Source organism: Rhinopithecus roxellana, chromosome 11 (assembly GCF_007565055.1).
Source record: "Rhinopithecus roxellana isolate Shanxi Qingling chromosome 11, ASM756505v1, whole genome shotgun sequence".
Lineage (NCBI taxonomy): Eukaryota > Metazoa > Chordata > Mammalia > Primates > Cercopithecidae > Rhinopithecus > Rhinopithecus roxellana.
This window is the reverse complement of record NC_044559.1, coordinates 110,543,358-110,831,715: the sequence shown is the minus strand read 5'-3', so window position 1 is coordinate 110,831,715 and position 288,358 is coordinate 110,543,358. Positions and strand designations below refer to the sequence as shown.

Genomic DNA, 288,358 nt, shown 5'->3' with positions numbered 1-288,358 from the left:
AGTGTGGTGTGGAGGGGAAGTCCTGTCAGTAAAGAGACAGCACTGTACTTTCCTGGTCTTACACTGAAAATTATCAATGGTATAGTTAAAACAGTGACCAATTCATAGAGGAGACTACTGCAGCCCTGTTATTATACCTATTTTTATCATTTAAATATTACATAATAGTTTTTAAAAATTCATGTTGTTTAGTTCAAAAAAGAGCACATTACTTTTATGACATTAAAATTAGTGAATTTATTTAAAAATGAATTAGACAACTGCATATGTAATAGAAATATTACTTTATAAAATTATATGACAAATACAAAATAATTATACTTAATACAAAGTCTGTGCCACCTGTGAATTTGCAAGCACAGAATCAATCAACTAATTTTTTTTTTTTTTTTTTTTGAGACAGAGTCTCGCTCTGTCCCCCAGGCTGGAGTGCAGTGGCATGACCTCGGCTCACTGCTACCTCCCCCTCCCTGGTTCAAGCAATTCTTCTGCCTCAGCCTCCGAAGTAGCTGGGATTACAGGCGCGCGCCACGATGCTCAGCTTACTTTTTGTATTTTTAGTAGAGACGGGGTTTCACCATGTTGGCCAAGCTGGTCTCCAACTCCTGACCTTGTGATCTGCCCGCTTTGGCCTCCCGAAATGCTGGGATTATTAGGCGTGAGTCACAGCACCCAGCTGAATCAGCTAATTTGTATTACTTGCCACTCTCTTTCTTTTTCTCACTTTCAACAAATACTCAGCGAAGCAACAGGAAATATTGCCACCCTTTTCAGAAGTCCCCCATTTTCCATCATGACATAAAATGAGCAGGTTTGAAGAAAGAATGATGTAAATGATTACATTTTTCCTCCCCCACCATAATTATTTCTAATCCCAAGTAAATCCCCAATAAATACTTTGAAATAGCATTGCTTATTTGTCCTGATTCCAAAAGAAGTATGTATTCATTTTTTTTTAAAGTTAAAAATGATTAGCCAGGTATGGTGGCGCACACCTGTAATCTCAGCTGCTCGGGAGGCTGAGGCAGAAGAATTGCTTGAACCCAGGAGGCTGAGGTTTCAGTACACCAAGATTGCACCACTGCACTCTAGCTTGGGTGACAGAGCAAGACTCTATCTCAGGAAAAAAAAAAAAAAATTCAGAAAGAAAAGTATAGAAAATAAAATTATTTACTATTATTAATAGTAATTAACAGTTAATTAATTATTTTAATTTTATTTTCACTATCTAGAAACTATCTCACTATCTAGAAACTACACTACTTGGAAACTACAGTTAATGATTTAGTGCATTTCCTTTCGATTTTTACATTAATATACATGAAATTATATACGTTTTAGATCACAAAATTTATACAATTTTTTTAATTGTCAATTCAATACCAAGAACATTTTACCACGCCATTAAATATTCTTTGAGAATTAACTTTAAAATTGGGTCTCCAGTTTCCCACCATCTGGCGCTACCATCATTTAAGTAACTCTTCCCCTATAGTTGGACTTCTCAGGAGTTTCCACATTTTTTCTAATAAAAATAGGATTAAAAATATTTTATTGGCTGCTCTCAGAGTTCTGTTTAGAGAGGAAATTATCATTGTTCAGGAAACTTGCATGATGAACTGTTTTCAGTGGTGAAGGAACTTTCAGAAAATGAATATCAAATCCAATTTGAAGATGTTTGTATTGTCGCGATTTAAAACAATCTCCCCACCTCAACCCAACATAATGAGCAGCACTCCTTTGCTTTGTGTGAGAGGTTTGACAGAGAATCAAGGAAAGGGTTTGAGTTATGCGGGAGTCATGCATGAGGTCAAATGTCTAGAGGTGAGCAGAAGTGACAGTGAAGTGTTAAGTACCCAGGAATTTGCAGAAATATCAGAAACGGGTGCTGTGCTTCCCTAAGGACATAGAACTAAAGGCTCGGGCCAATTTTATTTTAATTTTAAAAGGTCAAGATGACCTCAGCTGACATCTATGAAAGAAATAACACTGACAAAAGAGCACAAAGTTGGATTTTGTTGTTTTGATCCACTGGAGTGTCTTTGTCTTTTCACGGGGGAGATTTGAACACATACATGTGAGTCATCTCATTTCACGGTTTCAGCTAAAAAATACTCTTCATGCTCTTAGAATTTTATTTGATTTTTTTTGACTTTAGTTATAATGACTATGTTGACTTTGCTCTTTATACCCTCCAGCGATTTGGAAGTCACATATTGTCATAGATCAGGATCCCCAAGAAACAACTGGAGATCTGCACGCGGAGGTTTGCTAGGAAGTGTACTCAAGGGGCAGCATTTATAAGGGGGTGAGGGATGTAGGACTGAGCTGAGAGAGAAGTTGCCTTAGCTAAACTTATGTGGAGCTCTGAGATTGAGATGGCCCTTCTAGAATGTTCCATACTGAGGTGTGGGGGTGGAGGGGGTCAAGGGGCAGCTAGGTATATATTTATATTCCTGTATTGGCCAGGCATGGATGTGGGCTGTTCTTGGAGAGGGATCATGTTTTAGGATCAAGAAAGCTCCTCCAATTGCGGGCAATTCCTGGGGAGGGACTGAGCTGTAAGCCTTCAGCAGGCAGCACTCCCAGCAGCTGGAGGAATAAATGCCTCCTTTCTGAAGATGGGATCTGAACTTATTATGTTTCCACTAACACTTAAAGTAGAAGTGTTAGTAGAGTCAAAAATACCCAGACTTCTTTGCTCTCATTTTAATGTCAATAATTACATTATATTTTAACATAAAGAATCAGTGACTTGCTTTTGGGTCAGATGAAAAATGTAACAGGGTTTTACTCCTTTACTTCCCAGTTTGGGAAGTGTGTGTGTGTGTGTATATATCTATATAATATATATATATAGATATATAAAATCTAGCAATTTAGACTGACATAATTAACACCACCATGTGGTTATGTAGAAACATTATCTTATCTTTAAGAATTATGTTTGTCATTAATGTTGCATGTTATTACAATTCCAACATCTATATAGAGTTATCTATGTCTGTATTGTTGTGATTTAAAACAAACGCTCCCACCTCAACCCAACCCAAAGAGCTGCACTCCTTTCCTTTGTCTGAGAGGTTTGAGGGAGAATCAAGTCATAAAGACTTAAGTATGAATTTTCTCCACTATCTTGATATGAATGAATGAATGCATGCATGCATGCGTGAATGAACAAAAAAAGAAAGCCCCAGAGCTGAGGAGAATCACACCTGCTTTGCCGTTAGCCCATAAGCCAACATTCCCAAACCTGCATTGATACTGCAAAGCCCATATTTTAAAAATCTGACTGTGAAAAGTTGCATTTTGAACTGATTTTTTCCCTTTTGGTCTCACAGGAAGGTGACTTAGAATTCTAGCTAATGATATTAAAAACCAATTTCCAATTCTTCCAAGCTGTGAGGGACATGGCAGCAACAAGCAAGAAACCAGAATCACATTCACTTTGATCCATCCACCCACCACATTGACTAGATTGAATCCTTCAACCAACTTGGAATGCACCTTGATCCTTAGAAATGCATTGGAAATATGCCAAAGCATGATTCTCAGCACAGATCATGCAAGATTATGAGGCAAAAGCTATGAGATGAACTCCAGAAACCAACAGGTGAAACCCAAGGTCTGCACCCTGTCATTACCTCTTGCATGACATTACCTTTTTAACAAATATCTGAATCTGTTGTCACATCCATTCTGTCATTCATTCAAGTCAGGAGTGCTGGGAAGAGAGGACAGACTCCAGATGGAGTCAAAAGTATTATTCAGAACATGCAAACTAGGGAGTGTGCATGCTACCTTCTGTTAATGAGGTATCTTTCACAAAACATGTTTTTGTTTTTTAGAGACAGAGTCTCCCTCTGTTTCTCAGGCTGGAGTACAGTGGCACAATCGTAGCCCCCTGCAGCCTCCAACTCCTGTGCTCAAGCAAGCTTCCTGCCTCAGCCTCCTGAGTAGCTGGGACTACAGGCGAGCACCACCATACCCAGCTAAGTTTTAAAATTTTTTTTGCAGAAACAGGAGTCTTGTTATGTTGCCCTGGCTGGTCTGGAACTCCTATACTCAAGTGATCCTCCCATTTTGGCCTCCTAAAGTGTTGGGATTACAGATGTGAACTACCTCGCCCACTGACAAAACATGTTTTATTGGAGAAGTCTAAAGCACACCTCCTCAGAACTGGGACTCCAGTGGGGTTTCCAACAGCACATAGGCTAGTATGCCTATCAGGAGTCACTTGATTTATTTTAAAGTGGTTGTTTTAGCTACTTGACTGTGAATTGGAGGGAATTTGGATGGAGGTGTTGTGGACCTGAATGATGCAATATGGTGGCATCATCGGTGAGGTTTTTAGAACACGACCTGCTATGTCCAGGATCTAACATTGCAGGCTAATTTAGATACAGTTCAAAGCAAGGGATGATGCCCTGTATTCTGTAGAATGATACATTAGGTCAACCTTTGGGCTTTTTTGAATCCTTTTGTTAATGGTTGAAGGTGTCCAGATTCTTGGCATCTTGAAAGAAGATTTGGACAAAACACACAAACAAAGCAAGAAAAGAATGAAACAACAAAAGCAGAGATTTATGGAAAACAAAAGTACGCTCCACAGGGTGGGAGTGGGCCCGAGCATAGGGGTTCGAGAGCCCCGTTACAGAATTTTCTGGGGTTAAATATCCTCTAAAGGTTTCCACTGGTTACTTGGTATATGCCCTATGTAAATGGAGAGGATATTTCCTGTTATAACTGAAGCGTTTCCATTTGATTTAGTCCTAGGAAGTCAGTGTGAATCAGTCTTAGGTTCCTGCCTCCAGACACTATTCTCCTGCCTCACTTTTAGCCTATAAAGATTTAAATCCCTCAGGCTCCCACTATTTTTTTTCTGGCAAATATATAAATAACTAGCCGGGCAAGGTGACTCACACCTGTAATCCTAGCACTTTGGGAGGCCAAGGCAGGCTGATTACCTGAAGTCAGGAGTTTGAGACCAGCCTGGCCAACATGGCAAAACCCTGTCTCCACTAAAAATACAAAAATTAGCCACGTGTGGTGGCAGCTGCTTGTAATCCTAACTGCTTGGGAGGCTGAGGCAGGAGAATCACTTGAACCCAGGAGATGGAGGTTGCAGTGAGCCGAGATTGTGCCACTGAAAGCCAGCCTGGGTGACAGAGCGAGACTATGTCTCAAAAAAAAATATATATATATGTGTGTGTGTGTGTGTGTGTGTGTGTGTGTGTGTGTATAACTTGGCATCTTTAATTTGATTCTGCTTTCTTTTCCAGTTGTTACATGTGAGCACTGTTCGTATCTGTGAATGTTCATTTTATATTAAATGTTTAAAACTTAGTTTTTGATACCATATATTCTTTAATTAGATAAGACGTAATCACAATTTCCACATATATACATTTTTTTTCCTGAAGCTAATCTGCCCTGTTAGTCAAGCAGCTCTTTTACTGAGTAGATGTCTACAAATGACATTACTTTAGAGCTGATGACACGTATGATGCCTGTGCAGATATTTTTTGTTTGTCCTTAGGATGCCCTCTTGCTATTTCCATGGGAATGTGGTCACATAAGGATGGATGCAATTAATTAGCCAATTTGAAAGTATTTCCTCTGACAAGTTAGCCACCTTCTTCAGCAAGAGTGTAAATGAGCAAACCAAGGGACAGGTATTCAATTTACTAATTAATTTAAGTGCAAAGCCAAGAACTTCCAGGGATCATATTTCTTTTGTAAAGCAAACAGACATTTTATCATTAATAGTTACACTGCATTGCAGCCGTTCATTTAATTGTAAATAGTGCCTAATATTAATACTGGGTAAATTCAAAAAACAACATTAGCTATCAAATGCATTTGTATGCTAGTGCCCGAACATTTCTACTGTTGGGTTTTCAATGGCAATTTCCCCATGATGTTATCAAAGATATTTTGTTCTACAGGTTTTTTTGTTTTTGTTTTTCTTTTTGTTTTTGTTTTGAGACAGAGTCTCACTCTGTCGCCCAGGCTGGAGTGCAGTGGCGCAATCTTGGCTCACTGCAAGCTCTGCCTCCTGGGTTCATGCCATTCTCCTGCCTCAGCCTCCCAAGTAGCTGGAACTACAGGCGCCCGCCACCTTGCCAGGCTACTTTTTGTATTTTTAGTAGAGATGGGGTTTCACCATATTAGCCAGGATGGTCTTGATCTCCTGACCTCGTGATCTACCCACCTCAGCCTCCTAAATTGCTGGGATTACAGGCATGAGCCACCGTGCCCGGCCCTTGTTCTACAGTTTTAAGAGTTCTCTCGAATCTTTCTAAACCTCAAAAGAGAAAATATACTGTAGAAGGCATCATGCATATTCATATCCTAGCCATATTGGTGGTTGACAAGAATGTCACTTGCCACTTAAGACGTCATCACACAGGAGGATAATTATTGCAACCTGTCCCCTCTGCAAAGGAAGCATATCTGGCCTTGATAATACAGTCAGATAGATCCTATGTGATGGGAATTGAAGGCCACTGCAAGGCTCTCCACCCCTAGAAGCACCATTCCTACCGGCTTCCTATGGAACTGTCAGCCTCTCTATTTTGCCTCAAACACTTTTATGTGCATCATACTGTCCAATGAAACAGTAGTGAATGGTAAACCCTGCAAGTGGCATTGAATATATGGATCTGAAAGTCAGGATGGAGGTTCGAGTTGATGCCACCTATTCCAGAGTAAAGACTTCCCAAGGAGTGTGGGCAAAGTGCAATGAGAAGATGTCAAAGTGGTGGCCTGAGGGATACTTGTGTTTAGTGGCAAGAGGAAGAAGAGTGTGTGAAGGAAATGCACGTAGATGGGCAGAGAGGGAGAGCACAGAGAGGACATATGAGTGACTGGAGCCACAGGAGGTAAGAAGCTGCTGCATCAGGGTTAGTGGTCCCAAGTGGGAAGTGGCCTGGGCTGGGGAGTAGAAGAAGGAGGAATAAGCTGGAATGTGTGGGTAGGCAGGGGACGTTAAGACCAATCCAGCCATTCTGCAAATGTGCTTAGTTCTGGGTCTGGGTCACCTTCACCAAAAGAACCTATATTTCCCTTCCCAGGACACAGACTTTAGAGGGTCTAGCCTACATACACAAACCAAGTTATATTTCAACTGGCAGAATCAGAGAAGCCTTCTCAGGAGGCATGGCCAGATGCCACGTTGCATGTGAGGTTAAATAGGAAATAACTCAGACTGCAAAGCCAAGTTTAGAATCAGAAAAACAACTAATCAGAGCAACAGCAGTGAGAACAATCTGTCCCAGAGCTGGAGCAGAGGCCGCCGGGCTCTGACAGTCACAGGCGCCGCCCTGCACAATGCAGCCACTATGACTGCCCGGCACCAACGTGGCTTAGCTCCAACCACAAGCCCTTTCATCTTGGAAGGTCTCTGTTAGGAAGCAGAGTATGGTAAGCAGAGAGAAGTAGAAGTTTAAATGCAAATCAGTGAGTGAAAAAAAGGAAGAGAAATCAAAAGGTCCAAACTGAAAATCCAAATATTTCCTTAATTTCAAATCCTACAGTAAGTGGAGTAATATTATAAAATATTAGGGAACTCTGAAACAAAACTGCTATGCAAACAGAATATTTGCATATTTTGTCATCTAAGAGGGAGACGTGGGATAAAAGACGATTTATGATATGCTACTTATACAGCAAAGAGTTTATTTTATTTTATTTTATTTTTGAAATGGAGTCTCACTCTGTCGCCCAGGCTGGAGTGTGTAGTGGCATGATCTCAGCTCATCGCATCCTCCACCTCCCGGGTTCAAGTGATTCTCCTGCCTCAGCCTCCCAAGCAGCTGGGATTAAAGGCACCCACCACCATGCCTGGCTAATTTTTGTATTTTTAGTAGAGATGGAGTTTCACCATGTTGGTCAGGCTGGTCTCAAACTCCTAACGTCAGGTGATCCACCTGCCTCAGTCTCCCAAAGTGGTGGGATTACAGGTGTGAGCCACTGCACCTGGCCAAGAATTGATTTTAAAGAATGGTATCCTCTCCTATGAACTAAGTTATAGGTTAGATGATAAATTAATCAATATTTCTGTAGAGATACACAAAGACATAAAACTGATCACTTATTCATTTGTTCCTTTAACAAAAGTTGATTGATTGCCGACCTTGTGCTTGACATTTTGTCATGCGCTAGGCAGACAATAAGGAACCAAGCCCTACAGGGTCCCTGTGCTCACAGAGCAGCATTCCTTAGCAAGGGAAGAAAGACATCAGTCAAATAATCATACTAATACTTGTAAAACTGAAGCCATATTGAAGGATATTTTATAGTAGGGAGACTTTCTAACTATACCAGACCAATCTGGCTCAACTTTTATATAGCCAACTTGTGAGTTGTTTCTCTGTTGCCAAGAGCCTCCAGGTTGAAGCTTGTGTAACCTGACCATGCCCAAGTGTGCAACCACAAGAACCTAAATGCTCAGCCTGAGGAGCAGAGACTGAATTAAGAAGCTGACACTGCACCAGGCATGGTGACTCACGCTTGTAATCCCAGCACTTTGGAAGGCCAAGGTGGGCGGATCATGAGATCAGGAGTTCGAGACCATCCTTGCCAATACGGTGAAACCCTGTCTCTACCAAAAATACAAAAATTAGCTGGGCGTAGTGGTGCTTGCCTGTATTCCCAGCTACTTGGGAGGCTGAGGCAAAGAATCGCTTGAACCCAGGAGGCAGAGGTTGCAGTGAGCCTAGATCATGCCACTGCACTCCAGCCTGGGCAACAGAGCAAGACTTCGTCTCAAAAAAAAAAAAAAAAAAAGAAAGAAAGAAAGAAAGAAAAAAAAGAAAGAAGCAGCAGCAGCAGGCACCACAAGGCAGAACCCAGGATCCAATCAGATCGAGTGCTGTCATCACCTCATGGCAGGATCCAATCAGCTCATGCCTCCTGGCATCACCTCATTACAAGATCCAATCAGATCACACCTCATTACCCTATGCTTATAAAACTTGCCTCAGCACTTAGCTCCAGGAGACAAACTTGAGCATTTCCTCTTGTCTTCTTGTGAGTTAAATGACAATAAAGCTTTTCTTTTCTCAAAATCCCGGTGCCATCATATTGGCCTCTGTGTGCATCAGGCAGCAAGCCATTGATTGTGTGGTGACAATTTGACAATTAGAGCCACAGGAGAAGTTTTTGCTAGAAAACTGACAATTGCAAATAGAGGGAACAACAGGAGAAAGGTCCTGTGGTATGCAGAAGCATGACCTAAACAGCCACCAAGGGCATCTGTCTCAGGAAATAGCAGGATAAAGAGTTTTCTCTTTATTCTTAAAACCCTGGAAGCTGTTGAAGAGTTTTAGTAGAAGAGCTGCATTCTCAGAATTATGTTTCTAAAAGATCACTCTGGCTTCTGAGTGGAAGAGAAGGGTAAAGTATGGTTACAGGATGAATAGTGTGGTGGTCTAAGCTGTTGCAGGAAGATGCTACTGACGTTATACAGGCTAGGGGTGATGGTTGCCTGGGTTAGTGTGGAGATGGATTTGAGAGGTATTTAGGAGGTGAAATGAGCAGGACAAGGCGTTAGAATCAATATGTGGGTGAGGGAGGTTATCTAGATTCCTAGATACCTGGCTTGTAGAACAGGAACGATGGTAGTGTCTTTTGCTGAAATAAGAGAAGTAGAAGAGCATGGCTTGGAAGGTGGGAAGATGCGCAATTTAATTAGGAACTCTTGCTGTGCCTTTGTGACGCTGCATGGAGATGACAGGTTGACAGGTGGACAGATGGGTCGGAGGCGCCAATGGAATGTCTGGTCTGGAGTGCAAGTTTGTCATTGCTGAGAATGCCTAAGAAAAGCACACAGAGTGAAGGAAAAGTTCTGGCATCACATGGTGGATATTTAATGGCCAGGTTTGTGCAAAGGAAATGGGGTAGCCAGAGAGATGAGGGCAAGACAAAAAAGTCCTGTACTGCCAAAGCCCAGAAAGAGTGTTCTGAACAATTATAGAGTCCTTCTGTTACAGCTTCAATTTTCTTTGTGTTGTAGAAGGCAAAGTTTCTGCTGAGTTTGAGGAAGAAGGGGCAGATGCGTGTTTGTGTGTGCATGTGGGAGAGTGGCTGTCACCAAAGGAGGGGAGAAGCTTTATAGAAGTTTTGATGGAAAGTAGGAGAGTGAGTTAATCAAAATATGTAGTAAGAGGGTCCATCTGAGATTCTTTTTTTTTTTTTTTTTTTTTGAGACAGGGTCTTTCTCTGTTGCCCAGGCAAGAGTGCAGTGGTGCAATCTGGGCTCATTGCAACCACTGCCTCCTGGGTTCAAGCGATTGTCCTGACTCAGCCTCCTGAGTAGCTGGGATTACAGGCATGCACCACTATGCCCAGTTAATTTTTGTATTTTAAACAGAGACAGGTTTTCACTATGTTGGCCAGGCTGGTCTCAAACTCCTGACCTCAAGTGATCAGCCCACCTCAGCCTGTCAAAGTGCTGGGATTACAGGTGTGAGCCACCGCACCAGGCCCTGAGATTTATTTTTATGCATTTACAATAAAGCCAGTCTGCTCCATTGCGTGCCTTTCTTCAGAAGAGTTCAGCTGCTGGGGGCTGGAATGCAAACAGTTGGGTTCCTTAGGGTGAGAGTTTGCCAGAAGAGGGAAACAAACAAACAAACAAAAAAACTCAAAGGGCAAGGGAATATAGAGTATTGGCAAAAGGGCTATAAACTTGCTAAACCCTTGGCATCGGCCAGATGAGGGGGATGTGCCAACGGGACAAGGTCAAGGCACTGAGAGACTGAGGATGGAGCTGCGAACCTGAAATGCTGACGGGGCTGAGGAATGGCCTCAGTGGGAGGAGCCGAGCCAGCCAGGGCAAGGAGAAGTAGTGATGCTCAGAGGACATTTGCTTTGGTGACTGTGAAAGTGGGGGACTGGGGAGTGACAGGAAGACCCAATGTGTGTGCACTAGGGTGGATGATTTGAGTGGAATGGAAGAGCTATTGCAGATGAGAACTTGAGGAATCAGAGACCATTTGGTACAACAGAATGCCATGCATTTGTTGAAGTTATTGGGCATGATGGTGTGACTTGGAGTCCAGATGCTAAGACGTTGACAAATGGTTGGGAAGGGAGTGACCAGGAATTGGCTAGAAGAAACCAACCAGAAGGAGTGTATTAAGCTGAAAACCATGAAGTCCAAAAAAGCGGGAATTTTTGCAAGAGGAAACAATAGTAGTGGATGCAAGTAGAACAAGGAGAAAGGACAGTGGCAGCCCACCTCCATACCAGGGTGCATATGGGAGAAGGGCATTCCAGGGCAATCAGAAGGAGTGTCTTCTGGGAAGAGACAGCTTTTGACTGATTCAAGATGTGTGAAGGAAGCTCAGGAAGAATGGAGGAGGTGGGAGGGTTTCTCTGATGGCAGAGGGGAAGGGGCTGGGAGGCAACTTGGTGCCTAGAAGCACAGCATTCTTGTTACAAACATATACAGGAGAATATGGTTGTCCCCCCTTATCTGCATGAGATGGGTTCCAAGACCCCCGTTGGATACCTGAAACTATGGATGGTACCGGATCCTATAGATATTATGTTTTTTCCTATACATACATACCTATGATACAGTTTAATTGATAAATTAGGCACAGGAAGAGATTAACAACAGTAACTCGTAATAAGATAGAACAATTCTAACAATATACTGCAGTAAAAGTTTTGGGAATGTGGTCTCTCTCTCCAAATATTTTACTGTTCTGTGCTCACCCTTCTTCTTGTGATGATGTAGGATACCACAGTGCCTTTGTGATGGGATGCAGTGAGGTAAATGATATAGGCATTGTGATGTAGGGTTGGGCTACTATTGACTTTCTGACAATTAGGAGGACCATCTGCTTCAGGTGAACCTGGATCATCGCGCCATGATTGATGAAAGTGACTGGATGTCAGGAGCAAATGATATTGACGACTAGTGGGTGGGTAGTACAGTGTGGATCCACTGGACAAAGGGATGATTCATGTCCCAGGTGGGATGGGGTGGGACAATTCGAGATTTTATCACCCTTCTCAGAATGCTGCCCAGTTTAAAACTTATAATTTGTTTCTTTCTGGAATTTTCCATTTAATATTTTTGGCCTGTGGTTGACCTCGGGTAACTGAAACCAGAAAAAGTAAAGCTGTAGATAAGGGAGGACACTATTTCAAACGGTAGACCAGGAAGAAGAAAGATGCCTGAAAAATAATAATGGAATGAAGAAAAATAAATCATTAGGCAGTAATCCCTACCAATATTAAGTCAAATCAGACCAAGAAGATCAGGCCCTCCAGAAGGCCTCTGACCTCTAAGCAAATGGCTTTCAATTTAGAGAAAAGTTTGTTCAAACTGGGGTTTGAACTCCATTTTTAGACAATTCTCTTAACATGTAACCCCAAATATTTATATTATAGCTAAAAAGATTGTACCCTAGTGAAAAAAATGGCTGAATTTAAATACATATATATAGATACATACATACACACATACTTACACACATACACAATCTTGCCAATTAAAGATGCCAATTTAATCAACTCTTGGCTTTCTCTTCACAAGGAACAATCTCGAGCCCTTACTTTTTTGCAGAAGTCTTATTTTCTAATCCTGGTTGACTTTAGGGATAGGATGTTCTCCAAGTTCTCCATGCTCCTTAATTCTAGAACTCAGGAATGGACACCGTGCTCCTAGAAAAGTTTGACTAGTACCATGTATAATGGGAGGGTGATCTCATGGTTCCTCTGGGAACTTGGTTTTGCATCCTGGCACTGTGCAGTCTTTAAAAAGCTGCTGTTATGACTGACTCCAGCTTATCTATTTTCATTGCTGGCTCATTTTAAGACATCCTTCCCTGTAGCCAGTCACATCTTATCTTCTATTTGTATGCTTCACTTCCCTCTCCTGGAGGGACTCCTACCCTGCGTTTATCTTCAGCAAACTTTAAAAAGCATCCTGACCACTTTTCTAATTTAGTAGGGTTATTTTAAAGTTTGCTCTTCACCAGCAGGCTTAGGCTGGTCTTCCTACTCCTCCACTGAAGCAGTGACTAATGTGCTCCGAGTTTCCTTCATGCCAATGCTGTGTTTGGGGATGTCTGTTTGCAAACATTTCAGCCTGAAGTTTTCTCTGTTACTCCTGGGGCCTCTCTGTTCTGGGAGCACTTCTGTGGAGGTCAGGCCTTGGTCAGTGTCGATCCTTGCTCCTTTTGGCCTCTATCAGTTAAGAGAATCAGCCGGGCGTGGTGGTTCACGCCTGTAATCCCAGCACTTTGGGAGACCAAGGCAGGTGGGTCACTTCAGGTCAGGAGTTCAAGACCAGCCTGGCCAACATAGGGAAACCTCGCCTGTACTAAAAATACAAAAATTACCTGGGCATGGTAGTGTGTGCCTACAGTCCCAGCTACTTGGGAAGCTGAGGCAGGAGAATTGCTTGAACCCAGGAGGCAGAGGTTGCAGTGAGCCGAGATCATGCCACTGCACTCCAGTCTGGGCAACAGAGGAAAAAAAGAAAGAGAATAAATTCCCTAATATTTCAAACCTTAGGTCAAACGTCTATAGATGTTAATGTTGAGGAGGACTATTTCTAAATTAACATGCAGACAACAGAACTTAATCTTTTAGATCCAAAATCAGCACTTGTATTATTATTTTTTTGGTTCTTGTATATATTGTATATCCCAGAGCCTATGTCTGTTTTGCTCTGCAAGAACTGGTGAAATGTCTGTCTTTTTTTTTTTTTTTTAAATAGATAGGACCTTGCTCTGTTGCCCAGGCTGGAGTGCAGTGGAATGATCATAGGTCACTGCTGCCTTGAACTCCTTGGCCTAGGTGATCCTCCCGCCTCAGCCTCCCAAAAAGCTGGGACTGCAGGCACGTGCTGCCATGCCCGACTAATTTTTCAATTTGGTGTCCAGACAGGGTCTCACTATGTTGCCCAGGCTGGTCTTGAACTCCTGGCCTTCAGCAATTCTCCCGCCCCAGCCTTTGGAGTAGCTGGTACCACAGGAGCGCCATTGCACCTGCCTGGTCATAATTTTTAACTCAACCATTCCAGAGGGTAAGAGCATCATTAAATAGTGAAGGAAAGAATGAATGCGAGTCAGAAAATGAAGGAAAGGATACACAAAGGCAGGTACAAATCCTCCTTCAAGCCAGGACTAATCCCTTCCTGTCCAACTTCCAATGGCTGATGCTTTATCTTTCTTCCTTTCCTCTGGTCTACATGATTTCTCCATCAATGTTGTTACAAGCATTTGCATCTGAATCTTGTTTCCCTATGAAACTACAAACCTGCAGAGGGAAGTTCCTGACGGTTGCTAATCTATCTCTATTTCACTCACAGTATTTTCCCTAATGTCTTAAAACAGTCAGTGCTCAATAAAGATTGGTCATTAAAGATTGCTCAGTAAAGATTGGCCACAGTGGCTCATGTGTGCAATCTCATCTCAACACTTTGGGAGGCCAGGCAGGGGAATTGCCTGGGCCCAGGAGTTCCAGACCAGCTTGGGCAATAGAGTGGGACCCTGTTTGTGTGTGTGTGTGTGTGTGTGTGTGTTTTATTAAGAACCAGGCTTGGTACACACGTGTAGTCCCTACTGTGTGGGACTCTGAGGTGGGAGGGTCACTTGAGCCTAGGAGGAGGCGGCTGCAGTGAGCTGTGATTGTGCCACTGTACTCCAGCCTGTGTAACAGAGTGAGACCTTGTCTCAAAAACAAAAAGAAAAGAAAAGAAAAAATTTGGCGGGGTGCAGTGGCTCATGCCTGCAATGCCAGCACTTTGGGAAGCTGGGGTGGGCAGATCACTTGAGGTCAGCAGTTTGAGGCCAGCCTGGCCAACATGGTGAAAACCTCTGTCTACTAAAAATACAAAAATTAGCTGGGCGTGGTGGTGCACACTTGTAATCCTAGCTGCTTGAGAGGCTGAGACAGAAGAATCACTTGAAGCCAGGACGTGGAGGTTGCAGTGAGCTGAGATTGCACCACTGCACTCCAGCCTGGGTGACAGAGCCACGCTCCATCTCAAAAAAAAAAAAAAAAAAAAAAAAAAAAAAAAAAAAAAAAAAAGGGGACTGAGTGAACAATGAAAGAACACACGCAATTTTAGAAAGTTTAGTCCCAAGATGATTTACTGTTTTGGTAAAGTAATTTAATTTTAATCGAATTATCTTCTTTCTGATTCAAAACTTTAATTGATTTAAATAATAAGAAGATGAAAAATAACCAATTTGAAATCTAGAGATAAAGATGTTTGGGTAGAAAAGGGGAAACCTTTGTAGATTTTCTTTAAAAAACACTCGAATCAGCTGGGCACGGTGGCTCAAGCCTGTAATCCCAGCACTTTGGGAGGCTGAGACGGGCGGATCACGAGGTCAGGAGATCGAGACCATCCTGGCTAACACGGTGAAACCCTGTCTCTACTAAAAAATACAAAAAACTAGCCGGGTGAGGTGGCGGGCGCCTGTAGTCCCAGCTACTCAGGAGGCTGAGGCAGGAGAATGGTGTGAACCCAGGAGGCAGAGCTTGCAGTGAGCCGAGATCCGGCCACTGCACTCCAGCCGGGGAGACAGAGCGAGACTCCGTCTCAAAAAAAAAAAAAAAATACTAGAATCAATTTTCATGAATGAATGTAAGGGGAAGTCATGTGTCCACCTGCCTCTCTCAAACCTAGACAGAATGTTTGCAAATACCCAATAGGAAGCTCCAAATCTTCCCCTTAATAGAAAATCAGTGAGAACAACATGTCTGGATCCTACTAGACATTTCTAAACAATCTCATTATGCAGAAAAAGAATCATATGCAAAAAAGTATTTCTGGATAAAAGAAGATATTAAAAATGAACAAGACTATTTGGAAAAAAATTAGATTGAATTAAACATGTAAATGTGATACTTTGTTATACTGTCACTACACATGCAGAATCACCTAGACCAGGCTAAGAAAGCGATTGTTTGCAATAATGATGATTACAGATACTACTAATTCCTGTAAATAACCCTTTATGTGTCCAGCAGTCTAACCCACTGTTCCCAAAAAGATGTAGCAGTATCATAGAACTATTCAAATTTACAGCTTTGCATTTTCTCTACAGAAGTTATAAAATGACTAACGCAAAATGAATCTTCAACATTTTGATGAGAATAAATGGCAACATATAAAACATAATCATCTGCTCAACTACCTATTTTAAGGTGGTTTAACACATTAACTAAAGATTCACCTGTGTTTCTCATGTTATATGGAATGCAGAATAAAGGAAGAAGAAGTAAAGATACTGTGAACTACGGCCTCCTGCAGGACCTCCCAGTGGCTTCCTTCTACATGTTAGCTCACCAGGACCCAGTTCTGAGCTTCTCCAGCCAGACCTAAGAGGAAGGCAATAAACCAACCTATTGTCTGGTGGGGTCTGAACTGATTTCTACCATTATAGACCCCACAGGTCTAAAGAGGAACTTGGAAATTGATTGCACAATGAGTTGCAAAACACTCCTGCCCTTTGAAGAACTGGACCAGCCTAAAGAACATCAACACTTACAAGGAAAATATAAATCCTTCCCCAATATTAAATAAAACTACTACCACTTGTTGACATGTTACTGTTGGTACTATGCTAAATGCTTTATATATAAGATCACATTTAATTCTTCACCACCACCTTACAGGGGACATTATTATTCCCATTTTATAAATGGCAAACATGAGATTGCAGAGTATTAAATGACTTGCTCAAAATCGCCCAGCTGGGAGGCAGTGGTTTAACATTTCAAACCAGAGCTACTTGATTTCCAAGCCCTGGCCGCAGCATCCCTCAGGAGATAGAACTCGCACCTTGGTCCTTTTACACTGTAGCCCTGACTTGAACCCCAAACTGCTTAGCAGAAAACTTGGGATCCTGCCCAGTTCTCATCAGCCCCCTCTATATTTTCCTAATGTGCTTGGTGGAAGAATTTGAAGGTTACTCTTCAAAATAGTTTGTGTGGGGAATGGAAAATAATACAAGGTAACATAGAATGAATGAATACCATGTGCCAGGCTCATGCAAAACTTATCCCACTTGATCCTTACAAATCTGTGAGCTAGACATTGTTATCCCCTCTTACACATGAGGAAACAGGATCAGAGGGGTAAAATGCTATGCCCAAAGGTACACATTTATTCAGTTGAAGAGCCAGGATTCAAAACTGTGTTTTCTCCTTTTAGAGTCTGTTTATTTGGACACTACAGTATTCTGACTCTCAGTCAACTTGATTGTACATGGCCTGTGATCATTTATGCATTGACAATTCTTCCCAGATAAATCATCTTCCTTTAAATTAAAAAAGAAAAATCATTTCCACCTTCCTTTAAATTAAGAAAAGAAAAATCACTACCAGGCAATTTTTTTTTTTTTTTTTTTTTTTTTTTGCCTCCAGGAGTAAAGCAACCTGAAAATAAGTGACATATATTAGATAGTAGGTCTTGGTTTCCAAAATTTAATAGTGAGGTAACACATTTTTGTAGACAAACCATTGCTTCTTACAAAGATAAGCATAGAAAGATACAGAGGAAAAAATCACTATAGTGCACAATCTCAATTTCTTCCACAAGAAACCAGATCTGGAGAGATTAATATGTCACCAAATAAAATAAAGTAAAAGAAAAATGGAGTAATTAAGGATCACATCTCCAGTTTCATATAACACAATCACACTACATGTAATAGTTCCCTATTGGCAGAAACATACTGTCATTTACTGCCAGGGATTATCTCTTGACACAATATATTTTATAGAGTTATATTGGAAAACAAGTAAAAAAGAAGGAATTCTGTGATTCACATATTGGAAAAATCTTGATGTAAGTATGGTAGCTCATCTGCTAGATTAAGTTGTTGATGTGTTTTGTGATATGTAAATGAACTGGAATTCCCTTCTGATGTCACCAGTACCATCTTTCTCTTTCTTTCAGAATTAGAGAAGTGATTTGCATTTGGGGTTCTTTACTGTGGAGTAACTCTGGTCAGGGAGCATGTGAATACTCTCTGTGCATAATACAATCAGGGTGTTCTTTTGCAAGAAATAAAGACAAAATGATGTAGATGAAAAAAAATAAACTTGTTCACTTGTCCCAGCACATCCTAAATCTGTAGGCACTCAAACCCCTTCAGTCAAGAACTGTATAAATTTTCATGGATTCCTGTATGTATTTGCTTCAGAGAAGATGTCGTGAGGTGGGATAGTTGGGGATGGTGCATTCCTGTTCCCCTCTCACAATGATGGGCAGGGGCAACAAGTCCATCCTGTCTATGGGCAGCAAAGCCCATCTACGTGAGAGAAATGAAGTAGCTGGAGATATGAAAAGGTCTTTCCCACAATTTTCCTCTCCCCAGGACAGAGCTAGAGCTACACACGATGAGTCCAAAAGAAGCCATCCATTCATAGGTGTCACATACATGTAAAAGTACGATGTGTATATAAATATGCATATTTACATATGTAGATTTATTGTAAGAAATTGACTTACATGATTACAGAGGCAAAGAAGTCCCAAGATCTGCACTTGGCAAGCTGGAGACCAGGGAGAGCAGATGGCATAGTCTTGGTGCAAGTTCAAAGGCCTGAGAACCAGGAGAGCTGATAGAGTAAGTTCCAGTCTGAAAGTCAGCTGGCTTGAAACTCAAGAAGAGCTGATGTTTCAGTTTGAGTCTGAAGGGGAGAAAAAGACCCATGTTCCAACTCAAGCAGTCAGGCAGGAGGAGTTCTCTCTTACTCAGCCTTTTTGTTTTGTTCAGGTCTTCAGTTGATTGGATGGGGTCCACTCACATTAGGGAGGATATACTGCTTTGCTAGGTCTACCAATTCAAATGCTAATCTCATCTGGAAACACCTTCACAGACACACCCAGAATAATGTTTGACCAAATGTCTGGGCACCCAGTGGCCCAGTCAAGTTGATACAGAAAATTAACCTAATGTATGCTGAGGAGCTAGCTAACAAATGCCTGGTAGAGATGCCTTTTGGGTTGATACAAGAACAATAGACTTTAAATTCTCAACCTAAGAAGATCTAAAAATTAACTAGTTAGCATTATGTAACTACAGGTATTTCATCAGTCTATCCGCTGTTTCCTGTAATCAGAGAAATTTCCAAAGAATTCGGATGGGCTTTACAAGTAGAAAAGGAAGAATCCTATGATTCACATATTGGAAAAGTCTTGATATAAGTATGGTAGCTCATCTTCTAGATTAGGTTGTTGATGTATTTTGTGAGATGTAAATGAACTAGAATTCCCTTCTGATAGCACCAGTACCATCTTCCTTTATCATTCAGATCAAATATTAAACTCAGGTTGATGACTTTCATGACTTCCAGAAAATGTACTATTCATTTTCATTCCTCCTCTCTCCCTGATTTGACAGTCTCATTTCTTTCCTCCCTCTCTTATTTTCCCCACTCTTTTTGTTCTATCATAGTTAAGTTGAATATCAACTAAAATTTGTTAAACAGTGCTGCTACTTTCAAAGAATGTTTGTCCTACAGATGTTGAATCTTTGAGTTTTCCAATGACTGTTGAATGTAAAATGGTTAGTGTTACCTATAAAAAGAACAAAAATTTTGAGAGGCCAAGGTAGAAGGATCACTTGAGGCCAGGAGTATGAGACCAGCCTGGGCAATATAACAAGACCATATCTCTACAAAATAATTTTTTTAAAAAATTAGGAATAATCCTAACTACTCAGGAGACTGACATGAGAGGAATGCTTGCGCCCAGGAGTTCGAGGTTGCAGTAAGGTAAGATTGTACCACTGTACTCCAGTCTGGGCGACAGAGTAAGACCTTGTCTCTGAAAAAGCAAAAACAAAAACAAAATGCTCTCACTGCAAACCCCTTGTGGTGAAATAATTCATTTTAGAGTGAGGATTAGAATCTCTGCAAACGGGAGAATGCTTAAAGGCAATTGCTGTGATTCGTCCTTCACTCTTGCTTACTGTGCTCAATTTTCTTAAACTTCCATTGATAGATGTTTCCCCAGTGACTATCATGGAAGAAATTGTAATTTTCTTAAGCCTACTTAAGCACTTCTAGTCTTGACTCAAGTCTAACACTTTTGGGACAAATTCTGATTTTTCTAGGAATAATATGTAACTAGTTTCAAGGTTTGCCAATAACTGGGACATATATCAAATAATGTATATCTATGATTATGCTTTCGTTAGTGAGCTATTATATAATTAGCAAATTTTAGATTACTATAATAGTCAAAAGAGCACATATTTTAATAATGTGCCTATGATATGGCCCACAGAATATCATAATTCTTAAGGAGATATTTGCCTCTGTGCTTTCTCAAAATTTATACAGTGAAAAGTCAGCTCATCTGGCTTCTCAGCTGTAAACCACTTAACAAATCCAGAGTGAATTTTAAAAATGCCAGCTCTGCTATGTGAAGAGCCTGCTATAGTGCCAGATTCTGCTGATGGAAGAATGTTTTTCACAGCTTGAATACCAATTATGAAAAAGTATACAACAGAAAGCAGAAATATTAGACAAAGGGGAAGACTATAAACCCAAGAAAGGATATATTCTTTCCCTTTGCCATGGTGGTTCTGCATTCATGACTGACTGAATTGAAACTTTTCAAATGTGTCCATTATTTTTATTTTTTTATTTTTATCTTTCTTAGAGACAGCGTCTCACTCTGTCACCTGGGCTGGAATACAGTGGCAGAATCATAGCTCACTGTAACCTTGAACTTCTGGGCTCAAGCATTCCCCTAGCCTTAGCTTCCCAAGTAGCTAGGACTACTCCCGGCTAATTTTTTTTATTTTGTAAAGATAGAGTCTTACTATGTTACCCAGGCTGGTCTCGAACTCCTGAGCTTAAGTGATCTTCCTGCCTTGGCCTCCCAAAGTACTGGGATTACAGGCATGAGCTACTGTGCCTGGCTAGATTTGTTCATTTTAGAAGTGTTACTTTTACTATTTTCAACTTGAAAACATTTTACACTAGCCATTATTAATTTTTAAAAAAGTAATGTATAATGTGTATATATTTAAGCCAAATTTACAAATCAACATTAGTAATTATTCTTTCCCCCCCCTAGAATATAAAATAATCTGTGGTATTTCCATGGGAATTGAAAATATCCATTAGGTGTGAGTGTGTGAGGCCAGGATCTACAGTAACTAACTTTACACCCAATCTAGTGGGAGAGTTAGAGACAGTAGGACCACGCTGTTCAAAAGAAGATAACGAGAGCCACATACATAATTTCTAATTTCCTAGTAGCAACATTAACAAAGGCAAAAAGAAACAATTGAAATTAATTTTTAAAATGTATTTGATTTAACCCAATATATCTGTACTATATGGTTTCAACATATAATCAATATAAAATTAATAAAATATTTTACATCTTTTCATACTCTGTCTTTAAAATCTAGTGTCCATGTTATGCTGACAGCACACCTTAGTTTGGACTAGCCACATCTCAAGTACTCAATAGCCACATGTGGTTGGTGGGTACCATATTGGATAACACCAATTGGATTGGACACCATCTCCTTCTTAGACTTTTGTTAGACAAATTAGATGATGGATTTTTTTTTGAGACAGAGACTTGCTCCGTCACCCAGGCTGGAGTGCAATAGAGCAATCTCAGCTCACTGTAACCTCTGTCTCCTAGGTTTAAGCGATTCTCCTGCCTCAGCCTCCTGAGTAGCTTGGATTACAGGCACCTACCACTATGCCCAGCTAATTTTTGTATTTTTAGTAGAGATGGTGTTTCACCATGTTGGCCAGACTGGTCTTGAACTCCTGACCTGAAGTGATCTGCCTGCCTCAGCCTCCCAAAGTGCTAGGATTACAGGTGTGAGCCACCGCACCTGGCCAGATGATGGATTTTTAAAATGTGAACCTTTTACTCATGCATAAAAACATACAGAACAATGCATAAATAATAAGTGCATTTTGATGAGTTTTCATGAAGAATATAGCTGCTTAACTAGACCCCAGATCAAGAGATGGAACATTAACAGAGGCTCCCTCATGTTTCCTTTAAATTTTCTTTTGATATCACAAATATCAAGACCTTGCTTTTCTTGTCCCCCACTCTATAAAGTAGACTCACTTATACATTAGGTTGGTGTGAAAGTAATTGGTGCACATTTACTGGTAAAGTAACTGGTGAAAGCCAGTCCTTTGGTTTTCAGGGCAGTTCCAATCCTGGTTCATGAACCTGCATTATGGATCCTCACAAATTGAAGAAGTCCTCAAGGGGCCATGCCGGGAAAGAAAAGTTGAAAAGGAAGGACATCCCTGACTACTTAAAAAACTGGGTGTGTGTATATTTCTCTTGGCTCTTATTTAGTTTCGAATATAGGGTGATGTAATTCAAATATGTTCTGAATCTGCTTTCTTTCTCCACATGGTCATTAGATATGAGTGGAGTAAGGATGAGAAAATAGCTCTCAGTTATACCAGCTTCTAAGGGATGTTGCAAAGCTGTGATCATTTTTGATCAAGCAAACTTTTCTCTTGGCTTAAGAACTGGGTATACAACATACACCCTATAAATATAGTGCATGGCTAGGAGGGCGAGAGACAAACATCCGAGCATTTTATACATTTTTCTAAAAAAAATTTTTGGAAAAGAAACCCAGGTTTATATATGTAGTCTTTCTAGAGCTACAGAAAGGGTGAAAGGCTGGCATGTGGTGGTTCATGCCTGTAATCCCAGCACTTTGGGAGGCACTTTGGTGGATCACCTGAGGTCAGGAGTTCGAGACCAGCCTAGCCAACATAGTGAAACCCTGTCTCTACTAAAAATACAAAATTAGCTGGGTGTGGTGGTGGACGTCTGTAATCCCAGCTATTCAGGAGGCTGAGGCAGGAGAATCACTTGAACCCAGGAGGCAGAAGTTGCAGTGAGCTGAGATCGTGCCATTGCACTCCAGCCTGGGCAAAAAGAGTGAAACACCTTATCAAAAAAAAAAAAAAAAAAAAAAAAAGGTGAGAGGGAGGTAAGCATGAATGCAGGAAAGCACACTTTGCCAAGCTAGAGATGAAATTGTATACCTCCTTGCCATTCCCTTCAGGAGCCTTCTCCTAGGAGGGGAGAGTCCATGACTTCAAGGCCCTGCCTCCGCAGAGAGCTGTGCAATAGCAGCACAGATCAGCATGGCTCCCCCAGGAAGCAGAACGCCTTGTTCCTGCTGTGACTGCAATGGCTCCCTCTTTCTCTCTCTTTCTGCCCTATCCTTCCTTGTGGGGTGCCTTTCTTTGAGGGCAAAAGTGTCTTGGATATTTTCAAGCAACCGAAAGATAAAGGACATCACAAGGGTGGGTCTGCCACATAGCTATTTCAGTGGTTAAAGATAGAAAATGATATTGGCTAAAAAAACCCAGTCTCTGCATAGCTTAGTGACTGTGATGGTTAATGTTGAGTGTCAACTTGATTGAAGGATGCAAAGTATTGTTCTTGGGAGTGGCTATGGGGGTGTTGCCAAAGGAGATTAACATTTGAGTCAGTGGGCAGGGAGAGGCAGATCCACTCTCCGTCTGGGTGGGTATCATTTAATCAACTGCCAGCGCAGCTAGGATAAAGCAGGCAGAAGAACATGGAAGGACTTTATTTGCTGAGTCTTCCAGCCTCCATCTTTCTCCTGTGCTGGACGCTTCCTGGCTTTGAACATCCGACTCCAAGTTCTTCAGGTTTTGGTCTCTTGGACTTACACCAGTGGTTGGCCAGGGGCTCTCGGGCCTTCGGTCACAGAATGAAGGCTGCACTGTCAGCATCCCTACTTTTGAGGTTTTGGGACTCGGACTGGCTTCCCTGCTCCTCAGTTTGCAGATGGCCTATTGTGGGATTTCACCTTGTGAACGCGTGAGTCAATTCTCCTAATAAACTTCCCTTCATATATACATCTATCCTATTAGTTCTGTCCCTCTAGAGAACCCTGACTAATGCAGAGACTATTTTGTCACTCCTTATTCTGAAGAGAGCAAAATCTTTTGGTGTTGAGGGGAGGTTGAGTATTCCCTGTTCCATCATTTGTTCTATCTCACAGGATAGGACTGAACCCCTGACATATCTGAACATCATGACGAACTGTGGTATTTCGCAGTCTCACGGCTCAGCAGGGAAGTGGGTTGGCAACACTAGATGAGTCAAGGGATTAAACCTTTCCAATTCCCATTTTTTAGTTAAAAAAAAAACTATATAAAAAATTGAAAAACAAAAACAAACTGAAAAGAAAATTTGACATATGGAAAAGTGTATCATAGGGATAGACCATGGGCAATTGCACATAGGTAGTCCACAAGAGCTGGCTGACTATCGCAATCATTCATTGTATTTTGAAGTCTTGCATTGCAATAAGTAGTTGCCTTTTTTTTTTTTTTTTAATTGGGCACGGCCTTCCTTGGTGAATATGTTCACACTGATTTTCTATGTGGTGTTGCTCTTTTAGAAATTCTTCCATGATTTGATATACATGGAAATGGGCATTCCCTATTCTGCCTAACATAATGCAACCATCTTGTGACTGTGATTTTCAGGGGTTTATCGAATTAATTAATTTTTTGGAGACAGGATCTCGCTCTGTCACCCAGGCAGGAGTGCAGTGACGTGATCACAGTTCACTCCAGCCTCTACCTCCCAGCCTCAAGCCATCCTCCTCCTTCAACCTCCAGAGCAGCTGAACTGCAGGCACACACCACCACACCTGGCTAATTTTTGTATTTTTTTGTAGAGATGGGATTTATGTGGCCCAGGCTGGTCTCAAGCTCCCGGGCTCAAGCAATACTCCCACCTCGGCCTCCCGAAGTGCTGGGAATACAGGTATGAGCCACGGCGCCTGGACTGATTTTCAGGATTTTATATGTTAGAGAATTAATTTATCCTTTAGGGATTTTGATCTTTTGGGACTTACACATTAAGGATTATGGCGTTTGGCATTGTGTCTCCCTGGATTATAATTCAAACCTGAAAAATACTTTGAAGTTTTACTTTCTCTGGGTCTTCTACCCACCTTCTGCCCAATGGTAGCCTTCACTCCCTGGTAACACTCTAAAGTGTTGCCAAGTTTGAGCAGACGCTGTAGGTAAAGTTGTACCAGAGCTTCTTTCAGTGCACATTTTCTGCCTGTGTGAAACCACCCTCACAGAGTTAACAAGAATTGCATGCCAGGTTCTGGACAGAAACGTAATACTTACAATTGAGCATTGATCATGCTGCACTCTGGCCCACTTCCTTGTAGCTGCCTACTAAACACAAATCTAGTGAGCATATCAGGCTTACAGCACACCTGGATTTGGACTAGCCACATCTCACTAGATACTGACCATTTGCATTCTCATTAATACTAGATACTAAATTCTCATTGTTTCCATAGCTAGACTCTCTGACATTAGAATCATAAGGCTTTTGTTTAAGAATTGCTTAAGATGTTTTTCAGATTCTGAATTGCAGCAAAATGGGTGGTGCCAACCAGTTTGAAGAATCCCACAGAGGAACGGAATCAACATGAGAATACAGTTTCTTCTATCTTGTGACTTCACTCTACACTCTTCAACCTAAAAACTGTCTCTACAACTCAGCCCACTACTTGTCCAAGCCTCTTAAAATCCCTTTTCCCAAGCCTCCTCGGGGAGGCAGATCTGAGGTTTCCCCCCATCTCTTTCATTTGGCTGCCTTATGATTGAACCTCTTTCTCTGCTGCAACCTACTGTCTTAGTGTATTTGCTTGCCACGAGAGGACTAAGCTCTGAGTTTTTCCATTTTGCTTAAATTCTTATCTAAGAGGTCTGGGGAGTCATGCTCTACAAACCATAAATTCTCATCAGATGGGTTTTATTTAACCCTATATATGCTGATTTACTTTCCAATCTGACTCTGGAAAGAGTAGCACATTTTAAAGATCTGAATAGGAAACATATGTCATCTACTCTTTCTAAGGGCAGACACTATAAGACTTCAAAAGGACCTTGGTCTCCACAATTTTTATCTTAACCCGAACATTTCCTTCCTAACCAATTGTCAACCAGAAAATGTTTAAATTTACCTATAGCCTAGAAGCACTCCCCCTGCCCCCCGCTTTGAGTTGTCCCACCTTTCTGGACCAAACCAATGTATTTTTAAGAAATACATTTAAGATGCAGTTGATTGATATCTCATGCCTTTCTAAAATGTATAAAACCAAGCTGCGCCCCGGCCACCTTGGGCACATGTTCTCAGGACCTCCTGAGGGCTGTGTCATAGGCCATAGACGCTCATATTTGGCTTAGAATAAATCTCTTCAAATATTTTACATAATTTGACTCTTTTCATTAATGCACATGTTGGGAAACAAACCTGGTACAATCACGTAGGTGAGCTTACATGAATTTGATATCTACATATGCAGCACTAGACTTTCCTCTGAGTTCCAGACCCACAATATAGCTTTACAGTAGACATCTCCAACCACAAGGTTTATAGCAATGCCAGGTTCAGCAAATCCAGTTGAGCTGGGGATGCTTCCCCAACAAACCTGTCCTCTTCCAGTGTTTTCTGCCTCAGTGATGTGAGCCCCAAATATCTGAGACAGGTCCCAGTCAATTTAGGAAACCTATTTTGCCAGAGTTAAGGATGCACACCTATAACACAGCCTCAGGAGGTGCTAATGACATGTGGTCGAGGTACCCAAGGTGGTCAAGGCACAGCTTAGTTTTATACATTTTAGAGAGACATGAGACATCAATCAATATATGTAAGATGTACACTGGTTCTGTCTGGAAAGGCGGGACAACTGGAAGTGGAGAGGGGGCTTCTAGGTCATAGGTAGGTAAGAGACAAATGGTTGCATTCGTTTGAGTTTCTGATTAGCCTTTCCAAAAGAGGCAATCAGATAGGCATTTATCTCAGTGAGCAGAGGAATGACTTTGAGTTCTGTTGGTTCTTTGTCCACAGGGAAATCCCTTGTGAGGGAGGTGCGTAGCCTTTTTTTTTTTTTAATCTTAGTAGCTATGTTTTTTAGGAATAGATTCGGAGGCTGGTTTGCCCTCTGCAGTTCCCAGCTTGACTTTTCCCTTTGGCTTAGTGGTTTTGGGGTCCCAAGATTCATTTTCCTTTCACAGTGAACAGCCCATTCTTGTCCCTAGTCATGCCCGACACCTAGGATCTCCTGCATCAGTACTCCAATTTCCATTTGATCACCAAGTATGGTTGATTCTAGCTCCTGCAGATCTTGAATGCAACCACGTTCCTCCACCGCCCTTGACTGTGCTACTAGGACTACACTTGTCCCAGCCATGTCACTGGAATGGATTTAGGCTCTCCTCATGCCCACTAAGTAATTATTAAAAATGCAAGACTAATTGTCACTTCAAAGTCTTTCTACTTCTCTAAAACAAACTCCAAAGTCCTTAACAGCATGCTTCAGACTGCATGAACTGACAACTTTCTTTCTCTTCCACCTCTGCTTGCCCCGCTTTCTGCTGTCCAGACACTGCAGCCCTTTGTAAATTCTTCCATTGTAATGTGCTGCTTCCTGTCTCAGAGCCTTTGCATGGACTCGTCTCTCTTCTTCAAATGTTCTTCCACTTCTAGGGAAACTTCCTTGATCCCTAAGACTAGGTAAAGCCCACTGTTATGTGTCTCATGTTTATTCACATAGGTATTAACAATTTTTTCTCTAGCGTCTTCAGTGGTCCATAAGGATCACAAGAACAAAGACTGCCCAGCCTCAGCCCTGTTGGGGCTCAGAACATGATACTCGTAATTATGGCACTTGGCACACTGAGTACTTTAAACTGAGGGACATTGGAGAGCCTCAGAAACAAGATCTCTCTGACCTCTTGAGGCAGGAGGATAGAGAATTAGGGTAGCCGAGGGTTGAGGCATAAGCAAAGGGATAGGAGTTTGCATAAGCAAGAGAACAGCAGGTGTAGCCAGTTCTAGGCAAGACTGGGCAGCACACAGGCCACCTCTTCACTCCTGTAAAAACAAGACAAAAGTTTTCACTTCAGCCTCTGATTGATGTGGACCATGTCTCCACTTCAGCCACTGATTAGTTGCAGGCCAATTGTTCATAGAGTGTAACCAATTGGAGGCCTCTAAAGGGCAGCTAGGGGTGTTACCAAATTCTTTTGGCTTTATAAAAAGCCTGGGGAGCATTGCAGTAGAGGAGGCTCTTGGGCCTCTTGCCTGAGCCCGCCCTCACTCTGTGAATTGTACTTTTGCTTTTTCAGTAAATCTATGCCTTTGTTACTCCATTCTTTTGTTGCCATTTGTCTTTCACTGCTTTGTTCTTTTGTTGCTTTGGGCATTTTGTTCAAGTCTTTGTTCAAAAGCCAAGAATGTGGACAATTCACAATCAAGACCTTCCATCCAGGAACAGTCTTACTGTGTGTCTTCTACCCCTCTTCTTCCCTAAAGCCAGTCATAAAAATCAGAATTCCTCCTCCACAAAATGAGTCATAAAAACTAGAACTCTCCCACAAAGCAAGCCATAAGACCTAGAAAAGTCACTCTCTCCCTTCTCTCTGGAATGTCCTCATTCCAGAGAAGTCCTGCCCTATTCTCGGGAGGAAGGAGTGATGCTCAGAGAGGCCAAGAAAAGTCTGGGCAGATGGTTCTTGCTAGGTTCCCCGCCTCAGTCTATCACCATTAGATCATAGCCTTTTTGTCCAGTCACATTTCTACATGGCTGTCCATTCTTCACTGAACCTAAGCACACAAATAGACAGTATTCCTGGGTCTTTGAGTCTTCATATCTGAAGACTTCTATGTCATGTAAATCTGTGTTTAAATAGTTATGCTTTTCTCTTGTTAACCTATCTTTTGTTATAGGAGTATTGGCTGTAACTCTTATAATAGGTGAGGAAAGGTATTAAACACAGCCGACACTCCTATAACAAAAGGCAGGTTAAACGCACAGTCCTCCAGAATGTTACATCTGCCCAAGACTTCCAACACTAGCTACAAGTTCAGGGATCCCCAGGGCCACCCACACTTTGGATTAGCGAGCCACAAATTTGGGGGTCCCCATGGACTCCCTCAGGTTTGATAATGTGCTGGAATGAGTCACAGAACTCAGGAAAGCGTTATATGTAGGATGGCAGTTATTTTTTGAGACGGAGTCTTGCTCTGTCGCCCAGGCTGGAGTGCAGTGGCCGGATCTCAGCTCACTGCAAGCTCCGCCTCCCAGGTTCACGCCATTCTCCTGCCTCAGCCTCCCGAGCAGCTGGGACTACAGGCACCCACCACCACGCCCGGCTAGTGTTTTGCATTTTTTAGTAGACAGGGTTTCACCGTGTTAGCCAGGATGGTCTCGATCTCCTGACCTCGTGATCCGCCCGTCTCGGCCTCCCAAAGTGCTGGGATTACAGGCTTGAGCCACCGTGCCCGGCCGAGGATGGCAGTTTTATTACAGCAAAGGATACAGTTCAGAACCAGCCCAAGAAAAAGATCATAAGGCAAGATCTCAGACTGGGAGGGTCCTGAACACAAAGCTTCCATGCCCTCGGGATGCTTTACTCTCCTGGTGTTGATGTTTGGCTATTCGCAGAGTGTCATCAATCTAAGAAGCTCACCTGGGCTTTGGTATTTAGAGATTTTCTCCAGGCTGCATTACATAGGCATGACTGATTGTATCACGGCCCACGTGGTTAAACCCAATCTCTAGCCCCCTCCCCTTCTTGGATATCAGGTTAGCATCACATGGCTCAAAGTCCCAACCCCCTAACCACATGGTTGGTCTTTCTGGTGTGGCTGTGGCCTGGGCCTCATACTGAGTCATCTCCTAGTGTAACGTACCAAGGGTCCACCTTGAATCACCTCATTAACACAAACTATCGGGTGTGGTTTAAGGGGTCCATCATGAGTAACAAAGACACTCCCATTACTCTAGAAATTCCAAGGGTTTAAAGGTTAACTCCGGAGAGCAGGCACAAAGACAAGACTTCTCGTTGAGTAAAGTTAATTCATCACTATGCAGTGTCTTAGAACTGGCAGTGCCTGAGACAGACAGACTTCATTCCTTCTCTAACTGTATGTATAAAGCCAAAGGGCAAAAAAAAAGCAGATTCATTCTTAGGAAAACTTCAGATTTCGAATGCCATTGGCATCCTTTATTTTGTCTTTGGTTACTTAACCCTCATGGTATAATTCCCTACTAAAAAATGTAAAAGGCAGAGAGACACGGAAGATTTAATATCACTAGATATATACGACTGAGAAGTAACACCCCAAACCATTGTAGCAGAGCTTAGTTTAACCAAAGATTACAATTTTACATTACCTTTCCACAGTGATTTATAGTTTACAAAGTGCTGCATACACCCTATCCCTTGAAATGTTAAAGTCACAGTGCAAAAAGGGTACAAATAAATAATGCAAAAGTTGAGTGGCAATTAACAGAGCAAAATGGTTGCTCAACTTACTTAAGAATTACATTGTGCTAGAATTCATTTTTCTAGCACAGCAAAAGCATCATTTACATAACAATGAATATGCTAATTAAGATTAATCTAGAAAATCTGCTGTGCGACAATGCTTTGTTAATACATTTCAAGGTACTTTACAAATATGAAAGTTTAAAATCTGATAGCAGGTTTTGTAAGTTTTTTCTTTAAAATCAAACAGCATGATACAAAAAATTAAGTGAAGCAGACAATAAAATTTTCTTCCCAGAAGGAAGCTATTTTCTATTTAAGCATAATATTTGCCCTTTTCCCTCCTAAATGAGTGGAGATTCCATTATGTCCTTTTCTGAGACTGTATAAAAATTCTCTCTATATGTCTATATATCTTATATTTGTTCCTCTGCCTCTAATGTACTTTTTTCCCCTTGTGACTGCTTTACAATTTTTCTCTTTATCATAGGGTTTTGACAGCTTATTTTTTTAAATATATATTTTTTATTTTAATAGCTTTTGGGGTGTAAGTGGTTCCTGGTTACATGGATGAACTGTATAGTGGTAAAGTCTGAGATTGTAGTGCACCCAAGTAGTGTACATTGTTCTCAGTATGTACTTTTAAACCCTCATCCCTCTTCCCCCTTTTGAGTCTCCTATGTCTATTAAATTAATATCACTCTGCATAACTTCGCACATCCATAGGTTAGCTCTCATTTATAACCGAGAATATATGGTACTTGGTTTTCCATTTCTGAGTTACTTCACTTGGAATAATTGCCTCCAACTGCATCTAACTTGCTGCAAAAGACATTATTTTATTCATTTTTATGGCTGAATAGCGTTCCATGGTGTTGTAGCAGGACGAGCCGCAAACAAGAACCCCTCAGACACCGAGTTGTGGAAGGAAAGGACTTTATTCAGCTGGGAGAATCGGCGGACTCACGTCTCCAAAAACTGAGCTCCCTAAAGGAGCAATTACTGTCCCTTTTAAGAGCTTACTCCACGTGAGAGGGTTGTGATTGATTGAACAAGCAGGGGGTACGTGACTGGGGGCTGCATGCACTGGTAATCAGAACAGAACAGGATAGGGATTTTCACGATGCTTTGCCATACAATGTCTGGAATCTATAGATAACATAATCAGTTAGGTCAGGGGTCGATCTTTAACTACCAGGCCCAGGGCGTGGCGCCGGGCTGTCTGCCTGTAGATTTCATTCCTGCCTTTTAGTTTTTACTTCTTCTTTCTTTGGAGGCAGAAATTGGGCACAAGACAATATGAGGGGTGGTCTCCTCCCTTAGTGTAATTATACCACATTTTCTGTATTCAGTCATCATTTAATGGATACTTAGATTGGTTCCATATCTTAGAAATTGTGAATTGTGCTACAATAAACATATGCATGCAAGTGTCTTTTTGGTATGATGATTTCTTTTCCTTTGGGTAGATACCTAGTAGTGGATTGCTGGATTGAATGGTATATCTACTTTTAGTTCTTCAAGAAATCGGCATACTATTTTCCATAGAGCTTGTACTAATTTAGCAGCCCACCAGCAGTGTAAAAGTGTTCCTTTTTCAGCATATCCATGCCAACATCTACTGTTTTTTGAATTTTTAATAATGGTCATTCTGGCCGAGGTACAAGGGTATCTCATGGTGGTTTTAATGTGCATTTCCCTGATGATTAGTAATGTTGACTACTTTTTCATATGTTTGTTGGGCATTTGTATATCCTCTTTTGAGAAATGCCTATTCATGTCATTTGCCCACTTTTTGATGTGATTAATTTACTCTTGCTGATTTGTTTGAGCTCCTTGTAAATTCAGGATATTAGTCTTTTGTCAGATGCATAGTTTGCAAATATTTTCTCCTATTCTGTGGGTTGTCTGTTTACTATGTTGATTATTTCTTTTGCGGTGCAGAAGCTTTTTAGCTTAATTAGGTCTCATTTATTTATTTTTGCTTTTGTTGCATCTGCTTTTGGGGCTATAGTCATCAATTCTTTGCCAAGCCAATGTCCAGGAGTGTTTTTCCTAGGTTTTCTTCTAGAATGTTTATGGCTTTTGGTCTTAGATTTAGGCTTTTGATCCATCTTGAGTTGATTTTTGTATACGGTGAGAGAGAGAGAGAGAGAGAGAGAGAGAGAGAGAGAGAGAGAGAGAGAGAGAGAGAGAGAGAGAGAGAGAGAGAGAGATCCACTTTCACTCTTCTTCACGTGGCTATCCAGTTTTCCCAGAACCATTTATCGAATAAAGTATCCTTCCCCCAATTTATGTTTTGTCAAAGATCAGTTGGTTGTAAATATTTGGCTATATTTCTGGGTTCTCTATTCTGTTTCATTGATCTATGTATCTACCTTTATACTAGTACCATGCTATTTTGGTTACTATAACCTTGTAGTATAATTTGAAGTCAGAGAGAGTGATGCCTCCAGATTTGTTCTTTTTGCTTTAGGATTGCTTTGGCTATTCGAGCTTTTTTGGTGGGGTCCATATGAATTCCAGGATTGCATTTCTAATTCTGTGAAAAATGATATTGATATTCTGATAGGAATTGTATTGAATCTATAGATTGATTTGGGTAGTATGGTCATTTTCATATTAATTATTTCAATCCATGAGCATGGTATCTATTTCCATTTGTTTGTGTCATCTATGATATCTTTCAACAGTGTTTTGTAGTTCTCCTTGTAAAGATCTTTCATCTCCTTGGTTAAGTATAGTCGTAGGTAATTTTTTGCACCTTTTTTTTGTAAAAGGAATTGAGTTCTTAATTTGATTCCCAGCTTTGTCATTGTTGGTGTATAGTAGTGCTGCTGATTTGTTTACATTGATTTTGTAACCTGAGACTTTACTGAATTTGCTTATCAAATCTAGGAGTCTTGCAGTGGAGTCTTTAGGGTTTTCTGGGTATATGATCATATTATTGGCAAACAGGGATAGTTTGACTACCTCTCTTCCAATTTGGATGCCCTTTATAAGTTTCTCTTGCCTAATTGCACTGAGTAGGACTGCCAGTGTTATGTTGAATAGAAGTGGTGAAAGTTAACATCCTTGTCTTGTTCAAGTTCTCAGGGGGAATGCTTTCAACTTGTTCCCATTCAATATGATGTTAACTGAGAGTTTGTCATACATGGCTCTTACTATTTTGAGGTATGTTCATTCCATGTCTAGTTTGTTGAGGGTTTCTAATCATAAAGGGAGACTGGACTTTATCGAATGCTTTTTCTGCATCTATTGAGATGATCATATAATTCTTAATTCTGTTTATGTGACATATCACATTTATTGACTTGCATATGTTGAACCATTCCTGTATCCCTGGGATGAAACCCACTTGATCATGGTGAATTATCTTTTTGTTGTGCTACTGGATTCAGTTTGTTAGTATTTTGTTATGAATTTTTCCATTTATGTTAATCACAGATATTGGTCTATAGTTTTCTTTTTTCGTTATGTCCTTTCCTCATTTTGGTATCAGGGTGACACTGGCTTCATAGAAAGAGTTCATAGAAGGAGGATTCTCTCTTTCTCAATTCCTTTGGAATGATTTTAGTAGGACTGGTACCAGTTATTTCTTGAACATCTGGTAGAATTTGGCTGTGAATACATTGGGGCACTAGGCTTTTTTTGTTGGCATTTTGTGTTTTTACTTATTTATTTTTTTGCTGATTTAATTTCATTATTTGTTATTTGTCTGTTCAGGATTTCTATTTCTTCCTGATTCAAGCTAGGAGGATTGTATGTTTCCAGGAATGTGTCCATTTCCTCTAGATTGTCTAGTTTACGTGCATAAAGGTATTCATAGTAGTGTAAAATTATCTTTTGTATTTCTGCAATGTCAGTAATAATGTCTCCATTTTCATTTCTAACTGAGCTAATTTGAATCTTCTGTCTTCTTAGTTAATCTAGTTAATGGTCTATCAACTATCTTTTTATAGAAATAACTTTATTTCATTGACCTTTTGTATTTTTGTTTCAATTTCATTTAGTTCTGCTCTGATCTTATTTTTTTTCTTCTTGTAACTTTGGGTTTGGTTTGTTCTTGTTTCTTTAGTTACTTGAAGTGTAAGGTTAGGTTGTCAATTTGTGATTTTTCAGACTTTTTAATGTAGGTATTTAGTGCTGTTAGCTTTCCTCATAGCACTGCTTTTGCTGTAACTCAGAAGTTTTGATAACTTGTGTCACCATTATCATTCATTTTGAATAACTTTAAAATTTCCATCTTGATTTCATTGTTAACCCAAAAGTCATTCAGAAGCAGATTGATTAATTTCCATGTATTTGTATAATTTTGAGGGTTCCTTTTGGAGTTGATTTCTAGTTTTATTCTACTGTGGTCCGAGAAGACACTTGATATGATTTTGATTTTTAAAAATTTATTGAGACAAGCCGTGATTAAGATGGCCGAATAGGAACAGCTCTGGGCTGCAGCTTCCAGCGAGATCAACACAGAAGACAGGTGATTTCTGCGTTTCCAACTGAGGTAACTGGTTCATCTCATTAGGACTGGTTGGACAGTGGGTGCAGCCCATGGAAGGCGAGCTGAAGCAGGATGGAGTGTCACTCACCTGGGAAGGGCAAGGGGTCAGGAGATATCTCTTTCCTAGCCAAGGGAAGTCATGACAGACCCCATGCTGGGAGAACCACTGCTCTAAAGTTGTCTGCTGCCTTTTGTTCAGCTATGCCCTGCCCATGGAGGTGGAGTCTACAGAGGCAGTAGGCCTTGCTGAGCTGTGGTGGGCTCTGCCCAGTTTGAGCTTCCCAGCCGCTTTGTTTACCTACTCAAGTCTCAGCAATGGTGGTCACCCCTCCCCTCGCTGGGCTGTAGCCTTGCAGGTTAATCTCAGATTACTGTGCTAGCAGTGAGCAAGGCCCCGTGGGCACTGGACCCACCAAGCCAGGCATGGGAGGGAATCTCCTGCTCTGCTGGTTGCTAAGACCATGAGGAAAGTGCAGTATTTGGACAGAGGTGTACAAGGAGGAGCTGGTACCATTCCTTCTGAAACTATTCCAATTAATAGGAAAACAGGGAATCCTTCCTAAATCATTTTATGAGGCCAGCATCATCCTGATACCAAAGCCTGGCAAAGACACAACAAAAAAAGAAAATTTTAGACCAATATCCCTGATGAACATCGATGTGAAAATCCTTAAAAAAATACTGGCAAACTGACTCCAGCAGCATATCCAAAAGCTTATCCACCACAATTAAGTTGGGTTTATCCCTGGGATGCAAGGCTGGTTCAACATACATAAATCAATAAACATAATCCATCGCATAAATAGAACCAACGACAAAAACCACATGATTATCTCAATAGATGCAGAAAAGGCCTTCAACAAAATTCAACAGCCTTCATGCTAAAAACTCTCAATAAACTAGGTATTGATGGAATATATCACAAAATAATAAGAGCTCTTTATGACAAATCCACAACCAATATCATACTAAATGGGCAAAAGCTGGAAGCAGTCCCTTTGAAAACTGGCACAAGACAAGGATGCCCTGTCTCACCACTCCTATTCAACATAGTGTTGGAAGTTCTTGCCAGCGCAATTAGGCAAGAGAAAGAAATAAAGAATATTCAATGAGGAAAAGAGGAAGTCAAATTGTCCCTGTATGCAGATGACATGATTGTATATTTAGAAAACCCCATCATCTCAACCCAAACTCTCCTTAAGCTGATAAGCAACTTCAGAAAAGTCTCAGGATGCAAAATCAATGTGCAAAAATCACAAGCAGTCTTAAACACCAATAACAGACAAACAGAGCCAAATCATGAATGAACTCCCACTCACAATTGCTACAAAGAGAATAAAATACCTAGGAATCCAACTTAAAAGGAATATGAAGGACCTCTTCAAGGAGAACTACAAACCACTGCTCAAGGAAATAAGAGAGTACAGAAACAAATGGAAGAACATTTCATGCTCATGGATAGGAAGAATCAATATCATAACAATGTCTATACTGCTCAAGGTAATTTATAGATTCAGTGCCATCCCCATTAAGCCTCCAATGACTTTCTTTACAGAACCGGAAAAAATTACTTTAAAATTCATATGGAACCAAAAAAGAGCCTGCATTGCCACGTCAATCTTAAACCAAAAGAACAAAACTGGAGGCATCATGCTACCTGACTTCAAACTGTACTACAAGGCTACAGCAAAAGAGCATGGTACTGGTACCAAAACAGAGGTTTAGATCAATGGAACAGAACAGAGCCCTCAGAAACAATACTACACATCTACAACCATCTGATCTTTGTCAAACCTGACAAAAACAAGAAATGGGGAAAGGATTCCCTATTTACTAAACGGTGATGGGAAAACTGGCTAGCCATACGTAGAAAGCTGAAACTGGATCCCTTCCTTACACCTTATACAAAAATCAACTCAAGATGAATTAAAGACTTAAATGTTAGACCTAAAGCCATAAAAACCCTAGAAGAAAACCTAGGCAATTCCATTGAGGACATAGGCATTGGCAAAGACTTCATGACAAAAACACCAAAAGCAATGGCAACAAAAGCCAAAATAGACAAATGGGACCTAATTAAATGAAAGAGCTTCTGCACAGCAAAAGAAACTACCATCAGAGTGAACAGGCAACCTACAGAATGGGAGAAAATTTTTGCAATCTACCCATCTAACAAAGGGCTAATATCCAGAATTTACAAGGAACTCAAACAAATTTACAAGAAAAAAATCAAACAATCCCATTAAAAAGTGGGCAAAGGATGTGAACAGACGCTTCTCAAAAGAAGACATTTATGCAGCCAACAGACACATGAAAAAAATGCTCATCATCACTGGTCATCAGAGAAATGCAAATGAAAACCACAGTGAGATACCATCTCATGCCAGTTAGAATGATGATCATTAAAAAGTCAGGAAACAACAGATGCTGGAGAGGATCTGGAGAAATGGGAATGCTTTTACACTGTTGGTGGGAGTGTACATTAGTTCGACCATTGTGGAAGACAATGTAGCAATTCCTCAAGGATCTAGAACTAGAAATACCATTTGACCCAGTGATCCCATTACTGGGTATATACCCAAAGGATTACAAATCATGCTACTATAAAGACACATGCACACGAATGTTTATTGTGGCACTATTCACAATAGCAAAGACTTGGAACCAACCCAAATGTTCATCAATGATATACTGGATTAAGAAAATGTGGCACATATACACCATGGAATACTATGCAGCCATAAAAAAGGATGAGTTCATGTCCTTTGCAGGGACATGGATGAAGCTGGAAACCATCATTCTAAGCAAACTATTCCAAGGACAGAAAACCAAACACTGCATGTTCTCACTCATAGGTGGGAGTTCAACAATGAGAACACATGGACACAGGGTGGGGAACATCACACACCGGGGCCTGTTGGGGTCTGGGGGGCTGGGGTAGGGATAGCATTGGGAGAAATGCCTAGTGTAAATGATGAGTTGATGGATGGGTGAGCAATCCAACATGGCACATGTATACCTATGTAACAAACCTGCATGTTGTGCACATGTACCCTAGAACTTAAATAAAAAGATTTTTAAAAATTTATTGAGATTAGTTTTGTGGCCTATCATATGGTCTGTCTTAGAGAATGTTCCATACGCTAATGAGAAGAATGCGTATTCTGCAGTTCTTGTATAGAATGTTATGTAAATTTCTGTTAGGTCCATTTGTTCTAGAGTTCAGTTTAAGTCCAGCATTTCTTTGTTGACTTTCCGTTTCAATGATCTCTTTAGTGCTGTTAGTGGGCTGTTGAAGTTCCCCACTATTATTGTATTGCTGTCTATCTCTTTTCTTAGCTATAGTAGTAATTGTTTTCATCAATCCAGGAGCTCCTGAGTTAGGTGTATATATATTTAGGATTATAATACCTTCTTGTTGGATTGATCCTTTTATCATTATATCATGACCTACTTTGTCTTTTTATATTGTTGTTGCTTTAAAATCTGTTTTATCTGATATAAGAATAGCTATTCCTGCTTCCTTTGAGTTTCTATTTGCATGGAATATCTTTTTTCACCCCTTTACCTTGAGTCTATAGGAATACTCAGGTGTCAGGTGAGTCTCCTAAAGATAGCAGATAGTTAGTTTGTGATTTTTTAATCTATTCTGCTAATCCGTATCTTTTAATTTGGACATGTAGATCATTTACATTCAACATTAATATTGAGGTACAAGATACTGTTCCAGTCATCACGTTGATTGTTACCTAGGTATTTTGTTCTCTTCATTGTTATTGTTTTATAGGCCCCGTGAGTTTTTTGCTTTCAAGAGGGTCCATTTTTGTACATATCAACCTTTTGTTTCAAGCTTTAGAACTCTTTTTAAACATTTCTTTTAGGGCTGGTCTGGTAGTGACGAATTCCCTCAGCATTCACTTGTCTGAAAGATACTTTTTCCCCCTTCATTTGTGAAACTTAGTTTTGCTGGATGCAAAATTCTTGGCTGACAGTTATTCTGTTTAAGGAGGCTAAAGATAGGACCCCAATCCCTTCAGACTTGTAAGGTTTCTACTGAGAAGTCTGCTATTAGTCTGATAGGTTTTCCTTTATAGGTTACCTGATGCTTTTGTCTCACTGCTTAGAATTCTTTCCTTCATGTTGACTTTAGATAGCCTGATGACTCTATGCCTTGGTGTCCTTTTTCCAATGAATCTCCTAGGAATTCTTTGAGCTTCTTGTATTTGGATGACTAAATCTCTAGCAAGGCCAGGGAAGTTTTCCTCAATTATTATCCCAAATAGTTTTCCAGGATTTTTGCTTTTTCTCCCCTATCAGGAACACCAGAACTTCTTAGATTTGACCATTTTACATAATCCCATATTTCTTGGAGACTTTGTTCATTTCTTTTAATTATTTTTACTTTATGTTTGTGTGATTGGGTTAATTTGAAAGACTTGTCTTTGAGCTCTGAAATTCTTTCTTCTACTTGTCCTAGTCAGTCTATTGTTAAAACTTCCCATTGAATTTTGTAATTACCTAATATGTCTTTCATTTCCAGAAATTTTTATTGGTTTTTCTTTAAAATATCTGTCTCTTTAGAAAATGTTTCATTCATATCCTGAATTGCTTTTAAAATTTCTTTATGTTGGTTTTTACCTTTCTGTTGTATCTCCCTGAGTTCTGTATCTATTATTTCAAATATTTCATTTTGGTTTGGATCCATTGCTGGAGAGGTAATGTGACCTTTTGGGGGTGTTATAAAACCTGTTTTCTTCTTATTTGACTGTTTTTTAACCCTCCCCCCCGCCCACTTTCTAGGATGTGACTTTAATGTTTATAGTTTATTGTAACCTAATTTGACCCTGGGTGCTGTTGGGAGTGAAGACTATATGAGTTCCTTGGTTATATAAAGTCTTTGTATCGTGGCCTTGTCAGATGCTGGTTGTAGTAGCAATGTGCTCAGTGTGTATGCACCTTCACTGTCTCCTATTGGGTTGGAATGGCAGAGGTCTCTTGAAGCTTATTTCATTCTCCAGTGGTATTCACTATTTATTTTTTTCCTTCAGTATTTGTGTTTTATTTACTGAATTGAACAGTTCAGGTTTCAGGTCAGTGGGGGAGATGTTTATGGATAAAACCCAGCTGTGGTTAAAGCAGGCTGGTAAATACAATACCCAATAATGGGCAGAGGGCCCAGCCTTGACAGAGCCAGCTGGGGGACATCTCAGGAAAATGCACTGAGATCTATTCAAGGGGAAGACAGGGAGCCACCTCACCTCCCCTGTTAGGACAGCAGGAAAGCAATACACCTCCCAGTCACACTCCTGACGTGGTGTTCCAGCTGTTCAGATCAGACAGGCACCTCTTTCCATCTGCAGGAATGCTCGTGTTCAAGGTAGAGATGGATTGTGACTCTAACCCCCATCCAAACCTGAACCTGGAGGGTACTCTTCCTGTGGGAATGCAGTCACCCTGAACTGTTCCAGAAAGACAGTCTATAGGTACACACCTATTGAGCTCTTGTGGGAGAAGCCCCAGCTGTGTCTGCAGTGGTGGACACAGAGAAGTCCCCTTCTACAAGGCCTTTCACGAGCACCAGAATTGCCTGATGGTTGGGTGGAGTTGCAGACCAGCTCCTTGTTGATCCCAGCACTGCACTGTGCCTCTGATGAAAGAAACCTCCCACAAATGGAAAGTTCTGGGACTGCAGGCCTGCTGTCTGGATTCTTTTGCCCCATGGGGTGCTCCCTTGATGTAATGCACTCCCCCTTCTTCCAGGAGTAGGAGTCCCCGAGGCCAGACTACTGTGAATGCTGCTGCTCCTCTGGACCTAGCTGCCCGGTGGGGCTGCCACTCTCCACACTGGTGCTGGGAAATGTATGCAAGGGGTCCAGTGATGTGACCTGTTCTCAAGTCTCCCAGCTGTGGATATCAGCACCAGCTCTTATGGGGGTAGCCGGGGAGTGACATGGGCTCTGTGAGATTAGATTCCTTGGTTATAAAAAGCCTTAGTGTGTTGACTTTCTCAAATGCCAGTTGTAATAGTAATGAAATGGTCACGTGGACAGACTCAGGACCTCCTGGTTATCTAGAGTAATGCAGGCAATGGTGATAGCTGAGGTCATGCACAAGCTTTCTCCTTCCTGCATGCTGTGTTGTTTTGTACTTGCAGATGCTATAATGCAGTGGTCCCCAAAGCTTTTGGCACCAGAGACCAGTTTCACAAAAGACAATTTTTCCATGGACCTGTAGTGGATGCGGGATGGTTTTGGGATGAAACTGTAGACAGATTCTCATGAAGAGTATGCAACCTAGATCCCTCCCATGTGCAGTTCACAATAGGGTTCGGATCCTGTGAGAATCTAATGCTGCCAGTGATCTGACAGGAGGCGGAGCTCAGGCAGTAATGCTTCCTGGCCCACCATTCACCTGCTGTGTGGCCCAGTTCCTGAAAGGCCACCAACCAGTACCGGTCTGTGGCTGCGGACTGGGGACCCTTGCTGTGAAGGGCTGTGTGCCGGGTGGCCTTTAGCCAGGAGGCAGTGCTTACAAAATAGCACCAGCTACTGTACTAGCAGTGAGATTTGTGCTTGCCTTATGTTACCCAGGGGAGGTATTTTGGTGACTCACACAATGGGCAGGGCCATAGAACTCCCAAAAGTTTCAGACCTTTGTGTTAAGCTACCAGGGTGGGTGGCAGGGCAAAGTTGGGTGGTAGCTGGATCACGCAAGTTCATGCTCTGGCTCTCCACATGCAGGTAGGTGCAAGTAGTGGCCCCGGTAGGGATTAGAAGGCAGTTCTCTGGAGGCAGAGGTAATGTTCCAGGAAGGAGTACAGTTGCCTATGCTGCACAGAAGAGTCTGTATGGAAAGTGGGAAGTAACAGGAGGCAGTAAGCCCCACCCACCTCCCATACTTGGCAAAGGTATCTTACACCCACAGTGTTCGCTAGAAATCGCTGGCTAGGTTCAAGGCAATCTGTGCTCCAGAACTCAAAACTGCCCCAGGCCATAAGCCTTTCTGGGGAAGATAGCAATCACTGCTTTCGGGGCACACCCCTCCCAGTCTGCCCAAGAATCAGGGGTGCCCAGTTCCTACGCCTGTGGCTGTGGTACACTTCCCACTTGTCCCTCACTTCTGGCCAAGGGAGTGTGTCCCCGCTGGAGATTATCATGCGAATCTCAGCTGGGAACTTCTCTCAACCTGTGACCACCATCTGAGTTAGCTGGTAGACTTCTGCAAGGTCGTCTGTGAAGTGGGATCAAGAATGGCTTCCCTTCATCCCTGGCAGACTGTGAGTGCACACAAAGCCTGTCTTGATGCTGGTTCTTCTTGTGTTCTCCCCACCGCTCACTAAATCAGCTTCAGTCCCGGGTAGGGGTAAGGCTTTCCCCCATGACATGAATTGCTAGGTTCCCCAGTGGGAGTGCGTATCCTGGAGGCAGTTGTCTCCCTCCCACACTTCAGGGAGTGGCTGGCTCATGGTGTAGGGCTGCGGCCCAACGCTTTCTTCAAAGGGCCTGTGTTTTCTTTCAGTTTTCCTGTTAAGTTTTTGTGTTACTTATTGGAAAAAAGTTCACAGTGTAATCTCTACACATATTTTGTCTTTCCAAGTGGGAGAGGCATGGTAACAATGCCTCCCATCCACTATCTTGGGGAAAAAACCCCACAGTTTTTGGCAATTTGATAATATGTCTTAGTGTAATTTTGTTTTTATTCTGATTGGGATTTCAGATTCTTGGATCTATGGATTTATACTTGTCATCAAATTTTTAAAAATTTGAAGCCACTATTTCTTCAAATATTTTTCTGCTTTCCCTATCCTTCTGAGACTCCAATCACACATATGTAATAGTGTCTCATAGATAACTAAGGATCTCTCATTATTTTACCAGCCATTTTTCTCTTGTGTTTTATATTAAAGAGTTTCTGTTTGATATATCTTCAAGTTCGCTGATCTTTTCTTCTGCAGAGTCCAATAAGCTGTTAAGTCCAACTGGTGAATTTTTTTTCAGATATTGTATTTTTCAATACTAGAAGTTTTTAGTAGATAGTTTCATTTCTTTCCTTGTTATGTTAATGTATTCTTTCATTTCTTGGCACATTTTTATTATGTTATTTATATATATATATATTTTAAGATGGAGTCTCACTCTGTCACCCAGGCTGGAGTGCAATGGTGTGATCTCGGCTCACTGCAACCTCTGCCTCCCAGATTCAAATGATTCTCCTGCCTCAGCCTCCCAAGTAGCTGGGATTACAGGCACGTGCCATCACACCCAGCCAATTTTTGTATTTTTAGTAGAGACGGGGTTTTACTATGTTGGTAGGGCTCGTCTCGAACTCCTGACCTTGTGATTCACCTGCCTCGGCCTCCCAAAGTGCTGGGATTACAGGCATGAGCCACAGCACCTGGCCCTGGCATATTTTTAACAGCAATTTTATAGTCCTTTTCTACCAATTTCATCATCACTATTATTCTGGGCCAATTTTTATTGACTGGTTGTTTTCTCCTAGATATGGGAAACAGTATTCTGTTTTTTTACATATCTAGTAATTTTTGTTGGATGCTAGACATTATATTATGTTGTTAAGTGTCTGGATTTTTAAAAACTTTAAAGAACATTGAATTTATTATTATGGGCAGCAAGTTATTTTTTGGATGAGGTTGATCCTTTTGGTAACTATTTATAAGCTTTGGTAAGGTAGGTCTAAAATAGCCTTTACTCCAGGCTACTTCAGCACTATTATTAAGTTGCAACCCTTCTTTGTTCCCTTCTAAATATTCCATGTTTTCAATATATTGTCTCCATTCTAGCTAGTAAAAAAATCAAAACATCTCTCACCCCCATCTATGCTCTGGGAATTTTTTTTTTAGCTTACAGCTCCTTTCCAAGGCCTCATGGAGTTTTGCACTCCATGTGGACGCTTAGTAGTCAGCCAAAAGCTCAATAGAACTTTGTGAAGATTTGCAGGTTTCTGGAGCTCTCCACAGTTCCCTCTTCCCCAGGTTTCTGCCCTGCAAACTCCATTTACCTTGACATTCCCAAACTCCAATCCCTCTCTCCTCAGCTCATGAAACTCTTGTGGTCCACTTGGTTCCCTCTCACTGAAAAATGAGCTGACAATAGACAGATTAATAGGAGCAAGAGGCACGCAAATTTATTTAGTGTGCACAGCATGGGGGGAATTGCAGGAGAATGATTACCTATAACACAGTGAGGACCAGATGTTATACACCCTTCTTCACAGTGGTAGAGGAGATAGGGATGTAGAAGTGAATGCTTCTCAGGGGAAATGAACGAGCCCAAAAAACAAGGGCCTGAAACAAAGTTCTTCTGAGCTCTGGGGGAAAGTGGTGGGAAGGTGAGGAACAGCACTTCACTGTGCACACAGATTGCCTTATTATGCAGATAAAGCCTCCCAGGTAATCTCTCAGACCTGCCCTCAGGAAAATAGTGAAAAGTTTGTTTAGGTATGGTAACTCCTAGTCTCTTCTCTGGTAGTTAATCCTTCCTTGTTGTTTGATGTGATTCCTAGGAAGGAGGTCTTAAGACAACTGCATTCTTTTTAGAAAGAAACTTTCTTAATCAGACAGGGAAATTGCAAAGATAGTCACTTGTAGTGCTTAGGGAAAATAAGCAGATCAGAGAAACAGGGAAGCAGGGAAAGGTCAGAGAGAGACCTTGAGGCTACTTCCTTCATTCAGCCAGCATGTCAAAGTGATATTTTGGAGTATTGCTTGCTGTGCATAATAGTTTTAATCTGTAAAGGGCCTCTAGGTGAAAACAATGATGATCATCAGTTTCACCATGTTTGTTTTGCAGTATCTAAAAACTTGTTTCAAATCCCATCAAAAAGTGGGCTAAGGACATGAATAGACAATTCGCAAAAGAAGATATGCAAATGGCCAACACACATATGACAAAATGCTCCACATCACTCATGATCAGGGAAACGCGAATCAAAACTGCAATGAGATACCACCTTACTCCTGCAAGAACAGCTATAATCAAAAAATAAAAAAAATAGATGTTGGTATGAATGCAGTAAAAAGAGAACACTTTAATACTGTTGGTGGGCATGTAAACTAGCACAACCACTATGGAAAACAGTGTGGAGATTCCTTAAAGAGCTAAAAGTAGAACTACCATTTGATCCAGGAATCCCAATTCTGGGTATCTACCCAGAGGAAAAGAAGTCATTATATGTAAAAGATATTAATACTTATACATGCATGTTTATAGCAGCACAATTCATAATTGCAAAAATATGGAACCAGCCCAAATAGCCATCAATCAATGGATTAAAAAAATGTGGTTTTTATTTCCTACAGAATACTACTCAGTCATAAAAAGGAAAAAAGGAATGAAATAATGGCATTTGCAGCAACCTAGGTGGAATTAGAGATCATTATTCTAAGTGAAGTAACTCAGGAATGGAAAACCAAACATTGTATGCTCTCACTCATAAGTGGGAGCTAAGCTATGAGGACACAAAGGCATAAGAATGATATAATGAACTATGGGGACTCAGGGGAAAGAGTGGGATGGGATGTGAGAGATAAAGACTACACAATTGGGTACAGGGTACATTGCTTGGGTGATGGGTACACCAAAATCACGGAAATCGCTACTGAAGAACTTATTCATGTAACCAAACACCATCTATTCCCCAAAAACTCATTGAAATAAAAAAAAAAACCTATCCCACAAATAAAAACTTGTTTGTTGCAGACATTTTGTCCAATTTTCCAGTTGTTTATGGCTAGTTCAGTATCAGGTTCTCTGTCACGGCTGGAAGAAGAAATCTGTATTTTCTCCTGATTGCATCATTGAGCCACAGAATCACATAAAAATGACCTATACTTTTTAGACACATGATCCAATAAATTTCTTAAGACAGTATCAGTTGGATTTTTCTCCTGCCTACAACCAAAATATGTTTAAGTGGGACTCTATATAATAACTTGGATTTGTTTCCCAAAATGGAGATACTTATTTAGTATTCTACCATTTTACCTATGTTCTTTTTTCAAATTGATCTTTATCAATGCAAGCAGTGCTCTAATTCAGTTGTCACCTTCTACACACATTTATTGAGTACCTAAATATAATTTAGATGCTAGGCTAGAAACTAAGAGAGTAAGCGTAAAGAGCTTCTTGCTCTCAAGACATTATCAGTTTATTAAGGAAAATCTGCATATAAGCAAATAAAAGCAATACAGTTTGTTTTGGGCTGAATCACATCCCCCAAAAAGATATGTTGAAGTCCTAACCTCTGGTACTTCTGAATGTGGTTTTTCTTTTTTGCCTGAAATAGGGTCTTTGCAGAGGTAATCAAGTTAACATGAAGTCATACTGGATTAGGGTAGGCCCTAAGCCAATGACTAGTGTCCTAATAAAATGGGGGGACATTTGGACACAGACACGAGAACACCATGTGGAGAGAGGAGAATGCCATGTGGAGACAGAAGCACGGAGACACACAAGGGAGAAGATCACATGAAGACAGAGGCAGATATTTGAGTGATGCATCTACATGTCAAGGAATACTAAAGATTGCCAGAAACCACTAAAAACTAGAAAGAGGCCAAAGGAAGGACTTGGAGAGCACTGAGGAGAACAAGGACGTGGCTACACTTTGATTTCAGATTTCTAGCTTCCAGAACTATGAAAGAATAAGTTTCTCTTGTTTTAAGCCATCCAGTCTATGCTACTTTGTCACAGTAGCCCTAGAAAACAAATATACAGTTTTGTATATACAATGATGGAAGTACACACTAAAGCAGCAGCTACTAAGAGGGATTAGAAGGACCTGTAAATAGATTCTTATCTAGGTACTTTGTATCAATCAGAAGCTAGTCAAGAAGGTAGAGCAGAAAAATATTTGAAGAAATATGGCCAAAAATTTCCCTAAATTGATGAAAGTCATGAACCCACATATCTAAGATTCCCAAGTCTCAGGGACTGAAGACAAAAAAGATTTATTTCTCATGCACACAAAGTTCACTGAGGCTCTGGGAGATCTTCAGGGCAGCTGCCATCCAGGATCTGCCTTAGCTTTTAAGAAAATGTCACACAATTTTCAGTATGGTTCCCAGTGCAGGACTCTTTCAGAAGAGCAGTCTTTGCTCTGGAGTTCTGTCTTTCAGTGGCAAAGACTCTACCTTGTCTGTACTGTGGTCTGATGACTCCTGCTGCCCAGTCCTGTTTTCTCCCTTTTTCCTTTTGTAACTTTTACTTCATAATTAAACGTTTACACCCCTAACTCTGTCACCACAACTACTTCCTGAAGAATTTAACCTGTGACATGTCCCTTCCTTTTTCACTCCACCATCATGGAAGGAATTTGGAAATCAAAGTTAAACAAATTGAGAAAGGTCACTTCCCAAATTTTTGGCTCACAAAGAAGTATTTTCCACTAAATTCAGAGCACCTTTTAATGAAAACAGGCCCAGGTAGGAGGCAAATATTCATTTAGCATAGTAAGAGGCTGTCTTAGTCTGTTTTGTGTTGCTATAAATATCAGAGACTGGGTAATTTATTTAAATAAAAGGTTTATTTGGCTCATGGTTCTAATGACTGCAAAGTTCAAGATTGAGCATCTACATCTGGTGAGGGCTTCAGGCTGCTTCTATTCATCAACGAAGATGAAGGGGAGCTGCATGTGCAGAGGTCACATGGGAAGGTGGGATGTTCCAGCTTTTTAACAACAAGCTCTCGTAAGAACTAATGGAGTGAGAATTCATTCACCTCTGAAAGAAAGCATTAATCAATTCATGAAGGATCTGCCCCCATGATCCAAATGACCCCCATTAGCTCCAACCCCAATATTAGAGATCAAATTTCAACACAAGGTTTAGAGGGAACAAACATCCAAACCTTTGCAGGGGTATTATTTTGTAAGACAGATGGCCTAAGTCATAGCAATAGGAGGAAAAGACTGTCATGTGGTCTTCAGAAGAATATAAAATTCTTAGTGGAGTCAGAGGAAGCTAGCTGTGGTCTATCCCTGGGGAGAGAGAGAGTTCAAATAGTCTTGCTCAACATTTGCCTCTTTTTCTTCTTTCAGAGCCAGGCCACAGCTGGGCAGAGGAAAACCCATCAACACCCAAGTGAGGTTTTTGCTGGCAGATTTTATAAGCCCAAAAAGGACCTGAGATTAAGGTTCTTATATCTTGTGGAATAATTAATATTCCCCAAAATTGGCTATATAAAGAGATCTTAGTCCCCAAAATCCCAGTCAACAGTTTTTTGGTGCTGTACTACTTTAGGATGTTTACTAGAACACCTGAGTAATAATATTTTCATTTTTTATTTTTTCAAAGGTTGCTTTTGTTCCATCCCAGTTCAATGTGGTTTAATCTGGGGAGAAGAACACATGGCAGTACTTGGAAAGGGCTTGCTTCTGTTCCTAGTACTTGGCTGCTCATTGAGCTTTTGTACCAACAGAGAGAACAACTCTCCAACTTTCTCTTAATGCTCCTTCCCTCAAAAAACCATGTTTAGTGGAAGGAGAAGGGATCCTTGTACTGGTGATACATACATCTGCCTGTACATGTAGGATTTCTTTGGTGCAAACTGGTCTAATTTTATGAACTTCAGTTGTTTGCTTATTTTATAAAGTAGTTTCCCAAAGTCTGAAGTATGAGTCTCATAAAACTCAAAATGCTTCCACAAACCCCTTGGGTATAAGGTATCATCTGTCTCCCCAACCACATCTCCTGTCCCTTCTCATGGGCTCCATCAGCTCATGTCATGATGACTTTCTTGCCATCTGCAAAATGTATTTTGTCAATATTATTTCCTCTACCTGAAATGAGATATACCCATTATTAACCTGGCTAAAATGTGATAATTTTGTGGAATTCAGCTTAAATCACCTCCTCCTAAAAGCTGTCTTCAGAGCTGACTCTTTGTCTTTCCTGAAGCTGGCAGTTTTCTGTCTTCTTCTCTTACTCTTCTCTCCTCTAATCATCTAGACTGAGAACTGGTGACTTAGTGATAGGGTTTATATAAAAGACTAAAATTTTCTTGTAAATATGGTACATGTATCTCTAGCCCTGTTCATGTCACTCAAATGAAGTATAAAACATTTATAAAATGACAATGCTTCTTAAATAAAATACTGTATTAGTCTGTTCTCATGCTGCTAATAAAGACATACCTGAGACTGGGTAATTTATAAAGAAAAAAAGTTTAATGGACTCACAGTTTCACATGGCTGAGGAGGCCTCACAATTATGGCAGAAGGCAAAGGAGGAGCAAAGACATGTCTTACATGGTGGCAGGCAAGAGAGAGAGTGTGCAGAGGAAAGGCCCTTTATAAAACCATCAGATCTCATGAGACTTATTCACTATCATGAGAATAGCATCAGAAAAACCTGCCGTCATGATTAAATTACCTCCCACCAGGTCCCTCCCACAATATCTGGGGATTATGGGAGCTACAATTCAAGATGAGATTTGGGTGAGGACACAGCCAAACCATATGAAATACCTTACTAAAACAAAGCAGTGGTATAAATGTCATCATTGCTATTCTCTTTAATACATATTACTGAAAAAGGAGGTATTTAGCTCAGAAATATATGATGGGCCAAAATCCTGGAAGAGAAATGAAGAGAGAAATTTAATTAATCAAATTTAAATTTTCAAGCCTCTTTCTTGGTTTTATCAAAATTTTGCTTCTGAATCTCTATTTATCTAATGAAGGACTAACTTTCTAATTCCAGAGATGGAGTGTGGGCAAAATAAAGTAAGGTTTTTGCTTTTTCTTATCCTCCTGAGATGCAGAGGGGAAAAACAAGAAAGGTCACTGGCGAAATAGACAGTGGAACATTCAAGTTTCTTACAGTGCGGATAGGGTAAGTGCCCACTGGCAGTAGAGAGATGGGGATAGATTTGTTTCCAAAATTCATAGATTTCTAAGGAATTACAGTCTTTCTTGATGGCTGGATCAGGAGAACACTGGCATGGTGGTCTCAGCAGCAGAATGGGTTGGCTGTGTGTCCTTTCACCTCAGACTGCCCCTATGGGTGAGGACTGTTACTCCTGGATTATGGAGTCAACTGGATACACCCCTGGTTTTGTCAAGGCTGGTGGGGTATTTGGGGTACAGGCTGCCTACACACAGCCTGTTCTGCTTTAATTTTCAATTTAAACATTACTTTGTTTATCTTTACATAGGTAATATAATCATGTTACACAAAAGGTACCAAATGTTATACCATAAAAATCAGTCTCTTTCCTACTCTCTGTAGCCATCCAATTCTCCTCCCAAGATGGGACAGCTGTAATTACCTGCTTGTGCATCTTCCTCTCCACCAATGGTAGCATAAATATTCACATGAATCTGCACCTTGTGTTTTTTACCTAATAGCTCTGTGAGATTATTCCAAACCAATACGTACATGTCATTTTTTTTTTTTTTTTGAGACAGAGTCACACTCTGTCACTCCAGCTGGAGTACAGTGTCTCAATCTCAGCTTACTGCAACCTCTGCCTCCCGGGTTCAAGCGATTCTCCTGCCTCAGCCTCCCAAGTACTCCCAAGTAGCTGGGACTATAGACGCATGCCACCACGCCCAGCTAACTTTTGTATTTTCAGTAGAGATGGGGTTTCACCATGTTGAGCAGGCTGGTCTCAAACACCTGACCTCAAATGATCCACCCACCTCAGCCTCCCACAGTGTTAGGATTACAGGCGTGAGCCACCGTGCCCGGCCTGTCATTCCTTTTTTAAAAACAGGTGCATAGTATTTCATCAGTTAATAACTCATCATTTATTTAATCAGTCCCCTCTTTAGAGATTTTTTAATCTTTTGTTCCCTTGCAATTACAAATAATGCAACATGAATATTCTTGAACACATGTCATTTCTTATATGTGTAGGTATGTGCATTTAATCTTTGATATTAACAATTTATTCTACAGAGGTTGTACCTATTTAAAATCCCACAAGCTTGAGAGTGCCTGTTTTCCCATAATCTAACAGAGAGTGTTACCAAACTTTTGATTTTTGATGTTCTGATGAGTGAAAAATGGTATCACATTGTGGTGACAAATTACATTTCTCGTATGTGCAGGGCTGCCATATGGTTGTGCAAGTTGTGCACTGCATAAATCTGGGAAGATTGTTTTAAATGCACCCGGATATGAATAGTGCCTTCTCAAATGCTTGATGTCCAATCTGTATAACCATGGGCAGTGGCCCTATTTCACGTGAGGTTGAAGTTGAGTCAACTTCACATGATTGAAAGTCATTATGTAGTAGCTCCTCTTCTATTAACTGGCATATTCTTTATTCATTTTATTCCATAGGTTGTTGGATTTTTTAAGTTGTAGAAGTTGTGCATATATTATATAATATTACCATATAGGTAGTAATATACATTTGAAATATATTTTTCTAGTTCATTGTATTTTGATTTTGTGTATAAATAGTGCTTTCATGTAAGGTTTTTTTTTTTTTGGTTATATGCTTAAACTTATCAATCTTTTCATTTATGGCTACTTTTATTTTGGGCCTTGTTTAGAAAGCTCTCCTTGATTCCAAAATTTTTGTTCAGTATATATTCTCCAATATTCTTATGTAAGTTGAGGAAAAAGGAGAACTTTTTTTTTTTAATGATACAAGTCCAATTAATTTGTGGGGAAGAAATGATAGAAATAATTTATTGTTAGACAAACAAGATAGTAATAATTGTAAGCAAGAATCACTGTTTGGTGCTAAAATTAAGGGTAAATTTGTGATGAGAAACAGGATATTGCAGAGATTCAAAGTATCTCTCAACAGGTGCTCACTAATTACAAAGGGAAAAAGAGTAACTTTATAGTGGAGATACCACCTTAACAAGTGATCAAATGCACACTATCCATAGAAAGAAACTGACACCATGTACCTCCTGATATGATGTGCTAAGAAGGGCACCTCATCCCTTCTGTGGGATTCTTGCCAAAAATACATAATCTCAATCTAATCATCAGCAACCATTGACAAAGCCAAACTAAGAAGCATTCTACAAAATAACTGGTCAACGCTCTTCATAAGCGTCAAGGTCATGAAAGACAGGAAAAAAAAAAAAAAAAAACTGGGTAATTGTTTCATATTGAAGGAGACTCAGGGAATTTGGCAACTAAGTGCAATATGGGATCTTGGAACAAAAACAAAGGACATTAGTGAGAAGGAGACCCCTTCCAGTTTGTGAGAAGCCCCTGACCAACCTTGTGTTTTTCAGAGACTCTCTGCTTTTTTCTTTAAACTCAATCTGCCCTCTTATTTTTTTTCACAGAGGACACTGAAGTTCCATTAAGCCTGGATCCTGAATCATTAGTTCCCAAAAAACAAATTTCCCATTCTCCAAGGGTAAGGAAATGTTAGCATTCAACTTTCTAAGGTCAAGGGCATTCCAGTCCCTCTATATTTCTATTTCTTCTTTGTAAGGCAAATGGAGAATAAACAAACAGGACAATCTGAATGATAATATCTCGTCACTCTCTCCTCTTCATAAATATTTGTGTTTCTACAAAGAAAACTTATTTCCCATGTGGAGGTTCTCTACTCCCTAACTGCTAGGGTTGAGATGTTGATCTTTACCAGAACTAGAGTTTCAAAAACAATAAACTTCTCATATTTAAAACAGCACCTTTCTGCATGTGATGTTTTCTAGGGATACCCAAGAGTTACACTGAATAAGGTTTTAAAATAGAAGTAATGGCTTTAATATCAGTTTTGTATCTACTGAAACAACTCATGATTAATTCTCTCTTTAAAAAATGATGGGCTCAGTTTATTAAATAAGTGAATCTAACTCTTATAGAAAAAAAAAAGAGCAAGAGATGCAGCTGCAGTCTTCTTTAAAATAATAAAAACAGAAACAAACACAGCTTTCAAGATATGAATAGCAGAAGATAAGCTGATGAAATTCTCCAAATGAAAGATTCAGGTTCCCAACAAAGAGAACCACTGGTTCTCTAATGTATATAAAAAAGATGTTTATGAATGAAAAGAGAAAAGAATTTCTGAAAAAATATGATGGCTTTTCATTGCTGATTCTCTCTGAGGTTTTTCAGTTATTTCCTTGATTTCAGCTATTTCCTATGATCCAGTAGTATCAGACTTCTAGAATAAATAAAGGGACAAGTAAATAATCTCTCTTGAATTACATACCAATAAACTGTGGAAATTATTAGGGACATATGACATGCTCAGGTAAGTTTTAATTTGTACATTTTAGGCATTTTTCTCATGACCATTTGCAACTTGTACTTGGTTCTATAGTGAGTCATTTTATCTGAAAGTTCTTTACACTTCTATTGATATATCCTTTACTTAAGCAGGGTTGGCCAGGTGTGGTGGCTCATGCCTATAATCCCAGTAGTTTGGGAGGTTGAGGCAGGAGGATTGCTTGAGCTCAGAAGTTCAAGACCAGCCTGGGCAATATAGTGAGACCCCATCTCTACAAGAAAATTTTTTAAAAAATAGCCAAGCATGATGGGACACACCTGTGGTCCCAGCTACGCAGGAGGCTGAGGTGGGGGGACTACTTGAGCCTGGGAAGCTGAGACTACAGTGAGCTGTGGTTGTGCCACTGCACTCTAACCTGTGTGACACAGCAAGACCCTGTCTCAAAAAAAATAAAATTAAATTAAAAAGCGGGGGTGGGGGGAGAAAAAAGCAAGCAACAAAAACAATAACCTCCCAAACACAGGGTCAGCAATTGGATCTTCAGCATTTATTCAGACCAGCAGTTCTAATAACCGAAGAGTCAGTCAGTGGACTCTATTTCTACTTGATCATTTAAACTTTCAGTTCATCATTTCTTATTTGTCAATAAAAATATGTTTATACATTACTTAGTATTTTTATATGTTTATAGAAAATCTTCAAAATTCAGTTCTTTTACCTTAAGGCATGGAAATGTGTATAAATTATAGAATATGAATATTATTTTAAAGAATTTTGGTTTCTCTAGTATTTCTGGTATTGCACAACAATGCTTTATAAGGTAGTTTTAACCATCACATAATTTTTCTAATAGTTATAATATTGGCAAATCTACATTCATGCTTAATTACATATTGACATATTTCTACCAGTTACATATATCCAAAACATTGGATGCTTTGCTTGGGTCATAGGGCAAATTGTCATGGAAATGGAATCTAGTGGCCTTGGTTTTAAGGCCAAAGTAATAAACGACAGCTTGACTTTAGCTCTTAAGGTGAGTTTTGTCTTGATTGAAGATACCTGGAGGACCATCTTAGATCCTTCACCTCCTAAGTTGCTGTATTCAGGACTAGTGGATGATGGAACTTCTAGTGTCATCTGCTTATTGTTCATTTTGATGAGCCAATTACAATTCAAGATTTTGTAGTTAGAGTATAGAAATTACAAATATTTCTTTTCACAAAACTAATACTCTTTAACTCAGTTAATTTGCGTAAGTATAAAGTATGCATTCTATTCATGTTAATTAGTTTCCAAGTGATGCAATTAGTAATGCCAACCTTAGAATAATATTTTTTGAGTTGTATTATGTTCACTGAAGTGCTCAAAGATGTGTATGGGAGGTTGAGTTGGGAGGATGCTTTGAGTGCAGGAGTACTAGACCAATCTGGGGAAACAGTGAGACTCAATAAAAGAAAAAATGCTCAGCAATGTAATGAACATCCAGAATTGCAAGCCCACATGAAAAATAATGTGTACAATAAACATTAATTGACTAAAAAAAAAATCACAAGTGTTGTTTAATGACTGTTAGAATTTGAATGTTAAACAGTAAGACCAGTATATTAGTCTGTTCTCATCCTGCTCATAAAGACATACCCGAGACTGGGTAATTCATAAAAGAAAGAGGTTTAATGGACTCACAGTTCCACATGGCTGGGGAGGCCTCATAATCATGATGGAAGGCAAAAGAGGAGCAGAGGCATATCTCACATGGTGGCAGGCAAGAAAGAATGAGAGCCAAGCAAAAGGGGTTCCCTTTATAAAACTATCAGATCTTGTGAGACTTATTCACTACCACGAGAAAAGTATGGGGGAAACTGAACCCATGATTCAATTATCTCCCACTGGGTCCCTCCCACAACACATGGGAGTTATGGAAGCTACAATTCAAGATGAGATTCGGGTGGGGACATAGCTAAACCATATCATTCTATCCCTCACCTCTCCCACATTTCAAAACCAATCATGCCTTCCCAACTGTCCCCCAAAGTCTTAACTCATTTTAACATCAACTCAAAAGTCCATAGTCCAAAACCTCATCTGAGACAAGGCAAGTCCCTTCTGCCTATAAGCCTGTAAAATCAAAAGCAAGTTAGTTACTTCCTAGATACAATGGGGATACAGGCACTGAGTAAATACAGTTATTGTATATGGGAGAAATTGGCCAAAACAAAGGAACTCCAAGTCCCCTAAGTTCAAAATCCAGTGGGGCAGTCAAATATTAAAGCTCCAAAATCATCTCCTTTAAATCCATGTCTCACATCTGGGTCACACTGATGCCACAGCTGGGTTCCCAAGGCCTTGGGGAGCTCCACCCCTGTGGCTTTGCAGGGTACAACCCCCTCCTGCTTTCATGGGCTGGCATTGTCTGTGGCTTTTCCAGGTGCATGGTGTAAGCAGCAGGTGGATCTACCATTCTGGAGTCTGGAGGACGGTGGTCCTCTTCTCAAAGCTTCACTAGGCAGTGCCCCAGTGGGGACTCTGCGGGGGATCTGACCACACATTTCCCTTCTGCACTGCCCTAGCAGAGGTTCTTCATGAAGGCTCCGCCCCTGCAGCACACCTCTACCTAGACATCCAAGTGTTTCCATACATTCTCTGAAATCTAGGTGGAAGTTCCCAAACCTCAATTCTTGACTTATGTGCACCCTCAGGCTCACCATCACGTGGAAGCTGCCAAGACTTGGGCCTTGCACACTCTGAATCTGTGGCCCAAAGTGTACATTGGCCCCTTTTAGCCATGGCTGGAGTGGCTGAAATGCAGGGCACCAGGTCCCTAGGCTGCATGCAGCAGGGGGACTCTGGACCCAGCCCATGAAACCATTTTTTCCTCCTGGGCCTCTGGGCCTGTGATGGAAGAGGCTGTCATGAAGATCTCTGATGTGCCCTGGACACATTTTCCCCATTGTCTTGGTGATTAACATTTGGCTCCTCATTACTTATGCAAATTTCTGCAGCAAGCATGAGTTTCTCCTCAGGAAATGGGTTTTTCTTTTCTATTGCATAGTCAGGTTGCAAATTTTCTGGACTTTTATGCTCTGTTTCCCTTTTAAAGCTGAATGCTTTTAACAGCACACACAAGTCACCTCTTGAATGCTTTTCTGCTTAGAAACTTATTTTGCCAGATACCCTAAATCATATCCTTTAAGTTCAAAATTCCACAAATCTCTAGACCAGGGACAAAATTCTGCCAGACTGGTTGCTAAAACATAGCAAAAGTCACCTTTACTCCATTTCCCAATAAGTTCCTCATCTCCATCTGAGACCACCTCAGCCTGGATTTCATTGTCCATATCACTATCAACATTTTCGTCAAAATCATTCAGTAAGTCTCTAGGAAGTTCCAGAGTTTCCCACGTTTTCCTGTCTTCTTCTGAGCTCACCAAACTGTTCTAACCCCTGCCTGTTACCCATTTCCAAAGTCACTTCCATATTTTCAGGTGTCCTTACAGCAGCACCCCACTCCACCAGTACTGATTTACAGTATTAGTCTGGTCTCATGCTGCTAATAAAGACATATCTGAGACTGGGTAGTTTATAAAAGAAAGAGGTTTAATTGACTCACAGTTCCACACGGCTGGGGAGGCCTTGTAATCATGGTGGAAAATGAAGGAGGAGCAAAGGCATGTCTTACATGGTGGCAGGCAAGAGAGAATGAGAGCCAAGCGAAAGGGATTTCCCCTTATAAAACCATCAGATCCCATGAGACTTACTCACTACCACAAGAACAGTATGGAGGAAACTGCCCCCCATGATTCAATTATCTCCCACCAGGTCCATCCCACAACATGTAGAAATTATGAGAACTATAATTCAAGATGAGATTTGGGTAGGGATACAGCCAAACCATATCAACCAGTAGCCCAGTATTGTATGTATAAGGTCTCATGTATAAGGACCAAGTAGTCATGCTGTGACTGCAATGAAAAAAGTTGTGTAAGAAGTGGAATATATGTAGAACTACATTTTCCTTTCAGCAGAGGTAGAAATATGTTTACAAAAGGTAGAGATGAAAGCTGAAGTAAAAATCTCATCCTATTTTGAGTAACAGAAAATGAAATCTCTTTATTTTGGTATTTTTTTCCTTTTGGACTTTTTCTTTATTTCAATATATCAGTTCCATGATGAAAAATGGATTAATGTGATATAGAAAATTCTTTCTATTTAATAGTTCGTTTTGTTACTTAGTCTTTGTGTGAAGTTGGTCTCAGTCTTTCATTAAACAAACATTGCAGAATATTTTATTCCTCTTTAATTTTTTAATTCTTACAGGAGTCATCTTTAAAATAAATCCTCCATGCCTACAATCAACTGTTCAAAAAATTATTAACTCCTTCAAGATGCCTTGAAGTTTGAGGTCTATTAAAAATTTAACAAGTTTTAACCCTCTGACTTGGTGACTAATCTCTTCAGAGTCATAATTTTCATCACCTTATTTCATTTGTTAATATCACAGATTATACTCTTCTTGAAACTAAAAATTAAAACTTTAAATATCTAATAATTAAAAGTTTTCACTATTAGATATATCTAGCTGCTATAATAATAATTAAAAAAAAAAAAAAAAACAGTGGGACTCTTTCCCTTCCACTTATTTCAAAAGATCCTATAGTTGATCATCACGCATCATCCTTTGCTTATTTTTTCTACTATACAAGTATTTGAGTCAAACCTTAGTTAATTATAAGTGTTAAGTATTTGCATATGTTTTAAAATCTTAAAATGAGTGATGGAAAATATAACAATTTTGAAATGAAAGTATATTAGTCCATTCTCACATTGTTATAAACAAATACCTTAGTTTGGGTCATTTGTAAAGAAAGAGGGTTAATTGACTCACAGTTCTGAAGGCTGTATAGGAAGCATAGCAGCTTCTGCTGCTGGGGAGGCCTCAGGAAACTTACAATCATTACAGAAGGTGAAGGGGAAACAGGCACATCTTACATGGTCAGAGCAGGAGTAAGAGAGAGAGTGGGGAGGTGCCACATACTTTTAAACAACCAGATCTCATGAGAACTCACTATCGTGACAATAGCACCAAGCGGGGGATAGTGTTAAACCATTCATGAGAAACTGCCCCCATGATCCAATTACCTTCCAACACGCCCCACCTCCAGCATCGGGGATTACATTTCAACATGAGATTTGGGTGGGGATAATTCTGCACAATTTTAGACCCCAAACTCTAATGATTTGTGGAAACAAAACTTACTATGCCCAAAATAATGCTGCCTTGTAACCAGATACAAGCAGACTGGCCTAGGCCTTCGAACACCAAAGGCCCTCTAAAATCAGGCCATAGGACCCTCTCTAATCAGGGTGATAGTCACCACATGTTACTGGAAAGACTCAAGCCCAGACTTCCTTTGCTAGCAATAATATTGTATCGTCTTGATCAAGCCAAATTCTCTGACCCAATTTGGCCAGAAAACCCTAGAGAGATCAGACCCAGGATCCTGGCCTCAATAGTTCCACATGCTGTAGAATTACCTTACAGCCCACCACAACAGGCAAAAAGAAGAGCTTATTGATCCATTCCCTCTACTTTCAACACACTGGCCTTCTTGGGGTAGCCCCTCAACCACATTCTACTCAGTATGGTTTATTCTGCTGGTTTGGAACTGGGTTTTAGATCAATCTAGTTCTTCTCAGTTCAGGGGATCCTTTCTTAAACAAGCACAATTATTCTGATTTTTGTTTGTTTGTTTGTTTAAGACAAAGTAAATGTCAGAAGCCAATCTAGGGGAATCACTTTTTACCAAGACGTTGCTCTGATAGGAATACCTACTATTTATTTATCCACCAGTATGGATTACACATTCCAGGTAGAAGGATTTCTTCCACCACTGGAATAAGCCATTTTGGAGCGTCCCTCACAGAAGATATTATCTCAAAGAAGTAGGTTGTCTCAGACATCTGTTTTCACTCTTTTTCTAAGTGAAATGTACGCTATTTTCTCTTAAACTTCACAACCACTAGCAAACAAGCTGCTATCTCCACAATGCAAATTACAGAAACCAAGTTCAGAGTCAAAAGAAGGTAAAAACTTGTCTAAGAAGTAAATGATTGCTACTCAGGGAATTCATCCACTAAGTTAAGCTGATTTTAAAGGCCCGGAGTCAAGTACACAATGAGCCTTATTTACTTTGAAACTCTATCATTCAGGCTTTTAAATGATCTTTTTTATAGAGTGGCTGCCTCTCGTCTGAAGGGATCTTATTTTTCGCTGTGGGCACTTGGTAGTCTTATCCTTCTGAATAGCCAACAGGGCTTCCCACTGTTTCATGACCATTTGCAGAGTAGTGTCAGTCTTTGGAGCCGTTAATTTTTTTTCTTCTCGGTACAAGAATACAAACACTCTGAAATTGTGCCAAGATTTTGCTTCCCCCATAGCATGAGGTAAAGAGGATTTACAGGCAAAGAGCTCCCTTGAACGGCAGCCAACAAAGCAGATAACTTTTAAATAACACAATGTGGTGGAAGAAACTGCCTTGTGGCAATCTACTGTTGAGAGAAATAGCAACTATTTACGGTACATGTTAGCAAACTATGTATGCTTAAGCTCTAGAAATGGTGAAAGGTTACCATACTGTTTATGGCTTTCCTTTCATAGGTAACACTGAACTGAATGTGAAAGAAGACAGAAGTCTTTACATTTTTATTATGTATCTTTGACTAATTTCAGTTGATTTACAACAATAAACCATATGACTAATTCAATTTGGATGGAAATGAATTCAAAGACTGCATTAAAGGGAATGTATTATGATCATCTACCTAGTATTGTACAGATGTACTCTTTCGCTTGAGGCAAATTTAGATTTCAAAAGTAGATAAATAATAGACAATTGCTTTCTTTACTGAAGAGTTATCTTAGTCAGTTCAGGTTGCTATAACAAATACCACAAGTGCCTTAAACAACACACATTTATTTCTCACAGTTTTGGAGGCGACAAGTGCAAGATCAAGGTGTGAGCAGATTCAGTATCTGGTGAGGGCTCTCTCCCTAGTTTGCGTACAGCTGCCTTCTTGATGTATCCTCATGTTGCAGAGAGAGATCTCATGTTTTTTCTCTCAAGGGCAGTAATCACATCATGAGGGCCTTACTCTAATGACCTAGTATAATCCTAATTACCTCCCAAAGGCATCACTTCTAAATACCATCGCATTGGGGATTAAGGATTCTACATATAAATTGTGGGGGGACACTAACATTCAGTCCCTAGTAAAGGTTCTTTGCTTTTTGTCTGTGAAGTAATTCATTCTCAGATTTCTCTAAATAGTAAACTCTCTTACTGTTCTCAAAGTATAATTAGATTTGAAAAATTCTTTTTTAGAAAAACCTATTTTCTAGAACATATCTACTGAGTCAAATGAAGTTTTTTGTGCTAAGGCTCTTGGGTTGCTAAAAATAGGAGAGCTGATACGATCATGTGGTTTAATTAGTTTCTGACACAGCACCAAAGTACTTGTGGGTAGTGCACAGGAGATAAAACATCATCTAGACATGGAAATAGATATGTGGACTATGACAGTCTAGGGGAGAAAGATGCTGAGTCTGAAGGTCCGTAATAACTTAGATGCAGCAAGAGTGTTTTCTGGGGTGGGGTAGGAAAATCCATCATTATTTCTCACCTCTTCTAGTCCTAGTTTATGTTCACCTACAACTATAACATTGCAAAATTAACATGAATTAACATAGTTAATTTCCTGCTCAAATACTTCAATATCAGGAAGGAAAATTGGCTGATTTAGGGAAGGTAAGACTAAGTTTCATTAAAAATTACACAAAAGACACATTTCCTTATCTCTGCATGTATAGATAATGCCAAGTTACTAGACTAGGACTGTTGGGAACAAAATTCTGTAGATCCAACCAGGAACTTAATGGTGATTGGTAAGGCTTTAGATGAGTGCCTCTCAAACTTTTTCACACCAAGACACGATAATATTTGTAAGTCACACTGAGTCTTCCAGTCAAACTGGAAGAGATTTGGGGAAGTCAATAGGGTAGAGTGCAGTGGCACGATCACAGCACACTGCAGCCTCAAACTCCTGGGCTCAAGTGATCCTCCTGCCTCAGCCTCCCAAGTGGCTAGGACTATGGATGCAGTAATTTCTCATCAAAATCTTGCATATTCTCGATAGTCACCTTGCTCACTCCAGCCTGGGCAACAGAGCAAGACTCTGTCTCTGAAAACAAAAATATAAAAGAAAATAAATTACATGCTGCAGTTTCAACTTGTAAATGAGATTGTGTGTGTGTGTGTGTGTGTGTGTGTGTGTGTGTGTAAAATATTTGCAGGGGCAAAGCCAATGATCTCATTTAAAAATATGAGGCTATTTATATTAGTAAATGTTTTATAAAATCAGTATTTAATATATCCACACTAATTTTTATTTCATTTTCTTTATCATAAATATATAACAAGGAATATTGGATAATTTTTTTCACTAAGGTGATTTGGTCAGAGACTTTATACAAGTAAATGTAAAAAGTAGCAAATTCTTGCTTTGTCTTTAATGAATTAAAACTGCTTTCTTGCTCTTATCAGATCATTTGTTCTCTGATCTTTTAAAACCATATTTCATAGGCTTATCACTTTTAAATACAACTCCTTTCTTTGACAAATCCAACATTGAAATAGTTTGTGATAACAAATGGTTTTGAACCTTTTAAAATGTTTGCTTATTATTTCAAAATTTTAATAAAGTGTTTCTTCCAGCAAAAATAGATACTGCTTAACTGGTCTAATTCTTTAGCATACAAAGTCCGACACTTATTAAACATCAGTAGTGGTTTCTTAAATCCATGGATATTGACAGTGCACATTACGGTATTTCTTGTGGTCCTTCCAAACTTGGATCATGTGTATTAAAATGCTCAAAATGTTAGTTAACACATTTTTTAGCTGACAACTAATCTTTGACTCTGTAAAGTAAGAATAATTTATACTCACATAAATTTCAATTGTTATTTGAGCTCAGCTATTCTTAACAAAAAATTTCATTGGTTATCCTCTGTGCTATGAACCAGGAAAGAGTGTTTTTTTTTTAATCTTAATTCTTTGCATAGAGCTGAAAACAGATATGACTTATAGTGGCTTGGATTCACTATCTTGAGAATATCATTTAATGTGGACTGTAGATTCACAGAAAAATTTTTACACTAACATTTTTGTGTAATTAAAATGATGGATTCTTTTACTCAGAGTATTTGAAATAAAACTTTTATGTAGATCCTCTAACCTACCACAAAAGCAGTATCATACCCATTTCAACAGTGTTTCTAACATATCTTATTTGTTCTGACATATTCATATAGTACTTTAAATATCTTATTTCAAGAACTTTGTTTTGGTATCTCTTTATAGGACAAATAATGTTTTTTTTCCAAGCATTTCTCTTTAGGCAGTCCTAACTAGATTTATTAACTGCACATTACTAGAAATGTCCATAGAGTCATCAGTCGTTATTTGATTTAAATATTTTCTAGAGTAGTGGCTTCCTCTGTGTCAACTCACATGTCATAAATGCATCTACTAATGGTACTATACAAAAGTGACATCTTTTCTATGACTTTGCCTTGCTGTTCTCAAACAAATTTTCACATAGGCTGTTAAGTTAAATGATTCTGCAATTATGCATGGAACTTCGCTTTAGCTATGAAACTGAACTTAATGTAATACTGGTGAATCTGATTTCACAAGAGAATTTTGTTTCTTATTTTGAACTTGCACATGCTTTAAGAAGTTCAAACCTTTTTCTCTTTGAGGTATAAATTTTGTGGGGTGGAGCTGGCCTGATTTGCTAGGCACTATTGTTTCACTTCACAACTTTTCCAAGACCAAAAAAAAAAAAAAAAAAAAAAATTAGCCTAATTAGGGTGAGGAGGAGAAAAATTAGTGAATATAAATGTCAAATCAAGATTATCCTCATTATTCTGCTTGAAAGTGACTTAAGCTTCCTGATCTCTTGACTTTCTTGGTTGCCCATTTCTGCAATATTATTCTGAAATTCTTCTCTCTGGCCAAGTGCGGTGGCTCACGCCTGTAATCCCAGCACTTTGGGAGACCAAGGCAGGAGGATCACGAGGTCTGGAGTTTGAGACCATCCTGGCCAACATGGTGAAACACTGCCTCTACTAAAAATACAAAAAATGAGCCAGGCATGGTGGCATGCACCTGTAGTCCCAGCTACTTGGGAGGCTGAGGCAGGAGAATCGCTTGAACCCAGAGGCGGAGGTTGCAGTGAACCCAGCTCGCGCCACTGCACTCCAGCCTGGCGACAGAGCGAGACTCCGTCTCAAAAAAAAAAAAAAAAAAAAAAGAAAAGTGTCCAATAGGTACTTCTTTCCAGAAAACCACAGATGACTTCCAATTTTTAAATACAATTTTTTTAAAGAGACAGGGTCTCACTCTGTCACCCAGGCTGGACTGCAGTGACATGATCATAGCTCAGCGCAGCCTCCAACTCCTCAGCTAAAGTCATCCTCCCACCTCAGCTTCCCAAGTAGCTGGGACCACAGGCATGTGCCACACCACACCTGGCTAACTTTTTTGTAGCGATAGGGTCTCGTTTTGTTGCCCAGGACATATTGGACACAATTTTGAAAGACCCAGTGGCTACTGCCATAGCACAATGTGGTGAACAAAAGAACTACAAGGGACATGGGATGGGCAGATTACTTCTGGTTATACCTGTTAGTTCTGAGACAAAAAGGATAGGTTTAGAGTTTTAAATGCCTAGTAGAAGCCATGGCTACAGGACAAGAGAGTTCCTATGACTTCCACACACTGATTATCTTGCCTCTCGTATCCAGAGTCTGGACCTATGGATTTCTGGTTTATAATGTGTGCTGAATGTACAGCTTCACCAGGCTTCTGAAAAGGCCTAGAAGCAATGATTGACCTAGGAGCAATGAGCAACCTAGTGTCTAGATTACGGTCTCTAAATGTCATTTTCCAGTATAATGAACCTAGGTTCTTTGGATTCCAGTTTGGGGACATAAAATATGTAAGATGAGCTGGAAACGTGTTTCATACTAAAGAACTGGGAAGCTATCAAAGGCTACTGGAGCCGCATCAAAAGGACACCAGAAATTAAAGGGGATCTCAGGCTGGGTAAGTTGTTCACACCTGTAATCTCAATACTTTGGGAGGCAGAGGCAGGAAAATTGCTTGAGGTCAGAAGTTTGAGACCAGCCTGGGCAACAGGGTGAAACCTAGTTTTCACATTTTTTTTTTTTTTAATTAGCTGTGTGCCTATAATCCTAGCTACTCAGGAGGCTCAGGTGGGAGGATCACTTGAGCCCAGGAATTTGAGGTTGCAGTGAGCTATAATCACACTACTACATTGCAGCTTGGGTAATGGAGCCAGACCTTGTCTCTAAAACAAACAAATAAATAAACAAAAATTTTAAAACAGGGCTCGCACTGACCAATATAGGACAATTTATCAAAAAGAATAGTGACTATGATTGATTTTAATATATCTGTTAGAAAAACATGTGCTCATATTGCTAATAAACAAAGAACCAAAACTCATTACCTTTGGAGGTTCTGGGTAACAATGCATTACCCCAAAAAACTGGTGAAAATAAGAAAAGAATTAAACATTTATCCTGCCTTTCCTATATGAACTGTATTTCCTGTTAATCAGATAGTTGATAAGAAAAGATCTTAGAACTATAACTAATAAATTCAGAAGTAATGGAGGACATAGAAGATCACCATTCTGCAAACATCTAATGAAATAATGGACCCAGAAAATTATGCTCAATGGCTACTCAAGCTACTAGATAAAAAAGAAAACTGAGTGGAATTTTATAGTGAAGACATCAGGCTAATAACACCTGAACCCACTCATTAAGTCATTAAAAGGGAGATATCAAGAAATTTTATGTTTTCTGATGTGACACAGTAGGAAATATACAGCATTGCCTGTAATGGGTTAATATCAAAAATTGCACCTGAATGTATCACTCTCTGGATATAAACACCCATTTATAGAATAAAACAGCCTACAGACCACCATGTTAAATGGCATTATGGAAAACAATCAGGAAAAAAAGGACAAATAAGTTACCCGGTTTCTTTAATAAACAGATAGCAAGATTTAACAAAGAGCAGGGTGAAATTGCAGTATGTTTTTTAAAACGAAGTTTTAAATTTAGAATAGTTTTAGAGTTACAGAAAAGTTGTAAATATAGGATAGTTTCCATATGTGCCTCACCCAGTTCCCATTGTTTGCATTTTATACTACTATGATACGTTTGCCACAACAAAGGAACCAACATTGCAACATGACTGTTAACTAAACTCCATAGTTTGTTCAGATTTTACTAGTTTCCCCCTAATGTCTTTTTTCTGCTTTTCAGAATGTTTCTTAATTTGGGTTTTTCTGATGTGTTTCCATGGTTAGACTGGGGTCATGGGTTTCGGAAGGAAGACTGCAGAGGTGAAGTGCTGTTCTCATCACATCTTTGTTGCTTTATTATTATTATTATTATTATTATTATTATTATTATTATTATTAATTGAGACAGGGTCTTGATCTGTCATCCAGGCTGGAGTCCAGTGGTACAATCACAGCTTACTGCAGCCTCAACCTCCTGGGCTCAAGTGATCCTCCCACCTCAGACTCCCTAGTAGCAGGGACTACAGATGCATGCCACTGCTCTTGGCAAATTTTTTGTTTTTAGTAGAGATGGAGTCTCACTATGTTGCCCAGAGCGGTCTTAAAGTCCTGGACTCAAGTTATCCTCCCACCTTGGCCTCCCAAAGTGCTGGGAGTACAGGCCTGAGCCACCATGCCCAGTCACCATAACATCTTACCAAGCTACATTCTACAAACATGACTTATCATGGATAATGTTAACCTTGACCACCTGGATGAGGCATTGTTTGCCAGGTTCTGTACTCTAAAGTTACTGCCCCTCTCTCCTTTGCATAATCTACTCTTTGGAAGCAAGTCACAAAGAGCAGTTTACACTCAAGAGTGGGGATATAGGAAGAGTTAAGCTATACCTCTGAGGAGGATTATCTACATAAAACATTTGGAAGTCTTCTGTAAGGGCGATTTGTTTCCTCATCCCCATTTATTTATTCAATTATTTATTTAAATCAATATGGACTCATGGGTATTTATTTAATACTTCATGTTATAGTCCAGTACTATGCTATTTATCTGGATGCTCAAATGCTGCCAGCTTTGATCTCTAAAAGCTCCTTCAGGTTGACTCTTGTGTCCTTCTAACATACCCTCATCTTTTTGTTTTCTGAGCACTTCCTTACATTCTGGGAATACAAGATGCTCCGGGTTCATCTTGTACATATCATGCCCCAGACTTAGAATAAACTATTTTTCCAAGGTGCCTGGTTTCCTTTGTTGGAGAATGCTATTAGAAACAAAGACCTGGGTGCTAGATGTACTTATTACTGTAATGTCACTGCCTCTAAGTCCTCTTAGTAGACAGAATTAGGGAATATATGAATGTATACTGACCCATAGAAACACATTTATGATTATTTCTGTATCTATTCATCTGTGCATATGTTAGGCTAAAACATGAGTTTGCACTGATTCTGATCCAATCTACATAGTTTGTTTTAGTCCTCTGCCTTGCTTATCTGTAACTTTTCTTTACAATAGTAGGAAACATGGCTCCCACCACTTAACATATATGTATATATTTGCTCAACCCCAAAATAAATGTACAATCACTCCAGAATTATTAACCTTCATAAACTCTATGAGAAACAACTTTGCCTGGTAGAATACACTATTTATTTACTGTTCCATTTGCTTTTAGTATTAGAGTTTCCATTCAAAACATGGTTTCCCAAAGTTAATTAGATCAGTTCATTTTCTCTGCCTGCTTCAGTGAGGTTATGTCACACATCTGTAACACAGTTAAGTTCTTTAATCACAGTCTGTTTTCCATCCTAGGCTCTTCCAATCCCCTGATTACTTTTTTAAAATTTGCATGCATTTAGGTTCACTTCTTATGCTGTAAAGTTCTATGGGTTTTAACAAAAGTATAGCCTCATGTATCTACAACTACAAGATCATATTATTTCAATCACCCTAAAAATTCCCCATTTCTCTATGCTTCCCCTAGTCAAATGCTCTTCCTGCTATAAAACTCTAGCAACCACTAGTCTGTTTTCATCCCTACAACTTTGCCGTTTTAAAAATGTAGCATGAATGGAGTCATAGAATTTTGTAGCCTCTTTGGTTTGGCCTTTTTCACTCAGCAAAGTCAATTTATGATGCATCAATTTTATTATGTAAATTAATAGCTCATTACTTTTATTGAGGAATAGTATTCAATTGTAAGAATATACCAGTTTGTTTATTCAATCCCCCTTGGCTGCTTCTAGTTTTTAGTAATTATAAATAAAGCTGTTATAAACTTTCATTTGCAGGTTGTTGTATGGATATATAATTTTGAATCCTTTTTTTAATTATACTTTAAGTTCTAGGGTATATGTGCACAACGTGCAAGTTTGTTACATAGGTATACATGTACCATGTTGGTTTGCTGCATCCATCAACTCATCATTTACATTAAGTATTTCTCCTAATGCTATCCCCACCCCCAGCCCCTCAACCCCTGACAGGCCCCAGTGTGTGATGTTCCCCTCCCTGTGTCCAAGTGTTCTCACTGTTCAACTCCCACCTATGAGTGAGTTTTCTGTTCTTGTGACAGTTTGCTGAGAATGATGGTTTCCAGCTTCAGCCATGTCCCCACAAAGGGCATGAACTCATCCTTTTTTATGGCTGCATAGTATTCCATGGTGTGTATGTACCACATTTTCTTAATCCAGTCTATCATTGATGGGCATTTGAGTTGGTTCCAAGTCTTTGTTGTGAATAGTGCCACAATAAACATATGTGTGCATGTATCTTTATAGTAGCATGATTTATAATCCTTTGGGCATATACCCAGTAACGGGATTGCCGGGTCAAATGGTATTTCTAGTTCTAGATCCTTGAGGAATCACCACACCGTCTTCCACAATGGTTGAACTAATTTACACTTCCACCAACAGTGTAAAAGCGTTCCTATTTCTCCACATCCTCCCCAGCATCTGTTGTTTCCTGACTTTTTAATGATCACCATTCTAAATGGTGTAAGATGGTATCTCATTGTGTTTTTCATTTGCATTTCTCTGATGACCAGTGATGATGAACATTTTTTCGTGTGTCTGTTGGCTGCATAAATGTCTTCTTTTGAGAAGTGACTGAATCCATTTTCAAATTAGCAATATCACAAATGAAAGTGGGACATCACTATAGATAATACAGATATTAAAAGAATAAGTTGAGGAAATACTATGAAGAAATTCATACCAATAAATTTGACAACTTATGTACACTGAACAAATTCCTCTAATTACATACACTACCAAAGCTCACTGAAGAAGAAATAGATAACCTGAATAGCTGTGTACCTACTAAAAATAAAATTCATAATTAAAAACCTTTCCACAGAAAAAATAAGATAGCTTCACTGATATATTCCACCAAATATTAAAGGGAGAAAACTTACCAATTCTACATAAACAATTCCAGAGAATTGAAGAAGAGGACATGCTTCCCAAATTATTTTCTGAGGCCAGCATTATCATGAAACCATGATCAAAGATATTATGAGAAAAGAAAGCTATAGACCAAAGTCCCTCATGAGTATAGATGCAAAGATCTTTAACTGAATATTACCAAATCAAATCCAGTTTTGTGTAAAATGGTAATGCATAATATCCAAGTGGGACTTTACCCAGGAATGCAAGGTTGGTTCAACATTTGAAAATAATTCCATGTAATATCAGCATGTTAACAGAGCAGAGAGGAAAAACCATATAATTATTAAAGTAGATGTTAGCAAACACAGTTGACAGATTTTAACTTAATTCACTACAGTAATTCACCAGCAAACAAGGATTGGAAGGAAATTTTCTTGACTTGATTAAGGGCACATTTTAAAAGCTTATATAGTTTATGGTAAATGCTGAATGCTTTCTCCCTAAGATCTGGCATGAGGCAAGATGTTCTTTTACACCACTTCTATTCAAAATTGTATTAAAGATTTTACCTTGAGCAACAGGGCAAGACAATTTTTTTTTTTCAAAAAGAAAGATAACCAGATTGGAAGAAAAATGTCTTTAATGGTAGATAACACGATCATCTACACAAAAAATCCTAATGAATCTACAAAAAATTTTCCTAGAATAAGTGAGCTTAACAAGATCACAGTAGACAAGATCAATATAAAAAATAAAATGTATTTCTTATACTAGAAATAACCATTTCAAAATTGAAATTTAAAAAATACTCTTTACAATACCATAAGAACTTACAAAAATACTCAGATGCAAGCTTTTAAAAATGTGTGAGACCTACACAAGAAGAAATAAATTTTAAAATACTCAAATAAATAAGGAGCTATACTATGTTAATAATTTGGAAAGCTCAAGATTATTAAGATGTCAATTCTTCCTGAATTTATCTATAGATTAAATGTAATTCTTATCAAAATTCCAGCAGATTTTCTGATGAAAATTAACAAGCTAATTTTGAAACATGTAGGAAAATGCAAAGGACATACAATGGCCAAAACAATTTGAAAAATAACAAATTTGTTCTTTTTGATAACTCCTGTTATTTGATTTAAAGGCTTTCTGTAAGCTACAATAAGCAAAAGGTGGTGATATTAGTGTGAGGACAGATATATTGATCAAGGAAGCAGAATAGATTCCAGTAATAGATCCACTTACAAAGGGCAAATTTATTCTTGACAAAGATGCCAAAGTAATTCAATACATACAGAATAGTGTTTTCTTCAAGTGGTACTAGAGCATTTGGACATTCATATGCAAAATTGTGATTCTTAAACCATCTCATATCATATACAGCAACTAATGTGACATGGATCATAGACCCAAATGTAAGAATCAAAACTGGAAGACTTCTAAAACAAAACATAAAAGGAAGTCTATTTTTTTCCCTTTGGACTCGGCAAAGATTTCTTAGGTAGGGCAAAAGTAAAATGAAATAAAACAAAACAAGACTAACCTTTGAAACAATGAATGAATTGGACTTTATCAAAACTGAAAGCGTCTGGTGTACATAAGACATTTTTTAAGAAACAAAAAGATAAGCCACACACTGTCAGAAAATATGTCCAAAATGTAGATCTGACAGATGACCTGTATCCAGGATACACAGGGAACTCTTACAACTCAAGAATACAAACAATCCAAATAAAAGTAGGAAAAATATTTGAACAGGTACTTCACAAAAGAAGGTACAGAAATGGCTAACAATCACATAGAATGAGATCATCATCACCAGTCATGAAGGAAATGCAAATTAAACCCAGAGGGAGATACCATTACACTCCCACTAAAATGGCTAAAATTAAAAGGACTGACAACATCAAGTGCTGTAGAGCATATGAAGCAATGGCCTCTCTCATTTTTGCTGGTGGGAATGCAAATACAGTATAATTCCTTTGGAAAGAAATTTGGCAGGTTGGTATAACGTTATACATACACATGGCATAAGACCCAGAAATTCCACTCCTGGGTATTTTTCCAAAAAGGAGAAACATGTTCACACAAAACCTTGTATATTTAACCACAATTATTTATAACAGTCCTAAACTGGAAAGTACCAGAATGCCCATCAATCAGCAAATGAATATTGTACATCTATGCAGTGCAATACCACTCAGCCATAAAGTGAGACAAGCTATGGATAAATGCAACACCATGGACAAATCTCCTAAACTATGCTAAATTAAAGAAGCCAGACACAAAAGGCAGCATATTGCATGGTTCTGTTTATAAGACATTCTGGAAAAGTCAGAATGATAGGGAGAGAAAACAGAGCAGTTGTTCCCAGGGAAGTTGGTTAGAGGGAGAGATTTGACTTCAAAGAGGCATAAGGGAAATTTGGGATGATGGAGATGGTCTCTGAAACTTCCCTGGGGTGATGGTTACACAACTGCAAACCCTTGTCCAAACCCATCCAACTGTATATGTTAAAATAAATATGACCCCCTGCCCAAATTTGACATACTCAGCAAAGACTAACTCTATAAAACAAGAATTAAAGCAGTAGTTTTAATTATTTAATAAAAACACATCACAACTTGTTATAACACTGTAATTTCAGGATGGGCTGGTATGATGTATTGGTGCAGAACATGGCTATAAAAGTCAAGCTGACTTTAGTTCAAGTCCTGTCTTTACCGTTTACTAGTAGAGTGACCTTCTGCTAATCACCCTGTACTTCATTCAGACCTCACAGGATTGTGGTGTGGATTTAATGGTGCGCTTTAACCACTTCATAATTGCCTGTCTCATAGTATTAAAAAAATTTAGTTACTTGAAAAACATAGTATTAAAAAAATTTAGTTACTTTAGAAACAGCCGAGGTGGGGAGACATACATGTAAACAAATAAATTACAATATCTTGTGAAAACAACAGAGCAAGCGTAAGGTACAGCTATAGCAACAAATGAGAAATGCTTCACTCTGTCTGAAAAAGCTAATAAAGACTTTTTGGAGGAAATGATGACTGAGTTAAAATTTGAAAGATGAATAAGTGGTTTTCAGGGTGATTAGGGGAGTGAAGGGCACAAAATGTCATGGTGTACTTGGAGAATGCTGAGCAGTTTGCTGTATTTTTGAACAATGACAGAAGCTATTGTAGTAGGAAGCAGTCAGAACAAGAAAAGATCTTGGGTGTCAATTTAAGAATCTTGTTGCATTTCATCATTTATGTGTTAGAGCTATTGAAGCCAGCAAGGACACAGACAAATTAAATTTGCATCTTAGAATGATTACTTTGATTGTCTTGGAGACGATGAATTGAAGCTAGGACAAGTCTAGAGGATGGAAGATGTGCCAGAAGGCTTGTTAGATGAACTCAGGTAAAGGACAGTGACTTTCTGTACTTGGGCTATGGGAATGGAAAGGTAAGAATAAATTCAAAAAACTTTTAGGGGAATCAAATAATTAACTGTATGAAAAGGGAAATAAGTCTAGGATGCCTGTCAGACTTGGTGGTCTCTTTGGGTAGAACACCTGTTGGTACCCCTAGATAATTGGAAGAACATGTCTATACTGGGAAAATGATGAGTTTAGGTGGGTAGTGTTGATGACTGACGTGCCTGTGGGTATCCAGGTGGAACTGTGTAGCAAGTAGAAGGATATATGGGTCTAGAGTTCAGTATCAGAGTCTGATGGGGAGCTACATATGTGGAATAGTTGAAGTCACAAATATAAATAAGATCACCTAGAAAAGCACATAGTGTGAAAAGAGAGCAAGGGACAGATCCCTCGGAAATTTCAACATTTAAGATTCTGTAAAAAAAAAACCACAACTGGGCATATGTGCCTGTAATCCCAGCTACTCAGGAGGCTGAGTCAGGAGGATTCCTTGAGGCCAGGAATTCAAGACAAGCCTGGGCAGCATAGAGAGACCCTGTTGTATAGAAAAGATATTAAATGATGGTCATAAAAGAAAGTAGAAGGAAGATCAAGAACAAGTAGTATCAAGGAAACTAAGAAAAGGGTTTCAAGAATGAGGTGTCATTGAGTGTTTTATACAGCAGCAATGTTAAGCAAGATGAGGACTAAGAAGCATCCAATGGATATGGATAGTTTTAGTGCTGGGACAAAAACAGGTCACTATAGTCTGAAGAGTGAATAGGAAGTTAAAAATGTGTAAGTATCTAATGCTGGCTACTTTTTTTGAAAAGTCATGACCAAGAAGAGAAAGCGAACAATAGAATAATGGTTAGAAGGAACAACAAGATCAAAGATATTTTATTTGTTTTTGCATTTTAGTTGAGGCATGGGAGAGGCTTCCACATAATTATATACTGACAGGAAAAATCATGGAAGACAGGGAGCAGCTGGAAGATACAGGTGTATATTATTCAAAGTCCAATCATATAACACTTGATGACGCTTATATTCTTGAAACTCCCTCCTTGGTTTCCTTGATACTACTTGGTCTTAATCCTTTTCCTACTTCCATGACCATTACTTAAGATCTTTTCTATACAGAAATCACAAAGGGTATTTGATCATGGAAAACTGAATACAAATAATTGTTATAAAGCTGTTTATCAGGCAACTTAAAGGGTGAGAAGAGAACATAAGATATATAAAAGTAGCAATTATAAGAAGCATCTATCATTCTCAGGACTGGGAGACCAACAGGGGCCGGTAGGAGATGGAATTTGCAAAGTCAAAGAGGAGAGGGAGAGACTTTTTGCTAAAAGCAATCAAAAAGTATTTTATGAAGATGGCATTTGAGCTGGGCGTAATTAAGTGGAAATGAAAGAATATTCCAGGTGTTGCACATGACCTGGAAAATAGAAGCTACTTTATAAGCATTTGTTGAAAAATGAAGTGATGAACAGATAAGCAAAAAAATCTAGAGAAAAGTGTGGAAAATTTTGGTAACAGTAAGTTTGGCTGGAGCTTGGGTGGTGGAGAGCATTTGAAAATGAGGTTGCACAGATGGAATAGAGATGGAGCAGACAGTCTTGAATTCCAGGCCAATGTGTTGAAAATTTATCTTAGGATGCCGCTGACATTTGATTAGGGAAGTGACAAGACTGGAACGATGATTTCTGGAAGGCCGATTTGCCTGTGATATATAGAAAGAACTGTAAGGAGAGAGGAACTCAAGTCATCAGCCAGAAGGCCAAAAAATGACGAGCTGGATTGAAGTGACAGTAAAGATATGAGAACGGGAACAAGCAGGAAACAAAATGTAAGCCGCCAAGAAGTGGCTGAAGTGATGACTGTGGTTGGGGGGCATGGGAGAACGAAGGGAAATTGAAGTTCCTTCTGAGTCAAGGCGATTGGAAGAATGGCAGGAAAAGGAAAGAAAGAGGAAGAGAATGGGCTTTGAAGGGCCATGAGAAGTTCTGTGGGAACGGATAGGACATCCTAGTGCAGGGAAACGTGGCAGTGCAGGTCTGCAGCTTAACGGAGCCTGGGCGGGAGTTGGCTAATGTGGGTTTCATCTGCACAGAGATTCTGGCTGACGCCTGTATTTGGAAGAATGCAATAGTGTTTGCATATTTGAACCTACAGCCAGTCCTTGGGCCAGAAGCCGAGGCTAAACTGCCTCCTGATTTACAGCTTCCACCCCCAGTTTCCATTCTCCCCTAAAGCACTGGATTCAGGTAATCGCGGACGCACTTGGCTCCTCCCGCACTGACCGCTGCCCTCGGAGGGACAATGGGTGCCCTCGCAGCCCCGTGCGTTCCCAGGGCTCAGGCGCGCAGGCGCGGCGAGGCGTCGCCTAGCAACGAGGCACAACAAGGGACTGGGGGTTCGCGCCCAGGGCGTCTGCTGGGTTTGCGGAGCAGCTACTCGGCGGGATCTCCCGGCAGGTAAAGTTAGCCCCTCAGGGTAGGGAGGCCCAAAGCCTCCTACCTGGGAAAACCTGGGAAAGGAGAAGATGCCACGTGGGCGCAGACTGCTGGGGTCAGTGAGGCAACACCTTGCTGGGCGTTGTTGGTTTCTGCCCGTGCCTGTAGGGTTAGACGGGGCTTGGGGTGGGTTTCGTAAGCATTCCACCATCTCCCATTCAACAGGTGACAAAACTGAGGCCCAAGAGGGGATCTGAGGTGAGATCAAGTCAGATTCCGTTACTTGACCATGAGCAACTCGGAAGTAGCCTCGATTTCTCGAGCCCTCCTCCTCTTTAAATATTCTGAAAGCAGAACTCATTAGAAAATATTTAAAATCATAGGCTGAACGTTCACGAGGAACAAATACAAAGGACCAATCAACTTGTGGAAAAAAAAAATGGCTCCAGTAGTCAAGAAGATGCATTTTTAGAGAATAGTTGTTTGCATATCCAATGCCCTGAAGTTTTCACACAGTTAATTTACTGCTAGAGATTTATCCTAAAGAAATAGTTGGGGATATGGATGAAAATTTTATGTCCAAGGACGTTCGTTGCAGCCCTGTCTATATTTGCAGAAAATTAGAAACAAATTTTAATAATCAGAGACTGGCTAGATAGCTAATGGATTTTAAAATATTTGAAATGGCATGTTATGCTAATCCACTGGAGATGACTGAAGCAATGAAGGGAAACTGAGACGTCACGAGTTTATTTGTTAATTTAAGAATTTAGTAGGAATATGAACCCAGGAAGGGAAGGTGAAAGTAGGGGATAGAAATTCAGGCAGAGATATTAAAATCGCTTTAGAAAAACACACAAAACCGGGCACGGTGGCTCATGCCTGTAACCCCAGCACTTTGGGAGGCTGAGGCAGGTGGATCGCCTGAAGTAAGGAGTTTGAGACCAACCTGGTCAATGTGGGGAAACCTGTCTCTACTGAAAATACAAAAATTAGCTGGGCGTGGTGGCGAGTGTCTGTAATCCTAGCTACTCAGGAGGCTGAAGCAGAAGAATCACCTAAACCTGGGAGGTGAAGGTTGCAGTGAGCTGAGATCAGGCCATTCTCCAGCCTGGGCAACAGAGTGAGACTCTGTCTCAAAAAAAAAAAAAAAAAAAAAAAAAAAAAAAAAAAGAAAAAGAAAAGAAATACTATTGATCTCTCTGAGCTTATCTTTAGGTGATTTTTATTTTATTTGTTGTGCCCTTGTTTTCCAAATTCTCCACAGTGAAATGTATTACCCTCATAAGGGTCATCTCCGTAGCTCATTGCCACTGGCCTCTGTCAGCTGTTCAGTCTCTCCTCCATTAACTATCATACCCAGTATGGTGATAAAACACATAGGCTTTTTTCTGGGGGGAGACAGAGTCTCGCTCTGTCACCCAGGCTGGAGTGCAATGGTGTGATCTCAGCTCATTGCAACCTCCGCCTCCCAGCCTCAAGTGTTTGTCCTACCTCAGCCTCCCCAGTAGCTGGGACTACAGGCACATGCCACTGCCACTCCAGGCTAATTTTTGAATTTTTAGTAGAGACAAGGTTTTGCCATGTTGTCCAGGCTGGTCTTGAACTCCTGACCTCAAGTGATCCACTCGCCTCAGCCTCCCAAAGTGCTGGGATTACAGGAGTGAGCCACCATGCCGGGTCATGATAAAGCAACTTCATTCTCTAGCTTAGGAGACACTCTATCATTGCAATACTGTCTGTGTAAGCTCTTCTAACCTCTGCACTATGCAATTGCTCAAAAACACTATCCTGAAGTAGGAAAAATTAGTTCCTATATGAAAATCAGATGATTTAAAACAACTTTATGCAGGTGTAATTTAATTGCTTCCTGAATATTATTCATAAGCAATTCTTTTATAAATCAAAGGCTGCTCTGTCTTGGAACTGGTTATAGAGTGCTATAAACTCTTTTTTTTTCCCTAGAGATTAATTGTAGGATAGATTCTCATTTGCCCAGAATAGTTTCTGCATGTCTGCCTGAAATATTATAGGCACAAGGTCTAGGGCCTGTTCACTTTTCAAGCACCTAAGGAAGATGTTTGAGATTTGGAAAAAAATGCTTATATTGGCTCTCAAATATGAAAAGAGAACTGAAAAATTAGTGTTAATTAAATGTTTTATTAATATAAATGTTTTATTACATTTGAAAACAATTTTCTCATTTTACAAGAATTTCCAGGTGTATGTACTGTTTGCTGAGTAATTTCAAATACAAATTTCAAAAGTTTTTATGATGCAAATGACATTTAATGGGCGATGCAGGCACATTTTAACATTTTAATATATTGGCTATAGTGTGAATAAGCTTGCACAGATCCTCAAAAGTCTTAAAAGTAGTGTGGTCTGAAGTTAGAGACCTGGAATAGATGCCTTTCAGAAGCATCTAGGAGTTTCTATGAAGACGTGGCTTTTTAATGTATGTGATAAATTCTGGTGTCTCTAATGCTAGGAGTTGCTTTTGATCCTTGACATGCAATTTGAGCTAACCCTGACACTGTAGATTCTCCCCAAGGATTTTCTACTTCCTAGGATTTCTACTGAGACTATGGTAATTTCCTTAAGGCTACGATATACCATTTAAGATTGCTCCTACGATATACCGTTTAAGATGGCTCTGATGACGAACATAATTCCACAAACTCTCATTGAAGAAAACTAGATAGATTTCCTGGGTTATTCTAATAGACATTAACATCTTGAAATTTTTTTTTATTTGTTTTATTTTTTTGAGATAGAGTCTCACTCTGTTGCCCAGGCTGGAGTGCAGTGGCATGATCTCGGCTCACTGCAGCCTCCACCTCCCAGGTTCAAGTGATTCTCATGCCTCAGCCTCCTGAGTAGCTGGGACTACAAGGCACATGCCACCACACCCAGCTGATTTTTGTAATTTTAGTAGAGACAGGATTTCACTATGTTGGCCAGGATGGTCTCAAACTCCTGACCTCATGAGCCACCCACCTCAGCCTCCCAAAGAGCTGGGATTACAGGCGTGAGCCACCCGCCCGGCCTGAAAAGTTCTTTGAACCCTGGCTGGGTTACTCCTCTGTGGTATGTTAACAAGCATAAATCCCATTCCTTTCACTTTTTCCACACAGACATGGATATATGAGGACAAGTAGAAAGGAAGTAACCTCAGTTTTCCCAGAATGTATCTCTTCAGATTTTTTTATTGCTTTTTTACTGAGCTGTGGATTATACGAGAGAAAACTTTTTGTTATCCAGGGAAAGGACAAAAATGTTGACTCAGATCTGGTAGATTTTGTATACCATTTATAAGATCTTTACTCCTAGGAAAAATGGAGTCAATGAGGTTTATAAATATCAAATGCCGATTATGTACCAGACACTGTTGTAGGTGTTTGGGATACATCAGTGCAAGAAAATAGACAAAAACCTCTGCCTTTGTGGCATACACACTCTTGCAGGTCTCGAAAGAAACCTGATGGGCTTAGTCTCTTAGGCCCATCATAAGCAAGCTATAAAAAAGGTAAATGATTTCCTGTTATTTAAGTTATGCCACTAATATATTCACCTCCTTTCTAAACTGAAAGTCAGGACTAACGCTCAATGATCTTATCAATAAGTTCCTTAAAATTGCAGAGTTTGAAATTGGGATGTAGGTGACATATTTGTATATATGTGATAATTTCTACACGTATTGCATTGTGTTTGAGGAGGTAAAAATTTAAAGGAGAAAAGAAACCTCCTCTCAAGGGCACAGGTAATTGAGAAATGTATGTGCAAATGTCACTTTAACATATATTGCATTTTTTTCCAGGATGGGTAAAAAGATAAAGAAGGAAGTAGAGCCTCCTCCTAAGGATGTGGTAAGTTTCTGATTTGAATATTAGTAGCACTTTAACAAGCAGTTATAAAAATAAATTGTTCACACAGTTTGGCATGTACCAGTATATACATGAATACGCGATGGCAGAAGTCCAAAGTCTGACTAATGATAAGATTAGTCAGAGAAATCTAACATTATATAAACAAACATTTACAACATTGTCATTATATAATTAGCACAATTAGAGAGTAATTATTAGCTTTTCCAGTATGTAGATGGCATGTTTATAGCCTAGTTAATGAATAAATAGTTTGGGTTGTTCTTTTAAATACTTACCATTTACATTTGCCAGCCTCTCATTTATGTTAATTAATGAAGTGAATTTTCAAAAATAACTGGAAGTTCTGCGATAGCTATTAGATATGTGTATGAGATTGGCTGGTGATGACCATTGCACATGAGAAGTCCCTATCCTTTCCAGTTCTATCAAGAGACTAGTCTGGAATCATCATCTTTATTCCAAATGCTAATTCATTCCCCACTGAAAGCTCTTCTCTCTCTTTAAAAACAGGATTTTATCTTATCTCTTTAAAGTTTATCAATTATTGAAAGGTTGTGTTAAAAGTGAAAAATGACCTTTGACAATTTTTCAGTTTAGAAACTTATTTTGAAACAGACATTTGGTGTGATTTCCTTCAGATAAAACAGGATTAGAAAAGAAATGAGTGAGTCCACAGACCCACAGAAATTTCAAATTTGAAGGAAACTGGGCTAATGGCAGAAATCTGCCCCCAGCCTTGAGAGCTTTGTGGTTAAGACCCTGGGGGCCTTCAGCCAACTCATTTTAGCTCCAAAATGGGAATTGTAATATCCAACTCATTCCTGTTGTCGTATGCTTTAAAACAGAATAAGTTACATAAAGGTCTTAGTGCCTGGCACATAGCACTTGGAAAATAAGATCTATTATCATGAGAATCCTCTAGACTCTGCTTCTGAGACACATACACACATACACTGACACGCGCCTCTGTGCAATCCTCTAGGTATGATACTTCAATACAGTTGGGAACAAAATCTACAGAAGTGCCTGTCTTCCTGGGTCCAGGAAGGCTTTGCAGGGGTAGGCATTGTGATCTCATGATATTTCATCATTCTGGCTGCTTCTCTTAGGACATATTCCTAAAATGTTGCAGATTCTCTTATTCTTTTCATTGCATCCAAGGTTTGTATTACCCCCCTTTTTGCTACCAAATAGCATTATTGGCATCTTATTAGCAAAACCATATTCTGATTACAATTAGAATTACGGGACTAATAAACAATAGATGTATGTGTGCAATACACTTTCTATAACTTCATAATGTCTTGCTGATATTGTCCTCTGGACTCCAATCCTTGGGGACACAATGGAGAACTTGAGAAACACAGTCCTGGCATTAACAAAATAGAGCTCTTGCTCCCTCAGCTCCCAACAGCCTTCGAGGTAGCCAATGGCGGGTGTAACATTGACCAACGGTCCTTACTTTTCCTTGTCTTTCCCAGGGGACTTCCACCCTTCTACTCTGACTGTAAAACTGACAGTGTTGGGAGGCTGAGGCAGGCGGATCACGAGGTCAGGAGATAGAGACCATCCTGGCTAACACAGTGAAAACCCATCTCCACTAAAAATACAAAAACTTAGCCGGGCATGGTGGCGGGCGCCTGTAGTCCCAGCTACTCGGGAGGCTGAGGCAGGAGAATGGCGTGAACCCGGGAGGCGGAGCTTGCAGTGAGCCGAGATCACACCACTGCACTCCAGCCTGGGGGACAGAGCGAGACTCCATCTCAAAAAACAAACAAACAAACGAACAAACAAAAACTGACAGAGTGGTATTAAAATAATATATAAGTCCTTTTCTACAGTATTTGTTTTCATACTTCAAAGCCGTATGCCATAATTTACAGTATCTTAACCTGGAACTTGTTCCAAAATATACCTCTAAAGTCAATAAAGGTTTGTTCTTCTACACATTGTAAATGAAAACCACATGTAAAGAGAAATATAACTACTTAAGAAAATAAACTTTTCTCTGTCAACTAATGGTAATTTGCTTCTTATACGTTTCCTGGATATATTGTTTCCAAAGACTTTAATTTTTATCAGGCTTTCCTCTACAGGTTAAAATGAGTAATAAAGACAGCAAGAAAAGTGTTGGCAATAGGATTAAAACAAAAAACTCCCTTTACTTTTCTTAATATTCTCATTTGTAGTAACATTAATATATGCATATATGGTACCGATTTACATCTTCTTCTCATAAAAGAGACACTAGCTAAGAAGATGCCTACATATGGAAAAGATATGGCTTGATTGACCAATACAACTATATTTTTCCTTTCCAAATCATTTCCATATCTGGCCAAAAGGCTGTTTGTGATGCTTTAATAAAAGGAAAAATTTTACTGTGGAATATTGCATAAAAGAATTCCTAATAGAAATGACTCTACTAGGCATGATTTAGTATAAGGCAAGATATTCAGTGACTGAGAGTACAGGCTCTGGGGCTAAACCACCTGAGTTTGGGTCCTTACTCCATTATCTACTTCTGCCCATCTATGAACTTGGGTGAACTTTCTAACCTCTGTGCACCACAGTGAGGATGTGATACTGCTTAACTCATAGGAAGACCCACTCACATCAATGAAGTAAGGTTAGATAAATGTAAGATGCTTAGAACAGTGCCTGGCATTAGGTAAGAGCTTCGTAGATGTTGTTATTATTAATGAAGTAGTTGAGAGTGCTGTACATCATTCTACAGAACTGAACAGGTTTGTATGAACTGTCAAAGGAGACAGGGAAGTCAGGGATGAAGCATGGAAGACCAGCTGGCCACTGAAGTCCCCTGAGGCCTGGTGTGTGGCCATCATAATTTATGGTCAGATTTTTGAGTTTGCAAGCATGGAAATTGTAGTCTTTTAATATTTCAGAGGTGATTGAGCTTCAGTGGATAAAGCCACAAGATCTAAACTCCCAAGAGACTATGACCTGGCCCTGGAACCACAATGATTAAGTATCAAGTTAATTGAATATTTATGTTAATGGGTCAGGACTTTCTTTCCTTAGTTAAATGCACACAGGAAGCTAAGCAGGGTGAGTATAGAATCACAGCAATGGAAAATAGTAGAACATGCCTCCTCAGCTGCACAACCAAATCCAATTCCTGGGAAGAGGGTGAGGTCTCCTGGGTTTTCCTGGACCTCCTTCATCAATCTCAGAACTCAACTTTTCATTCTTTGTCATAGACTGACAACAGTACTGTGGACTTTAAAAGATAAATAAATAAATGGTCTGTGCCTGCCCTACTGGGCAGCACAGAATCAGAACATTTTTATCATTAGAGGCCTATTAGACAGCACTATTCTAGACAGTATTATTCCTTAACAGAGACATAAAAATATTCTAGAAGCCTATGGCCACTCAAATTGACTGGTCTTAAAATTCAAAGCTTAGCCAAAATGCTTCCATTTACTTTCATTCTTCTTGTAAATAATATTATCATTTATTTTGCTATGTAAAGAAGTTGTAAGAACTTCTTTTCCCATCTTTCTCCCTCCTCACAGTTAAACACTATGAATTAATAAAAAAATATAAATTCATAAACAATATACAGATATAAAACCATACAGATAATTTTCAGCTTGCTCATCTTACTCTAAAAGTTGACTACTTTGATCAGGTTATAAAGCAAACTAAAAGCTGTATTAGCTACTTTCATTTTAATCTTTAGACATTTTGGCAAATTTTTACCGATGTCTAGATATTCTCTACTGAAAGTTCCTATTAGATGAACGCTGTCTACCTCCTCCTGTTTATCTATCTCTCTTTTCCTATACAATTAGTGCCTCATGATCTGGGACCACTGCTGTTGTAAACGTATTGAAATCGAAGTTTTAAAAGCCTTTTATTTGTACTTATTGGCACTGTAAAAATCACTCAACTGTGATGATCTATTTTCACTGAGGTCATCTTTGTAATTTTGTATTTTTTTTAGACCTGTGCCAATACTACAACCACTAGGCACATGTGGTTATTAAAATTTGAACTTATAATGATTAAAATTATTAATTTTAAAGGCCAGGTACAGTGGGTCACATCTGTAATCCCAGCACTTTGGGAGGCTGAGGTGGGAGGATCGCTTGAAGCCAGGAGTTCAAGATGAGCCTGGGAAAAACAGCAAGACTCTGTGTCTATTTTTTTAAAAAGAAGTTAAAAATTCAGATTCTCAGTCACATTAGGTACATTTCAAATGCTAAAGAATAAAGAACCACTTGTGACCTGTGACTACCATATTGGATAGCACAAAATCAGAACATTTTCATTGCTGAAGTGCTATTGGACAGCACTATTCTAGACAGTATTATTCCTTAACAGAAACATAAAAATATTCTAGAAGCCTATGGCCACTCTAATTGATGGGACTTAAAATTCAAAACTTAGCCAAAATGCTTCCATTTTCTTTCATTCTTTTTGTAAATAATTTTGTTTTATCATTTATTTTTGTAAAGAGTGTGAAATTATAGTTTCTTAACAAGCTTGTTGGTGACTGTGACTTTCTTATGTGAAAGCAGATGGGATATGAAATGACAGCACAGTATTATTTATTTAGTCATGTGGCACTCTGTTATCACTATCATTTTATTCTCAGTGCCCTTTTTTTATTATTATTATACTTTAAGTTCTAGGGTACATGTGCATAACGTGCAGGTTTGTTACATATGTATACTTGTGCCATGTTGGTGTGCTGCACCCATCAACTCGTCAGCACCCACCAACTCGTCATTTACATCAGGTATAACTCCCAGTGCAATCCTTCCCCCCCGCCCCCAATGATAGGCCCCGGTGTGTGATGTTCCCCTTCCCGAGTCCAAGTGATCTCATTGTTCAGTTCCCACCTATGAGTGAGAACATGTGGTGTTTGGTTTTCTGTTCTTGCGATAGTGTGCTAAGAATGATGGTTTCCAGCTGCATCCATGTCCCTACAAAGGACACAAACTCATCCTTTTTTATGGCTGCATAGTATTCCATGGTGTATATGTGCCACGTTTTCTTAATCCAGTCTGTCACTGATGGACATTTGGGTTGATTCCAAGTCTTTGCTATTGTGAATAGTGCCACAATAAACATATGTGTGCATGTGTCTTTATAGCAGCATGATTTATAATCCTTTGGGTATATACCCAGTGATGGGATGGCTGGGTCATATGGTAATTCTAGTTCTAGATCCTTGAGGAATCGCCATACTGTTTTCCATAATGGTTGAACTAGTTTACAATCCCACCAACAGTGTAAAAGTGTTCCTATTTCTCCACATCCTCTCCAGCACCTGTTGTTTCCTGACTTTTTAATGATTGCCATTCTAACTGGTGTGAGATGTTATCTCATTGTGGTTTTGATTTGCATTTCTCTGATGGCCAGTGATGATGAGCATTTTTTCATGTGTCTGTTGGCTGTATGAATGTCTTCTTTTGAGAAATGTCTGTTCATATCCTTTACGCACTTTTTGATGGGGTTGTTTTTTTCTTGTAAATTTGTTTGAGTTCTCTGTAGGTTCTGGATATTAGCCTGTTGTCAGATGAGTAGATTGCAAAAATTTTCTCCCATTCTGTAGGTTGCCTGTTCACTCTCATAGTACTTTCTTTTGCTGTGCAGAAGCTCTTTAGTTTAATTAGATCCCATTTGTCAATTTTGGCTTTTGGTGCCATTGCTTTTGGTGTTTTAGACATGAAGTCCTTGCCCATGCCTATGTCCTGAATGGTATTCCCTAGGTTTTCTTCTAGGGTTTTTATGGTATTAGGTCTAACATTTAAGTCTCTAATCCATCTTGAATTAATTTTCGTATAAGGAGTAAGGAAAGGATCCAGTTTCAGCTTTCTACTTATGGCTAGCCAATTTTCCCAGCACCATTTATTAAATAGGGAATCCTTTCCCCATTGCTTGTTTTTCTCAGGTTTGTCAAAGATCAGATGGCTATAGATGTGTGGTATTATTTCTGAGGACTCTGTTCTATTCCATTGGTCTATATCTCTGTTTTGGTACCAGTACCATGCTGTTTTGGTTACTGTAGCCTTGTAGTATAGTTTGAAGTCAGGCAGCGTGACGCCTCCAGCTTTGTTCTTTTGACTTAGGATTGTCTTGGCAATGCGGGCTCTTTTTTGGTTCCATATGAACTTTAAAGCAGTTTTTTCCAATTCTGTGAAGAAACTCATTGGTAGCTTGATGGGGATGGCATTGAATCTATAAATTACCTGGGGCAGTATGGCCATTTTCACGATATTGATTCTTCCTATCCATGAGCATGGTATGCTCTTCCATTTGCTTGGGTCCTCTTTTATTTCACTGAGCAGTGGTTTGTAGTTCTCCTTGAAGAGGTCCTTTACATCCCTTGTAAGTTGGATTCCTAGGTATTTTATTCTCTTTGAAGCAATTGTGAATGGAAGTTCATTCATGATTTGGTTTTCTGTTTGTCTGTTACTGGTGTGTAAGAATGCTTGTGATTTTGGCACGTTAATTTTGTATCCTGAGACTTTGCTGAAGTTGCTTGTCAGCTTAAGGAGATTTTGGGCTGAGACGATGGGGTTTTCTAAATATACAATCATGTCATCTGCAAACAGGGACAATTTGACTTCTTTTTTTCCTAACTGAATACCCTTTATTTCTTTCTCTTGCCTGATTGCCCTAGCCAGAACTTCCAACACTATGTTGAATAGGAGTGGTGAGAGAGGGCATTCCTGTCTTGTGCCAGTTTTCAAAGGGAATTTTTCCAGTTTTTGCCCATTCAGTATGATATTGGCTGTGGGTTTGTCATAAACAGCTCTTATTATTTTGAGATATGTTCCATCAATACCGAATTATTGAGCATTTTTAGCATGAAGGGCTGTTGAATTTTGTCAAAGGCCTTTTCTGCATCTATTGAGATAATCATGTGGTTTTGTCTTTGGTTCTATTTATATGCTGGATTACATTTATTGATTTGCGTATGTTGAACAAGCCTTGCATCCCAGGGATGAAGCCCACTTGATCGTGGTGGATAAGATTTTGATGTGCCACTGGATCCGGTTTGCCAGTATTTTATTGAGGATTTTTGCATCGATGTTCATCAGGGATCTTGGTCTAAAATTCTCTTTTTTTGTTGTGTCTCTGCCAGGCTTTGGTATCAAGATGATGTTGGCCTCATAAGATGAGTTAGAGAGGATTCCCTCTTTTTCAGTTGATTGGAATAGTTTCAGAAGGAATGGTACTAGCTCCTCCTTGTACCTCTGGTAGAATTCAGCTGTGAATCCATCTGGTCCTGGACTTTTTTTGGTTGGTAGGCTATTAGTTATTGCCTCAATTTCAGAGCCTGCTATTGGTCTATTCAGGGATTCTGCTTCTTCCTGGTTTAGTCTTGGGAGAGTGTAAGTGTCCAGGAAATTATCCATTTCTTCTAGATTTTCTAGTTGATTTGCGTAGAGTTGTTTATAGTATTCTCTGATGGTAGTTTGTATTTCTGTGGGGTTGGTGGTGATATCCCCTTTATCATTTTTTATTGCGTCTATTTGATTCTTCTCTCTTTTCTTCTTTATTAGTCTTGCTAGCAGTCTATCAATTTTGTTGATCTTTTCAAAAAACCAACTCCTGGATTCATTGATTTTTTGGAGGGTTTTTTGTGTCTCTATCTCCTTCAGTTCTGCTCTGATCTTAGTTATTTCTTGACTTCTGCTAGCTTTTGAATGTGTTTGCTCTTGCTTCTCTAGTTCTTTTAATTGTGATGTTAGAGTGTCCATTTTAGATCTTTCCAGTTTTCTCTCGTGGGCATTTAGTGCTATAAATTTCCCTCTATACACTGCTTTAAATGTGTCCCTCTACACACTGCTTTAAATGTGTCTGGTATGTTGTGTCTTTGTTCTCATTGGTTTCAAAGAACATCTTTATTTCTGCCTTCATTTCGTTATGTACCCAGTAGTCATTCAGGAGCAGGTTATTCAGTTTCCATGTAGTTGAGTGGTTTTGATTGAGTTTTTTAGTCCTGAGTGCTAGTTTGATTGCACTGTGGTCTGAGAGACAGTTTGTTATAATTTCTGTTCTTGTACATTTGCTGAGGAGTGCTTTACTTCCAATTATGTGGTCAATTTTGGAATAAGTGTGATGTGGCGCTGAGAAGAATGTATATTCTGTTGATTTGGGGTGGAGAGTTCTGTAGATGTCTATTAGGTCTGCTTGCTGCAGAGATGAGTTTAATTCCTGGATATCCTTGTTAACTTTCTGTCTTGTTGATCTGTCTAATGTTGACAGTGGGGTGTTGAAGTCTCCCATTATTATTGTATGGGAGTCTAAGTCTCTTTGTAAGTCTCTAAGGACTTGCTTGATGAATCTGGGTGCTCCTGTATTGGATGCATATATATTTAGGATAGTTAGCTCTTCTTGTTGAATTGATCCCTTTACCATTATGTAATGTCCTTCTTTGTCTCTTTTGATCTTTGATGGTTTAAAGTCTGTTTTATCAGAGACTAGGATTCCAACCCCTGCTTTTTTTTGTTCTCCATTTGCTTGGTAGATCTTCCTCCATCCCTTTATTTTGAGCCTATGTATGTCTCTGCATGTGAGATGGGTCTCCTGAATACAGCAAACTGATGGGTCCTGACTCTTTATCCAGTTTGCCAGTCTGTGTCTTTTAATTGGAGCATTTAGTCCATTTACATTTAAGGGTAATATTTTTATGTGTGAACTTGATCCTGCCATTATGATATTAACTGGTTATTTGCTCGTTAGTTGATGCAGTTTCTTCCTAGCCTTGATGGTCTTTACATTTTGGCATGTTTTTGCAATGGCTGGTACCAGTTGTTCCTTTCCATGTTTAGTGCTTCCTTCGGGGTCTCTTGTAAGGCAGGCCTGGTGGTGACAAAATCTCTAAAAATTTGCTTGTCTGTAAAGGATTTTATTTCTCCTTCACTTATGAAACTTAGTTTGGCTGGATATGAAATTCTGGGTTGAAAATTCTTTTCTTTAAGAATGTTGAATATTGGCCCCCACTCTCTTCTGGCTTGTAGAGTTTCTGCCGAGAGATCTGCTGTTAGTCTGATGGGCTTTCCTTTGTGGGTAACCCAACCTTTCTCTCTGACTGCCCTTAAGATTTTTTCCTTCATTTCAACTTTGGTGAATATCGCAATTATGTGTCTTGGAGTTGTTCTTCTCGAGGAGTATCTTTGTGGCATTCTCTGTATTTCCTGAATTTGAATGTTGGCCTGCCCTACTAAATTGGGGAAGTTCTCCTGGATGATATCCTGAAGAGTGTTTTCCAACTTGGTTCCATTTTCCCCCTCACTTTCAGGCACCCCAATCAGACGTAGATTTGGTCTTTTTACATAATCCCATACTTCTTGCAGGCTTTGTTCATTCCTTTCTCTTCTTTTTTCTTTAGATTTCTCTTCTCGCTTCATTTCATTCATTTGATCCTTAATCGCTGATACTCTTTCTTCCAGTTGATCAAGTCAGTTACTGAAGCTTATGCATTTGTCATGTATTTCTCGTGTCATGGTTTTCATCTCTGTCAGTTCGTTTATGGCCTTCTCTGCATTAATTATTCTAGTTATCAATTCTTCCATTCTTTTTTCAAGATTTTTAGTTTCTTTGCACTGGGTACGTAATTCCTCCTTTAGCTCTGAGAAGTTTGATGGACTGAAGGCTTCTTCTCTCATCTCGTCAAAGTCATTCTCCGTCCAGCTTTGATCCATTGCTGGTGATGAGCTGTGTTCCTTTGCAGGGGGAGATACGCTCTTATTTTTTGAATTTCCAGCTTTTCTGCCCTGCTTTTTCCCATCTTTGTGGTTTTATCTGCCTCTGATCTTTGATGATGGTGACGTACTGATGGGGTTTTGGTGTGGGTGTCCTTCCTGTTTGTTAGTTTTCCTTCTAACAGTCAGGACCCTCAGCTGTAGGTCTGTTGGAGATTGCTTGAGGTCCACTCCATACCCTGTTTGCCTGGGTATCAGCAGCAGAGTCTGCAGAAGATAGAATATTGCTGAACAGCGAGTGTACCTGTCTGATTCTTGCTTTGGAAGCTTCCTCTCAGGGGTGTACTCCACTGTGTGAGGTGTGGGGTGTCGGTCTGTCCCTAGTGGGGGATGTCTCCCAGTTAGGCTACTCAGGGGTCAGGGACCCACTTGAGCAGGCAGTCTGTCCGTTCTCAGATCTCAACCTCCATGCTGGGAGATCCAGTGCCCTCTTCAAAGCTGTCAGACAGAGTCATTTGTGTCTGCAGAGGTTTCTGCTGCTTTGTTGTTGTCGTTGTTGTTGTTGATTAGCTGTGCCCTGTCCCCAGAGGTGGAGTCTACAGAGACAGGCAGGGCTCCTTGAGCTGCTGTGAGCTCCACCCAGTTCCAGCTTCCCAGCGGCTTTGTTTACCTACTTAAGCCTCAGCAATGGCAGGCGCCCCTCCCCCAGCCTCGCTGCTGCCTTGCAGTTAGATGGCAGACTGCTATGCTAGCAATGAGGGAGGCTCCGTGGGCGGGCGTGGGACCCTCCCTACCAGGTGTAGGATATAATCTCCTGGTGTGCCCGTTTGCTAAGACCCTTGGTGCAGCACAGTATTGGGGTGGGAGTTACCCGATTTTCCAGGTGTTGTGTGTCTCAGTTCCCCTGGCTAGGAAAAGGGATTCCCTTCCCCCTTGGCTTCCCAGGTGAGGCGATGCCTCACCCTGCTTCAGCTCTGGCGGGTCGGGCTGCAGCAGCTGACCAGCACCGATTGTCTGGCACTCCCTAGTGAGATGAACCCAGTACCTCCGTTGAAAATGCAGAAATCACCTGTCTTCTGTGTCGCTCGCGCTGGGAACTGGAGACTGGAGCTGTTCCTATTCGACCATCTTGCTCCACCCCTCCTCAGTGCCCTTTTTAATAAAAAATTACTACAATGGTACAGGCTCTGTAGGAGAAACAAGTGTCATGCCAAGTTTCTCTACTCTCTGCCAAACATTGGTATTTCCCCTTCTTTGTCAGCCCATTGGATTGCAACTCTTACAGTCTCAAGCTTCCCTTTAAGCTTCTCATCCCCCATATTGTCTTTTTCTTCTTCTTCTTCTTCTTCTTCTTCTTTTTTTTTTTTTGAGACAGGGTCTTGCTCTGTCTCCCAGGCTGGAGTGCAATGGCACAATCATGGCTCACTGCAGCCTCCACCTCCCAGGCTCAAGTGATCCTCCCTGCTCAGCCTCTTGAGTAGCTGGGACTAAAGGCACACACCACCATACCCTGCTAATTTTTGTATGTTTTGTAGAGACAGGGTCTCACTCTGTTGCCCAGGCTGGTTTTGAACTCCCGGGCTCAAGAGATCTTCCCACCTCGGCCTCCCGAAGTGCTGGGATTACAAGTGTGACTCACTGCACCTGGTCTTTAAAATTAATTTTAATTATTATAGAATCACATTTAAATAACCACATGTGACTATTAAATGATATTTACTAACGCTTATGTTTAAATGTATTTTCGTGTACTCTACCTACTCCTCTGAGACTTGTTTTTCTGTGGTGATCATGACATGCCCATGCTTAACCATTGTATCCTTATTCACATGCTTATATAATCAGCTTGAAAAATATAGAAACATGAGAGGTCTCTGGGATGAAAGTTCCAAGAGGGAAGGGAAATCTGTTTTGGATGTGGGTTGGTAGAGAAGATGGCCAGCTGGGACATGAGGGAAAGTGCCGTAAGTGGTGAAGACGATCTAAGGCTGTGGTTTGTAGGAGCTTGCGGGGCAATCAAGGAGCCTTTTGAAGGTAGGTTGGGAACTGTGGACCCTCCCCCATCTGAAATGTACTCCGAGTGTTTTACATATAATTTCACATAGAGAATGTACCCCCAAAGCCTACTGATAGCTCCATGGACCTCTGATTTAGAGCCCTCTCTCCTGACATCAGCAAACAGTATACAGTTAAGGCACTTTAAGGCCACAAGAAAAGAAAAAATTTCCAGGGGCACTTTAATACATTCCTTTACAGACATTTTCCAAGTACTTCCATCTTCCAGGTATTGTTCCTAGGTGATGGAGACAGAGAAACAGCATGGTCCTTTGCCTGAAGAAATGTATTTATTTGCTGGACAAATATAGAGTGCCTACCATATGCAAGCATTCTTCCACATCCTGGGCATAAAGATGGGGAGAAAGGAAAGTTCAGGCCCCAAGGCAGCTTATATTATAGTGGGAGAAACAGTCAGTTAATAATAATATAATTCAGGTAGTGATACGATGAATGAAGAAAAATAAAGTTGGATATGGTAAGGAGTGTGATGGGGCCTCTTTAAATAGAATCTTGGTCAGGGCAGGCCTTCTTGGTGGGATCTCAACCAAAACACACTTAAATGAAATGAGGGGGTATTCTGTGCAAATAACTGGGAGGGGACCCTAGCCAGACCACACTGCCTTATGCAGTGTGTTTGAGGAATGCCAGGAAGGTTAGTGTGGCAGAAGATTAGTGAGCAAGTTGTAGGAGGGGGTCACAAAGATGGCGAGATGGTGACGACCATGTAGGACATTAGGCTATGTTAAGCAAGTTGGGTTTTTTCCCAATGTGCACAAAGGAGAATTCATTGGAATGTGACAAAGAGAGGAGTAGTGACATCTGATTTGTATTTAAAATGAAAAATAAGATTGTTCTAGCTACAATGTGGGAGAAACATGAAAACTGGAACAGCAGCTTGGAAGTTGTTACCGTAGTGCAGTTAAGATCTAATGGCAGCTTGGACCCAGGAAGTCGCCGTGAAGAAGATGAGATGTGGCCAGAGTGAGGATGAGCTTTGAAGGTCGAGCTGGCAGGATGTGCTGATGGGTAGGACGTGGAGTGTGAGAAGGGGACAAGTTGAGAAATCAAGCCTGAGCAACAGAGCGAATGGAAGTACAACATACTGAAGCAGACATGTAAATCAAAGACATAATGCAGTGTGTTAAATTCAGAAAAATAACAGCTGTGGAAGAAGAGAAAGAAAAGCAAGCAAGCAGGCCCAGTCATCCAAGGAATTTCAACCCCCAAACCACTATGAATAAAAACAATAAAAAGAGAGATGGAGGCCTGACAAATACACCATAACTCTCTGTAGTTTCAAGTATTATTGTATTGTTTTCTTTAGAAATGAAATAAAACTCTCAAGAAGTCCTGGGTGACATGGTGCTCCCACATGGTGGCTTTAGTGAGAACTATTTTGGTAAGTTAATGAGGGTGAAAGTCAGATTGGATATGTGCAGCAAGGAGTGAGAGTGAGACAAGTAAATATTCATAAGGTTTTTGATTGTGAAAGACAAGGAAGTGTAATATGGTGTACAGAGGATGATTACTATCTAGAGAAAGTTGGTTTTTATTTTAAAATAAAAGAGTTTCAAGAAATCAGAGTTCAGGGAGAATAAGGTGGCTGCAGTTTGCAGGGTAGAGTATGAAAAAGAACAGACCAACATATAGCAATAATTCCAGAAATCTGGTTAATGGTCCTCTGGATTCTCTGAATTCTAATTTGTATGGGGTGAAACTCCACATGGCGAAGGACATGCATGAACAACTCTCAGGGTGCTGTAAGTCACATCCTTTCTAGAGGTTGCACTGGTCTGGGAAGCACTGTAATTTGCTTGGAAGGTATGGAGGGTCTTATTGAATACCTGGGGCATTGAGAAGAGTTCCCAGAAAAGTCATGCCTTAATAGTCATGTGGCTAAACTATCCAGCCCCACAGTAAAGGTTTCTCTAGTCCTGCCCTACCTAATAAAGCTTAAAGACAGGCTTTAAATAGATTAACCTGATCCATATGTAAAACAACGGCCTGCCAGAACAAACTTCAATATACTTTAAGGAATACTCTTCCTCCTCCAGCCCCCAAAAGAATCTAGATGCTCAGCTACATAATTTTCACAATGCCCAGTATCCAATACAAAATTATTAGATAAGTAAAAAAGGAAAATGTGACCTATAACCAGGAGAAAATCAGTTAATAAGCCAACAGAGGAGGTAAAATGAGATCCTTAAAAAAACCGAATTAACTGAAAAAAGGCAGGATAAAAGGAACAGGGAGCAAATGTGACAAAGTGAAAACAAATAACAAGATGATCAATTAAAACCCAACCACATCAATAACCACATTGGATATAAATAATCTAATATTCCAATAAAAAGTGATTGTCCAACTGAGTAAAAAAGCAAGACTCAACTCTAACCTGTCTGTAAGAATCGTCCTTTACGTATAAAAGTACACATAAAAATAAAAACATGAAAAAAGATATATACCATGCAAACACTAATCATAAGAAATCTGGAGCACCTTTGTTAATACCAAATGAAATATATTACAATTTCAGGACAAAGAATATTACCTGAGAAAAAGATGGACATTTTATAATGATACAAAGATTTATTTTTCTAATGGTCCTAAGTGTTATTCACCTAATAACACAAGTTTAAGATACATGATGGCAAAAAAGGCTATGCGATAGCATAAGAAACAATGAAATACTTAGACATTTGTTTAACAAAATAAAATCAATACCTGTATGCTGAAAACTGTGAAACATTCCTGAGACAAATTAAGACCTAAATAACTGAAGAGATAAAAAATACTATGTTGGATACAGATACATTGCTGATGGGAATGCAAATGGTAGAACTACTTTGGAAAACTAAATTGTATTTTTTTCTTTTTTTGAGACAGGGTCTCACTCTGTTGCCCAGGCTGGAATGCAGTGGTATGATTATAGTTCACTGCAGACTTGAACTCCTGGGTCAAGCAATCCTCCCACTTCAGCCTCCCAAGTAGCTAGGACTACAGGTGTGTGCCACCACACCTGGCTAATTTTTTAACTTTTTGTAGAGATAGGGTCTCACTATGTTGCCCAGGCTGGTCTTTAACTCTTGGCCTCAAGTGATTCTTCCGCCTCAGCCTCCCAAAGTGCTGGGATTACAGCCATGAGCTGTAGTGTCCCAAAATTATATTTTCTTATAAAGTTAAACATGCACTTGCCAGACAAGCCAGAAATTTTACTTCTAGGCATTTGCTCAAGAGAAATTAAAAAATTTGTCCATAAGAAGACTTGTATAAAATTGTGCATGGCAGCTTTTATACATAATGGCTCCAACCTGAAACAACCCAGAGGTCCATCGACAGTTGAATGGATAAACAAATTGTGATATACAATGGGATACTACTCAGCAGTAAAAAGAAAGGTAAAAACAAATGAGATCCATGAAACATGGATCCCAAAAATATTCTGCCACATGAAAGAAGACTACACAAAAGGTCCCTATGTAGTAATTTCATTAGTACTAAATTATAGGACAGGCGAAACTGATCTGTAGTGAAAGAAAGGAGATCAGTGGTTGTCTGGGACCAGTCATAGGAGGGGAATTAACTGCAATGAGGCAAGAGAGAATGTTTTGGGGCATGGAAACCTTCACATATTGTTTGGAGTGGTTGGTTACACAGATCTGTTTCTTAAAAGTCTATACAGATGTATACATTCCTCAAAACTCATCAAACTTACACTGAAAATAACTTCATTGTATTGCATCTAAATTGGCCCTCTGTAAGTTGGATTCAAAAGAAGTAATGGAGAAATTTAGTTGACAGGGAGGAGTTGACTACTCATGAGACAAAAGTGATGATTAATAATATAAAGTGTTATTAATTTATATTATATTAATAATATAAAGTGTCATTAATTTATATTATATTAATAATATAAAGTGTCATTAATTTATATTATATTAATAATATAAAGTGTCATTAATTTATATTATATTAATAATATAAAGTGTTATTAATTTATATTATATTAATAATATAAAGTGTTATTAATTTATATTATATTAATAATATAAAGTATTATAAGATGAGAATGTGTCCATTCTGTGAGAATAGGAGATTGAGTTATCTAATGTGCTAGTCTTAGTGTCTGGCACTTAATAGGGATTCAATAAATGTTTATTAAACACATGAATTAATTAATGAAAGTGAGTGAGTGAAAAAAAAGCCAAAGCACCTTTTAGGGATTGGCCTTGGATATTTTCTCTGATGTAATAGAAGAACATGTGCAGATATAGTTAGATTTGAATTTGCAAGTTGGAAGTTGATGGAGTTTCCATCTGGTAACTTTATTTTTTCTGAAAATTTTGCTGGGCAAGGAGGAAAGAAAGGGGGAAGTAGGAGTGTTAAATGTTCAAGGATAGTAGAAATGTTTGAAATAATTTTGTTTTTTTGAGAAGGAGAAATCAAGTTTACAAAAGAAATGTAGAAACCTGGTGTGCAGTGAGGCCCTCTCAATTGCTGGTCATGAATTTACAATGACACTAACTTTCTTCTAGTTTAAAATTCTTTGAGAATGGTTGGACACTTGGGTACAAATACAAAGAAGAAAATACTAGTGTTCACTTGTGGTTTGGGTTTCGGAAGATTCATCTGATGATAAGACAGACAAGGAGGTTTAGGGTTTAGCAGAAGTGTTATTCAGATAATAGAACATACAATCTAAGCAACTTAAGAGGGGAAGAAGGGAGAAAGCTGATAAAGGGAGAGAAAGCAGAGGGAGTAAATGGACTGGGGATCCAAATGCAATTGAAGAATCTCTGGAGTGGGAGTAGTTAAAAAAGTCAAGCTATATCTTTCACCACTTGCTGGTTGGCTACCAAGAACCCCTGAGAGCCTGAACACTGTGGGTGCTGTAGGAAACCAATCTATGGACAGACAGAGAAAAATTAATGGGTTCTCAAGCATAATAGCAGAAGACAAAACTGAATGATAGATGAATGCCACTGAGTCAGAATTAGCAAAAGAGACAGGCGAGAACTTTCAAAAGTAATGAGAACACGTCTCTTCTGTCTAGATATAGTGGTAGCAGATAGCAGCAGGCATTTCTCCAGCTACAATAACTATGAAAAGCAGATGGACTTAAAACTACAATTGAAGAGCTTTGGAAAGGCAAATTAAAAATTCTGATAATACCAAGCGTTGGTGAGGATGTAGAGCAACTGGAACTCTCATTCATAGCTGGTGGGAAAGTAAACTGATAAAACTGCTTTGGAAAACTGTTCAACAGTACCTATGAAAGGGAAATATATGTCTACCCTATGACTCATCAATTCCATTCCTAGATATATACCCAGGAGAAATGAATGCATGTATCCACAAAAAGACATGTAAAAGAATATTCACTGTGACTTATGATTTCCTCAAACTGGAAAGAAAAGAACCCAAACTGGTATATTTATATAATGGAATACATTATATAGCCATAAGAAATATGACTTAGCTATATAAGCAAAAATGTGAAAGAACTGCAACAGGTATTGCACTGAGTTAAAGAAAACAAATAAGAAGGAGTGAATGTTGTATGATTCCTTATATGAAGTTCAAAAATGGAAAATTAAGTGATATTTTAAAAGTCAGAAAAATGGTTATCTCTCATGGGGGCAGGGTGGCTTAGGAAAGGAGTGTGAGGAAACCTTCAGAGATACTAGAAATGTTCTGTATCTTAGTTGAAGAGATCTGAATTAATATTCCTGAAGATCAAGTGGAAGAAATACCTAATAACACAAACAAACAGAGTCGATTTTGCTTTTTAATCTAATCTAACAGACTTAGTTGGATTTATTTACCCTAGTGATGTTTATTTTGATCATTGACATATTAGATTTTTTTTTTTTTTTTTTTTTTTTTTTTTTTTTTTTTTGAGACGGAGTCTGGCTCTGTCTCCCAGGCTGAGGTGCAGTGGCGCGATCTCAGCTCACTGCAAGCTCTGCCTCCCGGGTTCACGCCATTCTCCTGCCTCAGCCTCCCGAGTAGCTGGGACTACAGGCGCCCGCCACCTCGCCCGGCTAGTTTTTTGTATTTTTTAGTAGAGACGGGGTTTCACAGTGTTAGCCAGGATGGTCTCGACCTCCCAACCTCGTGATCCGCCCGTCTCGGCCTCCCAAAGTGCTGGGATTACAGGCTTGAGCCACCGCGCCCTGCCGACATATTTGATTTTATTCCTATCATTTTATTTGAAGTTGTGGTTTTTCTTTGCTATGTTTTCATCTTGTAATTTCTTTTGTATTTTCTGTCCCTTTTCTGAATTGAGCAAATTTCCTTTGTTTCACTTTCTTTCTGGCAGTGTGGAACTTCAGTTACTTGTTGGTAGCCTATCTATTAAATACACATTTTAACCTGCATTCTTTCTATTAATGTAAGAATAAAAAATAGCTAGGCAACATGCCTCTTTTTTAAAAACCAAAAATTTTCTTTACCTCTTTTGTTGAAAAAAAAAAAATCTGTTTTAATTCCAAGCAGCTATTAGTTTTTTTTTCCTTATAAATCATTATCACTTCAGGAATCCTTTCTTAAGAATTGCATTGGCCAAGCGAGTTGGCTCATGCCTGTAATCCCAGCACTTTGGGAGGCTGAGGCGGGCGGATTCCCTGAGGTCAGTAGTTCGAGACCAGCCTGGACAACATGGCAAAACCCCATCTCTACTAAAAATACAAAAAATCAGGCACCTGTAATCCCAGCTACTCAGGAGGCTGAGGCAGGGAGAATCGCTTGAACCCAGGAGGCGGAGGTTGCAGTGAGCCGAGATCACGCCATTGTGCTCCAGCCTGGGCAACAGAACGAGACTCCATCTCAAAAAAAAAGAAAAATAAAAACCGAATTGTATTATGATTCACAACATCATCTGCAATATTTAGTAAGCTAAACAGCAGAATACATTTTACTGCATTTTTTGATCTACCACAGTTGTTTTTATATTTTGGTCCTCCCAAGTTTTGGCTGGAGATTTTGCCTGAGCAATTTGTTTAAGAGCATATGGTTAATATACTTTTTGAGTTTGTGAATGCCTGAACATCTGAAAGATAACCTAGCCAGATATAAACTTCCAGAGTCACAATCCTTTTCCCTTGGACCTTTGTGGACCTTTGTTGATTATGTTCCATAAACAGTCAGGAGAAGGAAAGGTATAAGGTCATTTGCTGAGGTCTTTTTTCTTATTATTCGATATTATTTCTGCTTCTTGTTGTATATTTTCTATTTGGTCAAGCTAATATTTTATCCACCATAAATAAACATTTATTCCCATTTTAAACCATCTTGTGTTATTTTCTCCATTTGCATATCCTTCCTTATTGCCATCCATCCCATTTTATCTGTTCTTCAAATCATATCTGAAGTTCTATCACATCCATGGAGCTTTCTCTATTTACCCCAGTTTCAAATTAATTTCCCCACTCTCATCATAATATTTATTGTCTCTGCCATATGTTTTGCACTTCATGAAATTTTATATCTGGAAGAGATCATATTCCAACTTCCTAACCTTTCAGATTGAAAAAAGCTGTGGTCAGTGAGCCACATGTGGCACTTAAGTGATGTGAGGTCCTCAGGAATTCTGGGGCTACCCTTTAATACCTAAATAAGATGGTTCTCAAGCCCCAAACCCTAACTACATTCAGAAGTCCTTCCTTAAGATTTCTGTGGATTTCCAGGGCCTTCAGCTCTCCTGATCAGTGTTGCAGCCAGCATCCCAGCCATTGCTCTTGGCTCAGCTAGAGGCCAACTTTTCTCATTGGATCATGTCTAGAAACACAAGTGCCACCAACCTGTTGTACGCAACTGACTTTTGACTGAAGATTTGTCTTCTCTAAAAGGGTCTAAGAGGTTTAAGAACAAGCAAGACTTTTGTAACTCTTATAGCTTCTAGTATAGAGGGAGCCATAGAAAAACAGCAGCTTTACTTTGGGTGTTAGACAATGCTGTTCTGAAATTCAGCAGCCATTTCTCTCCAAAAGGGAAGTTTTATCCTGGCTATGTCCTTTCAGGTCATTGTTTCTTGCCATCTTCTTTCTTCTTTACTCTTCCAAACTCACACAATTATGTTTCCTTGGAGTAATCAGAGTAATGTATTTCTCCATTCTCTACCTAAAATGAAACAATCTTAAAAATATTCCATGACATAGTAAGATGTCGATATAGGAAACCAACACAAAGAACCAGCTAAAGCTTTGAAATACAGTTTTTTTTCCCTTATCCTAAGGAGAACTCCATCCTTCATTAGTCTCTGGAAATGGAAGAAAAATAGTGTAATAATTTGTTTTCTTCTTGACCGCAGAAAGCCTCTATGTGCTATGAACAATAGTTCATTTCAGTTACACATTTCGTTTCAATTACACATGAACTGTCAGGACACAGGTCTTCCTAGAGTCCTATACTTTTCTTTAGACTATATTATCATTTTCCCTGTTCTAGGTTTTATTCAATTTTACATTTTGTTATATGCTCTTTTCTAGTGCTTTATTGTTTTACATATGTAATTCCTGCTTTTCTAGAGTATAGTGGTTGGAAAGCAAGTATTGATTATTGAGATGGTCATGAAATAAAATATATACAGGTATTCAAGGATTTTGTGTATTGAATAAGCATTATAATATGTCATTTGGTAAACATCTGTCATGCGCCAGATGACGTGCTAAGTGCTTTACATACATGGCCTCTACTCCTTTCCTTGCTCCTTTGAGATAGGTACTATTATCCTCATCAAACAGAAAAAGAAATTGACATTCTAGGAGCATAATTCATTTGATTCCACATGGCTAAATTGAGAAACTAGACCTGTCAGATTGCAAAACATTTTGCTCTTCCCACCATACCCCAGGCATTCCAGTGCTGACAATTGTTTCTCTAGTGGCTGATGTTTTTTAAATGAAAAACTTTGCGGTGCACTTGTTGGGCAGTGACCGCATCCTTTTTGCAAGATTACATTCTCTCTAAGTTTTAAGACCCATTCATTTTTAATGTGATTTTTAAAGCTCATATGTGAACCTGATCGTTTTCTTTCTGCCTTTCAGTTTGATCCATTAATGATTGAAAGCAAAAAAGCAGCCACTGTGGTGTTAATGCTTCGTTCTCCAGAAGAGGAAATTTTGGCTAAAGCATGTGAAGCCATTTATAAATTTGCTTTAAAAGGTTTGGGTTTTTTTCAGTTTATCTTTCCGTTTCATTAATTTCTTAAAATATTTACTACCTCTTGGGCACTTTTCTTCCTAGTCTTTAACTTATTTGCTGTCAGATGAATTATTTCAGACAACCAGAATATTATTTAATGCATTACCTAAAAGCAATCTCTCTCCCTGAGTGCCTAGCTTAATCTTAAGGAGTAATTTAGTCACTGGGTAGAACAGTCATTCTGAAAGTTTCATTGTAGTTTTAGAAATTGTAAACGTCACAGAAACTAAAAGAACTCCTAATAGTCAAAGCTGGAACAATTAGAACAACAAAGTAAAGTAGTACTGGCTTATAATCCAAGTGGAAAATAAGTATCCATGTATCCATACTGATATAAATGAATGAATGAATAAATGGAAGAGAAGAGACAAATGATTCCTAATAGTTTATGTACACTCTTGACTTCAAGAAGGTGAAATATAACTCCCCACTCTTTGAGTGGGAGATGCACAGAGTGATTTATATCCAAAGAGTACAACATAGTACTGGGGGAAAATAAGCTTATAATGGATAAACCTGACAAACACTACACCTCAGCTAGGTGATCAAAACTAACACCACCCATCTGGGCATGGTGGCTAATGTCCGTAATCTCAGCACTTGGGGAGGCCAAGGTGGGTGGATCACTTGAGCCCAGGAGTTTGACACCAGCCTTGGCAATGTGTCAAAGTCCCATCCCTACAAAAAAAAAAAATACAAAAACTAGCCATGTGTGGTGGTGCATGATTGTAGTCCCAGCTACTCTGGAGACTGAAGTGGGAGGATCACTTGAGCCCAGGAGTTCAAGACCAGCCTTGGCAACATGGCAAAACCCCACCTCTACAAAAAATAAAAACATAAGTCATATGTGACGGCATGTCTGCAGTCCCAGCTACTCAGTAGGCTGAGGTGGGAGGACTCTTGACCCTGGGAGGCAGAGGTTGCAGTGAGCTGAGATTGTGCCACTGCACTCCAGCCTAGGCAACAGAGAGAGACCCTGTCTCAAAAGACAAACCAACCAACCAACCAACCAAAAAAAAAAAAAAAAAAAAAAAACCCACCAACTGTGATAAGTCCTATCAATAATAAGTGCCCTTGACATGATGTGATAAAAATGACACTTTATTTCTGTGTTATTTTTCTTAAAAATCCATAACCCCACTCTAATAATGATTTTTTAAAATCAGACAAATCCTGGTTCAGGTACAAAATACCTAGCTGATGCTCCTCAAAACTGTCATGGCTATCCACAACAACCAAGTCGGAGAAACTCACATAATGGAGGCATTATGACTAATGACATAGGACCCCGGGACAGAAAGAAGATGTTAGGTTAAAACTAAGGAAATCCGAATAACTAAGTGCATTAGTTAATAATAGTGTCTTCATATTAGTTCATTACTTGTAAAAAATGTACATACTAATATCAAATATTAATAATAGGGGAAACTGGGTCTGAGGTACATGCAAACTCTTTGTACTGTTTTTGTAACTTTTCTGTAAAACTAACATTGTTGTAAAACAAAGCTTATTTTAAAACTGTAAATATTACATATCAGGTTCTATTGAAAGGTTTATTCACAGAGGATTTATTTTATTTTATTTTATTTTATTTTTTTTTGGGGGGGGGGGACAGAGTCTCGCTCTGTCGCCCAGGCTGGAGTGCAGTGGCCGGATCTCAGCTCACTGCAAGCTCCGCTTCCCGGGCTCACGCCATTCTCCTGCCTCAGCCTCCCCAGTAGCTGGGACTACAGGCGCCTGCCACCTCGCCCGGCTAGTTTTTTGTAGTTTTTAGTAGAGACAGGGTTTCACCGTGTTAGCCAGGATGGTCTTGATCTCCTGACCTTGTGATCCACCCGTCTCGGCCTCCCAAAGTGCTGGGATTACAGGCTTGAGCCACCGCGCCCGGCCCACAGAGGATTTAAAAACATACAAGATGCTTATATTTTAGTGCTCATATTACTACAAATGGTAAGATTAGACTCATTAATTTGCATGACATTTTAATTGAGAATATTAATTTGAGAGTTTAGTGTAAGTAAACTGGTTTTTTAAATAAAACATTTCAAACTAATATAGGGACAATTTTGTTTTAAATAAATGATATTTGACATATTGTGTTAGAAATTGAATTAGAGAACAATGAATCATTCAATTAGCAAAGGGTACAATACTCACCTTTCTTTGTCACTCAGGTTATCATTGAGGATCCAGATGTAAACCAGAGTGTTTCTGGAAGGTACTATATCTTTTTGAATGGATGGTGTAGAATCCTGGGTCAAATTTCAGGGAGATATTGGATTGTGCATCTATGGCAGCATGAATCCCTTTCAGTCTAATAGAGTCGTTATACATCATCTGGCTGTCACATGTATCTAATTATGTGTTATCTCTTTTTGCATAACATGAAGAAATAGATAGGAATGTATTTCCTATGAAATCAATACAGAAATAATTTTAAATCTGATGTTTTATACCAGTAGTGTTTTCTAAAATTAAAAAAAAATGATAGGACTTTGGCTTCTGGCCAAGATGGACCACTCTACTGCCTGAAACAATGAATGAAACAGACCCAATATGTGAAAGTAGAGTAGACTTAGTCTATTGGCAGAAACAATGAAGGAAAGAAACCAGATATATGAAATAACAGTTGACAAGACTATCAACATCAGACAATAAAGGGCAGTGACCACTGAGAGGTAGGAAACAAGGGAAGTAAACTCTATGACTGCCTCAGATTTTTGACTTCAGAGAGCTTTTTGGCCATAGCACTGAAAAGGGTAACCTGGTGAACTCTCTGAGTTAAGAAGACAAACCTAAAAGTCCAGAGAAATAAAGGCATTTAGAGTTTTCAGGACAGAGTAAAGGAGAGGAATGAGTTTCACAAAGGGAGAACTCAGGAGATCTGTAAAGGGTCCCATTCTTGTATTTAGAAGAGTAGTGAGCAGCATGTATATGTGAGATAAATAGTTGGACAAAGAGGCAGCCAAAGGATTGGGGTTACAATGCCTGGTGCTCACAGAGGGCTAGGAGTAGCGCGCCTGTTCCATTAGTCAGGCAGAAACTTCAGAATTCATGGAACATTGTGTAGAATACATAGAGGAGTCTTGCCTCAGTATGAGAAATAATTAGTCCTAGATTGCGCACTGTTCTAGTACCACCTAGTAAATATTAAAAGCAAGACTTAGAGACTCCGCCTCAAAAAAAAATAAAAAATAAAAAAAGCAAGACTTGAAAGGATCAGGTTGCTTCCAAGTAACTTAATTTGTCCCTGAAAAAAATCTTAAGAATACAGAAATATCCATTGCCCAAGAAGGTAAAATTTACAATGTCTTGCATCCAATAAAAAAATTACCAGGCATGAAAAAAAGCAGAAAAAATGCATAAGATATAAATCAATGAGTAAATCAAATTGACCCAGATGTTAGAATTAGCAGGAAAAGACATTAAAAGATTAATTACAACCGTATTCTATATGTTTAGAAAGTAAAAACATGGAAGCTATAAGATAGACCCGAATACAACTTCTAGAGATGAAAACTTCAGTGTCTGAAATGAAAAATACATAGGCTTTGATTAATGCAGATTAGATGCTGCAGAATAAAAAGATTGATGAATCTATATGTGTAATTGGAGTCTCTGAAAAAGGGAGATAGGGACAGAAAAAGCATTTGAAGAAATAATGGCCAAGGTTTCCCTAAGTCTGATGAAAACTCTAAGTCCATGGATCCAAAAAGTTTGTCAAAACCCAAGTGTAAAGAATGTGAATCAAACTATGCCACAGTACATTAAAATCAAATTGCTTAAAACCAGTGATAAAGAGAAAATCTTAAAAGCAGCCAGAATCAGTAAAAACATGTTACATTCAAAAAAGATAAGGATGACAATAGATATTAAATAACAAATTATAAATAAGGATGATTTATCATCAGAAATTTCACAAGTGAGAAGTCTATAGAGCAACAATCTTTAAAGAATAAAAGAAAAATAAAAACTTTCAACCCAGAATTACTATCTAGAAAAAAACTTTCAAAAACTTAGGTGAAATGAAGTTTTTATTAAACATAAAAAAGCTAAAATAATTTATTTCCAGCAGATCTACACTACTACTTATAATGAAAACAGGCCTTTCAGGCAGAAGGAAAATAACACTAGATGGAAATATGGATCTACAAAAAAGAATACAGAGTGCTAGAAATGGCAACATATATATTTTCTTTGTTATTTGAATCACTTCAAAAGCAAATTTATTATTTTAAAACAAAATAATCATATATTGTGCAATTTGAAACATATGTATAAACAAAATATATGGCAACACCAGCCCCAAGGCAGAAAGGGAAAAAAAATGGAAGTATACTATTGTTAGGATCTCATATGTGAAGTGCATTAATAGCACTTGAAAGTAGACTGTGATACGTTAAAGATGTATACTGCAACCCTAATGAAACCACTAAAATAACAAAATAAAGAATAATATTAAATAAGAAAATGAAATAAAATAGAATAAGTAACATTCCTAGAATACATAGAAAATAAGGCAGAATATGAAGAAAAAAGAAAACGTGGAATAATGGGGCATATAAAAAACAAATAACGAGATGGTGGATTTAAACCTAACCATATCAAAAATCAAATTAAATATAAATGTCCTAAATACCTTAACAGGGAGAAATTGGTATACTGGATAAAAAGCAAGACTACACCACATGTCACCTTCAAGAATTGCACTTTATGGTTTTAGGTCTAACATTTAAGTCATTAACCCATCTTGAATTAATTTTTGTATGAGATGTAAGGAAGGGATCCAGTTTCAGCTTTCTACATATGGCTAGCCAGTTTTCTCAGCACCATTTATTAAATAGGGAATCCTTTCCCCATGCTTGTTTTTGTCAGGTTTGTCAAAGATCTGATGGTTGTAAATGTGTGGTATTATTCGTGGGGGTTCTATTCTGTTCCATTGGTCTATATCTCTGTTTTGGTACCAGTACCATGCTGTTTTATAGCCTTGTAGTATAAAACAGTATAAACCAGTACCATGCTGTTTTGTAGCCTTGTAGTATAGTTTGACGTCAGGTAGCATGATGCCTCCAGCTTTGTTCTTTTGGCTTAGGATTGTCTTGGCAATGCAGGCTCGTTTTTGGTTCCATATGAACTTTAAAGTAGTTTTTTCCAATTCTGTGAAGAAAGTCATTGGTAACTTGATAGGGATGGAATTGAATCTATAAATTACCTTGGGCAGTATGGCCATTTTCACGATATTGATTCTTCTTATCCATGAGCATGGAATGTTCTTCCATTTGTTTGTGTCCTCTTTTATTTCGTTGAGCAGTGGTTTGTAGTTCTCCTTGAAGGGGTTCTCCTTCATATCCCTTGTAAGTTGGATTCCTAGGTATTCTATTCTCTTTGAAGCAATTGTGAATGGGAGTTCACTCATGATTTGGCTCTCTGTCTGTTACTGGTGTATAGGAATGCTTGTGATTTTTGTACATTGATTTTGTATCCTGAGACTGCTGAAGTTGCTTATCAGCTTAAGGAGATTTTGGGCTGAGACGATGGGGTTTTCTAAATATACAATCATGTCATCTGCAAACAGGGACAATTTGACTTCCTCTTTTCTTAATTGAATACCCTTTATTTCTTTCTCTTGCCTGATTACCCTGAACAGAACTTCCAACACTATGTTGAATAGGAGTGGTGAGAGAGGGCATTCCTGTCTTGTGCCAGTTTTTAAAGGGAATACTTCCAGTTTTTGCCCATTCAGTATGATATTGGCTGTGGGTTTGTCATAAATATCTCTTATTATTTTGAGATATGTCCCATCAGTACCTAGTTTATTGAGAGTTTTTAGCATGAAGGGCTGCTGAATTTTGTCAAAGGCCTTTCCTGCATCTATTGAGATAATCATGTGGTTTTTGTCTTTGGTTCTGTTTACATGCTGGATTACATTTATTGATTTGTTTATGTTGAACCAGACTTGCATCCCAGGGATGAAGCCAACTTGATTGTGGTGGATAAGCTTTTTGATGTGCTGCTGGATTTGGTTTGCCAGCATTTTATTGAGAATTTTTGCATCGATGTTCATTGGGGATATTGGTCTAAAATTCTCTTTCTTTGGTGTGTCTCTGCCAGGCTTTGGTATCAGGATGATGCGGGCCTCATAAAATGAGTTAGGGAGGATTCCCTCTTTTTCTATTGATTGGAATGGTTTCAGAAGGAATGGTACCAGTTCCTCTTTGTACCTCTGGTGGAATTCAGCTGTGAATCCGTCTGGTCCTGGACTTTTTTTGTTTGGTAGGCTGTTAATTATTGCATCAATTTCAGAACCTATTATTGGTCTATTCAGGGATTCAACTTCTTCCTGGTTTAGTCTTGGAAGGGTGTATGTGTCCAGGATTTTATCCATTTCTTCTAGATTTTCTAGTTTATTTACATAGAGGTGTCTATAGTATTCTCTGATGATAGTGTGTATTTCTGTGGGATGGGTGGTAATATTTCCTTTATCATTTTTATTGCATCTATTTGATTCTTCTCTCTTTTATTCTTTATTATTCTTGCTAGCAGTCCATCAATTTGTTGATCTTTTCAAAAAAGCAGCTCCTGGATTCATTGATTTTTTGAAGGGTTTTTTTGTGTCTCTATCTCCTTCAGTTCTGCTCTGATCTTAAGTTATTTCTTGACTTCTGCTTGCTTTTGAATGTGTTTGTTCTTGCTTCTCTAGTTCTTTTGTGATGTTAGGGTGTCGATTTTAGATCTTTCCTGCTTTCTCCTGTGGGCATTTAGTGCTATAAATTTCCCTCTACACAGTGCTTTAAATGTGTCCCAGAGATTCTGGTATGTTGTGTCTTTGTTCTCATTGGTTTCAAAGAACATCTTTATTTCTGCCTTCATTTCATTATATACCAAGTAGTAATTCAGGGGCAGGTTGTTCAGTTTCCATGTAGTTGAGTGGTTTTGAGTGAGTTTCTTAACCCTGAGTTATAGTTTGATTGCACTGTGGTCTGAGAGACAGTTTGTTTAATTTCTGTTCTTTTACATTTGCTGAGGAGTGCTTTACTTCCAATTATGTGGTCAATTTTGGAATAAGTGTGATGTGGCGCTGAGAAGAATGTATATTCTGTTGATTTGGGGTGGAGAGTTCTGTAGATGTCTATTAGGTCTGCTTGGTCCAGAGCTGAGTTCAATTCCTGGATATCCTTGTTAACTTTCTGCCTCGTTGATCTGTCTAATGTTGACAGTGGGGTGTTAAAGTCTCCTATTATTATTGTGTGGGAGTCTAAGTCTCTTTGTAAGTCTCTAAGGACTTGCTTTATGAATCTGGGTGCTCCTGTATTGGGTGCATATATATTTAGGATAGTTAGCTCTTCTTGTTGAATTGATCCCTTTACCATTATGTAATGTCCTTCTTTGTCTCTTTTGATCTTTGTTGGTTTAAAGTCTGTTTTATCAGCGACTAGGATTGCAACCCCTCTGCTTTTTTTTGTTCCCCATTTGCTTGGTAGATCTTCCTCCATCCCTTTATTTTGAGCCTATGTGTGTCTCTGCACATGAGATGGGTCTCCTGAATACAGCACACTGATGGGTCTTGACTCTTTACGCAATTTGCCAGTCTGTGTCTTTTAATTGGAGCAGTTAGCCCATTTACATTTAAGGTTAATATTGTTTTTTGTGAACTTGATCCTGTCATTATGATGTTAGCTGGTTATTTAGCTCATTAGTTGATGCAGTCTCGTCTTTACAATTTGGCATGTTTTTGCAATGGCTGGTACCAGTTTTTCCTTTCCATGTTTAGTTATTCCTTCAGGATCTGTTGTAAGGCAGGCCTGGTGGTGACAAAATCTCTCAGCATTTGCTTGTCTGTAGAGAATTTTATTTCTCCTTCATTTATGAAGCTTAGTTTGACTGGATAGGAAATTCTGGGTTGAAAATTCTTTAAGAATGTTGAATATTAGCCCCCACTCTCTTCTGGCTTGTAGAGTTTCTGTTGAGAGATTTGCTGTTAGTCTGATGGGTTTCCCTTTATGGGTAACCCCACCTTTCTCTCTGGCTGTCCTTAACATTTTTTCCTTCATTTCAACCTTGGTGAATCTGACAATTATGTGTCTTGGAGTTGCTCTTCTCGAGGAGTATCTTTGTTGCATTCTCTGCATTTCCTGAATTTGAATGTTGGCCTGCCTTGCTAGGTTAGGGAAGTTCTCCTGGATAATATCCTGAAGACTGTTTTCCAAGTTGGTTCCATTCTCCCCGTCCCTTTCAGGTGTGCCAATCAGATGTAGATTTGGTCTATTCACATTGTCCCATATTTCTTGGAGGCTTTGTTTGTTTGTTTTACTCTTTTTTCTCTAAACTTCTTTTCTTGCTTCATTTCATTCATTTGACCTTCAATGACTGATAACCTTTTTTCCAGTTGATGAAATCGGCTACTGAAGCTTGTGCATGCATCACATAGTTCTTGTGCCGTGGTTGTCAGCTCCGTTGGGTGATTTAAGGACTTCTCTACACTGTTTATTCTAGGTAGTCATTTGTCTACTCTTTTTTCAAGGTTTTTAGCTTCTTTGTGATGGGTTCGAACATCCTTCTTTAGCTCGGAGAAGTTTGTTATTACTGATCACCTGAAGCCTTCTTCTCTCAACTCGTCAAAGTCATTCTCCGTCCAGCTTTGTTCTGTTGCTGGTGAGGAGCTGCATTCCTTTGGAGAAGAGGCACTCTGATTTTTAGAATTTTCAGCTTTTCTGCTCTGGTTTCTCCCCATCTTTGTGGTTTTATCTACCTTTGGTCTTAGATGATGGTGACATACAGATGGGGTTTTGGTGTGGATGTTCTTTCTGTTTGTTATTTTTCCTTCTGACAGTCAGGACCCTCAGCTGCAGGTCTGTTGGAGTTTGCTGGAGGTCCACTCCAGACCCTGTTTGCCTGGGTATCACCAGCGGAGGTTGCAGAACAGCAAATACTGCAGAACAGCAAATGTTTCTGTCTGATCCTTCTTCTGGAAGCTTCATCTCAGAGGGGCACCTGGCTGTATGAGGTGTCAGTTGGCCCCTACTGGCAGGTGTCTCCCAGTTAGGCTACTTGGTGGTAAGGGACCCAATTGAGGAGGCAGTCTGTCCATTCTCAGGTCTCAAACTCTGTGCTGGGAGAACCACTACTCTCTTCAAAGCTGTCAGACAGGGACATTTAAGTCTGCAGAAGTTTCTACTGCCTTTTGTTCAGCTATGCCCTGCCTCCAGAGGTGGAGTCTACAGAGGCAGGCAGGCCTCCTTGAGCTGTGGTGGGCTCCACCCAGTTCGAGCTTCTGGTCTGCTCTGTTTACCGACTCAAGCCTCAGCAACAGCCCCTCCCCCAGCCATGCTGTCGCCTTGCAGTTCGATCTCAGACTGCTGTGCTAGCAGTGAGTGAGGCTCCGTGGGTGTGGGACCCTCTGAGCCAGGCATGGGATATAATCTCCTGGTGTGCTGTTTGCTAACACTGTTGGAAAAGCACAGTATTCGGGTGGGAGTGTCCCAATTTTCAGGGTACCATCTGTCACAGCTTCTCTTTACTAGGAAAGGGAATTCCCCAACCCTTTACGCTTCCTGGGTCAAAAAATCTTAAACAGTTATGTACCAAACATGACATCTTCAAAATACATGGAGCTAATAATGCAAGGAGAAATAGATATCCACAATTAGAGCTGCAGACTTAAATACTCTTCTCAATAAATGAAAGAACAAGTAGACAGAAAATATATAAGTATATAAAGGATTTGACATTATCAATGAATTTAACCTAATTAATATTTATAGAACACTTTAAGAGCAGCAGAGTACATATTTTTTTTAAGTGCATACAGAACATTTATCCAAATAGATCATATTCTGGGCCATAAAATAAGCCTCAATAAATTTTAAGTGATTCCAATAACACAAAATATATTTTCATACCACAGTGGACTTAGAAATCAATAATGTAGAAAACTCTGGATAATTGTTAAGTAGTTAGAAAATAAATAACATACTTTTAAATGACTCATGAATCAAAGAAGAAATCAAAACAAAAATCAGAATTGAAAATTAAAACACAGTAGGCTGGGTGCGGTGGCTCAAGCCTGTAATCCCAGCACTTTGGGAGGCCGAGACGGGCGGATCACAAGGTCAGGAGATCGAGACCATCCTGGCTAACATGGTGAAACCCCGTCTCTACTAAAAAATACAAAAAAATAGCCGGGCGAGGTGGCGGGCGCCTGTAGTCCCAGCTACTCGGGAGGCTGAGGCAGGAGAATGGCGTGAATCCGGAAGGCGGAGCTTGCAGTGAGCTGAGATCCGGCCACTGCACTCCAGCCCAGGCGACAGAGCGAGACTCCGTCACAAAAAAAAAAAAAAAAAGAAAAAAGAAAATTAAAACACAGTAAAGGATGCTACTAAAAGTATTTAGAGAGAAGTTGATTGCACTAAATGCCTATACTGGAAAACAAGGAAAGTCTCAAACCAATAACCTCAACTTCTATCTTAAGAAACTAGAAAAAGAAGAACAAGGCTGGGTGCAGTGGCTCATGCCTGTAATCCTGGAACTTTGAGAGGCTGAGGTGAGCAGATCATGGGGTCAGGAGATTGAGACCATACTGGCCAACATGGTGAAACCCCATCTCTACTGAAATACAGAAAATTAGCCAGGTGTGGTGGCGCGCATCTGTAGTCCCAGCTACTTGGGAGGCTGAGACAGGGGAATCTCTTGAATCTGGGAGGCAGAGGTTGCAGTGAGCCGAGATCATGCCACTGCACTCCAGCCTGGCGATAGAGTGAGACTCCATCTCAAAACAAAAACAAAAAAAAAAACAAAAAACAAATTAAACCAAAAGTTAGTAGTAAGGATGTAATAGATATCTCAGTATAAATCAATGAAATAGATAACAAAAAAAATTGATGAGCCATAAAAATGAAAAGCTGCTTTTTGAGATCAATAAGAATGATAAACCTCTAGATGGATTGATAGACAAAATAAGAGAGAAGACAAATTATCCATATCAGGAGTGGGAGAAGGGACATCACTAGAGATCCTACAGATATGAACAGGATAAAAGGAATATTATCAATAAATTAATACCAACATATTCCACAACTTAGATTAAGTGGACAAGTTTATTTCAAGATATAAATTTCCAAGCTCACTAAAAAAAAGACAGTTTGAATAGCTCTATATTACAAAAAGTGAAATTTGTAGTTAAAAACTCTCTCACAAACAAAACTCCAGGTCCAGATGATTTTACTGGTGAATTCTACCAAACGTTTAAGGAAGAAATAATACCAATTACACACAAATACTTTCAGAAAATTGAAAAGGATGGCATACTTCCCAATTCATTCTGTGAAGCCACCACTACTATATAAAGGCCCAAATAGAAAAAGGCAAGAAAAGAAAGAAATCTGCAAGTCAATATGCCTTATTAACATAGATGTAAAAATTCTAAACAAAATGTTAGCAAATTAAATTCAGCAATGTATAAAGAAAGCTAACACGTTATGACTAAATGACTCTTATTCCCAGATTGCAAGGTTGGTTTAATAACTGAAAATCAATCAAGGTATTTTACCATGTGTGGCAGGTAGAAAAATAACCCCAAAATATCTACATCAGAATCCCTGGAAGCTATGAAAATAGTGTGTTACATGACAAGGGAGAAATAAGAATGCTGATAGAATTAAGGTTGCTAATCAAATTACTTTGAGATGAGGCGATTACCTTGGATTATCCAGGTTGGGCCAACACAATCACAAAGGCCCTTATTGGTGAAAGAAGAAGGCAAGAGAGACAGAATTGGAGAAGATATGATGGTGGACACAGAGGTCAGAAGGGTGTGATTTCTGGCTTTGAAGATGAAAGGGACTCACTAACCAAGGCATGCTACCTGGAAAAGAAAAGGAAATGGATTCTGCCATAGAGCTTAGCTCCCAAGGAGCATAGATAGCCCTGCCAACATTTTGAATTTCACCTACTGAGATATATATCAGACTTCTGACTTTCAAACCATAAGATAATAAATTTGTGTTGTTGTTAAACCACTAGTTTTGTTATTACAGCAGCAATAAGAAAAAACATTTTTTTAAGAAAAAAGAAAAACCATATGATCATCTTAATACATGCAAAACAACCTTTTTGGCAAAATCCAACATCCACTCCTGATAAAATATGTCTGCAAAGTAGGAATAGATATAAACTTTCTCTACCTAATAAAAGATATCTACAAAAAACACCTATGCTTAACATCACACTTAATGGTAAAAAACTGAATGCTTTTCCCCTAAGATCAGGAGCAAGAGAAGGATGTCTTTATTCAACATTGTATGGGAGGTTCTAGCCAATGCAATCAGGCAAGAAAAAGAAATAGAAGGCATCCAGAAAATGTGTAGTTAAAAACTTTCTCAAAGATTAGAGAAAGAGGTAGAACTATCTCTATATTTGATTTATAGAAGATGACATAATCTGGCTCTGTTCATGCACCCTAATTATTTTGAGATTAATTCGTATTGTAGCATTTCTTTTTATTGCTATTCCATTATATGGATTTACCACAGTTTGCCTGGGTCATATGGTAGGTGTACATCAACATTTTAAGAAACTGCCAAACCATTTTCCAAAGTGATTTGTACTGTTTTATATTCTCACCAGCAATATATGAGGGTTGTAATTTCTCTCTACACTAGCTGGCACTTGTTGCTGTTCATCTTTTTAATTATAGTAATCTTTGTGGGTGTGAAGTGGTATCTCATTGTGGTTTTAATTTGCATTTCCCTAATGACTAATGATGCAGAGAAAATGTACTTTATCATCATTGTATATCCTCTTTGGTGATGTATCTGTTCAAATCATTTGTTCATATATATTTTAAAATTTGGTTGTTTTCTTATTCAGTTTTAGAAATTATATATTCTGGATACACATTCTTTATTTCTGTATCAGACATATATTTGCAGAATTTTTCTCACAATTTGTAGAATTTATTTTTTAAAAAAATTCTAGACTTTTTCTGTAAGCAGTTTTAGGTTTATAGAAAAATTAGGCCAGACACAGTGGCTTATGGAGCCTGTAATCCCAGCACTTTGGGAGGCTGAGGCAGGAGGATCACTTGAGCCCAGGAGTTTGAGACCAGCCTGAGAAACATAGTGAGACCCCATCTCTACAAAAAAAAAGTTGAAAAAAAAAAATTAGCTAGGCATGGTGGTGTTTGCCTGTAGTCCCAGCTACTCAGGAGACTGAGGTGAGAGAATCACTTGAGCCCAGGAGGTTGAGACTGCAGAGAGCCATGATCACACCATTGCATTCCAGCCTGTGTGACAGAGCAAGACCCTGCCTCAAGAAAAAAAGAAAAGAGAAATGAGAAGTAGAGTTCCCATAAACTCCCCTCCACAATTTCGGTTTTCTCTATTATTACAGTTATCTTTTGCATTGTATTAGTCAGGATTCTCTAGAGAAAGAGAACCAATAGGACATATGTAGAAATATATGAAAAGAGCCGGGCGCGGTGGCTCAAGCCTGTAATCCCAGCACTTTGGGAGGCCGAGACGGGCGGATCACGAGGTCAGGAGATCGAGAACATCCTGGCTAATACGGTGAAACCCCGTCTCTATTAAAAAATACAAAAAACTAGCCGGGCGAGGTGGCGGGTGCCTGTAGTCCCAGCTACTCGGGAGGCTGAGGCAGGAGAATGGCGTAAACCCGGGAGGCGGAGCTTGCAGTGAGCTGAGATCCGGCCACTGCACTCCAGCCTGGGCGACAGAGCAAGACTCCGACTCAAAAAAAAAAAAAAAAAAGAAATATATGAAAAGATTTGTAATAGGAATTGGTTCACATGATTGTGGAGGCTGAGAAGTCCCACGACAATACCATGTGCAAGCTGGAGAATAAGGAGAGCCAGGGGTGTAATTCAGTCTGTGTCCTAAGGCCAGAGAACCAAAGCTGCTGTAAAATCCTGGAGTCCCGAGGCCTGAGAACAGGAGTTCCCATGTTCCAGGGCAAGAGAAGATGGAAGTCCCAGCTCAAAAAGAGAGGATTTTTCCTTTTTACACCCTCTGTTACTCAAGCCCTCAACAGATTGGATATTGCCCACTCACACTGGTGAGCGCACATCTTTACTCAGTTCAGAGATTCAAATGCTAATCTCTTCCAGGAACACCCTTACAGACACACCCAGAAACATTTTAGTAGCTACTTGTGCATCCCTTAGCTCAGTCGCTTTGGCACATTAAATAAATGTGATGACATCTATAAACAATTCTATCAAATCTACAAAAAAGGGCTAGAACGAATTAATTATGCAAGGAAGTATTTGTTGAGTTTCTGTTACATGATTGGCACTGTGCTAGGCACCAAGGTTATGAGACAATAGGGCATCTGTCCTTACGGGGAGTTATCATGGAGTAGGTAAGCAAAACACAGAGGTTGTTAAATGATATGACAAAAATACAACAGGATAAAGAGGGATAAGAAAGATTTGGATGTGGTGACAGTAGATAGGGTGATTGCGAGGGACTGCTCCAAGGAGGTGCAGTGTGAGCTCAGAACTGAAGACAAGATGAAGCCAGCTTTGTAAACAGGGGAAGGAAGAGGAGGAAATGTCCGGGATGCCTGTCCTTTAAGTTTATTCTGAGGGAAATATGAGTGTAAGCCAAGAATAATGTGAAAGGCAAATGGCAAATAAGAAATTGGAATGGGCCAGGCGCGGTGGCTCAAGCATGTAATCCCAGCACTTTGGGAGGCCGAGACGGGCGGATCACGAGGTCAGGAGATCGAGACCATCCTGACTAACATGGTGAAACCTCGTCTCTACTAAAAAATACAAAAAAATATCTAGCCAGGCAAGGTGGCGGGCGCCTGTAGTCCCAGCTACTCGGGAGGCTGAGGCAGGAGAATGGCATAAACCTGGGAGGCGGAGCTTGCAGTGAGCTGAGATCCGGGCACTGCACTCCAGCCTGGGCGACAGAGCGAGACTCTGTCTCAAAAAAAAAAAAAAAAAAAAAGAAATTGGAATGGCACAAGGCAGAATGCTGATGAGATCGATAATATCCATGTATGGTTTTGTTTTACGTGTGATGTCAGGTGAGGAAAATAAAACAACCCTCCTTGAACTTGGAGCTGTGGAACCTTTAACTAAGCTACTCACCCACGAAGATAAAATTGTAAGAAGAAATGCTACTATGATATTTGGAATCCTGGCTTCTAATAGTAAGTATCAACTTTAAAAAATAATCAAATAATCCCATGTAATGCATTATCATTCTTTTAAATTTAACATTAAGGAATTTGTTTCAATTTTATTTAAACTGACTTTAATGTTCACAAAAACGTTTTATCAGTATAATGCAGCAAATGTGTGATTTCATATTTTAAGGGATAATTTTAAAATAGGGAAAATATGTGCAAGCACATCCATGCAAAAACTCCTCTCAGAGTTGGTGATGTAGTCCTACAAGCTGAGATAGCAATCATTTTCTCTTAAAGTTTTTTTCTTTAGTGTAATGTAATTTGCCTGCCTACATGCATGTTACATTTCATATCTATTTCTTAGTGAACAAAGCCTAAAGAGTTTTAATAAACTGATTTTTTTTGAAACTGCAAACTATATTTTACAAAAGATAAATTTAAATGTGCATTTACCAAGGTAGGCAGATCACTTGAGGTCAGGAGTTCGAGACCAGCCTGACCAACATGGTGAAACCCTGTCTCTACTAAAAATACAAAAATTAGCCAGGCATAGTGGCGGGTGCCTGTAATCCCAGCTACTCGGGAGGCTGAGGCAGGAGAATCACTTGAACTCAGGAGGTGGAGGTTGCAGTGAGCTGAGATCGTGCCACTGTACTCCAGCCTGGGCGACAGAGTGAGACTGTCTCAAAAGAATAAATTTTAAAAAGTGCATTTACTTCTTAGACCTATTACTTGCTTGGAATCATATATGTCATATTATTATTCTATTAATATATAATATATACTATGTAATATTAATCATGTATATATGATTAACATTAATATGTGATTAATATCAAGAATACAATATCAATTATATTATGTATCATTAGTATAATATATTAATATGTAATTATACATTATATATTAAATAACATATTAGTATCATATAATATGACGGTATAATAATATTAGTTAAAAGACACTATTAGGTCCATTAGAATATCAGTTTGACCACCATGCCAATAAAGGCAGTCTCTGACTTATGAACAGGATATGTTTTCCTTGTCATTTTCTAATGGTAGTTTTTGAGTCAGCCACCAAAAACCCTGTAACTCATAATAAATTTTAAATGACACTCTTAGTGGAGACTGAATTCTAACATTAAACTTAGGTAGCTATGACTAAACACATGCCTATCATGGTACATGGCTAAAATCATTATACTTTCCCATCTTATGATAATCTCAGCAAAACACAAGCACGAATTCTTTCCTAGTTTTCCTGCCTACCCGCCACTCACCATTTTCCCTGGACCCCGTGTGATGACAGTGAGGCCTCCTTATTCCATGTACAGCAGGGATTTGTGGTATGAGTGTGTTCAGGGACAGTTATGAGTGGAAGTTGGGGAGAGACGTGGAAGGGCGGTTTTGTGTGGCGTCTGTGCCATTACAGCCTCAGCTACAGAGACTGCTTTTGCGGGCAGCTGGGGTGCTGGAAGCAGATGGGGCCCTCTGCGAGGAGTCAGTGGAAGGCAGTGACTTTGGGAGCTCTGATGGTAGTTGTGCTCTAAGGCAGGGGCCTGGGAGTGTTTCCGGAGATAGCAACAGGATGAGGGCAGTCATGCGGAGTGCATGTCCCACCAACTTAGACTATGATAATAATACTAGTTAACACTTACATGCACTGACAAGGGGCCAGGCACTGTGCTAAGTGCTACTGATATATTAAACCATTTCATCCTATCTAGCAGCCCTGTGAGGTAGGTACTATTATTATTTCCTTTACATCTGAGGTAACAGAGGCATAGAGAAGTTAAATAAGGCAGTACTCAATTGAATTATGGGCCTTCCTAAGTTTATCACAGGGATTATCTGTGTAGCAATTCTATGTTAGTATCATATTGAATGTTTAACCAAAAACAAAAAAGGAAAATTATAACCAAAAAAGGGAAGTTTTTAAAATTTCTTATGTTTTATGCTATTTACAAACCATGGAATTTGAGAAACAAAAATATTTTGTGGCCAGGCATGGTGGCTCACTCCTGTAATCCCAGCACTTTGGGAGGCTGAGGTGGGAGGATTGCTTGAGTCCAGGAGATTGAGGCTGCAGTGAGCCATGATCACACCACTGCACCCCAGCCTGGGTGACAGAGTGAAACCCTGTCTCAAAACACACACACAAACCTTTGTAATACCTCTTATGCAACTCTTTATTTTAAAAGTAGGATAGATACCTCAAAGCATTCGTTTATTTGCCCAAAGTCATGCAGGTGGTTAGTAATGGCACTGAGGTTAGAGCCCTGTACACAGGCATACCTGTCTAGCTTTAATTAGGCTGACAAAAATAGTATAAAATGTACTTTACAACAGTCAATATACTTATTTTTAAGCATTTTTGGCATTTCTAACAATCAAATTGAACGTAAGCAATCAAAATGTATTAATTGAAATAGGCTGGATAATTCTTATTTGCATTCTGTACAAGATTTATTAAAATCAGAATTTAAAAATACCCTCCCAGCAAAACACACACACACAAAGATTACTATTACATAATCAATAAGTGTAGGACACAGTAACTCAACTCTTCTGATATGTGTTCTAGGCACATTTTGCACTTTTATGGTTATTGTTTCTAGTGTCTTAGAAGGAAGTACAGCTCAGGATCGAGGAATTTAGCAGGCTAGAGAATGTGCTGGGTTGGCCCCACCTAGGCAAGAAACCTGCCCCACCACTTGCTGTGTGGTTTTGAGCCTCAATTTCCTCCTCTGTAAAATGAGATAATAATATTACCTGTCTCATAAGGGAGTGTTCAGTAGATACTGCCATTATCATTATTATTTTGAGACAGGGTCTCACTCCGTTGCCCAGGCTAGATTTCAGTGGCGTGATCTCAGCTCACTGCAACCTTTGCCTCCCAGGTTCAAGTGATTCTCCTGCCTCAGCCTCCCAAGTAGCTGGGATTACAGGTACAAACCACCATACCTGGCTAATTTTTGTATTTTTAATAAGGTAGGGGTTTCACCATGTTGGCCAGGCTGGTCTTGAACTCCTGACCTCAAGTGATTCACCTGCCTCAGCCTTCCAAAATGCTGGGATTACAGTCATGAACCACCTCACCCGGCCTATTATTATTATCAATAAACATCAATATTCTGTTTCTTCCTTTGTAGATGGTGTTAAAAAATTGTTAAGGGAGTTAGATGTCATGAATTCTGTCATTGCCCAGCTCGCTCCAGAAGGTAACTTTGCATTCTATATCTGATTTAAAAAATGGAACTGGTTTTTTACAGTTGATTAAACTATATATTGAAAATCATTCATGAACTATTGTGAAGTGTTATTAAAATCTCTCAAACCAGAACTCAATTTTGAGTTTATAAAAAAGGTGAGCTATAAGCAAGATACAATTTGTGGAGCTTTGGTTTCCAAAGCATATTTTAAAGTAGTGACTGAATAATAAGCAGTTGGCATACTTGTGTTATTTATTTTTGATACACAGAAGAAGTAGTTATCCATGAGTTTGCTAGTCTTTGTCTAGCAAACATGTCTGCAGAATACACCAGTAAAGTGCAAATATTTGAACATGGGGGATTAGAGCCACTCATCAGACTACTGAGTAGCCCAGACCCAGATGTAAAGAAGAATTCTATGGAATGCATTTACAACTTGGTGCAGGTAAGATTAATTTCTAAAAAGTGTTCTGACAAAAGCTGATTTTAGAATTTATTTTCCCATTAAAAATAGAAAAAAGCTTTTAAAAACTCACCAGTTTTGCATCATCAGATCTTCTTTTTACTGGTATTTATCATTCAGAGAAAAAATAATGGAAGCTTAATGTAGATATCTTTCAATTTTCACATAAGTCATTGTTTTCTATGAAAAAGTATTTTGGAAATGTATTTCTATTTTTAAAGAATAGAATGGCATGCAAATAAAATGTACTTCTTTTGAAACAAGAAATCTAATATGCGGAACCTGGGCAGTTACTATTGATTGAACCCTGGTGGTCTAAGCACATCGGATGTAATATATACCCTATTCAATGTACTGAGATTTTGGTTTAGGCTTATTTGTTGCTAAAAATCTAATGATCTGAGTATGCAGAACAGAATTCATTGTCCACAATAGCAAGACACCACCTCACTCTGCTGTTTTCCTTTGTCATGGAAAGAAACTGCCAACCTTCCCCTCCCCTACAGTCCTGTCCTTTGAACCCCCACCCTGGGAACACACATACATACGCACACACACACACACACACACGCACACACCCTCACGCCCACAGCAGGTCAGCTTCCTGCTGCTTTGAACAGCTTTCTCTGCTGCTTAGATTCCTTAACAATTATCATGCACATTTGATGAACTTTAGATCACCTGAAATTGGAAAGACACAAATTTTAAATGGCCATCAATAGAGTAAGAAATGAGGAGATACCAAAACGAGAGTGAAGAGAGGATTAATGGAGAGGCAACGTATCCAGGCAGAGAGAGACAAACAGGCTCATGTCAAAAGGCAGCAAAAGCAAAATTCCTGGCCCAGCATGCAGTTGCCACTCCCCCTCCCTCCCTAAAAAAGACATCCTAAAGAGGAAGCTCAGTCCCTCTTTTCCCTTCTCCCGTTACTTTGGCTTTACCTCATTTGATTAAATATTCCTATAAGCATATTTGTGTTTTAAATCCAAAGACTCCTTACAGCAATATTTCCCTATTGTTTTAATCAAGAAGAAATCAAAATAATTACCCCCACAGTTCTTAACAGCAGTACTGGCTTAAAAATGTGTATTAGTTTCCTCGGGCTGCTGTAACAAAGTACTACAAACTAGGTGGCTTAAAACTACAGACAGTCACAGTTCTGGAGGCCAGAAGTTCAAAATCAAGGTGTCAGTAGGACCACATCCCCACTGAGACTACATAAGATCCTTCCTCTCCTCTTCCCATCTGCATGTAGTGGCCATCCATTGGTAGCATCCCTTGGCTTGTGGTTGCATTCCAGCAAGCTCTCCCTCTGTCATCTCTCTCCCCTAAGGACACTAATTGTACAAGGACACCACTAAAGGCCCACCTTACTCCAGGACAACCTCATCTTAACCAATTACATCTGCAATGACCCTGTTTTCAATAAGATCACATTATGAGGTACTGGGGTTAGGACTTCAACATTTATTTTGGGGGGATACAATTCAATCCATGACAAAAAGCAACCTACAGTTGTGTCTAAAGGAAGCTGAATATTAGTGATCAACTGAAGGATGGACAGGGGAAAGCTAAGCTACAATTGGAACATTTTCTGCCTTATAAATATATATAGTAAAATAGTAAAATATAAAAAAAGTATAAATATAAAATATACTATTTTATATTTACCATGTTTTGATTAAAGGTGTCTTGTCTTAAAAGAGTTTGGGAGCGTTTCATGGCTTCTTGGCTTGTTTTCTTAAGCTCCCCCAACCACCCACTTCTTCACTCACACAGAATCACAGACATATAAGCACAACAATTGTCTGGATTACAATGACCTCTTGATTGTGTAAATGTCTTAAATAAAGGTCATGTATCTGAATAAACCTGCTTTAAATTTGCATGCAGAGGGCCTGTCAACAGTACTGCATGCTAATAGGTATTTCATAAACAATCCATTTGAATGAGATAATAAGGAATCAATGCCATATCATTGTATTAATTACTATTTGAAGCAGTGTATCCAAGTGTGAAAAGAATTTCATTATGCATAGATTTTATTATAATGCTGTTTAGAGTAATCAGAATTTGCTGTATAATAAACAATAGATACTACAAAAGACATAGACCATGTATATTTTGTTGTAGACAATGTCTACATATTACAGTTAAAATAAATTTTGGTGTTGTCAATTGAAAGATTTCTTATTTTTGTGAGTTATTTTGGAAGGGAATCTGGAGTAAAAGATGGGAAAATTATAACTTATGTTCTTGTGTTAGAAAACAGAATTTCTCCATTCTTGAGAATGTATTTTGCTTAAAAAAATATTGTTTGGATTATCTGTATTTTGTGGCAGGATTTTCAGTGTCGAACTACACTTCAAGAACTAAATGCAATACCTCCTATCTTAGATCTCTTGAAGTCAGAATATCCAGTGATTCAGTTGTTGGCTCTCAAAACCTTAGGTGTTATTACAAATGATAAGGAGTCTCGAACAATGCTAAGAGACAGTCAAGGATTGGACCATCTTATTAAGATCCTAGAAACTAAGGTATTTAGTTTCATTCATTTGACTTTCTACGAGGAAATGTATCCCTCCCGAATGTTTAAAATGAACTTTTATTATATTTAATGTGTATTAAGTGTAATGGATTAATTTGCTTATTGCTACATTAAGTTTATTGGCCTGTTTAAATCAGGCTAATTGTAGGGGCCATTATAAACTAATTTTAAAAGTCTTCTGGTTTATCAGACTTAAGATTTTTAAATTCTTGTCTATGATCTTCCTCTTGATTTCCTAAAACCCCTAGGGTGAGTCTTTTAACCTTCATTATGGTTTTCTCTGGGATAAAGCAGAAGCATAATTTACCTTCTATATACATTTTAATAATATTGGAGCTAAATGTCCATAGTTGCTAATAAGCTCCTTAAGAATCAAACTTTAAGAATATCTGTGCCTTCTAGGATCTCTTGGTTACAAAAACTCATCTAGCAGTTTATTGAAAACCATTTAATTGACTTGAGTGGTTCAGATCGCTTCTGAATGTGTCCAGTGTCATTAGCCACTAACTCCTTAGTGAAACAGTAATAAACAGATTTCAGATCCAGTATCCCTACTTCAATATTTAGTAAATTAAATTAATTCTAATAACAGAAATCTACTTGAAGTACCTCTTAGAGATTCCAGAGATAGGAACATATTGAAGGAGTACAATGGAGTAATAACTTTGTATTATGTTTCAAACTATCCAATTGTTAAATTTTTTCTAAAAAAACCAGAACTCAGTTTGATTATACAGCACGGGGAAAATGAAGTACAATATAAAAGAGCAGAGATGGCACAAGCGTGTTCCCAGTTATGTGGACCTACCTGCCTTTGATTCGTGGATCCCATATGTGATCCCCTGTAATTACATTTGTGATGCAAAATCCTAGTAACACTGTATAGCAAACATTTTATCCTATTTAAAAGAGGAACTAAAACCAGAAATGTTACTTAATTTGCCTTATGTCACACAGGTAGAAAGTGACTAACCACAGGATTTATCTGATATGTCACAGTATTCTCACCTATCTGATATTTTACCTGTCTTTTTTTAATTAGGAAAGGGGATGGAAGCACCTACTAGGTGGCAGGCATTGTGATTTTATTAAATTTGTAATTCTTTGAGGAATGTGATGATATTTTTATCTATGAAATGAAAGTATTGATAATTGTATCATTACGTATATAATCATATATGCCTATTATAGCATTAATCCTATTATACAAATAAGAAAAATGCCTCTCAAAGAGGTTGAATAACTTGCCTATGGTTAGAGCTAGGAAATATGTGAGAAGGATTTTTTAAGAACTGATATGTATATATTCTAATGGGAAAAATTCAAAGAATACAAAAATATAGAGAGTGAAAAATAAAAATGCTTGTCCCCATCCTCACCTAAGAGTAGGTACAAGGCACAGGTGTCTGCTCCCATCATTTTTATTCAGCATTGTCCTGGAGGTTGGAACCAGGGCAATAAGGCCAAATAAATAAATAACACAAAAGACTAACAAACTGGGGCCAGGCACAGTGGCTCACACTATAATCCCAGCACTTTGGGAGGCTGAGGTGGGTGGATCATGAGGTCAGGAGATCGAGACCATCTTGGCCAACATGGTGAAACCCCATCTCTACTAAAAACACAAAAATTAGCTGGGCATGGTGGCAAGTGCCTGTAATCCCAGTTACTCGAGAGGTTGAGGCAAAAGAATCGTTTGTACCAGGGAGTTGAAGGTTGCAATGAGCCGAGATCGCACCACTGCACTCCAGCCTGGCAATAGAGCAAGACTCCATCTCACAAAAACAAACAAACAAACAAACAAACAAAAAGACTAACAAACTGGAAAGGAAGAAGTAAAACTGTATTTATTCACAGATTGCATCTATATTTGTTCAGATTGCATGACCACATATACAGAAGATCCTAAGAAGACTACAGAAACTTACTAGAACTAATAAATAGATCTATCAAGGTCACAGGATGAAAGTTCAATACATAAAAATGTATATTTCTATATGTGAGCAATGAACAAAACAGCAAAAGAAAAGTACAATTGGACTTATAATACATTCCTAAAATATGAACTACTTGGAGATAAATTTATCAAAATTTTTGCAAAATCCATACACTAAAAAATATAAAACACTTTTTAAAAGGAACTAAAGAGATAATATACGTATATGGAGTGAACACATATTAATATGTCAGTTTCTACTTAATTACCTTTTGCTTAGTTTTCAAGTATCATATAATGATTGATTTGGTTATATTTAAGCTTGCCATTTGTTTATTTGTCTGATCTGTTGCTTTATTCCACAGTTCATCTCTTCCTGCCTTTTGTAGTGTTAATTATTTTTTGAGATGGAGTCTTGCTCTGTCACCTAGGCTGCATTGCAGTGGCACGATCTTGGCTCACTGCAACTTCCACCTCCTGGGTTCAAGTGATTTTCCTACTCAGCCTCCCAAGTAGCTGGGATTACAGGCATGTGCCACCACACCCAGCTAATTTTTGTATTTTGGGTAGAAAGGGGGGTTTCACCATGTTGGCCAGGCTGGTCTCAAACTCCTAACCTCAGGTGATCCTCCTGCCTTGGCTTCCCAAAGTGCTGGGACTACAGGCATGAGCCACTGCACCCAGCCCCTGTAGTGTTAATTTTTTTAGTGTTAACGTTGTAATTCTTCTCTTGGCTTTTTTGCTATATTTCTTTGTTCTGTTTTTAGTGGTTGCTGTGGTGATTACAATATGCAACTTAACTTTAACTTATAATAGTCTAGACTTAATATTGAACTACTTCAAGTAAAATACTAGAACCTTTTAACAATATCTCTACTTACTTTTCCTGTTGTTAATATTGTTACATATTTTATATCTATGTCCATTATAAACCCAACCACACAATGTAATAATTGTTTTGAAGAGTCCCATATCATGTGTCCTCAAGATATTAAGGATTATACATTCATATGTGTTTGTCTAGTACTTATGCATATATTCATCTGTCCATCAATATTGAATATTTTATATTTACTCACATATTTATGATTTCTGATGCTTTTCATTTTTTCCTGTAGATCCACATTGTCATCAGGGTCATTTCCTTCTGGAGAACCTCATTTAGCATTTCTTATAGTGTGAATATAATGGCATAAATTCTGTCTTTTAAATTTATCTGGAAGTAGCTTCCTTTTGCCTTTAATTTTGAAAAGATACTTTTGCTTGATTCAAAATTCTTGGCTGCTAGTTTTTTCTTTTTAGCGTTTTAAAATTTCTTCTGAATGCCAATATTTCCAATGAAAATTCAACCATTAAGCTTAACTATCTTCCTGTACATGATGTGTCACTTTTCTTTGACTGCTTTTAACACTTTGCTCTTTATCTTTGGCTTTCTGCATTTCTCTTCTGCATAGAAGTGATATAATTGTATATCCTGCTTGGGGTGCTTGACCTTCTTAGATCTGTAAATTAGTGTTTTCTGCCAATCATGGAATTTTTCAGTCATTATTTATGCAAATATTTTTCCTATTCCTTCTTTCCCTCTGGAGCCCAATTACACATAAGTTGTCTCGCTTGATATTTTACAAGACTCTAAAGCTCTGCTCATTTTTCTTCAATTTTCTGGATTAAATAACGTCTTTTGATCTCTATTCAATTTATCTGATTCTTTTGGCATCTCTTATCTGCTGTTTAGTCCATCTGGTGATTTTTTCTTTCTAGTTTTTGTACTTTTCAAGTCTTAAATTTCCATGTTTGAAGTGTCATTTCTCTATTGAGCTTTCCTCTGTGAACATATTTATCATAGCTGCTTTAAAGTCTTTAATTACTTAATCCACCAACATCTGGCCCTATCAGAGTAGATTTCTATTGACTGCCTTTTTCTCTGACTTTGAGTCACTTTCCTGTTTCCTTTTTGCATGGTTAAGAATGAGCATTGTAGATAATACTTTCCAGTGATTCCAGATTCTGTTGTGCCCGTCTGAGGATTGTGGCAATTTTGCTCTAGTAGGTGGTGAACTACACACTTTGTCTCACTAGTGGTGCAGCTGGTATCTCTGCTCAGTTCTTATAGTTTCTGGTTGCTGCTGTTTTTAGCCTGATTCCATGGAGGTTTCCCCAGAGCTTCTACAGTTTGGCGGTCACCTGTGGCACCTCTATCAGTCTCAGGCTCTGACCTCTAACACCTCAGACCAGTAAGGTTTCAGCACTCCGCCAGACGAGCTGCGCATGGATTGAGGAATGCACCGTATTTAAAAGCAGTGAATTAATAATCTCACCTAGCACAGCTCCCTCTTCAAGGATAAGATATAATGCTTTTTAGTCCTTGCCTGTTTATTTTCACCAGGGTCCCTGGGATCTCCTCCATGCGTGTATAGTTTAGTGGTCAGTCAGAGGTCTGGGAATAGTTTATACTCAGATTTTGGGTTATACCATAGAGTTCTCTAGAAAAACAGAACATGATGCATGTATATTGTACGTGTGCCTGTGTATATGGCTGTATTAGTCCGTTTTTACGCTGCTATAAAGAACCACCTGAGACTGGGTTATTTATAAAGAAAAGAGGTTTAATTGACTCACAGATCCTAGTGGCTAAGGCGGCCTCAGGAAACTTATAATCATAGCAGGAGGGGAACTCATCTTACATGGCAGCAGATGAGCATGTGAAGGAGGAACTGTCAAAGACTTATAAAACCATCAGATCTCACGAGAACTCACTGTCACGAGAACAGCATGGGGGAGCTGCCCCCATGATCCAATCACCTCCCATCAGGTCCCTCCCTTGACACATGGGGATTATGTTATTTAATTTGCCTGGAGATCACAATTTGCGATGATATTTGGGTGAGGACACAGAACCAAACCATATCAGTGGGTGTGTGTTGAGGGGGTGGGTGAGTAGTTGCTTTAAGGAATCAGCTCATGTGATTTTGGAGGCTTGGCAAGTCCAAAATCCACAGGTTAGACCAGTAGGCTGAAGACCCAGAGAAGTGCTGTAATTTGAGTCCAGGGGTGCTCTACGGGCAGGATTCCCTCTGTGGCCAGGTAGATCAGTCTTTTCCTATTAAGGCCTTCAACTGACTAGATGAGGTCCACCCACATCATGGAGGGTAATCTGCTTTACTCAACGTCTGTTTTAAACATTAATTTCATATAAAAAGTACTTTCACAAACATAATATTTGGCCAAATATTTGGGTACTGTGGCCCAGATAAAAATTCATCGCAAGTTTTCTCCTTGTCAGTTTGGTACCCATATGCATCTTAAATCATAATCTTCAAATAAAGACAATGATGAGATCATACTTTTACCTAACATAATACAACTATCCTATATACAACCAAATATTTCCCAATGCTTACCCCAGAAGAAGATGCAAAATTCTTAGGTAATGTTTACCCTTCCTGGGCCCACAAATCCTGGCTATGGGAGAAATGGCACCATATGGTAGACACTGATTCAGAGCATATACAGCATTCTGGAGAACCCTGCCCAAGCCCTGAAAGGTATTGCCAACTAGCTGGTGCTGTAACTGAGTCTTCAAAAGGCCAGTCTATCAAGCCAGCTGCTTCAGGATGGTGGGCAACATGGTCAAACCAGTGAATTCCATGAACATTGGCCACAATGTATTTGCTGTGAAAGTGAGTTCCTTCCCTTCATGATGGTGGATTATCCTTTCGAACATTTCTCACTTTTGGGATTTCCCCTTTACATTTCTAGCTATTTAGGTAAAACTGCAGTTTTCTATAGCTGTGGGGATTCAGTAGATTTCCTCAGGCAAGACGGCCACACACTCGCAATACTTCTCTTACAGTCACAAATTATTTTAAAGTATATATTTTCATCAGCTTCTGTCTTGCTTTTAAAAAAATATTTTCTCCGGATTTCAAAATAGTTTTTTGTGGAAGACTGGATGAGCAACTTCATTGACTACGATTTCTGGAAGTTTCCTCCCTAGCATTACTTTTTATCCATAACACATTTTGGAGTAAGGGAAAGGAGAAGAGACAGGGCACACGGCCAAGAAGAGTGATGTTACTTTGATAAGCAGAACTCCTGTTCCCTGGGGCCTCTGTCACAACAAAATTCATTACATTGTGTTCTGACTGACTTTATTTCCTCTTGTAGTCAAATTTGGGAAATGTACCTTTCTTTTAGTACAACTTTCTAAAGTTGTATTTGCTTTTATTATTAGGAATTGAATGACCTTCATATAGAAGCACTTGCAGTGATAGCCAATTGCCTTGAAGACATGGATTCTATGGTGCAGATTCAGCAGACAGGGGGTCTTAAAAAGCTCCTGTCATTTGCAGAAAACTCTACAATTCCTGATATTCAGAAGAATGCGGCAAAAGCCATTACTAAAGCAGCTTATGATCGTATGTCTCATTTTATTTTATTTTATTTATTTTGACACAGGGTCTCGCTCTATTGCTCAGGCTGGAGAGCAATGGCATGATCACAGCTCACTGCAGCCTCAAGCTCCCCAGGTTGCAAGTGATTCTGCCACCTCAGCCTTCCTAGTAGCTGGAACTACAGGCGTGCACCACCATGCCTGGCTAATTGTATTTTTTGTAGAGACATGGTTTCACTATGTTGCCCAGGCTAGTCTAGAACTCCTGGGTTCAAGCAATCTGCCTACTTTGAGTTACAGGCATGAGCCACCGCACCCTGCCATATCTTATTTTATATAAACAAAGCATATATAATTCCTCTTGTCTCAATTTTGATTAGTACTAACAAACCCTAGAGTATTTGTCTGCTTTTAAAAAACCATTTGAGAATAGTGCTATATTTACTACTTAAGTCCAAACTCATTTCACTTCCAATGAGTTAGAGATTTGTCAAGGATATGAAGAACTCAATATGATTTCATTATCCTATTTTTCAAAAAACAATTCATTTCTATATTAAGTTTTAAGCCTTTATTTTGCTTGAATTTGGAATTACACAGAATGTATGTATTGTTTGTGAACCTGAAAGCATTGAAGAAATCCCCATTCACAATGATATCTATAAAGTAATCTCCAAGTTTCAGCTGGAGTCTAGTAGCACCATGTTACATAGCTGTGAAAAACAATATGCTCATACTATATACATAATACAATTTACATTTCAGTGACAAGTTGACATAAATCTGTAAAATATGAGAGATTAATTACATCACAAGTACAGAAGATGAAATTATAGTTTTAATTTATGTGTATTTGGAGTCTTTTATCTAATAAAAGATGTGATTTTATTTTTCCCCTTCTGCACCACTACTTTTATAAATGACGACAGCATTGACTATTTTAAGTGATTTATAGCTAAACATATATACTCACATCTATATATCTATCTATGTGTATACTATGGGAAACACTTCCTTTTCAGCACACACTGGATTTCTTCAAGGCAAAGCTTTAATGCAGTAAGCAAGATTTCACTGTCCAGTATGTAGTGTGCATAGAGGGGCCTCATGAGTTACAATATAAATGCCTATTTGAGAGACTGGTTATGAAATCAAGGTTTTTTTAATATTGGCAAAAGTTGGTTTATACAGTATTCTATCAGATGGAACTTAGACATTATCATAGCTGGTCAGTTCTCTTTTCCTGCTATCCCAGTCCTTAGCTAATTGAGACCCAAAGAGAAGTAAAATGGGGAGACATAGACAATGTTACACCTAAAATGTTTGCATATCACAGCGTCTCTTTGGAGAGTATTTATATGTATCAAATGTGGCTGGGTCATTCTAATTCTGTTCTCACTCATTTTGAGGTGGTAGTTTGATGATGCCTACCCATCATGTGCCATAGTACTGGAAAGTATGCTGGACAGAGTTCCTGGTACTAGAGTTCTAGTACTAGTTCCACTACTGGCATTGTAACAACCTACTTAAGTGATTTTGGGTGAACTACAACTTCTGCAGAACAATGTATATATTCATTTACTCATGATTTCTTATCGAGCCCTCACCCAGAACAGGAAAGTAAACAGGCAATCACAATGCAGTGTTCAAAGTGATTAATGATGGAAACACAGGATCACCCAGCAAGGCTCCCGGCACAGATCTGGATCAGAAAAATATTCCTGAAATCAGTGATTAACAAGCTAGGACCTAGAGTAAATAAGATAAATTGTCTGGTCAAAGAAGGTTCAGACAGGATGGAGGCGGAGAAGTGGTTCTGAGAAAGACCACTGTGTATAAAAGCCAGAGGAGGGACAACATGGTAAGTTCCAGAACCGAAAGCTTTCAGAATGGCTAATGACCAGAATGCCACAGAACACTGAACACTCAGGCTATGCATGTACTGAGGAGCCCAGTGCTCATGGACATTATTAGCCCAGTTAAGGATTTTGGACTTTATTTTAATGGCAACAAAGAGCCATTGAAGTTACTCAGAGAAGGGAGGGAACATCACACATTTTCACTTAAGAGAACTCGTGTTGCAGAGTGGAGAACAGATTGGAAATGTTTAGCACCAGACACAGAAGACCAAAAGGGGGTTGCTGTAGTCACCTGGGTGAGATGTGAAGGTGCCCTGAAACAGAGATGTGGTGTTCGGGATTGGCTCGAGGCACTTTGCAAGGAGAACCACCAGCACATGTGTGAGTATTTTTGAATGACTACGTTACTTGAAAAAGGAAGAAGGCTACACTAAGGATGAGGCCAGGTTTCTGGCTTAGACAGCTGCAAGTAAAAGGATGCCACTCACAGGAATGGAGAACCCAAGAAGTGGAGCGGTTTTGCTTGAAGAAAAGGAATCAATCCTATTCTTGTTTTTAAAATTGTGGTGAAATACAAATATGAAATTTACCATCTTCATCATTTTTAAGTGTAGAGTTCAGTGGCATTAAATGTATTCACATTGTTGTGGTGCTGTCCATCCATAGAAATCGTTTCATTTAGCAAAACTAAAAGTACACCAATTAAACAATAATTCCTACTCCTTCTTCATGCAAACTCCTGGCAATCACTATTCTTTGTCCCTATGAATCTGATGACTCTAGATCCCTCATATATGTGGAATCATATAGCATTTGTCCTTTTGCAAATGCATTGCACTTAGCATGATGTCCTCAAGGTTCATTCATGTTGTAGCATGTGTCACAATTTCCTCCCTTAAAGCCGAAGAATATTCCATTGTCTGTAAAGACCACATTTTGTTTATCCTTTCAACCCTGGATGGACAGTTGGTTGCATCTGCCTTTTGGTTAACATGAATAATGTTGCTAAGAATGTGGGTGTACAGATACCTCTTTGAGTCCCTGATTTCAATTCTTTTGGATATGTACCTAGAATTGGAGTTACTGAATCATATGGTAATTATATTTTTAGTTTTTTTTTTTTTTTTTTTTGGAGACAGTCTCACTCTATCACCCAGGCTGGAGTGCAATGGTGTGATCTCGGCTCACTGCAACCTCCACCTCCTGGCTTCAAGCAATTCTCCTGCCTCAGTCTCCTAAGTAGCTGGGACTACAGGTGCGCACCACCACACCTAGCTAATTTTTGTATTTGCAGTAGAGACATGGTTTCACCATGTTATCCAAGCTGGTCTCGAACTCCTGACCTCAGACAATCCACCTGCCTCAGCCTCCCAAAGTGCTGGGATTACAGGTGTGAGCCACCACACCCATTTTCTATTTTTAATTTTTTTGAGAAACTGCCATATCTTTTTCTGTAGCAGCTGTACCATTTAATATTCCCATAACCAATGCACAAGAGTTCCAATTTCTCCACATCCTGGCCAACACTTGTTATTTTCTGTTTGTTGATAGTAGCCATCCTAATGGGTGTGAGGTGCTGTCTCATTGTGCTTTTTATGTGCATGTCCCTAATGATGAGCAACTTCAAGCATCTTTTTTGTGTGCTTATTGGCCACTTGCATATTTCCTTTGGAGATATCCAAGTCCTTCTCCCATTTTTTGATCGGGTTGTTTTCTTGATGCTGAGTTACACAAGTTCTTCATATATTCTGGATATTAACCCCTTATCAGATATTATTTGAAAATAGTTTCTCCCATTCTATGGGTTGCCTTTTCACTCTGTTGATTGTGTGCTTTGATGCACAAAAGTTTTAAATTGTGATGCAATCCAATGTATCTATTTTGTTGCCTATGCTGTTTGCTGTTGGTGTCGTACCCAATAACTCATTACCAAATATCATAAAGCTTTTGCCCTGTGTTTTCTTCTAGGAGTTTTGTAGTTGTAGCTCTTACATTTAGGTCTTGATACGTTGAGTTTATTTTTATCTAGGGTATAAAATTATGGTCCCAGTTCATTCTTTTTCATGTAGATATAAATTTTTCCTAGCATCATTTGTTGAAATTGGTTCTTTATTTGTAATACAAAGGAATTCAAGCAGATGGTCTTTAAATCCTTTCTGGCACTTAATGTTTTCTGATTCTACTTCCTTATGTTAGCTCTAAAATAACTAAATTCCAGTTTGAAGTTGTGTCTCCTCAGTCTTTATGTTAGAATCTAATGACTAACTGTATTTACTTCATGTATGTCATCTGTGATCGCATTATGTTCCCTTCAAACATCACTTTTTCAGACCGGAGAATTCAGATCTTGTTTAGTCTTTCTCCACACATGTCCTCAGGCCATTCTGGGATCATTCTCTTACCTCTTCTGGACTTCCTCTTGTTTATTATACCCTCCTTGAAATGTGTTGATAAGTATTATGAAAGCTATAAATATGCACCATCATTTTATATTACTATAGATAGGTTAATTTATCATTTTTTCCATTTCAGTCTTATGCAGCTAGTATTTTAGTCTCTTAACTACATTAGCATATTGGGCCAATGCTTTGAAGGAAGGACCTGCAGGGAGCCCCCAGATCATCTTTCTCAGTCAGGACCCAGAGCTCAAAGTTCCTCATTTTAGTTTGTAGCATTTTGGGGCTGGGCGTGGTGGCTCACACCTGTAATCCTAGCACTTTGGGGGGTTGAGGTGAGAAGATCACTTGACACCAGGAGTTCAAGACCAGCCTAGGCAACAGAGCAAGACCCCCCCATCTCTACACAAAATGTTTAAAAAATGAGCCATGCATGGTGTTGTGTACCTGTAGTCCCAGCTACTTGGGAAGCTGAGGAAGGAAGATCACTTGAGCCCAGGGGTTTGAGGCTGCAGTGAGATGTGATCATGCTACTGCACTCCAGCCTGGGTAACTGAGCAAGACCCTTAATAATAGTAATAATAATGATAATACATCCTAACATTTTTCATTTATAGTTAAAAATGCAAACTTTGCTTTGGACTAGTATTGCATTTTCTTTAAGGCCTGGTATAGGATCAATTTGTACAAGTGTTCTATTAAATCTTGGAAAGGCACACTCTGCTTACTATTTAAATAAACATTTATCATATGCATGCTATATGCAAAGTGTTGTTCCAGAAGATCAGGATAAACAATGGATGGAATGAATAAATATTTTCTGAATAAACAAAAAGATATATTTCCTGTAGAAAGCGGAGTTTGATTATCTTTTGGTTCAATTTTATAAATTATATTGTACAGTTTTATCCTTATTCTTTTTTTAGCTATATGATCTATCACAGATGAAGAGTAGTATGTTAGAAGTTTCCCACTATATTATTCTTGTTTTCTAATTTTTTTTTTTTTGAGACGGAGTCTCGCTCTGTCGCCCAGGCTGGAGTGCAGTGTGGTGATCTTGGCTCACTGCAAGCTCTGCCTCCCAGGTTCTTGCCATTCTGCTGCCTCAGCCTCCCTAGTAGCTGGGACTACAGGCACCCGCCACCACGCCCGGCTAATTTTTTGTATTTTTAGTAGATACGGGGTTTCACCATGTTAGCCAGGACAGTCTCGATCTCCTGACCTCATGATCTGCCCGCCTCGGCCTCCCAAAGTGCTGGGATTACAGGCGTGAGCCACCGTGATGGGTCTTTGTCTTGTAATTTTATATTAAATAACTTTGTTTTATGTTTTATATCCACTACTGATTTTTTAATCTCACTTTTATTGCTCTTTAGCTTTTGATCCTAATTTGATATTAAGATTACCATGTATTATCAAACATGGTCTTGGCAGAAAAAAAATTCTGGACACTCCTGATGGTTTTAAAGGAGACAAATGAAGGAACTACTTTCACAAGTATAATTAGGGTTAAGGGAATAAGCAAGAGATGATGAGGTCCCCAGAGATTAGCAATATTGGGAAACCTTCACTATCACTAGGTCCAAAAGGCAAGGCAAAGAAATAGATTTTTATAGCTACTATATTCGCCCTTATTTCTGACATCATGTTTTATGTTTTATGCTTTCTGCTTATTTTTCTGTGTTGTTCATTTCTTTGTATAGATTTTAAAAACTTTTATAAATAGTTATTTTAAAGATAAAGTTACTATAGTTATTTTAGATATTTAGCAATTTTGCTTCCACAATTCTTTCCCTTTCTGATGTTTCTAAGATCAATAAGAGGTTATAGACTCCCCTCTCTAATAAGCTTTTTTTTTTTTTTTGAGACTGAATCTCACTCTGTCGCCCAGGCTGGAGTGCAGTGGAGTGATCTCTGGAGTCACTGCAACCTCCACCTCCTGGGTTCAAGTGATTCTCTTGCCCCAGCCTCCCAAGTAGCTTGGACTACAGGTGCGTGCCATCATGCTCATCTAATTTTTGTATTTTTAGTAGAGACAGTGTTTCACCATGTTGCACAGGCTGGTCTTGAACCCCTGACCTCAAGTGATCCACCCGGCCTCCCAAAGTGCTGGGATTACAGGCATGAGCCACCACACCTGGCCAAAGCCTCTCTTTTTTAAGACTCACTTTGTCATTACATTCAATTTTAACCACATTTGTCATTTAGAGTTATATACATATTGAATCTGTTTCAGTGTGTGCTGTCAATTTCTCATAATAAAGCTTACCTGTCCTTATGATTTTATTTGATTGATTTCTCAAATTAACCAGAGTAGATTTTTCAGTTAAAATTTTTTTATACACAGTTAATTTTTTTAAAGGTATATCCAATAGTGATATGCTTTGAGACCTTACCTTACCTGTGAATAGGTTTGTTGCCTTCAAACATACATGACAATTTAACTGGGTTTGGAATTGCTGCATCATAATATTTCTGCTTAAATATCTATAGAAGTGATGCCAGGCACGGCGGCTCACACCTGTAATCCCGGCACTTTTGGAGACCGAGGCAGGTGGATCACCTGAGGTCAGGAGTTCGAGACCAGCCTGGCCAACATGACGAAACCCATCTCTACTAAAAATACAAAAAAATTAGCCAGGCATAGTGGTGCATGCCCGTAATCCCAGCTACTTGGGAGGCTGAGGCAGGAGAATCACTTGAACCCTGGAGGCAGAGGTTGCAGTGAGCCGAGGTCACACCGTCACACTCCAGCCTGGGCAACAATAGCGTAACTCCATCTCAAAAAAACAAAAACAAAAAACATATCAATGAAGCTTGCTTTTGTAGTGTTCAAGCCTGATTTCCATTATTTTACATATACGATTTTTTTTCTATGTTAAGGTAGAATTTTTTATCCCGAGTTTGAAATTTTTGCCAAAATATGTCTAAGTCCCCCTCTCCACTCTACTACACAGGCAAGACTTTTGATCTCCAGAGTCATGGCTTTTTCCCTTAATTCAGGAAGCTAGTTTTTTCATTATACTTTAGATTCTTGTTTTTGTTTCACTTAATCTTTTTTCCCCATGAATACTTATTTTTAGACCATCTCTGTTCTCCTTTCTATGCAGTGTTTCATAATTTTGGTTTTTAAGGCTCATCATGGAATGCAGAGGACTCTGTCTTGGCCTGGTTTTAATGAATAGATGAAGCCTACAGGGTGCCCTTTGCCTGTTTTCCCATCAATTGAGAGGGCAATGGACTCCTTTAGCCCAATTTTGGATGACGAAGAGACTTTCCCATAATGCAGTATTGCAACGCCAGAGTTCTATCTTCTCCTGATCCCACTGATTCATATAAGAAGAAGGTGATAGAAGTTCACAGCTTTCTAAGGGGCCCTTCATTGTCTGTGGCCTGGGTGACTTGTGGAAATTTGTTTCTTCCTCTCTTCCCCTTGCCCCAGGGTCCTCTTTTTCTCCTTTTCTTATCAACCTCTTTGACATATCAGTCCATTTTAAATAGCCCCATCTCCTCAGCTCATCTCCATCATTTCACCTGCTGCACCTGACTTCTGTTTCCACCATTGTGCCAAAATAGTCCTTGTAGAATTTGACATTGACCTCTCAACTTCTAAATCCTGCAGAGGCATTTTCAGTCCTTTTTAACTTGACCTCTGGGTGGGAATCCACACTGTTGATTGCCCCCTCTTCCTGTAAACTCCTTGGTTTCCAAACCGCCCCCCTCTGTTCTCCAAATTACCAGACCAACCTTCACCTTTACCACTTTCCTCAGCTTATTTCAATACTAAACTTGCCTTCTGTTTTCCGTCTTGTTCTCTTGAAAATCTCCCTGAGCACTCTCACTTATGACTAATGTTTCAGCTGCCTCCTTATTTGCTTATGAATCCCAAATCTGTTTCTAATTCTGACCTGTCTTCTGAATTCCTGCTTGTACTTCTGACAGCTTCCAAGCACATCCAACTATACTGCCCACATTCCACTTTGGGGAGTGTTAAGTTTGAGAATCTGAACAAAGAGTAACCTTCCGAAAATGTAGAAATACACTACATTCTGCATATAATTGCAGGGAGTTCATGGACTGCCTGAAGCCCACCTGTCTTCTGAATCCATGGACCCCAGGTTAATAACGCTTGAGCTAGAATAAGCAGGATCAAATCCAGACAGCCCCACCTGGCATTAGAGATTCTTCTATTTTACACAAGCACATGGCCTTTTGTTATCAATTTGTTCTTCCTCAGATACTCTCCCTTGTGCTCTGGGTTGTATAACTTTGTTAGACCATAATTTTGTACTCATTTGCTCTGGTTTGGGCCTTTTGTCTGGATTCTGGTTTGGGAAATGCTGTTTTGACCTATTGGTATCCATATTCTTCAAATGGCTAGATTTAGAGGAAATCTCAAATTTTCTAATTCTGTTAATTTTCAAGGTGTCAATAAAATAACTTGTTTCTCTTTATGTCCTTAAGAAATTAAAAAAACTGCTTCCTCTTGCTTTAACCTAGTATAGCCCACTCTGCTCTACATCTGCTACCAGTTTTCTCACACCAGACCTTCACCTGTTCCCACCACGGTAGATTAAAGCAACAACCTGTGGGTGAACTAAAGTAACCTGACCCTCATTGGAATACCACGCAAACACAGCACAAAAGTTAACTTCCATTGCTGAGCAGAACCTCCATTTCCCAGATCTACCTTAACATCATTCAACCAACTGCCCATCTGTAATACAGTCGGGCTCCTTCACTGTGGTCTTGCAGGTTTCCTCTATTACTATGAAAACTTCCATTTTATAATTCCTCCATCCCTTCTGACATAGCCTCCTTCTTAAATTGTTTTCATCACTGGCAACTCTACAAAAACTGAAAAGGTATGCCAGGTGGGTCTTCAAATTCAGTGAATGCAGAAGTGGTTTAATTTTCTTATAGCCTAGGAGATATCTGGTCTGAAAGCTTGATTCTTGGAACCTCTAGAAAGATAGATGATTCCACGAAGATTCAAACTTTCTCTCTGTTCACATATCCCAACAAATTATTACAAGTGAACGCTCTTATGATTGGAAGTGCAGGGTTTTGAGAAAATCTGTCCATTCCAGAAGCAGAATTTCCCCCAAGGGCTCTGATCTGCCTTAGCCATGACATTTTTGGGCAGTACTGCCCACTTCTGACCAGAACACAATATTAGGGCAGAACTAGTATCTTTGAGGCCAGTGCTGGAAGATGGGTTAAATCTTTTTCACCGCCTAATTATTTTTCTTTTGGTTGATTTATTTACCTCTTAACTCTTATTATCTAGCCAGATCTACCATATCCACCTCTTCCTCCTGCCTGGATTCTAGATTCTGCTGCCTTTTCAGGTGCTACCTGTATTTCTTGTTGTATTAGTCTGTTCTTACACTGCTATGAAGAAATAGGTGAGACTGGGTAATTTATAAAGGAAAAAGGTTTAATTGACTCACAGTTCTGTGGGGCTGGGGAGGCCTCAGGAAACTTACAATCATGGCAGTAAGCACCTCTTCGCAGGACGGCAGGAGAGAAACTGAATGCCCAGCAAAGTGGCGGGGAAGCCCCTTATAAAACCATCAGATCTCGTGAGAACTAACTCACCATTAAGAGAACAGGATGGGGGAAACTGCCCCCCGTGATTCAATTATCTCCACCTGGTCCCTCCCACAATATGTGGGGATTATAAGAACTGCAATTGAAGATGAAATTTGTTTGGGGACACAGCCAAACCTTATCATTTGTCTACTTTGTATATCAACTCTTGCCTGCCTTGACCTCTATCTGCTAGACCCAGCCAGCTTAACCAGACATGTCTTATTTTATATTAGTTACAGTGGCAAACTCTTAAAAACTTAACAATGAATAAGAAAGCTATCTCCTAATATTCTTGTATTGAAAGCATATAATCATGAAGAAGTTTAAAAAATTTCCCACAGTTAGAAAACTCCATTTATATGTAGATTTTGACAAAATTGCACCTTATTCTGTTATTAAAACAATGTAACTATCAAGAGCAATTTATAAACTTATTTTTACTTTCCATCATCATAAGAATATTTTTTTAAACAAGGTCATGCATTGTCATTGTATGTCAGAAACACAATTGAAATATCCAAACCCATAAACACACTTTATTTAAGTTTTGTTTGTTGAGTAAAGTTTTAACATGCATCTCAATTGTGGAAAGCCCAAATCAATATGCCTTTGACCTGGTACCAGTAGGAGGAAGGTGTTAATTACCGTGTTGCCAGGAGGTTTATGGACTGGCATTAACATCTCAGCAGGAGCAAAAGTGGCACAATAGCAACTTCTAAGAATGGATGAAGGAAAGTATCACTACATAGAGATTTGTTTCCAGTAAGAAAACGTTATGCGTTTTATTTTAGGGATACTGAACAAACATTATTTTTAAAGAACATTATGCTATTAGTAGCATAAATATCTTGCCATCTTTATGATCTGTGTAATTAAAACACAAGTACTTCTTGGTGTAGCAATTCAAGGAAAGTATTTGGTTAATATGTTAATTCATCTTTTAAATCTATTATAGCCACGCTGCAGTCAGCATTTTTAAGGTTTAGTGAACACAGCTGCATTTTGAGAACACTCCCAGCAAGGCTGAGAAACTAATTGCACTCAGTATCTATTTAAATTACTTTTTGAAATCTTTTCAATAATTGTAAATATACTGTTTTCTGAATGCAACAACTACATACTCCAAAGTTCGTTTTTTCAAATTAATCATTTTTGCCAATTTTCCTGATAGAATCCATGCTGAGAGGGTTTTGTTTAGAAAATTTGGTTTAGAGCCATTGGGGAAATCTTAATGAGAAATCTAAGCATTTTAGGTCAGAGACTCTGGAAAAGTTTTGGATATTACTTATTTAGAGAAAATTGGTAAGAACTGTGTATATTTAAAACATTTTCGGAGCCACATACTTTAGAGTTAAGTATTAACTGAAACTTTTTTATGAAAAATAGTTATGGCCTGCCTGAATTCTAATGGTAAATGAAAGGAAGGAACCAAAAGATTAAAATGATAGGACTACAGGATATGGTGCATGATTGGTTTAAAGTGAATGAGCAGGAGCGTTAATAAGTTAGCCTGTTCCAGTTATTGCCAGATTGCTTAATATATATCTGTGTATCAGGTGAACAAAGGCCAAAACTATTTGCAAATATGCTGCCATCTAAATGTGATACTGCTTCTGTGAAAAAGGATTGTTTTTTTTGAGTCATCACTGAAGGAAGGAATAAATCATAACTTTACAATGGAAACCTAGCTGATGTTAATTTCTGAAAATATTTCTGGAAAAAAACAAGTTAATTAACATACCTGTAAGTAATGAACCAGTTCCACATGTAAATATTGTAATCTAAATTATTATCAGAATTTTTTGCAAAGATTCTTATTCTAATAGAATATTCTCTTATATATCTTGAGTGCATATCACACATTCTTCCATTTTAATCACAAAAATAGAATTTATAAAGGTTAATTTTATAAACTTTACAAAGGGTATTCATAAATAATCAAGTCAATGACAAGTTTTTGAAGGAAACATTATTTAGCAAGGAATTATTTGTAAGTTGTTTCTTTTTTTTTTTTTTTTTTTTTTTTTTTTTTTTTTTGAGACGGAGTCTTGCTCTGCCGCCCAGGCTGGAGTGCAGTGGCCGGATCTCAGCTCACTGCAAGCTCCGCCTCCTGGGTTTACGCCATTCTCCTGCCTCAGCCTCCCGAGTAGCTGGGACTACAGGTGCCCGCCACGTCGCCCGGCTAGTTTTTTGTATTTTTTAGTAGAGACGGGGTTTCACCGTGTCTCGATCTCCTGACCTCGTGATCCGCCCATCTCGGCCTCCCAAAGTGCTAGGATTACAGGCTTGAGCCACCGAGCCCGGCTTGTTTCTTTTTATACTAGTCTCTGGCACCTCTTTATTTCATCAAAACAGTTTGATATAATACATTTTTTCTAGAACATACTTTAATAAAGAGGAACTTCTTTAGAATTAGCTAGAACATTAAAAAATTAGAACTAATAGAACACAAAACAAAAAATTATTTTAATGTTCTCATTTAGTTAATGAAGTATTTAAATTAGTATAGTAATGAGATTGTTATTTATTAAAAAATCAAACGAAGCCAAGAGAAAACAATGTTTAGGGAACAAAAGAGCATTAAAAATACTTTGGTTTCAAACTTAGTGTTTTAAATGGGATGAATATAATGGTATGTAGACATAACTTTATTTAATTAAATAATAATAATAATTATTATTTTTTGAGACAGAGGCTTGCTCTGTCACCCAGGCTGGAGTGTAGTGGTGTGATCTCGGCTCACTTCAAGCTCTGCCTCGCGGGTTCACGCCATTCTCCTGCCTCAGCCCCCCGAGTAGCTGGGACTACAGGTGCCCGCCACCACGACTGGCTAAGTTTTTGTGTTTTTTAGTAGAGACAGTGTTCACCGTGTTAGCCAGGGTGGTCTCGATCTCCTGACCTCGTGATCCGCCTGCCTCGGCTTCCCAAAGTGCTGGAAATTAAATAATTATTTTAATGTTTGCTACTTAAGTATGTATTGTCGTTTGAGAAAAAAATGATGATTGTATTTTGATATAAGACTATACATTTCTTAAGACTTGGATCATACTTTACAACTCATTTTTACTTTCTTCTCTCTTCTGCTCTTCTCCTGAAGGTTGTAAGCATCCAGCTCACCAGTTTGCACATCTTAGGCATTCTTCCAATATTGGGTTTTATATTTAAAAGAACCATCAAATAAACTGGATTTTGTCCTTAGTGAACAAATAGCCTGTGTGAACACTGAGTACCAGGTCAGGTACATGACAGGTGTTAAATCAGTGCTTTCTAAATCCAAAAACTTGCCTTTTTCCTAGTATAGAATTTCCTTGGCCCTAATATTGATCTCATGCAAGGGAATAGGAAAAAACATCCATGATTCATTTTGCATAATTAGTGTATTCTAAAGTTAAATCATTGTAGATTTTGTCTAGTTTAGACTCTGGTACTAAAACTAGCAAATGGTTTGAATTCCTATTAGACTTTGGATGGGAAAGTAATAATACTTCACAGTTTTTGCATTAAAATTCTGATTTTTTTTTCTCTTTGGTGTATGAAAGCTGAAAATAGAAAACTTTTTCACGAACAAGAGGTTGAAAAGTGCCTTGTAGCCCTTTTGGGTTCGGAAAATGATGGAACTAAAATTGCTGCTTCCCAAGCTATTTCAGCAATGTGTGAGAATTCAGGCAGCAAAGATTTTTTCAATAATCAGGGTAAGCCAACTGGAAACAACTCTTGTAAGCAGTTTTAGGTTACCATATTTTAGTGCACATGGGCATTTTAAAAGTCACATTTCTTACCTTTCTCTTTCTGTAGGGATTCCACAGTTAATTCAGTTGCTAAAAAGTGACAATGAAGAGGTACGGGAAGCGGCAGCTCTAGCCCTGGCAAACCTAACCACTTGCAACCCTGCTAATGCAAAGTAAGTTCAGAGATCCTCACCCAACACTGACTTGTGGAATAATTCACAGTCCAAGATGTTCTCATGCTAAATTATTGACTTTCACGATAGTCTGTGAATTGCTTCAGATGGTCTATTTTGGGGTAATTCTTCAGAATCCCTTATGAAAATAGAATCATCGGATGGGCCTGTTTTCCAAAAATATTACAAAATCTTAACTGTTTCTGAGTTTGTTGGGAAAATGCGTAGGCCATTTGATTTCAGGGACCAGGAGGACTCTCGCAGAAGCTTCTACAAATAAGACTGAATAATGCTGGAAATGTTAAAGACAAGATCGGAGGAGCATTTGATAAATCTGGAAAAATGCTTAAAGATCCATCTTAAAAGCGTATGAACATCAGATAATATAAAAACATTTAAAAGGTCAGTGGCTCACACCTGTAATCTCAGCACTTTGGGAGACTGAGCTGGGCGGATCATGTGAGGTCGGGAGTTCAAGACTAGCCTGGCCAACATGGTGAAGCCCTGTCTGTACTAAAAATACAAAAAATTAGCTAGGCGTGGTGGCAGGCGCCTGTAATCCCAGCTATTAAGGAGGCTGAGGCAGGAGAATCGCTTGAACTCGGGACTTGGAGGTGGCAGTGAGCCGAGATCGTGCCATTGCACTCCAGCCTGGGCCACAGAGCGAGGCTTCACTTCAAACAAACAAACAAACGAACAAATAAACAAACAAACCAAAGCATATTATGAGCAAATACTGTGAAGAAAAGTTAAGGAATAGGAATGCCTTCTGTATCCCAAGCACTCTGGTATGTAATTTATACTCATTTTAAAAATTATCAGAATAATCTGCCAGCAGTTGAGGAAACTGAGACTTTTCAAGCTTACTTAATTTTCCTGGGTATGCATTTTTATCAAAATAGCTGAGCTGGAAATCAATGCAGGTCTGTCAGACTCCAAAGTCTGTGTTCTTTCCTCTACAGGAGATAAAGACCACCTTATAAAACAGTAAGAATTTCTTGAAGACAACTTCCATAAATAAAATAATTATTTGCCTTCCCTCCAACTCATTTGGTATGTTAGTTAGCTTTCATTTATTATTGCTTTGTGATATTGTGGCTAAAATTACTCTTTTCTAACTTGAAATAAATCTACCTCGGCCTCCATCACATACTTAATAGTTCTTAGCCTTTCTTTCCCTTTCTGTTCTCCCACACAAATATTTTATAAGATCCTAATGGAATGACTGCAAATCTAACTGTCTGATAAAAACAAAACAGAAATGCATAAGTGTCAAAACAAAACTGTGTTCCTTTAATAGCTACAATATTTGACATAGTAATTTCCTAAATTAAGGGTCATCATTATCTCTATGAAAGCACACACACTTCTGGAATATTGAATCCTTGTAAGTAGCAATTTGAAAATAGCATATTCAGTGATTTTTCCAGTATGGTCGCGCGGTGCAAAAAAATCTTATCAGAGACACTAAACCATTTCTCTCTCCAGTCCATTTAGATTTGTATACGATCTAGAATACTTTAACAAGCCTCCAGAGTATATAGGTGTCTTGATTTGATGTGAGTTTGCCTGGCTTATATTTTTTGTTTTATTTTACATAAAATCATAGAAAATTAGGAGGGTAAGTAGTTCTAAAAGGGGCTGCCTTCAGATTTGCTCTCTCAGTTTAATTATCTATTTTACAGATTTTTATCATCTGACTCATAGTTCCATTTTGTTACCATAGAAAGGTCAGTCAGGACTAAATGATGCCTGACTTCTCTAGTACAGTCGACTTTATTTACATAATTTAACTTTATTCTTTGTAAATTTTTAATTGTAGTTATTTCTTTAACCTATTATATATAGTCCATTCTGTTTCTTTTTTTTTTAATTTTGTATTTTGTAAGGGAAATGGGACATGAATGAAAGTGGCTTTCTGAATGTTTCTTGAGGTCTATATAATTTTTACTTGGGATTTTCTGAGCTAAAAAAATATTGAAGATGAATACTTTTGAAGAGGATGTGGAATCAAATTTGACAGATTTATGCCAAATGCTGAAGACTGAAGTTGCAAAAGATTCTAGAGTCAATCAAAAGGAATGAACACGAATAAACCACATAGTCCTTCTAGAAGCCTCCTTGAGTTTAATTAGTAATGCCAAATATAACGGAAGTGACAACAAATGTGATTGGTTATTTTTAATAAAATAATTTTCTACTCAGATCATCTTTTAAAAATTGTTAGCTTAAACTCAGCATTGGTGAGTATTTCTGGCATCACTTTTAGTAGCTGTCCATTCAATCATCTCCCCAGGAAGCATCGTGGCTTTGCTGCTGGCGTGGTTGGAATCAAGGTTTTCTAACTATTTTTCTGTCACACATAAGTAGTATAGGAGGCAAAAACCCAAAGTTAACTTCCTCCAGGTGCATTTGGTAGCTATTTGAATATTTGATCATTGCTATCCTAATTTTAAAAAATGCACGTAAGCATTGCAAATACCAATTTTGTGTATGTTAAAATGTAACCCTTCTCCTACAGCCCTTCTCCTACACGCATATCTTAATGTGCCTAAAATGAATTTTTAAACTCTAATTCTTAAACTCAAGGCATTTTCTGGAATTGGAGGCTCATTTCATGCATTGAGTAATCGCTGGTGTTGTCATGGTAACATATAATGTTGGTGCAATTTCCTTTATGTAATAGATTTTTGCTTGGAAAATTGTGGGTAGATCAAAATTTTCTAAATTAAATAATCAACCCAGGGAAGGAGAAATGTACTTTGTGGTAACCCTTTTTGTAAAAATAACAAATGCTTTTTTTCATTAAAATATTTTTATAATCTAAAAATAGAATTTTATAATCTTTATGTAAATTAATTTATAGTCTAATATATCTGATTTCAGATTTTCACACATCTTGCTTTCTCATAACAAAAAAATACACACAAATGTAATAAGATAGTATGATGATGAGCAATTTTAGTAGCAATCATAAATAAATAATCAGACTATTCATAGCCCTATGTAGAAGATTTCCAACTTTATTAAAGTAATCTGATCATCACCTTAATTCGTGCCAAAAGATCTTACCTATTTGGTATTCTTTATGAATGAGGTTTCCTAGATATTCAAGTTTAGTGGGTTTTTAAAAATTTACTTTTTTAATCCAAAAAAACTTCTAAAAATTTGTGAGAAGTTTGAATTTAAATCTTCTAAAATCCTTCCTTCTCAAACTTCTTTTTTTTTTTTTTTTTTTTTTCAGATAGGATCTCACTCTATTGCTCAGGCTGAAGTGCAATGGTGCAGTCGTAACTCACTGCAGCCTAAATCTCCTGGGCTCTAGCGATCCTCCTGCCTCAGCCTTGCAAGTAGCTGAGATTACAGGCATGCACCACCCCACTCAGTTAATTTTTCTTTTCTTTTCTTTTCTTTTCTTTTTTTTTTTTAGAGATGGGGTCTTACCATGTTGCCCACGCTGGTCTCTCAAACTCCTGAGCTCAAGCAATCCTCCTACCTTGACCTCCCAAAGTGCTGGGATTACAGGTTTGAGCCTCTGCATTGAGCTCCCTCTCAGCCTTTTGAACTGATTACGCTGTTATTGAACTTTGGTGGGGAAAGTTATGGTTGCCATTTTGACTAAGTGGCTGCCATGTGACCCTTGGTGGTGTTCTCAGGACCCCTCGGGGAAGGGGTTCTGCTTGTCCCACTCACTGGGTGTAAATTTGGGGGGACAGCTCCTTTGACCTTCGATGCATTTTGTTGATTCCTTATCAAGCTTCTGAGAGCTGTCAGTTTTTCATTTTCACTGCTATCAGTGGATCTGACTGGCAGAGCTGTAACTTCCTCCCTGCCAGAGTTCCTTTCAAATCCTTTCTGTCCATGAAAAGCTTGGACACCAGCTTTATCAAATTTTACATAAAAGCCACACAGGAGGGCCTGTTGCCTCTTCTGTAAGTACATCGTTTTTGCTTCTCAGAGGCCATTCCCCACCCCGACAAATAATTCTCATGTTGTGGTTATGTGAAATTTCCAGGTATTTGAGTTATGGATATGTGAGATGGTAGTTTAAAAGTTATTAACAAAAGGAATCCTTTTACTTACAAATGGGCTAATGTTGTAGAGTAAAACAGACAAAATATATCCTGGAAGTAAATTCCGCTTCTGGGAGTGTTTTGCCTTAGGTCTTTGTAGTGATACCCTCTTGCCTGCAAAATCTCTTCCCAGGCAGCCTGTGGTTCCCTCCCTCACCCCGTTTACATCTCTGTTACAATGTCACCTTGGTGAAGCGACTTAGCATTACCAATGGCTTAAGATAGCACCCCACACATGCATATTCTCAACACTCCTTCCCTGCTGCCTTTTTCACATACTCTTATAATTTTCTAACATAGCAGGTAACTCACCTTAGTACACATCATCATTTATTTTCTGTACCACCCACCTCCCTGCACCATCCGGCCCCCCCCCCCCCCCCCACCAACCACTAGCATCCACGAAGGGAGCAGCCTTCATCTATTTAATTCACTGATGCATCCCAAGCATCTAGAACAGTGTCCATCCCATAGTAGGTATTTGAAGGAAAATAGGCTTACATCAAAAATAAAACCAAAAAATGACCAGGCAAAGGTGGTTCACATCTGCAATCCCAGCACTTTGGGAAGCCAAGGCGGGTGGATCACTTGAGGTCAGGGGTGCAAGACCAGCCTGGCCAACATGGTGAAACCCTGTCTCTACTAAAAATACAAAAATTAGCCGGGTGTGGTGGTGCATACCTGGAATCCCAGCTACTTGGGAGGCTGAGGCATGAGAGTCGCTTGAACCCTGTAGGCAGAGGTTGCAGTGAGCCGAGATCACGCCACTTCACTCCAGTCTGGGTGACAGAGTGAGACTCCATCTTAAAACAAAACAAAACAAAACAAAACAAAACAAAAAACAAACAAACAAAAAAACCAAAACAAAACCCCCAAAAGTAAAAGGACAGTGAGGAAAACAAAGTGTATTTGACAAACAAAGTCTGTTGTCAAACAATCAATAATGGCCATTACTTAAAGCAGAAAGCAATCATCAGGGTTGTTTTCTTTGTTTTTACATAACTTGGAAAACAGAAGCAACAGTGGAGGCTTCCCTGTAAGAGCCTGCTATTGATACTTCTAATTCTTTATTATCTACAGAATAACGATTACTTAAAGTGGGTAAAAATATGAAAAGGCAATGAATAAGAATAAAAATAACTATGCCTTTTATAAAGGAATAGTAAAAGGAGACAAGAACAGCCAGATTCACGTATTAGCAGTGAAAGGAGAAAGCAAAGTAAAACTATTTTTAAGTGAATAAATAAAAGGTGAGAAGGCTAAAACAATGCCCGTAGAAAGGAACAGATAAAAATGGAAACCGAGAAGCAATAATGAATTTTATAGAAAAATGTAACCCATTTAGTTGGTTTGGACACATAGCCTTTCTTAGTATACTGCTAATCTCTTTGACAGTTATCAATTTGTAATGCCTTTTGGAAATGAGAAAACTGTTTATTTTTGACATAGAAAATATTATTTTCAGCTAAATTTCATGTTGTATTTATCCTGTATGCTTCTATCTAATTAATCATATCAAAGTTCCAGATTATTTATGCAAGTACTGAGAGAATTATTCTCTGAGGAGCAGACCCTACATATTAAAAGAATGTTTTAAACTATTAATTTATAACATCACTGCCATCTGTTGGATCTGATCAGAATTAGAGTTTAAGTTATTCCAAGAAGAAAAAGGGTTCAGTGTTTATCACTTCCCTTTGGAAATGCTAACTAAATTTGGCCACTGGTAAACCATGAAAAAATCAGAATAAATGTTCAGAACTAATAAAGATTAGTATAAATGTTGGCTAGATAGTTTTCAAAAGATGCAATTATCTTAGGAAATAAAATGCAATTAACAAAATAAAAATATAAACAGTAATAACTACAATTATTTTAATACCTATAGAAAAGTGAGAACTGAAGTTTTGTTACAGTAAATGCATGATCATAAGCCCCTTGTTTACATATAGATCACAATAGCCCTGATTCTTCATAATTATTCCATGCTATCCCCATGGAGAACTGAGTTATTTCCCTAAATCTTAGAGACCTTTTTCTTTCCATTTCTTTGCTTTTTATTTTTTAATTTTTGTACCCCTTTTGACTTTCCATGACAGCGGTGACCCAAGAAAGTTCCAAATGTTAGCACATAGATCGTGACTAAAACAATTAATTGATTGATTACTAGCCCATTGCCAGCTTCTACAATACCAGAGACACAAAGCTCTTCCCCAGAAACTGTCTTGCTATTGTTTTCCCTATGGTCAGGACTGCACAAGGGAATATGAAATTGTAAGCACTACACTCCAAAGGGACTCCACAAACAGATAGAATGCCCCCAAATTATATGGATGTGCATTTGAGTGCTTTGGGAACCTTAGAATGTCCTCGTTATATATGGATGACTTGTCATTTTGTATTATCAGTATTAAACATTCTCTTCACTAACATAGAAATAAAGCATTGACTAATTTTAATACTTATTAGAATTATTCATGGTGTATCATGCCAAAGAATGCCATGCAATTTGTAGAGAAAACTTTAGAATGTATGCCACATACAGAGCTTCACACGTTTCAAGAAAAGTCAATACTTCATCTAGTGCTTCAAGAAAAATCAGTGCTGCATTTACTCACAGTGACCAAAGTCCTTATCAGTCATTTCAGTAGTGTCAGGGAGGGGCATGATCTGAAGTGATTTCCTGGAATGTTAAATTTCTCCAGCAGAAATAGAAAGCACTTTTCAAACCTTTTGAAAAATCTCTCTCCCATTCAGTAAATTTAGTGGGAAGGTAATGTATTTGTGTATTTATTGTTACCATTTCTTTTATTCTATTGATTTTAGGCTAATGGTTATTCCTTAGAATTGCCTATATTTCATGGTGGAATGAAGGCTGAGTGCAGGGACTGACGATGGCCATTCTGAAGGGGGGACCATCTCTTAAAGTTAGCAAAATACAAACCACAAGTTTCACTTTTCCTTCTCCATCCCTGTACAGGAAGAGATGAAAGAGCTAGACATGTGTCCCATCACCCTTTGAAAAACAAATGTTAACACCCTATTCTCAGAGCACACTTCTTGGCCAGTTACACAGGCCCACTTACATAAGTAGTCCTGTCATTTAGAATACTTTTTACTAAAGAAGCATTGGCCATAGAGATAGTCCACAGTGATTTACAAAATTAAAACGTAGTCCCATGAAAAATGCAAGTTCATGTTGTAGACTTGATGTACAGGTTGCACTTAATGTTGCTGAGGTTGTACAGCTATTGTCTTTGTTGCATAGGGTTTTTCGTTTTCGGAGAGTTCCATTTTCCCTTCTAACAACGCAGGGAACTGCGTCTTCATACTGACCCCTAGTGGCCATTTAGGAGGATGTTGGGGGAGGGGCAAAAAAGGTAATGGAAGGACTGCTCTGTAGTTTAATGAAATGTACGTTAATTTAATTTGAAAGACTCTCCAGTGTACCTGAGATAATATTTTCAAAACATTTTTAAAAGATTCCGATCTGAAAATCATTTCAACATGGTGCTATTAGAGATAATATTCCACTGCTAAACGTGTGTTTAACAGATGCTTGCGTTTGACTTTGTCCTCTATTAAGGTGTAGTCATTTACAAATGTTTTGACGCATTCGTTGTACCGGTAGCTGTACATCTTCTGTGCAATATAACCAGATAGGATAAATGTAATACTCTTGGACAACATAACGTAAGAAATCTCATTGCTATTATGGTTAGAGTTGATTTTTTGCTCTTGACTTCGTATAATAGATTTTGTTTTACATTCTCATTTATATCACTTTGTTGCAAAATTCTAGATCATTTGAATTAGAATACTCACAATATGAGTATCTGGCAAGATAACATAGCTAATTTCATACCTTTTTAGGAGGTTTTGTTTTTTATTAAGGATGACCTCTGGAAGAACGTATTTAGCGTGTTACCTTAAAAGTCCTCTGGAATTATTAGATAAAATAAATGGGAGAAGTCCTCACGGTAAACCTGAGAATTATTCTTGCATTATTTCCGTCCAAGTTTACTGAGTGGATGCTTTTCATTTCTGCCCCTTAGAGCCTAGATTCCTCCCTGTCTGATGGAATCTTTTTTTTTTTTTTTTTTTTTTTTTTTTTTGAGACGGAGTGTCACTCTGTCACCCAGGCTGGAATGCAGTGGCGCGATCTCAGCTCACTGCAAGCTCCGCCTCCTGGGTTCATGCCATTCTCCTGCCTCAGCCTCCCGAGTAGCTGGGACGATGGAATCTTATTCTAAACATTGGTTATACTGGATTGGAAAATTCATTCTGAATTTGGAAAACACAGAATGAAAAGTTTAATTTTGCAATAGAACAAGTGGATTCCCCATCCCCATTTCATGTCAGTGGATGCCCACCTGACCTTGACCAACAGTTTGAATTTGATTAGCTACTGATTTTGTGAGGCCAAATGAATCCCATAAAATGTTCAATTAGAAAATTATCCATGCTACTTTTATTACCTACAGTGCAGAGACTGATATTTGCATAACCTCTTTTTAAAGTTGCTAGTATTCTCTTTCAGGTTTAATTTCGAACATTACTGATTTTCAGAGGAAATCTTTATATTATGTGATTTCCCCCCCCTTTCAATTTGAAGCGTACTTAAACCTATATAAGTTTATTTTTACCAACCCTTGACTTTTTATATTAATCATTTCTCTTGATTTTTCTTCACTCTGGAAATTGTCCTTACCGCTCATTGATTACACTTGAGTGGAAAGGCTTGGGTAGGATTCCTGAGGAAACTGCCCCAGCTCTAGCCCTGCAGGTGTAGGAGATTTGGCTGTTTAGCTAAAAATTGTCTGAAAATGAAATTTTCCTGCACACACACGTTTTGCAATATGATCTTACGTTTACACGATCTGAAACTCTCTACCCCTGTGGCTCACTGAATGTTAAGAGGAGGAGGAGGATGATGTTGAAAGCTGACAGTTATGGGCCACGTACTGAGCTAAGTCCTTGAGTGGAATATATCATTAAATCCCAGAGCGGTTCTATGGGGGAAGGAATATTATTGTCATGCCCATTATGCAGATGAGGAAACCAAGGCCCAGTGCTTACTCACAGTTCACAGAGATGGTCTGTTCTGTAGATCCCCAGGGAGCTGGTAGGAACTGAACCTCTTACTCTCCACCCTGGCAACTTTTATCTCATTTTTTCCTCATCAATGCCTCCAGGACCCTTAACTTCTCCACATTTTCCCCACCAGAAATTTCCCTTGTGCTGAAATTCATGATCTCTTTGAATTCCTCCAGACTGAATGGCCAGCACTCCTTGTACTCACTCCAGTGGGTACCTTTGCAGTCATCTTTCATCCCTTCCTTTCCCTTTCTCTTTGCTTCTGACCCTCCCTCCACCTTTTTCCCCTGGGTTCCTTTCACCAGTCTCCCCTCTCCTCCTCTCTGCTTCTTCTGCCTCCTCCTCTCTGCTTCCTCTGCCTCCTCTTCTTTCTCATTTTCCATTCCCTAAGGAATAATGTCCTAAAGCAAGGAAATTCTGTTGGTTTTTGTTTTCTTGAAAATACTATATTTTTTAAAGCTTAAGAGGTTAAAAAATGTAAAAAGTAATAAAGGTCAGAAAACCATGCGTTTTTTTTTTTTCCCGGTCTCTGTTGATTAACTTACTTTTGAGCAAGTTTTAGTCTCACTGCATCCTGTCTTTCTAAACTATGAAACAAATGATCTACTGTATTTTGTGCAAGTAAGCAATTGCCCCCTAACCATATCACAGGGAGTCTGGAATCCAGCTTCCACTGGGGCCCAGATGTGATTCATCTTTATAGCTGTTACCATTTCATCCCTAAAGGTAGGGAACTTACCACCTTGAGTGCAGGGTTTTTTTTTTTTTCGGTTTGGTTTGGTTTTGAGGGTTTTTTTGGTAGTGATTCTACCATTATCTAGGTATTCTTTACCTGCTGCGCACTGTGCTAGGCTCTTGGGTACCACAGGAAAGGAACACATCAGGCCTACATTTCAGTCAGGGAGGCCAGCAGTACATGAATAATTTTAAAAAGATAATTGCAGAACTATTACAGTATAGGTAAACTTAAAACAGCATAATGTGGAGAGAGGACCATGGCCCCAGGTTAGGAAAGGGGCCTAGAGAATGATACATGGCTTGTCAAGGAAGGGCTCTCTGAAGAAGTGACATCTGAGCTGCTCAGAATAAACCAGTCCTGGCAAGCGCAGGGATTTTTTGTTTGTTTGTTTGCTGTCGCACTAGAGCATTCGGCGTCCTTATTATTTAGTTAAGAATATCAACAACATGGTATCTCTAATTACTTTGGGATTGTTTCCCTTGTCATTGACAGATATGTAAATAGGCTGATTTCCAGGCTAAAGAGAAACATTTGGTAGCTGCAAAAGTCATTTATTATGAATATCCTAACTCCTTGACCATCATTCCTATTTTATTAGGAGACAAGTCAGCCATGCAAAAGAGAGTTGTTCTTTGCTTATGGAAGATAGTTAATTACAAGTAGGGCATTCTAGCATTTGAAACAGAAGGTAGCATGTATGGAAGTGAAGTATTGTGATTGAACAGATAGGTCAATAAAGGCTCCGTGTCACTTGGGAGGAAATTACATTTGATTTCCCCAGACTTTGATTGACTGCCTCAAAATCGGTAGCAAAAACATGCACGCTCTTTGTGGAAGTGCCGGGGCAGCACTCGCTATTCTCTTTGCAGTCATGCTGTTCTCTTTGAGAAAGCATAATGTCACCGTGGCTGCAACATCAAAGCAAATTCTGAAAGTCTTAAAATGAAAACTGCTAAGGTGCATCAATATGATGTAATCAATTTGGTTTCACATATTTCCTAGCATGTTTTGGCATTTTTCTTATTTTGCTATAGATGCAAACACATTTTTTCCCCTGTGGCTGGGCTTTACTTTAATTACGTTAATTTTAAAACCTTCATTTTAAGCATTTGCTTACAATTAATTGGTTCTCTCCCTTAATTGTGAAAAACTTCTTAAATAATATTTATTTAAAAGAAGAACATTCTCTTGGCTAGTTTTATCAATCCTGGAGTTCAGCCAGAGTTTGGGGCACATATACTAACGTTCTGCAGCTGTGGAGCTGTGGTGGGATGATCCCTGTTCTGGACTCAGAAATTGACCAATTTAGCAAACATACTCCACTTCTTGGATCATTACCTTTGTTGAGAAACCGGCTGGAACAAGAGTCAGGAATTTTGTTTATAGCATTCCAAATCTGACTGTGACAACTGGGAGACTTGTTTATCATAACGTCCAGTGTTCCACCTGTCCAGACTTCCTGCAGCCGGCAAGGCTTAAAAATGCCAGCTCTGAGTCGCTGCTGCATACACAGCGCCCCTGACCACTTGCAGCATGTCTGCCACCAATATGTCTTCCTTGGTGTGACAAAACTCACGGAGACATATGAAAAGTCATGCTGGTGGGAATGGTTGTAATCACTGTTAACAAACAAGGTTCTTATTGCCAATATCACCATCTGTTCCATCGGGTTCCACATATTACCCTGTATGTGGGCTCTGTTAAACAGATTTCTATTCTGCCCAAGGTCACCCTTGATTCATGTTACCAGACTTTGCAGATGGGTTGAATGTGAACCTCAAATTGCAGCAAGGATTCAACTCTGAAAGGTACCAAATGGTGTCATCTGGTGCACACTCAAATAAACAGAGTCAACAATGTCTGCAAAGACAAAATAGAGATATCCCTTGATAAAAGAGATGAATATATTCCCAAGAAGTCTAAAGTGCAAATTTTTATTTCTTGAATACCATCTAAAACTTACCTCACTGTATAATTGGAGAAGCATGAGGGCAGGGAGGAAATGAACCAATTTCAAGAGCAGCTGTAAGTGATAAAACTGGAAATCCCAGTGTTGCTGGATCCTATCCCTTCTTACAAACTTAAAGCTGAGCTAAGCACTTTCCCCCTCCCTCCTCCTCAATACCGGCAGTGGATTTCTGCTCACTCACCTTGAGTTGATTCGAGTCAATTAAAATATATTGATCTTCTCAGCACCGAAAATATAAATAAGACTCAAATATTACCTCTAAGAGGTATGTACCAGGTACAGACATAGCACAGAGGAGGGTGTGATTAACAAGGAGGGCTATGATGGTCACAGATGACTTTGCAAAGGGACAGGTAAGCAGAGAGTGAAAAATGAGCTAGTGTTCTCCAGCCACAAGTGCCAGAGGGATAGCGAAGGGTGTTTGGGACAAAGGCGCCACCAGTGCAAAGACAGAGACATGATGTCGCACGATAGTTTTAGTGAGCCGTAGATGCTATCTGTGTTTGAATTTTTCCTCAGTGATGTTCTTAGTGTCCTTTCTGTAAGTGCTCTTTTATTGTGGGGCTTGGGCATTTGAATGAAAAATCTGCTGAATTCCATTCATGAGTGCTGCAAAGTAACATTTTTAAATTGTTACTTTCTTCTGATGTAAACATTTATGCCAGAACATCATATTTTTAAACAAAAAGAAATGTGTATATTTAGCACACAAATGCTCTGAGCTCACGTTAAAAAGAAATCCAGTTTGGAGATCCAGAAGTGCCTCCTTGAGGAAAAGACATATATGCTGAGCTGTGAAAGAGGGCTGGGCATTGTCCTGGGGCAAGAGGATGTCAGGAAATGGGAACAGCATAGGGGAGCCCTAATGTGGGAAAGAGCCTGGCCTATTGAAGGCTGCAAGAGAAGCCTAGAGCACGGAGCAACAGGAAGAGTTGGCCTGGGGCGGGGGGGGGGGGGGGGGGGGGGGGGGGGGTGCATGGGGCTGGCGTGAGAAGTGGGGGCCGCTTGTGTAAGGCCTCAGAGGCCATGTCAGAAATTTGGGGGTAGGCAAGGCATGGTGGCTCACTCCTGTAATTCCAGCACTTTGGGAGGCCGAGGTGGCAGGATTGCTTGAGGCCAGGAGTTCAGGACTAGCCTAGGCAACACAGCAAGACTCCATCTCTAGAAAAATAATTTAAAAATATAACAAAAAAGAAAAAGAAAAAATTGGGAACTTTATCATAAGCACTGGGAAACCGTGAAAGTTTAAGTAGGGGAGCAATATGGTTATAATTTTAAAACATCACTTTAGCTGTAAGACAGAGGAAGGACTGGAGAGGGTGAGGAGAGACCTCTTAGGAGATTGTTTACATCAACCCACAAGAGAGGGTGCTGAATTGGATTCTGTGGGAGGATGGAGAGAAGGGAGAGATTAGAGAAACATGGAGGAGGAAAATAGACAGGAGTTGCTAATAGATTGACGTCACATGGCATGTCAAGCTTCACCTCTGTTTACATATATCAAATGATATAAACAGATGTTTTTATACATTCCCATATTTGTTTTTTAGTTTGTTTTTTTCCCAATTTACATTTTAAACTCTTACTTGATTAAACTCCAACTGGATGGAGACTAATGATAGTAAATATCAGAAAATATTTTCAAATTATTGTGATGACATATGGCCCTATAATTCTGGATTTTGAAACAAAGCAGTTTGACTTCCATCCCATTCATCTGGATAATGCTATACTATTTGGGAAACCGAAATGTGTTTTAAAAATATGACAGGCTGCAGCTTGTGTACAGGGAAAAATACAACAGAATGTCTGAGGTTTGAAACAAACAGAATTAATTCAATTCTTTTTTGTTTTTTAAACAAACAATTTTGTTTAAAAAGAATTTTGTCCAATTCTTTTTTGGTTTTTAAAGTACAAATTCTGCACTCTACTTCTATATATAAAATTAGCTTTTTTAAGGTAAGAATAATAGTTTAATTTTCCACCATAATAAGTTAATCTCAGTTATTCTTTTTAGACTTAGTGCTGCATATAGCAAATTATGGGCAAATATGTACATATAATGCAGGTTGTGCCAGCTGTGCCTGCACGATTCATCTTTCTGTGCTGGCATTTATGTTCAATTTAGTAAAAGCTATATTCCACTGTGTACTAGAATCTTTGGTTTTTTGAACAGCTAGGTTTTTATGCATTTCCCTTTACTGTCTCCATGAAGAGCAAAGAAAAGAGCAGAAGGTAGAGATATAAATGAACCAAGTCAAAACATGCCTTTGTAGAGGAGAAAAAAAGAAACAAAATCAAAGCAGAAAGGCTGAGTGTTCAGATAAACCTGATGGAAATTCCTGTATCTCCATGATCTAATTTTTCTTAGTTTCTTAGTTTACAAGACAAGCGAAAAAGATGATGTATGACCCTGCGAACTCCCTTAGTTTTCCAGAAACTCCCTGGTACACACAAAAGACAAAGTCTTTCAGAATTTATTGTATGCATTTACTTAAAATACTTCTGCCTCTATCCTGGATGCCATTGAAGTACCCTGCAATTGTATGCCTTTTTTTTTTTTTTTTTGAGACAGGGTCTCACTCTGTCGCCCAGGCTGGAGTGCAGTGGCGCTATCTCGGCTCACTGCAAGCTCCGCCTCCCGGGTTCACGCCATTCTCCTGCCTCAGCCTCCCGAGTAGCTGGGACTACAGGCGCCCACCACCTCGCCCGGCTAGTTTTTTGTATTTTTTAGTAGAGACGGGGTTTCACCGTGTTAGCCAGGATGGTCTCGATCTCCTGACCTCGTGATCCGCCCGTCTCGGCCTCCCAAAGTGCTGGGATTACAGGCTTGAGCCACCGCGCCCGGCCAATTGTATGCTTTTTCTTAACTCTCCAGAATGTTTTAAAAAGTGAACATTCTCAAGGAAAACCACCAAGTGACAAAGGAATCATGCATTTTGGCCAAGCCATGTTTACAATGATTAAAAAATACAAGGTATTTGGTTTAAGGGGCTGATTGCATTAAATACCTGAAAAATAAGTTAAAGGAAAAAAATGATTTTTGAGCAGGTGAAGTATATATTATTAATTAGAAAATATGTATAATTTAACATTTTTGCTGGCAGTTGTAAAAAGTATTCAATATTTCCATTGTAAAAATATGAGATGTTTCTGATAAACTAATATATTAGAACCTCCAACTTTTCCCTCTTTCATAAAAGCTAATGAACACCATGCCAATTAATAATAGGAGAGAAGATGAAAAGTGAAATTATCTTAAGAATGCTTATTTTATCCCCTAGGAAAGGAAATTAAATGCTGACCCCTGGGCTATTATAGTGAGTGATGCAAGGCCTTTGGATATTTTTGTAGAGGTAAATTTTGGTTCCATGTCATCTAACCAAATTTTAATTTTAAGGGACGTCATCCTAGAGAAGGAAAGGGAGATACCAAAGAAGGGTTAAATGTACAAGGACTGGAGAATGAGTAGAAATGAAGCGAGGCTCTGCTTTTGCCTTTGTGGGATGTGGTGTGTTTGATGGACTGGTTTATATAAGCCAGGCTGGGAGGTGGTCCTGCGAGGGTGACACCAACTGAGCCCTTCATTCTCCAGAGCTGCTGTCCCTCTTCATTACATTCCTGCCCAGTCACTGTGGTTCAGTTTCTTTCAGAGCTGGTGCCACAGCCACAGCCTCCTTACACCTACGGCTACCAGTCTTTTTATGGAGATTTCATTTACCTCCTCTCTGATGGACGATTGTCATAACTTCTTTTCTTGAAGTTGTGAGTCCTCCTTCACAATAAGCAAATTGAGGTGACAGTACCAAATTAAATTTAATTCATCACAATACAGGGTGATGGGCTGAATCATATAGCTTCAATTGTTTTTTTTAAATTTTGGTTATTCTTATATAATCCTAAATGAAAAAAAGGGTCAAAAACGTGAAAGAGATGTTCATATTATTGACATCTCAAGTATTTTTACTGTCTTGACTTCTATTACTATGATGATTTAAATGGATTTTGAAAACAGAATTTTGGGTCTCCCTTTAAAACCAGGATGCTCTCTTTATCTTATTGCTTGGAACATCTCCTATTTATAGCACTTCCAAACATTGAAGAACATAACTAAATTATCTCCCACTCATTAAAATGCTCTCATTTTTATTTTTACTACCTATGAGCTTTAAACTGATTTAAAAACCAGGACAGCTGGTGTCTGGAGCCCTTCGACCCTGGCTTGATCTTGGAAGCTAAGCAGGGTAGGGACTGGCTAGAACTTGGTAAGGGAGACTGCCTGGGAAAACCGGGCGCTCAAAAACAAGGGCTATTCTGTGCTCTTAAAAGAAGATACAGGTTACCTAATTGTGAAAAAATGTTAGCATATTAATAGTAACTGTAGTCTTTTTATATTAGAGACAGGAAATTTAATAACGGAATATGCCTACATTACTAAAATTATCTATTTATATCCATATCATGACTTTGATCTTTAATGTTTAATTTGTAAAAGCAGTATTCTCATGCAGAATGATTTGCTGGTTCTGTTAACCTTTGCCTACAGTTAACAACCTGATTTGAAGAAGAGGAGGACAGGCTAATGAATTTTAACTTAAATCAGGAGTTCCCATGCTCATTCATTCCTACTTTGTAAGGCTTTTGTTTCCTTAATTGGTAGGAAAATGTTATCTTCAAGAAAACTTTCTAAGAATTTTATGGTTCGTGTGTGGAATCATATAAGGGTTTCTTTAAATAGAATTTCCTGGTCTTATAAGTAAATAAAAATAATAATAATGGTTGTACCATTTTTTAAAGAAGTAGTAGTCATCTATTTCTGAGGTTTCTAAAAAGTAGTAATGATATATTTTTCTATAACCAAAAGCTGTACAAGTAGAAAAAGAATTATTTAAATTCATTCATAGCTCAAAATTTTCCAGACTCCGTTTAAATCACTAGCGCTCGATTCTGGGTTCACTGCATGGCAAATTAATTTATTTCTAAAATTGTATTTCTGTACTCATTTGTTTTAGCAGCTCAGTTGCATGCTCCAAAGATAATTTTTTGAATTCAGATGAATCACATTCATTTCTCCTTCATTTACTCAGCGCTGCTGCTGAAGCTGATGGTATTGATCCATTAATAAACGTCCTGTCTAGTAAACGAGATGGAGCCATTGCCAACGCTGCTACGGTATTAATGAACATGGCCATGCAGGAGCCCCTGCGCCTGAACATACAGAATCACGACATCATGCATGCCATCATCAGCCCACTGCGTTCTGCAAACACAGTCGTGCAGAGCAAAGCTGCTCTCGCTGTCGCCGCAACTGCGTGTGACGTTGAGGCCCGGACAGAGGTGAGGATTTTAATAACATGTGTTCTCTCATTTTTCTGGTTAGTACCTAGTGGTGGATTCATTTGAAACATTTTTAAGTGATTGAACCTACCTATCATTTAAGTCCTTCAAAACTAGTAAAACAGTGGAAAACAAATTGGCATTGTCTTTTCTTGTTTGGTTTATTAGCAAAGAAGGTGACCATGCCTTGTAAACCCAGCAATTCTGTTTCTAAGTATAAACCTAAGAGAATCTGTTGCCTCTGTGTACCAGCAAGCATTGTTTAAAATATCTAAACAACTGAAAACACACCGATTGTCCAATTGTTAAGAAAATGGATAATGCATTGTGCTGTAGCCATAAAACAGAATCTCATGTCAGTGAAAACCAATGAGCTACAGCCCCACATGTCAACAGAGATGAGTTCACAAGCATTATGCCAAGCAAAAACAAATTGTAGAAAAATACATACTTATGATTCCATTTATGTAACATTCAAAAGGATGCAAAGCTAAGCACTATGCTGTTTTGGCATGCATACATATAAGTTAAAACTATAAAGAAAATTGAGGGAATGCTGAATCAGAAATTTAAGAAAGTGGTTGCTTCTGTAGGGAGAAAGGGGGGCATGTAATCGGGTAGAATTTCAGTGTCATTGAAATGGTCATCTCTTAAGCTGAATAGTAGACAAACAGGTGTGCTTTTTACTAGGACTCTTTAAATTATACATGTGGGTTATATGTACTCTTGTGTTTCTCTTATATTTCTTATTTTTAAAACATACAACTGCATTTATCTGAAAATCTATTATATAAAAATGTCCTTGATAGTTTATGGTGATCCTATTAAATCTTCAGAAAAACTTTATTTAGGCCAAGTGCGGTGGCTCACGCTTGTTATCCCAGCACTTTGGGAGGCCAAGGAAGGTGGATTGCTTGAGGCCAGGAGTTCGAGGCCAGCCTTGGCAACATAGGGAGATCCACATCTCTACAAAAAGACTCTGCCTCCTTAAAGAATAAAAATACAACTGAACTTAAATCAACAAACATCTTTTTATTTTTCTCAATTTTCTCACATTTTCATGTCACCATGGCACTCATTTGAACAGCCTGGGACTTTGTTCTTCTCTGTCCCATAAAAATAACAAAACCAACGTTTATTGGGCATCTGCTATGTGTCAGTGCTAAGCACTTTACATGCATTTAAGCCTCATTTGAGATAGGTATGTTTGTAATCCCCATATTACAGATAAGGAAAATGAGGCGTAAAGAAATACGCTCAAAGCAGAGTTGGTAAGAGGCGAGTCAGGGATATGAGAACACATCTGGGTCTAGAGCCCATGCTTCACACTATGCTGTCTGCTCAAACAACTGCCTAATCTTTTTCTTCTGTCTCTTTGATCTCTATTCTGTCTCCCTTGTTTGTTCCCATTGACTCACTTCATTTGTGATCACCCACTCAGGTAGTGGTAGGCACCAGATATGTATTTACCAACTACTGCATGCCAGGTGCTCTGCTGCGTATCAGGAGCACAGTGACAAGGGTCCTGTTTATACCTCCATGCAGCCTGCAGGGGCACCCACCTAGTTCCTGGAATATGCGGGAGACCCTTTACTTTTTTCCCTCCCCTCCTATTCCCCTTACTGGCTCCAGGCTGATCTTTCTAACCTGTGACCCTGGTCACAGCATTGCACATCCTCAATGGGAACTTTAAGCTGCTCAGTGCCATCTGCAGGGCCCCTCGTGACCTGCACCTGCCTACCTAAAGGTGTAAGCTCCAACTCTGTCCAGGTGGAACTCTTCACTCCAAAAATGCCACACTGCTTGTAATTATGTCAGAATGCTCTGCTCTCACAGCTATACCTGCTTGATTTCTCTGCTTTCTCCCTTTTCCCCCACCTGATAAATTCCTATTTCTCCTTCAAAATCCAGCTCTACCCTCCTGTCCCCTAGGAGGCCTTTCTTCAGTTTTCAAACTAGGGTGCATCTTTCTCTATGCTCCCATTGCAACTTTTGTCTTCCTTTTTTGAATGTTATGGTTCTGTGTAAACGACTACAAGCTCCTTGAGACTTTAGGGAAGGGAACTGAGACTCCCTGTGTTCATGTCATTAATATATACCTGGCACATAATATATGCTGAATGAACAGTTGTTAAATGAATGAGTGAACATATAAATGGAGGAATTAATGAATAAATTAAATATGTGTCTAAAAGACATGTGGTGTTAGATTACTATCTCATATTATACCTTATGCTTGCTAAGCATAAGGATGCTTCAAGTGAACTTTCTAAGCTGTCCAAGTAATGTGTGATAACACGTAAGCCCCACCAGGGCCCCTGTGTTTGCGATGAGAGTGACTGAAAGTGGAACAGATTCCACGGGGATCTTGCCTTAGGATACTACACATTCAAGCTGGTAGAATAAGAGCATTCTTTTTATCCTCCAGGTGCATAGATAATGCAGTATTACATTTTAGACATGAGACAAGAACTCTGCCCAATCTTTTTTTTTTCTGATTGGAATAATTTTATACGTGAGTGATGTCTTTTAATAATGTAATTAATGGAGTTCTATCCAATTCTTTTCTTTTTCTTCTCCTCTTCAGTCCTTTAAGAAATGAAGAGAAGACACTGTATGGATAGCAAAGATGGGTCTTTCCCTGGAGAATTGCTTGAGTGTTGCTTTGGCTGTGGTGCTGACTTAGTGGCCATGCACAGTGACGTGGGGGGTCCTGGCTGGCATCGGTTCATCCGGCCTCAACCTTAGGGACTGTGTTAACTTCCTATTGCCACTGTAACAAATGACCACCACTTAGTGGCTTAGAGCCATGCAAATCCAATATCATATGGTTGGGGAGGTCAGAAGTCTGAAGTTGTGTCTGATGTCCTTGCCCTTTCAGCTTCCAGGGGCTTCTCACGTTGCTTGGCTTGTGACCCTCCTTGGATCTTCAAAGTGCATCACTGCAACCTCTGCTTCCATCATGTCTCTTTTTTCTGCTTCCAGCACCTTCTGTCCCCCCTTGTAAAGATCCTTGTGATTACACTGAACCCTCCTGGCTAATCCAGTATAATCTCTCCATCTCAAGACCCTTAATCATCTCTGCAGAGTCCCTTCCAGGGATGAGGACATCTTTGGGGGCCCCTTATTCTATCTATCACAGAGCCAAATGAACAGTCAGTGTTCAGGAGCAGAGTGAATAAGCATCGGGCATCCCACGTGTGGGCAGTGAGAGGATAGACTCCTGCTGCAGTCCCCGTCCCACGTAAAATCAGGATGACCTCCCTGGGATACTTTCCTGGGGCCCAAAAACTCGGCTCCTGCGTGTAAGGGTTTGCAATAGATTTTTCCCCACTGAATTTAATAAACATAAAGATAGACACATTCTAAAGCATTTTTACATAGTTAAAACTTTTTAGCAATCAAATAATGAGATTTTTTCAGAAGCACAAATAGTTTACATTCTACACTCTCAATGTGTAACATTTTGGTTTCTGCTTTTAGTTAAGAAATTCTGGTGGGTTGGAGCCCCTGGTAGAGCTGCTACGCTCCAAGAATGATGAAGTGAGGAAGCACGCCAGTTGGGCAGTGATGGTCTGTGCTGGTGACGAGCTGACGGCCAATGAATTATGCAGGCTCGGGTGAGTGGGTGCCATCTCAAGTTTCTGGCTCAGATGAAGAGCAGAAGATGGAGAGGCACACTCTTCAGGTCCAAAGAATTCCAAGCCAAGTCTCCGCTGCTCTCTCAGTCCACAGAAGCTCTGCATGTCCCCAGGGCATGCCTTGGCTTGGAAGGCAGAGGGGTCCCCATTCATTGCATCTGAACGCTCCCTCACTGCCCTTGAAAAAAACACCTTCAATATTTTTTTCTAACCCCTTTATCTTGATGAATGCTTCTCTTTTACTTTCTTCTGCTACTGCCAAACAAATTCTATTTGTCTCCCAACTTTCAAGGCTAAAATTAAATGGGCAAGCTGTGTCTACCACCTCTATTTCTTTCCCACCCATCTCAAACTTTCACCAGAAGTCCACATTTCACCACCCTCACCAATCAGTTCTGTTGACCAAAAGCAGATGAATTTGTTGCCTTTAACACATCAGCGAACAGGGTTTTAAATTTCGTTTCTTTCTTTCTTTCTCTCTCTCTCTTTCTTTCGCCTTCCTTCCTTCCTTCCTTCCTTCCTTCCTTCCTTCCTTCCTTCCTTCCTTCCTTCCTTCCTTCCTTCCTTCCTTCTTTCCTTCCTTCCTCTTTCTTTCTTTTTTCTTTTCTTCCTTTTTTTCTTTCTTTTTTTTGGCAGAGTCTTGCTCTGTTGCCCAGGCTAAAGTGCAATGGTGCAATCTCAGCTCACTGCAACCTCTGCCTCCTGTTTCACAATTCTGCTGTCTCAGCCTCCCGAGTAGCTGGGATTACTTTTTTGTATTTTTAATAGAGATGAGGTTTTGCCATGTTAGCCAGGCTGGTCTCGCTCATGACCTCAAGTGATCAGCCCACCTCAGCCTCCCAAAGTGCTGGGATTACAGGCATGAGCCATTACATCCAGCCCCAGGTTTTAAGTTTCTATAGATAGGCTTTATTTATTAATTTCTAAACATTTGGATTCTTTGCATATATTGTCCAGTTAGATGAAAAAGTTGAGGTCCAATACTAATTTTGCTTTTAGATGAACAAAGAACTTTTTCCCCCAAAAGCGTCCTTTTCACCTGTTTGAACATGAGTTACTACTTGGCATATGTATCCTTAAGAAGGGCAGATTTGTCTTTATAATTCTATCAGTATTACTTTATCTAAGAGGGTGGGGGAGGCTTTAAGCTCCATCTCCATTCTTCCTTCAGGGTCTGAAGTCAGCACATAAATGGAGACTCAGTATTCGATGGCTTGTATAAAGCGAGTAATGCTTTTTGCTTTTATTGACAGGGCTTTAGATATCCTTGAAGAAGTTAACCTATCAGGAACTCGGAAAAATAAATTCAGTGAGGCAGCTTATAATAAGTTGCTCAACAACAATCTTTCCCTGAAATACAGCCAGACTGGCTATTTGTCATCAAGTAACATAATTAACGATGGATTCTATGATTATGGTCGGGTAAGTGACAGCACTTATTTGCAGTTTAGTATGTACAATAATAATTTGTCTTTAATCCTGATGGCATTACACTGCAATTTCATAATCACCTAATGTAATTTATATATTTTTACAGGCAGAAACTTGAAAATCAGCACTTTATTCTTAACTTTAGTTATAAGATTTTGCATTTTTTTGTTCAGTTTTAACTAGAATCTGCTTACTTGTAATTAAATCAGCTTGCTAGTGGCAGTCTCAAGTTTCAGATAAGACACAAAAGAAGAGCTGGGTGGGCATGGTGATGCATACCTGTAGCCCCAGCTATTCAGGGGGCTGAAGCAGGAGGATTACTTGAGACCAAGAGCCCAGGAGTTTGAGGCTACAGTGCACTATGGTTGTGCCTGTGAATAGACATTGCACTCCAGCCCAGGCAGCATAGCAAGACCCTGTCAAAAAAAAAAAGTACAAAAGAAGGAGCAGGTGACATGGCTCATGCCTGTAATCCCAGAACTTTGGGAGTCTGAGGGAGGAGAATCACTTGAGGCAGGAGTTCGAGATCAGCCTGGGGAACATAGTGAGACCCTGTCTCTATAAAAAACTTTAAAACATTAACTGGGTATGGTGGCATGTATCTGTAGTCTGATCTACTCAGGAGGAGTTAGGAGGATGACTTGAGCCCAGAGTTTGAGGATGCAGTGAGCTATGATCACACCACTGCCCTCCAACCTGTCTTTTTTTTAAAAAAGTAGCACTCAAAATTTGGGGGTTCTATTATTTCTATTACATGAATGTTGAGAGAAGTGAGAAGCCAGAAATTAAAATATTGAGGACCCTTTTTACATGATTGGTTTAGTCAGTATTTTCTACTTCTTCTGGAAACCAAAAGCAATGAGGAGAATGGGGAAAATGTTAAAAACCCACAAATCCCATTTTAAGCAAAACTAGGAAGCAGATATGATCTGCAGACTTCAAAAAATGTTAAGGGTTGCCAAAAGCTCCCAAGATCAAGCAGAAGCTATGCAGGAAGAAAAAGGAAAAGGAAAAAAATATATCACAGAGAAGAACAAGGGAGCTAGAGATGGCAGAGCTCAGAAAGCAAGCACCACTAACCCTGTATACTTCCTGAGGTCACGGGAAAACTCAGAAGTGCAAAAGCTGTAAGTGTGGTTTGCCAGGCAGGTGCAAGAACTCAGGACACGGGGAGTGAGGCTGACAGCAGAAGCCTTCTTGGACAAATTTGGTTCCAAGAAGCAGAGGAGACAGGGCCATAAGTCACATCACTGAGCCCCGGTTGCAGGAAGCACTCAATCGTGGTAGTGGAGAACTAGAGAAAATTTGAATAATTCAAAACAGCTTCCCTAAAACTTGACTCTTACTCTCCCTTCTGCCTCCCCCACCTCCTGCCATTACCGCCGTACCCTGTAACACACATAAACCACTAAGAAATCGCTCCCAGGAAGCCCATCTCCTTCAATGATAATAATTTTAAAAGAATGTTGCAGCATCAGAACAAAGCAGCTTTAAGAAAACCAACGTGGGGCCGAATGTGGTGACCCACGCCTGTAATCCCGGCACTTTGGGAGGCAGAGGCGGGCAGATCATGAGATCAGGAGATAGAGACCATCCTGGCTAACACGATGAGACCCCGTCTCTACTAAAAATACAAAAATTAGCCGGCCATGGTGGCGCATGCCTGTAATCCCAACTACTCAAGAGGCTGAGGCAGGAGAATCACTTGAACCCTGGAGGCAGAGGTTGCAGTGAGCTGAGATGGCACAATTGCACTCCAGTCTGGGCAACACAGTGAGACTCCATCTCAATAAAAGGAAAAAAAAAAAAAAAAAAAAGAGAGAGAGAGAGAGAAATGAGAGGCGCCATAGAGGGAGAAGAGAGCAGGCAGAGGCAGGATGAGGGGCTCTGAAATGCTGGGGATCCCTGAGGTGGTGGGCAGTTGCAGTTTTAGAAGTTGTGGTCAGGTGGGTCTCACTGAGGGGGTGATCATTTCCAAGCCAAAACTTGAAGGAGGTGAGGGCCTTAGTCCTGGGCAAATCTTGGGCTGGGGAAGTCCTGGGCAAATCTGGGGTTATTTTCTAGGCAGAGTGCCATGTGGTGAATATATGCTTGGCATGTGCTAGGCACAGCAGGAAGGCCGGTGCAGCTAGAGCTGGGCTAGCAAAGTGGGAAGAGAGCAGACCGGAGACCAGAGAGCTAACGAAGGCCAGGTCATGTGAGTCCTGGAGAACATTGGAAGGATGTGGCCTTTACTCTGAATGGAACAGGATCCATGGCAGGTCCTGGGCAGAAGAATGACAGGATTGGTCTTATTTTAAAAGGCTCACTTTTGCCTTCTTTCCAAAGGACCATGAAACGTATCTTGGATGAGAAAGGGATTCAACTATAACTTAATTGGAAAAAGATCTCAAAAGTGATCTAGTCTAGCCCTCTTCCTCCAAGCTGGTGAAACTGTCTGCACAGGGCTTTGTCTAGCCTACTTTTAGATACACTCAACACTTTTAGTCATCTGTTCCAGTATTCAATTACTTTTGCAGGCAGTCAGTTCTCCCTTAGGTATATAGATGGATTTGCCAATCCAAATACTTCCAGGGGCCAAGATGATAATGATGGGATGAAGCAGCTGAGTGTAAAGCAATCAAGATGATAAGGAACTGGATCTGTCCTGCCCAAAGGCAAGAACATCCACAAGCTTCAGGTTCCTATTTCTAATTTTATGTATGTATATTGTACATGTGTGTGTATGTGTGTGTGAAATGAGACAGCACAAACAGCTGAGAACATATTCTGTCTCTTTTCATTTTCAAAAATATGACCCATGCAGATACTACTTTTTGGTCCTTAAATTATCTTACAGATAAATCCTGGCACCAAACTGTTGCCTTTGAAGGAGCTCTGCTTACAAGAACCAAGTGACCTACGGGCTGTACTCTTAATCAACAGTAAATCTGATGTGTGAGTCTTTGCAGGGAGAGGGGAAGCAGGGAAGCACATATTGCTTGTTGTTGTTGTTTCTCCATCAACATGTGAATATGCGAAGATTCCCAGACTCTTTTCTCCTGTATCTAGCACCTCCATGAAAACAAACACCGGCTCGTAAACTCATAGCCTGACATGGAATAACCATGAAATAGCCACCACTGCAAATCAATGTGCTCTCTGCTCTCTCTTTGACTCCATACTGCCAGTCAGTTTCAAGTGTGTTCCTGAAGTCAAGGCCTCTTACCATGGAGTCATTGAAGAAAGTGTAAATAGCAGCAAACTGAGATGAATCCTGTTTACAGTTCTCCAGGACTATGTGCTAGAGTACAGTTACCACCCAACATTTTTCTTCTGAAATAAGAAGTAAATGGTAGAGGTAAAAATTAAAGCTTCCATGGTTTTCTTTAAAATGATCATGGCCGGGCACGGTGGCTTATGCCTGTAATCCCAGCACTTTGGGAGGCGGAGGCAGGCAGATCACAAGGTCAGAAGATCAAGGCCAACATGGTGAAACCCTGTCTCTACTAAAAAATACAAAAATTAGTTGGGTGTGGTGGCACACACCTGTAATCCCAGCTACTCAGGAGGCTGAGGCAGGTGAATCGCTTGAACCCGGGAGGCAGAGGTTGCAGTGAGCTGAGATTGCACTACTACTCTCTAGGCTGGCAGCAGAGCAAGATTCCATCTCAAAAAAAAAAAAAAAAAAAAAAAAAAAAAGAGAGAGAGAGAGAGAGATCATGTATATCTATATATCCATATAGTATTTATGTGATACATTTTATACAAATAATTTCTGTTCTAGCTTATGAGAGGCTTTATAATAGTCTTTTTGCAGTGGCTCACACCTATAATCCCAACACTTTGTGAGGTTGATACAGGCAGATCTTTTGAGCTCAGGAGCTTGAGACCAGCTTGGACAACACAGTGAAACCCCAGCTATACAAAAAATACAAAAATTAGCCGGGTATGGTGGCGCATGCCTGTAGTCCCAGCCACTTGGGGGACTGAGATGGAAGGGTCGCTTGAGCTCTGGAGGTCAAGGCTGCAGTGAGCCATAATCGCACCACTGCACCCCAGCCTGGGCGACAGAGTGAGATCCTGTCTCAAAGAACAAACAAAGAAAAAATAACTTCTCCTTTATACTTCAAAAATAGTATGTCACTGTTAAAAGTCAGCTCCAGGCCGTGCTCGGTGGCTCATGCCTGTAATCCCAGCACTTTGGGAGGCTGAGGTGGGTGGATCATGAGGTCAGGAGATCGAGACCATCTTGGCTAACACGGTGAAACCCCATCTCTAGTAAAAATACAAAAAATTAGCCAGGCATGGTGGCAGGCGCCTGTAGTCCCAGCTACTTGGGAGGCTGAGGTAGGAGAATGGCGTGAACCCAGGAGGCAGAGCTTGCAGTGAGCGATATCGCGCCACTGCACTCCAGCCTGGGCGACAGAGCAAGACTCTGTCTCAAAAAAAAAAAAGAAAGAAAAAAAGTCAGCTCCAGTTATGACTTTTGGAAAAAAATCTGTTTTGTGGACTAAAACCATAATCTATTGACAAATAGATTATTTTAATCTCTATATAATTTTAAATGTGTAAACTTTTAGTTCTCCACCTTCATCTATGGAAGATAAATCAGATGTTGGTTATGGACGAAGTATTTCTTCTTCATCTTCCTTAAGAAGATCAAGTAAAGAAAAGACCAAGTAAGAAAATGATGTTTTATCTATATGCAAATAACTTTCCCTTTAATTTGAGTGTGAAAAAATGTTTTAGATTTTAGATTTGGGCGACTTGGTTTTTATTCTTCTTATGGCAATACAGTTGCACAATTGCCTTTTACATTGCTATGGGAAAGATCTCTGGAATGGGAGCCAGGAAATCTGGTTTCACATTCGATTTCGCCCTGTAGACCTGCAGTGATTTGGGCCACATGACTTAGTTTCTGTGTGGGTTTCCTTTCCTTAGCTGTGGATGAAATAATGCCGGGTCCCTGGCTTCATGATGGGGAAAGGAATCAAATCATATAATGAAATAAAAATTGTATAATGAAGTAAAAATGCCTTGTAAGCTCTAAATGCAAATGTAATGTATTGTTATTTTCCATATGATTGAAATTGGTTGTGGTTTTTTTTCAAATGACAAGAAAAAATAGTTATCATTTTAGTGCTGGATTTGGATCTCCCATAGAAGACAAATCGGAGCCAGCTTCTGGACGAAATACTGTTCTCAGCAAAAGCGCCACCAAAGAAAAAGGATGGAGGTAAGAAAGTGTCCTGAGTTCCTCATTACCCAGCGAGACTGGTGGAAGGGAGGGGTGGCTCTTCAATAGGAAGCTTTCTTCTAACATCACTGTGTTGAACCAGGCAAGACTCATGAGATGAAATTAAAAAGGAACTTGATTTTTGTCTCTTACCATCTCTTTAAAACTTACCTGGAGAGAATTGTCTTCTGTCTCTGGCCAAAAACTCGGGTCACTTGGATCACTTGTAGGAACAACAGAGTCCTACAGTCGCTTTAATTAAAACATGACAACAGGGACAGCAGTCTTCAGACAGCCCTTTGAAAGCCCAACCCTGGGTAACCAACTTGGTGTGAGGGTTTCTGCCTCCCGCTGCTGCCTTTTGCAGGTGGGGAACCCCACACCCAGGTGTGTGGTCCTGCCCTCTCTCCTCCTGCCCCACTTTTGCTTCCACAGCCCTCCCCGCCTCCCTCACTGTCTCTGACCCTCCATGGGAAAAGGAACGAGGAGGAGGAGAGGCAAATAGGGCAACGCTCTTACTTGGTTGGGACAATTGTAATATCCTTTTAAGGTCTGTGCATTTTTTTTTTTTTTTTTTTTTTTTTTTTTTTCTGAGGCGGAGTCTTCCTCTGTCGCCCAGGCTGGAGTGCAGTGGCACCATCTCCTATCTTGGCTAACTGCAACCTCTGCCTCCCGGGTTCAAGCAATTCTCCTGCCTCAGCCTCCTGAGTAGCTAGGATTACAGGTGTGAGCCACCATGCTTAGCTAATTTTTGTATTTTTACTAGAGATGGGGTTTCACCCTGTTGGCCAGGCTGATCTCGAACTGCTGACCTCGTGATCTGTCTGCCTTGGCCTCCCAAAGTGCTGGGATTACAGGCATGAGCCACCCTGCTTGGCCCTACATGTTTACATATTTTTAAAACATACTTCTCCTGTGAGAACTTTCCTGGATTCTTTGAAAAACTGTATTGAGTTATGGTAGACTTAAACCTGTAAGGGCCATGGTGGCATTGGAGGCTGTGGAGAGCGGATACCAGACCCCTGCTTTCCAAGGAGGCTGGGCCCCAGGTCTCCCAAGGCGTAGGCAGTGGTTTGCCTCCTCCTTAGACTGCTTTATCTTCTGCTCTGACTTTCTTCTCTGTTGTTACAGTCTCTGCTGCTCAATATTCTCATCACTGCTTCTCATCTGCTCCTGTGGTTCCAGTCCCATAGCTTCTGCTTGCTCTCTCCTCCCCTTCCCTGTCCTTCCCTTCCTTCCCTTCCCTTCTCTTCCCTTCCCTCCAGCTTCCCTCTCCTTCTCTTCCCTCTGCTTCTTTGTCCTTCCCCTCCCTCCCCTTACCTGTTCTTCTCTTCTCTTCCCTTCCCTTCCCTCCCATCTCTTTCCCTTCCCTTCCCTTCTCTCTTCTTTCTCCCCTTCCTTCCCATTCCCTGACCTACCTTCTTCTCTCTCCTTCCCTTTCCTCTCCTCTCCTTCCTTTCCCTCCCCCCTCCTTCCTTTCTCTCCCCTATCCTTCACTTTCCCTTCCCTTTCCTTCCCTTCCCTCCCCTTTCCCTTCTCTCTCCTCTCCTCGCTTTTCCTTCCCACCCCTTCCCTTCCCTCCCCTCCCCCTCCTTTCTTACCCTCCCCTCTCCTTCCCTTCCCTGTTCTTCCCTTCCCTCCTCTCTCCCTTCCTTTCCCTGTTCTTCTCTTCTCTTCCCTTCTCTTCCCTCCCCTCTCTTTCCCTTCCCTTCCCTTCTCTCCCCTTACTTCCCATTCCCTGACTACCCTCTTCCCTCTCCTTTCCTTTCTTCTCTTCTCCTTCCTTTCCCTCCCTCCTCCTTCCTTTCCCTCTTCTTTCCTTCCCTTTCCCTCCCCACTCCTGCCCTTCCCTCCCCTCTCTTTCCTTCCCTCCCCTCTTTCCTTCCCTCCCCTCTCTTTCCCTTCCCTCCCCTCTCTTTCCCTTCCCTCTCCTCTCCTTTCCTTTCCTTCCCTTCCCTACCCCCTCTTTCCTTTACCTCCCCCTCCTTCCCTTCCCTTCCCTGTTATTCCCTTCCCTCTTCTCTCTTTCCCTTTTCTCCTCTCTCCTTCCCTTCCCTCCTCTCTCCTTCCCTTTCCTTTCCTTTCCTTTCCATTCCTGGTCCTTCTCTTTTCTTTGTTTTGCTCTGCCCTACCCTTTGGCCTCTCTGAGCTTCTCTCCAATGGACTAAAAGCTCCTCAAGAACAAGGACATGTTCTTATTTGAACAATTTCTTTTCATCCCCTGTATTTAGTGCAGTGCCTGACTGGCACTCACAGGCATTCACATTTATTCAAAAGAACAGAAATCCAAACTTTGGCAGGAAAAGATTATTTCTGACAAGTTCCACACTTGTAAACGATGCATCTGGAGCAAATAGGTCACCTTCTCTTTATCTCTGTTTCCTCATCCATAAAACTGAAATAAAAATAGAACTGTTTTTCATAGTGCTGTTGTAAGCCTCAAGTAAGTCACTACGTGTGAAATGCTTAGCGCAGTGCCTGGCACATGGTAAACAGTCAACAAATGTCAGCTCCTGTTGCTATTATTATTGTTGTAATAAGCAGTTGCAAGGAGCCAAAACCCACTCCAACTGTACAAGGATATAAAGGAATTCAGTGCAGGGATGCAGAGGGTCCTCAATGGGACAGGTGACAACTGCAGGGCCCGCCCATCTCTCTTCCTCTCTTTCTCCCTCCACCTGCATGGTAACTTACTTGCACTTGCTTCCTTGCTTGCTTTTTTTTAACGGCCTCACCTCTAACTGTAGCTTGCATGTGGCGTGGTTTGCTAAGGGACCAAATCTGGCCCCAGTTCCAAAACAGCCTTCCAGTTCAAAAGCCTGGCAGCAATCAAGTACAATCTCTCTCTGTCTCTTTGTGCATTTTCAGGAGACTCAATCTCATTTTCACAGGCCATCCGGAACGTTGGCTGCCTCTGAAACAAGTGTTCCCCTTTAGTCTACCCAGTTATGGCCCTGGGAAAGACTCAGCCTTCTGCTGCCTTGCTAGGGACAGGCCACTTGACTGATGAGCAGCCACAGGACCCTGTTGTACATGTAGTCCCTCAATCAAAGTGTACCTTTCCCTCTGGTCCTCACCCAGACGGGTGAACACATCAGCTTTCATCTTTAATTCTTCTGCTTTTCTTGGCTTTTTAAAATTGTCTTATTTTTCTTACATCTCAATCTGGTTCTTAATCGTAAACCTTTTGGGCAATCCTTCTGGGTGGGAACTCACTTTGTGTACTTGCAAATATCAAGCTGCTAATCTTCACACAGCTATAGTTTGCTTTATTGTGATATTTGACACTGACATTTTCCATAACACTGTGAAGCACTCACATCTTGATCTCATTAGATCCATGTCACTTTGTTCTATGGATAAATCCCTTCTTTTTTGGCCCTTGGTGCTACCTTTTCATCCTTTGCAATACCGTAAATATCAGTGTTCTCCTATTCCTACTCTCCATAGTTTTAGCTCCCATTCCAAAGCTGAGACCCTTCTCTTGAGTCCAGACCTGTGTGTCCAGTTGCCTGGTGGAGTCCTCTGCCTTTTCACTCTGAAGGCACCTTAAGTTCAATATGTTCCAACCTGACCTCATTGTTCACCGCAGCTCCCAAGCTCCCTCCCCGTCTCTTCCCTATGCTTGTTCATGTTAACCATATTCCCATACAATCACCCATGCCTAGGAATCATCTTGAAGTCCTTCTCATTTATCCCCAATATGGAATGACCAAGACAGTCCTATCCACTCTATGTCTTAACTCTCCTACATCTATTTCTTCCTTTTGTTTTCACTTTTACTTCCCTAGTTCAGGCCTTTTTGTTGTATGTCAATCACAGCAACCTCCTTATTGTACTGTAAATCCTCCCACTTTCACATAGCCCTACATAAATCCATCCTCCATGCATGTGCCCCCAGAGGTGCAAGGTCCCACCTTTTTTTTTTTTTTTTTTTTTTTTTTGAGACAGAGTCTCACTCTGTCACCAGGGTGAAGTGCAGTGGTGTGATCCCGGCTCACTGCAACTTCTGCCTCCCAGGTTCACACAATTCTCATGCCTCAGCCTCCTGAGTAGCTGGGATTACAGGTGTGTGCCATCCATCATGCCCAGCTCTTTTCTTTTTTTAATTTTTATTAGAGACGGGGTTTTATTAGAGACCATGTTGGCCATACTTGTCTCAAACTCCTGGCCTCGTGTGATCCGCCCACCTTGGCCTCCCAAAATGCTGGCATTACAGGCGTGAACCACCATGGCCAGCCACTACACACCTTTTTAAATGAAAGTCAGATCATATGACTCTGCCTAAAACAAAGTTCCCTCTCATAGCTGAAGCCCAAACTCCAAGCATGGCCTACCATGGAATAGCCTTTCTTGTTTTGTGGCAAGTTCCTATTCATTATTTTCTTTACAGCTTTGTTTTTGTGAAGCCTTCTCTGATCACACCAGGGTAAATATTTACTTTGTGCCCATTTTTTGTGAATTTGGGTTTTTAATTATTTATTTAGCTATAGTTTTTTCTCACTTTATTGAGGCTTAATTGACAAATGAATTATTATGTACATTTAAACATGTTTTGATATCTGTGCACACTGTGAAATGTTTACCATGATTAAGTTAATCAACACTTCCATCACCTCACAGAGTTCCCTTTTGTTTTTTGTAGTTCTGTGGTGAAAACATTGAAATTTACTCTCTTAGTAAATTTCACGTATACAATACAGTATTATTGGATATAATATAATGTCTCCAGGCTGTACATTAGATCTCCAGAACACAGCCATCAGTCATCCCGTGAAACTGAAACTCCTCTGTGAATGGATTCCATCTCATCCATAGCCTGCACTGATTTGTGTTGATTAATGTTCTTTCTTACTAAACAATGAGCTGTTTGAGATCCAGGACCATGCCTTTTTTTTAAATCTTTATATCCATAGAGCCTAGAATAGTATCAGGCTCATCAAGGGCAGTAAAAAATGATTTATCGATTAAATATTAAAAATTACTTTAATTATTGAATGCTGCTTGTTGAAAGGAACAGATGTTTGACTCCTTTACCATATGCCCAGGGAGAACAAATATAAACTAATGAGAATAATTATTCCTTCTTTGTACTGTCTTCACTCTCCCTCCTTCTCCGCACATTCTGGCAGCTCACTCCCCATTTCAAGATAAACCCTGATACACTCCTAGGATTTAAGAGGATTTTGGCATGAGGGTTAACTCAGAGACTTTGGATTCAGACACAACTGCCTTGGTCTTCTGAACTGTAAATGAAAATGATGATCCCTGCCTCTAAGAGCTGCTGTAAGAGGCGATATGGTGTGAGGAAAGTGCCTGACCATCGCCTAGCACACTTAGGATCTCGATGTGTGTCCCTTCTCTCTTCCCTTCTTAGCCTTTGGTCCACTGAGGGGTAGATTAGCCATAGCCCTGTTGTCCTGTTGTCTATCTTTTGGTCAACCCTTCTTGTCTTGTGACTATTAAAACTTTGGACTCCTAGAAATAGAATAAAATATTTTAACTGCATTCATCTGGTAAGCCACTGAAAATATTTTATGTTAAAAAGAGTGAGACATGTTTTGCTATGTTAAAAATAGCAAAGACATGGGATCAACCTAAATGCCCATCAATGATAGACTGGATAAATAAAACGTGGTATATATACACCATGGAATATTGTGCAACCACAAAAAAGAATGAAATCATGTTCTTTACAGGGACATGGATGGAGCTGGAGGCCATTATCCTTAGCAAACTGATGCAGGAACAGAAAACCAAATATTGTGTGTTCTCACTTATAAGTGGGAGCTAAATGACAAGAGCACATGGACCCATAGAGGGGAACAACACACACTGGGGCCTACTGGAGGGTGGAGGGTGGCAGGAGGGAGAGGATTAGGAAAAATAATGAATGGGTACTAGGCCCAGTACCTGAGGGGTGAGATAATCTGTACATAAAAAACAAAAACAAAAACCATGACACAAATTTGCCTATGTAACAAACCTGCACATATACCCCTGAACTTAAAATAAAAGTTAAAAAAAATTTTAACAGAAGGTCATAAAGGAAAAAGATAAATAAAAAGACTGAGAGATAGTGACAAAGAATAATGAGACATCAAGAACCATAAAGTGGCTACATTTTTGAAAGGGAGAGGATAGAAGAGATGCGAAAGAAGTAAGATCAATTACATGTGAAGTGTTCAGAAAGTATGGATTTCTTTTTCCTGATGAATATCATTACCATGCAACATGTAAACTCAAATCTCTGTCTCCTGGGTGACCAGGCACCATATTACTTTTGGTTTCGAAGGCTTTAGTTATACTCCCCTTCATGGCAAAACACTCATAGGAGATGTGATTAATTCATTTTCTGGTTATCCACTCTCCTCCTTCCTTAGTCTTCACTGAAACCAACATATCTAACATTTCTTCTAAAGCTTTTCCTTATAGAGGACACTTGAATGTAAACAACATTTACATTAAAACATTACATTAAAACAGCATTCACTAGACCTGTTTGTGAAATGTATGATAAGTTCTATCTACACTATTCTTTCGTATTCAGACCAGTTTTCATGAACATTCACTTGATTGAACGAGTTTATTATACATATTTAAAAGTTATTTTTCTGTCTCCTTTTTCATATCCTCTTTCCACACTGTTTATATCTAGAGCATTTTAGATATTTACAGCAAATGCTTTAACACTTCTGTTACTCAGACAACCTTGATCTACAGGATAATGATTTCCTAAAACATTTTTGTTTTTAAAATAATTTCCCACTACCCTCTTTTTATTCATAACTTAACTGTTGTGGCTTGCTTCTTCCCTCAAATCTTGACTATTAAAGTCTTTCAGAAACAGATATTATCTCTTAGTCACATGTAAACACCTTCTCACCTTCTTTTCTACAATTTGTTCATTCAACAAATCCTTATTGAGCACCTTCTATGTGCCTGGAATTGTTCCAGTGCTGGAGATACAGCAGTAAACAAAAGCCTTTGCCTTCAAAGAACTTACATCCTAGTGAGAAGACAGACAATAAAGAAATACACACACTCACACAATCAGACACTACCCAGAAAAAATCCTCTCTCTACTTTGAACGATGCCTTGTTCCCATCCTTTTGGAATAGATTGGGTGGATTAGGACACCCGATCCGAATACATTTCTTTCAACATTGAACTCCTGGAGACTTTCATATCTTTATCAGTCATGTGGAATTTATTGAATGCTGCCTAATATTGTGATTATTTTCCACATAACAAAATCTTCTTGCTTAAATTGAAACCCCAAATGGGCTGGGTTCATGACCTGTATTTCTCCCACCAGCCTTGTCCTATAATTATGTGTTTAAATGGTCAATGGTATCAAAAAGGAGCAAGGGATTAAACTTTGAAAATGTCAATACGCGATTTAGAGCCAGCCAAATATTCTATATGTTTACCTGCTCTCCTTTTCATCCACCTATGAATGTAGAAAAATAACCTTAGAGCTTTGGATCCCACAGTAAATCCCTGTTTCCTGAGGTAGTTTTGCTAAAGTTTCTGCAGGAGAGGTAAAAGTTCTGCTGTCTTTAACCAAAAACGGATGCTCTGAGAGTTAATTTTACCAGAGTTAATTTTATAATTTCCAAGTGTTTATTTCCATATGCATGAAATATATGTAAGTACTGAAGCCCTTATTAATATAACCTGGCAGCCTTCAGGGGAAAGAAGTTAAAAAGAAATGCTTCTATTTATAGCAATAAGAAACTACAGTTCAGGAGTTCCAGAAAATTCTTTTTAATCATTCCTAAGATTGCCTTTCCCAAAGGTGTATCAGAGATTTTCTCCTTCATGCCAAATGATTCCTTATTCTTACATCAGGTAGCACGCTCTTTGAGAAACACTCCTGCCTCTGTTTTGTAGATAACTCTGAATAGTCACTCTATTCAGTGACTGAGTATTGGACTGACTATTGGAACTGAGCTCTCCAATCCTACAATGCCATCTTGCAATTTTAGAAAACAGGTGAACCTATCTGTGCTTCCAGCACTTCTAATTGACCTTCCTACCATTGGTTTCCAATTTACTAAAATCTTAACTATGTATGTGATGATGTCCAATTTATTATTATTATTATTTTTACAAATAAGAGAAAGGGGTTAAGATGATCTCTCTGGGAAATATTAACTTTTGCTTAGAGATTTTATCAGAATGTATGATGGGTGCATTCAATGATATATGATTAACCTCTCTACTTGGCTGCAGCAAATACAATATTTAATTAGAAAGTATAAAACTTTTAATACTTGTTATAACTAATATAGAGCTTTGTAATTCTCAAATAGCAGTTGACAGGATTATTTTTCTATTCTTTTCTTCAAAATAAAAAGAAAATTCATCTGGACCTCAGTCAATTCTTCCCTCCCACCTTGTGCTTCAAGTAATACTTAAAGATAGATAATTCCCAACCCCCCCAATTTACTGTTAGTGTAACAGATGCTCAATACGCGTGAGTATATAAGAAGTGATTGACCAGGCATGGTGGCTCACGCCTGTAATCCCAACACTTTGGGAGGCCGAGATGGGTGGATCACTTGAGGTCAGGAGTTCAAGATCAGCCTGGCCAACATGCTAAAACCCTATCTCTACTAAAAATACTAAAATTATCTGGTTGGGGTGGCAAATGCTGGTAATCCCAGCTACCTGGGAGGCTGAAACAGGAGAATCTCCTGAGGCTGGGAGACAGAGGTTACAGTGAACCAAGATTGCACTACTGCATCCCAGCCTGAGCAACAGAGTGAGACTTCCTGTCAAAAAACAAAATAAAACAAAACAAAACAAAACAGGTGCTTCACCTGCTTGGTCTGGCCTAGCCCCATTTTCTTGATTTCTTGACCCTCTGACACAGTTGTTGTTTTAAGTTCCTTGTTCTCAAGAAGCAACAAAATAAAAGCTGCAATCAAAGCTACTGTGTAATCTTAATATTGTCCAATCCTATTACAATGAACAAGGTGTGTAAGAAAATCTGCCCTCAGAAAACACGCTAATGTCACGGAGAACAGTGTGGTAGATATGTAGATATTTAGATAAGGCAACAATTATTTTTAATAATAAACAGAAGCATTTATTTACATATCACTGGTTAATTGACAAAATTCTGCTGGAAAAATGGAAATGAACTAGCAGCATTAATAAGTACTGAAGCCCTTATTAATATAACCTGGCAGCCTTCAGGGGAAAGAAGTTCAAAAGAAATGCTTCTATTTATAGCAATAAGAAACTACAGTTCAGGAGTTCCAGGAAATTCTTTTTAATCATTCCTAAGATTGCCTTTCCCGAAGGTGCATCAGAGATTTTCTCCCTCACATTGACCGTGAGTCGGGAATTAGAAACAGCATTGTCCTCGTTGGAGCTTTACCTACTCAAAGTCCCACCCAGGCCTGTGCTGGAGACTTCTCTCATCACGCAAAAGAGCTAAAGTCCTTGGGCAGGGAAGCAGGTCTGTGGTCCCGGCTGGGGTTGTAGGACAGCCTCCCAACCCACACTGGAGTCACCAAACTGTGGGAAGTCCTGGAAACTTATGTTCTCATTTCATTCGTTTTTAGACCCTCTGCCCAAGGTCATGTTTGGCCATAGATGGTGCCTCTTGATCTGTCTCTGTGTGACTGTGCGTCAGCCAAGAACCTGTGTGCTTTAAAACCAAAAAGGCATTTATAATGTCATCATTTATTAGACTTGCATCTTGGTAATTATTAAGGAAAAAGAGCTAAAACCAAAAACTCGAAAAGGGTAGGCTGCATCCTGGCACAGCTGTGAAGTGAGAAGGCTGTGACTCCCCTGATCCCTGCATCTTCCCCTTCTAGATTTCCCTGAGTTCCTTGCAAAGCTGCTCTAGTGAGTGGCTGTGGACATCCTCCCCATTGCCTCCCAGAGGGCTGTCCAGCCTCACTGCCGGTTCTCCCAATGTGGGCTCTCAGCTAGCAGTGGAAAGTAGAGAAAGTAAGCCTTGCCGAGGCACAAATGATAGATAAGCCGTTATTTACCAGCCTAGAAGTATTTTAACAAAATGATGATTGCCTCCTTTGATACTGAAAATGTTCAAGTTTGTGTCAAGCTGTTTAGGGGTGTTTGGTGCAGAGTAAAAAGTGGGGTGCAGGTCATCAGGTCACACCAGCATCCCCTAGGGTGAGATGCAGAAAGTGAATAAAGACAGACATTCCATCTATAGTGTTAGAATATAATTTGTATAAAAGTAAAATCATAACTCTCATGTAAATATAAAGTGAATACACAGCAAGGTTTATTTTAAAATTGATTTCTGTATACAATTCTATGAATTTTAACAAAAGTGGAGATTTATATAACCATCATCACAACCAGGATACAAAACAGTTCCACCACCCCAGATAATCCTAACCCCTGGTATTCTCTATTTGTTCTCTGTTACTGTAGTTTTTCTGTTTTGCTTTGTTTTTTTTTTTAGAGACAGGTTCTCACTTTGTAGAGTTCAGGCTGGAGTGCAGTGGCATGATCTTGGCTCACTGCAACCTCCACTCACTGCAGCTTCAACCTCCTGGACTCAAGTGATCCTCCCACCTCAGCCTCCCGAGTAGCTGGGACTACAGGTGTGCACCACCACACCCAGCTAATTTTTGTAAGTTTTCGCCATGTTGCCCAGGCTGGTCTGGAGCTCCTGAGCTCAAGCAATTCGCCTGCCTCTGCCTCCCAAAGTGCTGGGATGACATGCGCAAGCCATCATCGCACAGCCACGCCTGTTCGTCTTTTTGAGAATGCCACGTGAATAGGATCATACAGTGTGTAATCTTTGAGACTGGCCTTTCCACACAGTGTAATGCCTTTGAGATTCTTCTGAATTGTTTTGTGCATCAGTAGTTTATTTCAGAGTATTATTTCATTGTATGGGTATACCATGGTATATGTCCATGCACCTGTTAAAGGACAATTGAGTTGTTTCCAGTTTTTGTTGATCATGAATAGAGCTGTTATAAGCATTCATGTGTGTGTGAATGTAAGGGTTTTTGTTGTTGTTGTTGTTGTTGTTGTTTTGGTGGAGTCTCACTCTCTTGCGCAGGCTGGAGTGCAGTGGTGCGATCTTCTTGGCTCACTGCAACCTCCGCCTCCTGGGTTCAGGCAATTCTCCTGCTTCAGCCTCCCGAATAGCTGGGATTATGGGCATGTGCCACCACACACAGCCAGTTTTAATTTCTCTAGGGTAAATACCTGGGAATGGGATTTCTGGGTCATATGGTAACTGTATGTTCAACTTTATAAGTACTAGCAAACTTTTCCAGAGTAGCAATAGCATTTTGCATTCTCACTGGCAATGTATGAGAATGCCAGGTGCTCCACATCCTTGCTGGCACTTGGGATTGTTAGTATTTATTTATCTATTCTAATATGCAAATAGGGGTATCTCATCATGATCTTAATTTGCATTTCCCTAATAGCTAATGATGTTAACTTTTTTTTTTAATGTGCTTATTTGCCATCTTTATATCCTCTTTGGTGAAGTATCTGTTCGAGTATTTTGTCCATTTTTTAAAATTGGGATTTTGTTTTTGCTTTTTCTCAACTTTTATTTTAGGTTCAAGGGGTACAGGTGCAGGTTTGCTACGTGGGTAAATTCTGTGTTGTTGAGATTTGGCATATGAATGATCCTGTCACCCAGGTAGCGAGCCCAATTCCAATAGGTAGGTTTTCAACCCTTCCCCACCTCTCAGCCTCCCCCACCTAGTAGCCCCCAGTGCCCTGGTGTCTGTTGTTCTCATCTTTATGTCCATGTATACACAATGTTTAGCTCCCACTTATAACTGAGAACAAGTGGTATTTGGTTTTCTGTTCCTGCATTAATTCACTTAGGATAATGACCTCCAGCTGTATCTATGCTGCTGAAAGGGACATGATTTTATTCTTTTATATGGCTGCATTTTATTCTATGGTGTATACATACCACATTGATGGACATCTAGGTTGATGCCATGTATTTGCTATTGTGAATAGTGCTGCAATGAACATAGGAGTACATGTGTCTTTTTGGTACAATGATTTATTTTCCTTTGGGTGTACACCCAGTAATGGGATGGCTGGGTCAAATGGTAGTTCTAAGTTCTTTGAAATCTCCAAACTTTTTTCCACAGTGGCTGAACTAATTTACAATCCCACCAACAGTGAATGAACGCTCCCTTTTCTCCACAACCTTGCCAACATCTGTTATTTTTTATTTTTTTAGCATTAGCCATTCTAACTGGTGTGAGATGGTATTCTCATTATGGTTTTGATTTGCATTTCTGTAATGATTAATGAATTTGCACGTTTTTTCATGTATTTGTTGGCCGCATGTATGTCTTCTTTTAAGAAGTGTCTGTTCATGTCCTTTGCCCATTTTTAATGGGGTCATTCATTTTGTGCTTGTTGAATTGTTTAAGTTCTGTATATATTCTGGATATTAGACCTTTGTTGGATGCATAGTTTGTGAATACTTTTCCCCATTCTGTAGGTTGCCTGTTTACTCTGTTGATAGTTTCTTTTGCTGTGCCGAAGCTGTTTTTTTTTTTTACTGTTCAGTCTTGAGCATTCTTTGTCTTATATATGAGTCTTCTGTTGACCATGTGGCTTGCAAATATTTTCTCCCACTCTGTACCTTGTCTTTTAATTTCCTTAGCAGTATCTTTCTCAGAGCAAAAGTTTTTAATTTTGATGAAGTCAAATTTGTCAAAATTTTATTTTATAGATTGTGCTTTTGGTGTCATGTCTAAAAACTCCCTGCTTCTTGAAGAATGCCTTGAAAAAATATGTATATTTATATTTATATCTATAGAGTGTTTACATATATATATAGGCTAACCCTAGATCAAGAAGATTTCCTCCTTTGTTTTCTTCAAAATATTGGATGCTTTTAGGTTTTCTATTTAGGGCTAGCATTAATTTTGAGTTAATTTTTACATTAAATGTGAGGCTTATGTTGAAATTTACTTTGCATATGAATATATAATTGTTCCAGGAAGATTTGGTGAAAAGCGACATTTGTCTCTCTTGAATTATGTTTGTACCTTTGTCAAGAATCACTTGATGACTTCCTGCAGATCAAGTTGACCTAGTCAACACTAGTCTGTGTCTAGTTTTTCTTTTCTCCTCCCTGCTAAATAGAACTATTAACCCTGGAAATAATGCAAGAGGCAAACAAAGGAGAACTCCAAAGGAAGCAGGAAGAAGGTGAACTGCCTGGGGACCCTATGACTGGGGAAAAACACAGCAGCAAGGCATCTTATATTCCCTCATCTAACAGAAGGTCCCCCAGCCTAGCAACGGAAAGCAACTAGTAGTCATTTGACAACACTAGGCAAACTCAGTGGCAATGACAAGGGGGTTGATTGGAGCCCCACTAACGCTAGGAGTCTAGAGTAAGCAAACGTCTCTTCTGACAGCCAGAGACCCCTTCCTTTTCCCCCTGTCCACTCCTAGACCTACCAAGACCTCTCAAGGCAGCTGGGAAGCAGTAGCAAGAGGGACCCAGACACAGCAAGTGTACCTGAGGGCCTGAGACTTGCCTCTCCCACCCAGAGATACTGGAGTGGCCAGAAGGGACCTGCTCAGCCCAGGATGTGGCCAGCCTGGGAAGCTGCTTTGTCCCAATAAGCGTGAGACTCCCTCTCCCACTGAGAAACATTGGGCAGGTGGGTGGAACCTGAAAGAAAGACCTAAGCACAGTAAGTACCCTGGCACAGGACACTCCTTTGTCCCCATGGCGTTGAGGCTACCTTCCCTCACCAAGAGACATGGAGTGGGGGATGACAGTAGGGAGACATCTTGCCACAAAGGTCCTCTCCATCTTACACAGGCTAGGGGAAACCAGCCACAACAAGCCCCTGCCTAGGGAAGCCTCTGGGTCCTTGTAGCCCTGAAATACCTATCCTTCACAAAGAGTCCCAGAATGGGGAAACCCCTTGTGTTCCTTCAGATAACACCAGGAAGGACCAGTGGGAGTCCCAGCAGCCTAGTTAAACCAAGCAGAAAAACACATACACTCACTGTAAGTGTCTGAAAATTAAAGTGTCATTGGAATCACTGCCTACAAAAGTAGTCCAGGACGTCCATGCAGAACTCCAGGGAGACTGCTTGCTAAAATAAATAAATAGACCCAGAGTTTCCCAATATAATGGACAACATATCCAGATTATGACCAAAAAAAGATCTATCATATCAGGAACCAAGTAAATCACAATACCAATGAAATGATAATCAGTTAATGCCACCATGAAGATAAATCAGATGTTGGAATTATCTGACCCGGATTTTAAAGCAGTCATCATGAATGTGCCTCAACAATCCATTACAAATTTTCTTGAAATAACTGAAAAAATAGAAAATTTCAGCAACAAAAATAGCAGTTATAAAAAAGGAACCAAATAGAAATTATAGAACTGAAAAATATAATAAATAAAAAATCTCACTGGAAGGACACAATAATAAAGTGGAGATGACAGATGATAGAATCAGCTAACTTGAGGACAGAGCAGTAGAATTCACTCAACCTATGTAACCAAGAGAAAAATTAACTGGCAAAAAAAAATGAACAACACCTCAGGGACTTATGGGACAATAATAAAAGATCCAACATTCATATCATTGCAGTTCCAGAAGGAGAGGAGAGAGGGTAGGACTGAAAGAGTATTCAAATAGGTAATGATTGAAAACTCCCCACATTTGGTGAAAGATATAAACCTTTTGATTAAAGAAGAGAAGATTCGAAATAGGATAAACCCAAAGAAGTCAACACTAAGTATATTATAATTAAACTTCTGAAATCAAAAGACAAAAATCTCTTGAAAGCAGCCAAAGAAAAACTATGCATTTCTTACAGGAAAACACCAATTCAAGTGACAGTGGCTTTCTTATTTGAAACTATAGAAGCCAGGTAGAAGTGGCATATTTTTCAAGTGCTGAAAGAAAAGAACTGTCAACCACAAGTATCTGGTGAAACTATTCTTCAGCAATGAAGAAGACAAATAAAACCCTCCTCAGGTAAATGAAAACTAAACAACTTACAGTTAGCAGGCCTATCCTAACAGATTGGCTAAAGAATGTTCTTCAAACAGAAAGGAAATGATGAAAGAATCCAGAAGGATCAGGAAGAAAGAGGAAATATATATATATCCATGCAGTAGACAATCCATTGCATTGTCAGTAGACAAGCCTCATGAGTTTTATAAGTCACATTTGATGATTGAAACAAAATGTATAACATCTGATACTCAAGACAATGATATTTTAAAGTAAAGGAAGTAAAGACACCTGAAAGGAGGTGAGGCTTTCATACTTTACTTGAAGCAGTAAAATGTGGATACCAGTACACTGTGATAAGCCATATTTGTATATTGTAATATCTACTGTAACCACTAAAAAACCCATACAAAAAGCTACGCTCAAAAAACCATAAATAAGTCAAGGTGGAATCCTAAAAACAATGTTCGAGTAACACACAAGAAGGCAAGAAAAGAAGAGCAGAGGAATAAAAACCAATCAAAAGACAGATTGGCAGAGTGGATAAGAAGTTACGATCCAGCTATATGCTGTTTAAAGAAACTCACTTCAAATTCATTTAACGTAGGTAGTTTGAAAGTAAAAGGATGGACAGGAGTGGGTTTTAAAATATCTTATGAATTAGACTACAGAACAAAGAAAATTACTAGAGATAAAGAGGGACATTATATTAATGATCAAACGAATTAATCTATGAGGAAGACATAATGATCTAATGTGTGTGAACCAAACAACAAAGCCTCAAAATAAATGAAGCAAAAAAAACTTGATAGCACTAAAAGGAGAATTTGACAAGTTCACAACTATATTTGGGACCTCAACACTGTCCCCGACCCCCAGCAACTGGTAGAACTTCTAAGTGGAAAATTTGCAAGGATATAGAAGATTTGAGCAACAGCAGCAACCAAAAAGATCTCATTGATATATGTAGAACACTCCAACAATAACAGCAGAATACACATTTCATTAAAAGTGCATGTGAAAATTCACAAATATCCTGAGCCATATAAAAAACCTCAGGAAATTTTAAAAACGTGAAATTATACATAATATGTGCAATAATCATGATAGAATCAGACTAGAGATTAATAACAGAAATACAACAAGAAAATCTCTAAACACGAAAATTGAATGATGCACTTCTCAATAATCTATGGGACACAAAAGGATATCTCAAAAAAATTAAGAACATAGGACTGAAAGAAAATTAAAACATATCAAAATTTGTGGGGCCCACTTAAAGGACTGTTGAGAGGAAAATCTATTGTACTAAATGCTTACGTTAGAAACAAAAAGAGGTCTCAAATCAATAATCTCAGCTTCTACCTCAAGAAACTAGAAAAAGGAGAGCAAAACACTCCCAACACAAACAGAAAGAAGGAAATAATGAAGGTCAGAAATCAATGAAATTTAAAACAGAGAAACAATAGAGAAAATCAATGAAATAAAAATCTGGTTCTTGGCCGGGCGCGGTGGCTCAAGCCTGTAATCCCAGCACTTTGGGAGGCCGAGATGGGCGGATCACGAGGTCAGGAGATCGAGACCATCCTGGCTAACACGGTGAAACCCCATCTCTACTAAAAAGATACAAAAAAAAAAAAAAACTAGCCGGGCGAGGTGGTGGGCACCTGTAGTCCCAGCTACTCGGGAGGCTGAGGCAGGAGAATGGTGTAAACCCGGGAGGCGGAGCTTGTAGTGAGCTGAGATCTCGCCACTGCACTCCAGCCTGGGTGACAGAGCGAGACTCCGTCTCAAAAAAAAAAAAAAAAAAAAAAAAAAAAAAAAAAAATCTGGTTCTTTAGAAAGTTGAATAACATGGGTAAACCTCTACAAAGATGACAATTAAACAAAGAGAGGGGACACAAATTGCCAAAGCCAGGAATGAAAGAAGGAATTATTACTACAACCCCTCAACACACAATAAAGGATTATAAAGAAATGCTACAAGCAACTTAGTTCAGCAACTTAGATGTAATGGATGGACCAATTATTTATCAAAAATTACAAACTACCCAAACTCACCAAAGATGAAATAGATAACAGCCCTGCAACTATTAAATAAATTTAATTCATTAAAATTTTTTCAAAAAAGAAATCTCTTGATCCAGATAGTTTCATTGGCAAATTTCACCAAACATTTAAAGAATTAACATCAATTCTACACATTGTTTTCAGAAAATAGGAAAATAGAGGACACTTCTCAGCTCATGAGAATTTAATGCCAATCTATTTGCATTAGGTTACTCTAATGCCAATACCAGACAAGGACATTACAAGAAAATTACAGATCAATATTCCTCATGAACATAGATCCCTAAATCCTGTATGAAATATTAGCAAATCAAATTCAGCAGTATATACAAAGAATAATTTATCTGAGCAACTTGAGAGCTTTATCCTAGGAATGCAAGCCTGTGTCATGCTTGTCAATCAATGTAATCCATCATATTAGCAGTATAAAGAAGAAAAACCAACTAATACTAACTGACGCAGAAAAAGCATTTGGCAAAATTAAACATCTACTTATGATGTTGATGTGATAAAAATAAAAATAAAAATATTACTGTTGAAAATAGGAATAAAAGAGAATTGCCTCAACTTGATAAAAGGCATCTACAAACTAATTTATGGATCACATCATACTTAATGGTAAAAGACTGCAAAGATCATGAACAAGACAAAATATCATCTGTTTTTACCCGCCCCCCCCCCCCCGCCCCGTTCAACATTGTATTGGAATTCCTAGACATTGCAATAAGGCAATTTTTAAAAGTTACACAGATTGGAAAGTGTGGGAGAAAAAAAAACCTGTCTGTATTTGCAGACAACATGATTGTCTAAAGAGAAAATCCTTAAGAAATCCACTTAAAAAAAAAAAAAACTCTTGGAACTAATAGGTGAGTTCAGTAATATATCAGGATATCAGGTCAATACAGTCAACATACAAAAATCAATAATGTTTCTGTATGCTAGCAATGAACAACTGAAAACAAAACATTTTGTAAATATTTTAAATAGCTTTCAGAAATGAAATATGAAATAAAAATGAAAGTGAAACAAAACATGTCCAAGACTTGTATATTGAAACTACAAAAACACTTACAAAACAGATCAAAGAATCACTAAGTGAAGAGACATACCATGCTCAAATATTGGAAAATGCGAAATAGCAAAAATGTCGATTTTTCCCCAGTTGCTCTAAAGATTTGATGCAATTCCATCAAAATTCTAGCAGGATTTTTTGTAGATATAGACAAGCTGATTCTAAAACTTTTATGGAAAGGTAAATAAACTATGATAGCCAAAATAATTTTGAAAAAGGATCATAAAGTTGAAATAATCACTACCTGATGTTAAGACTTACTACAAAGCTACAATAACCAAGATCATGTGGTATTGGTGAAGGGACAGACAGATCAATGAACAGAATACAGCCTAGAAAAAGGTGACAAAAGTAAGGCCAAGGAAGTTTTTAACTGAAATGTTTGTGAGGTAATAACATGCTGTTACAAGAAGTAATATAGAGCAATTCCAGGTACCCTAATTATACAATTTTGAAAACTATAGAACAATATCATAATTAGGATATTGACATTGATACAATCCAATCATTTTATTCAAGTTTACTTTTCTTCTACATGTGTGTATTTAGTTTTATACAATTTTATCACATGTGTAGGTTTATGCCTTTACTAGCACAGTTAAGATAATGAATAGTTTCATCACTGCGTGGACCCTCAAGTCGCATTGGCCCAGTACCATTTGTTAAAAAGGCCATCCTTCTTCCATTGAATTGCTTGTGCACCTTTGTCAAAAATCAGTTGAGCGTATTGTTTTGATTTCTATTTCTGGGTCTTCAGTTCTGTTACATGCATCCATATATCTATCCCTCTACTAGTATCACTCTGTCTGAATTACTGTAGCTATATAGTAAGCCTTACTATCAAGTACAGTGATTCTTCCCACTTTATTTTTCTGTGTCAAGATTGATGTAGCTATCCTAAAACCTGTGCCTTTTCATATAAATTCTAGAATAAGATTGTCTATTATATGTCTAGAAAAAACCGCTGGGATATTGATAGGAATTGCATTAAAACCAGAGATCATTTTGGGGGAGAACTGACGTCTTTAATAGTTACATCTTCAAATCCATGAACACAGTATGTCTCATCATTTATCTAAGTCTTCTTTGATTGCTTTCCTTAGCATTTTTAATATTCAGCACACAGATCATGTAGGAATTCAACATGTTTTGCAAAGTTTATCTGCAAGTAGTTTATTTGGAGCAATTGTAAATGCTTCAGTTTTTTGGTTTTAATTTTGATTTGCACATGTTCCTTGTTACTTACTATATGAAACACAATTGGATTTTGTGTGTTGATCTTATATTCTGACCCTTTGATGAACTCATTTATAGTAGTTTTTTTTGGAGAATTCCTTGGGAGTTTCTACATAGACAGTCATGTCATCTGCTTTGTGTTTAGTTTTCAATAGCTTGATTTTGATGTATCTGAGAGTAGATTTCTTTGGGTTTACTTTATTGGCATTCACTGAAATTCCTGACTGTGTAGATTTATGTTTTCAACCAAATTGAGGGAGCCATCTCAGCCTTTCCTTCTTTATTCAATGTGTTTTTTCTACACTGTACCCTTTCTCTTCTCTGTCTGGGACTTGATGACATCAATCTTAGACCTTTTTAACTGTGCCACAGGTCCCTGAGCGTCTGTCAATTGTTTTTTTCAATATTTTGTTTTCTATCCAGGTATGGTGGCTCAAACCTGTAATCCCAGCATTTTGGGAGGCCAAGGCAGGAGTTTTGCTTGAGCCCAGGAATTGGAGACAAGCCTGGGCAACATAGTGAGACCCTGTCTTTACAAAAAAATAAAAAACAAAATTAACTGAGCATGGTGGCACATACCTGTACTCCCAGCTACTCAGGAGGCTGAGGTGGGAGGATCACTTGAGCACTGGAAGTTTGAGGCTGTAGTGAGAAGTGGTGGCAGCCAGCGCACTCCCAGCCTAGGCAACAGGTGAAACCCTGTCTCAAACAACAACAACAACAATTTTGTTCTCTGTGTTGTTCAGATTGGATGATTTTTATTGTTCTATCTTCAAGTTCATTGACTAGCTCCTCTTCATTATGCTATTAAACCCATTTAGGGAGTTATGTTCATTTAAACTTTTGATTGCATATTTCTCAGTTCCAAAATTATATTTTTATGTCTTCCATTTATTTTTATGATTTTTAAACTTCTATTCATTTCAAGAGTATTTGACCTTCTTGAAGCATTTTTAAAGTCTGTACAATCAACATCTGTGTCATCTAGGAGTGGTGTCTATTGATTGTCTTTTCCTATGAGTTGAGATTTTCTTGGTTCTTCATATAATGAGTAATTTTAGATTATAATAAGTTATAAGTCCTATGGGTCTTATTTATGGGTTGCATTTTTGGGTTGCATTATTATGGGTTGTATTTTAGCAGGCAATTGACTAAGTTGAGTTCAGGCTTCCAATTCCAACCAGGCTTTTGTGGATTGTCATTCCCATGTCAGTTCAATTTTCAAAGTCTTTGCAGTGCTATTTGGATTGGTTCTGCACGTATGCCAACCAGTATCCACTTTGGGACTTGGATGGCAGTCTATCCCATAACTCAGTTTTCAAAGTCTATGTATGTGCTGTTGAGGGTCAAGCCATGTATGCACAACTCAGGATAAGCCTAGGAATTTATAAATAATTTTATGGGGTTACTTTTCTGAGCTCCTTCTTTTCCATAATCTTCCTTGCCTTTTCTGATTCTTTGGGGGCTTCCCTTTAGGTCCTCCAGCCAGAAAACTTTATTTACCTTGATCTACTGCACTCTTGCCATGACTGCACCCATATTTACAGCCAAATAGCAGAAGGTCTGAGAGAGTATAAAGCAATTTTAGGCTCTTATAGGATCCCAGAGTCACCAGTGCCACTGCTGTCACAGAATTCCTTATGGGCTTAGAATGCACAAGAATGAAGAAAAATTAGAAAGAACAAAAATTAAAACTGGGGCTTTCCTTTATTCTCTCTTTTTCTGTCTCTCTTTTTCTTCTTTCTTTTTCAATCTTATTGAGCCTTCTCTGTCTGTGCTGATGTTCACTTCCAGTTACTGGGCTAAGTTTAGTTCAGCATGGGGAATTGTGGAATTCAATAGAAGGATAAACTGTAACCTTTGAGAGTATCTTTTCCATTGGACAGAAATTATTTGCATCTCTACATGTAAAAATATACATGTTAACTAGTAATTCTCTAAGGCCAGAACTTTTAATTAAAATTTCATTTTTATTAAGTGCTAAACTAAGTACATTTCTCTAGATAAACCTTGGATGAGTCTTTGTTCTTTTTTTTTCTTTATTTCCTTGTTTTGAATAATTTTTCTTAAAAATAGCAATCCATATTATTCCTGCAGAGGGTCTTAACTGAAGTAAGAGATGATGTAGTTGGCTTAGACTCTCTGAGGAGGCAACCTAATTGTTTCCAATTCAATAACTATGTTATTACATACCTACTACCATGTGCCAGACACCTTGCTAGGCAATTGTGCAGAAGACCAATATATGATTTTCATAATATATATCAATCACACAATGTTCTCTTGAAAATTAGTTTGTTCTGCATAATAGAGACTCTGTGAAATTCTCCAATTGTCACTGAAAATGAAAATTTGAAAACTTTATGTGTGTATAAAATACAGTCATTCCTCAGTATCAATGGGGGATTGGTTTCATGAAGCCCTATAGATAGCAAAATCCATGCATACTCTAGACCCACAGTCAGCTCTGTGGAACCCACGTATATGAAAAGTCAGCTCTCTGCATCTGTGGGTTTTACTTAGCACAAATACTATATTTTCCGTCACATTTGGTTGTGGAATGCAGAACCCAGGGATAAGAAGGGCCAACAGTATTTACTGAAAAAAGTCCACATAGGAGTGGATCCACACGGTTCAATCTCGTGTTGCTCAAGGGTTCACTGTACCTTATTTCTGTGATGCTCTTCTCAGAAATCCAAGAGCATTTGTTTGTTTGTTTAGCAGAAGATGTGATCTTGATTGCCCTTGTTTACTTTCAAAGGAAAGGCAGAGGAAAAAAAGAAGAGGAAAAAGTGAAAGAGGAGGAAGAGGTTATGGCGGTACCAAAATTTGTGAGTGAAGGAAGCTCTGACAAAGAATGGTGTCCTCCCTCTGACCCTGATTTCTCTATGTACGTGTATGAGGTTACCAAATCAATACTGCCCATAACCAATATTAAGGAACAGATTGAGGTTCTTGCAAAGTAAGTTGTCTATGTATATATGTGTTTTTAATTTCGGAAAAAAATTTAGTGACATATACGTTTTAGCCATGTTTTAGACAAATACACCATAAATAAAATTGAAGCTTACAGCACTCTGACTCCGACACAGAAACACAATGAATTGGAAAAGTCCTCAATTTCTATTTAGGTCATATGTTCACTAAGAATCAGAGATAGGAGCTGGAAATTGCTTCAAGAAAAATGCCTGTCATCTTCTTCAGCTAAACCATGAAAAGCATCTTTCAATGTGCTCCTGCAGAAGTTATGAATCAAAAGTTTGAAAATTAAATCATCCCTCAGGTGGATGGGGTGTTCATAAGTTAAAGGAATCCTACTGTGAATTATTTGTAAACTGATAAATTTTCTAATACAAATGTCCAATGTCTCTTTTTCTGATCTGTTTCTGATCTTTCATGTTTCATGTTTCTCTAAGTGGGGTGTCAGCATTCTAAACAATGGCTGCTTAGGCAGGCTCAGGGCTCTGTATAAGCCAGTGAAGTTGTCTCCTTCATTAGAGTGTTTAATTACACCAGGTAAAGGCTGGAAATTGACTCGGTAGCTGTTAAGGGGTTAGGAATCACCAGAAGTGAGGACAGGCTTCGTGAATGACACCACTCAGTATGTAAGCTGCTGGCTTCTGCAACAGCTGCGGTCTCCGTGGGAGCTTGCATCTCCTCCAAATAGCAGTGAGTTGCTATCATGAAACCCGGATGTGACAACTGCAAGTAACACAGCTGCCAGATCATTGCCTTTTTGTCAGCCAGAACTGGAAGAGAACATTTTTGGCTACTGAAATGTTCCTGATGTCCTTGAGAAGTGATGGCTCAAGCGGAACTCTGTCTTGGCTTATGTGAACATGTCAAATCTCCTCATGCTTTGTTTCTATCAGTAACACTTTCCATCATTCTCAAATAATTGTCTTATCTTAACCTGAGTCCACACCAAGATACAGAGAGAGGCAGAGATATGTCCTCATGGCTCTGGTTCCTTGGCATTCACTAGAGTACCCCTGGCTTGGTGGAACTGCAGTCAGTTCAGCAGCTTTATCCCCAACTCTTTCTCTCTCTCTCTCTCTCTCTCTCTCTTTTTTTTTTCTTTTTTTAAACCATTGTTCTTCTTTGCTTGGTTTCTCATGCAGCAAGAGGAATTTCTTTAAGGTTCGCAATTTGGGCCAGGCACACTAGCTCATGCTTGTAATCCTAGTGCTTTGGGAGGCCAAGATGGGAGGATTTATTGAAGCTAGGAGTTTGAGACCAGCCTGGGCAACATAGTGAGACTCCCATCTCTCTTTATAAATACAAATTAAAATAAAAATTGCAATTCTGCCCTTACTCCAAGAATGTAGTGGTCTTCATAGACAAAGGGTATTGCAGGTGTGTTTACTGACTTCTTCAGTGAGAGCCTAATATTAGGAGAAATACACAAGCAAAGTATACCATGTTTATCCTGCCTTGCCTGCAGATCTGTGACTTTATTTTTCTTCTTGCTTTGCCCTCTTCTTCCTTGCTCCTCTGACTTCAGTGTTAAGTCACATCATGTCTTTCTCTAAATTAAAATGAATTTTAAAAGAAAACATAAAAATATAAAACTTGAAAATGTTCATAAATCTAATGGGACAATTTTCTGGGTGTTTGTCTTGTCTCTGAGTTTAAATTCCTTGAAAGAAGAACCATATGTTAGTTCAACTCCTTCCTTGGATTTCAGATTAAAACATTTAAAAATACTTTTCAAGAGTAAGATAAAATTTTAAAACTGCATTGGTATTTAGTGTTATATTGATTTTATCTTTTTATAAGTATTGGAAAAAATTAGCACTCATTTTCTCCTTCAAATTGAATGAAATTGCTAGAATTTCAGTTTATATATGATGGTTTGCATACAGTAAACATGCTGACCTACTTATGGTAAGTACTTTCTCAAAAATAAAGCACGATGAAAATCACCACAAATGTCATTTTTACGTGTATATTTACATGTAATTACACTCAAAGCATCCTGAGTTATTAAAATTGACTGATTTGATCTCAATGTAATTGACACAGGTATGTGGCAGAAAAAATGGGTGGTAAGATTACAAAAGAGAAAATACCTGATTTCAGCTGGGAACTTCACATAAGTGAACTAAAATTTCAACTTAAATCCAATGTCATACCGATTGGACATGTCAAAAAAGGAATCTTCTACCATCGAGCTTTGCTTTTCAAGGTGTGTAAGGTATTTTGCCTCATTTGCCGTTAAGTAAAAATGCTTTGTCTTTATCATATTGGAGTAGGCCAGTTGCTAACATTTAACTGAATATTATTAATTCTACCATTTAGATTTATTTATATCTGGCACATATGTGTATATATACATATATACAAGCATACACATACATATATACGAATATATACATGCATACACACACATACCTGCCTATATATTCACCAGACTACTAGAAGCATATTTATTCAATAGTGACCATACACCTACTATGGTGAGGGCCTCTGCTAGGGCCTGAGAGTACAGAGATACTAAAATGACAGTCCCTGCACTCAAGGGGTACCTAAACCAGACTTGCAGCTTCCAAAGTAAAGTCAGGGAAAATTCCAGAGAAAGAGCTGATATATAACCCAAGTATGAGAGGCTGCATGGGGTTTCATCAAGTAAAGAAGGAAAACAAGAGTATTCTAAACAGAGAAAACATCTTATGCAAAATAATACAGGTATGAGAGTCAGTGGTCTATTTGAGGAAGGTAGAATAGTTTGCGTGCATGAGGAAAAGAGGAGGGGTGAATGCTAGATCATAATGCATCATGTAAGTTTGGGCATTATTTTATTACCCTAAAATATAACAGTAGCCACTGAAAGTTTTCAAGGGGGTAACATCATTTTGAACCACTGTTCAGGCAACAGAATGGGGAATGAATTAGAGCAGGGGCAAGACTAGAAACAGGAAAACCAGTTAGAAGGTGACCGAGCAAGAAGAGTGGTTGATCCATACTAAATCCTGACATGTAGATGTGGAAGAGCCAATGAATTTAGAGGACATAATCGAAAGGAGTTGGTGACTGCCTAGGTGTGGTGTGAGAGAGTCCATGAGAAGAACAAAATGATTCCTGGGCTTTGAGTGGGGCAACTGGTAATGATGGCATTATTCCCTGAAATGGGGACATCAGAGAAGGATCAGGCTAAAGAGAGGGGGTGATCTTTTGCTCCATTATATCCAGTGTCTGGCATATAATAGAAGCTGGGAAAATGTGAACTATAGACTAAATGCATAAATTTCCTACCCTTTCCCAAATACTTATAAACATCATTGCATTCACATGCATCTTGCCTCCAGTTCCAAGCTAATTCTATTATCTAAGTGCTAGCCTTTCCTATTCTCTTGGATTGCCTGCTCTATCAATTCTTGCTTCTCTCCTGTCTTAACTCTCTTCTCTCTCTTAGCTATTTTCCCCTTTAAAATCTAAACATGCTTAACTCTGCAGTATATAAAGAGAAAATATAAAGCTCTTATCATAATAGCTACAATTACTACCTTAAATCCTATTACCATGACTAATGTCATTTTGAACTATATGCCAGGGACTTGTTACCTATAATTGTGAAGAGTTTCAAAAATGCCAAATATAGAAATTACTACCCTTGCTTTAAAGGTGAGCAAACTGATACCTGGAGAAATAATTTTATCCGAGGTCAACCATAGGTGGAGCTGAAATTTGCGCCCATGCCTACCTGAATAAAAGACCTACCACACTGCTTCTACCCATAGATAATTCCCATTCCTGGTCAAAATTCGGAATCATCTTAGCTCCTTGTCACTCTTTGGCACACCTCTCATTTTTGTCCTAACTCCCGGTCATCTGGCTTTTGCTCCCACTCTCAGTAAGGACCTTAGTGATCTCCTTATTGTCTGCCTTGCTTAATAGGTCAAATAATAGGAGAACACCTCCAGGTCTCTCTTAAATATTGGGGTTCCTCAAGGTTCTGACCCAGACACTTTTCTGTTCTCCCTTTATGCATTTCGCAGGGTGAGGTTTTCCTTCATATGGCCTTAAATAGTACCTAAATACCTAAAATCTACAGATCATGTCCTTCATCCTTCAAACCTCCCCTGATTCCAGATCTATGTATGTCATTAATATCCAGGCTAGCTCTATATGAGTGTCTCATAGGCACTGAATTTGTCAAGTTTAGCTGCTATAACAAAATACCATAGACTGGAAGATTAAACAGCAGTGATTTATTTCTCATAGTTCTGGAGGCTGAGAAGTCCAAGATCAGAGTACCAGCAGATTCAGTGTCTAGTGAGGGCTCCCTTCCTGGTTTGCAGACAGCCACCTTCTTGCTGTATCCTCATATGACAGAGAAAGGCTCCCATTGTATCCTGACATGGTGGAGAGCAAGCATGCTCTCCTGTCTCTTATTATAGGGACACTAATCCCATCGTGGGGTCTACCCTCATGACCTCATCTAAACCTAATCTCCTTCCAAAGACCCCCACCTCCAAATACCATCACATTAGGGATTAGGGCTTCAACATATGAATTTGGGGGAGTACACAAACATTCAGTTCATAACAGGCATCTTAAGCTCATTATGCCAAACAGAATTACCCTCACATCTCAAATGAGTCATACAATTAATTACCCAGAAATCTCCCACCACTGAAATTCTGAACACCAATACTCACTGATAAAATATCTTATCCTTCCTCTCCTCCTAAATCCTTCAGCCCTCCTATATATACTCTTTATCTCCTCTATTTTCTTCCAGTTTTTTGGCCTGTTTGGTTTTACTTTCTTCCCTAGGCAGGATAGACAAATAGACCACAGCCCTCGTAATTCACTCACTCACTAATTTCCCCCATTCCCTCTCCTTCCATCCTTCCACCCTCTGCCTTGCCAACCAGGCCTTGTTCTGATTGTCTGTCCTTTTCACTCATACATGCCACCTACAGGCCACTCCTATAGGCCAACTCCTAGTGGCAGGCTTTTTCCTATTTCCTTCAGCTACTGGGCCCCACATCTGCCCTTTGCCAAGCTCTTCCATCAGCACTGCTCCCCTCTAAGCAGGTGACCTTGTGCCCACTTCACAAAGAAAACAGGGAATTTCAGATGGGAATTGCTTCACCTCAGTCAGCAGCAGTTATTACCCTGACATTAAAAACTCAGACTCCAGAGACAGATGCCCTGGCTCTCACTTTTGGTCACCACATACTGTGACCTTGGGAGAATTATGAGGCCTCAGTTTTATCCTCTATAAAACGGGGAAAACAATAGCATCTATTCTACATGGTTGGTTGTTTTGATGATTTACAAGGCTTTGACAGGGAGTGTTACTTTTGGAAACATCTTATAATTATATATTTATTTTTGTCTTTCTACCCCACTGAACTATGAGTGCCATACATTCAGATACTGTTTGTGTTATAGTTGACTCTTTACCAGTAGGTCTGTGTAGAATGCAAGGCTCTAAAAATGATAACCATGTCTTAATCATCATGGTCCACCCAAGACAGAGTGACCTAGTGCAGTCATTATGTTGTAAGTAATCAATAAATTTATATATATATACATATATATATATACACACACACATATATATATACACACACACACACACAGGGTACTAAAACAACACAATTCCTGCCTTCTGGTGCTATGTAGTATTAACTGAGTATGTAGCCTTGCTGGTGTTCGCTGCTGTAAGCACTGGACAGATAATTGACTTCATCTTCCTAACACTGTATGAAGAAAGTACTGTTGCTCCCCTCATTTCTCAGATGAAGCCATAGAAACCCAGAGATGCCAAGGCCCTTGCTGTGGTGCGCGGCTAGTCGGTCTCAGATCTGGGCTACAATCCAGACCCAGGCAGACTGAGCCAGTTCTCCTGTTCACTATAAAGTGGCTGAGTAGTCTCCAGATTAGAGATGTTTTGTTTTAATAACCTCAAAATCAGGAATCATTAGAAGGCAAATTGAAGAGACAATTTCCAAGGAACCTAAGCAGTCTCTGGTGAGGTGGCAGCAAGGAGCCCTGGGACCAGGCACACACAGTTCTGCCGCTCCTGCCCCATGGCACGCAGAATAGTTTAGCTGGAAAGAGCCCCCACCCCAGGGTGATGCCTCCATTCAGTCCCACTGCATTTTACAGCCAGAGAGAGCCCAGAAGTTTGGAAAGATGGATAGATGCACTAGTGCCAAGAACGTACAGAATAGCTTTTTTCCAACCACCTTCCTCATCTGATACAATAGTGTTACTACCTGAAAAAGGTCACTTCCCAGCAGGACCTACACAGAGATTTTGCATCTACAGAATCTTGAGTGAATTTATCACATTTGATGAAGGGAATTTGTCACATTTGATTGGCCCATATACCAGTAGTCCACATCTTTCAGCCTCCTATCTAAACATTTCTTTGCAAGACTTGTGTATTTCACCTTCAATCAAGGTGGGCAATTACAAACAGGATATTCCCCGCCCCTCTCCCGCATCACCCTTGGTTGATCTCTTGTTTTCTCCTGCAGGCTCTGGCAGATAGAATTGGCATTGGTTGCTCCCTGGTTCGCGGAGAGTACGGTAGAGCGTGGAATGAAGTCATGCTGCAGAATGAATCTCGGAAGGGAGTGCTTGGGGGCCTCCCCGCTCCTGAGGTGTACGTGGTTGACCTCATGTTCCATCCAGGTGGACTGATGAAGTTGAGAAGTCGAGAGGCTGATCTTTACAGATTCCTTTAAGCCATCAGACGAATACAAGAGAGGCTCAAACAAGAAATTCACTGTGTACACTCTCTATGACATTCTCCAAATTGATTTTATCTCTTTAAATAAAAACTTTAAATAAAAGCATTAGAAATGTTTTCTCTGCATAGAAATTAGGAAACTTAGAGTCAACTTTGCTGTGCTTCTGATTTCAGCCTTTTGGCAAGAGTTCTGTCTTACTAGGTCATTTGCTACTCACTGACCCTCACAGAAAGCCGATTGTTGTTGAAATTCATCCAACCCACTGTGTCCTGAGGAGCACCTCTGTCACTTGGGGATCACATGTAGCACTCAGCTGCTGCACCCAGGACAACACTGTGGCCTCATGATTGTCATCCTTTGTGCCCAGAATGCTTCAGGCACGCTCAGTTAAGCAAACTCAGTGACTTTTTAGTATTTGCAGTCACCTTGTCTCAGTTTCATTTAAGATTTTGATAGTTTAGATAGAATAAATACAGATGTTTGAGTATTACAAATTCTTTTCTAAACATTTTTGTTTCCATTAAAAACACTTTAATATAGTGAATTAAAAATATTTCTAAAGTACATTTCCATAAAATGTTTTTGTTTTCATCTTGTCTGTGTTAGCTTGGAAACATAACTTCAGCTAAAAACAATTCTACTGTGCTCTTCCACATTTTAATGCTGGGCCATCAATATATTATTTTCCATTTATATAACTAAAAAATTCTTATTCTTTGGAAAACTTTGAAGCATAAAGGTAGAGCGATCTTTGCTGAGAAATTGTGTTTTCAGTATTGAGCACAAAATGGGGAGTAAATATACATTTCAAATAAGACCGAAACTACTAATGTGGTGATCTCATGAAGTATGTATTGCTTAGTTATGCTTAAAGTCCAGTGTTGACCTGTATAGTCATTTTCCTAGAAGACGTTTTAAAGTGAATTTGATTTTAGAAATTAAAGCTAAGATCATCTTGCATTAATTTGTAATTTCAAAGAATATAATTCTTTATTTCAGAATAAATTTCTTTATTTCAAATGGTGTGGTAATTATATTTATCATAGAGTTTTATGAAGTTAGAGCACAGATTATAGGATACAAACCTATTTGTAGGTTTTCTCTCTGCACTTTCAGGTCTGTTTTGATCCAGAAAGTATTTAAATTAGATTACAAAGATCCATGGGATATAAGAAGGAAAAAAAATAATAAATGAAATACAGGCATAAGTGTAGGAAAGTCCAACAAAGCAGGAATAAGATTTGGATCCAAAGATGAGAATTCACAAAAATGCAATGCATTTGTTAGAGATGAATGGGAATTTGACTCTGTACTCATTGGCAGCCAGTTTTGGGGGGAAATGTTATCCATTATGTGATTTACACTAGGATCTGCTAGATAAAAGCACAGACCAGTTTCTCAGGTGAAACAAATATCAGGGGAATTTCTCTTTGGTAGATTCATAGAGATGGCAAAATGTAACATAGAAAATTACATCGTCAAAAACCAACCTCCTAGTAAGTTCTGAAAAGAAGTTTCACAGGCCAAGGCCCTAACATCAAAGTGGAATTAGGCAAACGTTCTATGCAGAGCCACCAGGATAGGGACCGGTTACATACCACTTTTTAAAATCTGGTGCATACCAAAGATTATTTTTTTTTTCTTTGAGACAATTCTGTACAATGTCTCTTTTAACTAGTTTCTAGATAATTACTGAACAGATAAAGTTTAAATTTAATTCTCATACAGGTTTCCAAAGTTCATTTCTTCTGTTTTACTTAGTTTAAATGTAGAGCCATAAAATTTAAAAATCAGCCAATTATACAAAGACAATACATTTGCAATGGCAACAAAGGTTATAAAATACATGGAAATAAATTTAACAAGAACTATGCAAGAAAAACTACAGCATTTTAATGAGATTTGAATAAATGGAGATGTCCTTTCTAGGAATAGCATGCTCTCTGATGGGAAATTCAGTAGTATAAAGATTTCAGTCCCCCATATTAAGATATAAAACTAGTATAATTTCTATCAGAATCCCAACACATTTCTTTTCTGAAATTGACAAACAGCAAAATTTATTTAGAAGAATGAATGTATATAAAAACTAAGAATATTTTGAAATAGAAAACTACAGAGGAATTGTCTTGCTTATCAGAACATGTATTAAAAAGCAATACAAAGCAAATTAGTATGGTACAGGCATAAAAATTCTAAAAAATTAAGACTCCAGACACAAATCCATACATAGAGGTAGGATTTAGCATTGTTAAAAGTAGCTTTTTTGCCCAGTGGAAAAAGGATAGCCTATTTAGTTTGGGAAAATTATAATCTTCACAAGGGAGATTCTATTTATGCCAGAAAAACTAGAAGTCATAAAAGAACATATATGACAAGTTTGGCTACATAAAACTCTTAAATTCCTGTCAGCAAAACACACTGTAAGCAAAATTATTGACAAGGAGAAAAATGCAGCATATTTAACAAGCAAAATGTTAACATTCTCAATAAGCAAAGATCTTCTAAAAATCAATAAGAAAAAGACAATACACTTGGAAAACAGACGGAGATGACAACAACTTTTCTATAGGGGTAATAAACAATCCTCAGATCTCGGTGGCTTAGGTCTTTTATCACACTACATATCAAACACAGGTCAATAGAGGGAGCTCGGTTCCACACTGTCATTCAAGGATCCAGGCTGACAGAAGTTCCTCCATTTTGTACCTGCACCATCTGGAATACAAGATCTCCTCAGCTGCTACAGAGAGAGGGAAAAGTGCTAAGAATCTCCTTCAGGAATTACATGCTTTGGCCTGGAATAACGTGTAATTTGGTCAGAACTAGACCCAAAACATACGGGGTAATACCTGAAACTACAGAAATTTGAGTCAGAATCCTGAGTTTCCCTTAAACACACTGGAAACCCTGACAACTGTTGTGGTTGTGACATTTCAAGACAATTTATATAAAGTAACTTGTAGTTGTTCTGTCAGAGTCAAAAGCCAGAGTTCCACTTCTGGAGATCAAAACATTTCATTAAAATTAACATCTAACTTTTAAAAACAGCTATTAATTAAATGGAAAATGGACAGTTAAATAAAATCTGTTTCACAAGCTTTGATCTTTAAGCAAGCATCATAAATGAGAATTCAAGTTTGTGCTGTGCTTTTCATAAGTACACATCAAATGTGTTTAATACTTTTAATAAGTACACATCAAATGTATTATTTCCTTGCCAAAGAAGCAGGACTTAATCCATGAAAAATACTTTTCCAGAAGCTCAAAATAACATGTAAAATCAAATGGATTATTATTATTTTTTTGAGGCAGGGTCACTCTGTCATGCAGGCTGGAGTGCAGTGGCACAGTCACACAGTCATAACTCATTGCAGCCTCGACTTCCCAGGGCTCAGGTGATCCTCCCACCTCATAAGTAATTATGGTTTTTGTCATTACTTTTAATGGCAAGTAACTTGTCTCTCAGCAAGATATCTCTTACAGCATTCCCTTGCCACAGTTGGCAATCTGGAGATGAGGAATGGGGTTTCAAGAGATGGTGCATTTTCCTTAGAACTATCTAGAGAGAGGCTGTTATTTACATACTCTTTTTTTGTTTGTTTGTTTTTCGAGACGGAGTCTCCCTCTGTCGCCCAGGTTGAAGTGCAGTGGCGCCATCTTGGTTCACTGCAACCTCTACCTCCCAGGTTCAAGCTATTCTCCCGCCTCAGCCTCCTGAGTAAGTGGGATTACAGGCGCCTGCCACCACACCCAGCTAATTTTTATATTTTTCGTAGAGATGGGGTTTCGCCATGTTGGCCAGGCTGGTTTCGAACTACTGACCTCAGGTGATCTGCCCACCTCGGCCTCCCCTAAAGTGCCAGGATACAGGCATAAGCCACCACGCCCGGCTGCTCTTTGTTTTTAAACTCAGCTGAACACGGGGTAGGATGAACTTATTAAAGACTATACGGAAAAATATAACTGTTCTTGGTATATTCTAGGAGCAATACAATAGTGTCAAGTTACTTACTTAGGGATTAATATTTAAAAGTCCTATTCTTTATTTAAAATTACCTGAGTAGTATTATATAGATCACTAGCAAAAGCTTTGCTTAGGTTTATCATTTTAAAACCATGAATATAATTCATTTAATAATAAAAGTGGACTTCATTTCCAAGGACAATCATCAAAGTGTCAGGTGGGAATATATTAATATGGTGAATTCAAATAAAGTTCTTGTGGAATTCACACTGTACAAGAGACCTGTAGGATCTACCAATAAATAAACCACAAATCACAATTTAAAAAATAAAAAGCATTGTTGGAAAAGGTAAAGAAATTTTCCTGTGGTGATTTTACTTATAAATTCAATAAGCCTTTATTATTGAGAATTAATATAATAGCAGGAATAAAAAATTCAATAAGCCTTTATTATTGAGAAGCAATATAATAGCACCTCTTTAAAATCAGAGCTGAAATTAAGTTCTGTCTCTCACTTTTTCTAGCCGTGTGACCTTGAGAAAATTACTTAACCTCTCCCTCAGTTTAGTCTTCTGGAAAGTAAGGAAAAATAATAGTAAATATTTATATATTGTTTACGATGTGCCAGAGGCTGTTCTTTGTAGTTTCAACTCTTGGAGTAATCCTGTGATGCATAGGTAGGACTACCTACAGTTAACAAGCAAGAAAACCCAGGCACAGAGAGGTTAAGTAATTTTCCCCAGATTGTCCAGCTAGTAAGTGACAAAGCTTTCAATTTAAACATAGTTTGGTTTCAGAGGCCATGCTTCCAACCTACATGTCTCATAAAGCTGTTGTGAGGGTGAAATAAGACCATGCATATAACTGACAGGTGGGGGGTGGCATATGCATTTGTATATGTGAGTGCGCGCACACGCCCGTGTGTGTGTGTGTAGCTCTCTATTCTATGCACATGTAATGTTCTGTTCTGTTTGCCTTTAGCATGTTTTAAGGGAATTCCTCATTCTTCATGCATTTGTCTCTCTCTTTAGATCCCTCTACAGGGCCACAGAGTAAATATTTTAGGTTTTGCAGGCCATTCCACCTCTGCTGCAGCCACTCAACTCTGCTATTGCAGCACAAAAGCAGCCATAGATAACACCTAACCAATGAAACTGTATCTACTAAAATAGGTGGGGGGCCAGACTGGCTCATGGACCATAGTTGGTCAACCCTTGCTTTAGACGATGAGCACTTTGAGGATAAGGACATGGAAAGGCTTCACTTTACTTAGTATAATCCCTGGGCATCTTAGCTAAGTATTCAGGGGAGACTCCCACCCTGGCATTTGCCTTTCCTGGTTTCTCTGGGCTCTAAGATGGATCTGCTTGATGTTATTCCAATGGATGCCAACACATATGCCTTATTTTTCAATAGGAGGAGGACAGATTTGACCAATGTATATAAGAAAATAAACCCCCTATCTTCTATACTTCTGTCAAGAACTGTGAAGGGTCTGAGATTTTATCCTACTTGCAAGCTAACTGCCCATTTTATTGTTGCTGGAATGAGACATGAGATATCTGGGTAAGAAACAAAGGACTTTATTACTCACAGCACAGCAAGCAGCATAAGCCAGGCTATTTGTGTCAAATCTCCTTGCTCCCAAGTCTCATGGGGAAAACATGGATAGACCCAGAAGGATGCCCACCAATGCAGTGGTTTGTGTTACAGAAGAACTCTGAGCTTAGAGAACCCAAATCCTTTATAATAAGCAGCAAGGGCCAGGCACAGTGGCTCACACCTGTAATCCCAGCACTTTAGGAGGCTGAGATGGGCAGATCACTTGAGGTTGAAAGTTTGAGATCAGCCTGACCAATATGGAGAAATCCCATCTCTACTAAAAATACAAAATTAGCCGGGCATGGTGGTGCATGCCTGTAATTCTAGCTACTCAGGAGGCTGAGGCACAAGAATTGCTTGAACCTGGGAGGTGGAAGTTGTAGTGAGCTGAGATGGCGCCATTGCACTCCAGCCTGGGCAACAAGAGCGAAACTCTGTCTCAAAAAAAAAAAAAAAAAAAAAAAAAGAGTATAATGAGCAGCAAGAGAGACACTATATTATTTGCCAAAGCTATTCACCAACACCCTTAGAAAGATAGTCTGGAACAAAAGTCAATCAGGAAGATGTGCAGAACAAGGGAGACCCATGGAGCATTATCTCCCAATAGCTTCATCAATTCTCAACAGTCTTTAAGGAATCTCTCATCTGTAAAATAGAGATGACTCATACATGGTTATGTGAACTTACCCTAGACAGTATCCCTGTAATATGTATAAATATAGATATTCAGATGTTTTATACAGATATATAAAAGCTTATGATATGTATATTATTTATAATTACATTAAAAAGGTCATAATAGATTGGCCTCATAAGTCATTAAGGCCAATTTTCTTTTCTGGCAGCCCCAAAGGAGTATTTGTGAAAAAGTCTCGTGGTTTTCCTCTATCTCATACTACATTGCCCTACTAATCTTTTGTCTACAAGTTCAAGTCCAAATTCAGATAAAGCCTCACTTTCATCCTTAAGCTTCCCCTGATGCCTTATACTTTACTGTAGCCTTCTGTCATAGCATCTTTGGCACTCATTTTGCATTTTTTCTTATGCTTACTGCCTGGGGTTGTTGTTTTCTTAAGCACATGTATGTGATATCATGGTTAGAAGCATGCAGATCCTTGGAGTCAGAGAGGCTCAGATTGGAGTGTCCTACTTACGCCATTCTTAGCTGTGGGATCTTTAGCATTTGCTGAAGACATTTTCTTGGTTTCTACATCTCTAAAATGGGGATATAATAATAGTAGCCACTTCATAAGGTTGCTCTCAGGAGTAAATAAGTGCATGTACAGTACTGAACATAGTGTCAAAAATAAAATCAGATCCAGCTAGAATGTTAAGAGTTTATCCTGAATACAAAATAATAGTTCACAAACTAGGAGACCTCAAACAATGTTTCAGTTTTACAGCAGTAACAGGGCAGTTCATAGAGCACCAAGGAGGAAGCATTTTGGTCTTTTTCATGATTGGCTGTCATATAGTCTTTATTAAGGCAAACCAAACTGTTTAAGCTGATTTATTGATAGGTTATTGGTTTAGTTTCACTGAATCAGGCTGATAAAGACAAAAATCTTATATTTGTGTTATGTTTATCTTTATGGTGAAAGGTTTGGGAAAATCAGGATGACTTGAGTTTTGGGCAGTGGGCTTTGGGTGTACCTAAACTGTGGCCTCCATTTTTATTTTGCTTTAACAATTGTAAGCATTTGACAACTATTAGCTATTATGCTTCGATCTCTCCCAATGAGATGGAAAGGAATTTTATGTCGGGCATACACCTTACTATCAGAGCTCCTTGCAAAGGGATAACTTGAATAATATTTGTTGACTATCTGAATGCCTTAAACTAACTGATCTTAAAGAGTAAAATGGAATTCTAATTCATTTTTATTTTCTTTTGGATATTTTTGAAAGTAGTTGAGCGGTAAAGAAAATCACTCCCATTTCTGATTAGGTACTGATTTCCTTTGGCCTTTCAGTGTAGCAAATATGATGACCACATGGTTACTTTTTTTTTTTTTTTTTTCTTGAGACAGGGTCTCACCCTGTTTCCCAGACTGGAATGCACTGGTGCCGTCTTGGCTCACTGCAACCTCCACCTCCCGGGCTCAAGCGATTCTCCTGCCTCAGCCTCCCGAGTAGCTAGTATTACAGGCACACACTACCACCCAGCTAATTTTTGTACTTTTAGTAGAGATGGGGTTTCACCATATTGCCAGGCTGGTCTTGAACTCCTGACCGTAAATGATCCACCCGCCTCAGCCTCTCAAAGTGCTGGGATCACAGGTGTGAGCCACAGCGCCTGGCATCACACAGTGACTTTTGAATTTGTAGAACAGATGTCAAAATGCAGAAATTCTGTCTTTGGAGCTAATGTCTGAAATCACTCCCCATCACCAACACCTTGGCTACCTGTGTGTGAGTGTTTCATTAAGAGAGGATACAGCATTACTTCCTATGGTTATATGACTCCGTATTGCTGCTTGGCAGACAGAGCTTGCCTGTGACTTTGAATGCCTCCCCTTGCACACTGGCATACTTATTATCTTTTCTTGTTTTGTTTTTGAGACAGAATGTCGCTCTGTCACCCAGGATGAAGTGTAGTGGCGTGATCTTGGCTCACTGCAACCTCTGCCTCCCAGGCTCAAGTGATTCTCCTGCCTCAGCCTTCCAAGTAGCTGGGACTACAGGCATCCACCACCACGCCGGGCTAATTTTTGTGGTTTTGGTACAGACGGGGTTTCGCCATGTTGGCCAGGCTGGTCTCGAACTCCTGACCTCAGGTGATCCATCCGCCTCAGCCTCCCAAAGTGCTGGGATCACAGGTGTGAGCCACCGCACCTGGTCTTATTACCTTTTAAAGTATGGTTGTTTGTGTAGTTAAGATTACTTGAGCTCTTGTTAACCTGCTAACAATGTATAAAGCTCCATATAGGCTAGGATCTTTCTTCCCACCAGAACTTGGAAAGGAGCAGGCTCCCATTTTGACAAATCCCCAGTGAGCAGCATCTGCTTTAGGTATATTTCAGTCACAAACGTCTGGGTCTGACCTCAGGGCGATGAGCTAACAGTCATTAATTTCCTTTTCCAGCTCAAAGGTATCAGCCCCCAAATCCTGCAGTCAGGCTCTGATTATCTTGAGAAAGTCCCAGTTTGTTTTACACAAGAACAGCTGGCATACAAATGGAATCAAGCACTTTTAAGTAGTCGTTAATCATACTGATGAGAACAGCTGAAGCAAACAGCGGCCTCTGTAAGTACTCAGATATCTGACACACAAATCGAGTGATAGTCCAATTATTTTATTTATAGGTTCCTTTCTTTGAAAAATATGAGTTTGTGTCTAGCTGGCCTTTTGATTCTATACTCTTTACTTTTAGAAAAACTTTGAAAAACCCAGATGAATGCATTTATGTCTGTATTATCAAGTCATTTATCCAGTAACTCATTGATAGTCATTATCTGCATACACAATTTTCTAGCTCTGTGATTTCATTTATTTAGCTTTCCAGAAAATTGTTTTATTAAAAGTCTCATTTTATTAATACAAATAAGAGAGAGATAAATATGCTAGTTCCATAGACTCTTACAGGATAGAAAGCTTAGCTTATTTTTCTTGTATGCAATTATTTGCTCCTTTGAGGATTAGAATGAAAAGAAAAATTAACTGTTGAATGAGGAGATTTTCTTTAGGCAGTTATTATTTTCCTTAGCTAAATAAGATAATAATAGAATAAATAATAAAAAGGGAGCAATGAATTGCCAGCAACAGACTTCAGAGTCCCACTCAGAAGTAACAATATGAAACCTATCCTAGCTGGCTTTAAAGAGCATCACAAAACTTAACAACAGTAAAACTCTCACCATGCCTGAGAGCCATGATTACTAGCTATGTAAACATGACTGCTGAGTTAAAAAACATTTACAGGATCATTAAAATGCCCCTTTTCAAACACGTTCCTTACAAAATAAACACCCTGAGACTCAAGTTTGCTGTGTCTGATGCTGCTAAACCATTACATTCAGAGAATGTACTCACTAATATGAAATCCCCAGAAAGGAAGTCAAGAAATGAGAAGTCTTGGTAAATCTCTTAATATCAACCATCTGATTTCTTTTAGGCTTAGATTTAGTCTCACCATCAAGTTTTTGGCATAGTTGTAAAATGCTAAGTTTCCACTCTTTCACAGGCCCCAAAATGCAGGCTGGGTGGGAGCAGGGGAATGGCATCCCCCCAGGAATCACAGTCCACAGCTTTAAAGTAAATCATTGCAGAAGAGAAGCCAGTTCTTGCCCTCAGCCTGTCACTGATTGAGTTTCAGAGCCCTCAGAGTCAGAAACATGGGAGACAACGCATGGAGAGTAGGTCCACCATGGGCATGTTCTATTACTTTTCATGTGCAGTGGACATCTCTCAAAGACACCATGCAGAAGGGATACAAAAGCCTGTAGAGCTCAGATAAGAGCTAGGAACTGCCAGAGAGAAGGTCAGAAAGGATCGTAGCAGATGTTCTGACAGAGAGGAAATGTTTCCTCTAACCTTGTAGATTCTGTAATTGGGGGCCTGTGAATTAAACTGACAGAAAACAGATTATCAAAAGACAGACTTAATCATGTACTTATGGGAGTTCACAGAAAAGTGTCACTCGAAGAGACACTTTTAGAATTTGTGGCTTCTATACTTTAGAATTTTATACTTTAGGAATTTGTTAGAATTTGTGGCTTCTGTACTGTCTTAACAGGGGACGAGGAGAGAGAAAAGGGAACTTAGGGAAAACAAATTACTTTTTGGAAAGATATACAGGCCCTTGGGAGAATGGATGCGAGATATGATAGTTTGGTCACAATGGCTATTTAGGTGTGGTGCTGACTTCTAGCCTCTGGTGATGAGTCAGTCTTCTCTGTTTGCTGCCAGGGAGAGAATTTAAGATAATTGAATTGTTTTGAGTTATCTTGGGAGGCTCTACTTTTAGACAGATTTCAGGAACTCAAATGCCTCTGCTCAAAATAATTTACATGCCACAATAGCATATTCTGGGTTCTTTCAGCTCCAAATTATTCCCCCAGGTGAAGTGTACTTGGAAATCTCTGCTCAGATTAAGGTCTCAATATCTACACTTAACCTTAAATATGGGATTGTTCTTTAAAACAAAATTGGAGCCATTGTTAATGGGTGTACATATATATATATACACACATACATATAGCTCCCTCCTCATATGGTTGAGAATTAAGAGGATGAATGAACACAATGCAGTGCAGTGAATATATATATAGTTATATATATGACAATTAGCCAGGTGCAGTGGCTTATGCCTGTAATCCCAGCACTTTGGGAGCAGAGGTGGGAGGATATCTTGAGTCCAGGAATTTGAGACCAGTGTGGGCAAAACAGTGAGACCCCTTCTCTACAAATGATTTTTTAAAAAATATTAGCCAGGTATGATGGTGCATGCCTGTAAGTCCCAGCTACTTGGAGCCTGAGGCAGGGGAACTGCTTGAGCCCAAGAAGTTAAGGCTGCAGTGAGTCATGAGCATGCCACAGCACTCAGCCTGAGTACCAGAATAAGACCCTATATCATAAAAAAGACATTAAAAATACATGAAATAAATTGTCTAAAAAAGTTGAGACCCGGTCAGGCACAGTGACTCATGCCTGTAATCCCAGCACTTTAGGAGGCCGAGGTAGGTGGATCATCTGAGGTCAGCAGTTCAAGACCAGCCTGACCAACATGATGAAACCTGTCTCTACTAAAAAGACAAAAAATTAGCTAGGCATGGTGGCACATGCCTATAGTCCGAGCTATATGGGAGGCTGAGACAGGAAAATCACTTGAACCCAGGAGGTGGCGATTGCAGTGAGCTGAGATCGCGCCACTGCACCACTCCAGCCTGGGCAACAAGGGCAAAACTCTGTCTCAAAAAAAAAAAAAAAGAAAAAAGAAAAAAAATTTGAGACCCATGTGGTACCAAATGACTTGGTTGAAAGATGCCATCAGCTTGAAGGTTTTGTCACTCCAGTTTTGCTGTTTGCAAAACAATGAAATGAAAAGTTTTGGGGACATGCTTGAGTTGGTTGTCCCATCTCCTTACCTTTTTGTTCTTACGCCACTGGAATAAGCACTAAAATTCTTGGGCCTTCAAGATATTTAGATGATGGGTTTCCTTTGGGCACCAGTACCCAGTGGTACGCTATTGCTATTCTTGGGACTTGGAAATATGGTTTTCAGAAGGAATAATAACGGAATCGTCTCCTTCCAAGCTACAGAATCACTCATTCCCTAGATTCATACATAATTACAGATGTAAATTGTTAGCACATTATAATTAACATAACACCCAGAAAGATACTTAAAAGAAACTTAAAAAAAAACCCTGCTACATATAGATGTGAGCAAAATCAGAAAAGACCCTCTGCAAGCACCATGGTTGGGGGCAGGATGTGCAGTGGTTTTCAGCTGACACGCCAGCCGAGAACAACCCAGTTCAGATCCTAGATCTGCTACTAAATGAGTGGCCTCGGACAAGTCACTCCCTGGCCCTCAGTTTCTTTGCCTGGAAAACAGCAATGACGATAGCTCCCTCCTCATATGGTTGTTTGAGAATTAAGTGGATGAATGAACATAAAGCAGTGGAAACGGTTCCTGACACAGAGGTTGCCCCTGATGAGCATCATCCATCCTCAGCACATTCATGCCATTCCCTGGTTAGACAGAGCAAGGATGGAACTTGGCACCAACCCCACTAATAATGTATTTCTTCCATATATACCTGCTGACCATGAGGCCTTGCAAACCATAAGAGAAAACTAATACAAGTAGCATTCCACCATATACCTTACCCAAGAGAGTTAACTTCAATCACCTGCATGCATGCAGGACCAGGATAATAACTGATCCTGACTCTTTGCCTTATTATACTACTAAAATTCCCAATGCAGGAGGGACTGATGTGCCATTTTTTGATCATGCAATGTATGTACTAACATGGTTTTTCCCTGCACCTGCACCCCCTTGCTCTATCTTGCACATGTAATGATATTCACATACCTCATGATCTTCATATCACCCTCCTTAAAACACTGCAAAGACCTACCCTCCAGGAGCCAGCTGGAGAATGCTTGCTTCTATGCTGTCTGCCTTGTGCTTGAGCATAAGCCTCAATAAAGCCTCTCTGGGAAACTTTCTCAGCCTCCTGTCAATTTCCACTGCATGAGAGGCTAAGAATCTGTGATCAGTAACACTGGGATCCTGATTTTCAGATATAAAAATAAAGGGGTACAAGTAAATAATTTGATAGAAGAAATAAGAGCTAGCGTTTGATAAATCAGTAGGGTATGATTTACAATAATCTGTTGTACATTTCAAAGTAGCTACAAGAGAATAATTCAAACGTTTCAGCATAAAGAAAAGACAAATATTTAAGGTGATGGATATCCCAAGTACACTGATTTGATCTTTACAAATTATAGGATTATATTAAATTACCACATGCACCCTGAATGTATATACAGCTTGTAGTTATTAGAAAATAAAATTAATTTTTAAAAGCTAAAAGAATTATTTGGTAACTTATGGAAAAAAACAGAAATAATTAATAGCCTCTCTCCTTTTAGCTAGGGCTCCGCTGGAAGTAAAGAGAACAGTCGATCAAACCACTTTTGAGAGGGAGCAAGGAGCCAGCCCTCTTGGGGGCATGCTGGGAAACACCCGCAAGCATGGAAATAAACAAAAATCTTGAGTTCCTTCAAGGGAAAATTCCAGGTCCCTAAGCAACCCCTGAGAAGTAAATGAACAACTTGATAAGCAAGAAGATAATAGTAACTTAAAAGAATAACCAAGGAAGTTAGAGCCACAAAATGTTGGGTTCCCTATAGAAACTAAAGATCTTAACATATGTCCCTGAGCTGTTTTTCAGAAACCCAGATCCTACTAAATGAAAAATACTCTTCACTAGGCCTGGCCCAGTGGCTCACATTTGTAATCCCAGCACTTTGGGAGGCAGAGGTGGGCGGATCACCTGAGGCTAGGAGTTTGAGACCAGCCTGATCAACATGGTGAAATCCCGTCTCTACTAAAAATACAAAAATTAGCCAGGCGTGGTGGCGCATGCCTGCAATCCCAGCTACTTGGGATGCTGAGTCATGAGAATCACTGGAACCTGGGAGGTGGAGGTTGCAGTGAGCTGAGATGGTGCCACTGAACTCCAGCCTGGGTGAACTCCAGCCTGGGTGACAGAGAGAGATTCTGTCTCAAAAAGCAAACAAACAAAACTCTCCACTGGCATGTAAACCTTAGATAAGGGGGCAATTAAGGACTGCATTCTGACTGTAGTTCTTTGTTCTATATTTCTTCCTGAGGGGCCGGGAGGAGGTCACTTCCACCAGCCAGAGCTAACATTCTTTTCTGTTGATCCCAAAAGTTTAGACAAAACATCACCTCTTTAACCAGTTGTAAATCAGAAAAATCTTTGACTCCACCTATGGTCTGTTCCCCCTCTGTTCGGGTGTCCTGCCTTTTAGGTCAAACCAACATATAGCCTCCATGTATGAATTTATGACTTTGCCTGTAACCTCTGCCTCCCCGCCTTTGAAAACCCTTACCTGTACACCATCTGAGAGTTTGGGTCTTAAGCACGAGCTGCTAATTCTCCTTGCTTGGTGCCCTGCAATAAATGCTTCACTTTCTCTTGCTGCAAATCCCAATGTCAGTGTTTGGCTTTGCTGCACTGGGTAGGTGAACCCAAGTTTGGTTTGGTGACACTTTCCTGAGCAAATTGAAAATTCTCCTCTCTTGTTCTCGCTGTGCTTTGTAAGAGTGAGCCGAGGTGAGGTATGTCCTCTGATGGGGTTCAGAAAGTGCTACTCCAAAACATGGCACCTTGGAATATTGAATATTTTAAGCCAAAGGAATTTGAGAAAGTGGCAGAAGCAGACAGGTCTCTCTCACCTTCCCTTGAAGCAGGTCATGAGCTCTCCCTCTGTCAGAGGCATTTGAACCAAAGCGACTCCATCTTGAATAGGGGCTGGGTAATACGAGGCTGAGACCTACTGGGCTGCATTCCCAGGAGGTTAGGTATTCTTACTCACAGGAGGAGATAGGAGGTCAACACAAGATACAGGTCACAAAGTCCCTGCTGATAAAATAGAATGCGGTTAAGAAGCCAGCCAAACCCAACATAAACAAGATGGCAACAAAAGATACCCCTGGTCACTTTCCCTGCTCCTTATATACTAATTATAATGCATTCGCATGCTAAAAGACACTCCCACCAGTGCCTTGAGAGTTTACAAATGCCATGGCAATGTTCAGAAGTTACCCTATATGGTCTAAAAAGAAGAGGAATTCTCAGTTACAGGAACTCTCCACCTCTTTCCCAGAAAACTCATGAATAATCCACCCTTTGTTTAACATAAAATGAGGAAATAATCATAAAAATAACCAACTAGCAGCCCTCAGGGCTGGTCTTCTAAGGAGTAGCCATTCTTATTTCTTTACTTTCTTAATTAAATCGCTTTCACTTTACTGTGTGGGCTTGCCCCGATTCTTTCTTGCATGAGATCCAAGAAACCTCTCTTGGGGTCTGGATCAGGATCCCTTTCTGGTAATACCTCTATTCAGAGGAAAGGAGAATCCTTATTTCTGAAGACAGAGGGATGCTGAGAAGAATTTGAATGAACAGGTCTTGCCAAGTTTCCTCCAGTTTCCTACTTTTGTTCATACACCTTTGTCCTATCCCATTTTTCTACGACTTTCCACTCTTCACCAAATCTAGCATAAAACACTCAGGTTTAACCATTTCTTCGAGTCTTCATTTTCTCATGAAGGTTCCCATGTCTTAGAAAACTTAGATTAAGTAAATTAGTATGACTTCCTCTTGTTAATCTATCTTTTGACAGCCTAAAGTGCAGGGCCTCAGCCAATGAACATAAAATGGTGAGGAGAAAAAGATTTTTTTCCCCTCCTGTTCACCTCCCATTTTTGCATGTAAAAACAAGAGTAAGAAATCTGCCCAAATGGTTTCTGACAGCCCTAGGAGTATGATAAAAGGCTTCTTTTTTCTTAAAAGAAAAATCACATTTAATCACTCAGTGGCAGGAGCGGGACTTTCTGTTGTGCAACACCCAAAGACTCAAAATTCCCACTTCCCTTTCTCCCAGAGACAGAGTAAGAGCAGAGCTCAAGACTAGAGCCCTGGAAATTGAAGGGTGAGGGAGGGGCTCAGAAGAGCCAGTGTTTCCTGATCTTGAGGGCTCCAGGCAATAGTTGGGCTTTCTAGGAATTCCAATATTGCTAAGTGGGGAAGGTGTGTAGAAGGAGGGTTGCTCTTCAAGTTTGAACTTAAGATTCAGAATGTGCTGAGTCACAAGGTTCCACCCCTGGCAAACCCTGTGATGGTTGAGCTGATTTTCCAACTCACCTTCCAGCCTTTTCTCCCAGTCCCCTGCAACCTCCTGCCACACACCTCCTCAGGCTTATCAGAGCCTGCTCTCTCATGTCCCTCAATTCCAACACTTCATTCTAGAAGGAAGAACTCCACTGCATGACTGTAAAAGACCTTCTAGGAGAATCTGCATCATGAAAGCATAAAAAAACTTGAAGTCAAATGACTGACTCCTTCAGTGTGGAATTCACGTATGGGTGAACAAATAGAAAATGTGTATTTTGTTTAATAGATACATGCTCATTATGGACAATTTGGAAGACCACAGAGTATGTGTTTTGATCTATTTGTTTACAGTCTATTCATCAGGACCTTTTTTTTTTTTTTTTTTTTTTTTAAACTTCATGGCCTACTGAATATGCAGATTTTGTTCCTGTCCGGAGTATAGAACACAGGTATTTATTGAGGACAGGCATGTTGGGAGAGGGGCTGGGGACACCCCTGTGCTCAGAAGTCACACTATCCTCAGCAGCTACCATTCCCAGGTCCCTACTGTTGTCATTTGTTCAAAGGAAAGCTGAGCAGTAAGAAGCAAAGTGGGGAGGTGCATTTTGGACCTTCTTCCTTCTCCTGTGCTTTGAGTCACTGGTGCTTTCTCAAAGGCCTGAGCTTTGTGGAATAGCAGCCACAAGCCATGAAAAGCTGGGTGATAGGATATTGATGAGAAATCACCCAACACCAAATAGTTTCATAAATCAATGTTCTGGAAGCTGGTACCACAGTCAAGGGCAGCTGTAAGGAATGCACTGCAGCCCTGCCAGGTGAAGACGGGGAGCAGAGGCAGCTCTTCTGACACCTTGTGGAAAATGAAAGTTTCCTTCATGGGGAGCAGACACCCCCCAAATGTACCATGCTGTGGCCAGTACAACTCTGCAGAAGGCAGGTGGCTGCCTGTACAGAGCTGGGCATCTCAGGATGAGGTTCCAGCTAAAATGGGTCTCACTCCTGCTGACAACCTAGCTCCATGCCTGATACCTCTCGACCTTCTCCAGAATGGAGAGCTTTAAAAATAATTGACACTTTAGGATTATCCAAGTAATACAGCCTCATTGTGGAGTCAAATGTAGACAAGTATTTAAAGAAGCAGCTAACAATCACTCACAGTCCCATGACCAGAGAGAACTAACTACTGTTCACATTTTGTCCCCTTATAGGCTTAAAAAAAAACAAAAAGAAAAGAGATGTACCCATAGTTCTGTTACAGGAAGGGGGTCCTGATCCAGATCCCAAGAGAGGGTTCTTGGATCTCAAGCAAGAAAGAATTCAGAGTGAGTCCATAGAGTAAAGTGAAAGCAAGTTTATTAGGAAAGTAAAGGAACAAAAGAATGGCTACTCCACAGACAGAGCAGCCCTAAGGGCTGCTGGTTGCCCACTTGTATGGGTGTTTTTTGATGATATGCTAAACAAGGGGTGGATTATTTATGCCTCCCCTTTTTAGACCATATAGGGTAACTTCCTGACGTTGCCATGGCAACTGTAAACTGTCATGGCGCTAGTGGTGGTGTAGCAGTGAGGGCTACTAGCAGTCACTCTCATGACCACCTTGGTTTTGGTGGGTTTTAGCTGGTTTCTTTACTGCAACCTGTTTTAACAGTAAGGTCTTTATGACCTCCCATCTCATCCTGTGACTTAGAATGCCTTAACTGTCTGGGAATGCAGCCCAGTAGGTCTCAGCCTCATTTTACCCAGCTCCTATTCAAGATGGAGTTGCTCTGTTTCACAGGCCTCTGACAGTTCTGAATGCTAAGAAGGGGTGCATTTTCATCCTCAAAGCTCCCTCCCTACCTCCTCAACCCGACGGGTCAATTCAGTTCTCCTTGTTGAAAAGGCAGAGAGCTCAAATTCCAAGCAACCACCTTCTTGCCAAAGGATGGCTCCAAAAGCCTCCAGCTCCCCGACACCTGAGCTGCAAAAATCCTCCCTGCTCAGTCTCATTCAGCTATAACAAAAAGTGTCACCCCAGCCATGAAACATCAACACAGACAGGAACAATATTTGCCCGTCAAAAAACCAAATTGTAAAAACTCATCTGAAAGCCAGGGAAACCTGGTCTTAAGGATACATATTTCAGGCACTCCAAGCTGAACTGCTTATCAAAGAAAATGGCAAGCCCAGTGTCATTTCCAAATGTTACCAGAGGAAACCTTTACTAACCTCTCTCCAGTAAAAGAGAAAAAGAGGAAAGAACAAAGGCTGTATTCTCTCATTTTTAAGGGAGTCACATTTAGATATAATAAATTGAGTTTGTATGATCTAATACACTTCTAATACAGTTATTTTGCAGGTAATCTGAAGCTTTTTAAAATAAATGTCTTGACAACAATACTTTAAATACATGAGAAAAAGAATTGCTCAAAATTAATATTCCTTGAGATGTCCTCGTTTTTTAGCCGGCATCTAACAGACCAGTCCAGAGCACAGATTTTTTTTTGTTGTTGTTGTTATGACGATATATCTCATTTCACGTATGGTTCCTTATCAATTACTGCCTAGATGGAATTTACCCTTTGTGTTCATAGCCACACAAGCGTGTCTAAACGAAAAACACACCTTCTCCAGGCCCTCTAAACAAATCAATGCCTCAGCAGGAGAGTTGAAGGTTTGTCGATGATTGTGCATTGAAATGCTCATTTGCATGCTAATTACCCAGAAAGCTCCTCTAGTTCACGGAGTGTTATGGAAACGCTAGGTCAGAATTCTAGGAGGGGAGAGAGCAGGAATAGAAAATGCAGAGGAACAGGAAATGAGGGTGGTTTAGATGGAAGCAACTGGGATGCAATCTACTTTTAAAGTCATTTTTTAAAATCCACTTTAGTTGAATCAGTCATGTCAGATTAACCGGAGAACTCGCTCTTGGAGTTGCTCTGACTGGATTTCCGTGTCAAAAGCAAACAACTTATTTTATGCTGTGTCATTTACAGCTTAGGGGGAGGCCTTTTCACTCAGGTTCTGAAGTCTCTGTGCCTGAGTACAAGAAAATACTGTAGGGGAAAAAGAAATATCTTTCTTTTCCATGGCTGGATTCATGGCTGAGGCCCCTATAACAAAGAACAGATTAACAAGAGAAAAGTGTACAACTTTATTTAATGTTAGTTTTAAGAAGCATGGGAGCCTTCATAAGGAAATGAAAACCCAAACACAGAGAAGCCTGTTATTTTTATGCTAAGTCTGATGAAAAACTCAGTAGATAGTTGTGAAGTACGATTGGAGAAAGGGGGAATGATCTAACTATCATAAACTGTGGGGAAAGTTGTTATCAAGAAAATGGGCTTGCTGTCCGATGTGCACAGAAGTCCATAACTATGGCACCATCTTTTAAGAAAAGAAAGGCTTTATTACAAAATCAGCCAGATTGGCTCAAATCTGTCTCTGAGATGTGGGATCTGGGGCAAGTTTTAAGGGATCAGGGAGAATGGGAAAGGATTTAGGAATGGTGGCTTGGCAGGGTCTGATTGGAGGGCTTCAAGTTCGACCATTTATGATAAGGTATTTTATTAGTCAGGGCTCTCTAGAGAGACAGGGCCAACGGGATAGATGTATATATGAAGGGACATTTATTAGTGAGCGTTGACTCACATGGTTATAAGGTGAAGTCCCACAATAGGCCGTCTGCAAGCTGAGGAGCAAGGAAGCCAGTCCGAGTTCCAAAACCTCAAAAGTAGGGATGCCAACAGTGCAGTCTTCAGTCTGTGGCCAAAGGCCCCAGGGCCCCTGGCAAAGCACTGGTGTGAGTCCAAGAGTCCAAAAGCTGAAGAACTTGGAGTCTGATCTTCGAAGGCAGGAAGCGTTGAGCACAGGAGAAAGCTGAAGCCTGGAAGACTCAGCAACTCAAGTCCTTCCACGCTCCTCTGCCTGCTTTTATCCTAGCCACGCTGGCAGCTGATTAGATGGTGCCCACCAAGATTGACGGTGGGTCTGCCTCTCCCAGTCCACTGACTCAAATGTTAATCTTTGGCAACACCCTCACAGACACACCCAGGAACAATACTTTGCATCCTTCAATCCAATCAAGTTGACACTCTATGTTAACCATCACAGGGATGTCGAGGCAGATTTTTGCCCCAGATCTTCTGAAAGAGTTCCAGCATTCAGGTTCGGGTCATGTCCTGGCCTTTTTGGTTCTGAGGGGAGGAATCATTGGTTCCAGGTGTTGTTAGAGGTCAAAGGTTTGTCTATTGTGCATGCCTGCAGTTTTTGGCCCTGTTTTACCTAAAAAGTACATGGCTTGCCGTTTTGGGCCCTGCTTTACCTACGAAGTAACTTGACATTTTGTTATCAACAGACTAGGCCCAGTTTGGGCTGGTCGTGTGGTTGCAAAGTTAGCAAGACCTGTTTGTTCCGTGTTCTCTGTGTTCCTGTGTCTTCAGATAAGACAGGTATAGAGTGGGAACTTCTCAGATAAGGTCTTATTACCTGTTTCAGGGGAGAAGGGCAAGAATGAGGTGAAAGAGACCTTCCTGCTTCTGCTGTTTTCTCAAATGTCAGCGTATCGTATATGGAGCAGTGTGTTCTGACCTCCATCCACGCAAACACCGAAACTCACGGACTGCTCCAAAAACCACTTGGCCACAGCTCCAAAAGTTCTGTTTAATGGCTAAAAATATATTCTTTCAAATAGTTATAATAGAAAAGAATTCTTTTCTGATGACATCAAAAGAAGTTACGTCTATTCCAAAAAGTCAATCTGTGAATACAATTTGAAAACTTTGTGCTTCCACTAAAAGCAACAAGATAAAACTAAGGTTTTACTCATGCACATAAGTGAAAAGTAAAAAGCTCTTTGGTTTTCTTAATTTTCTCCATTCTCTAGATAGGACAATGAGTGGCCAACAGTTTTTTCCTTTTTCCTTTTAAAGAAAATGCTCTGTTTCTTTTGTTTTGTCATTTTTTTTTTCTGTATTGCTTTAGAAAGGTTCCAAAACCCTGAGAATGCCAAACAAAAGTGAAAATATTGCTCCCAGTTTCCTGCACTTTGAAAGGTGGTGTTTAAGGCTCTGATTCCTTTGTCTATGTTTGCCAACCTTTTTTCTATTCTGAATGTTCTCTGACACACCTATCCCAGTGATTCTGTGCACCTCAGGACAGCATTTCTGTATTAACCAGAAACTCTTGGACAGCAGGTCCAGTGCATCTGCCGAAGCATATCCAAACCAGCCCCAGGCACCCCCGGGGCTTTTTAAAAGTGTTTGAACTCTCAAATCTTTAATTAAAAAGAGAAAGAAAACTTATGTTAATCTTTAAATTAAAAATAGAAGAAAACTTGTTCTCCTGTTTGAAATACTCTAGACAGTATCACTGAGCTTCTGGAACAGTATCCTAAGTGTACACGCAGTTGAAGCAGAAAGAGGGCAGATATGGAAGCTTGCGGTATAGACAATGTGATCTGTGGTGTTTCCAGAGCATGTGTTGAACACAAGTGAACAGTACGCAGGGTTATGAAGACATTTTTCTTACGCAAAATGATGAAACAGTGAGCAAGAGAAGAAACATTCTAGGGCTTATCTTTACAAGTTAAACATTATGTGATGGAGGCTGTTTTTACAAAGGTTAGCCTAGTCTAGGTGGTTGACTCTGATGTAGTTTCATCCTGTATCATGTAATCTGAGATTTCTGAACAAGCTCTCCTGCAAATACGGGTGTGAGACCAATCTGAGGATTGTGTCTCATCAACCAGTGGAACTTACCCTCTCACTACACCCCCGCCTCTTTCATCATTTATTTGCAAAACAACTCTGAAGAACTTATCATATGATAATCACACTAAGAATTCACTTAAAAGGGATTATACTGTCCTAGAAAATAGATTATTCTGTCTGCTTCAAATAGTCTACTTACAGCTTATTCAGAGTTCACTTATATGAATGACCCATTTACTTTTTATTTTTTATTTTTCCAGAAAGAACTTTTATTATCTTTCCTATTGCATAGATACCATCACTAAAGGTAGAAATAGCAAGTTATAAGATTCTTACAGAAACCAAAGGATTCCTGGAGCAAATGAGGGTTTCAAATCTACAGTTAATGAAACAAAGGCTTGTGCTACAATTAGGTTCAATAATATTATAACAGAGTTTTAGGGCTTGAAGGATTCCTAGAGTCCATCTTGTTCAACCTTATTTTACAGCAAGGGAAAAACTGAGGCCCAGAGAAGCAAAGTGATTTTTTATAAACTCCTGGCAATGCTAATTCAGAATACAGGTCTCAGCAACTCCCAGGGAAGTTATTTTCTTACTGAAACCGCCGTTGCAAAAATTATGACAGTGAGGAAAATCTGACATAGGAAAATCACGACAGTAAAAGAAACCTGACCTAACCCACTCTATCTTGCTTCTAATCTCCAAGCAGCCCTTGTTTGTTCCCAAGCATAAGCAGAACTAATTTTGGGAGGAACTGAGTTTTTAGTTTAACTTTGCAACAAAGATGATACCAGCCCCTCCCTAAACAAACCCCCTCCTTGCTTGATGACCAGACCACCTTTGTAAAACCAACAAATTAGCCACAAGATTAGAAGTTATGGCCCAGGAGTCATGCAACCTGTGTTAGGCCATTCTTGCATTGCTATAAAGAAATACTTGAGGCTGGGTAATTTATAAGGAAAAGAGGTGTAATTAGCTCATGGCTCTGTAGGCTGTAGCAGCACAGCTCCCGCATCTGCTTCTGGTGAGGGCCTCAGGAACCTTACAATCATGGCGGAAGTTAAAAAGGAAGCAGGTATATCATATAGCAGGAGCAGGGGAGATGGTGCATAGTGCCACAAACTTTTAAACAACCAGCTTTTGGGTGAATTCAGAGCGAGAACTCACTTATCATCAAAGGGATCCCATTCATGAGTGATCCACCCCCATGATCAGTCACCTCCCACCAGGCTCCACCTCCAACACTGGGAATCACACTTCAACATGAGATTCGGAGGGGACAAATATCCAACCATATCACAGCTGGAAGCCACAAGATTACTAATCTCTCCAATTATTTCTGTGGATACCATTACTATTGTAATGGTAAGATTGGTGGTTCAGGTATTCTTCAGAACCTGAATTCCAGTGGATCAGCGGGTACCAATTAGCCCAGTAAACTGGTTCATCTGGTGTTGGGGTCCCAACCCAGGGGAACTGACTCAGTGCAAGGGGACAGCTTTAGCACCTTATGATTTCATCCCCAAACCAACTCATCAGTGTTCCCCATTCCCTGGCACCCTGCCCACCAAAGTGTCTTCAAAAAACCCTGGCTTTCAAAGTTTTGGGGAGGCTGATTTGAGTCATAATAAAACTCTGGTCTCTTGTTTAGCCGGCTCTATGTGTATTAAATTCTTTCTCTATTGTAATTCCTCTGTCTTGATCAATTGGCTCTATCTGGGCAGTGGGCAAGATGAACCTGTCAAGCAGTTCAATTACTCCTGAGGGAGGGGTGAAGAGGACCAACCTGCTCCTCAACAGCAGAGAAAGTGTCTTCTTGTTTTGTGGATTACACCAGAGCTTGTGCCCTCCCTAACCCACACCTCTCCTCCACTCTCCTCCAGCAGCCAGCACAGTCCTGGATCCCAAAAGTGTGTCTAACAGCTCCTGGATCGCTGTGACTGCAGGGGTTAAATGCAAGAGCCAGGGTCTTGTCTTAGCCCTGCAGGATCTTAGCCATGAGACCAAGCCAGGTGCCTCTCTGGGCCTTGTTTTCTCATCTATGAACTGAAAGGTTGGGTCAGGGAAGCAGGACAGGTGCTGCTAGATCCCACCTGCACCTAAGAGAATTGAGGCTCAGGGAGGGTGTCACCTGCTCTGTTTTTACGTAACCACTGAGTGGCAAAGCACAACAGAAATCTAGAGGCAGCCCTGACTCCAAATCACTCTTTCCTGTGCACCATGCTGCTGCTGCTGCTACAGTGATGGATAAGATCTTCTGCAGTTAGAGACAGAAGGCATAGGAGGAAAGCTAGGAGAAAGGGAGGAGGAGGAGAGGAAGAAAAGAAAGTTCACATCTATGACTTTGCATGTGCACAGACCTTTGTACATCCCCTTACTAAGATAATTCATGATAAACCATTGTAGGAGAGAAATATATTTTTCCTGTATCCATATTAGGTATGTGGCTGAGGTCCCTGTAACAAAACACAGATTAACAAAAGAAAACATATAAATCTATTTAAGTTTTACATGACAAGGAAGTCTTCAAAAGGAAATGAAGACCCCATCAGAAACAGCTAAAGCTGTGGGTTTTTATGGCAGACTTGATGAAGCGTGGACACTTGTGGAGAAACGGGATCAGGCAAAAAGAGAAGATCTAATAGTGATAAACTGGGGGAAACCTAGCCAGCCTGTTCAGATTCTTCCCTGTGACGCTGTGTCTTCAGAGATAAGGATGTCCCTTTCCTCCGGGTATAGGAAGGGCACCTATCAGAGGAGGATCTTATGCTTCAGGCAAGAAGGGTGGGGAAAGGCCAGGGAGACCTTCCTGCTCCTGCTGTTTTCTCAAGTTGCTTCAGCTTAAAATATTCAGTATGCCGGCCAGGTGCAGTGGCTCATGCCTGTAATCCCAGCATTTTGGGAGGCTGAGGTGGGTGGATCACCTGAGGTCAGCAGCAGTTCAAGACCAGCCTGAGCCACATGGTGAAACCCCGTCTCTACTAAAAATACAAAAATTAGCTGGGCACAGTGGCACGTGCCTGTAATCCCAGCTACTTGGGAGGCTGAGGCAGGAAGAATCGCTTGAGCCCTGGAGGTAGAGGTCACAGTGAGCCAAGATTGCACCACTGTACTCCAGCCTGAGCAACAGAGCAAGACTCTGTCTCAGGAAAAAAAGAAAAGAAAAGAAAAATTCAGTGTGCCAAGGTGCTGCTTTTTGGGGTAGGATGTCCTGAACACCACTATTCTCATCATTTCATCACTGGCACAATTGAAAAGGAAATAACTGTTATTTTATTTTTTTTAGAGACAGGGTCTTACTGTGTTGCTCAGGCTGGAGCGCCATAATAGCTCACTGCAACTTTCAATTCCCGGGCTCAAGTGATCCTCTCACTTTCACCTCCCACCTCAGTCTCTGGAATAACTGGGATTACAGGTATGTGCCATCATGCCTGGCTAATTTTTTTTTTTTTTTTTTGAGATGGAGTCTCATTCTGTTGCCCAGGCTGGAGTGCAGTGGCATGATCTCAGCTCACTGCCACCTCTGTCTCCTGGTTTCAAGCAATTCCCCTGCCTCAGCCTCCCAAGTGGCTGGGATTACAGGCGCCTGCCACAACACCCAGCTAGTTTTGTGTGTGTGTGTGTGTGTTTGTGTATTTTTAGTAGTGTATGTTAGACTGGTCTCAAACTCCTGACCTCAAGTGATCTGCCCGCCTTGGCCTTCCAAAGTGCTGAGTTTACAGGCATGAGCTGCCATGCCTGGCCAATGCCTGGCTAATTTTTAAAAAATTTTGTGGAGATGGGGTCTTCCTATGTTGCCCAGGCTGTCTTTGAACTCCTGGCCCCACGTAATTCCCACTCCTCGGCCTCTCAAAGCACTGGGACTACAGGTGTGAGTCACGGTGCCTGCCTAAAACAGAAAACAACTTGTATTACACCTAGACGAATAGTACTGTGTCCACATTATATATTTTGCCAAGAAGTTGAAATAAGCTAGAGATCAAGGCGTATGATTGGCCTTGAGTTGTAACCACAGTGGCCGCTTCTTTTGTCAGAAGCAGTGTGGGGTGTGTCCGATTCTCAGGACCAGCTAGCTCCTTACCCTTTGCAACTTTTTATAATAATTCTCCCACAGTCAGGGCAAATCAGAAACTGGCCAAAATGAGGGGACTCTCTCAACACAGGAAGCAAGCAGTTTCTCTCTGACTGGAGTGTGTAAAACACGCTCCACGTAACACAGAGCAGCTCTTAAATCACTTAGATTTTCCTCTTTATGATGCCATTGCAAATTAGCTATTTTTTGCATTTGTAATTAGAGGGTAGAACAGATGGAGAGGCCGTAGTTGGGGAGATAAATTTGCAGCAGTAACCAGGGCTGCAGCGGCCAGCGGCTGCTCTGTACCTCCTGCTGTGAGTCATCCAAGTGCCTCCCAGGAAGCCAAGGCTGCAGGACCCCCTCCTGTCCAACTGCTTTCTCATTTGGGGAGACTCCTCCTTCCCACCTACCGCGGAAAAACATCAAAAGTAGAACCTACAATTCTCGCAAATCCCCTCAGCTCCCATCGTTATCTGGCACGAATCACGCAATCTCTGTCCATCAGAAATAAACACTGGGCATTGGTTTAAGAGTCACTAAAATGAAGCATTTTCCTACAAGACTCAATCATAAGTCAATAAACACTTCGGAGAGAGCTAAGGCTTGTGGCTAATCCATCAACACTTCCTTTTGCCTGGAAAACAAATTCCGAGGAAACAATTGGCAAGTATTTCCAAGCACAATGTCTGCTGTATGCTAGGTGTTTAATAAATACTCATGAGAGGATGCTTGGCTGGGAGGATAATAATACATAGAAGTCGAAAGGTTGTTTTGTTGGATGAAGCTATTTCTGGAGAATCTAATCAGTCCAGGGATCTTGCCATCCTCAGCCAAGCCCTGGGGCCAGGCAGGATAGGTGGGCTGTCCTTGGAAGGCTCTGCTGTCGCTACCCCAATCTGGGCTGGATGATGGGGTACCCCTTCTCTTTCCCAGAGTGTCTGATCTGCTCTGAGAGCATGTCCAGCTGCAACCAAGAAATTGGAAGGCTTCAGCAAATGAAAGGTGAACTTTCCAAAAGCCTTGACTTCTTTTTCAACCGCGCAGGAAGAGGTTTACGTTTGGGATATTGGATAGCAGTTCGGGCCTGGTTAACACAGCTCTCCCACCACAAATCACCCCGTTGCATTCTCAGATGACACTGGCCATATAAGCGCTGCTGGGTTTGCAAGACACTGTCTTTTGCTGAAATGTAAAACGAGACTGGGGAACTGGATATAAGACATTGGCATGAAGATCCGGAACTGATCTGAGACCTACTTGGAATCCTGCTTCTGTTCTGCCTGCGTGAAAACATAATTTTGATTATATGGCATATGGATAATACCACACAGCCCCTAACTATCATTCCTGTCCAACTTCAACCAGTCTGCAAAAAGTTGTTGACAGCCAACAGCTGAAGGAAGATCTTTCCACTGGTCGCAGAGAGCAGGTGTTTGTATGGTGAGGTCTTAGATGGGGTAGGACAGGTTATGCTCTTTTTGTAAACTAAAACCTTACATTTGTCACCATGTAGAGAAAACAACATTAAAAGAAATGAGTTTCTAAGAAAGAACAAACCATTCTCTGGAATTGGTCGGAATTTTTTTCAGGGGGTGGGGTGGGCAGAATCTTGCTCTGTCACCCAGGCTGGAGTGCAGTGGTGCAATCTTGCTCACTGTAACCTCTGCCTACAATCGTTCAAACGATTCCCCTACCTCAGACTCCCAAGTAGCTGGGATTACAGGTGTGCACCACCACATGTGGCTAATTTTTTGATTGTGTTTTTGTTTGTTTTTTAGTAGAGACAGGGTTTCGCCATGTTGCGCAGGCTGGTCTTGAACTCCTGACCTCAAGTGATCCACCTGCCTCAGCCTCCCACAGTGCTGGGATTACAGGTGTGAGCCACCGTGCTCAGTCTAGTTGAAACTTCTTAAGAGTATTTGCCACCATACCCAGCATAGGAAAGGAAAAATTTCAGCTTGCTGCTTGTCAGTTGCTATTTCTTTCTGGATAATCTCTTTCAGATAAATAACTGATGTGGCAGACTTCTTTCTTCCCTTGCCATTTCTCCTCAAGATGGCATCTGGTGACTAGGGGTCTATAGACTACCAGGCCCACGAAGAGACCAGTGAGAGAGAACTGCTGGCACCTGGCCTTCCTTCAAGGAGGAAGGGAATACGATGTTGGTATCATAGTCCCAGCCATTTGCTTCTGTCCATAAATTCTGTGTGCTCTCCGGCTTCTCTGTTCTAACCCCAGGCTTCTGTCAGTCTGGTGACCCCCTCTCTAGGGGACACAGTAAGTTCTAGATTCCCTATAAACTCTACGAAGGCTGTGAGAGCCAGAAGCAGTAACTGCCACAGGCCACTGGCCCAGACACTTCTCCCTGCCAAAGTTCTATGACAGTTCTCTGGCATGTGGAACTTGGCATGGAGTGAAATGCAGGCATCACGTGATGTCCTGGGAGGCTCAGAGCTGTTGTGCCGCAGGGAGACACAGAACGAGAAATGATTGGCCAGGAATTACTACCAGGCAGCTGATGACCCCTGAGTGGGCTTTCGCTCACCTTCCCTGAACCCCACCCCCTCATACCCAGCTCTCTCTAACCCAAAGTTCAGGAGGAAATGGCCACACCCTCTCCTGGTATCAAACAGGCAGGTGCAAACTTGGGGCACTGAGAAACACCAATTGCTCTCTGCAATTTAATGCATGTTTAGCATAAAGCAGTGAAGGGGTTAGCTTTGGCTCCTGGGGCAGGAAACAAAATTTATGTAGCTAGATCATTTGCCTTTGGTGTGCGCTTTATACTATTAATAAACTAGAATGGGCTCTGAGCTCTGTGCTCTCCAGTGAAGTCTAGAAATACGTGACCAAGGGTCACTGAGACCCTCTCCAGGTCCTGGTGCAGCCTTAAGATTTCCTACGATGATTTTACAGGCACTTTAAAATGGCCACAATTTAAGATGACTATTTCAGTGTCTGGAAGGCACGATGTCTGGAATTCATACTCTTCCCAGGAAGCTGGGACAATATATAAAACAAAATTCACAGTCATTCCCTCTTAGGTGGTGGCATTTCAGGTGATTTTGTTTTTGTCTTTGTGCCTTTCTATATTGTTTTCTGTATCAAATAATATTACACTGACATGTAGCAGAAAATGAAAACTTTTTTTCTCTTGATAATGTTTTCTTCTTTTTTTTTTTTTTTTGAGATAGAGTCTTGTTCTGTCACCCAGGCTAGTCTGCAGTGGTGTGATCTCGGCTCACTGCAACCTCCGCCTCCCCGGTTCAAGCAATTCTCCTGCCTCAACATGCCAAGTAACTGGGATTACAGGCGCCCACCACCACGCCTGGCTAAATTTTGTATTTTTAGTAGAGACGGGGTTTCACCATCTTGGTCAGGCTGGTCTGGAACTCCTGACCTTGTGATCCACCTACCTAGGCCTCCCAACGTGCCAGGATTACAGGCGTGAGTCACCGTGCCTAGCCGACAATGTTTTCATAAAGATGTTGTTTATGTTTACATGGAGTGGATTTATTATTATTGTTTCAAATGAATTAATATTTAAATTACTTTGCTTTAATTTATAGTGCTGTAAATAGCAACACATAAAACCTACAGAAATGATATTCTTTAGAGTCTTCAATAATTAGAGAATAAAGCGGTCTGAGACCAAAAAATTTAAGAACAATGATATAGAGGATTCAATAGGATTTGGAGAGAGAGGATCTAAATTCAAGTTCCAGTTCTGTCACTTAACTGATACTAATTTCTGTTAAGTTACTTAAGGGCAGCCACGGAAGTCAGACTATCTGGGTCCCTAATTTTAGCCTCGCTGCTTGCTGGCTGTGTGGCTTTGGGTGAGTCATTTCACTTCTGTCAATAGGTATGACTATAGTACCAGGTTGCTGCGTGCCTTAAATGGCATTAGATTTCTAAAAGGTGACACCTATTACTAGAACACAGTAAGAGCCCAGTAAATGTTAGCAATTATTATTAGTCTGAAACATTTTTAAGTGGGAAAAAGTTCCTTCCTTTTTTATCTCATGGTTCAAAATAATTAATAATAAAGTGTGATTCTTTTTTTTTTTCTTTAGAGTTGGGGTCTTGCTCTGTTGCCCGGGCTTTAGTGCAGTGACACAACCACGGCTCACTGCAGCCTCGACTTCCCAGGCTCAAGCAATCTTCCTGCCTCAGCTTCCCTAATAGCTGGGAGTACAGGTGCATGCCACCTCGCCTGGCTAGTATTTTCAAAATTTTTTTTTGTAGAGATGGGGGTCTCACTATATTGTCCAGGCTGGTCTCAAACTCCTGGGATCAAGCAATCCTCCCACCTGGGCTTCCCAAACCGTTGGAATTACAGGCGTGAGCCACTACACCTGGCCGGTAGTGTGATTCTAAAGGGCTGGAAGTGATGACCAAATCCACTATCTCCATTCTCCCCTCCTGCTTCCACGGGGAGGTACTGACATCAACACGTATCCTTGTTTTATAGAAAGACGTGAGCAAGGCGAGTTGTGAACCTAATGCAACAGGAAAAGTATGAAGTGGGCAGGTTGGCACAGGTGTCTGGGGAGACACTGGGGAGACCCAGATAGCCTCAGGCACACAGATGCCTAAGACCTCCTGGACGAGAGAGACTCCCAGCATCCTGAGTTAAGCCCAAACCTGGCTCCTTCCCTGTCCCTCGATGCACCATAGGGCCCAAAAAGACAGCAGTGTCCCACTGGCTCTGTAGCTGCCCAGTCCCGCAAAACGCAGCCTCCCCTTTCCCGGCCCTCCTCGTTTCCTCTTCTCCAGGCCTCTGCTCTCTTCCTTTTCTCTCTCCCTGCCGCCCTCTCCAGTTTCCTCTTGACCCTTCCGCCTTCTCAATTGCTTACCTTCTCCCCGACCGGCCTCCTCACTCCCATCTGGGGCTGGCAGTGCTCTTCTCTGTCCAACCAGTTATGACACATGAAGGCCTTCCAGGAACCTCAGTGGAGCCTGGAATCAGAGCCCCCAACACCAGGCCTGGCGACCTGCCCGCCTCCTTGCTTAAAGGTGGACTATTCTGAGGCACTGGGCGCCCCCTAGTGGTCCCTTCACGACACCAAGTCCCACAGGAGCGATAACGATAACCTTTTTATCCAGAGCGGAAGGTGTCTTTAGTTAGGCTAAGTGGAGACTGAAACAAGGAACGGGCCTAATAATGCATCAAAACTGTAGAAACCGTCCCTGATCCCTTACTTTCCAAAGCATTTTTTATAAGAAGGTAGGTGGAATAAAAAGCAAGTTAAGCACGGAGCCAGTGCACTTCACAACAATGCTTAATTTGTCTAGAGCCCCCAGTAAGATGCACCAACTCAAAACCAGGGTGAGATAGATGGCGGAGTCTATAGCAATGCAGAGATGATCCTGGGAAAAGCCATGGGCAGAAGAGATGTCGATCCAGCAATAGTGGAGGCTTGACAAAGCCCTGGCACTTACACCTGCTGATTTTTATTTAAGGATGCTCAAGAGACCAGGCAGCTCATGCCTGTAATCCAAAAGCTATGGTAGGCTGAGGCAGAAGGATTGCTTGAGCCCAGGAGTTCAAGAGCAGCCTGGGCAACATAGTCAGATCCCGTTTCTACAAAAAAATAAAGACAATTAGCCAGGCATGGTGGTGCATACCTGTAGTCTCAGCTACTCAGGAGTCTGAGGTGGAAGGATCACTTGAGCCCAGGAGTTTGAGGCTGCAGTGAGCCATGACTGCACCACTGTGTTTCAGTCTGGGTGACAGAGCAAGAACTTGCCTCTAAAAAAATAAAATAAAAATGCTCGGGCGTAAATGTCTCTATTCTGAGCATGACATGCATTCCTCTGAAAAACTATACTGTGGCAGGCTACACAGCTACTTACTCAGGATACCCCAGAAAAAGTCCCAGCCACAGATTCTGGATCCCTTAATGACTAGAGACCTCATTCTCTTTAAATGGCAGATTGTCCCAACTGCAAGTCTCTTCTGCACAGTCAGCCTGAGATGCAAGTAGATTGCTTTAACGTGTAACTTTGAAAGTCAGGTTGTCATAACCTAGAACTCTGGGAAGCCTCATCATGAAATCATAAAAGCTTGCGCTTGGCTAAAGCAATGTGTTCATGTATCAATAATTCATGCAATCCTGTACAAATGCAATTTTAACAGATGTTAGCACATACCTGAGCTGGTGGAACATTTCCATTAATAACTGTCTGCTTGTTCCGGGAGGCTGGGGAGTCTGATCCTCAACTGCAGGCTTAAGTTCAGGTTAGGGTGGGGATAGAATTTCCATGTAGACTTTTTTAAAGTAACAGTAGTAGATGCTTGAAAGTTTCTAACAAATGGCAGGACATAAATATGCGACCAGCGTGACTGTTTTTGCACGGGTTCGCCCAGGCAGTAATTACTCCTCAGTCTTATTTGATACATGCTAATTCCTACCTTGTTCTAATTGATTTGTTTTCAGGTCCCTGGGTCTCATAGTGACAACAGAGAAACTAAGAAGAATGATGGCATTTCCCAAAAAGGAACAACAGTTCCCACACGTGTCCAAGAGGAAGAACCGGCCATGGTTGGGGCAGGGTAGTAGCGGGTTAGGTGGTAGCAGTGTCTCCATGTATAGGGAGAAACCCAGGGCAGGTAGGCTTTGGCTGCAATCCTCTGGCACGGAACTTTTCCTTAGCAATTGCCCATCTCATTAAGAGAAAAACGCATGAGAAAGGGAGAAGACTGTCCTGGTCAGGCCGGGTGCACACACACTCTTCTTCTGGCTATTGCTGGAGGTTAAGGCCCAGAAAGATCTATTCAGAGTGTTAATGGGTCAGGCGTGGTGGCTCATGCCTGTAATCCTAGCACTTTGGGAGGCCGAGGCAAGCGGATCACTTGAGGCCAGGAATTTGAAACCAGCCTGGCCAACATGGTGAAACCCCATCCCTACTAAAAATACAAAAAAATGCCAGGCTTGGTGGAGCATGCCTGTAATCCCAGCCACTAAGGAGTCTGAGACAGGAGAATGGCTTGAACCTAGGAGGCAGAGGTTGCAGTAAACTGCACCACTGCACTCTAGCCTGGGTGACAGAGCAAGATTCCGTCTTCAAAAAAAAAAAAAAAAAAAAAAAAAAAGTGCTGATGGCAGCACTTAGCTTTTCACAATTTTATAGGAACCATTGTAAAATGCAGATATGGACATGCACTTAAAACAAGGGTCATGGAGGCTGTTAAAGGACACAGAAAAACAGAGGGGAGACAGAGATTGGGTGACTCAAGTGCTAATATACTTCTGTCTGGAGAATCGAGGTTGCTGCAGTTCAAGAAATAATGTGTTCTATAGTATCTGGTTATCTGTCTCCGATGTGCCCTTTGTCACGGTTGGGTACTCAGCCATGGGCTGTGCCCATGTTCAGGTGGCTCCCCAGAAGATTGGCTACTAACTAACCAATTTGTTGACACCATTATCTAATTGTAAGCAGTCAAGTAATTACTGATGCCATTAACTAAGGCTAAGGAGTGATGTCCCCAAACCACAAGCCACTTTAAAAGAGAAGTGGTCCTCAATGTCCCATCTATTAACTATGACCCTGCATTTGCTAACCCGGCTAGACTGCAGTACAGGAAGCTGAAATGTGCTCTCTGTACTCATAGCATGATTCGATTCAAGGCACCTGTTCTCACACTAGACTGATGGAGCAGCAGTTCTCAAACTTCAGTGGGCATGAGAATCAGCTGGATGCTGGTGAGTCCTGGGCCCCATTTTCAGAAATAGCCATTCTATTAGGCCTGGGATGAAGCCTCAGAATTTGCACTGTTAACAAGCTCCCAGGTGAGCCTACCTCTCTGGTTTGGGGCCACGCTTTGAGAACTACTTGCCTAGACTCTGAAAAAAAATCTCCCACTTAGGCTAGCCTGAGTCCCTTTTTTTTTTTTGGTAGAGACAGGGTCTCACTCTGTTGCCCAGGCTGGAGTGCAATGGTGTAATCATAGCTCACTGCAGCCGCAATCTCCTGGTCTCAAGCAATTCCCCCGCCTCAGCCTCCAAAGCAGCTGGGACTGCTGGTGTGTACCATCATGTCCAGCTAATTTTTGTATTTTTTGTAGAGATGGGGTTTTGCCATGTTGCCCCGGCTGTTCTCGAACTCCCGAGCTCAAGTGATCCTCTTGTCTCAGCCTCCCAAAGTGCTGGGATTACAGGCATGGGCCACTGCCCTGGCTAGTTTCACTCTTTCTTTCCCAATATTGGTGTAGCAAGACATAGGACAGATGCTACTTAGTCCTGAAAAGCAAACTATCACCTTGGCTTACAACTGAAAGAGATGTGCAGTTTTGTGAATTTCTGAATTAAATTTTCTTTTTTTTTTTTATTTTTATTTTTTGTTTTTGAGACGGAGTCTTGCTCTGTCGCCCAGGCTGGAGTGCAGTGGCACAATCTTGGCTCACTGCAAGCTCCGCCTTCTAGGTTCACGCCATTCTCCTGCCTCAGACTCCTGAGTAGCTGGGACTATAGGCGCCCGCCACCACGTCCGGCTAATTTTTTGTATTTTTAATAGAGACAGGGTTTCACCGTGTTAGCCAGGATGGTCTCGATCTCCTGACCTCGTGATCCGCCTGCCTCGGCCTCCCAAAGTGTTGGGATTACAAGCGTGAGCCACCGCGCCCGGCCAAAGTCTCTCTATTAATAACCCATGCAATTTCCATTTTAGCCTTCCTAATGCCCTGGAGAGATTAGTGCTACAAACAAGAACACAAAATTGCAAAATGAATAACCTTCCAGTGACAGCTGTGACCACAATGAGGGCATTGGAGCCAAATAAAAGTATACTCAACCGCTTATTTATCTCATTTTGAACTCTGAATATATTCAGTCAGCCAAAACTCTGAGATGACTGAGACAAGGAATGAAAAGTAAGGAATTAAGATCTCAGTGCAACAATTCAAAACTGAGAAAAGAAGGTCAGGCACAGTGGCTCAGGCCTGTAATCCCAGCACTTTGGGGGGCCTAGGTGAGGGGATAACTTAAGGCCAGGAGTTCAAGAACAGTCTGGCCAACATGGCGAAACCCCGTCTCTACTAAAACTACAAAAATTAGCTGGGCATGGTGTCGGGCGTCTGTAATCCCAGCTATTCAGGAGGCTGAGGCACAAGAATCGCTTGAACCCAGGAGGCAGAGGTTGCAATGAGCCGAGAGGGCGCCATTGCACTCCAGCCTGGGTTACAGAGTGAGACTCTGTCTCAAAAAAAAAAAAAAAAAAAAAAAAAAAGAGAACAGAGATTTAGAAGTGATAGCTTTATGATTTTAAATTGCCCATTTTAGGCCAGGCGCGGTGGCTCAAGCCTGTAATCCCAGCACTTTGGGAGGCCGAGACAGGCGGATCACGAGGTCAGGAGATTCAGACCATCCTGGCTAACCCGGTGAAACCCCGTCTCTACTAAAAAATACAAAAAACTAGCCGGGCGAGGTGGCAGGCGCCTGAAGTCCCAGCTACTCGGGAGGCTGAGGCAGGAGAATGGCGTCAACCCGGGAGGCGGAGCTTGCAGTGAGCTGAGATCGGGCCACTGCACTCCAGCCTGGGTGACAGAGTGAGACTCCGTCTCAAAAAAATAAAAAATATAAATAAATAAATAAATAAATTGCCCATTTTAGCACAGGGTTTTTAAATTATAAAAGAGATCATAAATTTTACTTATGTCTGTATCAAAACAGCTCTCCATCCACTCACTGACCTCCAGCCCTAAGTGTTGTAAGCTGATGACACAAATGGGTCAACGTGTAATTACATGTGTGTGCACAGCATGCAGCCTTAGCTGTGTCTTTTGTTTCAAGAAGCCCTCCCCTATGAGTTCTGCAGCCGGGGTCTTGTAGATTTGGCCCTTTCAGCAAAATGCTTAGCCCCAATCCATGTTTATTCCGTGATTACTTTCTATTGTCATAGTTAACGATGGCCATGATATACCAAGGGCCATCTCTATAACTGCCTAGGTGTGCCTCTTAGTGATTGTTTGAAAAAATAAAAAGACAGACTGCATGCATCCAAATTCATCTGTATTCATAACTTTAAAAAATTATTTTACGTATTTATTTTTGAGACAGAGTCTCACTCTGGCACCAAGCTGGAGTGCAATGGCATGATCTCTGCTCACTGCAATCTCCACCTCCCAGGTTCAAGTGATTCTCCTGCCTCAGCCTCCCAAGTAGCTGGGATTACAGGTGCCCACCACCACGCCCAGCTAATTTTGTATTTTTAGTAGAGATGGGGTTTTGCCATGTTGTCCAGGCTGGTCTCGAACTCCTGACCTCAGGTGATTCGCCTGCCTCGGGCTCCCAAAGTGCTGGGATTACAGTTGTGAGCCATGGTGCCTGGCCCCTTGTATTCATAAGTTCTGTGCCTGTTAAAAACTCTATCACACTATTTCATAGTTAAACTTTATGCTGTTCAAAGTGCTTAACTTACATCATGTATTTATACATCATGGTGAGATTGGGGTTTTAGAGAGTAATGGCCACATTCTCCTTGAGTTTCAAGATTTTAGGTGTCGCCTGTAGTCCCAGCACTTTGGGAGGCTGAGGCAGGTTGATGGCTTGAGCCCAGGAGTTTGAGACCAGACTGGGCAACATGGTGAAACCCCGTTGTACAAAAAAAAAAAAAAGGAAAAAAAAAATATATATATATACAAAAAAAAAAAAAAAATTAGCCAGGCATGGTGGCATGCATCTGCAATCCCAGGTACTTGGGAGACTGAGGCGGGCGGATTGCTTGAACCCGGGAGACAGAGACTGCAGTGAGGTGAGATCATGCCACTGCACTCCAGCCTGGGTGACAGAGGGAGACCCTGCCTTAAAACAAAACAAAACAAAAAGACAAGGCCATTGTCATAGGCTAATGAGATTATGAGGTATGAAAACCTGGCTCTTCAGAACTGAGACGCTGAGAAGAGGGAGGGGAAACAAGAAATATCAGGATTCCAGGAAGGGAGCGGATGGAGCTCTGAGCTGGCATTCTCCCCTGGCACAGATGGGGCAGGAACTAGAAGGGTGTGAAAACCTACAGATGAAACAACTCTGTACAAGCAGGGTGTTTCTTCCCCTAGTGTGGTTATTTGCAAAGTCCAGACTTAATACCTCTTCCCAAAGGGAATTTCCTCAGTGATGAAAGGAGACTATGCTTCCTGTCTAAAACCAGAGAACATGCACCCCTCTCCTGGTGCCCACAGCAGTGTGGTGCTCACAGCTCTCCATGAAACACAGCTGTTATGATGATAAAATCTCTGTCAGGCACTGATGCTTGAATGGTTTGCAACATCACTATATATAGGTGTTTATTCATCCAAGCACAGGTAAAAAGATGGCTGTTTAGATGTTGTTTTATAGAACTCAGAATGATAACTCTATCTCCAGAAATTAGAGCTGTCAAATGTCACATATTGGCTTATTTGTTTATATATTTATAGCCCACCTTGTTCCACAAATAATTTGAAGAGGCTGATGATATATGTGACACTTTAAAATAAGAAACTATGAAAAAAAGTCAAGGTGATAGATAATATGAGTAGGATTGGAAAATATGACCAGAAGGTTATATGTGATTTTCTAAATTAAAGATCAGGCCAGAAATTGGGCCCTGGGCTTTTTAGGAACAAAAAAAAAAAAAAAAAAAAAAAAAAAAAAAAAAAAAAAAAAAAAAAGGAAAATAGGAGAAACACAAGATTCATAAAATTCATATTGTGTATAAAAAGAAAACATTCCATCTCATCAGAAGAAAGCATGTTCCCAATTTTGGGGTTGAAGTACCTTTCAAGCACATACAGTCTCATGGGAGATGCTCTGGCCATGCTGGGGTAACTGCATGTTTCTGGTTGAGCCCATCAGGGACAGAACACTGGAGTTGGCGTCGGAAGACCTGGTTTGAGTGTTGGCTTCAGTTAGAGGATCCTGGAGCAGTCACCCACTTATTATTAACTAGCAAAACATACTCCATAGCTGGCATCAGAATTAAGACGAAATAAACAAAGAAAGCAACCTGCTATCCAAAGGTAAGGCTTTTTTTTTTTTTTTTTTTAACGCTTCTTTTATTATTGTTTTTGCCTTTCTTACCATAAAGATCACGCTGTCCCACACATCCTCCTGGGTCTCAGTTGTCCACAGGGGTGCTCTGACTATATGGATCCAAAATCAGCGTACATCCAGGAGAGCTGATTTACTTTGGGGGCCTTGCTCTCAGTAATCAGTAACTGTGAACAGTCTCTGACTTATTACTGCCCTTTTCAAGTTCCATCTCTTGATCAGCAAGTCAGAGATTAATGTGAGAAACCCATTTGTTTGTTCATTTGTCACAGTTTCTACTTTTTGCCTAGCTTACTCCACCCAACCCTTTTTTGCTTATCCTTTCTTCCTAATGTAGTCTAACACAAAGTCCCATGAAGACTCTGCAGGTGCAGCAAGATCTAAAGTAGAATATTGGTAATGAAGGATCATGCAAGATTTTATTTTGTATATTCAGTTTTTAAAAAGTCATTACCTTTCTTTCCTCAAGGCATGTAGAGATAATGTTGATTGCTTATTTTGTTTTATTTCATATATATAGATATATGTTTTTGAGATGGGATTTCGCTCTTGTTGTCCAGGCTGGCACGCAATGGCATGATCTTGTCTCACTGCAACCTCCACCTCCCAGGTTCAAGAGATTCTCCTGCCTCAACATCCCAAGTAACTGAGATTACAGGCACCCACCACCACGCCCGGCTAATTTTTTGTATTTTTAGTAGAGACAAGGTTTCACCATGTTGGCCAAGGCTGGTCTCGAAATCCTGACCTCAGATGATCCACCCACCTCAGTCTCCCAAAGTGCTGGGATTACAGGGGTGAACTACTGCGCCTGGCCATTGCTTATTTTATTTTTGAAAAGCGGTCTTTCTCTGTCACCCAGGCTGGAGGGCAGTGCCGCGATCATAGCTCATTGCAGTCTTGAACTCCTGGGCTCAAGTGATCCTCCTGCCTCAGTTTCCTAAATGGCTGGGACTACAGGCATGCACCACCATGCCTGACTAATTTTTGTATTTTGGGGTCTTGCTATGTTGCCCAGGCAGGTCTTGAACTCCTGGCCTCAAGTGATCCTCCTGCCTCGGGCTCCCCAAATGCTGGGATTACCGACATGGGCCACCACACCTGTCCTCAACTGCTTATGGGTTCAATATAATGACAGATTGTTTTGATCCCAAATCCCCAAATACCAAAGATAGAATACAAATTAGGAAAAATGTGTTACAAAATTGATATGAAAATTTTATCAAATGGATATCAAAAACAGAGACAGACTTATAAAATAATATGCCAACATCATCAGAATTAGTCTATTTTTACTTTGGTCTTGGTCTTCGCTTAAGATGCTTAAGATGATAAAACCTCTTTACTAAAACACAGGAACTCAGACAAGACAAAAGAAGAATGGGTTTTCCATTTCTTGTCCTGTAATTTTTCATCAGTTCTGCTTCCTCTTCTCATGTCACATGGGGATGGACCCTTCAGGCGAGAGGAGCTCAATGGCTCACATTTTAAGAAATACGATTCACTTTGTGCAGAAGGTCACCATTTGGAAAATTGCTGTCATGGGCACTAACCATAAATGAATGAGGGTGATACTAGCTTCTTACTTAAAGAGATAAGATACTTCCTATTTAAAGAACTTCTGCTTATGACAATTTTTCTCCCAGGTTCCAAGAATTTTCCTCTATCTTTTATTGAAAGACAAGGGAGGAAAGAGAAAGTATACTAATACCTTAAATATCTGAAAAAAATGACGGTAGCTCATAAATTATTTTTGTAGAAGGAAGAATCTTGCTTCTTTAAAATCCCAAACTTAGGAAAAGAGCAGCCACTTTGTTTTTGTTTTGAGATAGAGTCTCATTCTGTCACCCAGGCTGGAGTGAAGTGGCGTAATTTTGGCTCACTGCAACCTCTGCCTCCCAGATTCAAGTGATCCTCCTGCCTCAGCCTTTCAAGTAGCTGGGATTATAGGTGCCCACCACCACGCTTGGCTAATTTTTGTATTTTTAGTAGAGACGGGGTTTCGCCATGTTGGCCAGGCTAGTCTTGAACTCCTGACCTCAGGTGATCCACCCACCTCAGCCTCCCAAAGTGCTAGGGTTACAGGCATGAGCCAGTGCGCCCAGCCAAGAGCAGCCAGTTTGGATGGCAATCTTTCTAAAATGAATTATCTATATAACTGATTTACTAAGTCATTTAAGCTATTTGAGAGTATAAAGGTATTTATTCTTGCCTTAACCACAGCTTTCAGTGGTGCTATGTCAAATGAATTTCCCCTTCACTAATAACATCTTAGTCAGATTCCATATACCTGGTTTACTTTTAGTTATTAAAACATAGTCTGACCGTGGGCTGTAGCTCACTGCTGTAATCCCAGCACTTTGGGAGGCCAAGAACAGGAGGATCACTTGAGGCCAGGAGTTTGAGACCAGCCCTGGCAACATAGCAAGACCCCTGTTTCTACAAATAAATAAAAAATAAAAATAAATAAATTAGCCAGGTGTGGTGGTGTGCACCTGTAGTCTCAGGAAGAGCTACTCAAGAAGCTGAGGCAGGAGGATTGCTTAAGCCCAGGAACTGGAAGCTGCAGTCAGCTACGACTGCATCACTGCACTTCAGCCTGGGCAACAGAGTGAGAGACTCAAAACAAAACAAAACAAAAAGCTCCATAGTCTGCTCAATTCAAAGCTCTTCTTTGATACAGGCTAGATTGGGGAGACAAAGGCTTGGAGTGCCATATGGGGCATGGATTGTTTTTCATTCTTTCTCCCACCCTAGCATGTTGGGTTTGGTTGGCTGGTGGGGAGGATGCTGGCTCACTCCTGGGTCCAGCTGTTCTCCAGTGAGGAGGTAGAGGAAGGGTAAGGAAATACCACTACTAAAACTCTAAGCTTACAGCACTTGGTAAATAGCAGTTGTTGCGATAAGGAAATATTTTTCAGGAACGGATGCTGGAATGCCTTGCAATAACTCTCTGCAGAGCTGGATCTTTATCCGAGTGCAAGCAAACAGATGGATTTGACATGTTGTTTTGTAAAACTCTGAACGATAGCTCTCTGGCCTGCTTTTGGTTTGCTCTAATATGGTGACCTAGACTCATGTGGTTGACTCAGCATAGGGGTTTATCATCTTTCCTTTGATGGTGTTTAGTTTCATCCCAGCCCCCTTGGTCACTGAAGACCAAGACCATCTCTCTTTAGCCTCACATGGCAGCCCAAAGAATGGGGAGCACCCCATCATTTGTTTGGTGGCCCCTGGGAAAGCCCATAGCTCTTACCTTTCTCTAGGTTCCATATTCCTTCATGAGCAGCCATGGGGATGAATAGGATACTTTTCCCTTTTCTCCAAGGAGCACAGAGAAGTTGGTTGGGGTGGGGCTGCACCCCACTTCTTCCCAGGCCACTACCATGCTTTAATACTTCTGGAATGTGGGCCAGGCACAGTGGCTCATGCCTGTAATCCTAGCACTTTGGGAGGCCAACGCGGGTAGATCACCTGAGATCAGGAGTTTGAGACCAGCCTGGCCAACAAGGCGAAACCCCGTCTCCACTAAAAATACAAAAAATTAGCTGGGCATGGTGGCAGGCACCTATAATCCCAGCTACTTGGGAGGCTGAGGTGGGAGAATCGCTTGAACCCAGGAGGTGGAGGTTGCAGTGAGTTGCAGTGAGCCGAGATCGTGCCATTGCACTCCAGCCTGGGCAACAAAAGCGAAACTCCATCTCAAAAAAAAAAAAAAAAAAAAAAAACAAACCCAAAAACAAACAAAAAAGACTTGCTGGTGCAGAGTGAGCTCTCCACTGGACCTTCCTCTTTCAGAACACTCTAGAACAAAAATTGGCAGCAGGCCCTATGTGCTTGTATGCCCCAAACTCCAGAGAATTCATGTCAAGTATTCTAAAACATTCTCTCACCACTCTTTAGTCTGGCTTGTTAAGCCTCTGGCCAGGGGATCAGAGGCAAGTCTCCCTTCTTGCAGGCACTCTAATTTCCATAAATTCTATCTTGGAGAAAAGGAGAGAATTTAAAGAAAATAATAAGGAAGGCAGGGTTTTCCAGAACACTTTTTACCTGATCAGGAAGTGGAATAGAATGAAAGTCCTCAGGAAAAGAACTAGGATGTCATTTCCCTTCTCTAAAGGAAATTTTGTGGTTCGTGTCTGTAATTCCAGCAATCTGGCAGCCTGAGGCAGAGGATTGCTTGAGCTCAGGAGTTCAAAACCAGCCTGGGCAACACAGCAAGACCCATCTCTACCAAAAAAAAAAAAAAAGTTAGCCAGACATGATGGCATGCACCTGTGGTCCCCGCTACTCAGGAGGCTGAGGCGGGAGGATCACTTAAGCCCAGGAGCTGAAGGCTGCAATGTGCTATGATGGCACCACTGCACTCCAGCTGGGGTGACAAATAGAGACCCTGTCTCAAAATAAATGAATAAATAAATAAAATGTTTGTGCCTCAAAATTCTTAGAATATTGACTTAAACTAGGATGAGATTCTGATTTCCTTCTTAGTGAAGCTCCCAGAAAGATTAACTCCTAAATATTTACTTTGAAGAGGAAAAAGAAACACATAGGTGTACATGACCTTCTAGATGCCTATTGTTCATCATGGTGTGAGTGCTGTGATGTTCTCGTTCACTGTTTGGGAGCCACACTATCCCTTAGCCTTGCAAAAGGAAGCTCCTTCTGCCTTCTGTCTTACAACACAGGAAAACAGCAGCTCATGGACCAAAGAGAGTCTTCAGCAGGCTTGACTTGTCAGGCATTCATGTGTTAGGATTGACAGAACATTCCTGGTGGGCACTTAATGAGCGTGCATGCCTGACTAAACCTTTCCATTAGTGGCCTGTGTGTGCGCTGGGTTGTGTGTGGAGAATGTTAAAATTTTTTACTTACATAGTTTGGCAAATGACACGTGTTGTTAAAAAAAACTAAATAACAGATCCCAATTACATCATGCCTGTAATTCCAGCACTTTGGGAGGCCAAGGTAGGAGGATCACTTGAGCCCAGGAGTTCGAGACTAGCCTGGGCAACATTGCAAAACCCCATCTCTACAAAACGTGCAAAAATTAGCTGGGCGTAATGGTATGTGCTTGCAGTCCCAGGTACTTGGGAGGCTGAGGTGGGAGGATTACTTGAGCCTGGGAGATAGAGGCTGCAGCAGTGAGCCAAGATCACACCATTGTACTCCAGCCTGGGTGACAGAGCAATACCCTGTCTAAAACAAAACAAAACAAAACAAACACACAAAAAGGAAAAAAAAAAAAAAAGTACAGGGATCAGTAGAGTTCCTGGAATTCAAGGAATGTTAGATATTGGTTCTTATTTATAACCTAACATAGTCCTCATAAATAGCCTGCTTGCTCTTTTCTCTTTGTCTGTCTCTTTGCTCTGGTATTCTGTTTTTCTTTTTATTTTATTATTGTTGTCTTTTTTGAGACAGGGTCTCATTCTGTTGCCCAGGCTGGAGTGCAATGGAGCAATCATAGCTCACTGCAGCCTCTAACTTCTGGGCTCAAGCGATCCTCCCATCTCAGCCTCCTAGATAGCTAGGACTACAGGTGTGCACCAGCACACCTGGCTAATTTTTGTATTTTTTTGTAGAGACGAGGTCTCACTTTGTTGCCCAGGCTGGTCTTGAACTCCTGGGCTTAAGCAGTCCTCCTGCCCCAGCCTCCCAAGTATTGGGATTACAAGTTGCACTGCTACTCTTGCTTCTTCCGGCTTCCCCAATTCTCTCTCTATCCATACCTCCTTCAAATCTCACTCCTTCTAAAAAACTGTCCTGAACTTTCCCAGCTTATCTCCAGTGGTGTTTCCACTCATGTGAATCTACATAGTAAATGCCATACTTGGTTAGGGGTGCATGAAGATGGAAATAATACCTTGTCCTTCATTTTATGACCTTTCACAAACACGTAATAAATACTTGTTAAGTCCTTAAACGAGGTAGCAGTCACAGTATTGTGGGTTTACAGATGATGCCTCTTTAATTCATAATTTGAAAGTATAACATTCTATAAAATTATAAATAATAAGTAATCAAGAAGTAGATGATTTTTATTCAAGTGAAGATTATTTATTAACAAAAGCATGAGAATAGATGCTACTCTGTGTGGATAATTACTAGATCCACATGAACTTGGCTTTCAGAGAAGTGGAATGTGATGTTCTGATTTTTTGTTTGTAAGTCAATCATCCAAAAACTCAGACAGATCTAGGCAAGGAAAGAGAAGGGAGGTAAAATGTAATCAACATAGGCTGAAATGGCCTGCTTATACAGCTGTTAAGACATGCAGTAAAATGGATAAAATGAATACGTTCAATCAAAACATGGGCCTTTAGAATAATAAATGGAGAAGGAAAAATAGAATGTGTCGAGATGATCAAGACAAAATAGATATGATCATTTTGATCATCTCGATTTCACCATGGCCCTCCTGCAGAGTTCTGTAGCGCAAAAAACTTGTTGAAAAAACAGCTCTGTCTCTAAAACAAAACAAGGGAAATCAAAAGGGGTCATTCTTGCATTTGCATAGTAAAGCATAAAGAATCTGCATTAGAGGTCAGAAAATACAAGTTATTGATCTGTGTCTAATCCTTTAGGTGTGTGAAACTGGGGAAAGTAGCAGCCTCTATGGATCTCATTTGGCTAAAATGCAAATGAAGAGTTTGAATTTGATGACCTCTATGGCCCCTTCTGGTCTAAAATTCAGCACAATGCTTACAAAGACTTGCAAGAATCAACTCTTATTACACTATGTGTTCAGTTCTCAATTATGAATGGTAAGATGACTGCATCTTTAAAACATTGTCATTTCATGAACCTGTAATGGGTTGACTACTCTCTAGCTTTGCCATGATGTGGATAGGCGTGAGGGTGGGGTTTCACCTTATCATGACAAAAGCCACAGTACAGACCATACATTTTCTGCTATATACTTGGAAACAAGACACTTTCTCAGACTAGAAAATGAATCAGAAGATTGAGGGAAGTTAGGAAGCATGAATAAGGGTTCCTTGGCCTTGTCAGAAAAGAAACAGAATTTTGAAACACTCTTGAATGAGAAGTGAGACTGTGCTCACACAGGCATAAGCAAGTCAGGAAAATAAGGCAAGCAAATTTTATGAAAGGGATGTTTTCTTGCTGGGCGCTGTGGCTCACGCTTGTAGCCCTAGCACTTTGGGAGGCCGAGGCAGGCAGATTACTTGAGGTCAGTAGTTCGTGACCAGCCTGGCCAACATGGCAAAACCCTGTCTCTACTAAAAATGCAAAAATTAGCCAGGCCTCGTGGCAGGTACCTGTAATCCCAGTTACTCAGGAGGCTAAGGCACAAGAAATCACTTGAACTGGGAGGCAGAGGTTGTAGTGAGCTGAGATTGTGCCACTGCACTCCAGCCCGGGTGACAGAGTGAGACACCATGTCAAAAAAAAAAAAAGTTATGTTTTCCTAAGCTGTTTATTTGTTTTATATACGTAAATCCCTCTCTATTCCTCAGAAGTAAAATTCTAGTATTTGCAGATTTAGTGCTGTATAAAACTTTTCTGTAGTTGCCAGAATTCCAGTTTGCATATAAGCAAACCTTGAGTCACTCCTATTAAGGATAATTAGAAAAAGAAGGAGCTGGATATAGAGAAGGGGAAAAGAGAGAAACATGAAAACAGTAGAAACATTTTTTCAGTGCCACGTTATAAAAACAAACAAATTAAAATATAATATTTCTTCCCCTAAACATGAAGATTTGTAGCTCTAAAAACTCCTGAGCTGACTTTTTGTACTGGTCATGATGAACTAAGAAGCATCAGACTTAACATTTCCAAAATAATAAGCACAAAACTGGACAAAATGCATGAAGCAGCTGTTTTCAGTCATAGACAACAGACAGCAAAGGGTTGTGATCTTTAGAAGAAAGGAAACAGTACATTTGCCATGACAGACTTGGAAGGTATCCTGGGGCACCTTCCACACTGTGCAAGAGGAAAATCGAGCCCAAACAGATAGCAGTGGTTTCATTGTGCTAAGGAAACAGAGACTTGATTCAAGACCGTTAAGGCAGCTAGAATTTGGGGATTAGAATGCTCTAGAGGAGAGAGCTTCTCAGAAGAGGAGCTGCAGAAGTCCTGGATTCACAAAGGGTCTTTAAATCCTTAAATCTTTGGCTGAAGACAAAGTTGTGCACATGGAAGATAAGACTCTGTGGGGCAGAGAACAGCTACTGGGGACCTCTGAACAGAGCAGAGGTTCCAGAGGTCACCTGGAGCTGGAAGATGTCAGAGTTCCAACCAGCCGGAGTGGACAGAACTTGCTGAACACCTCAGGTATTCAGTTGAGAGCCTAGAAAGGCCACACCTAAAACACGGACTACCCAAGAACTGCCCTAACAAAGCCTAAAACAAGTCTTAGCAAAATCAAACTAATCCATCAGCAAAGTAACTGGATGCCAGAAGTGAACTCAACATACTTTAAAGAAAAACATCAAAATCCAGCACTGGCAGCATTCTCAAAGTCCAGCATACAATAAAAAATTACTAGCTGTGACAAAAAGCAGGAAGAAAGTGGACCCCAATCAGGAAGAAAATAAATTAATAGAAACCGACCCAAAGATGACACATGTTGGAATTCTTGGACAGGACTTTAAAACAGCTATTATAAATTTGTTCAAGGATTTAAAGGAAAAGATGAACTTAAGGAGTTAACGGATACAGAATCTCAACCAAGAAATGAGAAATATAAAAACAAGGAAGCAAATAGAAATTATAGACCTAAAAAATAAAATGTTTAATATATAATATTTAATTATATTGATTTAACAGTAGATTAGACATTGCACAAGAAAAAGTCAGTGAACTTGCAGACAGCATATCAAAACGAAGCACAGAGAGAAAAAAATAACTTAAAAACATGGACAGAGCCTCAGTGCCTTGTGGGACAGCATCACATAATCTAACAAACACATAATTAGAGTCACAGAAGAGGAGGAGAGAGAGATTGAAACAGAAAAAAAAAAACATTTAAAGAAATAATGGCTGAGCAATTTTCAAATGTTTGGGAAAATTTCAACCCACAAATTGAAGAATTTCAACAAGCCTTAGTCAGAACATAGTGATATTCACATCTAGGCATCATAGTCAAAATGCTGGAAATCAAACATTAAAATCAGCTGGTGGGACTGGGGGAAGAATCACTTTACATGAAGGAGAATAAGATAATTGTTGACATCTCATAATACAGTACAAGCCAGAAGTCAATGAAATAACATCTTTAAACTGCTGAAGAGGCAGGAGGGGGTTCTATGGGGAAATGTCAATCTAGAATCCTATAAATGGGAGAAACATCTTTCAAGAATGAAGGTGAAAAGAGACATTTTCTAAAAAACAAAACTGAGAGACTTTGTTGTCAGCAAGCCTGCACTACAATAAATGTTAAAGCATGTTTTTTTAGGCTGAAGGGAAATAATACCAGTTGGAAACTCAAATCTGTCAAAGAAATAAAGAACACCAGAAATGGTAAATATATAGATAAATGTAGAAGAACTTTTTTCATTTTTAAAATGTTTTCACAGGTAAATTAACTTTTTAAAGCAAAAATAGGGCTGTGTCTGGTGACTCACAGCAATAATCCCAGCACTTTGGGAGGCCTAGGCAGGTGGATTGCTTGAGTCCAGGAGTTCGAGACCAGCCTGAGCAACGTGGCAAAACCCTGTCTCTAAAAAACACTTAAAAATAAAAAATAAATAAAGCAAAAATAAAACAATGTGCTGTGGGGTTTATGGTGTATGTTGAAGTAAGATGTTTACAACACAAAGACAAGAATGTGGTAAGTGGATATGCAGTCATCCCTCGGTATCCTTGGAGAATTGGTTCCAGGACCTCCACGGATACCAAAGTCTGCAGATGTTCAAGTCCCTTATTAGCGGATACCAAAGTCTGCAGATGTTCAAGTCCCTTATTAGGAATGGCATAGTATTTGCATGTAACCTACTCACATCCTCCCATATACTTTAAATCATCTCTGGATTACTTCTAATACCTAATCAATGTAAATGCTATATAAATAATCGCGATCCTGTATTTTTATTTGTATTTTATATTGTTATTATTGTTTTTTAAAATATTTTCTGTCCATGGTTGGTTGAATACCCAGGTGCAGAACCCATGAATATGGAAAGCCAACTGTATATAGTTTAAGATTTTATATGAGCAGTGGTATAATAGACTCTCATAAGGATGTAATGGTAACCTCCAGAGCAACCATTAAAAAAAAATACAAAGAGGCATAACTCAAAAATTCAACACAGGGAAAAACAGAGTACCAAAATGCCAAAAACTCAATTAATGCAAAAATATCAGGGATGAGATTTTAGAGAAAACAAAAAAAAATTGGGGACAAAAAGAAAACAATTAGCAAATAAGCCCCTGAGTCAAATGTAACGATTCCTGGCAGGACTTAGCTCCTATGTGAAAAGCCCTTATAAATATTATTATAGTCACTAAATCACATAGCCATGGCAGTCCACAAGCTCAATAGTAATATCTATGATAATTTATACACATTAAACTTTTATGAATGGATTATTAATAATTTCCATTTACTATCTTGTAATCAAGAGAAAATTTTTAGAACCTTCTTATCCAGCAGTTTCAACAAGAATTCTGCTTTGCTGCAGCTAAAATACATTTTAAGACTAAGAGCTATTTCCGCAATGATTGAAGTATTTCTAATTCTATGACTGGGAGTTGCTTGAGACAAAAAGTATTGGGGACAGACTTTTATTTAAGCTGCCTGGTCCAGACATTCTGAGTATCTGATGCCCTAGCTTCCTGAAGGAGGCAGTGGGGGAGATGAGACTTTAGCACACACACCTGCAGTGGGAGTGTTGAACAGTCCTCAGCATGAACTCTGAGGTCGCCCAGCTGCTGGGCTGGAGAGAAAGACACTAAACCAGGCACACATGTCTCCAGTAAATGCGGGAGAGTGACCCAAAGGTTGACAGATGGCAGGACTGAGAAACAGGTCGTGGCTGTTTGTAGACCTAAGTAACCTGAACTTCAAAGCAGGAGTTTGTTTATGGCAGAAGTGGAATTCCAGAGGACTCGCTGGGGAAGTTTACATGGAAGGGAACCTGTGGGAGGAAGGGTGAATCTAGGGTACCACAAAATCGGATTATGGGAGGGGATAGGTGAGTGGAGGAGGCTTAATTCACTGTTTAGTTTCTTTCGGGTTTTCCTTTTGCATGTATTCATGTTGTTTAGGAATTGTCAGTCTGCCTGGGCTGGGCTAAAGGGAACACAGTAAATTCGTTGTTGCTGTTGTTATTTACAACAGAGCAGGACACTGGACACTGACTGCTTCCAAGAGGAAAGGACGGAATAGAGACCTACGTGTGGACACTTTCTCCAGTTTTGGAGATGTTCTTTCTAGAGCTATTTCTTGCAAAACACGTGGAGGGCTCCAGATTTCATATATGGGGGCAGATTCTTCCATTACTGAGAATGGCTCAGATTTAATTCCATCACTGCTGCTGTAATGTGAACACGAGTAGCTTAACCTCCACGTGGTTCATTTTCCCCACCTATAAACTGTGGAATGAGATATTTACAATGTATCCAACTGATGGGGAGTCTCATAAAACAAAGTAATTACAAGGACTTTTATGTAGTGTGTGTGATAAAACAAAATTGCCTCCATTTCTACAGCTTTTAAAATAATCTGTAATGAAGTCAATGTGCCATTTTACAATGACTAATGAAATTTAATTTAAATACAAACTTTAGTAATTTATAAAATTGAAAAAAAAAGCCAAGGACACAGTTGAATGATGAACACTATTTTCTTGTTTTCTGTTGACCTCTTGATAATCATAAAAGCCAACTTACTACCTACGTCAAAAATTTTGTAAGTCTATTAAGTTTCTAGAGGTGATTTATACTCCATTATCTTGGTAGTATTTCTGAAAAGGTGTTAAATACAAGGAGTAGTTTCTCCATCTGCTCTGCAACTCTGATTTCCTTGTTTCCAGGGAAATTTACAAAGCTTCTCTTTAAAAACAAAACAAAACTTCTCCATAGCCATCAAATTAAAGAAAAACGTTTGCTCAACTCCTGATTTTTTTTTCTAAGGTAAAACTTCCTTTTCAATCCTGCAGTACAGATTGGACTTTTATGACTTACTAAAAGTAGTGTCAGGGGGTCAGTTTCCACTGTAGAGTTGTCCTTATAACAAGCTCTGGAAGTATCTTGCTTTGTGTTGCCTCAGACCAGATGCCAGTCAAACAGGCAAAAAAGCAAGCCCAGTTATGTGATTATTTTCCAAACCCAATGTCTTGATGCTCTGTTTTACTTTTAAATGTGGCCAATTTCAAATGCCTCTGGGCTCATGGGCAACATTTAAACAAATACACTCACTGACGCAGAGCAGCAGGCAGCCTCTTTCTTTCTCAATCAGGTTTCAGCTGTCTGCATGGCAAAGGTCCTAAAAGAAAGATTTTGCACAAAGCTTCTGAGGTCAAGAAACCCAAGGCTATGTGGAATAATTTGCTCTTACTTCTTTTTCCATGGTTCTGATTTTTAAGTACGGGGGATTACCCATTGCCTGTAGCTCATTAATCACGGTAGCTTTTGATTATGAAAAGTGCTATCCAAAAGATAGGACTCTGAGGACTTGGCAGGGAGGTTCTCTGCCCGTCCCTTGAACGTGCCAGAACACCCTGAACTCTGCCAACTATGATTACACTTGGCATTAATTGAAGATGCTGAGAGATATAAGCCTTCCTGAGTTTAGCCACCTGGCGCAGATTAAAATCTGGGTCCTGCTGGTGAGGAGGTCTGAGGGATTGGGAATACAAGGCTGTTTTAATCTTTTCCAAGTCAGGCTGTTTAGAAATATCCATACATCAAATGTTCATGGATCTCAGACAATTTCCTTCTCAGGGGAGAATTCAATTACCAGTAACATGAAGTGGGATTAACTTGTTGTGGTGAGCCATCTGGAGAGAGGAGATTCACTATCCCCTCTAAATATGTTCGGAGATTTGCCCCCATGGTTTCGAAGAACTTGCTGAAGGTGCTAGAAGGCACAAATGATGTTTGCTCTGAAAGCCTTGTTCAGTGGACCCAGTGAAATTAAAATGCAACTAGAGGATAATCTAGACCTTCCTCCGTGCTGAAATACTTCTCTACCACAGGAGGGTGATATTTGGGTTTCAAGGACCAGACTATTTGTAAAGATACAACAAAGAGCCAGTGGAGGTTGGGTGTGGTGGCTCACACCTGTAATCCCAGCATTTTGGGAGGCTGAGGTGGGAGGATCACTTGAGCTCAGGAGTTCAAGACCAGCTTGGGGAACATAGTGAGACCCTGTCTCTACAAAAACATACAAAAATTACCCAGGCATTGTGGTGCGTGTCTTTAATCCCAGCTACTCAGGAGAGTGAGGCAGGAGAATCGCTGGAATCTTGGATTTGGCCACTGTAGTTAGCCATGATTGCATCACTGCACTTCAACTGAGCAACAAAGTAAGACCCTGCTTAAAAAAAAAAAAAAAAAAAAAGCCAGTAGAACTGTCCTGGAACAATACTTCATATGTAAACAATGGGACTGGAGGACTAGCAGGGAAATTACTGAGTTAGAATTCAGCTTTCTGGATTTTTATTCTAGAGTGCCAGATAAGGGCTGGTTCCCTTGAGGAAAAAACGAACACATTTAGATTAGCCTCAGAAAGTAAAGGACCCAGAGGAGCACTAGAGGCAGCAAAAGTCTTCACATTTTAATGGAAGAAAATTAATTGGCGGAGTGTGGGGATAAAGACAAGATGCCTCACACATGAAGAGCCTAAGAGATCAATGACCAGAGCGGAGTTCCCTGGACCAAACCCAGATTCATCCTGAAATGATGCCAGTCTGTGGAGTAGGAAAGATGCCAGACCTCTGGAGGGGAAACTCACCTCTGCTAAAAGGTAAGTGCTAGCCTAACAATTTGGCCAGGAAACCTCTGTGATTTGGGAACACAACCAGATAGATCAGAACAATAAAATATTATTTTTATATTGGTTTTACTAACTGTTCATCATATTTACAATTAAAATCACCAACAAACTATACACAAAGTATCTTCTTTAACCTGCAAATAAATTATGATACATCCAAACAACAGTGAAGCCATTAAAATTACACACACACACACACACACACACACAGATTGATTTTTGAACAATATACATAAGGCTTCGACATGCATTTGGTAAGACTAGAATAAGCTTAATTTTTAAAAAGCAGGCAATGGAACTAGGAGAAAGGAAAATTATAAACTAAACTCAGTTTTGAACATAAACGCAAAAATCCTAAATAAGACATTGGCAAACCAAATTAAATGCATGTTTTAAAAGAACAAATCACATCATGACCAAATATGGTCATGAAAATGACCTGAAAATTTCAATGATGGCTTAGCATTAGTAGAAACTCTATTAATATAAAACACGACATTAACATAGTAAAAGAGAAAATTTATATGATTATCTCACTGCAGCAGGAAAGTCAACAAATAAAATCCAATGCTCATGCATGACAAAAACTCTTAGTAAACTAGGAATTGGAAGGAACTTGTATATCCTAACAAAGATTAACTACCAAAAATCTCCAACAATCTATGCTTTGTATTGGGGAAATGTTAGAAGCATTTCCTTCAGAGTCAGGAACAAAACAAGGACACCTGCTATCACTAACTTCTACTCAACATTGACTGGAGGTCTCAGCCAGCACAATACAGAATTAAAGGTATTAGACAGGAAAGGATGAAAGATGATGTGATAATGAGATCGTTTTCAGAGAAAATCTAAGAAATTCTTCAAGACACATTGTTGAATGCAAGAAAGGAGTTTGGCAAGATTACTCGGTAAAATACAGTGATATATCATATAATGACATTTCTTTCAACAATAGACCACATATACCATGGTAGTTCATTAAGATTATCATACTGTATTTTTACTGCACCTTTTCTATGTTTTTATATGCTTAGATACACAGATACTTGCCATTGTGTTAACAATTGTCTACAGTATTTAGTATAGTCACATGCTCTACAGGTTTGTAACCTAGGAGCAGCAGGTTATACCATATAGCCTAGGTACGTAGTTGGTTATACCATCTAGGTTTGTGTAAGTACAGTCTATGATGTTTACACAATGACAAAATCACCTAATGACGCATTTCTCAGGATGCCTCTCTCTTCATTAAGCAATACATGATTGTATAAATACACTAAAATTACACTCAAATACACAATGAGAAATTAGAATGTTTAACACACACAATGGCAACAAAGGTTACAAGGTTTCTATGAATAAATGTAAGAAAAGATGTACAAGCCCTTTATGGACAATAGCATAAAATTATAGAAAAATATAAAAGGAAACCTAAGTTTTCTTTTAGTACTTCATTATTTTAACTTATTATTTTAATATCAAATGTTATTTTAAAAAGCAGCAACTGTTTGCCTCTTACTCTATAAACTCAAAGCAATTCCAATCAACATTTCAATAGAATTCTTTTTATGCTACTAGACTTCACATGGAAGGTGATTCTATATTTCACTTGTATAAATGGAGAGCCAAAAATAGCCAATACATTTTTGAAGAAGGAAGATTTATATTTGCCAAATACTAAGGCTTAATATGAAATGATATCCAGCTATCTCACTTCTGAGTATATATCCAGAGGAACTGAAATCAGCATGTTGAAGAGACATGTGCATTCCCATGTTCATTTCAGCATTAGTCACAATAGCCAAGATATTAAAGCAAGCTTAGTGTCCATCAACAGATAAATGGGTAAAGGAAATGTGGTATATCTACACAACAGAATACTATACAGCCTTTAAAAAGAAGGAAACTCTGTCATTTGCAACATGGATGAACCTGGAGGACAGTGTGCTAAGTGAAATAAGCCAGGCACAGAAAGACTATATGATCTCGTTTATACGTGGAATGTAAAAACATTGATCTCATAGAAACAGAAAGTAGAATGGTGGTTATCAGAGTGAGGGAGGAGTGGGGGACAATGGGAGAAGGCAGGGAAAAAGCTGATGTTGTTCAAATGGTACAAAGTTTAATTGGACAAGAGAAATAAGTTTTAGGTATCTTAAACCACAGCATGGCAACCATAATTAACAATAATATATTGTATATTTCAAAATTACTTAAAGAATAGGTTTTTAAACATTCTTACCACAAAAAAAGTGATAAGGTGGTGAGATGATAGATGCATTAATTAGCTTGATTTAATCTTTCTATACTACACCATTTGAATCCCATAAATAGATGCAATTATTGATTATTAATCAATTTTAAAATTACAGTATTGAAACTGTGGTATTGGTACAGAGCTAGAAAACTGATCAATGGAACAGAATATACTTTTTAATAAATGGCTTATTAAATTGACATTTAATAAATGACTCTGACAACTAGCTCTCTATGTGGAAGAAGACTAAATTAGACTCCTACATCACACTATACCCCAAATGCAATTTCAAGTGGACTAAAAACTGAAATGTGAAACTTTAGAAGACAACCTAGGAGCATATCATTATTATATAAGGGTCATTAGAATAAATAAAATAGATTTTAAAAATCCATAGAGGAAAATTTTTAAAAATCGAGTGAGAAAACAAGGTGGAAATGGATACCTACAGTATGATGACAAGAATATGTACTGTTTGTAGAAAGTTATATGCACACATATGGGAATAAACATAATAAAAGTGCATAAATAAACTTTAAGTGTAAAGCTAGGCAAATTTAATTACTTAAAAAACAAAACATCTATAGAAAAAAATATCATGAGCAAAGTACAACTCCAATCCACATAACGGAAGAAAATAATTGGAATCCATATATTCAAAAAATAGTTGATATGCATAATAATAAAAGATTCCAATAAGGCTGTAATAAAACAGAAATACTCTGAAAGAAAGAGACCAAATGTCCACAATTCAGAAAGAAAACCACAGTGGCCAGTAAATAGCTGAAAGAATTCTAAATCCCATTAACAATCAGGGAATTGAAAATTAAAATCAATGAGACCCCATTTTGTACTCATCACATAGGCAAAAACTAGTAAATCTCATAACATCAAATATTGGTGAAGATGTAGGGAAAACAGGAACCCACAGACACTGTAGGTACAACTACTTTGACAAATGATGGGGAGTCCTAGGAAAACTGAAGATGAGTGTATTCTTCAATCCACAAATTCCATTTCTAGATGTCTACTCTAATGAAATCTTGCATGCACAAGGAGATTTGTGTGAAGTTGTTCATTGTAGCATGGTTTGTAATAGCTAAAGAATGAAAGCATTTCAATTTTCTGAACTAGTCCATTTTCTCACTGCTGTAAAGAAATAACTGAGCCTGGGTATTCTATAAAGAAAAGAAGTTTAACTGGCTCACAATTCCACAGGCTGTACAGGAAGCATGGCTGGGGAGGCCTCAGGAAACTTACAATCATGGCAGAAGGTGAAGGGGAAGCAGGCATGTCTTACCTGTCCAGAGCAGAAGGAAGAGAGAGAGGTGGGAGGTGCCACAAAATTTTAAACAACCAGATCTCACGGTAACTCACTCACTATCATGAGAGCAGCACTAAAAAAAAATCCACTCCCATGATCCAATCCCACATTGGGGATTACAACTGGACATGAGATTTTGGGGGAGACATAGACTCAAACCATATCATGTCCATGGATATCCATTATCCTCTTTAGAGAGGAGTTCATTCTTTCCCCATGTGTTCAGCAGAAGATTGATTTCTTGCTCCTTAGCGGTTCTGTTTGGCTTGTGTGTCCATTTCTGATCAGATCCTTGAGGGTAATAGGATGGAATCAGTTAAGTGGCTTAAGTCAATCAGGGTCTAAGTCTAGAACAGTGGTTCTCAACCAATGGTGGGTGATTTTTCCCCTAAGGGGACATCTGGCAATGTTTGGAGACATTTTTAGTTGTCACACAGGAGGAGAATACTACTGGCATTTAGGAGGTGGAGACCAGGAATGCTGCTAAACATGCTACAATGCACTGGACAATTGAAACCTATGCCCCCTGACCCACCCATACGCCTACCAAAGAATTATTTGGCCCAAAATGTCCGTAGTACTGAGGTTGTGAAATTCTGCTCTGGAGCCATCTTATCTAAATCTCATGACTAAGAATGGGAGGGGGAGTTGTTTCTCAAAGAAGAATCAGAGTATAGTTCAGAGGGAAGGGAAAGTAATTAAACTATCAGCCATCAATTACAGTATACTTAAAAAAGATCGAATAAATATGTACACCAAATATTATCAGTAATGATTTCTGAGACAGTGTTCAATAATTTCTTTACATGCTTCTGCTTTCTAATTTATCTAAAATGAGATTCTGTGAAATGGAAAAAGTCATTTGAAGAGAAAAGTACAAAAGAAATGTCTTTTCACCAAACAATACTAACCTCTTCCAAAATGGTATGCCTCAGTAGAGGTTGGTTCCATGTGCATGCTTTTACCCACTGTTACTGTCAAGTATGAATTATTTTGTATTCTACTTTTTTCTCCTTGACATTATTTCATGTAGACCATTCCATAAATCCAGGTTGTCCTCGTATTTGACATTTGAATGGTTATATAATGTTTCATTGTATTGCTATGTCAAGATTTACTTAGTCATTTCCTGGCTGTTAATGATTTTGGATTCATCTGCCATCATGAAAAGCATAAACGTCTCTGCAAAACTGGAGCTTTCTTTACTATTGATTTTTTTCCTTGGGATTTGCTCCCCAAAGCCAATTTGCCAAATTGTCATCTTTAGTACATGTTGTCAGATTTCTTTCCAGAAAAAGTATGACACTATTTCTACAGGCAGTGTATGAATTCTTAAAGCTCTAGTAGCTTTAGTTCCCCCCCAAAAAAACTATTATTAATAATTTAATATGCATGAGGCAATATATTAGGCCATTTTAATTTTTAATTTTTTAATTATTATGGAAGCTAAACATTTTCCCAAGTGTTTGTTCGCTATTTGTATTTTTCCTTGTGCAGACCATCTGTTCATATTCTTTAACCATCTGTCCAGTCAGACCTGAAACTGGCCATATAGATAATATTAATTTCCCTAATATATATAATGTTGAATGTTTACTGTTATGTGTATTACAATGCTCCCATATTTTTATCATTTTAATTTTTCTAATTTGAGACTAATCATTTTTTGTTCTTCATCTTGTGGTATGTATGTATGTACTTAAATTTCATTCACTTGAACCTGTCAACCTTATCATTTGTTCAGTGCTAACTCCTTTTATTGCTTCCGTTGTCCGAAAATTCTTTTTATTTCAAAATGGATATGTAGCATTGTTTTATTTCGTGTGTTTGTGTGTCTGTGTGTGTGTGGTAGGGAAGTTTAAACTTTCCCTCTGAAGTAAGACTGCTGAAATAAACTGATGGTAGAGTAGCAGAAGAAAAAGCATACAAATGTATTAAAGTGCACATGGTCATAGGACCCCCATAAATATGAGACTCAAAGAAAGGCCAAATTGTTGAAACTTATATATCTTCTTCATAGGAAAGAGGGTGATGGCGGAAATGTAGGCAATTTTGAGGGATTGTAAATAATTTTCAGGGAAATTGAATAGGCCCAAAGAGCAGACAGTAGTTTTTTAATTATTCTCTTTGGAAGAAGGATGGGACCCACAGTTATGGGAAGGTGAGGGGCAGAACTGTACTGTGAACAAAGGTTGTCTTATTATGCATTTAATTTTTATTTAAATAGTAAATATTTAAATCATCTTAAATAAATCTTAAATAATAAAGTAATCCTCAGAAGTGCCCTCAGAAGAACAGAAAAAAGTGTTTCAGGGCATAGTGATGACTTTTAGTCTTTCCTCTTCTCCAGTGGTTAATCTTTCCTGGTTTTCTAGTAAGATTCCTAGTAAAGAGATCTTAAGACAATTGCATTTCTTTTGGAAGACTCAGTGGGAGAAAACCTTTCCCTTCACTTGTGGGGAAGAAATAAAAAGTTAGAAAGTCCTTATTTCTGAGGCGGCTTCTAAAGCCTTCCTATTTCATTTAATTCAAAAATGCTCAGCATACCAGAACACCATACTTTGGGGTATTGTACTCTGAGCTCTGACATGATACACATATACACACACTACTTTTAACACAAAAAATAATTCTTTTGGTTGAAGTGAATTGTTAATGTAAGCCTTAGACTCCAAGGTTATTTCCCCTGTATTGATAGTCAGTTTTCCCCAAAATATATACTGAATAATTTTATATCCCCTTGTTTCTAATAGGTTAAATACGTATTAATTTCTGGAACCTCTTATCTCCTTGGACTATTTTTTGGTTATTATTTCAGTCAGAACACTGTTTTCATACCTACTCTTCCTTGATAAGCACTTTTAATATGTGAGAGGCTACTTCTCCAATATTATCTTTAACATAAAAGTATATTTTCATCCACATCTATTTCAGTTGTTATTTTTTCAATTCCTATAAAGTAATCCATTGGGATTGTAAGTGACATGGCTTAAATATTTAAGTTGAATATTATTTTAAACTTCGTAATTTCAGCTCTTTGGTCAGCAAGTGTATCTTTCCATTTTTCACCACACGTCATATAATTACAGACTGAAGAGAGTTTAGATATAATTTGAGTTCTAGTTCTAGGCCACCCTCCCCTGTATTAGTGTCATTTTCCAGATGATCAAACCAAGGCCCAGAGACTGGTTTGTCTAAAACATCTGTATCTGCTTAGGAGAACACCTAGAAATTGAACCCAGAGTGTATCTCATGCTATTTTTTTTTGTATCGAACCATTTATTTAAGTCTTCATTCACTGCCTTTAGAGCTTTAAAACTATATTTTATATATATTAGATATTCCAGTTGGTTAGTTTCTAGAAATTCTCTAGATTGAGGTAGAACAAAAATGAGCATTGATGTTGAACTTTGGGCAGATGGAAGCAGATAAAGTCTCTTCAGTGCAGAGAAATTGTGCAAAGCTTATTCCAGTCCCTCATTGTTTCCCAAATGGCTTTTTGGTAGGGAAAATCAAATTGGCTTTTGCACTGATCTCCCAGTTTTTGGTCATTCTATCTTATCTTTTAGGGCTTTTATTATCAAACTTATAGTTTGCAGGGAAGTGTGTTGGACATACAAAGAGTCAAAGTTAGAGAACTTTGCCTTTCCTGAAGATTCTCACAATCGAATTCAGGACATCAGTTACACACTGTATCAACTTCATGAAACAGAAAATCCCAATAATAGTGATTTAAACAAAATATATATTTATTGGTCTCTCATGTAATTGGAAATCTGAAGACAGGCAATCCAAGGCTAGCATATTGGCTCCACACTGTCTTCAGAAACCTGGGCTCCTTCATGTCTTCTACTTCTTTAAAATCAAGATGTTGGTCTCATCTTCATGTATACCAGAAGATTGCCAGTGCTCCAGCCATCATGACTAATTTCCAAGCAGAAAGAAAAGATAGAGCACAAGTCCAGTACTCAGCCAGCTCCTCTTTAACCAGTTTTCCTGGCAGCTCCCAGTGATATCCGCTCCTATCATTGCCCATAACAGCATCATATGATTGCCACCAACTACAAGGGAGCTGGCAGATGTAACATTTTAGCTAGGCATATTGCTACTGTTAACAAAATCAAAGATCTGTTTGTAAGTAGAGAGAGTGGATACTGGCAGGCAACGGATAGTCTCTACCACTCAGTGTACGAAGTAAAAGGGAAAACATAAAAGTAGAGTTTTGTTCAGGCTAAGACCATGTGTCCAAGAATGTGAGGTTAATGCATGGCCTTGATGGTTAAGTTGGATTTAGACAAATGGTGGTGAGAAGAGGGGACATTTTAAGACCAGTAAGGGCCTGGGCACAAATGAGATAAAGGTCCTCCTAGCAGGTGTAAAGGACAATGGTGGTAGGGAGGGAGGGACTTCCTCTGCACTTAGAATGTCTTTCTGGGAGTGTGAGGATATGCAGAAATGCAAGGATAGATTGGTTATCCACTCTGTTTACCAATTACTGTTGTCCTCATTAAATCTTCAGTAACAACTAACGTTCATTAAAACCAAGTATGTACCAAAGGGTTTGCTAGGTGTTTTAACATATGTTATATCTAATCCTTACAATAACCCCATTTTGGGGATAAGAAAACTGATCTGTCACAGGTTGAATACTTGATCAAGCTCATGCATCTTTTAAATTTAAGATATTCTGACTTGGGTATGTTTTACACCAGACTCCATGGTTTTTTTCCCACAATGTCACAATGTTAAGTTAATTTATTAACTTCGCTTGGGATTGGGGGTGAAGGTGGGTGAGTTAAACTGGTATTCCTTGATATTTTCTAAATTCTCAACTTTAGGGCAACTTTACAAACTCTTCAACTAACTAGCAGTGTGATCATAGACAAGGTACTTAACCTCTCTGGATTTGAATTTGTTTACTTATTACTCAGATACAAAACTAGACAGATACTATAAGAGAAGAACATTTCAGTCCAACATACCTCATCAACACAGACACAAAAATTCTAAAAATTTTAATCCGTGATGCATAGAACATAATCCAACAATACATGAAACAAATAAACTGATAAAGCAGGCTTTATTGAAGAAATACTAAGTTGGTTGAACATTTGAAAATCAAGTAACAAACTAAAAAAAAGAAAATAGGAAAAACGTATTATTATATCAATAGCAGCAGAACAGCATTTGACAAAAATCCAACATCCCTTCCTAATAAAAACTCTCAGAAGACTACAAATAGAAATTTCCTTAATCTGATAGAAAATTTATGAGAAACTTATAGCTAACATCATACTTAATGGTAAAAGACTGAATGCTTTTCCTCTAAGATCAGGAACAAGACAAGGATGTTCACTCTCACCATTTCTATTCAACATTGTGCAGGCTCTAGCCAGTGCAATAAGGCAAGAAAAAGAAATCAAAGACATCTGTATTAAAAAGGAAAGAGTAAAACTCTTTCTACACAGATGACATGATTTTTCTATGTAGAAAATCTGATAAAATCCATAAAACGTTACTAGAACTAAGAAATGAGTTTAGCAAGATTACAGAATACAAGATCAATATACAAAATCTACATACTGGCAATCAGAAATTGAAATTGATAAAACAATACCACAGCATCAAAAATATGAAATGATTTAGGATGAATCTATCAAAAGATGTGCAAAACCTATACACTGAAAACTACAAAATACTACTAGTAGATGTTAAGGAAGACCTAAATAAATAGAGAGGCATATCTTTATTCATGGGTCAAAATATTCCATATTGTTATGATACTAATTTTCCCCAAAGTTATGGATAGAATCAATGCAATCCCAATCAAAATTTAAGTAAGCTTGTGTGTAGAAATTGAGAAACTGAATCTAAAATTTATGTTGAAAGACGAAAGACCTAAAATAGCCCAAACAACCTTAAAAAAGAACAGAGGCACAGTACCAATGCTAGCTAGTTCCAAGTCCAGTCATCAGGATATTGTAATATTGATGTAAAAATAGACAAATTAATTAATGGGACAGAATAGGAAGTCCAGAAATAGACATAACACATTGATAGGAAACTGATTTTTGACACAGATTCAAAAACAGTTCAGTGGTGAAAGAGCGGCCTTTTAAAAATTGGTGCTAGGAGCCTGGTGTGGTGGCTCACATCTGTAATCCCAGCACTTTGGGAGGCCGAGGCAGGTGGATTACCTGAGGTCAGGAGTTTGAGACCAGACTGGCCAGCATGGTAAAACTCTGTATCTACTAAAAATACAAAACTTAGCCAGGCATGGTGGCACATGCCTGTAATCCCAGCTACTCGGGAGGCTGAGGCAGAAGAGTTGCTTGAGCCTGGAAGATAGAAGTTGCAGTGAGCCAAGATCGTGCCACTGCACTCCAGCCTGGCCGACAGAGTGAGACGCTGTCTCAAAAAAATAAATAAATAAAATAAAATAAATAAATAAACAAATAAAATAAAAATGGTACTAGAACAACTGGATATAGATATGCAAAAAACAAAACAGATAAACCAAACAAAACAAAAATTTTGGCTGTATGTAAAAATTAATTTTAAATGGGTCAGAAACCTAAAGGTAAAACCTAAAACTATAAAAAATTTAGAACAAAACATAGGCGAGAATCTTTGTGATCTTGGATTAGACAAAGATTTCTTAAATATGATACCAAAAAAAAACAATCCATTAAAAAACTGATAAATTGGGCTTCATCAAAATCAAAAACCGCTCTTCCCAAGACACTATTAGGAGACAGAAAAGACGAACAAGAGACTGGGGAAAAAAAATCTTTCTAAAGCATATGTTTGATAAAAGATTTGTATCCAAAATATATAAAGTGTCCTAAGCTCAATAATTAAACAACTCAACATTAAATGGGCAAAAGATTTGAACAGACACTTCACCAAGAAAAATACACTCGCTGCAAATAAGCACATGAAAAGATGCTCAACATCATTAACGGCTAGAGAATGCATAATAAAGCCACCATGAGCTACCACTACGCAGGATCGAAACATCTACAATTAAAATCTCTGGACTTTCAAGTGTTGACAAGGATGAAGAACAACTGGAACTCGCATAGACTGCTAGTGGGAAGGTAAAGAAAAAAACCACTTGGGAACACAGTATAGTAGTTTCTTAAATGGTTACACCTACCTTATGACCTGGGCATTCCACTTCCAGGTATTTACCCCAGAGAAGAAAAACCGTATATGTCTGTACGAAGATTTGCACAGGAATGTTCCTAGTAGCTGTAGTTCTAACCAGGAAAATTGAAAGCAACCTAAATCAAGTGCTGACTAGATAAACACACGGTGGTATATCCATAAATGGAATACTGCTCAGGAAGGAATGAATGATTGTTGCATGCAAAAACACGCAGGCATGTCAAAGTAACTATGTTGAGTGAAAGAAGCCAGACAAAATCAAGTGCATATGGGATGATTCCATGTATGGACGACTCTAGAAAATGCAGACTAAAACAGATTAGTTTTTGGGCTGCGGATGGGGGATAGGTGGGGTGGAGTAGGGCGAGGGAGGAGCAGGAGTGGGAGGAGCTGGGAGATGTAGAGATGGGTTGGGGAGGTCCTCGGGGAAGGGAAGGGAGAGAGGAAGGGGGAGGAAAGGCGAGAGGGAAAGGAGGGGAAGAGAGATGGGGAGAGAGTGGGAGGGAAGAGGGGCGGGGACCTGGAGGAAGTGGGAAGGAGGGAAGGAGGGAGGGGCAGGGGAGGGAGAAGAGGTGGCGGGCGTTGTGGGCGGAGCGTGGGGAGGGAGGCCGACTAGCGCCGACGGAGGGGAGAGAATGGGGGAGGGGTAGGAGGGGGGCAGGGGCAGAGACGGGCAGAGACGGGCACAGACGGGCAGAGACGGGCAGAGGGCAGAGGGCGGAGCGGCGCCGGAGCGGGCGTCATGGCGCGGCTCCTCTGGTTGTTCCGAGGCCTGACCCTCGGAGCTGCGCCTCGGCGGGCGGTGCGGGGCCGAGCGGGCGGCGGCGAGCTCTGCACTGGGCCGGTACTGGGGGAGGCAGGTAGGACGCGGGTCCCGCAGGCCCCACCGCTGCCTACGGCTTTCGGCGTCATTTCACCCGCTGCACCCGGGAGCCTAAGGCCGGTCCAGGCCGGGCACTGCCCGGGCAGGCACCCCTGCCCCCCCGCCCCCCCCACCGGAGGGTCTGGGACAGCGGATTGTAAACTTGGTGGCGGCGGGGTGGGGACTGACCCCTGTGAGAATTCGAGGAAATGAACACATGAGCCCCCTAAATGTGCGCGTAATTTTTTTTTTCTCTTGGCGCGGAGAGTGGGGGCATAAGTAGGGCTCGGGGGCTGACCCCTAACCGGCAGTCCAGGCGAAGGCCCGCGGTCTGGGCTGCAGCAGCCCGGCCCGCGCGCCCCTGTGAAGGCCTCCAGTATGTTGCACTGCAGCCCTCTTCGTAGTTCCGCGGGCTTCCTTCCAGCATCTGAGAAGCAGGCAGTTCAGACTAGGGATTCCTGGGGTGTTTCCTGCCCTGCTGTCTTCCCATAAGTGTGTCTAAGAGCCAGGGAGCCTGGGTTGATCATTTGTTCCTTCTTTAAGGTGACAGCCATTGTTAATGACTGAGACAGAGACCAGGGCGGGCGCGCGCGCGAGAGAGTTAGAGTGTGCTTGTGTGTGTGTTTTCTGCTAAATGCCTTTGGATCTTGGATGTGGGTACCTGCACACTTCACCAAGCAGGAAGGAGTCACCTCGGGAGACCTGTGCCAGCTACCCCTGTATTTCAGGTCTATTTCTTAGTGCCCCAGGGGATTGGCTTCCTGGGTGGTTGCCAGACTGACCCACTCTGAATCCAATTTTATATATGTTCATTGAAGACATTCAGAGATACCCAACTGATGAAAATGTACCAACTCATTCTGGGCTCTTTTTAGCCCCTGAAGTTTTCAAACTGCAGTATTAAAAGAATACTTAACTAAAGAAAAGCGTTGGCGTTGTGAAATGTTAGCTGATCCAACATGACTTCCAGCTATGGCCTTTCTAACCACTGGTGTCTCTGGTCAGTCAGTCTGATGACCTTTGTGAGCCCACTGTATGCCAAGCATTGTTTTGCTGAGAACCACAGGTAATAGAAACAGATCACAGTTACGGACGAGCTCTCTATAACCCCTTGATACAGGATGGTGGTTATAGCGGTAACTACTTCATGGCTATAATTGCTGCTGTCAGAAGCAGCCTAATGAATTGCCCTGGGATCTGAAGTTCTCCACCAACATTAAAATTTGGCCAGATACCAGTAGGTAACAGGAGCTGTGTACCTTATCAGATATCCCTCCTGGGAATTTATTCGACGGAAATAGTTCAAAAGAAGAACAAGAAGATATATGCAAAGATGCTTTAAACACTAGTCTCTTATAAAATGGAAACTGGCTGTAACCCAAATCAGTTAAGAAATACTTACGTAAATCATAAAAATTAAATTCAACAAACTTTTAGGCAGTCATTAAAAATGATAAACAGGGAGTAGTTCTGTGGTGAAGGGGTTGGGCATGAATAGATGCAGATTTTGAGTCTTGGCTGTCTGTTACTTCCTGGCTCTGTGTCTGAGCTCAGGCTGCTATTGCAAAACACCGTGGACTGGGTGACTTAACCGACATTTTCTCACAGTTCTGGAGGCTGGGAAGTCCAAGACCAAGGTGGGAACGGACTTGGTTCCTGATGCAGATCTGCTTCCTGGCTTGCAGTTGACTGCCTTCTCACACTGCATTCACGTGACTGTCTCAGGAAGGACCACTAATGCCTCAAGGGAGCCTCACCTTTATGATCTAATCTAAAACTAATAACCTCCCAAGCCCCATCTCCAAATACCATCTCACTGGGAGTTAGGGCTTCAGCATATGGGAGTGGGGAGAGGAGCAGGGAGAACACATAACATTCAGTTTGTAACAATGTCTTTGGACATGTTTCTTGAATTTGGTAAGTTTAAACTTCAGATTTTTTTTCCTTCTATCAAATAAGGCTAATGATAATGGTAGGGTTGTTGTACAGAATAACTTTTTAATTAAATATTTTGTTACAATGTTTGACACTTAGCAGGCACACAATAAATGTTAGTTATGATTACATAAATAAGTGGAAAGGACAAAAACATAGCTACATTTAAGTTAAATCGTGGGCTTGGGGAGTGTTGAGAGAGAGAGAAATTGGGAGGGGGAAATGAGAAGATACTGAAATGACAGTATTTTTCTCCAGTGCTGCAATTTCTCATATGCTCAGAGTGATTTTTTTTTTTTTTTTTTTTTTTTTTTTTTTTTTTTTTTTTATCCAGGTTAACAAACAGCAAACCGAAAAAGGAAAGTAAGAACTATTCTGGAGCAAAAAATCTGTTGCTTCGGGAAAATATTCTTTCTAGAGATAACTATGCTAGGAAACCATCCTGGGCATAGGGTTAAAATAGTCCAGGCACTGTGATGGGAGAGACTAGTTCTGCAGATCAGAATGGGCTGGGGATTATTTTAATACCAGTTTCTGATGAGTTCCATTAGATTCACCACATTATTTATTGAAATTAAGTGGGCTTATGTGTGACAATTGGCAGTATAGCAACTGTGGCCAGGAAGGTTAGCAAAACCTGAAGAAGGCACCCAGTAGGTAACGATAGGACCAATAGTGGATTTCCTTAGGGATGAAAAAGTTGAGGCCCACCCCGTGGAACTTCTGGCCAACAAGATATATGACCTGTGCAAATCACAGCACACAGAGAGAAGGGAACTCCAAAGAATTTGAGTTTATTAAGGCATAATTCAAAGTAAAGTTGTGTAGCTATCTCATGCAATAGCAGCAACCGATAAATGTTTTCATAGTGAAGATAGCAAGAGAATGTAGAGGGAATCTGGAAAATGTGTAGACCCCAAAGGATGAGCACGTGGTGCAGAGGACAGAAAATACCTGCACACACACACAAAAGGACACAACGAGTGTGGAAACCTCTCTCTAGCCATGGTGGCCAGAAGACTTGACTCATTCCCAAGTGAGAGAACTTGTTGTGTATCTAATGCACACGTGCCTAAATTGCTGTTTGATAAAACTGCTCAGAATTTACTCATACTGCAATTTTTATTTAAACTTTGGTTGTTTTCTAAAACCCCAGTGTGTTCATTTGCTAGGGATGCCATAACAAAATACCACAGGCTGGGCAACTTAAACGATGGAATTTATTTTCATATGGTTCTGGAGGCTGGAAGTCCAAGACCAAGACTTGTCCTGAGATTTGTCCCGAGACCTCTTTCCTTAGCTTGGGGACAGCCACCTTCTTGCTGTGTCCTTAGGTGGCCTTTTCCCTGCTGTCCCTTCCTCTTATGAGGACACCAGTCTTATTGGACCAGGTCCCCCTCTTAATGGCCTTATTTTAACATGATTGCCCTTTAAAGGCCCTGTCTCTAAATGCAGTCACATTTTAAAGTACTGGGGATTAGGACTTCAACATATGAATTTGGAAGTTGGGGGGCAGGGAATGTCATAATTCAGTTCTTAACATCCAGGTCAAAGAAACCTCTTAAAGTGATACAGCACACATATATCCTGACCTGGGTGTACCCAACTGAGCGTTTGTCATTGCGCTATCAAAGCAAAGTCTGTGTGCCCTTGACTGAGCCTTCTAGGCTGGCAAATCTGCAGCTAAATGTTGCATAATTGGTGCTTGAACAAGAACTAGTCTAAACATTATTGCCTACCCACTAAAGCTTTCACACACATTACAAATAGTGTAAAAGGTCCACGTTGATAAGGATTAAAAGAACCATTAAAAATGTTCTTTCATATTGTACTTAGATGAAGGCTTAATTCTTTCAGTTAGCAATTTAAATACTAGTTATATATTTTAAACTTAAAAAGAAAACATTACAGCGTGGCACTGTGTCATGAACCTGTAGTCTCAGCTACTTGGGAGGCTGAGGAAGTAAAATCACTTGAGCCCGGGTGTTCAAGGCTGTAGTGTGCTTTGATCATGCATATGAATAGTCATTGTGCTCCATTCTGGGCAATACAGTGACACCCGGTCTCTTTAAAAAATTAGGGCAGAGGGAGAAGGTGGTGTCTGAAGATAGTCAGTCTCTAATAGGTGTAACAAAATATAGAGGTGTGGGAGAGGGAGCTGGGAACCCAGACAAACTCAAGCCTTAGGTTCAAAGCGAAGGAGGTACCTGCTTTAAAACAGGTACTTGAGAGTCCCACTCTCAAATTCATGAGAGTCCCACTGACTTTTAGCCCTTCTCTAATTCCCACTTTCCAGTGTCAGCTACTATATTGTACTGCCTGTTGAGTCACATTAAGGACAGTGCTTCCAGGAGACAATAGGGTTTTTTCTAAGCCCATTCCACTTCCTCCCTGAAAGGAGATAGGAAGATAAAGCCAGCTTCACAGACTGTAAATTCCAACCTTAGTACCTAAAGTTGGTCCTCTTACCTATCCACAGGAAAAATGCAAGATCTTTGCCACAGCCAAGAAGAGGGTGTTTTATCATGATGCTGTTTACTCCTTTCCTTGACAAATGTCAGTGATAGCCAGAGATTAGGTCTCACAAATTCCCCCACAGGACCAGAGTTTAAAAATATGGGAGGAGGAACCCAGGACATTCACTCTTACTAGCAAAGCCTGTTCTTGCTATTTTTAGTGCTTCTGGCTAAAGCATTCCCTTTTTTCATCATTTGGGGTGGCCAAAAAGAGATAGGATCCTGAACAGAAGTGGCAAAAAAACAGACAGGAGGAGGCTTGTATTAGTTTGTTTTCAAAGTGCTATAAAGAAATACCAGAGACTGGGTAATTTATGAAGGAAAGAAGTTTAATTGGCTCACGGTTCCACAGGCTGTATGGGAAGCATGGCTGGGGAGGCCTCAGGAAACTTACAATCATGGTATAAAGTGAAGAGGAAGCAAGCACATCTTACATGGTCAGAGCAGGAGGAAGAGAGAGAGGGGGAGGTGAACTTTTAAACAACCAGATCTCTCAATAACTCACTATCACGAGAACAGCACCAAAGGGCCCACATGATTTAATCACCTCTCATCAGGCCCCACCTCCAACACTGAGGATTACAATTTCACATGAGATTTGTATGGGGACACAGAGCCAAACCATATCAGAGGCAGTCACTTGTTCCATTGTGACAAGATGGAAAAAGGGTAGATGTAGGTATTGTTAAGTGTGATGGTTTGGTAGCAAGAAGGTTTGTAGCTTTTGATTTTGCAAAAGTGGAATCTGTTGAGAGGAAGGGGAGATGTAGTAGAGACCATGGTTTGAGGAGAATGGAAAAGGTTTTTTTTTTTTTTTTTTTAATTTCAATAGGTTTTTGGGGAACACGTGGTGTTTCGTTACATGAATAAGTTATTTCTGTAATGGTTATTTATCAGATTTTGGTGTATTCATCACCTGAGCACTGTACATGGTACCCAATGTGTACTCTTTTATTCCCCATCCCCCCTCACATCCTTTCCCTTCTGAGTCCCCAAATTCTATTGTATCATTCTTACGCCTTTGCATCCTCATAGCTCAGCTCCCACTTATAAATGAGAATGTACAATATTTGGTTTTTCATTCCTGACTTACTTCACTTAGAATAATAGTCTCCAATTCCATCCAGGTTGCTGTGAATGCCATTATTTTGAGTGGTATTCCTTGGTATATATATACCATCATTTCTTCATCCACTAGTTGATTGATGGGCATTTGTGTTGGCTCCATATTTTTGCAATTGCAAATTGTGCTACTATAAATGTGTGTGCAAGTATATTTTTTCATATAATGACTTCTTTTCCTCTGGGTAGATACCCAGTAGTGGGATTGCTGGATTAAATGGTAGTTCTACTTTTAGTTCTTTAAGGAATCTCCACACTGTTTTCCATAGTGGTTGTACTAGTTTACATTTCTGAGAGTGGAAAAGGTTTAAAACACCCATTGCAAAGAAATGGGAAGAGAGCTGACTGGGGAAAGATAATACTCACCATGGTTCACTGAAACCCCAGTGAGATGAGTAACTTTGAGTTTATAAGGACAACTCTCTCCCCTGGTGGGGGAGATAGTTTTTTAAAACTAAGCTTTTCTATTTTGGAATAATTTTAGATTTATAGACAATTTATAAAAATAGTGCAGAGTTCTCAAAACCCCTCACCCAGGTCCCCCTGGTTATCTACTGACACCATCATAGTACATTTGTCCAAACTGTCTCTGTCTTTCCTTGTTTTTCATGATCTTGACAGTTTTGAGGAGTACTGGTGGGGTTCCTTGTAGAATGCCCCTCAGTCTGGGATTGTTTGATGTTTCTCCTCACAATTAAACTGGGATTATGGGCTATTGGGAAAAATCTCATGGAGATGGAGTTTCTTTCTAGATTCATGTGCTCTTCCCCATCTCTCCCCCCAACACTGAGACACACACACACAAACATACACTCACGCACTCACACTTACTTATTTATATTTCTCTTGCTAAACCATTTGACAGTTACAGACATCATGACACTTTACTGCTAAATATTTCAGCACGTTTCCTAAGACCAAAGATGTTTTCCTACAAAACCGCAAGACGGTTTTCCTCTCAGGAAATTGAGCATCCTTGTCTAATACATAGTTGATATTCAAATTTTCCACCATATACCAACAATGTATTTTATAGCTCTTATTTTTTTTTCTGGGATCTAGAATTTAATAAAGGGTCACACATTGGTTTCAGTTGTGGAGAGTCCTTGCTTTCCACAGGAAAGTGAAAATTTCTCTCAATTTTCACTTATGTGATTGTTTCTTCATGAAACACAGATTGAATGTTTTCAGCAGGAAAACTTGACTGGTGATGTTGTGTCCTTTCCAGAGCATCACACCAGGAAGACAAAATGTCACCTGTCCCGCTGCTGGTGATGCTAGCTTAGCCTACTTGGTTAAAGTAGTGGCATTTTTCTTCTTTGTAATTAATAAACTCTGGGGTTGTATTTTGGGAAGATGTGACTATTCTGTTCCCCAGCAGTCGAAAGGGGTTTTGGAATCCTCTGATGATTTTTACAAAATGGTGATTTAAAAAATTCTATAATTCCTTCTTCATTTATTACTTGACATTCTGCAGGATAACTCTGAAGGCCATTGAGCAATAGTAATTATCACATAAATACATTTTGTTTTGTCCCCAAAGTGTCAAATACCCCAAAAATCACGTGTTAACTGAGGTATATTCCATAGGAATTTCAGATATATATTTCCATAGTAAAAAGAAACCCCTGTAGTCTTATAAACAGTATATTTAATAAAAGATACCTCCTAGGGGAGCCCTTGTGTAAAAATAATAACAGTAATAAAAAGAAAGAAAAAAACTTTTAATATATTAAACAGTTTAAAAACCTTTTAGCAAAATGTAAGCAATCAGCTACATGCATCACTGGAAATGCAGTATTGTTCGGTATTATAAACTGGAGAGAAGATAAGTCTTTTCTTGCCAAAGGACAATTTAGGACTTTTTTTGTAACCTAAAATGAATTTCAACTGTAACTTCTGACATGTTTGATATATAGATGCTGGCATCACGGGCATTTAACATTTCATCTTCAGTGCCATAGTCAGATTACTAACCCTTTGGGCCTCTGTTTCTCATCTGTAAACCGAAGAGTTGGACACATTACAAAATCCTTTCCAATTCTTAATGTTGGATGATTAAAAACATTTATTATAGGAGTTGGACTTCCTACTCCCTTTGGCTAAAGAGAGTATTGCTCTAGTTACTTGGTTTATGCTCATGTGAATAAATGTAGTAATATAGATGCCAAGGCGAGTAGGAAAGAGGAAAACAAAATATGGACAAAAACCATGAAGCATCATAATAGATTATTGTAGGTCTGTTTCCCTTTCAGGACTATATGCTATGGGAGTTTCTTCTTTTGTTACATGCAAGAAGATTTTTAAAATAGAGACCTCCCTTGACAAAGAAAATCAGAGCTATCCTTATAAACCAGCAAGGGAGAAGAGTTTAATAACCGACTAGCTCACGGTTCTTTTCTGTCCAATGCCTCAACTACTTCCGGCTAGATCCCGACAGCAACTGCTCCTCTGAAAGTCATCAGAGAAGAGAGGATCAGTTTCTACCCTTAGGTACCTGAAGGGAATGTATTCCGCATTCTTTCATATTTCAGCTGCCTCTTTCACTTCTATGCCCCAGGAGGACTAGAAAACTGGCTCTCTACTTCTTATTAATTTCTTATTAAATTAAATAGTCAATGAAGGCATTAGCCTTCTGGTCCCCATGAAGAATAAACTCGTGGGAGAGAGAGAAAGGGACTGGATTATTCTGCTGGGTGACAGTGCACTTAGGGAAAAAAGCCGAGGAAGAAAAGTCTATCAGGTGTTTTTGTTTTAATTTTTAAAACTCCTGTTTAACAATACAGGGTCTCTTGCAACGTGTGAGCTGCCTCTTGCCAAGAGTGAGTGGCAAAAGAAACTAACCCCAGAGCAGTTCTACGTCACGAGAGAAAAGGGAACAGAACCGGTAAGCTGAACTGGTTTACAGTTTTCTGATTGCGTGTGTTGGCAGTGAGGGGGCAGTTGGAATAGGTCCAGCTATGAAACCCAACTGCCCAGCAACACTCCTCTTCCATTGTCCCCTTCTCGGAGTATTGATATCCATCAAGTAGAAACCTGAAACTTTTCCCTGGACACATCATCTCTATTCTGACCCCTAAATAACCTTCCTGTCATTTCAATTCTGTGCACCGCTATCACCTCCCCTTGGGGCCAAGTCACTGTCACCTTCTCTGTGCATGGCCATTCTTGCTCCAGCCAACCCATTCTCTGTACTGCAGCCAAAGAGTTCTTTGGAAAACACAAATCTGACCATATCACTCCCCAGCTCAAAACCTTCGGTGGCTGCCCAGTGCTTTCAAGGAAAAAGAAAAGTATGAGATGACTAATAAGGTCCTAACGGCCCCTGGCTCCCACCCCATCCTCAAATCCAGCCATCTTCCCTCTTGACCCCGTACTTTGGCCACACCACCCTTGAGCTCTCACACACCCTGGGCTCCCTTGTCTCTTAGGGCCTTTGCACCCAACATTCCTTCTTCTCTCCCATCATCCCTCCCCATACCCTCCACCCATTCATTCAGACTTACCTTGTAGCTCTCAGCCCAAATCTCACTTTCTCTGGGAAACCTTCTCTTAGCCCCCAGCTAGGCTTGCTTCTAGCAGAACTCTTTCTTCATAGCATTTGCCATCGCTGCTATAACCCCTGGCACCTAACGTGGTGGCTGGCCATAGTAGGCATCCAATAAATCAACTTTTGTGAATGTTGAATGACTGCCAGGTAAGAGGTGCAAACATTATTTAAACTGCATTCGGCAATCTCAGCTTTCATTCATTTTCTGAGAAAACAACCCTCAGTGGTTCCTCATTATAACATCACTTTTTACAGCACTGCATTTATCTGTGTGTCTGTGTGTGTGTGTGTACAAGTTTCTGGGGTACATGAGAAAATTTGTCACACATATATAATGCATAGTAATTGAGTCAGGGTATTCAGGGTGTCTGTCACCCGAATACAATGCATTTTTGTTAAGTGTCATCCACCTACTCTGCTGTCAGACACTCAGCATATTCCTTTTCTCTTACTGTATGTTTATGGCCTTTAAGCCACTTCTCTTCATCCTCCCCCTACCCTCTGCTCACCCTTCCCAGGCTCTGTTATCCATTTTTCCACTCGCTACCTCCATGTGTTCAAATTCTTTAGCTCTCACATATAAATGAGAGCATAGTGCCGCATTTCTTAACCAGTGTTCTTAGACGCAAATATAGCTGCTGGAATGTAGCTTTTCTGAATTGAACTTTGTTATTAGATATTTTTACTAGTGAAGCAGATCCCACAGAGTGGACCCCAGCCCTGTGGCTTCAAGCATAGTAGAGTATGAATGTTTTTTCCTTTGTCACCACCTGCAAAACTCATGTCACTACCCACATGCACTGCCATTGTAATCACGGTGTCACCCTCAGTTTCTCCAGTGCTAAAGTCATCAGAAGGACCAGCACATCCCAATAGAGTCTCCTGAAATGCTGGTATTTTTGAAAACTTCCTGTAGGTGGGATTTTACTAAAGCCCTCGTTGGGAAAGAGACTACATTAGCCATTTGTGTAGATGGCACAAGGGAACCACATGATACTCTGTGAGCAGTTGTATGTATTCCCAGAGTATTCTAAGCCAACCCTAATTCTCAGGTCCAGAGCCAGGCAGGGCTTGGTACGTAGAGAGAACCTAGAGATGAGCTGCCAGATGTTTAGGAAAATAAATCTGTGGCTTCTCAAACAGATGGTGCAATATACTCTCTGTATTTGGCCATTTGACAAAATGAGCATCATTCATTATTTTAACTAATGTTATAAATCCCTTTCCATGGATCCATTTCCATGTTTAACTTTTTAGAATATTGCAGAAATGGAAGCCTTCATTAGCTTTGTTCACCTAAGAGAAGATAAATAAAACACTGAAGGTGTCTCTTTGGTGACTCTAAATTAAAATTTAGTCCTGCATGTTTTTTCTTGGGCAACAGTAATATGCTAGCACTCTGCTAGACCAATGAATAAATTTACAGGCTGGCTGAGCAATAACTGAAAGTCAAGTATCAATAGAAGGGAGGTTTTGTGCAGGTCATTCTCTGTCTACTCTCCAGATCCACTCTCCACGGGATTCCCCTGCTCTGAGCTCTAGGAAGAGTGAGCAGTTCCTCTTCCCTGCAGCTATTGATTCAGTTTAGCAGTGGGAGACACCAGTGAGATCTAAAGGTGGGATGGAGAAATCACTAGGGCTCAGCATTCTCTCTGTAGGGCTGCAGGTTGGCAGTGGCTATGTTCCTGTATTGCAGGCGGCAGCTCTTGCAGGCAGCCCTCCCCTGCAGGTGCAGCCTCACCAGGTTCTGGCCACTCCCTCTTCCTCTGTCCCACAGGCCTAGTGGAGGCCATGGCTTCTCAAAGTCATTAGCCTAGGATGCTTTGCCCTCACTAGTGGATTTCCACTGGCCCTGTCTGCACCTTTGTAAACAGTCCTGTGTGAAGTTATCCGCAGTCATCCCTCTTGAGTGTGTCACCTGTTTCCAGCAGGTGTGTTGTATTGACAAGATGGAATGGCAAACTGCCGTTGGTCCAGCAGACCTTGCAATCCCAGGGGAATCTGGAACGTCATTCTCTCTCTGACCCTGGCCCCTCCCTGTGCAGCCAAGCATTTCAGTTCTCTCTTCTAAGTATTCTTGAATCTCTTTCTTTTATTTCCACTGCTCTGCCTGAGCAGGAGCACACTCCAGGCCTGCATGTGTGAGGGACATTGGATTGCTCTCTGCCTTTGGTGGCATCTTGCCCCATTCCAGCCCCTTCTTTACCTGAATGTCAAGTGATCTTTCTAAAAACCAACTCCAATCAGGCGTCCACCCAGTTTACAAGTTTCCAGTAGCTTCACATTTCCAGTAGGACACAGTTTAAGCTCTTTGTCACAATCTAACCAACCCCAGCTGGCCTGGTCTCACCCACCTTCCGGCATCATCTCTCTCCATCCTCCTCTTTGCCCTCTTCTCTCATGTGGGCCCTGCCCAAGGTGTTCTGCCTGCCAGAAATACTCTTCCATTTCCTCATTCAAAAGTCAGCTTAGTGTTGGCATTTTTCTATAATAAATAACAATCAGTTGTGCAATTTAGAATAATAATAAAAGGTTAAGAAATAAAAAAGACTCCCCCCCCCCCCCCACCATCTCAGATAATATCTGATACAGACAGCCTTTGTGGAAACTCCCTTCATAGTGAAGGGTACAGCACTACCCGAACTCCATACCATCTCTATCATAGCTGTATATGAATTGTCAGGTATAAATTGTCAGCTCACGTGTGTCTTCCTCCCACTTAAGTAGCAAATTCTTTGAGTGCAGAAACTGTTTTGCTGCCCACCTCTGCAACATTAGCACCCAGCTCAACCTGGGTTTATATTAGATTATTAGGTAAATACTAGAAATGAGATAGAAGCTGAGTTTAACCCTAAATAAGTTACAGGACTTGTATAAAATTGGAGAGGGAGGGCACATCAGGAAGCTAGGCAAGGAGAGAGTGGGTAGATGTCATTTCAGAAACTATGTTGGCTGAATATTCCTTTTCATTGATTTCTTTTTTCCTTGAAATGGTGTTTTGCTCTTGTTGCCCAGGCTGGAGTGCAATGGTACGATCTTGACTCACTGCAACCTCCGCCTCCTGGGTTCAAACAATTCTGCCTCAGCCTCCCGAGTAGCTGGGATTACAGGTGCCTGCCACTATACCCGGCTAATATTTTGTATTTTTAGTAGAGATGGGGTTTCACCATGTTGGCCAGGCTGGTCTTGAACTCCTGACCTCAGGTGATCCACCCGCTTCGGCCTCCCAAAGTGCTGGGATTACGGGCGTGAGCCACTGCACCTGGCCTTCACTGATTTTTTAATTTTTATTTTGCTTACTGTGATAGCAGTTATCTGTCGCTTCCTCTGTCCAGCTGCCCCCCTGCAATAACTAAATTATGTTTTGAGTCTTCCCAGGCTGTCTGGATCCTATGAAAAGGCTTTCCTAGACCAGCCTTGGAACTGGCAGTCCTGTTTTGCATGCATGCATCTTCAGCCCAGGCGGGAAGGATGGGAAACTTCCTCTTCTTTTTTTTTTTTTTTTTTTTGAGATGGAGTCTCGCTCTGTCACCCAGGCTAGAGTGCAGTGGCACAATCTCAGCTCACTGCAACCTCTGCTTCCCAGGTTCAAGCAATTCTTCTGCCTCTGCCTCCCGAATATCTGGGATTACAGGCATGTGCCACCACATCTGGCTAATTTTTGTGTTTTTAGTAGAGATGGGGTTTCACCATGTTGGCCAGGCTGGTCTTGAACTCCTGACTTCAGGTAATCCACCTGCCTCAGCCCCCCAAAGTGCTGGGATTACAGGCATGAGCTACCACACCAGGCCAACTTCCTCTTCTTTACAGCTGCCAACTAGTGCCAGTGTTGGGAGCAGGCATTTGAGGGGACTGGCCATAAAGGACCAGCTCACTGCCATTCGGATTTCTGCAGCTAAGTTTAGGGTTTTAAAGAAGGAAAACATCGAAGTGTGCCCAGATGGTAGGCTCAGTAGGTTAATTTGAAATTGTCTGTTATGCAGCTCACTGAAAATGTGCTGTTAAACTACCCCAGGGAATTTGGATGTTTGACCTGTGAATTTTTTGAGTTGGGAAGCCTGGAGGGGTCTGAAGATTTCCTGAGTCAGCTTTGTCACTTGATGAGCTGTTCTGTATTTTGGCTTTCCTCTGGCCCATAGGAGGGGATAGTGCCTGCTGCCAGGCCCTGTGATAGTGGATCTTCATAGTCAGCTTGTGCAAGGGTTGATTTTTCTTTAATTTTCTTTGACAGAGGAGATGACAAAAGAAATTGGGCAAAAATGGTCTTTAAAAAAAAGTCATCAGCCGGGTGCAGTGGCTCATAGCAAGTGCCTGTAATCCCAGCACTTTGGGAGGCTGAGGCATGCAGATCACTCGAGGTCAGGAGTTCGAGACCAGCCTGGTTAACACGGTGAAACCCCGTGAAAGTACAAAAATTAGCTAGGCGTGGTGGCATGCACCTGTAGTCCCAGCTATTCGGGAGGCTGAGACAGGAGAATCACCTGAACCCGGGAGGCGGAGGTTCCAGTGAGCTGAGATCGTGCCATTGTACTCCAGCCTGGGCAACAGAGGGAGACTTCATTTCAAAAAAAAAAAAAAAATTAAGTTTGAGAAATAACATTAAAAAAAAAATTGACTTGGCTCATTCATTGACTTGTCTCCTGTTCTCCTCTCAGAATACCTCTGAAAACTTGCAAACCCTGTAACTCACAATGAACGTAGTAATTTCATCTAAGTAGTAATCTGGGTTGGTGGGGGGAGAATCTAGCTCATTATTTAACATTTATTAAGTACACCATGACCCAAACATTATGTGAAGCATATTAAAGGCAAAATCCCTGATCTCACTGAACTATGCTTTTTATGTATTTATATTCTGTCTTTAACTGGAGATTTCAAAGTATGTTAGACAGTGGACTAGATTCCTGTTGTATTAACTCTTTTAAAAGGGAGAACGAAATCTCACACAATCACAGAGGACAAGACTCTGTTCTCTTGCTTTTTCACCGACTTTGATGCTCTTGGATGAAAAGTCCTGTATGAATACAAAGATTATCAATGTCATAATTTGAATATTGGGTGCAATAAAGCCCCGGCTGTAAATACATCTGCAGCCTGCTTCATTGGGTGCATTATAATTTTCTCTCTGGTGTTATTTGCACTTCGTCAAATTAGTACAGAAATTCCTTGATTTGGGGACTTACCCAGGATTTAAATCTGCTGTATCATCTCCTGCCAGTAGTATGAGAAATCTGAACGTGACATATCTAATTTACTTTCAGCCTTTCAGTGGGATCTACCTGAATAACAAGGAAGCAGGAATGTATCATTGCGTGTGCTGCGATAGTCCACTCTTCAGGTAAGATAAAGAATTGAGAGCTACGGAAGGAGAGCAAACCTCCAGGTTCTTACTGCTCTGTTTCATTTGAGATCTTGGATAAATAAATACCCATAATACCCATTTTGTTTTTTAAAATGCCCTTCTCATTTTGCATTGTTGCTGTAAGGAGCGCTATTCATATGAGATACTTGCCTGTCTTGACTTTTATTTCTAGCATTTAGAGCCATTAACAAGACTTCTTAGCTTATATTCTTCCTTCCTCTATCCTCAAGAAATAGCAAGGAAATAAAACTTGGTGGGCACCTTATGATGAAACTATTAGAGTTTTTTTTTAGAGGGAAAGTATTTAAAGAAATCTAAACCGTGATTATATTTGCTGGGCCATGTGATTAAAACTCTCTCTCTCCCAGGGAAAATGGGTTTATAATTTAATTTAGGAAATGTAGAATTTTATGAGGATAGATTCCCCACAATGCTTGACAGTAGTGAATACCATACCCTCTTCTATATAGCTAAAAGTAAATTTAATTGTCCCTTGATTTCAAAGCCTCTTTTAAGTCAATCAGGATCTGAAATCTCTCAACAAAGGCTTTTTTGTTTAGACATGCAGGAAACAGTCTTTAAAAAAAGTAGATTCGATGGAGAAGAAAGGAAAATATCTTTGAAGTCCTATTTTTCAGAACTTCAAAGATGTTTTCCTTTCTTTTGCATCAACCCTAAATTAGTTTAGAATAAAATATAAATCAAGCCGCTCTGTGCATCACCCATTAGGCAGTGCTTCCTTCTGTCCTCTGGGCTTTGAGCAGTCTGGGCCTTCCTGCCCAACTGGCTGCTAATGTGGGCTGCGTTAGGAAGCCGGACCCGCCTGCAAGGATGAGGAGCGATTAGCATCAATTTTCCTCCATGCTCACAGATGGGCAGGCCTTTGCCCAGACGCATTCACATTGGCATGGGGGAAACTAGAAGGAGGTTAATTTTGACACAATAAAATGTGGGACTCAGGTTTCTGAGACAATAGTTATTTCTTGACGTTTGGTTCTGTTAAAGAGGAGAGGTAGGGCTTTGAGATGGCCCATGAACTTTAAGCCATAGAACCATGCTGCCAGCGTGTCAAAGGCTCCCTTGTTACTGCAGGCACCAGGCAGTGCTCTGTCTCCCTCTTCACACTGTGAATACAGAAGATAAATCATCCTTGCAAGAGCATTCTCCTAAATCATAGTCTTCACTCTTCCCCTTCCTTGATGTTCCGGTTTCTGCATCTGAAAAAGAAGGGGCCTTCTTCCCTTCCTTTCACCTTGCAGACTTAGTTGTAGTGTCAGAATACTGGAACCAGGAGGGTCCTGAGTCCAGAGCACAAACCTCTGTCCAGTAGAACTTCCTGTGGTGATGGAGATGTCTGTATCTGGCCATGTGGTAGCTGCTCATCACATATGCTTGTTAAGCACTCAAGATGTGGCTAGCATGGCTGAGAAGCTGACTTTTTCAATTTAATTTTAATTAATTTAAACTTAAATTTAATTTTAATTAATTTAAACTTAAATTTAATTTTAATTAATTTAAACTTAGAAGGTCACATGTGGCCAGAGGCTACTATATTAGCACAATGCTAGTTCAAATTAAGGAAGTTAAGTGACCAACCCCAGGTCCTAGAGGTTGTGAAACAGCCAAGACTAATAGGAAAACCAGCCGATTCTCCAAAAGCCCACTGACCAAGTGGCCAGTTTAAGGGACTGCCAATTCATCAACCTTATTTGTTTTTGTATAACCATTTAGTTTCAGTTGAAAAGTTTCCATTTTGCATTCTTAAAGACGTCTGAGTTTGTTTCTGTTCCTCTTTCTTGTTACTGCTACTGCAGCTGAAGGAAATAATATATTCCTGAAGATTATTTATGTTCCAGAATATACTATTCTTAAAGATGCACTCATTTATGGGAGAGGCAGTAGAATGGTTAAGATTGCCAAGGTATATATCCTGGATCCATTGCTGTGTGACCTGGAGCAAATTTCTTAACCTTTCTGTGTCTGATTTCCTCACCTGTAAAATGAAGATGATAGTAACTAATTCATAAGGTTGCTGGGAGGATGATCTGAGTCATGAGTTAATACATGGAAAAGCATAGAGCAATGCCTGCCATGCCTGACTCACTGACTCAGGCCAGGCAGTTGATGCAAGTTAGTAATGATTTTTTTTTTTTTTTTTTTTTGAGATGGAGTCTCGCTCTGTCGTCCAGGCTGGAGTACAGTGGCGTGATCTCGGCTCACTACAACCTCGGCCTCCCAGGTTCAAGCGATTCCCCTGCCTCCTGAGTGGCTGGGATTACAGGCGTGTGCCACCACGCCCAGCTAATTTTTTGTATTATTAGTAGAGATGGGGTTTCACCATGTTAGCCAGGATGGCCTCCATCTCCTGATCTCAGGTGATCCACCCGCTTTCACCTCCCATAGTGCTGGGATTACAGGCGTGGGCCCCCGCACCCGGCCATAATGACGTGTTCTTAAGCAATAGACCCCTCTTAGGGCTGTATACATGAATGTGCTTTTGATCCTGAGGAATTCTGGAAGATATATTCTAATTAATGAGAATATACAAATGCAGACTATATTCCTGAGCCTTCTTCCTGTTCAAGAGGAGTTTTAGAAATATATTCTTGTTTTGCCTTTCATTTTCCTTCTCTTTCTGTCTCTGGTCTCCAGTTTCTATAGTAGGAAGCAGAGGTACAGAGAGAAAAAAAAATCCTTCAAATGCTTGTGTAGAATGAAAGTGAAGGGAAAGTTGGTCAACCAAAACTAAGTAGTTCTTTTTACAAGTAAATGCAGCGCCCGCTCCTTTGAGCTGGCTGCTCCAGCTCGGCTGCTTCCTGCCTGGGACCCCCTTCGTGCTGTGCTGGCCTCCTGGGATCTGCTCAGCCCCACTAATGCTAATTGAAATTCCACTTATTTTTGGATCCCAGATTTATCCTGAAACCTCCTCTGATAGCACACACTGTGGGTTTTTTTTTTTTTTTTTTAATCTCCTTCAAATTCCTATTTATCAGTATCATACAATTTAGGACCTAATTATTCTCCTATTGGTTCAAGTATTTTATTTAGTTAAGGAGAGAAACTTGATTAGCTCTCAAGCCCCTTGGCCATCTTATCCTTCTTGGACAAGCCTCATGGAAGTTGCTACGGGTTGAATTTTGTCTCCCAAAAAGACATGTTGAAGTCTTAATCTCTGGAAGCTGGGAATGTGACCTTATTTGGAAATAGGGTGGCTGCAGGTATAATGTTTAGATAAGATCATATTGGAGTGGGGTGAGCCCTAGTTCCAAAATCACTGCTGTCCTTCTAAGAAGAGAAGCCATCCAGACAGAGAGGAAACAGCCATGTGAAAATGGAGGCAGAGATTGGTGATCCGCAGCTATAAACCAAAGATTGCCTACCTTAGAAGGTAGGAAGAGGCAAGGAAGGATTCCCTAGACGCTTCAGAGCCCTGCGGACACCTTGACTTTGGACTTTTATCCTCTAGATTGTGAGAGAGTCCCACCCATTTTGTGGTATTTTGTTGTAGCCACCTTGGAAACAAATACTTAGATGCTCCCTAAGTACTTCTTGATGGGTTGATTAATAATATCCGTCCTGCTGCTTGGAAGCCATAGCAGTGTTGGGACTATCAGAAGCTGTGGTTATGGGCTGGGCATGGTGGCTCACGCCTGTAATCCCAGCACTTTGGGAGGCCAGGGTGGGTGGATCACTGGAGGTCAGGAATTCGAGACCAGCCTGACCAGTATAGCGAAATACTGGCTCTTCTAAAAATACAAAAATTAGCTGGGCGTGGTAGCACACGCCTGTAATCCCAGCTACTAGGGAGGCTGAGGCAGGAGAAGAACTTGAACCCAGGAGGTGGAGGTTTCATTGAGCCACTACACTCCAGCCTAAGTGACAGAGTGAGACTCCATCTCAAAAAAAAAAAAAAAAAAAAAAAAAAAAAAAAGCAGCTGTGATTATGAAATCACTGTGGAAATGTGAGGGAAGTGGCTGCAACTTCTTGAGCACTTACATGCCAGACACTGGGCTCCACCCTCCAATAAGGAGCTATTAAAACCCCCATTTAACAGATGTGAAAACTGAGGCTTAAAGAATTTAACTAACTTGCTCAAGGTCACTTATCTAGTAAGCGATAGTGCAGAGATTTGGGTTCCACTGGAGCCTGTACAGTGTACTCTTCTTGAGAGTGGAAAGCACCCCAGCAATGAAGAAGCCCTCTGGGCATGTGGCAGGTGCCATGCCCAGGCTCTTCATGTGCATCATTTCATCAGACCTCTTGGCAGCTCCCCGTAGTGTTATTATTATTCTCATTTCATGTGAGGAAACTGAGAGTTAGGAAGATGAAATAACTTGTCCAGGGTTCCGCAGCTTGTAGGTAGCCAGCCAAAATATGAACCCACACTTTTGGACTCCAGAGCCCACATTCTTCACTGGCTGAGCTTCCATTAAGCCACGTGGGCAGCACCGTTGACATAGGTGCCATCGCCTTCTGGTGCCAGCTTTCTGAATTACAGGTGTAAGTTTCTCAGAAGACATAACCAGTCTCTGATGGTGATCCCGGCCAGTGTAACTCATGAGTTCCCTTTCCAGAGCCTTGTTGCCAGCCTCATCTGCCAGACTTACCGTCATTCTCCTCATCATCCTATAGTTGTTGGAATGAGTTTGGTGCACAGTTTTTGAGAGCTTCTGCCTCTCCAAATCAGAGACCTTTAATCAAAGGTATCTGGGTCAAGAACACTTTCCAGAATGTGGTGCCACACTCCTAGGGACTCCAGACTCTCATTTCGCTAACTTGGAATGAAGTGACATTGTCCCCCACTGCCACTTCCTTTCCTCCTTCTCTTCTTCCTTCTCCCTTTCTTCTTCCACATAAGCCTATTGGGAAAGTGTTTATTAAAATCTACTGTGGGATCACATATTTCACGATCATAAATCTTCTTAAAATAAGAGGAAACAGAGCCTGATACTAGTTCACCTTTTACGTAACGTCCTGATGTCTTATGCACCATGGGTAACCAAGTAATATTGTTGAAAACGCTTTGTGTGCCCCATTCCCTCAAAGGAATAGAAATTCTTCTAAGAGGTTAGGGCTGTCAGTTATCACCGAGTGCCTGTGCTGTTGGTTTGGGAACTGTAGAACTTCCAGAAGTCAAGGAAAACCAAAGCAAATAAAATGAAACAAAGTAAAAATCCCTTAGAATATATGATTCAGAATGGTTTTAGTTCTTCAAGGGCAAACCTTACAATCTGCTAATCACTTAAATATGTATATTGGAATTTCTGATTGGCTTTAATATTTCGGTTCCCAGTCTTAACTTATATACGTTAAGCCTCTCATATTACTTGGTAAAATCTCCAGATTCTGCTAATTGTATCAATAAAGGTTTATTGTTTCCCATAAAATGCTTTAATGAGTTTTTATTAGTCTTAGGTTCATTTATTTAAAAAATTTTATTGTAGTCATAATTCTCCATCAAAATTCATTTAATGATCACTAGTTTATATATAATGTTGAAGATGGAAAGACTGGGATTAAAAGATACTTAATGATGTTTTTCCCTGAGCAGAGTGGTCAGATGAATGTTTTCGAACCCTTGGAAGAGGATTGCAAAGAACCTGACCTGAATATGCAAACACTTCTAGTTGGACCCACAACTGCTCACATTTCATAGATTTCTGGTATTAATAATTAAAAAATTAAAAAATAGCTACTGACTTATGTGCCATGTGTCAGGTACTATGCTAAGCATACATACAGAAAGTGAGGTGATAATGCCATTGCTATTGTTAGCTTTAAAAAAATCATACAATCTATAAATGTAGAAAAGGAGACTTTATTTCTTCTAAAGGGTTACAGTCTTCAGGGTGGCCATCCCACAGGCTGGAAAGCGAACTCCAAGCCAAGAGCAGATGCAGGCACTTGGAAGGGGGAGCTCCTGGGGTAGGAGCTTTATGCTGAAGGGGTTGGCTAAATATACTTATTTAACAGATCACAGGAGGGGCTATGAAAATTCGTGAAGATGGTCCTGACATACGCATATTGAACAGACATGCATGTAACATATGACCTGTTTATTTGGGGGTAGAAACTTAACATTTAAATGTATTACAATTAGACCCTGTACATCAAAAGTCTTTCAGGATATGAAGGCCCGCAAGTGCACAGCCTCTGTAAACCATCCAGAACCAGTTCATGGTCTTTTAATCAGGAGAAAGTTACTAAAATCAGTCTCTTGTGCAATCAAAGCTGTAGTTATGGCTGGTGGAACAGAGGGTCTCAGCTAGTCAGTGTCTGATGGTAGATGAGCTGCAATTGCTTCAACACTGCTTATCTCAAGGCCAGTGATTGTTTAGTTGCTAGAGAAAAAGAAAACCCTTGTGGCAGTTATAACAGAGTTGATTCTTTAAGTGTAGGGGTGTGTGACTTCACCCTCGCCTGGCATGGCCTTAGGTCCTGTTTATAATGTGGTATATTATTGCCACAAAGAGTCTGTTCTGCCAGTCTTGTGATCTCTATTTAAACATTAGTGCTGGTCATTTGTTGTGTCTAAACCATGAGAGGGAGGGGGTATAACGAGGTGTGTCTGACCTCCTGTCCCATCATGACTGGAAACTCGGTTTAAAGGTTTTTCTGGAGTCCCCTTGGCTAAGAAGGGCTCTACTTAGTCAGTAGGTGGCTTAGAACTTTTTTTTAGTTTATACTTATCTATAGATTAGGACGCTGAGTCTTCAAAAAATTAAATGACTTGCCAAGGTGATACAGATGTAACAGACAGATCCCAGATTCACACCCAAATCTTTCAGAAATCAAAGCCTTTCCTCCAAATGGCTATACTTGTGGTTCTCAAAGCCTAGTCTGAGGACCCCAGAAATTCCTGGGGGGGAGTTTTCTAGGGGCTTTTCCAACCACACTTGAGGCCACTTGAGGCCACATCCTCTTATACCTCAATCAAAACAACATAGCAACAGACTGAATCCAGAGGAAGATTCAGTTGTCTTTTTTTAAGCCAGACGTTAAAGAGCCTTGCAAAATTGTAAAACAGTCCACCTCTTCTCATGAAACGTTTGTTTCATTTTGAAAAGTACAATTATTTGTCATAAATATATGTTATGTTAACATGTAATAAATTTATTTCAGATTGAGCATCTCTACACTGAAAATTCAAAATCTGAAATGCACTCAAATCTGAAACTTTTTTATTTTTTGAGACGAGTCTCGCTCTGTTGCCTGATCTCCACTCACTGCAACCACCGCTTCATAGGGTCAAGTTATTCTCCTGCCTCAGCCTCCCGAGTAGCTAGGACTACAGGCATGCACCACCATGCCCAGCTAGTTTTTCTATTTTTAGTAGAGAGGGGGTTTCACCATGTTGGCGAGGCTGGTCTCAAACTCCTGAGCTCGGCCGGGCGCGGTGGATCACGCCTGTAATCCCAGCACTCTGGGAGGCCGAGGCGGGCGGATCATGAGGTCAGGAGATCGAGACCATCCTGGCTAACATGGTGAAACCCTGTCTCTACTAAAAAATACAAAAAATTAGCCAGGTGTAGTGGCGGGTGCCTGTAGTCCCAGCTACTCAAGAGGCTGAGGCAGGAGAATGGCGTGAACCTGGGAGGCGGAGCTTGCAGTGAGCCGAGATTATGCCACTGCACTCCAGCCTGGGCGACAGAGCGAGACTCCATCTCAAAAAAAAAAAAAAAAAAAAAAAAAAAAAAAAAACCACTCCTGAGCTCAAATGATCCACCCGCTTCCACCTCCCAAAAAGCTGGGATTATAGGTGTGAGCCACCATGCCCAGCAAAATCCGAAACTTTTTGAGAACCAACATTAGACTCAAAGGAAATGCTCATTGGAGTATTTCAGATTAAGGATGCCTAACCATCAAGTAAAATGCAAAATCCAAAAATATCTGAAATCCAAAACACTTTTCTGGTCCTAAGCATTTCAGATAAGGGACACTCAACCTATATTAAAAAAAAATTAATGCACATGTTTTTAAATTCTCAGTTATAAATTATAACTTGTTAAATGTTGGCATATGAAACTTATAGACAAAAGCTCTCAGCAATCCCTATTAATTTTGGGGACACAGAGGGGACGTGAGGGGTGCTGACACCAAAATGTTTGAGAATTGCTGCATTATACAGTTGTTTCTGTGGGAGTTTGTGCTGTCAGCTAGGCTTCCTTCTGTGGGTGGCAAGTCACCCAGGTGCCGAGGCAAGAGACTGAGGGCACGAGCTATTCCAGTATAATAAAATATATAAAATAAGCATAGTTATACTAGATATAGATAATAGATATGATTATATATGAATGTCATTAATCATTAGTTTGTAGCAATTACTCTTCATTCCAATGTTACAATAATCCTTGCTCTACAATCATAACCTAGGAGCAACCAGGTCATACAGAGATAGGAGCTGAGGGGACATAATGAGAAGTGACCAGAAGACAAGAGTGCGAGCCTTCTGTTATGCCCGGGCAGGGCCAGCAGAGGGCTCCTTGGTCTAGCGGTAATGCCAGCATCTGGGAAGACGCCAGTAGCCAAGCGGACCGTGGTCTAGTGGGAGCGTCAGTGTCAAGGAAAAACACCCGCTACTTAGCAGATGGGGAAAGGGAGTCTCCCTCTCCCCGGGGGAGTTTAGAGAAGATTCTACTCCTCCACCTCTTGTGGAGGGTCTGACATCAGTCAGGCCCGCCCGCAGTTATCCGGAGGCCTGTCTCCCTGTGATGCTGTGCTTCAGTGGTCACACTCCTAGTCCGCCTTCATGTTCCATCCTGTACACCTGGCTCTGCCTTTTAGATAGCAGTAGCAAATTAGTGAAAGTACTAAAAGTCTCTGATATGCAGAAATAATGGCGTAAGCTGTCTCTCTCTCTCCTCTCTTTCTCTCTGCCTTAGCTGCCAGGTAGGGAAGGGCTCCCTGTCCAGTGGACACATGACCCACGTGACCTTACCTATCATTGGAGATGGCTCACACTCCTTACCCTGCCCCTTTGTCTTGTATCCAATAAATATGAGTGCAGCCTGGCATTCGGGGCCACTACCGGTCTCCGTGTCTTGGTGGTGGTGGTCCCCCAGGCCCAGCTGCCTTTTCTTTTATCTCTTTGTCTTGTGTGTTTATTCCTACAATCTCTCATCTCCGCACGTGGGGAGAAAAACCCACTGACCCTGTGGGGCTGGACCCTACATCCTTCTGTGTTCATAGTCTAGGGATTTGATTCTTTACCACTTTTCCTTCTTAGATTAGTTTGTTTTGTTTGTTTGTTTGTTTTTTGGCTGGGTCTAACATTCAGTTCTTCTCTTTATTCCTTAGAGAGAGCCATTTCTTTGCCACAGCAATTTTTGAAGTCTATTTTCCCAGTGCCATTTAAGGGAGCTTATCCATCAGAGCACTTAGAGGGTGGGTCTTTGGTCGGTGGATTTACCTGCTGTCCTTCTTCTCCTTGTGGCAGCATCATGAGTCCCTGGGAGACTTCTGGAGGGCTAGGTTTCACTGCAGTTATTGATGCCAGGTACCCAGGCATATTAATTAATAATAATCATCATCATCATCACAGCAAGAATTCAGGGCACTTACCATGTGCTCAGCCCTGTGCTAAGCTTTGTATCACACTTCACAGAGTTCCCCTCAGATCCTCAAAACAGCCCTGTAGTGTAGATATTATTCCCATTTGCTAGGTGAGCAAACTGAAGCTTCAAGAGCTGTGGTTTCACACAGCTAAGAAGTTGCCAGAGGCAGCTTTTGAATCCCTGGTCAGGCTTCTGTGTTTAGATAGCCTGAAATTCCTGTTGCTAAGCATGACTTTCTCATCAGACCTTACACTTCCATGTTGCACTAAGATGACGATGACTTCCTCCGACCATTAGTATTTCGTTTTGATTCCTCCTTTTTTGACATTTTCAACACATGGGTTTGATCTGTGTTACCTAATATGCAACACAGTTCACAAAGCACCATGTGTTTTTAGATCCTTGTTGGACATCCAGAAAGGCTTTAGCATCAAAGGATCAAGAAGTCCTTTCACTTCGAGAGGCAATGGCTTCGATAGTGAAGGTGCAGTGAGGACGATTCCCCGGGGACTGACTGTCACATAACCGGGTGTGGGATCTGGCAGAGGAGAGTGGAAACACATCCTGTTCCCTGGAACAATGCGTTGGGGCATGAAACCCTCTTGGCATGTTAATGACAGTGTCATTAGCAGCTGTAGTATCGTTTATGTCTTCCACAGTTCTGAGAAAAAGTACTGCTCCGGAACTGGGTGGCCTTCATTTTCCGAGGCCCATGGTACGTCTGGCTCTGATGAAAGCCACACAGGGATCCTGAGACGTCTGGACACCTCGTTAGGATCAGCTCGCACAGAGGTCGTCTGCAAGCAGGTGAGATTTCTTATTTTGTTTTACTTTCCCTGATGCTGCCCCAAGTGCCACAAACAGCTCTCTTGGTCTTGGCAAATCTGGTGTCCTTTTCTAGTGGTACTTTTGTCTTCAGAACACATGGGATTCCCTTTTTGTTTTGTGTTGTTTTGAGACAGAGTCTCGCTCTGTTTTCCAGGCTGCAGTGCAGTGGCACGATCTCAGCTCACTGCAGCCTCTACCTCCTGAGTTCAAGTGCCTCAGCTTCCCAAGTAGTTGGGATTACAGGTGCCTGCCACCACACCCAGTAAATTTTTGTATTTTCAGTAGAGATGGGGTTTTGCCATATTGGCCAGGCTGGTCTCAAACTCCTGACCTCAAGTGATCCACCTGCCTCGGCCTCCCAAAGTGCTGGGATTACAGACCTGGGCCACCGCACCCAGCCCAGAACACATGGGGTTTCTACACATGTCAGTAATGATCACTCTCTCCCTTCTGGGCACTGCAAAAAAGAGAAAAGGCTTCTCCAGCTTCTCTCTAATGTGGCTTTTCCTGGTTCTAGCCTTCCACAGAGATGAGAACAGAGGTAGGATCTTCACCTTCTTTTGAGCAGGGATAAGGAGCAGGAAGCCCTTATCCTGCAATAGTGGCTGGCATCTCATCTTTGACTTACCCAGTGTGGCTGGCACCTCCATCTCCCCAACCTCCTTTTGCACCCTGCAGCATGTCACTGGCCTGCAGAGCAATGCTGCGGGTGACGTCAGCATCTGTGCCTTCTGTGGGCCCAGTAGGAGAGAGTGGCTTAAATCCGGATCACAAATTCATTTTGATATCCTCAGCTGCTCACGTTTTCTGACTCATGGGTTTTGTAAAACACTAGAGGGAAGCTGATTAAGATAGCATGGTTTTGCCTTAAGTGATAAATAATAATAATACACTGGGTACTACAATATTATTCAGTACTTACCCAGAAATTATGTTAATGCTTTGCGTGCAATATATCAATTAATTGTCCCCACCGCTCTCTTATGTAGGTATGATAATTATCCCTATTTTTAGATGAGTAACTCTAAAGGCCCAAATGTAATAACTTGCTCACATCCTATTGATAAAGTAAAACTATTTACCGTGACTGTGTTCTGCTTTCTTTCATTTCTTAATTGAATTCGGATGCAATAGACTTTTTCTCCTAATACAGATGTCAGACTCCGGAGTGGAGTGATTTTGGGGGGGTTCGTCTGTCTGGTTTTACATAAAGAGCTTTGTTTGCATTTGGAGATGACAGAGGCTTCTGTCCTTTGCAGTGTGAAGCTCATCTAGGTCACGTGTTTCCTGATGGACCTGGGCCCAATGGTCAGAGGTTTTGCATCAACAGTGTGGCTCTGAAGTTCAAACCAAGAAAACACTGACCATCTTCAAGAGTCCTGTTCCCTTGCCACCCCTTCATGTGCACTCTCAGTTTCCATAATTCACTTGAATGACTTGCTTTGTTTGCAATAAAACTGGCCTGAGTTTGCTGCTGTCTCCAGCGAGTCACTGCTTCTCTTAATTGACTTACCTGGAATCAACTTAATCCTGCGTGTTAGGCTGTTCTTGTGTTGCTATAAAGAAGTACCTGATCAGGATCTGGGAGAATTTGGAAAAAGAAAAAAAAAAAAAAAAAACTAGAAAAAGAAACAAAATTAAAAAGAAAAAAAAAGAGAAATAACTGAGATTGGGTAACTTATAAAGAAAAGAGGTTTAATTGACTCACGGTTCTGCAGGGTGTACAGGAAGCATGATGCCGGCATCTGCTCAGATTCTGGGGAGACCTGAGGGAGCTTTTACTCATGGCAGAAGCTGAAGGGGGAGCCGGCATCTCACATGGCAGAGCAGGAGCAAGACAGAGTGGTAGGGAGGTGCCACGTACTTTTAAACAGCCAGATCTGTCAAGAACTCACTCACTGTCACCAGGACAGCATCAAGCCACGAGGGACCTGTTGGGAGCAAGCCCCCCCAAAACTGGCCATAAATAAATATCTGCAGCAATGTAACATGTCCATAATGGCCATAACGCCCAAGCTGGAAGGTTGTGGGTTTACGGGAATGAGGGCAAGGAACACCTGGCCCTCCCAGGGCGGAAGACCGCTAAAGGCATTGTTAAGTCACAAACAATTAGCATGAGCAATCTGTGTCTTAAGGTCATGTTCCTGCTGTAATTAATTTGGCCCATCCCTTCGTTTCCCTTAAGGGATACTTTTAGTTAATTTAATATCTATAGAAACAATGCTAATGACTGGTTTGCTGTTAATAAATATGTGGGTAAATCTCTGTTTGGGGCTGTCAGCTCTGAAGGCTGTGAGACCCCTGATTTCCCACTTCACACCTCTATATTTCTGTGTGTGTGTCTTTAATTCCTCTAGCACCACTGGGTTAGGGTCTCCCTGACTGAGCTGGTCTCGGTAGGGATCCACCCTCATGAGCCAATTACCTCCCACCAGCGCCCAATTCCAGCACTAGGAATTATACTTCAACATGAGATTTGGAGAGGGGAAACATCCAAACCGTATCACTCCAACTGCCACTTGGAGTAGAACTTCACAGAATGACAGAGGGACAGCTGTTTCCATCAAACACTTCCACAGCTTCGCCTGAGACAAGGGCGTGACTCTGGGAACATCTGGAGGCTGACTGGACTACTAAGCCAAACAATTCCTACAAAAATTCCCTGCACCTTCTACTGCAGTTCAGTCCTTGATAGACATAAGTGAGGGATCAAGTGAGAAGACGAAGGAAAATACAGGATCCAAGGAGTCAACAATGCTAGCACTGAAAAGCAGGATTGTGGAGGAGCTGTGCTCTGG

General features: G+C 40.0%; 2 protein-coding genes across 5 annotated transcripts; both read left to right on the top strand.

Annotated features, from left to right (window-relative positions):
- The first annotated feature begins 74,405 nt into the window (after positions 1–74,405).
- ARMC3 (armadillo repeat containing 3) lies at positions 74,406–198,387 on the top strand. Of its 4 annotated transcripts, none has more exons than XM_010367557.2 (19): positions 74,419–74,495; positions 78,295–78,343; positions 99,159–99,276; positions 114,364–114,489; positions 117,623–117,691; positions 117,952–118,127; positions 120,488–120,682; positions 126,864–127,047; positions 140,412–140,564; positions 140,668–140,773; positions 157,739–157,988; positions 161,472–161,608; positions 162,883–163,051; positions 165,900–165,997; positions 167,623–167,721; positions 168,162–168,278; positions 190,413–190,613; positions 192,677–192,839; positions 197,149–197,464. In XM_010367557.2, the coding sequence occupies exons 2-19, from the start codon at positions 78,296–78,298 to the stop codon at positions 197,356–197,358; spliced, it is 2,619 nt and encodes an 872-aa protein (XP_010365859.1). In that variant the 5' UTR covers positions 74,419–74,495; position 78,295; the 3' UTR covers positions 197,359–197,464. The 4 variants fall into 4 exon arrangements, with proteins under 4 accessions (XP_010365863.1, XP_010365859.1, XP_010365861.1 ...); XM_010367559.2 differs by having other exon boundaries at positions 74,425–74,495; positions 168,183–168,278; positions 197,149–198,387; XM_010367560.2 differs by lacking the exons at positions 190,413–190,613; positions 192,677–192,839; positions 197,149–197,464 and adding an exon at positions 173,411–173,786 and having other exon boundaries at positions 74,455–74,495.
- A 62,125-nt stretch (positions 198,388–260,512) lies between these two features.
- On the top strand, positions 260,513–287,039 carry MSRB2 (methionine sulfoxide reductase B2). Its single transcript, XM_010367556.2, has 5 exons — positions 260,513–260,690; positions 269,052–269,152; positions 275,077–275,153; positions 285,392–285,539; positions 286,820–287,039. The coding sequence occupies exons 1-5, from the start codon at positions 260,573–260,575 to the stop codon at positions 286,922–286,924; spliced, it is 549 nt and encodes a 182-aa protein (XP_010365858.1). The 5' UTR covers positions 260,513–260,572; the 3' UTR covers positions 286,925–287,039.
- The last annotated feature ends 1,319 nt before the right edge of the window (positions 287,040–288,358 follow it).

What these genes read in the sequence shown, in the direction of transcription:
- ARMC3 (XM_010367557.2), top strand. Translation starts at nt 78,296, where the DNA reads ATGGGTAAAAAGATAAAGAAGGAAGTAGAGCCTCCTCCTAAGGATGTG. An exon ending in AGCCTCCTCCTAAGGATGTG is followed by an intron (nt 78,344 to 99,158) that starts GTAAGTTTCTGA and finishes TCTGCCTTTCAG; the next exon opens with TTTGATCCATTAATGATTGA. An exon ending in TGCCCAGCTCGCTCCAGAAG is followed by an intron (nt 117,692 to 117,951) that starts GTAACTTTGCAT and finishes TTTGATACACAG; the next exon opens with AAGAAGTAGTTATCCATGAG.
- MSRB2 (XM_010367556.2), top strand. Translation starts at nt 260,573, where the DNA reads ATGGCGCGGCTCCTCTGGTTGTTCCGAGGCCTGACCCTCGGAGCTGCG. An exon ending in TGCGATAGTCCACTCTTCAG is followed by an intron (nt 275,154 to 285,391) that starts GTAAGATAAAGA and finishes TGTCTTCCACAG; the next exon opens with TTCTGAGAAAAAGTACTGCT. An exon ending in CAGAGGTCGTCTGCAAGCAG is followed by an intron (nt 285,540 to 286,819) that starts GTGAGATTTCTT and finishes TGTCCTTTGCAG; the next exon opens with TGTGAAGCTCATCTAGGTCA.